Here is a 283,059-nt window from a genome sequence, read left to right as displayed (position 1 = left end):
TATATAAGTCTCCGTTTTACATGATTTTTACTGTGTAAAATGAGTAAATTGAAGCATAAACTGGTAATTAAATAAAATTATAATAGTTTATCATCCTATCATCATCGTATAAATCATAAAAAAGATGCGGATTTTTCACCAAAGTCAAGTCGAGATGGATACAATTTAATGCAATGCATTTATTTAGTTAAACTCGTATAAATTTCTAAGTTTATTAGATGATAAGGATGATTTATAGTTAAATTCAGTTAAAGGGATGATTTATAATTCATCTTACTGAAAATAAACGCTATTTTAAGCGCTCAAACATAATTCATCAATGCTCTCTTCTCGTAAGAGATAGATTGTAATTTTTAATGTAGTTTAGATGACGAATGAAAGCTAAACAGACGTATAAATAATAAATATAAAAAATTATTTTTTCTCAGAAAATAATATAAAAATTGAAACGTGAAAGCTTAATATATCGATTAAAAAAAAAAAAAAAAAAAAGAAAGAAAGAAAGAAAGAAAGAAGGCAAACCACCTCCCACTTCATCAACAAGGTGAAAGAATTCCATTCCAGATGCACTTTTATAAATCCAATATCACAAAAAGACAAACATGTAAGGAGCTACCACTTGAAAAATGTCACATCATTGGACATCATAAGAGAGGAGAGAGATGCCATCGATCAGAGAGGGAGACAATTTTCTCTTCAGTCCACTCCCATCCGTTCTACTGTTTTGTCATCAGTGGACAGTAGGATTTTGCTGTTCCAATCACTAAAACCGTACGTTTTTTTTTCTCTTCTTCATCTTTCCCCCCTCCCCTCTTTCCCTCAGCCAGATCACGGTCACTCGTGACCAAACTAAATCCCAAAACTCGGATCTCATTTATCTAACACGTGTGTTCCATTCCCAAGTAGTCGGTAGTGTGCCACCTGACTCTAGTCCATGGTTAGCCGGATGCCAACTTCCTCGTTCCGGCACATCACTCACAGCTAGCCACACTGTGTGCACCCAGCTGATCCCTATTTTCATTCCACTCTATAGGGCTTAAGTCGCGTGGTCGGAATATGGACTGTTAAATGTGCCATTTTGTCACCATTAGCAATATTCGAGGATCGTGCTGTTGAATAAATTAACATTGATGACTCTTTCTCGCTGATGTGGATCTTCTTCTCTTTGTATGTATGTGTGTGTGTGTTTTTTAGTTCCTCCTCTTTCTCTTCCCGTTATTAAAACCGATGACGAATGCTGATAAGGTGAGGATTAGGGATTTATTCCCTGTTCGAAGCAGTGGAGGATGGATAAGGGGTCTGTAGGGAAAATACTCATGTTGTAGGGCAGTTTTTTTCGGATTTATGCTAAAATTTAGGAGTTATAGACCCTTTATCTATGAATCTGTAAGTTTCGGGAGCATTTACAGAACAGATTTTCTCTCTCTTTTTTTTTTTTTTTTTTGCTAAGATTTCCCTTTCACAAAGATTCTGAAGCAGTTTTTTGAGGTTCCTATAAGCCCAATTTCTTAATTTAGACCAAAATTTAAATTTTATACCCTTTATTAATTAGATAAAACAATTTTTCGGTGTTATTTGTGCTATTCTGCCAGACAGAATAATGAGAAGATGGATGCTAAAATGAATATAAAAACAGGAAAAGGAGAAGAAAGAATAGAATAATTTCGTCTTCGAAACATAAAAGATTTATGTAGAAAATAATCTTTAAAGTTAAATTTGAATCTCGAGCGAGACCTCAACTGTACCATTTTTATGAGGTCTGGGGTAGAGTATCGAAGAGAAGCAATTTATTCCAAGTTTAAATCTAGCAGTTCTCCATCGACTCAACCAACATCAGGAGGAATTTCATCAGAAGTTCTTTTGTTTTATGTCTGGAAGAAGACTAGATAAAGACAGGGAGTTGGTAACCCATTGGGATAGTTGACTGTTGCCAAGGGACACTTAGAAAGAACCAAACGTTTCCATTACCGACGGCAAATGTCCAAACAGCTGCCACACGCTACTTTAAGTTGTTTCGAATTTCTTCCTTCGAAAAATACTTCTTTATGAAAAATCCACCCTCTTGGGAGTATTTAGAGAAACTAGATAAGAAGGACAAACTTGTTGTATTCACCAATCTGTATACAGATGCGTGCATAATGGAGATTTAATGAAGTCTAGAATGACATTTCAGCGTAAAAATACGATTTATATAGTAATTTGTTAAATAAACGAGGAAATATGCTATTAATTATGCTTCTACAGGAATATACTGCATGTAAGATGTATACTTCTATAGGAGTATGCAGGCGCTCTTAACAGATGAGAAGGAGAAACTTGTATTCACCAATGTATACAGATAATAGAGATTTAATGGAGTCTATACTCCATTAAATCATAAATTATAGCATTAAAATATGGTCAATTTATATACAAAATTTATTAAATAAACGAAGAAATATGCTATTAAATAGCAATTATGCTTCTACAGGTATACAGGTATATACTGCCATCCAGAAACATGAAGAATGCATACTTCTATAGGTGTATTTAGGGGCACTTAACAGAATGTGCTCTAGTACGAGGTTGTATATATGTCTAATTTTTAAGGATATTCTGAAGTAGGTAGCTGTAAGGCCGAAGAACAGAATCTGTAGGAACAGAGTAATTAGAAGGATAATGAAATGCTACTACAAAAATAATATAATTAAGATTTAGGAGTTAGGATTAGGATTATGCCACTTATAATTCTATTTTTATACCCATGCGGTTAGGAAGACCTGCAAGTTCTAGAATTTTAGCAGAAGAATACCTACATAAGAACTTATTATCTCTAGTTTAGAGTATAAATATGTGATGTAAAACATAGTTTTGGAGTTCAGACAGGAATGCTTCTGTAGGAATATTTGTTGAAATTTGAAAGAATTTAGCATCAGAGGTGTGTTATATGCTAGCTATCTGTAAGATAACAGAAAAAATCCAAGTTATTTATTGAAGTAAATGATTATTCTATGCTATTTAGTTCAGAATTAACATTGAATCTCAGCGATGTAGATATGTATATAAAATCAATTGCAGCTGAAAGCGTAGAGAACTGTTAAGGAAACAAATCCTGCTGAGAGAACTGAATGGATCAGAGTGGTGATGCAGATCGTGCAGTCAGAATCTGGCGAGATATACAGACGTATAAGAGTTGTAGAAACTGGAAGAGTCTATCACACGTTACTCAATAGATTTTAAAAATTATTAGAAACGTTAAAATGATTCGGTGACAAACAACTCGTCTCAGAATCGAAAAAAGTCGATAAACTGATTTTCAACTTTTATATAAGAGATGGAAAAAGAGAAGAGATAAAAAAAAATTCTTGCTCTTCAGCATCACTTGACATTCTCTCACAATCCATAAAGCAAGCAATTTTATCCGAAACCCTCCAAAGGAGGGTCTTAAACACTTTATTTCTGGAAAGTACAGTAATAAGCAAAACCGTATATCAATTGAAAGTCGGTGTTGTGACGTTCAGGAAAATTAGCGTCACTTCTTCAACACGTGACTACAACGACACGATTATGGTTGTAATGAGGCGCATCTTACACACCATAGAGATGGTCTTGTGTCATATATGAGTTTCGAGCTCTTACCGGATACAGGCCGTTAGATTCCATGTGGCAAATTGTCACCTGAAGCCAAGAAGTGGAGGGGGCTTGAAAACACTTCACCCCGACTGAACGATCTGACTGACTGGCAAGCAGCCATTAGAAAACGTCAAATATAAAATTCGTCATTGCAAGTGTGAAGACAGTCCTTTTATTGTGTTTCTACTTTCCCAATTTTCGACAGAGATGCCCTCAGTTAGGGTCACAAAGGTGTTCCTTCAACGTGTGCTGCTCCAAGAGCACCTGTGGTAGTCTATCTTGAATGATGTGCTCGACTTCTTTCATAGGGGGAGAGTTGAGATTTTTGATGTGTATGTCTGTGTGTATTTTTTTAGTTTTTTTCTTCCCCTATTTACCGGAAGACAGGAAATTACAGTTAAGAGACGAATTGTAAACGAAGACGGACGATATTCTAATTGACAAGTGCATCAACTGACTTGAATGAAGATATTCACTCCCCTTTGGGAGGTCAAACAAACACGTCTTATAAAGAAAGATCTATAATTTTAAGGTCGAACAAACGTATCTCAGTACTTCTTTCTGCCTTTTAATTAATTATCAACAGTTAAAAAGCGCTAATATGTTGGCTTCAACCCTGATTACTTCCGAGAAACATTTAATTAAATCTTTGAGTTATGGAAAGGAAAATCGAAGACGAGTGTTGTGGTTACTTGTATAGAACGTAACAAAACATTAATTATTTTATTTAAATGAATACGTCTTCCTAAAATGTACAGAGGAGATTTATTGAAAAGTATCGTTCTGTAACCCTGTTTCTTAACCTTCAAAATGATTCATTGATTGTAAAATTATATCTAAAGCTTAATTTATTCGTAGGCCAATCTATTTTACATAAATTAAGCTTGTTTCGTCCGTATTTCTAACGATACAGGTCCTAGAAACGTTAACAACAAAGAGTAAACTATGTCAATAATCCTCTTGAAACTCTTTAAAATTCAATATTTTCGGCTCAAGTGGGATGTGCTATATTTTTCTGAACTTATTTACATATTATCAGCACTAAAATGGAGTAGAACAGAGGTAAATAGTAAGCAACATCTACTTTTTAAGTCGTAAGGATACGGAATGAGGTTTTGGCTCTACAGGATGACATCCTTTACAGTTGCACTGTATACTTTTACAGTAAACTCTAATACAGATTATAAAGTTACTAACAAACACAATAAGATAACTGATCATTATTTATCCTCAGAAAAGCAGATACGAGATATCAACCAGAAACCAATTATAAGGATATTTATTAGATGACAAGCCTCACCCCCAAAAAGCTATCGGGATATTCTGACAGGTATTCGATTTTGTTTGGCCCTATCCATCAGAACGGTTTGGTAGAAAGAGAGCGAGAGAGGGGGGAGGGGAGGGAAAAAGAGTCCACTTGTCCGTATGAAAGTCACATACAACTTGCACCAGTTCTCTGGATGTTCTTATCGATTCTGCCTCACAATTCGATGCTGTTTGGTGGTTTCCTGTCTTTCCCCATCTCTACGCTCTCTCTCCTCCTCCTTCCAAACTTACAAAATCATTAACTGGTTCTAGTTTAATTTGTAACCATTTTTTCTTTTCTCCTTTCCATCCTTTACGTTGATTACAGGTGAGATGCTGCGATCTCGTAGCTCTCGGTGTTCTTTTTTTTTCATTTTCCATTATAGAGAAAGTCGTGAAAACAGTAGCGACTTGTCTTTCTATCCTCATAGGGTGACTATAATAAAGAGAATCAGTTTGAGGGAGAGTAAAGTCAGAGGGGAAATGTCATGGTACCAGTGTGCTGATTAATAGCTTCCCCCCGACTGAGTAGTGCAGCGATCGCTGGCAAATCTCCATTATTGGACTCGTTGTGCTCAGAACAATTGCTAGTGAGTGATCCCCAGGGACCTAGTAACCGCTGTACATTAGGCTTAACGTCCAGGCTGTCGAGGCCTTTAGAGACTTTCCTAGATACACTTTACGAGAAAGCGTGGTGTGATGACGACGAAATGCCAAAAGCACAAGTGCTGTGTGTTGTTTCTGTCTCATCATCTACAGGCGTGTTTTACTCTGTAAAATAAGAACTTTCCATCATTTAAGTAGATAGAATCTTCCTCCCTTTTCTACCAAATTGAATCCCATTGAGTTATGAAGAGGGCATACGAATTAAGCTTTGGTTACTGATGATACCACGCATTAAATGAGAGATGTGATGGGTGGAGTGGGATGGAGAAATGATCATAAAAATTCGAGTTTCTTCTACTTTCCCCGCTTTTTCGGGGTTGATATTTTGTAACTGAATCTAGTGAAGGATGGATAAAGATAAAGTAAGAATATGTGTCTTTTGTTATTACTCAAATGTGGGCCTTTAAATGTTGTTTTGATGTATTTTGCTCTCATAACTCCATCTCACTCCATAGCTAAGTTTAGAAGGGTTTAATTTAATAGTTTAAAGAAGATTTTTAACACTAAATACAAGAAAAATGATGATAAATTGGATAAAAATTATGACTATTCTTCAAATTTTATAATCGAAAATATCTATTTACACTTCAGTTATTTTTCCACTTTCATGAATATGTAACTGATGAGGTTATGATGATGGATGATTTTAAGATTTTTCAAAGAGAAAGTTTATTTAAAAACATAAAATAAAGTTAAATTACATTGACATTTATATGTTCCTTCCACAATTTCAAGTGTAAATATATAATTTAGCTTCTAATTATGCACTTTTACATAGTAAATAGCTGATGAAGATAGACTATTTCTACTAACATCTCATCTTTAGCAATTAGGAATCAAAAATTATAATTTTTAAACCAAAAAAATATACAATTGTAACTTTAAACAACAATTGATAAAGAAAAAGGAGTTTAATTTTCTTACAAGTTAACTACTTAAAATTAGAGCATCTTCTATCTTCTCTCTCATTTATCCTCCTCCTGACGTTAGGAGATAAGAAATTAATGCAAATTAAAAATCCTACAGGACTTTGTTAAAAATACTGAACATAAAAAACCGCAACATCGTGGCATCCCTTACCAATGATAGAACGTTCTACACGTTAAGAATGTTTAATTATCTCGATTTCTATTGTAACAGAATTGGGTTTTCACCTTGGTTCGACAGTCCTGCACTACGTGAATGCAGATTGCGTGAAGAGGGGGAGGAAAAGAGAAGAGAGGAGAGAAGAGAGAGCAAGTTCATCGAATTGTTTAATTATCTACACAATGTTCACGATGAAGGAATGCAATCTCATCCCAGTTATCCTTTATGACTTAAGGATGCTTTTTCATAGTTTTATCCTTTAAGAAAAATTCCTGTTTGTTTGTAAATTTTATCGATTTTCTTCAGGGGTTGGAAGCAGTTATTGATTTCTAACCTGGGGATGCAGGACGTTAGAAAAATCTTTCGATTTCTGACGTATAAAAAAAACATTAAAGTAGATTATTCTATATAAATTTTAAGTAAAATCTTACTAAATATAGGGAAGAATCCCCTCGAAGATGCGCTCTTCCAAGTGTAAAAAACTCAAAAATATAATGAGATATGAGATAATTACGCAATTGTGTTATTAATAAGTGATAATTTAATAAAAATAAGCATTCAGTTTTAATTTCTGGGGAGGATAATGAACATAAGTGGGTGCTTATGCTATATTAATCTGCGCCACGCCCTGATTACTTTCGAAGTAAGCTGAGTTTTCGAGAGGATTTTTAAAGCATTATCGTAAATTTTTGAAGTTATGGAACAAGTTTTTCGTTTAATTAATTAATTGAGTTAAAATTCCTTGGAGTAAAAGTAGACAATTGTCCTAAATTCCTTACTTTCTCCAATAATACTGTGCTACCATCTTGTAGTCGATTTTATAACTATTTGGTCAATAAAGATAATATTTTATCAACGCTATCATATAATGTTTTATATAATTTTTAAGCTTAAAATAATACTTTTATATATAATAACGTTTTTACTTTATGTAAATTAAGTGTTATGTAATTTATCTTTTATATCATTTTATCCAGAAAAAAATAAAAATATTTAGAATTATTTGTTCGAAAATAATATTTAGGAACCATTTTTATATGTTTTTATAGCAAATTTAAATAAAATAAATCAATTCTGTTCAGATATAATCAATATAAAGTCAAAGTTTTACGAAGAGATCGCTTCTCCGCATAACACGAAATCGCGAAGTGAAGCCAACATTTAAGGGTTTCGTTAAACTCCTCTTGCTTATCCCAATGTAAATCTCTTCAAAAAATCGTATTTACGAGAAAGTTTTTCGATGAGTACGGATTAAATTCGCGTTCTGAGGGTCTATAGCCTTACGTAGGGCTACATTTTTGGCAATTTTTAGGCGATAGGAGCTCATCTTTTCTCTCGATTCGCATTCCGTACATCAAGTCATAAAAATACAGGTGTGTCTGAAAAATGTTTCCTCTGACATTTGACTTTTCGCTCACGTTTTCGTACATCCCTCATCCCATCTCTATAAGTAAATGTAATGAAATATTTAACTTGGGTTGGCTTACATAAATTATAATGAAATTCGTTTCAAGTAAAAACGGGATGTATAGCCTTTTGGAATGGATTTAGATAAAATATTTAAACAGTTTCCTACGTGACGTTATATCTACATAAGTTATTATATTTCTAAAAATATTTTTGTTGATGTCCTCATAACTTTTTTTCTAGCCTATTAATATATAATTTAATCCTTTTATAAGATAGATAATTATCATTAAATTTAAGCTAATAATTACATAAATATGTAAACTATATTATGAAGAATTTTATTAAAATAATCTACAAATTATTATTCATCTTTACGACATTTAAAATTGCATATTTTAATAGGTTTATTCGAGGGGAAACTCACTTAAATCCAGTTATAAATCATCAATTTTTTAAAATATGGTTAAAAATATTTATATAAAACGTAAATAAAATATTATTTTATATAATTAAATACACATAAAGTTATTTTTATTATTAATTTCCGTTTAAATTAAGATTTTTTTTCTCCCATAGACTTTGCTTGAAACTGGCGTAATCTTTCCTTTAAATTTAATTATAAATGATTAATTTTTTATAAAAAATATTAGGAAAAAATAAGTAAAAACTTAAATTAAATGTTACAATTTTAAAATTTTAATTTTTTAAAACAATTTATCATCATCTTCAGCATCATTAATGCAATCTGATCAAAATAATAAATGTAAGTGAAGGTTATTTTTTATTTATTTCTTATAATAAAATAACAAATATCAACTTATAAATATAGAAAAAAAATATATAAAATATTTAAACAATTCAATATATATATTTTAAAAATACATAATATATAAAATATATACATATTTTTTTTTATATGTTAAAACTTTAAAGAATATAATTATTTTTCTTGTATAATTGCTCTTAAAAATTATGTAGAAAAATCATTAATTTATTGATAAATTTTAACTAAAATTAAATTTTTATAATGTTTTAAGCATCATAAATTAATTTTTTTTAATCATTCGAATAAGTGAAAACATCGAAAACATCTAATTTTTATCATCAAAAAATGCTACTAATTATTCTCAGTAAATATGAATAAGATCATTAATTACAATTCTTATTTTTTTCCCCTTTAAAGAAATTCTCCTTTTTTTTCCTTTTTGGAGAGTGATAATCAGCTAAAATAAACATTTACAACAAGATGAACCTTTCTTAATTATCTCGATAATTTATTATTTTGATCTACTTTAAATGAGGAGAAGAAGAAAAGGAACAAGGAAAAGAATGATGATAATGATGATAAAGTTGATGATGAACAAGATGAACAACAAGATAAGCTATAAAGCATGATAAATAACAAGTCGATAAGCATGATAAACAAGAGAAACAGCATGATAAAGAAGTTGAACAGTAAGGTAAAGAACAGAATGAACAGCAAGGTAAAGAACAGGATGAACTGCAAGATAAAGAAGAAGGTGAACTGCAAGGTGAAGAGCAAGGTAAAGAAGAAGTGAACTGCAAGGTGATAACACTAACAACAAAATAAATAAGAAGATAAACATGAAGATAAACAAGATGAACAGCAAGATAAACTACAAGACAACTAACAAAATAAACAAACAAAACGAATAAGATACAGAAAAAGGAAAGTATAGTTAAATTTTCTATATTTATTATAAATATTAATTATTTTATGAAAAAGATATTTCTAACTTTTCTAAAGGATTACTTCTAAAAGATATTTTTCAGTTGACAAAACTAGGCAGACCATAAAATTAAAAGGAAAAGTGAAAGTTGTAATTTACTTTAAAGAAATTTTAAGAGTGAAAGTAATTATTTTAGAGATTAAGAAAGCCCTATATTCATTAGTACTGTAAAGCAGATTAATCAAGAAAAGATTTTTCTTTCTCTCTTTTATGAAAACTCTCTTCCCTCTCTCCCCTTTTCTTAATGTTTATCAATAAACACTCGATTCTAAAAATGACTTTTTTTTTAATGATATCTAATTAATTTTTACTTGGAAATTAAGCTACTGATGTGTAATTTTTCCCTCTTTTTTTCTTATTACGGTAAGAACGAAAGAAAATATTACTAATTGCTTTTATCTAAGCTATGTGACTAGAATTAAGATGAAGTTATTATTGGGATTAAAGTTATTTTTGGTTATTTATGGCGTGCGCAATCAGCGAGGGTGCTTTTTTATTTGTTTATTTCATTAATTTGTGAGATTTTACAATAATTTTTCGGGGTTTTTTTTAATGGTAATTGCTACGAATTTAAACCATTTTCTGTCTTCTAGTTATGCGCTAACGCTTACAAATGATGTAATAATACAGCAAAACCTGTCCAAAACGGAACCTGATTAAATGGAAACCTGTCAAATCGGTTTACACAGGTTCTACTGTAATAAATGTGTTTGTTTACAACTATAATAGATTACATTTAACTGAATTATTACGTCATCTCCTGACGTAACAATAATAAGAAAACTAACAAACAAATCTGGATTGTTATTACCTCACAATTAAACTATTTTCATTTCACGTCGCAATAACATCTTAATTTCTAATTATTGTGTAATAATGCTATACTATCATTAAGTAATAATAATAATAATAATAATAAAATGTATTCTATATCAATAGCACGTAATAATAATATAATTTCTAATTATTATTTAACAATATTGAAGTTACATTCATTATTACGTCACAATAATATAGTTTACATTATAATAATGACAATTAGTATAATCTAGTTTTTAATTATTGCGTCAACAATGCTACACGGTATTGTTACGTAATAATAAACAAGATGTTTATTATTACGTCATAGCGATATAGTTTGTTTACGTAAACAAACGTAATAATATAATTTTTTTAGTAAATAAATTATAATTAAGTTAGTTCAATTTTTAATTACTACGTAACAATATTATAATGATTTTAGGTTTAATTTTTAATAAATTAAAGGTTAGATTATATAAAAATGCAATAAAAATAAAATTATGGATAATAATCTACACGAAAAGGGTAAAAAATTGGGATGAAAAGGGGTTTAAATTATGCAAATTTATTCAAAAACAAAGCTTAACTCAACAAAACTTTTTAAATTTATATAAAAATAAGAAGATTTTGAGGAGGAGCAGGAAGAGAAGGAAGAAGAGGAGAAAATTCTTTTTGTAAATTTCAACACAAAAGCTAAAAAGTTATTAATGACCAATTCATTAAAACTTTATTCGTTGAGGTAAACAATACTTTTGTAAACGTCAACAAAAGCGCCTAAATTTTCACTTTGCTAACTGGATAATTGAATAAACTTCATACAATTAAACGTTAAAAAGAGAGAAGATAATGAGGCGAAACGTACTGGTGACATTACGTCGTATCCAGCTGTGCATTCATGGTTGGCAACCATATAGAGTTGACACTTCAAAACAAATACTGTCCCCACTAAATACGTCACTTATATTTATGATCTTGGCTATTGTACTTTAAACTATCCTTAAAGTACTCCATTCCTCACATTTGTCATACAATTTTTCTCCAGTTTTTTCTCCACTCCAAACCAGAAAATGAGAGGGTTGGAAGTGCTTTCTTACTATCAAATCATTACTTATTTGAATTTTCTTCTTCTTTTTATAAGAGAAAGGGGTTAAAGTAGGTTCTAGTAGGATGCGGTTAAAAACGTTATAAAGGAGTTTGTAACCCCTCTATTATAGAAAATTCAGGGCATATGTCAGAGAATTTTTTCCTTTTTCCTTTCCTAGAAAAGGAGAAGATTTGGGTTGCTTTTCGCGAAAATATATAATTCTAATTTCCACAATAGAAAAAGACAGGTTTTCCTACTATGTAACCCTACTTTCTTCCATTAGAAAAGGCGAGGTTTTCTTACTATATAACTCTACTTCCCCTATCAAAAATGGAGAGGTTTTCCTACTATGTAACTCTAATTCCCCTATCAAAAATGGAGATGTTTTCCTACTATGTAACTACTTTTTTCCACTAGAAAAGATTAGGATTGGGAATAGCTTTTCTCTTATATGAAATTATACTTTTTCTTTAGTAATAAAATAAAGTTAGAAGTAAGTAGGATCTATTAGAATGATACCTGTTGACAGTTTTAAATTATTTTTTTTTAATATGAAAAAAATCCCTTTAATCTCTCTTTTATTAAGATTTAGTAGGGTGATATATTCTTAGTAGTATATTTAGTACAATTTCGTTCCATTTCATATTAGAAATGGGAGGAAATTCTAGAGTTATATAGCAGGAAAACCTCTCCATATTTAATGAAAGAATTCCGTCAGACAAGATGAATTCTTTTTATTTTTCTTTAATGGATTTTAAGGGAGAAATTAATGAATTTTCTTTTATTTTCTGTCAAAAAAATCATAGTAAGAAGCAAGGTCTAGTAGGATAATTCCTCTCGAAAGAGTGTTAGATGTATCCTACAAGAAAAACACAACTAATATTTCATGGTATGGGTAAAAATGGTTAAAAATAAGATATAGTAGTGTAAAATACACGAAAAAATGTATATTTTTTTCTCCTCTGATTTATGAATATCTTATAACTTCAAAAAAAATTTTTTTAAACATTGTATCAACAATGAATAAAAAAGAATTAAAGTTGAAAAAAAGGGGGTAAAAAGATCAACTTACAAAGAAAACTTTTATTTACATTAATAAACCTCCTAAATGCATTTCGCCTATGAAAGGCCTCTTCAGTAGGTCCAATCATACACAGTTCATGCTCCGACAAACGTGTATTTTACAATTACGTAAGAAGAAGTAAAATAGTCTGACTCCATCGTTTTTATAATTTGTTTGAACATATAGTAGGATATATTGAATGAATGAAAAGTGTTTTCTTACTAAAATCGCCTTTAAAGACGATATTTCTCAAAAGACGATATTCCTTCGAAAAAAGGGAGTAAATTCTGTGATGAATGTATGACTCTTCCTTTGTTTTCCTGGGCAAAAAAGAAGGAGTGTCAATGAATTTCAACCTGCATACTCCAATAGGAGTAAGAATAGAAACAAAAACCATGTGTTTTAATAGTGTTAGACCTATTTTTCTTAGTAGAAAACATATTTTAAGATGTATAATCAGCACCTTTCGAGGCTCGAAAGGGTATGATTTTCAAGAGGAAATAAAAGTGAAAAATCGATTTTTTGGGTTGTTTACGAAGTTTCGATCGGTCTGGAGACCTTTATTCTGTAAATAAGTAGATTTTCATCACGCGAAAATCTATTTATAAGGTCTTGTTTGGCTTCCAAAGTGAGTATATATTTGCCTTTGGAAAAATTTAACAATGGAAAAAAGGGGTTTCGAACTTGGAAGAAGCTCCTTTATTTATTTATTTATTATTATTATTATTATTTTTGAGAAATTTAACTAAGTAGAAAAAATCTCGAAATTTAATAAAATTTCTTGGGATTTTTCATTGTAAAATTTTAATTTATTTATATTTTAATAATCCTCTTTTAAAGCGTAGAAACACTTCTAAATTTGTTGCTTCACCAACGACTTAGGAGTGTTTATACGCTTAACAATAGCTAATTTTGCTAATTTTTATTAAATTAATTCAAATTTTTACTATAAAAACAAATCTTAAAGTAATTATCCAACTTTTATTTATGTATTTTCTATTCTACATCAAATTATTTTGATAAAATTAAGAAGTGAAAACGGCTAAATACAATAAAAGGGCCTGCAAAATGTTAAATTATTTTGACGTTTTTAATGAAAAATCATTAAAAAGAAGCGAAAATATGACTTTATGCCTTATAAGTAAGGCTAAGTGTATAATTTTCAACGTTTTCTACCTTAAAAGGCTCACTTATAACCTTAAAATCTATGCCAGAAGACCGGATCAGAATTAAATTTCTAGGAAATAAAATTTGGAAAGTGGGTAAAGAACCGAAAGACCATAAAAAGAGGAGAATTCATAGATAGAAAGAGAGAGAAGATTCGGAATTAGAGATAAATTTTTGAAGTGAAAAGATCAAAGTTTTACAGTCCCCCCTTCGAAAATGATAAAAAAGAAGAAAAGGAAGAAGGAGGAGGAGGAGGAAGAAGAAGAAGAAGCTTTCTCTACTTGGAAACGATCAATTTGGAATAACTGGCCCAGGAAAATATGCAAAATACGACGTCGTCAAGTCAAGACGTAAAGGCAGAGGGCGTGAAATGAGATAGATTGACCTCTGACCTCCCGAGAGAAAGTCGCTGTCATTTCAATGACGTCACGCTTGGCCACCCCTTATAACCGCGTATTCAAAGTTATAACCAGGTTGTCTAATAAATCATGTCTGCTATTAACAGTGCCGTGACCATAAATGTCTAGAACTGTATCGGTTGCGGAGGATACCTATAAGTATGACAATTCCATCAACAAAGATGAGCAGATGGTTTAAGTGGGGTATATCTGCATGGCTTTGACTTCAATCCCGCCGTTCTACCAGGATAGAGGGGTTGAATAGCAGAATGGCTGTTAGAATGCAAATTAAGATCCTCTGTCATTTCCTGCCATATCTTTATAGCTGAAAGACCGAATTTTGACAGCGGTGTACGTCAAACTAGACGTGGCAATTTAAGCTTTTCAGACGTTTCCTCTTTAATCCGACTATCTAAAACTTTTTCCAACATCCTTCGTTGCTTGGAAATTCTACTAATGTTTACTTTTTTTCCACTTAATTATCGCCTTCTACGCTAATTGATGCAGTCGAAAATGTTCTTAATTCTTCGTCTGATTGTTTTTATTTCGTAAATCTTTTAAGAAAACCGTCCATGTGTCTGTTCGTTGACATTTTTTTATTGTCGTTTCGATATTTAATAAATTCCGCGCGTTATTTTACAACGCGCAAAATTTGATTTTTGAGGCTTTTTACTATTTAATTCTTTGTTAAAACCTCATTAACTTTAATTTCTCAACTAATTTTAGCCTCATCTGCTGGGTGAGAAACGTTAGAGTTTCTATACATGTTCTAGGATACTTCTAAATTACGCACGAAACAATGATTCGACTGTAGGAAACACAAAACTACAGTTTTGTGTTTCCTACAGTACTTTCGGATGTAGAAAGGAAGAGAAAAGAAGATGTATTAAAAAAAAAAAAAAAAAAAAAAACAGAAAAATTGCATTTCTATCAAATCGAATCCAAAAATCTTAACTGAGATGTGGTTTCTCAACCCTTTTCAGTGGGAAAACTGTGCAAATTGGTAAATTAGCTCACGATCTACCAGTTGGAAGAACTCCCAATTAAAATTTCTACTCGTATTTATAGATATATCTACAAAAATATTAATTAATTACGCTGCAAACTACAATAAACGTATGCAGAGTTCGAATTCTGTTATAGAAAACGTCGTCCACGCTCCAATAAACCTTTAATAAACATAAAAAAGAGCATATTCAAAAGAGTTAATCGACATAATTTCCTTAAAATTCCATTAAAAACATTTTCTTCAACACACACAGAAGGGAGCGAGAGGTATTCTCTACTTCATATCTTCTCTTTTTTCCCCCTCTTCTGTGCCTCTCTTTTCATTATGCAACTTCTTGTCTGTGGATGAGGCGCAGTGATTAGCAAAGAAATTATCTCGGTCTGTGTCCAAGTATAGACCCTATAGGAAAGTTAACGAGCCTTATCGGAGTGTTACAAAACAAACGATGATCAATAAATAAGAGAATTACGGACTTCCCGTCTCCCCCGACTAGAAAAGGAAAAAACAATGCATGACCACCCTCTCCATTCTTCAGATTCTTTCGACTGTGGTTAAGTTCACTGTAGGGAGCAATGGTTCGTAATCCTTTTGAGACAACCTTCTACCGATGTGCATGAAGAGTTAAGAATTCTTTCAATCCCCCCTCCAAACTCTGCGGGATCTGAGAAATTTTTCAAGATTGATGTACTTGTCATACGTATGGCATAAGGCACAATGTCAATTAGACCTCCGGAAAGAATAATACACGACAATAGCACATTAAAAAGAGCAATAAAAACCATTCGCCTATTCTACATCTCAAATTAATCTCTGTAAAAGAAACATTCGCTTTGTTTGCCTCCCTTTTTTCTCCTCCTCCTCCTCCTCCTCCTCATCTCCTCCCCTTGCTCTTCCTGTTCCTTCCATCTTCGTGATTGTAGCATCGTTCGCTTCTCCATCGTTTTCGATGCCAACTTATGATTTTCTCTAAAAGTTTGAAATGGGAAATGATGTTTTTGAGGTTAAATTTGCGTGTTGCCACGTCTCTCAATCGAATCATTCACTTGTAGAACGTTAAGAGCCTTCCACCTTGTGCCTTTATCGCTTATTTTTCTCGTTACGTCTCCTCGATTTTGAAGTAAAAATTGAAAGTTTTTATTAGAAAATATTAAAAGTTTCTATCTCCCACTTTTATTCTCATAAATTTTAACTTTTAATCTCGTAAAATTGACTATTTTGATGGTTAATTTGTTAATTTAGAGCTATTTGGAGACTTGGTACAAGCCTTTACACCGTAATTAAAAGCAGAGAAACAAATGGAAAATCGAACTTTTAATAAGAAACAATACGCTAAAATCTGCCATAAAATCTGAAAAAAACTTTAAAACTGTAAATACAAGCAATTATAATATTAAACTTTTTATATAATGGAAGCGATACAAACGCCTTGAACAATGATCTACGGTTAATTTGCATAATAATAGACCACACACACACGAACCGATTTAAACTGTGTTACAACAAAGAAATTGTCTCGAAATTTAATTTTCCTTTATAAAAATACGAAGAATTGTGAACGTTTTCTGTACATAATTTGCATAATTTGATGTATATATGCCGGGGGAAGGAATAATTTAGCGAGGAAATAGACTCCCCAAAATCACAACTTCACTTATTCACTTCATATATCGCAAATTTGAAGAGTAATAAATTAATTTTACTTAAAAATTAATTAATTTTCGATGGAAATTATTGATTTATCGCTATAATTTACAATGTCATGCGCGTCCATCATCAGATTAAATCACTACGGATCTTAAAGAATATGGTTTCCATCAGAAATCATAAGCGCAAAAGAGAAAATTTGAACACGAAATAAGCAAAAATTAAGTAAAAATAATAAAGAAAATCCTTTAAAAATAACATATTTAATAATAATATAAAGATTTTGTCCAGATTTACGGGCATAAACAACAATAATGTAGCGAGTGGCAATCTGTTTGGACGTAGAAAACCAACTTTTTCCACGGTTAATATAGTGAAAAAAGTTATCAGTAACGTTCTAGAACTTATGGAAATGCCCGAGACGTCTGTATGTCTAAAAGTTTACAGAAAAGGAAGGAATATTTTGGTTAAATTTGCATGTTAGTGTACCCTTAATCGAATCAGTATTACGACTAGTCGATTCATCACTCGTCCTGTCAAGTTATCTATCTGTATATATGCTGCAATCACAATCGAGTTGTCAGAGGAGAGATAGAGGTTGTCAGAATATTCATGAGGAGTAAGCACAGCCCAACGGTTTTCTAAAACAGCACCAGCAAAAGTCGGGGCGGATCTCATTGACACTAGTCCATCCTTCCGTCTTATGTAAATATAGTACTGTTGATGTCCTAGGTTATTTTTTTTAACCAACTGGTCCGGATCTTTTCCGGAAAGGGGGACGAAGAATATGTAAATTGCATCAGAACTTTGTGAAGTTTTCCGATTTCCAAGTATCGAAACTTTTATAGAATGCTCTCCTTTTTTTTTCCTCTTTCTTTATTCTCTTCTTTATTCCTTTACTCCGCAATGGATTCGGTTTGCATCGTTTACTTTTATCAAAATGATTTTTTTTAAATTTCTTTATTCTATGTGCGTTTTTTATGAATGTAAAAGTGTTTATTTGCTTTGGAATGTATATATATATATTTTTTTTTGAATGCATCTTTCCACTGTAGCTAGCGGATCCAACTTGATGTAGTCCGGGATGTTTAAGTTAGTAAAATTTTTTTTGTGAAGTTTCTATGAAGTTTCTTGATACTTTTTGATAGAAAACATTTTCAGCAATTTACTGAATAATATTATATGTGAAATTTTTGACAAATATCAGCCTTTGCAATACGAGGGTACTACAGAGCATTTTCTTTTATAAAAAATAATTTTTAAGAGGAAATTTTAAAAAATTATTAAATTAAATAATCATTCCTAAAAAATAATTATTTCTAAAGAGGAAAAAATATTATTGAAGGATTTTTAAGTCGAAAGTTTTTATATGAGGGCCTTTAGTGCCCCATTCTCATTATAAGTTATTCTGATTTGCTCTCAGGCAGTATCTAATGTGCTTCTGTCGTTTTAATTTTTTAAATTATTTCTTGCAGAACTTAACCAATGGTCCTTTCAAGAAAATTTCGTCATTAAATTAATTGCATAAATATGCAACTTTAAAGCGTGCATAAAAATACCACATAATAATAAGAGCTTAAGAGGAGTAATTCTGTTAAATTATGGGAAATCTCTCTAGTTTTTAAAGAAGAATTGTAAATTTAGAAATGGATTATTGTAGGAGGAAGCGTTAAGTACCCCTTAAAACTAAAATTTTTAGTGGCGCCATCTGTTGTGATATTTTATAAATTTTATTAAAAAAATGATTTTTATAATAATTAAATACAAAAATTATTATTTTACAATTAAAATAGAATAAATTAATAAAAAAAATTAAACATATTTTAATTGTTACATAATAAAATATATTTTAAAAAATTCGTTACGAATATTTTTACTGAAGTCTCTTAAAATTTCTATTAATTAATTTAAACAATTAAAGAAATTATTTTATTCCCATTTAATTATTACACTAGACTCATATTTATGTATATTTTTTCTTCTTCCCTAAATTTACAATTTGCATGACTTAGCGAGATATGATAATATCAGTATCATAGCAACGTGTGCTTTTGTTTATTCGAACGAGGACACTTAACACATCATTGGAGAAGAAACAATTCATGAGGAACGTTGGTTTACATTAAGAAAATTTTAAAAATAAAATGAATAATCAAGATAAAAACAGCAGACCCGCTTGGACTACAAGAAATAACACGGGGGAGAAGGATATGGATGCTTATAACACTGAAGATCCCTACGAAGCAACCGATGAAACGGACATTATTCCAGAATCTGAAAGAGTTGGATGCTGGCATGGCTTCATAACTGGTATAAGAGGTAAGAGTAAGATAACGATAAAATTTAATTGTTTAACCATTAAAAACCCTTCAGAAATTACAATCTTCAATCTTCCTTTCAAGCCTACAATGACTGGGATTTGTTTTACAGAAGGTTGAGTAGGGGTTTTGTTTCAAATAAACTATTCCCAATTCGAATTTTCTATCCTAAAAACAATCTTTATGACCTTTTCTTGTTAAAACGGTGTTAATTACGGTTTTTTATACTGTTAGATCCATTGTTTAACGAGCTAGAGCTTCAAAGATTGTTGTACTCCTTGATGGATCTTCAGGATAAATGGTTAACACAAAGGACAACGTTTAATTGTTTTTTTAAAATAAATTTTGGAACAGTTTATCTGTCTGCTAGAGCTTTATATTGTTGCAGGATATAGTTTATGCATCACAAATGAGTAAAAGTATAATCACTGACTGCATTCCTCTGCAATTATTTGCATATAGAGAGTGACGGACAGACAACGGATAAATAATTAAAAATAAAAGATAAATGTAAAATATATGTTCCTGTTTTTTTCGTCGGATGGCTAAATTATTTCTTGTAAATTAAAGACACAGTCGGTTCAAAAGACCACCATTGACCAAAAGACCCGAATGGAACAGGATGGAACACTATTAGAAGACGTCGTAAGACCAACCTATTTCAGTTTTTTAGAAAATTTTATATTTTTAATTGGATAATTTTGTGTTTTTTTAACTAGAGGCGGCCAAGTAGCCTAAAAAGAAAGGTCAGGTCGTCCAAATGTTTTAATTTAAAAGCACGTAATAAAATGGTGGTCTTTTGAATCGACTGTGTCTTTAATTTACAAGTAAAATATATGATTTAGAAGATGTATGATTAAATTTTAATCATATTTTTAAATTATTTAATTTAAATATATCATCTGGATCTCAAATTATTAGTATCTTGTAGAGCCGGATTTACAAGTAAGCTACGTCAGCTGAAGCTTAGGGCCTCACACAAAGTTCAACTTAGGGCCTCGAAATGCCCAAATCCGGCCCTGGCGCCTTCCCCTCTACATCACACTTTTTCTATTAACAATAGAGTCATACCGGTTATCGATATAACTTCGTTCTGGAAAAAATTTTTAATTGAAATTACGTGACTTCCGGGCCTTACTAGAAGTTTGTATATAGTTAATCGAGGCCTTCTGCCCCGAAGCTTTTCATATCTTGCCTCAACTTTCATCTATCTAACACTGTTCTCCAAATTAAGGGAGGACAAACAGACGGACAGACAGTGGGAATTTATAGGTCTACAAGTTTTTAAAATTGCAGCCAAATTATTTTAAATCAAAATAATTTATTTTTATTGATTTTATATGTTAATGATGTTACAAACCGTTAAAAAATTGTCAAATTTTGTGTTTTTTGTGGGGGATTTTAATTCAGAAATTAAAATTTATTAAGTGCATTTTTCTACGAATTCATACTTTATTGTATAGCGTGACAGACAGATTAATTTCGAATGAAAATTGCGTAAAACATTGTTTTTTAAACCATTTTTATTTGCTTATACACTTCTTTCAACTTGATTAGGTCCTAGTTTTAATACTAAAATTTTTAAATTTTTTATTTTTTCATTATCTGTTCGCCTGTCAGCTGTCTACCCATATTTCAATACACTTTTTAGTAATCTCGAAGAGATATTTAGGTCTAAAGAGTTGTATTTCGTTCTCGTATTAAAACGTTGTGTACAGGACCTAAAAAAAAAAGTGAGATTGCATCGTCTAGATGCAGATAGGCTATCATGTATCCTTATCTGGGTTGGCTTGATGGGATAAGGCAAAGCAATACGAAGTCGACCTGTCAAAGGGAATGCCTTCCTAGAGAACTTTCCAAGGAAAACTGTTTTCTTAGGTATAGGCCACGTGAAGAAAACTCGAAAATCCTAGTCAGCCAGCCCATTGATCAGGCGCGAAACGAGGACCCGCTACCAACTCCAGTGATTTTATCCACTAGGTCACTGGTGGGCACCCCTATCAGAACATGGCTGTGTAAATTTTTGTATACACTAAAAATTGTCTTTCCCAATATAAGCTCATATCGAATGATTCTGTTTTCCTTTTAAATAAGTATTTTGTAAATATGCTTTCTGTTCTAAGTTTCCTGAAGAGTTTCTCATAGCCTAAATTTCCCTGAGAAGTTCTCCCTGTCTTAAGTTTTCCCTGAATATTCCTCCTGTCCTAAGTTTTACTGAAAAGTTTCCTTACGATCCTTGTCCTAGAAGTTAAAAAAAGAAAAATTTAAATTTTAAAGTTAATTTTATCGTTTCTGTCTGTTTGAGTTCACGCAAAATTTCTTGGAAATTAAATTGCTGGTGATTTTTTTTATACTACTACTACTTATTATCAGTTATAAAAGCTATGGTAATTTAAAAAAAAATAATTATTCCATTTAAAAAAATAAATTTTCAAGTTTCAAAATAGACACGTAATAAATATAACTTTATAAATTCCAGAGTCGTTTTTAATATTTAATTTCCTAAAAACGTTAAAGGTTATTATATCGATTTATCTTTATAAAACTTTTATCTTTCAAATTAAAATTTATTAGATTCTCGATATAATTTATCATAAAGACTCTTTATTCTCTATTAATGTACTGAACATTTACAGGATCGCTTTTAAGAATTATAGAACACCCCTGACTCTGGTTCATCCCTCCTTAAAAAAATGGGCTCCACCTCGCGCGTCCACAGATTAAGGGTCCCATACGTGTGTTCTTCCTACGAAAATAGTCTGTGTCCGAGTGAAAGGAGGTAAAATCTCGATATTAACTTCTTGAAATTCTAGTATTGATGGTTCACCTTCCTTTAAATTGAGGAGAGGTAGGCCTTCATCAAGGCAATCTGGAAGCTCAAACCCTCTCTGGTGATGGCTCATTTCTCTTTGAATTAATAATGATTCCTCCCAAAATCACACTCTCTAGGTTCCTCAACCCCTTGCAGTAATAACCCACCTCTTTTTGAATCAACGAGAGGAGGCTTTTATCGCGTGCTTCACGTACATATAGAAGGCCTTTACTCAGGCCTTCTATATGTATTCTCTCTGGTGGTGACTCACGTCTTCTTGACCCACAAAAAATGGGTCTCACCACGGCCTTTCTGGAGAAATACCAGTGGAAGATAGAAGGAGCCCCATCATCTTTAGTTTCAGAGGAACCGCGCACCATCAAGAAGCAAATACCCTTTTCCCCATCCTCTTTAGTGAAATACCTATTTTATTTTTGACCCCTTACCACGAGTTACAGAGATGCTCTACCTGCACCCTTATGGGCAGACACGCACAAACAAATGTATTAAGCGATTGTTTACGCGTGTTTATATAGAAACAAAAAGTGCTATCGTGTTGTAAACTGTCCAGTACATTTTTAGCATCGAAATTTAATTTTGGCATAGAACCACAACGAAAAAATTCGGCATTAATTAGAGTAGAACTCACGTATTTATTTAATTTTAATTTTATTTTTTAAGTGACAATTCCGATAGATTCGAGTCACGAAAACTATGTTTCAAATCTCTGCTATGGTAACAAGGCATTAAACAGGATGAGCACCTTTGCGTGATCGTCCAGGATATCTGAAGGTTAATTTCGTTACATCGATCGTCACGTGATCAACTCTCCCCCTCTTTACAATTCAGCAAAAAAAAAAAAAAAAAAAAAAAAAAAAAAAATGCATAATTAACTCGTAAATTATCCATAAATCGATATAAATTTATAAAACTTAACCTTTACGTATGATAATGTTCCACTTTTTATCAACTCAATCTGTTTAAGAATAAGATTAAAAATTTGCTAAAATTTCTGTGAATTTTAAAGAAAAAATTATATACTTTTGTATAAATATTTAATGATTTTTATGTTATAATCAAGTTTTTAATTAATTTTTTAATGATTTTGAACGAATTTTGAACTATTTTGACACAAATCTATATACACCTCTTTAGAATGTGAGCGATAATTCTATTAAAGTGAGTTGTTGTGAGTGGATGGGTTTTGCCTTTCGTGTTTAAAATTTGTCATAAATTAAATATTTAATGTTTTTTAGGTATATTTGCCACGCGGGATATGAAAAAAGGCGCAGAAAATGACAGAGAATGGATAATTAGGACAACAGTAAAAGAACTTTTCTTATACCTGATTTTTCTTATTATACTGTGTATATGTAAGTAAGCATAGAGTCTTAACTTACTTAATTTATTGTTATTATTTCGGTTTAAATATTTAAAAGTAAGATATTTAATTATATTCACGCACTCTTTATTTATATTTCGTACTTTATTTGTGATAAAGCGCGGATAACCATTCCTTGAGAATTTGTCGTTACTGTCATATTTGACCACATATACTGACGTCGCGCTTCTTAGAAATTGCTTTATACCCGTAACTAATAAAGTAAATAGTAGTTTATGAGAAATAGAAATTATCCGCTACAAATACAATGTTTTATAAAGTAAATGATTGTTAAAATATCATTTCTTTCGTGATAAAATCTAATATTTTAAATTTTTGCGAGCGCGCTGTGTGACATTTTAAATTCGCTTCCAATTAATTAAAAATATGAGAATTTAATTTATTAAAATAATAAATTATTTTATAAAGCGTGTAAACTCTTTAAATTTATTATTATTATTTTGAAAATAAAATTAAATTTCTGTTGATTTCATATGAAAAGGTTCAACGCGACGCGTGTTAAGCGCAGCGTGGCGCTGCGCTTAACACGCGTCGCGTTGAACCTTTAAGGCCTCCGGATCCCTCAAAGATTGCGTTGCTTTATTTCATCAATCAACCTCTTCTAATACATTACGAATCGAGTGTTTTTATAGGACTTTTTATAAGAATTATAATATTTATCAACAGTAACCTTTGGAATGATGAGCCCAACAATGTATTACTTAACTAAAGTGATTAGTGAGTTATTTTTGGAAACTCCTTACGAAGACACAAGGAATAATGTGAAGGGTTCTACTCAAGTCATAGATTTCTGGAGGGTAATCATTTACGTATACATATTTTTCGTTGTATTTTTTTTTTCTAGAATAGTGTAAAACGTGTTTCAAAATCTTTTACAGTTCGAGCAATACGTGATGCACGAATGTCTCTATTGGGAAACGTGGTACAACGACGATCCTACAGTGATGCAAGACAGGAATATATTGTATGAAAACTATCTTCTGGGTTCTCCCAGATTACGTCAGTTGAGGGTTAGAAACGATTCGTGTTCCGTTCATCCGGATTTCACTTCTTCCATATCCGAATGTTACGATGTTTATGATCCAAGTATTGAAGATACCAAGCCTTTCGGCATGCTCAATGGCACCGAGTGGGTATAATTGTAACTTTTACTGTATAAGATGATAAAAAATGAACATCTAACTTCTCCCATTTTTTGCTAATATTAGATGGACATACCATACAGAGAAAGAAATGAATGGCTCTAAACACTGGGGTCTACTAGCTACTTATAGTGGAGCAGGATCTTATGTTGATCTTGGAACTGATAAAAATACATCAAAGGAGAAAATGGCTATTTTAAAGAAGAATCTCTGGTTGACCAGAGCTACGAGGGCTGTTTTTCTAGATTTTACTACTTACAATGCAAATTTGAATTTGTTTTGCGTGGTCAAGTAAGTTGCAACATTAATAAAATGCAAAAATTATAATGAAAATTCAATTATATCATAACTCTTGCTTAATTATACTGAATTAAGCGATTTTCTGGGAATGACATGAAAATCGTTGCAAAAGAAATGCGTTGCAACACGGTGTTATAACGCGTTGCAATTGGAGAACCATATTGAATCGTCGTATTGCATAATAGGAAATCTTCACAATTTTCTTTATTATGTTGCAAACTTAACTTACTTTATGTAAACATAAGCAAATAAAACAATTTATATTCATTTATAACAGAATCGTATTCGAGTTTCCAGCTACAGGAGGAATGATACCATCCTGGAGTTTCAGAACGGTTAAACTGTTGCGTTACGTTTCAGCATCTGACTATATTGTGCTCGGATGCGAAATTGCCTTTTGCGTTTTCATAATTTACTACACTATCGAAGAAATATTAGAGGTTAGTATATTTTTGAATACATTTCTTGAGCTGTCTTCATCAAAATCACGAGTAATGCATCCCTAGATAAAAAAGAATAAGTGCTCTTACTTCAAAGGATTCTGGAATTTGATGGATTTACTTGTTGTAATAGTAAGTAGTGTAAATATTTTAATAAAATTGCTTTTTTATACAGCAATATTTAGCAATTTTCTACAAAATTTTCAGACTTCCATCATTTGTATTGGGTTCAGCGTGTTCCGCACATCAGCAGTTAATCGTCTCTTGGATAATTTGATTAATACACCAGAAGACTATTCAAATTTTGAATTTTTAGGATATTGGCAAACACAATTCAACAACCTTGTAGCCTGCACTGCATTTCTTGCTTGGATTAAGGTTTTTAAATATATAAGCTTCAATAAAACCATGACTCAACTTTCATCTACGCTCTCTAGGGTTTGTACATCGTTGGTTTACATGGTTTATATTTTTCGAAACAATAGTTTTCATTACTTTGATCTATTTGCAGTGTTCAAAAGACGTTGCTGGTTTTGGCGTCATGTTTTTTATCGTCTTTTTTGCCTTTGCACAATTGGGTTATCTTCTTTTTGGCACTCAAGTTTTCGATTACAGCACATTTGTTAAAGCAGTGTAAGTGAATTCTGTAGTCAAATATGAATTTAAACTTGTAAAAATTATAAACGTTGATGATTAATTAGCAAAATTCTTTTTCAGATTTACTCTGCTCCGATTGATTTTGGGTGATTTCAATTTTTATGATCTAGAAGCCGCAAATCGGATTTTGGGACCGATTTACTTTCTAAGTTATGTATTCTTCGTTTTCTTTGTTTTAATGGTGAGTCACATTTCAAAAAATGGTCCTATATTTTGTAATAATATAAAAATTTTTAGAGATTTATCATTGCTATCTCTTAGAACATGTTTCTAGCCATCATCAATGACACATATGCAGAAGTCAAGACAGAGTTATCCAACCAGAAGAACGAGTTTGAAATCGTCGATTATTTCAAACGAGTAAATTATTACACCAATATTTACGTATATATTTAATTAATTTAGAAAAATTTTCAACTATTTTAAAACTTTTTAGGGATATAATAATATTTTGGGGAAACTAGGAAAGAGAGATCAATTGGTGGATTTACAGAATGCATTGAAGTTAGCTGATACTGATGGAGATTGTCAGCTATCTTTTGAAGAAGTTAGGCGTACTTTAAAGGAGTAAGATTAGAAATTTTGCTCTTTAATTCTTAATTTTCTTTAGGTTTTACTCTCCTGCTTTAAATCCGTGAATTTTGGAGTTTTTAGCAATGTTTAATCTTCCATCTTCCATTCATCTGTTTAGGAAGAATTTTACTGATATGGAGATTGAGATGCTGTTTGCTAAATATGATGTCAATGGTGATCGAATCTTGGATGAAAGAGAAACAAAGTACATGTTAGCCGACTTAGAAGGCCAGAAAGTTCAACTGGATCGAGAAATTCATCAAAATTCAGCAGGAGGCAGCGGCGAATTAGGAGTCGACCCAAATATGGTAGCCTCCAAAGAAGAATACAACATGTAGGTCATGTTGTGTTCTACGTATAATTAATTAAAGATATAATTTAAATATTTAAAATATATTCAGGCTTTGTAATCGCGTGGATAAAATGGAACAATCGATTATAAACATCGTTTCTAAAATCGATCTGGTGTTGGAAAAGATGCAAGCCATGGAGAAAGCCAAAGTAAAGAGAAGAGAAAACATGAATAAGATACTCGATACGATTTCTGAGGTTAATTTAATAATTATTTTATTCGATATTTAATTAGTTTTTGTATTTAATTTTCATGTTTTAAACTGTAGAATGAACACATGGATGATCGAACAAAGAAGCAACAGATGGAAAGATTGGTAAGAGAGGAATTACAAAGATGCGATTCTGATCTCTCTCTTCGTCAGGTAATCTTTGTAATTTTTAATGGACTTCAACTCTTAAATTCATCATCGTAATGTAATATTGCTTTTCTAGGAATCATCTGGATATTCAAAATAATCGGATTTTGTTAAATGTTAATTTGCTTTAATGTACAGAAGCAAAATTGATAAGACACACATATATATATATATATATATATGTTAAGAAACAAATTAGAATAGATTTTGATGGCACACGTATAGATTTTACTGTATTGATTTTCTATTTTTCGATTGTTTATTGAAGGTTTATCAGCACAATATGAGAATATTCTGTTTGTATTTGAAAATTTCTGTTAACTGAGAGAACCTGTGTAATGTTTGCGAGTATTAAAATGGAGTATAATTAAATTTTATTCAAATTAATTACAGAAATCTGAATAAAAATTATCATCTAAGATTTTCTCAATATTCTTCTTTGATTCCAATAGATAACAAGAGAAGTAAAAAGGGCCTCACGATACGAGGCTACAGTTTAGTGTTTCGTTTCTTAAAATGTACTATTTTGTAAGAGAAAGGAAAGATCTCATATATATTGCAGCTGAAAGTCACAACAATGATGCTCCACATGCTGGATGCCAGTCTCGAAACTACCATAATACAATAGCATTTTATTGCAATGAGGGTTACGAATTCAAATACTGTCTATACTCATGATTTATAGTAATTTGCGTGTAGGAAGTATTTCTCAACCCTCATCCATATTGGCCATTGTGGTGAGACCCATGTTTTGGGTCCAATCAGGGCCGGATTTACCAATCCAGGTGCCCTGGGCACAAATTCGGTGGGGCCCCCCTTTAAGAGTAGGCAAATTTAATGATTTAGAAAATTTACACAAAATACTGCACTTTCAACTAGGAAGTTGTAAATTTCATTTAAAAATAAGGTTATTGTAAACATACATATATTTTATTGTGTAAAACTAATTATTTTAATTTAATTGAAAAATGCCTACGTAAAATTTTTTCCCCGAAATTATCCGATGTTTCATAGGTTTTTTTTCCCGGGTTTGGTTTTCTTTGTCTGTGGTCCTCATGATTAGGCCTCACTAGGCTGTCGCAGTAATATGAAAAAAAAAATTATGTTTAAATATGCATAGTTATGTTTAAAAATTATGCATAGTTTTGTGGGGGCCCTGAGCACCGGTCCCAAGTGTCCCTATGTAAATCCGGCCCTGGGTCAAATGTTTAGTTTTAACCATTGTAATGGTTTAAATTGAGGCTAACAACACGAATATAGCCTTTATGGGGTATTTCTCCTATCAAATCAATAGATTAATAACATAAATTAATTTATTTTATATAAATTAAAATTTTGTTCGACAGATGGCGGGTTCTGAATAAATATATAGTAAAAAAATAAATATTAACTTTGATTTATAATTAAATAATAATATAATAATGCTAAAAATATTGATATTTAAAGTAAAAAACAAACACAAAAATTTACTTTTTATAATACAATTACAATTGGGTTTATTCACACCTTATGCGAAATTTTAATACTGTATTTAAATTAAAAATTATTTTAAATTACGAATTAATTAGCTTAAATTATTTTAAACACATAATATTTACGTAATAAAATTTATTTATATCCAATAAACTAAATCATAAATGATTAATTATATAATAAATTAATTTTTAACGTGGCGCCATCTGTTGTTAATTTTAGAAAATGTTAGATATATTTTAAACTTTTAATACTTATAAATATATTATTTTAACCTCGTTAACAATTATGCAAATGGAAGAAGAAAATTTATTAGAATTATTTTGTTGTAACTTTGACTTTTAAACACATAAGAGCACAGAAATCACCATGCTTTTTTTACAATTCTATCCATAAACAATAGTGATAATTATTTAATTGAGTGGGTTGATAGAATGAGTAACTCAACACATGGACAATCTGCCGAGGAAGTGCCTCCTGGGGGACTTTCAATGGATAACTGGTGTGTCATAAACATGAAAGAAACCGGGAAAACCACGGTTTCTTTCATGTTTATGAAATATCAGTTTTCCATTTGTTATGACACACCAGTTGTTATGGAAACCCTTCGCAACCAACAATAATATAGCACTCGAAAAATTGTTCCAGGACCTCTCCGGATTTAGGAACCTTAAATCTTAAGATTTCAGAAGCAATGATGGATCTACTAATAAATTTCATAGTAGATCTGCCACTCCTGTGACTAATGCACAATTAGTTAATTAGTTAAACAATATCAAGTAAACTGAACAATACTGAAATTTAATTTATTTATCGATATCTGTCGAGTTGCTACAAGTGTCACTGTATTCAAAATGGGCACAATTTGTTAAAACATAAGTTAGAAAAAAACTTTTAATGCGCTCCCAAAGTCCGGCATTTACTATACTTCCATCTTTTTCTAACGAATTCGTGGACTGTTGAAGATTATTTCCATGCTGAACAGTACGAATCTTGTCTTTCTTTGAACCTCTGTAACATGGTGCTGTATGATATCTTCTGTACTTAGAACCTACTCGAGTTTTAAAAGAAATTAAGAAAATTACACGATTCCATTTATAATTTTAGATCTATTAAAAGAACAACAGATATTTTAATTAAGTTATTTATATTATATTATTTTTTATAATATTGTAAATAAGCCTCATAAGTCTGGAGCCATCGGAGTTATATTGATCCTTGTTCATTCTTTTACAGATGAAGCGTGGCACTGAATAAGGAGGAACGAATTCATTTTAATGCTGTGGACTTTCAGTCGGCTTGAAGTTACTGAAGAGTTTAACAGGCTGCATCTATACTGTTGCGTGTGAAGATGTTAAGTCCAGATTCAGCCTGCTAAACTCTTCGACAATTTTATGCTGAGTACAAATCCTCTGCATAAATAACTTGAATTCATTCCTCCTTATGCAATTTCATGCTTTACCTGCAAAATCACAAACAGAGATCAATATAACTCCCCATGGTTCTAGATATAAGGATGGAGGATTGATTGGGGTAACACATAAGCCTTATTGGTCTTATTTAGACATTAGATAGTGAAGAGAACTCGGAAAACTGCACGAGGCGCGAACCCACGACCAGTATTCCAAGGAATGGATAAAATCGGTAGTTTTATCCGGCCACTGGCGGACACTCAAGACTTATGGGACACCCTGTATAATTTTGAGTACAAGAATTTTCTCACTCACTTAAACAGTAACAGCAAAACACTCTTGAATCTAAATAGGATTCATGAATTGTAAGATTTTCATTATTAACTGGCAAGTCTTTGGCAAATGTACCTACTCAATAACCGTCATTTATTAATAAAATTCATTATTTTCATAGCAAACAATGAAACTTATTGTTATTACATCTGCAAGTCTCACATTTAGTTCCTCGTTCTGAGCCTTTCCACGGTTGAAGGTATACATGCTCTAAACCATCTAGAAGTGTAAGGGATGTTTGATTATCTTCTACGAGAAAACATGATAAAAATTCAAGGCACAAAGCAGCGTCTTGAATGGTAATGTCACTCGAATAAGGATGAAAATGTTTCAAGATTTTCTTAAAGTCGAATGGATCGGCTAGTAAATTGGGCAGTATTGTACGCAGTCTTTCTTGATCACAAATGACATTTTCATAATTGTACCGCTTCATTAGTTCTTTAATTCCTCCTCGAGTTATCACTTGCAATGCAAATATCCCAAATTCCCATTGATCTAGTTTGGCAGTTGAATATGTACCAGTTTTGGTAATGATGTCTCGAAATTCATAATTTGATAATTTCAACTGAAGAGGATCCAAGATGTACTCCATATCTGTCAATGCAGTAAAATCTGATATCATGGCATTCAGATAACTAGACAGCATGATGGTTTCTATTTGTAAATTGGCAAGATATAACTTATTATCATGTAAATAAGATAATGCGTCTAAGATTTCTCTGATCCATTTTTTACATAATAAATATCCCCATGACTTTTTACATATACTAGACATCTTTAACCTCTCTTCTAATGTACACAGGCACGCTGGCATGATGAAGGCGTACATCCCCGTTGAAATATTTAGTGCTTGTATCAATATCAAGATATTTGGATGCGAAAGAAGTGGCCAAAATAATCTTTCTCCGTCACTAACTTTATCCTTAATTCTTACAGTTACTTCACGCCCAGTTCCATCCAGCATAAATAAAAGAAATCCCCCCTTAAAATCGATATATTTTCTAAATTTATAACCGTAGTTCTCCATTATGGTAATTTTTTTGGATGTATAAAGCGTTTTCAATGATAGTATCTTCAAAGGAGTAATTTTGGAAGACATATTGATTAACATCTAGCAAATTAACTCAACAAAAACAATACTTTTGCGAAACAATACTTAATCTATATATATAATCGAGACGAGTTGATAATAATAATAATAATAGTAATAATCAGCGCAGAGCCCAAACGGTTAAAAGTTGAAAGTTGAAATTTGGTGCACAGTTAGGGTATGTCACGAGAACGCACACTAAGAAGGGATTTTTCGAAATTCCTCTCCACGGGGAGAGGGACAGGATTAAGTCTTAACATTTCCATCAACAATGGAAGTGTTAAGTAACAATAGAAGTGTCAACAATGGAAGCGTTAAGAATGGAAAAGTAAACAATGGAAATGTTAAGAGCCCAAACGATTAGGAGTTGAAAGTTGAAATCTGGTACATAGTTAGGGTACGTCACAAGAACGCACACTAAGAAGAGATTTTTCGAAATTCCTCCCCACGTGGGAGAGGGACAGGATTAAGTCTTAACACTTCCATCAACAATAGAAGTGTTAAGAGAAAGCGACGTGCAAGACGCAGATGCAGTTTTTTTCGTTTTTGCGGGAAATCGAAATGTTTTTAGACCCACCTAAAAATTCTCTAATTAGTTGGAAACAGGGGAACCCAATTCTTGCATTCTGTGACAACGGGTAAGGTTGACTATAACGTAATAATCTTAATCTTCGCTGTCGTTACTTTTGCCCGAGCAACGCCGGGCCCATCTACTAGTTTAACAATAAGTTTAATGCTGTTTTATTGCACCAGCTTGTAAAGGGCCTATCCAAAAATTTGTCTATGTTTTGCTTATTGTAAATCAAGAATTTTCAAACTCGTATATTGTAGAAGTTCGTTAAATGTAGAAGTTGGCTGCTAATTCCATGCACTGTTTCCTGAGACAACTCCATGGAGTAATTTTGGGCATATGTTTAGATTAAGGCACTCCAGAAAAAATAAATTCCCTAAACCAACCACAGTATGTTTTGTAAGGATAACACTCGAGTATTGGACAGTGATAATAGCGAGGTTGAGGCCGAAGTTTTGAACGCGTAAACGTGTACATTGGACGTTCGGCGTCGCTTTCCTGTAAGGCTAGAAGTTTGACAATGGCGTTTCGAAAGTCGGTAGAATCTTGCACGACATTCCAAACGCCATTGTAAAACTTCTAGGCTTACAGGAAAGCGGCGCTGAACGTCCGACGACCGTAAACCGGTACCATCCACTAATCAGAAGTCAGTTAAATCTAGGTCATCATGACACCGTGCGAAAATGGCGGAAAACGAGCTTTTGTGTACGTTCTCTCGTGGCTACTCTAGAAGATCTGGAAAGATTTATCGAAAACATCCGAAAGTATTCATGTATCTACGACAAGAGGTATCCCGATTATAATAATGGATGCCTAAAACACGCGATATGAACGGCCAAACGAAAATCCTTCAATTTAGAGGAGTATATAATAAAAAAAGCTAAGCTTATAAATGCTGTATATTATCTTAATAATATAATAATAAAAGTCAATATATGAAAGTAAAGATATTACTTTTACTATATTTGTAATTATAGTATAGAGAAAACTCGTAGAATATAATTATTGTCTTTATATTGATATATCACGTATACACCGTAATAGTACTGTCGCCGTAAAAAGCATCGCTAGCCGGACCTCCACCGCAATCCGAGCGCAAACGCAAATAGGTCACGTGATTAAAAGCTTTTACGACGAGGGGTTTTACGGCTGTTTTACGGCTAGTGGAGTCGCGGCCTTACACGTGTAGCGGACGTAAAAGCTACTTTATCTTCGCTGCAGCGACCCCTTGCAGCAAACGTTTAGAAACGGTTCGCTACATTTCAGCGCTGCATTTAGAAACGGGTTTCAGAGTGTTTGCTGTAAAGCGCTTCTCGAGCGCTGCATAAAGAAACGCGGCCAATGCTTGGGCAATCATATTCTGGCTAAAGATAAGGTCACGGAAGGACGGTTACGAGCAACGTATTGGTAACAGACGGGTCGTCGCTGATTTGGGCTAGGTATATTGTTTACAAGCTTTTTACGTGATAGCTAGGTGTGCTAATTTAGAAAAATTCATGAAAGTATTTTTGGTATCCCGATTGTTCCGTTTGAGATTTTTCTGGACCTTATTGTTATCGGAGAGTGGTGTACATTTTGTTTGGTTTTGCATATTGGAGTATTTGATTTTACCCAAAGGTAAGTTCTTGTTTTATGATGTCCCAAGGAGTAAAGAGGAAGACTTTATCACTGGCTGTTCCGGAGAGAACATCAAGTAGACCTAGAAGTAGTAGTTCCGGTCAGGACGAGGAGGTTTTTGAAATCCGACCTTTGATGTATCGGAAGGTGTACGTTTTTTTTTTTTTAACTCTTTCCGCCCTGTGGGCACTAAGAGGGCCTCTTTTAGTAGGCCCATTATGGGTTCGGCCAGGCCCACAATGGGGCGACCGGGTGGTGAGGGACGGGGCCCGACATATCCGAACGGACCACCCCCGAAAAATTCCTGGGGATTATTCGACCCGTTCGGATTCGATCCCGGGTCCCCCAGAGCGGCAGGCTGCCACCTTTACCGCTCGGCCATCCGGCCGTCGAGGTGTACGTTTATTATTGCTTATGCATACTCTTAATGGCAAGGTGGAGGATTTTATAAAGCGACTTGACCATTTTTCGGAATGGCTTAAGAATGTGGTTGAGGCACTTGTTAATTTTGAGGTTAGATTAGTTGATATTGAGGCCAGGATTGGTCCCGGTGGATCGGAGTCGGTGAGCTCTTCCCTTATTGATAATATTAGTATGAGTGTCGAAAATGGAACGAGAGATGGATTACATGGACAATCAGCGGAGAATTAATAATATAGTGATACATGGTCTGGAGGAAGGAGTTGGGGAATCGGCAATGGATGGATACATTGAAGGCAGTTAAATCTTTTGCTATGAATAAGTTGAATTTGCGTATGTTGCGATATGTCGATGTTAGGCGAGTTGGTAAGAAATTCGGCGATAGGCCTAGAATAATAATTTGTCAGTTTAGTTCTCTTAATGATAAATTATCTTTTAAAAAAGCAGTTTTTGAGTCTCGTAAGCTGAATGTATTTGTTAACGATTATTTTTCTCAATGATTGAGAGACATTAAGTATAAGTTAAGCGTGTTTGGAAGACGGAAGAAATCTGAAGGTGCTCATAGAATCTGTTGGGTGTACTATAGATTACTATCTATGGAATTTCGGGACTTTGAGTATATATCTGAATTGAGGGGACCGAGACGAGTTCAACGGTACCTTACTTTTGGGCCGGAGACAAAAAATAAGAAAGTTATCATACTTTTTTTGGCGATCGCGCGATGATCTGGAGTCGCGTCGCTCTCTCCGCTAAGCCTATCGCGTGTTTAACAGGCAGTCCGGTAAGTTGGCCATATATACCTTCAACAGTGGCAGATGTTGATCCACGAGCACACTGATCGTCTACAGTTCGAGTTAAGTCCTTTTCGCACATCCTCGCTAGTCGATCTCGGGGGCTACGGCCCCTCAGTCTCGCTATCGCTCGTGGTCGGCTAGTACTACGAGCCAACCGCGCTATCGCGATCGGGAGTCGCGATGCTTGAACAAAAGGAAAAAAAGGAACTGGCGTTCGACTGTTCGCGCTCCCGACGGACTCCCCCCGGGAGGGGAGCTGCCGATTGTTTAACGTCACTAGTTATTGATTCACGGTAGTTCTTGAACAAAATGATTTTACCGCGAGATGGCAGCAGTAGCAACTACGGTGCCGTCTGTATGAAAGCATTAAAAAAAGTATGATAACTTTCTTTTTTTTCGTCTCCGGTCCAAAAGTAGGGTATCGTTGAACTTGTCTCTGTCTCCTCAGTTCAAATATATACTCAAAGTTCCGAAATTCCATAAATAGTAATCTATAGTATCCCAATCTGTTTAACCTATGATAAAATATTTATTGATGGAGTGAAATACGGATATGATGAGGATTCGGGTAAAATTATCGTTGTTTCCTCATAGCAACCACTGATCCAGGCTACCTCTATAGTGGCGTAAAATTGCGCTGGTATTAAAAATAAGCCGAATTCATTTTGGAAGTATATGTCGCAATTTGATGTAATTTTTTTTTAATCTGAAGCTTGGTATTCTTCTAAAAGTAATTTGAAGGTATTATTGGATTATAATTGTATCATTGGTGATGCTTTTAGGGATGGTAGTAAGGGTAGGTTTAAGGCCAGATGGTTGCTATTTATAAAAGTTTGTTTTATAATTTATAGAGATGATTTTTCGGTTTTGATTAATATTACATTCCCTGTAGGTGAATTTTTGCTATGTTTTGTTTATATCCAAGAGCATAGTTGACAGGAAATTTTTGAGATTCTAATTAATTTTCATTTCAATGAAGACTCTAATTTAATTATTTTGGGTGACTTTAGCACTTTTGAAATAACTGGAGATGTAAAAAAAGAAATATTAATATAACTTTTTTAAAATATGCATATTACATGTATAGAAATGCAAAATATAAAAATGTTTTATGCATAGTATAAATTTATTGCAATGTTGTTTATTTTTATAATGATTTTTATATAAGAAATGTTAATACTACATTTTTCTTTCACTTCAGAATATTGTATCTTGATTAGATTTATTTGGGAAAATAAAAAAAAAAAACACAGCTAAATTTTTTTATTTTTATATGCCAGGAACAATATGTGCTGTGCAACTTGTAATAAATGCTATCATAAAACAAAGTTATTAAACAGAAAAGTTAGTTATTTTAGATTTTTTAAAGATCCAATAATAAGAAGGAAATGGATTCATAATTGTAAAAGAAAAGACAAATTCAATCTCGATTCTTGTTATGTCTGTTCTGATCATTTCACAGAAAATGATTTCGTGAAAAATTTAAAAGCCGAATTATTAGGTTTATTAGCAAAACCTACACTGAACAAAACTTCTCTACCGACAATAAATTTAGGAAATATAGAAAATGAAAATATTAATCAGTCAAATCAAAGAAAGAATCGTTTATAGATGAAAGGTTTTTCTATTTCTTTTTAATAATGTCATTAAGTAAACAAACAATTGACTTGCCAGATGTTATATACACGTATGTAAAGCAACGTTTACGGATTAAATTGAAATTTTAAACAATTTAATTAAATACGATCGTTCCTCTGTGAAAGGAAAGTAAATTGTAATAACAATAGAAAATTTACAAAAGTTTGTACCCGATTTCTTTTAATTCTGTTTTTATGTGACACTTAATTTATATATATTGATATTAAAAATATGTTTACGATAGAAAATTGTTCTTTTGACAAAGTTATTTTTTGTGTGTGTGAGTAAATAATATCGTTTTTGGTATATGAGTATTAAAAATTAAAAAATAGACCAATATAATTTTTGGTTTAAAAAATAGTTTGAAGACAGAAATTAAATTAATTTACTTATATATAAATTATCTAGGTAAAATTTACCAAAATTAATCTCTATTGTTGTTATATCATAAAATAGATATAATCGATTTCATTTACAAAGTAGAAAAAACGCACTTTAACTTTACACGTAGAAATTACGATGATTTTCACAATATTCCGGAATTTTCTTATTTATAATCCAATTCTATTTACATTTAATTAAGTATAAATCGTAATTAATAAAATATTAGCGTGTAATTAAAGCTACAAGCCTCTGATCAGTAACGTTTTTATCGTCAGATGTTTTGGAATACGAGTGACGTCAAATAAGCAACCGATGAGAAGCGTTTCTTCTCTATGAGGCAACGATCTTGAGTGTCGACTGGGTCATGTAAGAGAGGAACTGTTTTGTTTTTATTTTTATAAACAAGTTATATAACAAATAACACAATATTAATTTCTTTTACATAAAATAATATATTAGTTTTAACAATAAAACAATTAAATATTCGAAAACAAAATAAAATCTAAAATGGCAACCCGGCCGAATTCATAGTGGGCGTGCTAAAAAACTTTCTCAGTGTCCTTAAGGAGAAAAAAGTTTTAAGAAATTTCCCTAGATTTGCCAAAATATGGCTTTTTCTCTTTGTCAATGAAAATAAGTAGGGACAAATCTCTAGACCCGGAAACGCTGCTTGTCCTGGTTCGCTTGCTAAATAAGGCTGCGACTATGCAGCCGCGACAGATATCAAACCCTGTCAGATACGTGCGAGAAGCAGAAATTCGCTCTCGCCAGCGAAATTTCTCCGTGGTTTTCCTTTGCGAGAACTTAACTTTACTTTACTTAAATAGTACAAGAGCTGTCTGTCATTTAGCGGCAGACTTGGCCCTATAAGAAATGGAAGGAAGAGGAAAGGAATGAGAGACCAAGTGTGAAAGAAGACATGATAGCCCATGGCAATTGCTTCAGTAATTGCTAGAGTACAAGATACAATACAAAGTTACAAAACAAGGTTACAGTATAAATCAAACATAAATAAACAGAGTGCCTTTCTGGCAATGATGAACGCGTTAATTTTTATAGATGAGTACGTTGGAGATTGAGAGAAAAAAGGAAAAGGTATAACAAATTATAAAAGCGGGATGACAAATGGCCAGTGAGCCACCAAAAACCACCATGCTGATGCAGTCAATGAGCTGATGATGTCGCAGCCGTTATGGTTATCATAATTGATGTCGCTAATGATGTTGCTGATATAGTTGTTGTTACTGATGTTGTTGCAGCTGAGAACAGTCCACAGTTCTTGGTGAAAGTCTCGAAAGCGTGGTAAGTTTCCTTAGAAGAACAGAAAAAAATCTAGGCTTGGTGGCCAGTTCTGGCCATTTTGAATGGTGAAACGGTATAGCGAGAACCATATGGCTCCTCCTCTCTCTCTATCGCTGCTAACTAAATACGCGTCTGCATAGAAGCTGTTTCACACTATGACCGACTGGTCCGACTTCAAGTCGTGTTACCATGGCAACAACAGTCGGCCGACCGACTGGTCGTTCCAGTCGGACAGATTTAAAAAGTTAAATATTTGTAGTTGGGTCGGAGCAGTCGGTGAGCTACAGCCAATGAGAGCTTCGAAGCTACAACCAATCAGAGTTTAGATTTATCCGAAGTTAAAAAATGGCGGAAGGTACAGTTTTCTCGGAAGCTTTAATAAACGAAGTTAGAAAATATCCGTGTCTTTATGATATTCGGCGAGCCGATTATAAAAACAACATTAAAAAAATAATTCTTGGAGATTTCCAAGAAACTAAACGTTGAAGGTACGTGATCGACTATAAAACATTCCAATAGATATTGTTGCCAAAGATATGGCCTGATGATAAATTGTAACATATTCAGAACTACAATTTCCGGATACGAATGAAATATGTTTTAAAACAATTCGAAATGTACAGTACGATCGCTTTCCACGACGGCCATGTTTTCTGTTTAAATTGAAAAAACTTACCATAATTGACTAGTGTTTTGATCTGTAACACGCGTTCCGATTGGTCCTTACGAGTCGGCCACCGACATACTAATCGTACTCAGTGTGAATGCTTTTACTACGAACCCAGGTTAAGAACCACTGTACTAGTCGGTCCGATTATAGGATCGGTCGGTCATAGTGTGAAACAACCGTAAGACTCCCACCTGTCGGATACTTCCTTCCCATTGCCAGTTCTATGACTTAGGTAACAGTTAAATTAAGTAACCAATAGCGTATCTCGACAGAATCTGCCCTTCGTTAATAGAACTACTTTTTGATTAACAAATCATCCCGCATAAAATGGGATTTCAAAAATTACCTATAGGCTCATTGTAATACTCCCCTCCACGGTAATCTTTAGTAAAGTTTTATTAAAGTTTAAATATATACATCATTTAGATGATAACAATCATCTGTTTTCATACATAGCGTATCCGACAGCATAAGAAAAACATATTCATCGATTAGGTCTATACATTATTATTCATAATAACTATTTACATTTACCGTTATAAGGTAAAAGGTCTGTACATTAGTATCACATTATTAACATTTACATAACCCAAGCTAACAAACTCCATCGTGGAGTGCTAGGGTTAACCCTAAGAAAAGCAGATAGACATGAGACAAATTGTCATTCATCATTAAAGATGAACTCCTCACCATCACGTCTCCATATATAATCTTCCGTCCCCTTGTAGTATTCCTTCCACTCATTTTCGCTTAATGTCTCATTATCATACTTAAGTTTTAGCTTCGCTTCCTCTCTTATTTTTTTAATTATTATCCTAGAGCTAATTTCTCTTTTATCGAAAATTGCTAGACATCTGGCTTTCCATAAGTGTCTTTTCGTCAGCCTAACCATCCAGTTTATCATATAAGAACTTTGGTTTCTTATTTTATAATTAATTTGATACTTAATATTGGTCCACTCTAGTTTTACCTTACAGATACGATTTACCCATGACCACACCGATCTCGCAGGATTACATTCATAAAAAACATGGATAATTGTTTCATCCCTTCCACAAATGGAGCATCGAGCATTACGACGCCTGTGGTATCTACGTAAATAATCTCCCGTCATTACTACATTCAGTAGAATTCTCCACGAAGTCTCTCTCCATTCAGATGGTAGTATATTAATATTTTTCCATATAGCAATCCAGTTTACATACTTATCTTTCACACTTTCGCTAATGCATTGTTTGAACAGATATTTATATATTATATTTGGTCCTATTTTACAATTATTTTCATCTATTTTATCATTTTCATCTAGAATATTTTTTATCTCCCCCCTCCATTTTCGATACCTCTTATTATTATTTACAATGAAGGGATGTTGTCCTTCCATTTTCGTTATTCTTTTTGTCATTGGGCCTAGAATATATATCAATACATGAAACAAAGGGTGGTCTTTTTGCCTTAAGCTATTTATAAACATTGACATTCTTAAAGAGCATTCGAACGTCTTTAAATCTTTAACATTCCAACCACCGTTTACAATATAACTTTTCATTAGCTTCCTACTAACGGGTTCGAAAGTATTTTTCCAAATAAAGTTAAAAATCGGTTTTTCCAGCTTCTTAGTGTCTTCCGTTTTCAGATAAGTAGCATATAATAAGTATATAATTCTGGGAATTACCAATCTATTTACAACTGCTACTCTTTCAGGCAGATATAGCCATTTATTTCCCCATTCACTTAACGCACTTTCGATTTTACCATACATCAATTCAACGTTTTTACTATCTGCATTTTTCCCAATCCATATACCGAGAATCTTCATACTTTCTACCCTTTCATAATTCAGGTTGACACTATCTACATTACCATAGAGTTTTAATAATTTACTTTTACTCAAATTGATTTTCATACCGGTCAATATATTAAAAACATTTAGTATCCCATTTATTCTCTCTAAAGAGTAGTTGTTTGTAGCAAAAAAACTAACATCGCCAGCATGGCTTAAAAACTTAACTTTCTCTCGTAGACCTGGTATAAAAATACTTCCAATAAGGTCATCATTTTGAATAACTCTTAGAAAAAGATTCATGTATATCACGAACAGAATCATCGAGCAGGGGCAGCCCTGTCGCACCCCCGCCCTACATTCAACAGCCCTTGACATTTCATTGTTAACAGTAATGAATGTTTTTGGTGTATCATATAGTTGTTTCATTACTTTAATTTCATTACTATTTAGCCCGTATTTGCTTAATAATTTCCACAAAATTACTCTATTGACAGTGTCAAATGCTTTACATATATCAATCGAAAATATGGACAACGGTATTTGTTTGTCTACACATATTTCTGACACTAATTTCAAGAATAGGATATTTCTCTGAATTGCCCTTCCTGTAACACCTGCGCTTTGAGTACTCACTATCTCAGTTCTAAAAATATCTCCCAACCTTTTAGCAACAATAAAGCCATAAATCTTAAAATCGTAGTTTAACAATGTTATCGGCCTATAATCTTCTACAGCACAATCCCCACCCTTTTTCTTAATTAAAACCATCTTACCCACATTAAAGCTTTCACTAAAGTCCTTACAATTATATAGTCTATAGAATAGTTCAATAAAATCTTCAATAAAATAAATATACAGCTCCGAAGTCAAGCCATCCATACCTGGGGCTTTCCTAACTTTTAATTTCATTATCGCTTCTTTAATCTCTTCCCTCGTAATCTCTTTATCAATAATATTATGTTTTTCTTCTTTTACTGGTTTAATACACCTCGAGATCTCATCCCATTTACTATCATCATAATCTGGGCCTCTCATTAGGCAGGTGTAGTAATTATAGAATTCATTTATTATTCTATCTCTATCATTTATTATCTCATCACCCTTTACTAATTTAGTAATTCTTATCTGCTCTCTTTTCTTGTCTCTCCTCTCATAAATACTAGTATCTATTTGTCTTCCAATCCTTAATCTTTTCATTTTATATCTGATATAACTCTCTTTACATCTTCTCTCAATTTCCTTACTAATTTTTGTCTCTATCATTTCAATTTCCTTTTCTCCTTTTTTCATAATAATAGCTTTGGTTAATTCTCTTTTCAGTTTCTTAATCTCATTAAAACTATCTTTTTTGATTTCCCTCCATGTTTTGCTAATTAACCCTCCAATTTTTCCTTTTACTATTTCCCATCTTTCACCTGTAATGTTCCCACTTTCGCCTTCGAGCAATTTTTTGACATTACTCTTAAATTTCGCATTCTCTAAAATATCTTTCGTAATTCTGATATTTTTCTTAATTCTCTCTTGTATTCCTATTGCTATTTCAACCTCTACCATCTTATGATCAGATAGCTTAACTTGATCCCCTAGATTATAATTAATAATACTCTCGATATTGTAATTTTCTAAATTAGTATAAATTCTATCTAGTCTTTCCTTTACATTTTGTCTTTCCCAAGTGTAACCAGGGGAACTGGGATTAACACTCCGAAACATATCAACAAGATTAAAATCTTCTAAGATCTGATATAAGATCTTTCTAGAACCATCAGAAAAAAGGCGCGTATTCTTATCTAATGCCGTCATAACATTATTAAAGTCTCCAAACAGTACAATTTCCCTATCGACTGACAAAAAACCATTTAGACCATTAAAGAATTCTTTTCTCGGAGAGACTCGCGTAGGTGCGTAGATGTTTAGAATTCTCAAAAAACGATTACTCACTTTAATATCAACGGCAAGAATTCTTCCTTTTGAGTCCGTAACAAAGTCCTGTACCTTTATCGTATTCTTTATCATCGTTACAATACCTGTCCTCCTTCTTGTGGCGAATGACACATAAATATTATAATTGGGGAACAATTTCCTCAGATTCTTTAAATCCAGAAAGTCTCTAACATTAGTATCTTGCAGTCCCAGAATATCCATTTCACGCACTTGTACTAAGTTTGCCAGAAATATTTGCTTATACCTATCTCTCATTCCAGAGATATTAACAAAGTTTATCTTTAGATTTTTATCCATTATCAGTTCTTGTTTGGGTTTTTTCTTGTCTCTTTTTTCCTCCGTCCTTTTCTTTTTTATTTCTCCCTCGTTTTCTAGTTATCCCATCTACTTCCACCTCATCGTTCCTTATCATCTTCTTTCTGTTCTTTTTCGTTATTAACTTTCTCGTTTTTTATCTTATTCTCTTTTATGTTTGCTAATTTAATTTCTTTTTCTTTGTCTATCTCATTTTGGTTATCTCTTTCATTTTCCTTCTCTTGTTCCTTTTCACTTTCTATTTTTTTTTTCTTCTTCGTTACCTTTTTGTTTCTTGTCATCTTTTTTCGCTTTATTATCTTTCTCTTTTTCAACACTTTTATTTCGAATTCTTGGAAATCCGCATTTAACAATTTCCGAGAATGTAAGTTTTCTACAATTACCCGTATGTTCTTTCAGGCACAATGGACACTTCAAACATTCTCTTATCAAATGTGTTGTTTCTTTGCATCTATGGCATGTTTTGATTGCACATTCACGTGCTTTGTGGTCAAATTTACCACATTTTCTGCATTGTTCCTTTAATCCAGGATAATAGACTTGGATTCTTTTACCAAAAATTTCGATAAAATTCGGTATTTTTTGTCTTGTCTCCATTATTACTATATGAGTTCCATTTTTAAGTTTAGGTTCTCCTGGATGATATTTCGGGTTGACTTTGATCACTTTTCCGTAATGTCTCATTGCTTTCTTTATCAAAAACTCATTAAACTCTGTTGGCACATATTTCAAAGTTACACTTAGTAGCTCTGTTTCGACGCTCTCTATCGTATAACACTTTTCCTTTATTGTTATTTCTTCTCCAATCAGTTTTTCCTTAGCTTCTACTGATGACAGTCCAATTTCTATTATATTGCCAGGTTGAAAGCACACCTGCTCTATTGCACCAGTGATTTTTAGCTTCAGACTAATTGCATGAACCAAGTCTTTCACTTCAATCTTCTCTTCCACTCTAATTCTAACTGACCTGATTTTCTTGTATTCTCCAAGTTTTTCTATCTCAGGTGAGTCTTCTACATTTTCTTCATCAAGACTGAGGCTAACTTCTTCCTCTTCCTCTTCTTCTCCCTCTGAATCATCGGCCGATAAAGAAAGGTCATCTTCCAGTTCCCGCGGTGTCTCTGTTTCAGCTCCTATCCCAGAGACTACTTCATGACTTGGTCCTGGTCGATCCATAGCTCTTTCTATTCAGCGAATTCTTGTAAATCTGACGTCGTTGATGCTGAACTCAGGTGAGATTCAACAATGTAGATGGCCTCTGCACAGCTACGAACAAAAAAGCACTTAGTCCCAGCCAAAAAGCCGCGACATAAAAGATAGTTTCCTCCACGGTAATCTTTAGTAAAAGGCGAAAGATTAGCACGTACGGAATGAAAGGAAGCCTGAGTTACGATTCTTCTATCTGGAACCGGAGGGTGTCCTTCGGACGGTTGCTTTCGTTTCTCTGGTTCGTTGTAGTTATGTTTCTCTCTTCGCAAACTTTTTAAAACAGTTTCGTAAATTGTAAAGTCATTCGAAATAATACGTCGAGTTATCGAATATTTCTTAATTAAAGATGTAAAACAATGAGTATTTTAACTACTATTTCTAAGCGTTAAGTAGAAATATTTTAGTAACTTCTCGACAAATGGCGCTAAGTCAACGTCGTTATTAGAATGGGTTGTCAAATTTTCTACTGGTTAGTTGTGCACGTGGCTCTGTATATTTCGAATCGTAAGTGTTCTTTAAAGTCGTTTATAAAGAAATCTAGAAGTTTTTGTACACATTTGACAACAGATAGGCATGAATTTGATATATTTTTATGTTTACTTTCATATTTAAACTTTAATATAAGGCGAAACGTGAAAAAATCGATAGTTAGCGTAGCTGTTTACATTTGATCCGATATCCGCTTAAGCGATGTTATTAAAACGAAAAAATATATATATCAACTGTTTGTATTGTACAAATATTAGTGTAGATAGCAAAATATAACCAAAATTTAATTATTGCTCCTTAGAAAATTGTCCATCCACGAAGAATATGTGTGTTTAAAGAACTTTTTGCGTTTAACTAAGCATAAATTGTTATATTTTGCATGTTTCTTTTGTTAAAATTACTTAAAAATTAGTGTTCCATCGAATAAAGCTTATCTGACTGGAGTACTGCAATAATTATGCTGTATTTATGTAGTTTTGTAGTTTTGTTCTAACATAATAAGTTATACCCGGTATAGATGAAAGAGAAATAGTTACAAACCTTAAACGTATAAAAAATATCGCTATAGAAAAGTATTATTTATAATAAAACTAAACATTTACATGTACTGTAGTACCTAAAAAATTAGTTTATTATCCTGCTCAAAACAAATTTAATCTATTACTAGTAAGACTTCTTTAATACATCCTGTACAATAACAATACAAAGGTACACTAGTACTTTAGACCTTAGTGAAAGGCAGCATTTGCAGCATTTATTTGTTAATATGTGATTATTTAAAATATCATTTGTAAAGCTAATACAATTTAGAAGGCATATAAAACTTCATTATACAAATGGTTCTTTTAGATACTAGTACTTTTGTATTGTTATTCTGCTGAATGCATTAAAGGTGTCTTAAAAGTCATTTTGAATACAGTTTTAGAAAATACCCTTTAATTTTATTATGCTGATATCACTGAAATAATGCCTGGATGTTCAGGTTTTGGTTGTTCTAATCCTTCTGTAAAAGAATATATGGTGAAATGTTTTCCGAGAGATCCTGTTCGGAGAAAAATTTTAACTAAAAAACTGCGCCGAGAAAATTGGAAACCTACAAATAATTCTTGTTTGTGTGAAGTTTATTTTGAACCACAAATGTGGGAAAAAGTGAGAGTTAACGGGAAGAAGAAATTAAAGCGTAATGCCATTCCAACTTCGTTTTCATTCGCAAAACAAATTATTCACAGAAAACACCAAAAGGAAGATCCTCGACTGTCATAAAACAAGTAAAAACTGCAAAAGTTACTTCTCCAGTACATACTACTGTTACACCATCAACAAATTTTGAAACATCTTCAACATTTAGAGAAGAAACCACATTAGCTGAAGACACTTCTGTAAATCATGATACATTATCTAAAGAACATACAAAAGATATATTTATATTACAACAGAATTTAAAAAAATATAAACAACTATATAGAAGATCGTGTGAAAAAATGTTAAACATGTAAAACATTGAAACATAGAATTGGAATTTTGGAAAAGGAAGTAGAAAAGGCTAAGGAACAGCTGCGTGACGTGACATTTGACGATAGGAAAGTTGTGTTTTTGTAACAAGCCGACTTTCAGGGGTAATCAATTAATTGCTTGTCTGTGATGGTGTAGGGTCCATTCCAGTGTTTTTCAACCTTTTTCATTGAGTGGCACCCCTGATTGAAAAAATAAAAAGTCGTGACACCCTTGACCAGCGGCGGATCCAGAATCTAAATAAGGGGAGGTTAATGGGCCAGATGAACCTTTTGCGAAAACGAATATTACCCGCAACGCTCGTGTGGGGTCTGGGGAGGGAACTCTCTCCCCGAGAAGAAAAATTTTTAAAATTGACAGTTTGAAGTAGCATTTTAGTGCAAAAAACGCGTTTCTACGTGTTAAAAATCAAAATTTAAGTCCATTGAATTTTGTCGCATTACCTACATGTAAAATAATAGTCTCGCTATTGTTTTTTAAATCTACTTTTATTATCGGCCCTAAACTTTGTGACACCTCACTTGTGGCGCCGTGGCACCCTGAAGTGCCGCGGTACCCCGGTTGAAAAACACTGGTCCATTCGTATGCGAGTGGTGGCGGAGGAGACAAAGATGACAAGTATCTAACAAAAACCGTTTACTTTAACATAAATAAACTTACGCTATAGAGAGGTTTCATGTCGACATCACGAGTGACGTCATGAGCATGCGCAATTGTCCAGCGCCATCTTTGTGACTCTTTGTGACTTGTTTACGTTTTGTGTGTGTTCACGTGCGCTTTAACTGGAGTTCTTGTGTTGTTTTTTTTCGTCGCGAATATCACTATGGTGATTTGTTGTGTAATTGGGTGTAATGCTAGTTCACTCAAGAACAAAGGAACATCATTTTTTAAAATTCCCGGCATTATTTGTCATCAAGGATCCCAAACTGAGGAGCTTTCACGACGAAGGCAAACTGCATGGCTCTCGAGAATTAACCGGAAAAATTTCGTTACGAATAAAGTGAATATCAATACAAGAGTTTGTCAGAAACATTTCATTTCAATATTTACGTTAATAAACACTAAGTTATATTTTAAAACCTAAAAGAGTTTACTGATTTGCTTATATTAATTTAGTTAGGTATAGTGCATTTATAAACGAATAACTAATGTAATTTCAGGCTTTAGCTAGTGCAAACTTATAAACATTACACGTTAAAACTAAAAGCAAGTAGGCTTATTATATGCTAGTTTCAACTAGAAAATAAAGGTACTGAACAATTTGAATTAAAAAATTTCCACAGCTGTTTTTAATCAGACTTTTACTTTCAGACAAAAATTCTTAGTTAAGAAATACGTAAAAACACGAGTTTAAACAAACAAAAGAAAACATATCTTTCCAAGCAATATTACTTCGCTGTTATTCATTACTTTTACTTTTATATCAGGAGAAACCCAGCCACTTGTTAAATAGTTATGGGCCTCTAAAGATTTATAAGCTTTCATTTGTGACAGGGTGTAGAAGTTTGTTGTCAAAACCAAATAGTTTATAATGTCACCAAATTCTACTTTCGGCCACAACTGTTGATCTATGACGAAGTCTGATAAACCGGCTTCGTATGGATCGCCTTGAAATAACGAAATTTTCTCTTCGTACAGAGCTGCATCTCGTCCTGTTAGACAGCTAGAATAGCCCACAAGAAAAGATACTTTTTTAACTTAATCCATAATAATAGAACTGCAGTATTTTTGTACGTTTAAACTAAAAAAATACGTCGAATAACAGACCACGTGCAAGCTAAGCGAGCGAAAACTACCACAAAAATGGCGAATGGGCGGAGCAAACGTGTGTTTTATCACGTGACATGCGACCTTGAAACCTCTCTATGTACAAAATAGTATGCTTTAGGACAATCAGCTGTTCGGATGTTCTGGGCATCGATGAGATTCTTTGATCGTCTATGGAAGGTGGCCCCGGGGCAGTGGCGTTGACAAGTCCGAAAGACAGATGGGGAGACTTAGACCGTGTCGCCGACGCCAACAGATGAAGTCCGAAGTGGCAGGGTTACAGGTTGGCACAATAGACGAGAAACTGCTTTTTGTTTGCTCGTTAATACACGGCGTTTTGATTATTTGGAACGTTAACCGAGTGCCAGGTGTCCTCTGTTGGGGATTATATCAATCTCTGTCCTTTCTTTCGTCCATTTTGATTGGTCGTTCTCCCTCAGTCACGCTTCCCGAGTGGTTGATCCCTGGTTATTAAACGTAACGAGACTCTTACCTGGAGCGCGAGAAAAGTCAAAATCGAAGACGAATTTGATCTTCCACCGAAGATAGGACGACTTCCTTCCGCGATTTACGGTTTCTGCTTGGCAGTTTGATAAACAATGGGTGTCCGACTACAAACGACTTTTACCTGCTTTTTTTAAACTAATAAATTTTTCTCTAAATTAACCGTTTTTTCGCGTCTTTCGTGATGGTCCGGACCTCACATTTCCATAAAAATTTTAAACAAATACTAGAAATGACAAAAATAAACAATTTATTTATTTTAATTCTAAAATACAAATAATACAAATTGACGTAATACAATTATAGAAAAACTTTTTTTTTAATTTTCTATAAATTAACTCTATTCGGCGATTTTTTCCTGCAAAGTCGTTAATTACTTTATTCATAAAAGTCACTGGTCGTTGATCCCATCAACGTATTTAAAAGTTTTTTTTATTAGACTATATATTTTTTGTCAAAGTGGACATTAATTAATAATAGGACAATTATACTGGTTTTAAGCTTTTATGCAAGAATTGAGGAAAAAAAGGTTCTTAAAGACTTGTTTTATTAAGCTACTTGTTTATTAATGTACCTGTTATTATTAATAAAGAAAGTCTGGTTTCTTTAAGAACCTTTTTTCCCTCAATTCTTGCATAAAAGCTTAAAACCAGTATAATTGTCCTATTGTTAATTAATGTCCACGTTGACAAAAGATATATATAAAGGAAATAAAGGACAGTAAGGCAATAATAAGTATTTAAAAGTTCTTTTTCTATCGAAAGCAATGCTAGCGATGACAATCGTGCCCCCGACTGAGTGTTCCTTGTGAATGTATGAATTTGCTACATTGTTGAAAAACTGCGCTCAACAGAGACACTCGTAGATGGTATCGTAAAAATTAATGATATTAAACCATATAATTCTATTAGTACATCATTGTTTAGGTCATCATTAATTATAATATTTTTTGTATGTAAAGCTTGGACTCCACATTACCGGAATCTGCGACATAATCGTAAAACTGAAAGCCAAACTGACGAAACTTTCAATTTTGGAACGTTCAGTTGTCAGAAACAACACTGAAAGCAGAATTTAAAATTTAATTATTACACCCTTTGTGTCCTTTTTTTAAATCTAAATTTAAATTTAATTTGTATACTAGTACTTTTTATATATTAACAGGACTTAGTTATACTGGAAAATATGGATGCAGATATTTAGTCTTACAGATCAAACATAATGTTTTTTATAGTGAACTAAATAAAAAACATTATTTTTGATTTGTAAGACTAAATATCTGCATCCATATTTCCCAGTATAACTAAGTCCTGTTAATATATAAAAAGTACTAGTATACAAATTAAATTTAAATTTACAGAATTTAAAATTATTTAACTTTTCCGTTTTCGTTCCGCGCTTCTGTCGTACTGCAACCAATAAAAACACAAGGATTTGTGACGCGTAGTCACGTGTAATTTGATTGTCGTAATGGCAGAAAGTGTAGCGGAAAGGATGAGGAAACGAATAGATTTGGAATTATTCATTGAAGAAGTTAGAAAATACGACAAAAAATGTAAATAACTGAAAGATTATTCATTGTTAATAAATGCAGAGAAAGCAAGGCAAAATCCGTAGCGTCATCCATGTTTGACTCTACGACAATTACAAAAGTGATCAACAGAGGACGCACTTCCACGTAACGTGCTAGTGGAGTCAAGTTAAAACGAAAACAACTGAAACGAAAATTCTGTATGTTTCAATTTTTTAAGCCTGGACTCCACATTACCCGAAAACAGAAACTCAGAAACAGAACTGAAACACAGCGTTTTCATTTCAGTTCTGTTTTCGTTTTATCTTGACGCTACTAGCATCGAAATGAACGTTACATGGAAATGCGCCATCTGTTGGTCTGTTCTGTAATTGTCGTAGAGTCAAACATGGACGACGCTACGGATTTTGCCATGCTTTCTCTGCATTTATTAACAATTTCATTGTTAATAATCTTTGAATTATTTACATTTTTTGTCGTACAGACACCTGTATATTCTAACTTCTTCGATGAATAATTTCAAATCTATTTGTTTCTTCGTCCTATTCGCTATACTTTCCGCCATTACGACAATCAAACTATACGTGACTATGCGTCACAAATCCTTGAGTTTTTATTGGTTGCAGCACGATAGAAGCGCGGAACGAAAACGGAAAAGTTAAATAATTTTTAACTCTGCTTTCAGTCTTGTTTCTGTCCAACAGAACCTTCCAAAACTGAAAGTTTCGTCAGTTTGGCTTTCCGTTTTACGATTACGTTGCAAATTCTAGTAACGTGGAGTCCAGGCTTAACAGTTAATTTTTTAACATTATACAAGAATTGTACACGATTTCTCTGCATTCCCTTATAGATGAGAGATACTAAATCGTAATATCACTGGTTTAACACTAAAGTCCATAAATAATATAAGATGGGAGAGCAGAATAAATATATAAAATATTTTAATGGATTTTTTAAACTCCTGTCAACTATACAACACTATCATAAAAAACATAAACTCCTATCGGTTGGGTTAAGTTCACTGGGTTGGGTTAAGTTCACTGGCGTGCCGTCCTTGGAAGCGGTGGAAGTGCCGCTTCCCTTGTATTTTCTAAAATATAACTTTTCGTATTTTAACGTAGTTTGAATTAATTAAAATTAATATTTTATTATAATTGCATTATGTATCTTATTACAAATTTCTATACTACATGTGAAATAAATGATAATAAGATTGCTATTGTATATTCGAATATCAGTGGCGGAATGGAAGCGCTGCATTGTCGAAATCGGGTCAGTTTCCAAGCAGCCAGATTATAGGCATTGGCTCATGCGCTTTACAGAGCACCAACCTAACGGTTTAGCTGATCGAAGCTACACACGTATAACGCTTCCAATGTTTCTATCCAGGACTGGTTCTGGGCTGTTAGCCGCCTGCCTGCTAGATATTCGGCCGCCCTCACCCGATTACGTGAATCACGAGTAACTAGATTTATAACTTAACCAGTGGTGTGCCATGACATTTGATGACAGGGATGCTGTGTTTCTGTAAGAAGCCGACTTTCAGAGGCAATCAGTTAATTGTGCATCAGTGGTGGTCTAGGGCAGGGATGGGCAACCTGTGGCCCGCCTTCATATATTTTGCGGCCCGAGATGCATAAAATGTGAATAAATATATCAATTTCCCAGCTTAAGGAAGTATGCAGCAAAAATTCAAACGTTATTTTTAAAACTTATGTAAGTGAATAGTTTTTCCCCGCAATGAATTTAGTAAAAATTAAAACAAGAAACTGGCTAACAGACACATCAAAACTAATTTAAAACTAGCAGTGACGAATATTTAACCAAATATTTCCAATATATTACGTTTACATCAGTTCCAGAAGCTAAATTAAGTATATCTATACTAATTTATAATTATATATGAATAAATAATTCTGATTTACCAAAATTTTGTTTTCTTTCTCTTGTATGCGGCCCGCATCAATTCAAAAGTCTTAAAATGCGGCCTTACATAGAAAAAGGTTGCCCATCCCTGGTCTAGGGTCAATTCGTATTCATTTGTTCGATAAGCCAGTAAAAACTGTAGACTTCTCTAAATGTATTTTTAATATTACAATTACATTCTGAATCGCTAGCAACGATATAAGGGCTAAAATTAAAAATAAATTATAAAAACTTACTCGGTAAAATAAATGTGCGGTGGATATACATACCTAGTACAAAAAAATTCTTCAATTGTATGAATATACTTTTAAAGAAACTTATAATTAAATATAACTTTGTGAAGAAACGTACATAAAAATAACAAAATATTCTTTACTTTTTAAATCTTAAAACAATCCACTTAGTGAAACAGCTCCCTACGAGTGGCTAATGAATGGAATCAGAGACGGTCCAGGTAGGTGTGTGCGTGCCAAATCCCGAGGGTGCCGATACCGGTCAATTTCAAATGCCTCTTTTGTCGCATCACTAGTATATATCAAAGGACGCGACAGGGTTGTTGTAGATTTTAAACGTTTCTCACCATAGCTGTAAAAATCTAAATATGTTAAAGTTAATACTAAGTAGATTGTCCGTCATTTGTTTTCTAACTAATTCGTTTTAGAACCAGTGTCCGCGAAAATTTCCAAAATTTCCAACTTTTTAGTCACTCTCATTGAACTGGAAAAATTTCTGTCTTTATTATCTAATATTACAAAGAAATCAGTCCCCATTGTACTCGGCTAGAGATTGGTTCGGTTAAGTTTTTTTTAATTAAAATTCTGGCTCTTTCAGCAGGGTTTTATTTATGTCCCCAATTCCCTAATCTCTTAATTATTTAATTACTTCTTAAGTAGAAATAAGTCGAAACCAGTTACTTTGTACCTGAATATTTGTAGTCGTGGGAAAAAAGTGGAAAGACAAATTTTTATGACAACGGATGCATAAATCGTAAATTTAGGGAAAATAAATTCTGGAGCTTTTTTGTACCTTGTGCGTTTCATTCATTAAATTTGGTTGTAAATGATGCTGCCAAAGTAACAGTTAATTTTTTAACATTGTACAAGAATTGTACACGTTTTTTCTACATACGCTTATAGATGGGACATACGAAATCGTAATATCACTGGTTTAACATTGAAATCCGTAAGTAATGTAAGATGGGAGAGCAGAATAAAAATATCAAATATTTTAATGGATTTTTTTTAAAACTTTGTCAACTATACAGAACTATCATAAAAACATACCAGTAAATTCCTATCGGTTGGGTTAAGTTATAAACGTACTGTACTTATGATTCACATAATCGGGCGAGGGCGGCTAACAGCCCAGAACCGGTCCGGGATAAAATCATCGGAAGCGTTATACGTGTGTACCTTCGATCAGCTAAACCGTGTGAGGTTGTGTGAGGTTAGCCGATTGGGTGAAAAGATGTCACGACAATCGAGCGGTCAGCACGGCCGTGTGGGAGTGGAAAAATTTCGCGGAGACAGGTTTTCCATCTTAAAACCGTTTAATAAATTAAAAATTTCTTACAACTATTCTTATAACAAGGCGTAATGCCTATCCAAAGATGGGCTACCAGTCTGTACAAAAAGTTCAAATGTTCCGACGCTCGTTTCTCTTCCGGCGAAGGTAATATGGACAGCACAACTTGAAGAGGTGACTTCCGGCAACTGGGTGTACAGTACGTGGGCGAAACTCGACGGGACGGGAGAACGAAGCCAATTTCGGGACGTCGAACAAGCTTTCCTTGTTGAATCACAGCAGCAAAAATCCAGGAGAGGAGCACTACGAATCACGAACTCTACCTCCTCTTTTTCTTAGGGTTTTTATAACTTTCCTTTGAGTCCCAGATCGAACATTCCGATAGGTCAATGCCGACCTGCCTCCGCTCTCTAATTCCCCCCCCCTTCGCTACGAATTGTAACGAGATCGGAACCCAGGTCGTTGGATGAGTCAACATCGACTGACAATTCGATTCCTACCGAAGATGTTCGATCTAAGTACTCAAATTCATCTATTGTTTTAACCTGAGAAGTCTGACTTTCTTGGAAATCTCTACAGACATGCCCTTTTATGGACATAAAACATTCATTTTTCGTTTTCCCTTTTTTCTTGTTGATGGTTTTTTTCAACATAAATTTATAATAATAATAATTATTATTATTGGCTTCTATTCCAAAACAATGAGAAAAAAAAATTTCTTTTCCTTTTTTTGCACAAATTCTAGACCCATTTCCGAAGCTCCACAGTTGGTGCTCTGTAAAGCGCATGCGCCAATGCCTATAATCTGGCTGCTTGGAAACACCCGATTTCGACAATGCAGCGCTTCCATTCCGCCACTGATATTCGAATATACAATAGCAATCTTATTATCATTTATTTCACATGTAGTATAGAAATTTGTAATAAGATACATAATGCAATTATAATAAAATATTAATTTTAATTAATTCAAACTACGTTAAAATACGAAAAGTTATATTTTAGAAAATACAAGGGAAGCGGCACTTCCACCGCTTCCAAGGACGGCACGCCACTGATATTTTAAAGTTATATCCTTTTTACAAGAATTGTATTTAGTTTATTTTGTTAAAGTTTTTGTAAATAGATAGCGCTGCTTGTAAACCAGCAAATCGAATGTAGATAGAAATTAATTGATTTACAGAAATTCAAGATATTTTAGGGTGGGTTGTACGACATTATCTAAGTTAGAAGTATGTAAATATAACGTATGCCGTTGTTATGTGCATAATGTAAACGTATGCCGAGTTTCGTAGAAATTGGTCGAACGGTCTAGGAGTGTATAGCGAACAAACAAACATCCTCATTTACTGTATATATAACACAATCATTTATAGATAACATGGGCTCTTTTACTACTGAAACATTCAAAGTTCAATATAAATCACGAAAGGGCTGTCCCTAAATTACGTCCGCATTTTTCTTGAAATTTCTCTCTCCGCCTCTTGTCCCAATTTGTCCGAGTTTCTGCAACCCCCTCCCATCTTCGGATGTCCAACAAAACTCGAATCCCCTTAAAACCTTTATCACATTGTGAATAATAGATACCGTAAGTAGAAACGAAACAGTGGAAATTTCGAAATAAATATAATCTTCTATCCTAGGGTTTATCCTGCATAGGTGCAGGGTCCACTTGTTTACATGCATTCTCCCATTTTACCGATCTAGGGCATGATTTAGTGAAATTCCCATTGTTTCCATTTCGTCTGTGATTCGGTCAAGCCAACTCTTTTGGGGCATCTAGGTCTAGTTCCCTCCTGGATCATAACAGAGAATATTTTTTGCCATTGAGTGCGTGTAACGTGTTAAAAATCACCGCAATCGAGCTTCTTGCATCTTTTCCATAATTGACCTAACTCCTAGTTGTTTTCTGATTCATTACGTAGTCAAATCGCGTAAGACCCGATGACCATCTTAGGGGCCGTCCATAAATTACGAAAGGGCGATTTCGGCCATTCTAGACCCCCACCCACCCCTGTGTAAGAAACCGTAATATTTTCTTTGATCCCCTCCCCTTTCCTATCTTACGTAATATTTAGGCATGATTTAAAAAAAAGATTTTAACAAAACAAAATTTTTTATGAAACCCTAAAAATCTTAGGTCCAAAATATATAATTATTAATTAGTTAATTAATATGTACTATTATTTATAAAGACTTTATGTGAACAAATTTAAAAATATAAAAATTTAATGAATTCGAATGATCAATTTATTTTAAGAACTTTATTTTTTTTAATTATCAACAATCTTTTCGTTATCATCATCATTAATCAACGTCATAATATTCATTTTTATATTAATTTTAATTTTCACGAAAGGACACAAAAAACTTTGACAGATCGACTAGCTACTACACGAGTAAACAGAAACGTCATACAAAACAAAACGAGAGAGAGAAACCACCACGGCCTTTCTCCTATGATAAAAAATGTGTAGAGCGTGAGTCTGCTAGCGTTATTATTCTATCACGTCACACGCGATGGCATTGGTACAACGAGCGTTCTTAATAGAAACCGCCAAATTGAAAACTCCACCACTCAACGAGATCAAAAAATAAAAATAAGAATATTACGTAATACGAGATCTATTACCCCCCTACTCCTGAGTAAGAAATCGTAAGAAATCCTTGACCCCCACCCACCCCAAAATACCTTACGTAATTTATGGACGGCCCCTTAGCATTCTCGTTTGTATGGTGTGTAGCACCTGTTCATGCTTCTTTGTGACAGGCCAGCTTTATTACCCATTGCTACTGGTTGGACGACTGAAATTTTTACCTGAAGATGCATTGGAATCTTTTTATCGCAAAGCACTTCTGTTATTTCTATTACATCCAGGCAGCATTGATTCATGCAAGAATGTCTGTTGTTGTTTTGCTGTCCGATGGGATAAGGAAGCCTTTAAGTATTTGAATTTTGCAGTTTTTATAATTTCTTGGCTGTCTATTAGGACTTTTTTTTATTTGTCTGTGTGCCACATTCTTAATATTCAGTCTTCTGAATGTTTAATTACAGGCCATTTTTTTCTCAGGCAATCTTTCAAGGCTTATGCTTGGTTTTCAAGATTCTTTTGATTCTGGTCTCCAAGACCAAAATGGTTGAAGTACCAGTAAATATAATAAAATGCATAAACTAAATGAATATTTAATGAAATATTCAGACGTCCACTATATTCTAATTCCTTTTCTCTCACAGATATGCCCATACAATGTGTATAAGCTGTTAATTGGTGCTCCAAAAGCCAACATTTTATATACAGCAGGATCGTAGGAGTTTCTAGAGAATATATAACTTGTAGGTTATGGATTTTCTACAGATAAACGTATTTATTTGCCCTTTTTCAAACTTTATCATGATGTTGAAATGAACCTCTTTAGAGCTTTCTCATTTGAGTTCTATTTCTAAATCATAGGACTTTCTATTCAAACAAACTAGGTTTATGAATTTATAAACCTAACTTACAGGTTTTTCTGCCAAAGTGTATTGCCTATTTATTATATGCAACACAGCATTTCATTCTTAAAGGTAGCCATAATTTTCTTAACACTAATTCACATAGCATACACAACATTGGACTACCCGTCAAGACAAGTTGCTTTTGTCTGTAGACTTTGCCGTCAAAAAATACATGCGTAACATGTAAGGTATGCTAGTTCTAATATTAGTTTCTGTATCTTTTGATCCACAGAATATAGATGGTTAGACTTTTAATATCCAGTTACATATTCCTCATCAGCAAATTAATTTCTTGTATATCCTTTAGCAACTTTCACTGATTCTTTCACTGAATAACAGTTAGCTTGCCATTTTTTTTTAGGAACTCAAATAATTCTTTCTCCAATAAAAAGGCAGCACTCCGTAGTGTTTCATTATCGGTCTTAATTGCTCACACTGCTTATGGGTTTCCTTGTATGAAAATAATATGTAATTTATGGACACCTCCTAGACATTTTAAAAAATTTGTATAATAATAGATTATTATCCTGCTTAACTGGCAATAGTACCCAAATTATCCCTAGATGGTTACACTGATTAATTAAAACTGCCTGGTTGGGTGAGTATCCAAATATTAATGTACTAATATGAACCAATGTTTAAAACAAGGTGTGGTTGCTGTCTAGATCATAATTCATTTATTATTGACACCCACTCTTTGTAATCAAGGTATTGCAATTGTATCAAATTTTGGACATTCATGTTTTGATGGATAAGCACAAATCGTGTTCCCTATAATATATCTTCACTGTTTTTGTAATGATGCATGCGCAAGTGCTAATGTCTCAAGTTCTACTCAATGGTGTATATTAAAGAAAACTTTACAACAAATCTTGGACGAAACATTATTACACATTTAATAATGAAACAAGATTTAAATTGTTAATCTTACTTAGCTTAATATTTATGTATTATCATTCTGGACTTGACACTAAAAATAAATAAAAGATTGTATAATGAAAATATAAACAGATAAATTGATCTTCACAGTTTTTAGATGCATGAAGGAAACACCACAAAAAAGTATGTAACGGCTGACTTTACCAATGAAATTGTTTATTTTTCTGAAATAAACAAACAATTTTGTCAACTAATTTGTAGCATATACTGTAAACATTGTTTATAAGTGTGTGTATTATTTTAATTTGTGATTTGTCCAATCATTTGTTGATAAAATATGTCTAATGGTTTTTCCAGAAAATGACTTATTTTCAAGTTGCCAGTCAAGTCTAAAGTGTTTATTGAAGTGACACTATTCAGAGCATTTTCTGATTTTTCAATACAGTAGAGAGTCGAAAATCGGAATCAATTGGGGACTGGTGTTGTTCCGATTACCCATTATGTACGAAAAAATACATTAACCTGTCCGATGTTCAAATTTTTCTCCATTGAGTGTTGCTTCGTGTTGAATTTTCTCCGTTGCGTGTCGCTTCGCGTTGAATTTTCGTCGATTTTAAGCCTAACGAAAATTTTTATAATAATAATCGAGGCTATTGTATCGTTAAAAATTATTTCTTTATTTTGTACAAACAAAATAAATATATTGAAGAATATAAAAACATGAAAATTATACTTTAGAAGTAAATCTAGTATCAAAAACGTTCGATTCAGCATGACACAGTCCGACTGAAAATCGTTCCGATTAACGACTCTCTACTGTACATATAACCTTTTGGACTTAACATTCAAATTTGACAAGTAAATGCTTAACAATGTGTATCAAAAATAATCAAAATCAAACGACACTTATGCTCTCTAGTTATGTGGTGGCCACATCAGTTTGATAAAAGAATGAAAAATTTTGAAACAAGTATTTCATGTATATAAGTCATTTGGTACAAGAAAAATTAAAAAGCATAGCTTCAAAAGTATACAGCATTAGGTGCTTTTGTTTCCCTGGTGACATAGTTTTTGTTTATGCCATTTGGTTTGCACTGAAACTTTTTATTTCAGATATTCAGCTCTGTCTAAATGTTGACAGACAGACTTCACATTAACCAGATAATCCAAATTTCCAGTTTCATTCTTGCTTCTTTTGCTTGCAACTTGGATAAAGTTAGTGTTAACCATAATGTATACAGATTTGTCATTTTAATCCTCCCGTAGCTAAGCTGTTTACAGCACTGCAAAATTTGATTTGAAGCACCATTAAATCACATATCAGATAAAGTAAAAGTACAAAGAAATTGATTACAACATTTTTTAATATACTTCAACTTATTTATTCTAAAGTAGGGCCAATACAAAACTGATAGATAATACATCACAAAAGATTTAATGAGTTTAAAAAATTTTTTTGACTTCTTTTTGGGTTTGTGAAATTAAGAAATCTTGCAATACAATAAAGCTTGGCTCCAATATTTCGAAACATTATTTATTTATTTATTTTCCTGCACAGTAGCAAATCACAAAGCATTTATATAATGTTTTATACAAAGTATGTTGCATAAGAGTGCAATTAATTTTTTTAGTATACAAATCACTTTTTAATATTCATATTCCAAATATTAATAATAACCATGTAAAATGTAACAATGAACATCAATAACATTTACAACATACTCCAAGTATCAACTTTTTTTTAATTTTAAAAAGTTTTCTGTATTTTTTTTTATACTAAACACAATACAGCATATATATATAACAACCAAAACATCTAACATTATGCAAAAAATGGAAAGCTTGTATATTATTACTGTTTAGGAGTGACGTACGTACCTTTATGACTTTTTACTTTTCGAAAACTCGTACATGCAATTATTATTAAATTTTTTCTTAGTTGTATTTTGGGCTTGAGTCCTTTGTCAAAAATAACTTGGGGCAAGCTACTGTGTGGCCCGAAACGTCAATAATATATATATATTATTATTTTGTTTATTCATGGAAATAGTTAGACAAGTGATTATCGTTTCGCTTGACAATTATTATTATTATTTTCGTTTGGTGAGGAATGTTGGGCTTTGTTTTACCATTAAAAACTTTTACTTTGAATCCTCGTCTATTGGATTTGTTAAAATTTTTTTTTTCTGATTTTAAAATATTCGACTTGACAAAACTCATATGTCGAAAACTTTAAATTCTTTTAAATATATTTAACTCTTAACTCTTTTTAACATTTCATATTCTCTTCATTTAAGTACATATATATACACTTTTCTATATATATATATATATAAAATCTATAAATTAAATTTCTAACAAATTAAACCTTAACAATTTTCATAAATCTATCAGATTTATAATTTTTATATTATTGTTTGAATATAACCTAATTCTATTGACTAGTGGCTGGCAGCAGTTAGTTCAACTATGGACAACCGAGTAATGGTGTAATTTATAACTGCCTGGTTACACTATATTATGTTAATTTGGCTCTATCGACGTGCACATCGACATGAATAACATTGCTTGTATTATCTCTCTCTGCATACTTTACCTTTAAAAAAGCATTCACGTACAGATATATATATATATGTATTTTTATATATATAAAAAGAAATTCTATTTTCAAACGAAATTATATTATGTGTATACTCTTATGTACATACACATTAAAATTACCACAGGGGAAAAAATTATAATGATGTTTTATCACATAACTCACACAATTTACTATATAATTTAACTATCACATAATTTTCTATCATGTACAGCATCTCATTTTTTGAACAAACTTACATATACATCAGATCTCTATTACTGACAAGTCCCACAAACATATTTAAATTCATTTTTTGCTTATTAATAATTCTAAAAATTGAAATTCCACATAGCATCTTAAACGCGTAATAAATTTAATCGGTGCAGAGGATCGATTATACGAGTGTAAAATCGGTGCAATAAATTTGATAGAAGTGATTGTGAAGAGCCACTAGAGTATGGGCAGATAGGAACAAATCCCTACTAGCATACGACCAGTGCCGTAATATGGTACGGTGGCCAGTGCGTACCAGAGTAGAAACAAATCCCTTAAATGGTCCAAAAAACACTACAAACACACCTGATAATCTGATATGTACTCGTTTAAATCAGAACTGAGTGATCATTACTGGTGGGATAATAGGATCAATTAACAAGAATCAACGATAACCACTGCGGACCACACTTTGTTTAAATGAATAACAACCGGAGAGATTATTAACGAGGACCAATTGTTCATTGACAACACTTGGGAATCGGGTAACAATAAACAGTCATTTGATCCTTATTTTGATTGTAAAACCGATATAGGTAGTGAAGGTGAACCTGAACGATGGAAATGGATATTTTGCCATTTTCCATCTTTCTTATGCCATAATCTTGTCTCTTCTGATCTTTGAGTGTGAGCCATATCCGATCTGTTTTCAAAAACAATAATTAAATTGTTTTTTTTAAAGAACTTGCGATAAAAACAATATGAAGATGACAACTTACTTGTCAATGTATTGGGTTAGACGAACATAAGCAATGCAAGCGGCATCTTCTCCCAAAAGATGAACAGCGGGATTAAGCATCAGAGTATGTAGATTCTTTATCTGCTTTCCTAGAACTAATATGTAGTTTTATTTATTAGAATATTGTTCATTAATAAATAATTTTGAATAATTATTACATTGCTTTATTTAAAATTAACAAATATCAACATTATGTAGAATGTTATTAAAAATTATAATTTAATGAGAATTTCCTTCATTACAATCCTCTTAATTCTCAACTAAAAATAAAACATCACTTAAGCAAAAATTAGAAAAAAGTTGTCTTCGTATAATTTATGCTGATAAAAATAATTATTTTAAGCTGTCGCACCCAAAACATCTATTTTACACTTTTCTAAATCCATTCTAATGTAATAATGAATACTTAACCTGCACGTAAACATTCACATCACACAGTATACATTACTCACAGACAAAAAGCCTTAGATTCTCACCATAGCCAAGATCCACAATCGTGTGAAGCAAGATGAAAAATTATGTTTCATTAATAATAAAAACTAATTCTAAATTAATTAATAGTGTGCTATTAATTTTTTAAATATCCCTTTGTATGGGGAAATTACAATTTAATTTACACTTAAGAAATAGTTAGATATCTGAAATTGTTTTTATAGAACTTAAAAGAAAGTACAGTAAAACCTGGATTTAACAGACAAAATTTCTGGTACATATGTCATAAGAAAAAATTAACACCCTGTTAATTTTAAAATGCTTTTTATATGTAATTAAATTAACAGGTTATTTATTTATTTATTTTTTTATATCCAAGAGGGACTGCTCTTATGAACCTTGCACTTTAATTAAACAAATGAATATTTTCCAAAAAATGTTTGTTTTTTATTTCAATTTAGATTCTACACTTATTCGTAAAAACTTATTGACTTTTTGACTTTTGGAAACTTCCTCACCCAAACTGGTCTATTAAATCAAGGTTTTACTGTATTATAATCATACTATTATTAAAATTCATTGAATTATCTGTAAGAAAAGACAGCATTGATGATGATTGTATAGAAAATTGTCAACTAATGTCTTCAGGCAACTCACTATTTATACATAACTATATAGATTTATTACAAATTATATAAAAATCTATGGTAAAATGTTTATACAGTGGAATCTCGTACTTAAACATTCCAAAGTTTAAACAGTGCTAGCTGCATAAATGTCATCTGTTGTGTAACCAACTCACCATCTCTTAATCTCACTATGAAAGCATTTCTTGCATTATACGCTTGTGTTTAGTTATATATAACCCCTATTAACTGTGGCAACCAAGAAGAATGTGGAAGCAACAAAGTCTAAGAGGAAGAGTGTAGTATTAATGGACTGAGGTAAAAAAGAAATGTATAGTGAAGAATGAAAGCAGTATGAGTGTGGAGATATAGTGGCCATGTTTAAAATGCAGAAGTCAATGGTGTGCACCATCCTTAACAACAAGGAAACAATAAAAGCAACAAATGTGCTAAAGGTGTGATAATATTGACCTCTGAGAAATGGAAAAACTCCTTCAAGTGTAGATAAAAATGAAAAACAATTGACTGATGTTAACATCTCCAAGAAAGCCAAATAGTTGCATAGTGACCTTTAGAAATGGGACATCTCCACTCTTCACTAAGGAACAGTAAATGCAATTTAATATTATTATACAGTATTTACATACAGTGGGGTACCTCGGTATACGTCTACTTTAGAATACGTCCAATTTGGAGTACGTCCTGTTTGGACAAAACAAATTTTGCTCGGCATACAACTTAATTCAATTATACGCGTTATCTATGAGCAAGTAGCACTATCGGTGTACTAGACCAGACTAGATGATCGCGGTGCCACGGTTTATAACTTTGTTAAATTTCTTCTGATTTTAATTTGTAAATAAAATTTTATTATTTTTATTAACCGCTTCTTGTCCGCGCTAATTTAAAAAAAATCATAATTAATAATTAAATTATAATTAAAAATAATCAAAACTAAAAAAAAAACGAAAGAAATGTGTTAATTTTGAAGAAAAAGCTTCAAAGTACAATTTCCTTTTTCTCGCCTTAGCGCGAAACTTGACACCGATGAGTCATTGTTTACACAGCTGGATGACCTTGAGAACAGCTGGTGTCGTCTTTCGCGGGACATTCTCATGAAACTCTCAGGAGGAGAAGGGTAAAAAGTAGGGTGAATACTAGATGGCGGTATATTTCTAAATATTTTTTTAAAATTACGATTTTAATTGAAATTTCCGACCCCCGACTTAATTAAACGTAATTATAAAAAATCTATTAATTAAAAAAATTAAAAAACTATTGAATGTTGTTTTTTACATCAGAAAATAGCTTTAAATAACTTTACCGAAGTAAAATCGGCGCGCTAGAACTTTAGAAAGATGAATAAAGTTCCATAAAAAAATCCCATAAAAAAACAATTAAGCGTTAATCGCGCATCATTAAGAGTTAATTAAAATCGCAATAAAATTTTTTCGCGCGGGAAAAAATTTTTCAAAAAATTTGGGGACTGAAAAAACATCCGAAACTTTAAAAAAAAAATTTTTCCCCCAAGTTTTTTATCCCGAGGGTCTAAAATACCGGTTTCTGTGTAACGCTATGTAAACCGCTCGAACTGAGTTCGAGCGCGGGTACGAAGGATTAATCATGAATTGCAAAAAGGCAAATGAAAACGAGGCAATATTTCACTGAATGGTTTAATGTTGTGTTTGGACCAAGTGTAAAAAGTTATTTAGAAAAGAACAATCTACCTTTGAAGGCTCTTCTAATGGATAATGCACCAGCTCATCCACCAAGTTTGAAGGATTATGTCTTGCCTGAGTTTGACTACATTACTATAAAGTTCCTCCCACCTAATACGACTCAATACGTTTGATTTGATTTTGATTTAATGATTTAAATAAATATACTGTAATAACTTTAAAAATCTATAATAAAATTTATTTTTTTATTAATGTGCTCAAATGGTGTTTAAATTATTTTACAACCCCATTAATATACCATATCAAGAGGATTATTTTTTTTTTACATGAGAACGGATTAATCATTTTTACATTACTTCTTATGGGAAAGGTTGGTTTGGAATACGTTCTATTCGGTATACGTCGAAACGTCAGGAACTGATTAAGGTCGTATAGCGAGGTTCCACTGTATTTTATTTATTGTTTTCATGTTTTAATTTATTATTTATACATTAAATTATGTGTATTTACTTTTAATTGTGTTATTTTTAAACAGCAGTGTTTACTGAAATGAATATTGTTTAGGGTCTGGGAACAATTACAGGAAATCCTCGTTAGTTTGAAATTCAAGGGAAGAAATAATCATGACTTCAATTTATCTGAGATTTACATATATCCATACACTATACCAATGCCACATAACCAATATAATTAAGCAAACTGAATACGGATATGTACAAAGAATGCTATTTTTGTTAATTAATAATAATAATAATAAAATAAAGCAAAGATTAATTAAAGAATACCAAAATAGGTTAAATGCTATTCTCAGAACAGAGTTAAATGCAAAACACACAGTTAAAGCAATAAACACATATGTCATCCCAGTACTCACATATTGTTTTGGAGTTATACATTTGACTCACACAATCTCAAGCAACTCCAAAGGAAAACAAGAACAACACTTACTAAGCATAAACATCATCATCCTAAACCCACCATAGAAAGATTAACCCTTCCACATAAAGATGGTGGACATGGCCTGATAGACATAGTTAACCTTCACTACAAACAAATACAGTCATTGCAAGTGTTTTTTTTACAAAAAACAAGAAACATCACAGTTACATAAAGTAGTAATTCTGGCAGACTCAAATAACACACCATTAAATTTACACTCACAACATATAAAAAGCATAGACACTGTTAAGCAATCATGAGCTCAAAAGGCACTCCATGGCAGGCATCCTTACAACCTGACACAGGATTTTGTTGACAAAACTGTGTCAAACAGCTGGTTAGCTCGGGGATGCCTCTTTGGGGAGATGGAAGAATTCATGATTGCCATACAGGATCAGGTCATAAATATAAAAACTACAGAAAACACACACTCACAAATGACACATACAGAAAATGTCACATCATGCCAGAAACTATACAACACATCGTTTCTGGTTGCAAGCTCTTGGCACAGACAGATTATTTACATAGACATAATCAAGTAGCAAATATAATAAATCAAGAGCTTGCAAAGAAACACAAATTAGTAGACATCCATAAACCATACTACAATGCATTCCACAGACAGTATTGGAAAACAATACACACACAAAATGTACTATGACAGAACCATAATCACAGATAAAACAATTTACCACAACAGACCAGACATCACACTCATTGACACAAACAATAAAATCACATACATTATAGACATCCATTCCAAACACTCACAATGTACAAAACACATGCACTGAAAAAGTCAGCAAGTACACAGAACTCATCCATCTGTGGAGGATGGATATGGTGCTTATTGTACCTGTTGTTCTCTCCTCTACAGTTGTCATACCACACACACTACACAAAAGCCTGGGCACATTACAATTGTATAGAAACACACACATCACACTACAGAAAGCCACTATATTGAATACATTTCATATTGTTAGGAAGTTCCTGAATACAGACACACACACTGATACACTTCTTTAATTTTTGTTTTGGTTACTATGCCTTGACTTTGGTCTGGCATAGTACACAGCCACCGGTGTTAACCGAATATATCTCACTTAATTCAACATAACAACAACAACAACATAAATGTAAAGGTAAACAGTACATATCCGATGAGAACCTTACAGGTTGCCAGACATTATATAACAAAGTAAAGCAGATTCCTCGAAATATAGCCCAAATTTTTTTCTAAAGTGGCCCAAAAAGTAATAAGTCACTCAAATCTAGCAGCATAGAGCCCTACAAATATCTCAATCTGCTACTCATAGCCCAATAACCTGAAATATAGCCACATTTTATGAGATAAGAGAAAAAAAGGGTAGTCCATGGGTAAGGTGACATCAGAAAATGTGTTACTGTAAAAGTAAAGCCATATTAACCAGATTAGAGTTGTTCTTGGCCTATTGTTCTCTTACAGCATGGAGGCACTTAGATCTAAATGCATAAGTTAATGTAGACATATCACAGTTCAAACAGAATTTTCACTTTGAATTTTGAGGTAGCCATATTTCAAACTAACCAAATTCCTTAACATGTAAATCTCTATATCCTGTTATGAACTAACAGAATTTTGAACTATCCAAGCTGAAATTAACAAGGATTTCCTGTACTTCAACTTCCATTATTTCTAGAGGGGAAAATTGATTTAGACTTCAGATAATTCAGAGTTTGAATGGCTTCCCAGAAAAAATTAAATTTGAACTATGAGACACCACTGTATTTTCTACTTTTTAATATTACGTAATAAATGAATAAATATCTAAGTCAGTCATTAAGATTTTTTATTTCTAAATAATGATCTTAATCTTTGACTATATCTTTGTACCTGGCCTCAGACTTCTTTTACAGTTTATATGGCCCTTCTCAGGAAAAGATTGAAGACCCTCACAATTAAAAGTGACTAATCTTTAGCATTAGTTTTAATAAAACTGTTGATCACTCCTCCAAATTACAATTTTTAATTTTAATGAACATAAAAAACTTCATTATAGTAATTTTTTAAATAAATTTATAACTTGAAAACTTTTCAACTGCCAAATGCAGAACTATATTGTATGCACAAAATCCTCAATAATGCTCTGCAAGATTCAGCTAAAATACCCCAATCTAGTTATACCCTTAAGTAGAAGAGCCTCTTAAAATGAATCATGAAGATGCATTGGAGAGGGGACATACGGCCTTGCCAGATATTTGGGTACTATTGGATCTTGGACCCAAACAAACTGTTTTAATTTCTAGAAATGCAAGACATTTATTCATTTACTTTGTAATAAAAGAAATTAAATCTGGACTTAAAAGAATTTAATAAATAATGAAACAGAAACTTTTAATAAACAATAAAACTTACCATTTTCAAAATAAAACCTGTGAAAATCCATTCCTTCAACTAAATTTCCTAATGCTTCTGGTTCAAAAGCAGTCATGTGAGGATCGCATAATTTTCTATTTTGTTGGAATAAATAAAGATTCAATTTGTGCAATCTCTTTTACAGATCGCAGCATTTGAAAGATAAGAAAGTCTTACATATAAGTTGCATAATCTCCATTATTAATTGATTCTAAAAGACATTCTGTCATCTTTATGATTTCTTGTTTGCGTGCTAGAGTCAAAAGAATCTTTTCTGTATTAAAATTCTTTTTTAATTTATGTATTACATATTCAACTTTATATTACAGAAACTTCTTATAATAATTAAATTTATATTTACTTTATTCTAAAATAATTATTTAATTTATATACTTATAACACTAATTTTAAGATTACTCTAAAAATTTTTATGTACCAACATTCACTACCTTGATATTCACCCAGCTGATTTTTCAGAAAAAACAAATGTTTTTAGTCTACTTCTAAGACTTGCTTCAGGTGAAAAATTTTTTAAACTTGGAATTTCTAATATTTGGAATGTCAAAGAGCTCACATGCCAATTTGAAATTAAAATCTTCCAAAATCAACCAATAGGATGCGTTCAAGTGTAACAGCATTAACTAATTTGCTTTTATACACCTCTTGTTTCCAATTAAGTAACAGCGTCTACCTACAGAAGAGAGAGGTCCCCATGGGTAGCCCATTGTCAGAGGACCTATGTGAAGTGGTTATGCGACAATTGGAAGACAAGATTCTTCCTATATTCCTATCGCAAATTGCTATTTACAGGAGATACATTGATGATATTTGCATTATTTGGAAAGCCAAGCCTAACATCAATGATTTTATCCAAGCAATGAACAATAATTCGTAAGGACTAATTCTGCAATTAGACCAAATTGATGAGAGAGTGCAAATTTCTTAGATAATAGACATTTCTTTCATTGGCAAGGGCTTTGATACAAGGATCTATTACAAACCGGACTTTATTTTGTTATATATATATATGGCCAACTCCAACTTAAACTACAGAGTAGCAGCCTTTACAACCCTTACAAAGAGAGCCTACCCATTGCATTACAACTGAGAACACTAGAAAGGAGGTGGGTTGCATCATAGACATTGCTACCATACATGGCTACTCTAAAGGATTGATCTATAAATTAGCCCACCAGTAAGAAACTAAGAGAACACAACCAAACAGAGCACCCAAAGATGCTCCAATGGATAATTCTGCACTTCAAGAATTTAATTCTCACTGAGAAGCTGTGGGTTATGATTGTCATTGCACAATATTTATAAAGAAATTGTTTTGTATGTTGCTATAAGATTAACTTACAGACAATCCCTACCTATTTAACTGCTTGGAAATGAAGGATTCAATCAACTACAGCAGAGCATCGGGAGTATATAAGATACCTCTAAGGGATGAAAGGTGTAGGGAACCTGTTCTGAATCAGCAGATTCCGCCCTGTTGGTTCGTCACACAAAATTAAAACAGTCAGATATTTCTACACAAAAAACTTTATTCTACACTCAGGGACCACCACTTTGCCCTTCCTCTCTCTACCATGTTCTGAACTCCTTTCACTGTCCCTCTTCCCACCTTTTTCTCCCTTCTTTTTATGGTTCTTTGTCTATATTTATTATACCTTTTTACAACCCTTTATTTCCACCTGCAGGTGGATTGCACCCATTCCGACAAAACCACAAGTGAGGGAGGACGAGAGGTCCAATATCACTACAAAAGGTTCCAGAGGGACTAGATCTATATAGATTCAATCCGGAGATCACTCTGAAAGCACTTAACAGAACACAGAGCCGATATAGATATATCAAGAGGGCAGTAATCTGCCTCCCTCTATGTGGGGAAGGAGGAAGCTAAACCTGATTTACGTGTTATGTTAATTAGAACAACAGCAAATATGGACCAACTCAAAGTACTAGAGGCAATTGAGTTTTTTAAAGCAGAAAAGCAGGGACAATGTATAAACTTTAAGGAGAGATACATTTCACAAGCATGGCAGGCCCTCTTTGACATGTCATAATGATAAATGGTTTTATAACTTTTACACTCAGACGAATCCTATTGGTCGATTCTAGAAGGTTTTATATTTGAATTTATGTGTGAACTCTTCTGCATTTGACATGTTAGAGCATTGAAAAGTTAAAAGTTCCATGTTTAAAAAAATTTCACCTGAAGCAGGTCTTAGAAGTAGACAGAAAACATTCATTTTTTCTGAAAAATCAGCTGAATGAATATCAAGGTAGTGAATTTTTGTATATTATAGTATAGCCCAGTTTCTGGAGAAGTTTTATTTAAAAAATTTTTGTTAATGGTGCAAGCAATATATATTAATTCTTACATCCAATTCAAACTGCTTATATCAGCGAGAAAACTTTTTCAGGAAACTCAAGAATTTTCAGACATCAGCTCAAGAGAAAGCAGTTTGAACTGGATCTACATTTGAGGAGAGTCTTTAACTAGTATATTATCTGTACATAAAATGGCACAATAGTGAGCTAAATTAATGCTGACTCATTAAAATTAAGACTGGGAGACTGACTGTGTGACAACTGCAGAACAAGTTCTCTTGTAATATTTTCTGGAATTTAATTATTTAGCAATATTCAGAATGATTTCTAACTCTGGCAAATCTGATTCTGCTTTACTTTCAAAAAATCTAATAGTATGTAGGTACACTAGAGGGTTAGGTAAAATTTTAATTAAACTTTTTACAAAGTAACAAAAAGTCACTGTTTATCTACAGTAAAGACAACACAATATAGGTGCATTGTGACTTTTTGATCATTTGTATTATTATCCTGCTCAAACTAATTCTAAAGAAATACATAATGAAGAATAAAATCATATATAATCTTTATGGATTGTTTTGCTAATTTATAATATATTTTATAAAGGAAAACAAAATTTGTAAAACAAACAGTTTTCGTAAAAGTGAGATTTCAAAAGTTAATGCTCTTTCTAATTTTTATACAGTGCAATCTGGGCAGTGGTGTCAACATGATTATGTATACTGCAAGAATAGGAATACTTTATTTAATGAGATTTGTTTATAAGTGTAACTGTATTTCACATATTTCTCTCTTTGACAAATTCTTCCATGGAATGTTAAAAATGTCTTTTTTATATTTTGCTTCCTGGAGGAATTTGTTATACAGACGTTTGGCTTTATATAGTATGAACAGTACATAATTAAATACATTAAAAACTTAAATTTAGAAAAAATATCTTATTATTTTTTTTTATAAGTACTGATACTATAAGCAGTCATCAACATCTGTTATTACATCATTATAATTATTTTATGGACATATTATAAAATCTAACCATCAATGTTAAATTGAATGAACTTGTGATAATTAAATTGTTAGTGTCTGCTCAAACTATTGAAAGTTTTTAATATACAAATTTTAAGAGTTCCATACTATTATGAGCACAGTGCAAGTTTTCATCACATATATTATCTTAAAAGCCCACAGACCAAAAAAAAAGTCATGCAATCATTTATACTTGCTTCAGTAGTGGCAACAATACTTAAATGTTTCTGTAACATTTTCTAGAAGCTTCATCATCATTTTTTCTTTTTAAATCATAACCAACAATAGAGACTTACCAAGTTGTTTATACAAGATACTAATGCACTATAGACTACATAGCTATTCTCAATTTTTGCCATTTTATCACGAATCTAATGCATTTATTGTCTGCTGGAACGGATGAAAGATGAGGGAACAATATAATTTATAATTTTGTTGGATGGTAACTTTTTGTAAAATCAATTGAAGACAAAGTCTGTCCAAAAAAATCTTTGGTAACTACCATTTATTAACATCACGTGTTCCAGAATATAAATCTTTGACGACCAGACCTTCTTTTTTAGGCTGCTTTATAATTTATCTTGCAACTCAAATTGTCCTTGATAAATTATAAGAATCTGGATGAGTTTCAAATGCAGATCTCTCATGTTTACATGTCTATAACTGATTATGGAGAATCTAGAACTCCATAATCCAGTTATGTTATGAATTATTACCATCCTGCTGATGACAACAATACAGTAGACCGTCGAAAAGTGGAACCAATTGGGGATTGGGGTCCTTCCAGTTAATGATTTGTTCCAGTTTCCGACTTTGTACGAAAAAATACATTAACCTGTCCGATGTTCAAATTTTTCTCCGTTGCGTGTCGCTTCGTGTTGAATTTTCGTCGATTTTAAGCCTAACGAAAATTTTTATAATAATCATCGAGGCTAGCGTATTGTTAAAAATTATTTCTGCATTTTGTACAAACAAAATAAATACAGTCAAACCTGTTTTTATGCGGGGGATAGGGACCGCATTAAAAAAAATCTCATGAAACTTCACGAATGGCTGTAAATAATAGTTTTCGCCACACAATTAAAAAAATAATTTTTTTATGCGGTCAATAGGGACCGCATAAAAAAAGTCTCATATAGAAAATAACTCAAAACCGTACAAAATAGAATTTATTGACAACAGACGTCAGCACTTGACTGCATCGTCTGGTCTATTGCCTGTTTTACATATTTTTGTCCAGGTGGTGTTTTGTTGACTTAAAAAGTAAATTATTTCATTTTTCGCATATTCATGCAATAATATTACTATAATAAGTGCATTATAGTACATTATAGTGCATTATGCTATAATAAGTTTATTTAGCTATAATAAGTCAACGTAAGACATGACGAATCGCACGAGACTAGTCGCCAACTATACTGCACAAATTAAAAATTCGCATTAAAAAAATCGCACATAAAAGGAGCGCATAAAAACAGGTTTGACTGTATATTAAAGAATATAAAAAACATGAAAATTATACTTTAGAAGTAAATTTAGTATCAAAAACATTCGATTCAGCACGACACAGTCCGACTGAAAATCGTTCCACTTTCCGGCCATTCCACTTACCGACGTTCCACTTATCGATGCTCTACTGTACTTAATTTTCCAGAAATTAACTTTCTGTTCAATGAAAAAAATCAGACTCCTGAAGAAAGCTATTTTATTTATCTTTAATTCTCTTGAGGAATAAATCTTTTTCAAAATAAGTCTAATATCAATTTGTGAACTATTTTTAAATTAATGTGTGTAGATCCAACTTGTTAGATGTGACCTTTATGTACATGGTTAAAAAAACATATCATCTTGACTTCAAAATGATAAAAGATTAGGTATAAAATTTTCTAATAAATCTTTTTATTAAATAGTTTTCCTTTATTCTTCATTTTGTATTTGTATTTAATAGTACTTATTTCCACTCATATTTAACCTGAATTCACTATTAAAAATACTTATACTACTTATTATAAATCCAGTTTTCATATACACTAGAACACACATCATTCACAAGTAATCACTGAATAGATAACAGCATTTGTTCAGATTTTTTTTATTATAAATATTACTTCAAAGTTTATTTTATATATATATATATATATATGTATATATGTATGTGTGTGTGTGTGTGTGTGTATATATATAATTTTTTAAATACAAACATAGTAACATATTTCAGACAATGAATAAATATACCCATTCCAATATCTTCTGAAGAGTAATATGGCAAATAATAACATCTTTCATAGTTAAATCTCCATAATATTGTCTTACTAACATTTGGATAATCAAGGTCTGAGGTATCAGTTTTTTGCTTTGAGGGGCACTACAGAAATCTCCATGATTTGACTTGTACAGTACATGTTGGATCCTGTTTCAAGTAGACACTAAAATTACTTTTTTCCATGCCCACAATGAATGCAAAAGAAAAAAAAATTCTTTTACTGTCCATAGACAAATACTTTGTTTTTTTGTTTTTTGTTAACTATCACCTTACTGTTGTATGAGATCCAGATTTATCACATTCATCAATTCACATTTTCATATGAACATTAAGTAAATTTAAGGCGAGCAGAGAAATTGCTTAATATATTATTAATAGAATTAATTATTTTAACAGGTTAAAACATCTATTATACTTTAAATTTCATACCATGTAATATACTACTATGTTACAAACGTTTAAAGAAAAATTAATTTTTCACGATTCTATTGCAAATTTCAGTGTCACGTTTCTTTATTATGAAATATTTTTTTGAATTATCTAATTACAATTAAGTAAAAAGCAGTTTTTACTGTTATCTATTGCCTGATTACATGTTTAAGACTTTTTTTTATTCAATAATACTATTTCTAAATATTTTAATGAATCATTATTTAAATAAATTAATAGTACATTTTAATTAAAGTTTATTCTGCATGTAACACTGTGTTTCTGTATTTAATAATGGAGAAAAATTAATGAATAAATAGATGTGTCAAAATTTATTTTAACAGCAAATTTTAAGTCAAGTATCTCTTAACTCATATAATGGAAGAAATAAAGGATTTACAATTTAAAGCATTTAAATTTTATAACAGTGTTCATAATGGGTAGATATTTTTTGATTATGTCACTCGTTGTCTTCAACAACAGAGAAAGGACAATGGGAAAAATACTTTCTGCTTCTCTTTCTTTATTAATTTGGTTTATTTTATTCATTGCAAATTGGAATATGTTCAATTAAATGAAAAACAAATACTCAGTAACATCAATTTATAAGTTCTACTTGTTACTCTAAATCTTAAAAATACAAGAGAAAGATAAGAAGAATATCAACAATTCTATTTTTGTAATTTCTTACTTATGTTAATTGAATATTATAATAAATTAAGTTTAGAATACAGAAAGCTTAAGATAGAATACTCACGATCGACAATATTGCCATTATTGTTCTTTACAGCTAATATTTATAAAAATATGAAAGGCAGTTTTAGAATAAAATTAATGATTGTAATAGGAAAGAAAAATTGTTTACATACATTCAACAATTCTTATTTTAAAATTAAATATTGAGAAATATTTATTTCGTAATTTTATATTAATTTTTAAATTGTAGCAAGAAATTAATGCTAATATTTTAAGTATAGAAGCACTATATATATACATGTTTTGTTTCATCCCGGGCAAGATTTACAGTTTATGGCTGCAAAGAGTCTAACATATGAGAGGCCTTTATCCCTCAAGCAAATAACAATACACTATCAATAGTGATATTTCTTATTACAGTAGTGAGAAATGTCATGTATTGTCACAAGTTAAAAATATTAATATATATTGTGAATTAAAACAGAGTGAAACACTCAAGTCTCTAAGCTTAGTTTGTTTAGCTTGTATAAATCCAGCTCTGGCTTTGACATAGGACTGTACTGAAGAATTTCAGTGTATATAACTAATGAGATATTAAAACAGTTCTTACATTTTTCTTGTAACATAAACTGTTTATTTACACCTTATATTTATCTAATTTAATGTAAAATAATATTTTAGTTCATGTGCAATTGCAAAAATTATAGGTAAAAATACTTATTCAAAATCAGAAAACAGCTTTTGTAATATATTGAATAACAGTATTATTTTCATAATACAGTGCGATTGAAAAGTCACTCTGCCATAAACAGAGAAAGAGAAGGAGCTTCCGGGAACAAAGTAATGACAACACAGGAAGACTGCACATTACCACTTGGCCTTTCTTCTTTTCTATCCTTATTAATTTGGTTTCTTGTTTGGTCCACTGTCGAGTGAGTTTATGATTATTACACCGTATGACTATTATCGTTGCTAAATATGTTCTTCATTTGGTATTAGTTTAGAATAGCCATTAAGAATCTTTGGCTTTAATTTTATTGTTACAAAATTAAAATGTTTGAGAAGTATTTTGTTGTATTTATTATAAGAAGAATCAATAAAACATCTTTAGCATGTTATGACAACTGCAAATTGTTTAATTGGAATTTATGCAAATTTTTTAAATTCAAATGTTTTCAATCATTGATCACTATTAGTATGTCTTAAAATAAACTGCAATATTAAACTTTCATAAGTTCATATATAAGTTCATAAAACTTGGTACCATCTTTAACCATTTCAATATAAAACAGTTACTTTGTATATTTATAAACTTGTATATAGTTCTTAAGCAATTTAAAAGGCAGGAAGGAATTGAATAAACCTTTTTGTACCTTAAATAGCTTTCATTATCATGTATTAGATATCTTGATTCTGAATTCAATTCAAGATGCAAATCATCAAAATCAAAAGTTTACATAGGTGGTCAATGCATTGGCCCATGCTCTGGAGAGTCAAAATTGAACCTGAGCAGTTGAAAAACCCCAGCAATTTTTTGTGGGCGAGGTGGACTGTCCTGAATAACTTATGTTGAGCACTGTCCCTCACTACTGGGTCATTCTCATGATAGGTAAATAAAAGACTCTTAGTGTCCACAGGATGGATGAAGGTGTATAAAGCCAAAAGTTGAAACAAAATCTAAATATGTTCAGCAATCTACTTTTTGCAATTTTTCAAATGGATAAAAGAACTATCAATAAAACCAAATTAATTCATTTGGAAATGATTTAAAGTACAGGCATCACTGATCTAGCAATCAATAACCTGGCACTAATCTTGGCTAGCATAATTTCAAATTTCTTGGATTGCCACACCAATCTGCTGCTGCCATTTTGTGGTGCTCAGCATTGCTGTAAGGCTTATCATTTAATTCTTCTGTTTTCTTTATTACTAAACTTGCTGTTGGCTTAAGCATATTCTAATTTAACCACTCTGTGAACCAGCATCCTACAGGTCCCAGAGATGCATGATTAGTGATGATTAAGACATACAAACTAAAACAAACTTTTCACTTTAATAATTTTTTACAACTCAAAACAGAATTCATAAACAGTTTTGACATACAAAAAAATAAAAAAAGGCTAATTCATAAAGAAATTCAACATTCAATGATACTATAACTTAAGATAATTTATAAAACTTTCTTCAAATTTTTAATAGAAATTTTAATAGGAGTATGGCTATTCCATGCTGATATTTTCTTCCAGAATATTATGAAGGATTTAGAAGATTTAAGAAAAAGTATTTAACACAGTTATATCAAAATGGAGGTATGTTTTATGTGCTGTAAAATACAGCAAAGTAATTATCAGGTTGGTTGTGTATATTATTACATACCAGTACATAATTTTTCATTTTTACATCCTAATGAAGCAACTGAAGACACAAAATATAATAAATTTTCTTTATATTTCAGAGTACTAATTGAATATGAACTAAGACTGATGCTTCTATCATTAAAATGAATACAGGTATACCTCAACTTACGTCCCTCTCGAGTTACGTCGTTCCCAATTTTACGTCGTTTGTCAAAAAAGTATATGGAAAAATAAAAATCAAGTTTAAGTCATTTTATTCGACTTTAAATCCGTCTGCCACAAACATTGAAGTCGTAATATCACTAGAAAAGCGTTAAAAGCACATAAAATCATATTAAAATATGTATATCTACAGTAAATGTTAATATAATCATCATAAATCCTAGAGAACAAAACATGAAAACATCTGTGTTCCTGTGTTGTCGTCTTATTTAGCGGTCTTTAAGTGCTCATTATTGGCGTTTCCTCCATTATTGGCGTTTAGTTACGACGTAAGTCGAAACGATGACTTACGTCGTACCTACACAAGTAAATTCGACTTACGTCGCCTCTCCTGGAACCAATTACCGATGTAAGTCGAAATATACCTGTAATTTGATATGTCACCACAATAATGTAAAACATGACACTAAATGAACTGAACCAAAACTGTAAAAAAAAGGCACCAGCTCACAAAAGAGTACAAGGTCAGTCTCAATTCTGCTCATTAAGAATGTTATCAGACAGTATGAATAAGGAATCAGGATTTTTAATTTCCCATGCAAACTATGAAAATTTATAAGAATCCAAGGTAGATTCAAATCTGGATCTCTTCTGATTGTAAACTAAAATGATTTCTTTAAAAAGATATAAATACAGTAAGACTGCAATTATCTGAGGTAAACTTGTAAGTAAATATCCTACTTTTCTTGTACTATAATTCATAAAATCTTTGCCTTGAATGCACTGAGCACTAATACTGTGGTACTTTTTAACGTTGACTATACAAAGCAAATGGCCAATGCAGAGATGATGTCAGAACATTGCAGCAAAGAAGGGAGGAACTGCTATAAAACAAAAAACTCTAAAAGACTTTTTAAAGTTTTTTAGAGGACTATTAAAAATAGTCGAAAACGTTTTTATTTTATTAAATTTTACTTGTTTGCTAGAAATACCAAGGTGTTTTGTTTTCATTCCTTTTATATTCCAGTAAGTGTTTTATTTTATTTTATTAAAGCAGTTCCTTCTTATGTTAAAAATGATGTAAGAAGCTTAAAAGTAAAATTATATAAAATTTTTATACATATAATTTAAAATCCAAAATAATTGTGGCTAAGCATTTTATCCACATTTTCAGTTATCTGAGATAGCATTGGCCCACCATTACCTTGGATACTTGGGTTTCTACTGTATATATATAAAAATATTGATTTGCATCTTATAATTGAATTTTGTTTACATTTGTAATTTATTTTAGAAATATTTTTTGTGTATACACAAGATTCTCTTTCATTTTAGAACTTATAAGATAAAGAAAACGGCTAAAACAAAATCAATTAATAAAAAAATAATAATAATTAAGTTAAAAAAAAAAAGAAATAGTTTAAGACATTCTTAATTCTTCAACAACAATTTCAAATTTTTTATCGTCAAATCAGATTAACTTCATCTAAGCTTTAACAATTTTTGTAATTTTACAATACAAGTAAAGAGTGAAATTTTTTATTTCTCGTTGTACACCCTCACCCTATTTTTAAACACAATTAATACCAAACAATCAGCCAAGTTATTAAGCTATTTTTAGGCTACATTAATGATTAGTTATTAATTAATTTGACTAGAGGTAAGCAGATATGCTTCCATCTTATATTAATTTTAAGAATTATAATAAATTAATTTTTAATTTGGAAAGTTCCTATTATTAATCCTACTGATCCAAACAATCTGGACTTTAAATATGGGTTCCATCATCAAAATCTTTTATAGTTAGTTCGAGCCAGATGTGTCTGGTTTCATCCATCAGGATCAATATTTGGCCATTCTATTTTGGACCAGACTAAATCCTGACAACTAACATAAAAAGAGACCTTTCCATGTCCACAGGAAGAATTACATAATATTTAAAACAAAATCAAATCAGAAATAAAAAAAATAAATTAACTCAACTTTTTCTTCCTATACAATATTAACAGAAGAATTTTTATAAATGAGAATATATTTTCATTGTTATTAAGCAGATAAATCATTTGCCATTATATTTATACCTCTTCTAGTATAGCTGCATACCAGAATACCATTCAACTACTACATTAATTTAAATCTACTCTCCTGTCTAAATTTCTAGGTATATGGAATGATATGGCAGATTAGTAATTTTGTTTCATTGATTTGTAATCAAAGTTATAGAACAGTATTGTTACCAGCAGAACTTTTATCTTTTAATTATGATGATATTCTGTTAGCCTGGAATCATCAGGATTGATGTAGTGTCAGATTATTGAATATGCCATCTTATCAGATGGTGGAAGTTTTTCAACCTCCTGGACACAATTTTATATATATTTGCATGTAAAACTGTACAAATTTGCCTTGTTTAACACATTATTTCAATTTTTCAAGGCTATTCCTACTCTCGGTTGGCTTGAAGCAAGAACACCATTCTTGCTTTATACACTTTTATTGTGTATTTATACTCTAATTATCAACATACATGAACAGTAATGTACTGTATCCATTTCCATGATAATTACATAATTCTTACATGCTTTTTGAAATAAATAAACTTTGTACTAAGTGAGAAATCATGCCCTAAATCTAATTAATGCTATGACAAAAAATTTTCCATTGCAATCTTCAAAACTTAAATCTTACTTTCAATCTAGTATTGCACTTTTACATGTATTATTTTTGTAATCATAAAAATCATTTAGAAGTTATTTGGAAGTTCTGAAAGTGCTTATAAAACTAATTGAAATCTATCATGTTTGTTGCATTAGGCTGCATTTATGTGGATGTGAATAATGCAAGAGAGAAAACCAAACAAACTAAAATGCACCTGTAGGAGTATTGTTCTTGTTTTCTCTCTACTTGCATTCATTCAAAAGCAGGAAGGAAAAGCCTAATGAATTTTACATGTCCACAGGTAGCACTACATCCATCTGCTACATTTCCACATGCTGGCAACACACATGATTGAATTGTGGATTTGCATGAAAAAACAAAAATGTTTCTTTTAAGAAAGAAGCAACTATTATTAATCTCAGCAGTCATGTTTTTATTAAAAAAGCATTGCAGAAAGTAAGGTTGCCAAATTGTTGTAAATGTACCAACTCAAGAGAGGAGAGAAAAATATGAGAGAAAGTTCAACAAATTGATCTTTCAAGGAGAGAAACTGGTGCATTTTTCACATATACACGAGAATTTGGTTTCCCTCTTCTTCATAAACTGCATCGTAGTTGTGAATTCTGATCCCAAAAGATCTGTTTTATCTATTTTCATATCTGAATAAACATAACTCAGTCAACATGTCAAATACTTATTTAAATTACTGCATTGTTATTTTACAGAATAAACATTTTTATTAAATCTAAACTGTTACTTAATTTGTTCAACAAGCAAACCATCTTTTGAAATTAAGATTATAATTATAACAACAAATTAACATTAAAACTGTAAAGACCTTTTTTATTGATAAATTTTCTGTATTAAAGAAATGATCAAAATTTCACACTTTAACAGTATTGTAAAAATCTTACAATTTTTGAAATTTGACATGGAAAAAACCAAACATGGATTATTTTTGTAAATTTCAGAGATATTTTCAAAAATATTTTGTCTAAAAATTATGTAATCTCTAAAATATTAAAAATTAACTGTTTAAGAGTGTTCATACTTAAAATTTTTAAACTAATTAAGCTCAAAGTCCTTCCCACTAAGCTAACATATATTAAAATCATTATTTATATAGTTAAGATATTAAATATTACATTAGTTGAGTGGAAAGTAATGTAATAAATAAAACTGAACATCTTTCATTAATAATATCAACATTTATCCAGAAATATATAATAATAATAAATTTACAAAATAAAAATATATGTTATTATTTTTAATTTATGCGAGAATAAGAATCTATAGCAACAGTAAATTAACATTAATTTAAAATAATTCCATCTCAACTTTTAAGATATTCTTTGATTAAATAAATTTATATGAAAATTAAATGAAACCTTAAATGACTTGTTTTGGAGTACACTCCATGTCTAGAGACTTGCACATTTAAGCTAAATTTTAAATATACCATTTTTTGATAATAGATGAACATTAAATTTCCATTCACATTTAACAATTTATTTGTTTAATTACTAAAAATATGCTAAGCTAGTGTAATAATATCTTTTAATTGCAATGATCACACTGCTTGATTCGTTAAGAAGGACTTTGAACAAAAGCTATTATTTTTACTTTCATTATTCCTTTTAATTTATAATTTGCAGTTTTGCTTTGCTTTCTCAATAACAGATTGTTCCTTATAACTTTTCTTTATTATTATTACAGATTACTTCTTATTCCTTAGCTACTCTCACCTGAGGTTGTAACACTTCCCAAAGACTGTCGAGAGACTTGTCCTAAGGATTCTTGAGTAGATTTCTGTGCAATTTTATTATCAGTTGTTGTTTTGACTTTAGAAGAGGAAAAAAATTGCGGAAACAAAACTCATACACTATAACACAATGACAAAATACTATAAAGTAAATAGAAATTTTAAGAAGGGAGAACATAAGCGAAATCATACAAAAAAAAAGAAAAAAAATTTGTTCTTGGAGAATTTTTTTATTTGCTTCGCTGTTAATTTTGCAAAAAACTACTATTTTTTTATGCCAAATATATTTCTCCCAAATCTGTATACTCTTACTATATTTATAAAAACATTTTGATGCAGAATAGTTAGAGCATTATAGAAGAATAAAAAGGAATATTTAAAAAAAATTATTTTAAATACCTACCATGCTCTACCTGAATTACGGTTTTACTCCTTTCGGGTGCGCAATGCATACTCTCTGAATAGGTCACACACAAAAGAAAAGAAGCAAAGGAATTCAACGTACATGTTAATTACTTATTCAAATGTTAGTTTAAAAATCATCATATTATATATATCTTAATAAAAAAAAAAATAATAAATTTATTTAAATTTAATCCAAAAAAAAAGACAACTCAATATATTTAAACTTGAACTAGCAAATAACTCTGAACAAATGCCATAATGTAAAATCCTGAATTAATTTTAATAAAATATATAAAATTTAATCCAAATTTTTGTAGATACAACATGCAAATTTCTAAACTATCAAAATGCTTTATCATAAATGCAATGACTCATGCTCTGTGCAATTCTATACTAGAAACAAGATATATTAAAGCTTTTATACAGTCAATAGAATTGAAAACTATTCTGCAGTAATAACCACACAGAATATCTACAAAATGCAAACACGAAGAAAAACTATTAAAGCCTGCCAGCATGCATTTAAATTCAGAATTTTGTCTTTGTTCTAATCCCATGACAGAAGAAAATATTTGATAAAAAGTTTAAAAAATCAGATAAAAATACAAGTATTTGGGGTTAATACAAAAGTAAAGCTCCTTTCAAATAGAATGATTTCAGCCACAGGATCAACCTTACAATAATTATATCTAGTTTTCAAGTTATCATTAGAAATATATAATAAAAAATAATTATCTAATCATTCTTCATTGAAGAACTCTTTAGAAAAACTTTAAAGTGTGAAAAAGTGTTAATTAGTGAATTATGTTATTTTTTCTACTGGAACAAATATGGACTACATTATGTAAATTTCTTCCAATAGTAATATGAATGTGTTAATGTCTGAGTATTCATATTTGGAAACAATGATCAATTGTATTTGTTGCATATTACATGAATACTAAAAAATATGTAATCAAAATGTTTATACAGAGTGTTACAAAAAAAGATGGGCAAAACTTTAAAGGTGGAAGAACTCACCAAAACAAAACATTTCTTGTCATAGAATGCATGGTTGAATATGAAGTGTTGAGGTGCAAATATAGTAATGACTCATGACACAGAACATGGAAAAAGAATACTGTATTTGACATTCTCACCACCCTTGAATGACTTGCATCACACCTGTCACTGAGAAAAGATCCCATCTTGCATAGTTGCCAGTGCTATCAGGAATTTATATAATATTGGGTCAGTCCAATCAGGAAACTGGCCTATTGGGAAAATACTCCCAGTACATTTTTTGTGCTTCCTTAGCATTGCCATTGGCAGCTCCATATATCATATGCATATCGGCCTTCTTGGCATTGGAGTAACGATCCATCTCTTCAGACATCAAAATTGTAAATGACTGTGTGAGTGAAAATGCACTTTTATATCACTTGCCAGAAAGATCCTCTACTGACTTCACTGTTCAAATTCAACCAAGCATTGTATGACAAGAGATGTTTGTTTTGGTGCATTTTTACACCCCTTAAAGTTTTGCCCATCTTTTTTAAAACACCATATATCTACAAATTACATATAAATTATATGCTTATATGACAATAAAATAATATTCTTAAAATAATTTGCAAATTAATAGTTCTGTATCTACTGTACTTTACCTACATAAACACATACATATACACACTACAATTTTTTACTTATGTAAAAAATTTCAACAATGCCTTGTTTTCAGCATTGAAAAATTTGGAATCTAACAAATATTGATATTAATACTGATGATGAAAAAAAAATAAAAGAATTTTGGTGTTTATTTCTGTTTTGTATCTTCATAAAACCATATCCTATCACATAAAATCATAATATGGTAAGAATCATCATATAATGTTAATTACCCAGCTGAAATTGCCCCATGTGAAAAGAGCCAAATCAAGTTAAATCATCTTAATTTGGATACTTGTTTCTTTTATGTTTTAATTAATTTTAAAAATTTTAATAATGTTTCAGATAGATATTTACATATATGTAAGTCTAACCTGATGAATTAGTTATAGTTAACAATTATGTAAACAATGTTAGTAAGATGCAGAAATAAAATAGTCCTAGAACTCAATTTTTCACTGGATATTTGAGGAAAATCTAATGAAATTATAGAATTTTCCAAATAACTGCATTAATTGAGTAACAAAAGTTTTAGTTTTTATAAATTTTTAACATTTAATATATTTCAATTTAACAAAGAAATTTCCATCAAAAAACTCTATAAACTAAACTCTCTCTTGATTTTTGTAATACTACTGAATAAAACAATTTCAATAACTCGAATGATTACTTTAATGATGATAAATTCTAAATATTCCTTTTATCATTTACATATTCCTTAAAGTAGCATAGTTAAAACAAACAATTAACTTAAATAAGAGAGATAAAACTGATCCTATTTACTTCCTGTACAGCAATAATAGTTTGATAATCATATATTGAAGCACCAAGGAAATATATTGGATGTATTCCAGTATGCATCAGTGAATGGTTTAATAAGCTTTTACTGAAATGTCTGGCAACCACATAAGATAATGGAAGCAACAGCACTATATTGGAATTTGCAAACTTATTTTGTCAAAATAAGTTTGGATTAATATTAGGTATTAGATAAGTAGTAAAAATGGTGTTAATAATATAACTGTGATGGCCATATTGCTTTGTTGGAGATGTCTGAAGTGGTGCACACTGATGAATGCAATGTGTATTGGTTGCTGTACTGATAAACTCGTTAGTGAATATCAGAACACATCTTACATTAGTACAATGTATACTGGAATGTATCCATTGATATGTGATGAATTGTGCCAAATTTAATACTGTTTTAACCTTCATAAAAAGCTATGGAAGACATGTTCCAAACATGCAGATAAAACAGATCAATAAAAACTTTTCTTTTTTTGCTAATTTTGAAACAATAAAGATCAAATAAACTTGCAATAACAAATTCTTTTAATAGATGAATGAATTAGTTTCAAATTTTAACAAGACAAGGAGAAAAAACTACTAATTTTCTAGTCCAAAATCCACATAAATTTTTAAAATAATAGTTACAAATCAGCCATATAAAAGTTGTTTTGATTCAAGATGATGCTAAAAATATTTCTCTTGCATGATAAAATACATGGAAATTTAAATAAACTATCAAGACTTTGAAACAATATGTAACAACTTGAAAATAAATAAAATATAAAAAGTTAAGGCATTATTCAAAAGCATAATGAAAAATGACAATCTATAAATTTTAAATTATTATAAATAACTGTAAAGAATTTTAATGTTAATTATTTCTAAAATATTATCAAGGAGTTAATGGGGATGTGTGCTTTAAAAATTTAAACATTGCAATGTGTGGATGGATAAGACGCAACAATAAATTATTCATGCATGTAAGTGCAAGTTGCTTCATTCCCAACTAAGAAGAAAACACAGTGCTACATGCAGCTTGGATTATGCAATACTACTTACAGCATATGAAAACAATTGATATAGTTAATACAGCACTGTTAAGAATTTATAATTATCTTTAGGGCAATCATTAAATGAATAACAAATATGAAATTTTATATTTTATAACCATATAAACAATATTTTGCTGATATGTTAAAGTTTGAGAGATCACAGAAAAATTATCATAAATAGATATTTTCTTTAATTATAAAGCTGTTTCTGTAGTAAGAAAATCAGACAAATCTGTTCTTCTAAACATAAAAAATTAAGGGATGTTCTTATTTATGAAACTTTTATAATTAGCTGTTCTAAACTTACCATTAAAACTGTATATATAAATGAAAAACAATATTAATGGCTAATTCATATACTGTATATTCATAGATTTGTTATCTACAAATATACAAATACAAGTATCATTTCGTATAACACAGCACTTCTACATTTTGGTTTTTCTCTAACACAGTTTGAAAATTAAGGTAGTTTTGAACTTGTAATGAAGCTTTGATTAATGTTATGAATGTTATCACAAAATAATATTTATATGGCTTAGCTGCATATAGAAATACTTTGGTTGTTAACTGACTGCAGACAGTTTAACTTTCTAACAAACATTTTGGAAAGAAGATATTCATAAATACCTAGCAGTACTGTATATACATTTATAAGCAAGTTATATATGTAATAAATAATCAATTTTATTTTTTAATCAAGATTATTCAGATACAAAAAAGAAAATAAGTTTTATTAAAAATATTTTAAATATTAATATTAAAATTATTTTTTTTTTAAATATAAATTTTCTCAAAATTAATTAATTTGAATTTATGTTTTTGTATTAATTTATATTTCATGAGAGATTATTATTAAAAATAATTGATTATGTTTAGTTCAAATTAAACATAAATAATCTCTTAATAATTCCATTTTTTCCCTAAATTTTACATTTGAATCTCAGATCAGACATCAATGTTTCTATTTATTTTCAATCAGACTATGCCATTATTTTAATCATTGATCATACAATTGACAACATTTAATTATTATAAAGTGAAAAAATTTAATAAATGATTAAATTAGTAAATCTAATCCAAACTGGTTTTCTTGGAAAAAGAACTTCTAGTACTTTCAGCAATGCTGACTCCTGCCAATAGACATATTACCAAAAAGCCAAGTTTTTTAAGAAGTCTTTATTCTGAGAAAAATAGTTTAAATTAGATTTATGTTTAACAATTGAGTGAGATTTTGCCATGCAAATTTTGAAAAATTTATCAATAATAATTTTTTTTGTTGTTTAATTACAATAATAATAATAAATGATGAAATAAAACTGAATTTATCTATTCAAAAGTTATATACACAAGGTCTTTCAAAAAGAATGCTACCATTTTAAATTATTGTAATTAATTTTAATTATTATTAGAGAACATTGTAATGTACATTAAACATTGGAAAACTGTTCAAGTTTCACATTTGCCCATTACAATTTCTCAATGTGTGCACCATGTGTCACACAGCCCACATCCCACTTCTTCACACTCACTACAACATATCCATTATCACTCCTCCCACAGCAGCCACAGTTCTATGGGTCCTGTAAATTACTTGTATTGCACAATGATGAGCAATTCCAACTTTGCAGAAAACAAAATACCTTCTCTATTGCAGTCAACATTTTTCATTACAGCACTTCCTACAGATATTAGGCAACAAGATGTTTGAATGCAGGTGAGACGAAACTTAGACAATTATTCTATTGATTGGAATGTGTCACATACTTCTCATGTAATTAATATAATTACAGTAATTTAAAGTGGTAGCATTTGTTTTGGAGGACCCTGTATATCTAGCAAAGTTTATTATTAACTCTGACATTAAATCATCAATACTTTAATTTTAAAATTATATTTGAAGGACTGTGAATAGTATGTTGTCTCTATGTAAACATTGTAAAACATATAGCTATCCCTTGCTTAATGTGGCTTTGCTTAGCAGAAAATTTGATTAATGTGTGAAATTAATTGCAGTAATCCCTTTATATATGTGGAGGAAGTTTTAATTAATGTGGCTTTATCAGCTGTTTTTACTTAACATTGATAGTATAGCAAGGTTGAGGCTGAAGTTTAGAACGCGAAAATGTGTACGTTGGACATTCAGCGCCACTTTCCTGTAAGCCTAGAAGTTTGACAATGGTGTTTGGAAAGTCAGTAGAATCATGCTCAACATTCCATATGCCATTGTCAAACTTCTAGGCTTACAGGAAAGCGGTGCTGAACGTCTGATGTACATGTTTTTGAGTTTAAAACTTCAGCCTCAAACTCGCTTATATTTGATTAGCATGATTTTAATATACACAGTAGCATTGAGGGATTTATTAACCACGTTAATCAAGGGATATCTGTATATGGTTATTCTGGAATTGTTTAGAAGACCATTTTATTTTATGTCATGTTATAAACATCATAAGATTTGGAACTGTTCTCTGAAACAATCTTTTTTCTAGATGTAGCTAAATTATTAACTTTGTAAGATAATTAAATTAAAAGCATAAAAATTCTGTTTAGTGTCAAATTCCATTATTAATTTATCAATAAGAAATTAATCTAGAAAAACACCAAAGTTTTTGGTTCTAATTATAACTGTGTAATCAGCAGATTTTATGTATCAAAATACAGAAACTAGAGGAAATGTCAAAAAATAAATTGACACCTTAGAAATTAACTCTAGAAAAAAGTTTAATGAAACAAAAATGTTTCCAACCCCACTTTAATACGGCTTGAATAGTTGAGTATTCCAAAATAGAACATATTTGAATAAAAAGAATATTAAATAACTCAAGCTGATGTGATGGGTCTTTGTCAGTTGAGTTATTTAATTAATATTCTTTTTATTCAAATATGTTCTATTTTGGAATACTCAACTAATCAAGCCGTATTAAAGTGGGGTTGGAAACATTTTTGTTTCATTAAACTTTTTTCTAGAGTTAATTTCTAAGGTGTCAATTTATTTTCTAGCAGATTGTATTCTTTTATATAAAACTTTCTTTTTTCTAAATGTTTGTATTTGATATTGACAAATTATTAAGAGATTATTGTTGAATGTTAATAAAATAGAAATTCTTTAGATCTTAATATTTTAAAAAATTTGCAGTCAATTTCAATACTTATTTAATTTTTATAAAACTAATTATATTCATATAATCATAATTTAATTTATTAAATTTTATATTTTTAATAAAAAAATTTAGAAACAATCTTCACTAATAAATACTGGTACATATAAGATTATCTCTTCCACAACCTTTAAATTTCCGGTATGAATATCGAAAACATTAGTTCAGTGACTATATTCATTTCGTACCAGAAATTTAAAGGTTGTGGAACAGATAACCTAAGAAAATTTATCAATTTTCACTTTAAAAATATTCTAATAGAATGAAGATACAGAATACCCAGCAATTTCAAGCATTTAGTTAGAGAGTTTCTGTTTCAACATTCATGTTATCATTCACATTCAATTTATAGTACGACAAAATATTTAAATCCTCAGAATCAAATACATTTATTTGCTTTTGATCCATTTAAACTCAAAAATTTTGCCTAATTGCACAATTTACATTAATTATTTTTATTTTAAAATTCTTTTGATTTCAATTGAACGTAAGAGTCAAGGAATTATATATCTTGCCGTTTATCTTCATATGATGGTTTAAAATTAATTTAAAAAACAATAATCTTATTCAAAATTTTATATTAATTTGTTTTTTATTAATTTTAAAAGTGTAAATATTATGCTAAATATTACTATAATTTCAAACTGAATACTACATTTGTGCCTAGGAAACAAATCATTCACAATTTTGCAAGATTCTATGATTTTAGATGGAGACACTTTGTTAATAAAAGAAAGGGAAAAAAAAGGGATATTTTAGCTATCAAGTTAATATGCAAATGCAACAGAATAGTCACAGTACATTCACCGAAACCTCAATTTATCACAATGCTCACAGCAAAAGCAACGTGTGCTTACCTGATTATCTTGTGTAAAAAAGTGTTCCATCAGACAAACCACTAATTATATGAAGTGCTTTAAATTATGCATCTTAGAAAGACAGTTACAGCAAAATATATATATTTTATATATATAGCTCGAGGGAAGGTGCATCAAGTAAAGCCAAATTACAATATAGTGTATAATGTCCCCTATCAGTTAACAATATAGACCCTATACCAATTACCTTTCACATCATCATCTTCTAATGTTGTGTTACTGTCAGAAGACTCTTTCACTTGTGACCCGTCTCCTTTTTTGATAATACTGCGACCTGGGAGTGGGACAGAATTTTCTCAGAAATAACAAACATATATGCAGAAACAAATTACAAATTTGTATTAGTTGTTGAAATCAAACATGAAAAAATTGCATATGGGAGTGCAGCTGTTAACATTCTGGGTACTCATCTCCATTTTACAGAACAATACACTCTGTTACAATATCCACCATTAAAAGCAGGCTCTGTTGAGGTGACGACAACATTGTTTCATGTTATTTATGGCAAGTACATGTGCTATCAGGAACATTGTACAAATACACTTTTCTCATGCCACAAAATATCAACTTTATTTCCTTTTGCTATTAGAATCAATAATGCAAACATTTATCCAAACACATGTCTTTGTTTTTTAAATAACAACATGCAATTTACTTTTTTAATTTTAAATTACACAAGCAATATACTATCATTTTGGGATTTTTTTTTTAATTTTATGCACACAGACACAAACACAAATGATTTGAGTTTTGTCTTTAGCAAATACAAATAATTCAAGTTTAATTCGAGAAAAACTTGCAAAATATAAATATATAAATTTCAATATTATAATTTACAAATTTTAACATTTTGCTAAAGAAAAAACTCAATTAGTTCAGCCTGGCATGCATATAATTCATTTCTTACTGTCACAAGGAAGCATGATGCAACTAAATAATATTAGCTGCCAAGACGTGATGGTAACGTCGAATGCAAAATTCCAATCCCCATTATCTGCTAGAATATCAAAATCTAATTCTTGTACAAAATTCCTAACAATGTATTTACAAAATAAAAATAAAAAAAATCATCATTCTATACATTGTGAGTGATAGTTGTGTTCACAAAACATTATATACCAGTGCAGTGAATGATTTACATTTTCAAAAATCACACATCATCATCATCATCATCATCATATCATCAAATAAAAAAAAAGTGCAAACAAAAACCAAATATCTCAGTGCTCCTTTCATTTAAAACTCCTTGATATCTTTATACACAAAAAAAATATATATATTCTACCTTTAAACTTAATTTCTAAAAATTTATTATTATTTTTAAAAAATACCATCAAACATTTTTCCAAGAAATATTATTTTTTATTGTTAAATATACTCTTCGAATACATTAAATATATCAAAATTTAAAAGAAAAAAAATTATATTCTTCTTATCTTCTTTTTCTTCCAAAAATATTAAAAAAAAGTATAAACAATTTAAAAAATTAAAAAGAAAAAAATTCTTTTAGCTCTGATCATTTGATGGATCTTTACTTTGTGAAAAATGAAAAAAATTACCTGTGTTTGGGGTCACATGGCCTTGAAGGCAAAGCATGGGAAGTATAAAAAAAATGAAAAAAGGAAACAACATGCCTGAAAACATGCTGCACTTTTTCATAGAAATAAAGTAGCAAAACAAATATTTATATAATTATCATTATCTATTCTACATTTTTTAATAAATTAATTAATAAATTAGGGCCATTATTAAATATATAAAAATTAATATAATTAAAAAAATTTTTAAATGTTGTTTTTGCAATATCCATTTTAACTATAATATAAAATAAAAATTATTAATCAGTAAATTACATAATGCAAATAAGAATAATAAATAGAGTAAAAATATTGATTAAAAATTAATAAATACATATAAATATAATATATATAATATAATTTTTAAAGAAAAATATATTTCTTTTTAATATTAAAATATATAATAATCTAAATATTATTATTGTAAATATATTTCTTGTGAATTTTTATATAACATCAATCTGCAATATCTATGAAGCACTTAAGACAAATTAATGTTTTGTAATATATTTTGATGAAATTCATTATGGTATAACTAATACTTTACCATAAAAGATATTAAAATGCTAATCTTATTTAAAGTAATAGTTGACAAAATATATGTAATCGTTACTATCATACCAAAACAGTGACTCATCCTTTGAAATGACAGCATAAAATATCTTTGATATCAATTAATAAAGTAAATTAAACCTACATTGAGGATCTGTTTCATTTTAAAAAGGATGTAAAGATTTAATATCTTTTTTGCTGATTGTTTCTTTTTTATTCTGTTTCCAGCTGTTTTTATTGTATTTCTATATGTTTATATATATATTTCCCCCTTGTAATAATATTAATTTTAATATTGTTTATATTTTTTAATATTTTTTATTGTAATGTATTGTATTATAATCAATTGATTTTATAAAGTACTTTAAGTTTTTGCTTTTCAGTGTCTTCATTTTGATTGTTTTATATATGTTTCTACTGTTTTTTCTTGTATTGCATGGCCATTGTAATTGTTTTTTGCTTTTATTAAGAGATTTTTATTAGGGGTAGTTCTTTCCTGTCCACAGGATATTACTTGTCATAATTAACTTGGGAATTATAATAATCTAATATATTAAATTAACTTAACATTAATTGACAATTAAATTCTTACTTTTGTTTTTGATCTGCACTAAGTTGATGATGATCAAGTATGCCACGGGAATTACGGGCTATTCTACTGTTTGATCACTTGTTATATTTGTTAACAATATTCATAAATCTTAAATACCAGTACAATTTTTTAAATCTACAGACTAACATTTTTGGATGTTTTCAACATCCCATTTTGAGTCTTTACATTCAAATACTTTAACTGAATACAAGTTCCAATTTTTGAATATATATTGTAATTCTTCAACAACCTTTACAAAGGTTTGTCACATTTGTTACAATACATTTTGCTGTTAATATATATATCAAGTTGTCAAATTAAAAATACTCATCTCATGCATGCAAATGTAATTAAATAAAGGAAGTAAAATTAAGTTAATTTGATTTGATGTTACAAATTAATTCAAATACAACAATAATTTATTGAAAATGATGTATTTCTACAATGTATGCTTGAGTTTTTAATAAGCCATATATTAAGTGATTACACTTTAGAGTCACTGTTCAGTTTCAATCCAGCCATTGAATCAGTACTTTAAAATATAGAATGACAATTAACAGTTAAAGATTAAATCCATCATACATAAAAAATAAAATATTAATATTTTGAATATCATTAAAAGATATCATATATACTGGTATATATGTTGATCTTGAGATTTGGCTCAAAATTATGGTTTAGACCTATACTTCCCACATAAGTCAATCTCTCAAACATATGGTAAGCTACAAATAAGCTAGAACTAAAATGGTTTACTATAGCATGTGGCAAAAGTGTGTAGTAAATCAGCATAACTTTCACTGAGACACTAACTGTAATACCTTTTAATATGATATAAATATTGTACAACTCATAAGAAGAAGGGAAGTAGAATTATCATAGGATATCAAGCAATCACTAGAAATCTGGAGTAAGTTATCTGGTAATAACTCTAAAGTACAACATACCAGTAACCATTTTCAAATCAGAATTAACACTACCAACAAAATATTAATAATTTATGCAGTATCACTATATATGATAAGTAATAAAACTTGATGCCAAATTAGCATAATTTATTGAATAATATTTGATAGTAGAATGCTATAGTATACCTTTTCCTACATTTGCATCAATGACAAACAGTTGGCTCATCAGCTTGGCAGTGTACGTAGTAATGTTGTTTTAATATAATAATAAAAATTCACTATATTCCTAAATTAAATAAGTTGAAATATTTATAGTAGCCTGCTAGTGAAAGAAAGTAGTACATACACAACACTTATTAGGAGCACTATCCATTTGTTACCACTGTTTGGAAAGGTTTTCATTTTATATGTGCTATATAAGTCAACCTCCAGTTTTGGAAACAGTTTTTCCAGGCTTTAAAGTTATATATCAGTATATATGGTTTACATAACTGTGCATTATGTTACATGCTCTATTTTCTACAGCATATTCTGCAATAATACATAGTGATTATAACATGCAATGCATTTCTGTAAAACATATATATTATATAAATTATATAACCAATATTATATAAATTAATTTGATGGTGTAAATCAATTACTCTTATTACTGCTTGAATGTATGTACTGTACTTGTTCATCTGCATTTAGGATTAAAAAAAATTCAGTATTTTATATATAATTTATCAAGGAGCCTCAAGATCAAAAATTTTCTTTTTAGGAAATACATTATATAATAATACAAAGTATTACAAATGCTTTCAATAAGTAAAATTTTGATATATTTTAATACTTAATATTTCAATTTACATTAATACTTCTCATTTTCAAGAATTACAAATTTTATTAGCATTAAATTACTATTTGAAGACAATTATTTTCTTTTTGATGTTTGTTTATTAATAAAGTATTTAAACCTTTATGTATTAAAGTTTGTTTTAAAAAAAAACATTTCAAGAATAATTTGTTTTTTTAAAGCAAATTATACTTGAAATGGTAACTGGTATTGTTATTACTAATGAGTGTTACTTTCTATATACCAGTGGTTTCCAACTTATTTTTTATCACAGAATTCTTTTCACCTTAGCAAAACATGTTGAAACCATAACAAATTCAGCAAAAAGATCAGAGCCTAAAAGAACAAATGACTAATTCTATAAACTGCATTAAGACTGATATAAAAAAACATGCTTTAATACCTGCCACCATTAACAATCAAAGAGAAGTTCAAGCACTCTGTGATCTATGCACAGATATCACAGCTATTCAACAATCGTGCGTTCCACCTGACTGTCATTCATCTGTGGACTGATAGTGAATTCTAAGTTGTTGATCACGAAATACAGCCCACAGGTTGGATATCCTTAAATATTAAGATTGGAAACATTGATCATCTGATGCCAAAAATTGGGATTTGCAAACAACTTCCATTTTCATTAATACTAGGATTCAACTGGCAACAACAAGTCCAAGCCAGATATACTTATGATCCTAATGGCTCATTATGTATCTCTACACCATCTGCACTTCATCTGTATGAATGTATTCACGCATCTATCAGGTCAGTCCATAAGCTCATGCATATTTTTATCTACAAAAAAAGCAGCAAAAAATTTTAATTAAATTTTATTTCAATCTATAATGTATTCACCATTATTTTGTACAATTTCTTGCCATCTTGATGGTAGCTTTTTAATCCCGTCTTCGTAAAACGATTTCGGTTTTGAATCAAAATATTCAGAAATAGCCTTTTTTACATTGTTCTCATCCTCAAAAGTTTTCCCTTTTAAAAAATTCTGCAAACTGCAAAAAAGATGATAATCACTGGGAGCAATATCTGGCAAATATGGTGGATGAGGTAAAATTTCCCAGTTGTAGCTTTCAAGTTTCTGTACAGTTATTTTTGCAGCGTGTGGTCTGGCATTGTTATGCTGCAAGAGAACCTGCTTTCTGTTCACTAATGACAGTCGATTTTTTTCAATTTTTTATTTAAATGCTCTAATTGCTCACAATACATTTGAGCTGTAATTGTTTGATTAGGTTCTAACAGCTCAAAGTAAATTACACCTGACATATCCCACCAAACAGACAAAAGAATTTTTTTTTGGATGCAACCCACTTTTTGCAGTCGGTTTTGGCTGCTTGTCGTGGATCCATCCATTGTCTTTTTCTCGTCACATTATTATAGAGGATCCATTTTTCATCTCCAGTAACCAGCCTACCAAGAAAAGGTTCTAAAGCAATACGGGATAAAAGAGACGTGCAAATGTTTACACGTTGTTGTCGATTAGCTATTGACAGTTCATGTGGTATCCATTTTCCTAGCTTTGAAACTTTTCTGATTTGTTGTAGGTGTCTATGAACAGTTCCATGGGATGAATTTAAACGTTCTACAATTTCATCAACTGTTAAAGATGGTTCTGCTTCAACTAGTGCAGAGAGAGCATCATCATCAAAGTCAACGGGTCTTCCAGTACGAGCCTTATCCGCCACACTAAAATCATTGTTTCTAAATCTTTCAAACCACTTCTGCGCAGTCCTTGCACTAATTACAATTTGATTATGTACAGTATTTACTTTTTTGACAGCATTTGTAGCATTCTCACCACTTAAAAATAAAAAGTATAAAACATGTCTTTTATATTCGTCAGTTACTTTCATTTTAACAAAAATAAACAACTCAAATGTTCACAATTCTGAACAGTATTTAACACTTCAGTGTAAAAATTATCACATTAGACTGACATTTTTAATAGCAAACAAGATTTTTCTCAAGGTCATAAAAACGCACATGGACTTATGAACTGACCTGATAGACACAATATTAGCTGTATTTCTTCAAATCATATCTCATTACCACTATTAGATGATGTTACTTTACCATCAGAAGTGACAAATTTTGGTCCCCAAACGCAATTAATTCCAAAATCCACAGGATTATCAAAGGAACAGCAAATTAAACTCTATGCCATTATTGGAACATTTGCCGATGTCTTCTATTCTGAAGATGACAACATTGGATTGTGTCCATACATGGAATTCACAGTAGATTTACAACATGACAAACCTCTTAGGTGCCTACCATACCACCTCATGGAGCCCAATTGCCAGTTTATGAAGGCTCAAATTCAAAAATGGATAAAACAAAGAATTTGTCACCCTTCCCTTATGCAGCGCCTGCCTTCATTGTGGAACAACCTTTTCATGAAAGCACCCCAAGAAGAGTTGTTGCAGATTTTTCACACACGATTAACAGTATCACCAGGATCGACCCTCACCTGATCAGCCGAATGGAAGACATTATTAAACGCACAGTAGGTAAACTCTACAATTAAAAGATAAACGTGAAGTCTGCATTTAACACAATTCACATAAAAGAAAGCAATATTTATTCAAAACTGGTTTTGTCACTCCCAACGGACGTTTCAAATTTCTTCATGTGCCATTTGGAGTTACCAATCAACCATCAACAATGACAAGAGCTATTAAATTAGCTTATGACCATTTAGTGCAGTATAATGTAAATACATATATTGACGACATTTCAACATCGCACAATGATTTCAGCTACCACCTAAAATGCTTTTTAAAATCCTGTATAAAATCCTCGAAGCAACTCACAATGCTGACTTTAAGTTGTCACCAGAAAAATCTCAATTTTCAGTGTCAGAAACCTCTCTTTTTGATAGAATTCTTTCCCAACATAGTGGACACCCTGATCCAGGACACACAGTGTCAGTTGATCATTACATAACTCTGAAGTCAATTCATGACATTAGAAGCTTCCTTGGTTTTGCCAATCAGTTTAGAATACTTGTCAACTAAACCATTGACAAGTATTCTAAAGGGACTTCAAAAAGGAACCAGTATTACCTCTATTTCTTTATCTGACGACCAACAACGTGCATTTGAGACTTTAAAAAATGCTATTACTACCACCCCTGTTCTAGCTTATTTCAAACAAGGATTGCCTGCTTTTGTCGAAATGGACACATCATATTCTGGACTTGGTGCATGTTTATCTCAAGATTAAGATGGCAAATGCCGTGTTATTGAATATGCATCTTGCACACTAAAAGATGCAGAAACACATTATCATAGCAATGAGTTAGAGTGTATGGCTGTACACTGGGCACTAATGGAAAAATTTCATCTTTATCTTATTAGTCACAAGTTCCAACTCATCACTGACAACTATACAACTGCATATGTTGTTTCAAAATCTGCAGTCAATTGTAAATTTGCTCACTATCTAATGGATCTGGTGCAATTTGAATTTACAACTATGCATCATGCTGGAATGTATTCCAGCAGTTATTTTTTTCCAAGCTGAGAGCAAGAATGAGCTAAAGCTGATCTTAACATTAAATAGTTTGATTAAACAATTTTTTGGATTTTTAAAGAGCTGTTCACTCTACCCAAGTGTCATTGATAGTTAGCTAATTCTCAATATTTACTTACCTTAACAGAGAAACTTTTGGTATTACTATAAGTGTTATTATGATATATATTTTTAAAATAATAGTACTTGATAACTTGTTACATATTAAGAAGCATTTTAAAAATTATATATTAAGTTCAATGAGGTATATTCTAATTTCAGCTAGAACAGAACTAGTATTGATTTAACAAAATTATATCATTCTATAAAAATATCATTTATATTTTTGTACGATTTGATTACTTGCAGAGAAAAAAACTCTAATATTTACTCATAGAAATTAAATAATGAGTTTATTACTTTTAAGAATATATTGCTATATTTATAAAGTTTAAATTAAAGAAAACAGCTGGATTCTTTATCGAGTTATAAGGCTAACAGGTCTGCATAGTAAGCAGGAATTGTAGGCTTGAGTCCCACTTTGGGCCAATCTGTTCTTCCAAAATATCCTAAAATTTAGATTAATTAAAATATTATATTTAACAAGAGATGGCAGCTCTGGAAGTCTACCTCTTGTTAAATTGTTTAGTAATCATTTAGCCTTATAGCCTGGCTATATAAAGAATCTGGCTATTTGTTTGGTTAAAAAAAAACTCTTTAAATTTATATTTATTCAATTTAAATTACTATATTTTTGATGGTTTTTTTTGAATGATTTTCTGAAGATGAATAATTATTATTATTATTCAAAATCTGGTAAGTTACTTTAAGAAATTTGCATTCGAAAGCAGTACACATGATAAGAGAAATATTTACTTATTAAAATACAATATTAAATCAAAAATAGTATCATGCATTGATAAAAAACAAAACAAGCAAGCCAGCATATACTAAGACAAACCTATAATGACAAATGAAAACACTTATGAAAGAAGTTTATAAATTAAAAATTATGCATGTCTGTCAATTATGTAACATAAAGGAATGTAAATTAACAGATGAGAACTTTCAAATTAATGCTGGAATCAATACAGCAATGAATCTTGCAAAAATTTAATAACTGTCATATAAATAATCTTATTCAGTCTCATCAAGTTATGTTGTCCAGAAGTTTTCAATAAAAATCAATTCAATGTTAACTTTACACATTTATCATATTGTCAATGAATGATATATGATACTTAAAAACAGATTAATTCACATCTGCAATCATTCTATGCCATATTTTTTAGTTAAAAGATTAGAATGTACTGTACATGTTGTTATATATAATCATTAATAAATCAATTTTAGATGATTTCATAAAATAAATTTTTCAATTATTTGAATTTTTAATTTTAAAAAATGATACTAAAATGGAAGAAACAAGATTTATTATGTTCAACTTACTATAGAGAACTTGCAAGAATGTCATGTCTCATGACCAAATCATTACCACTCTGCCTCGTGCACCAAATTTGTGCCGTGCTGTTTGTGGAGGTGTACATAGTTCGTCTTGCATCAGAACATTTATCATGTGTAGAAGATGGCAAAACATGCATTTGTACCAGTTTATTTAACAATTCTTACTGGTCAAGTTGCCAACTGGTACAAAAGTAAAATTGTAATATGCGATGGAGTTTATCCGTAAGATGACAACTTGAATTGTTCTTAGAGGATTGGCAAAAGATAGAATACGGCAACATGTCTTAATAACTCCATTTTTAACTGTTTTACCACATGAAAGTGTACAAATCACCTGAAGCTCACAATTTTGTTACAAGTGGTTGGGTTGATTCAAAGATTTTGGTAGTTCTTCAGAACATACCTTTTCTAGCAAAAGAACTTTAAGTAAATTAAAATAAACTAAAGCACTAGGTCATTGTATTGCTGTACTGACTAAAAATGTATGTTTTTATGATAGTTTTGTTGACCATTGCACAGCATCACTTCTAAGTGGTGTATGGTAATCTTTTTCTTTGTAATTGTCAAATTTGTTTCATTGTTTTAAAATTTACTTACATCGCATCTCTTCATTAGGTGAACCACTCAGTTTATGCCTTTCCCATTAAAATTTGTTTACTCTGTTAGGTATCAAGTGATGTTGTAACAGAACAGAAATGTCACAAATATGATGCCAAGCAAAACACACATGCATAGTCATGTAAATCCAGGACTCCACTATGTCACATGTAAGTTATTTATATAGTTTCAAATGTAATGATTCAATAAGAAATTAATAACACATTCAATAAGCTAATACAATTCACTTATTTTTTAAAATATATCTTCTTTATAAAACTAAAACTGAATCAAAAAATTATTACATTTTGGTTAAAGATTTTTCAAGTGCATACAATTATCAGAGATAATATCATTAGTGCTATAATAAATTATAGATTTTAAAATTTAAAATTTATAATAAGTATGAAGGATATGTGTATTCAAGTCTTGCTATAAATTAAACTGTTCTTCCAAATTTTTCTAAATTAATTAATTCAAAATTAATATCTAATTATTAATCTTTATGATTACTGAATATTCTATATTTTTAAATTCCATGCATATAAAATATGAAGATATATATGTAAATGGTAAAATATTTCTAAATTTAGTCCTTACCATTAAAAAAACATTGTATAAGAAGTTGTATCAACTAATAAGAATATGAAATAAACAAGCAATTATTTATTGTGATACTGTCACAATGGTGGGCTGCAATTTTTCATCACAACTCACTTAAGTTCAGTAGTGTCTTGACCCATGTACAGTACATCATACTTTTCCTGTTAACAATGAAGTCATGCCAGTCATGAATCTAACTCTGTTCAAGAGAAAATTTCTGAATTGAAATAACGTGACTTCCAGATCAAAGTGAAAGTTTGTGTATAGTTAATTGAGGCATGCTGCTCCTAAGCTTTCCATATCTGATCCTAAATTTCACCTATCTAACATCATTCTCAAGATTACAAAGAACAGACAGACAAGCAGTAGGAATATACAGTATATAGATCTACAATAAGTTTTTTCTTCATGTAACATGATAATTTTATGGCAGTTTGGAGTGTTCTAAAATTTACATATTAATCTTTATACAAGATAAGGACAACCTTAGGCCAAATCTCAATAATTCATTAATTAAAATAGCCTTAAAATAATCTGGCAATTTAGACTTCTATTTTGTAAATTCTAAATATTCCTTTTTGTAATCATTTCATCATGTAAATCAATCATTTGTAATATTGTTAAATCATTATCATAAAATATTTTAATATTTTCCAATGTTTGTAACTCAGAATATTTTACAAGATATTTCAAAAACTGATAAGCTAAATGACAATTTTAATGTAATTGTTCTTTGACAAATCAAAGATAAATGTATTGTTTGGATAATCCAAAAATACAAATATCTGTATATTTTGCTATTCAGTATAAAATAAATTTAAAATATAAAATATAAATTTATATTTTTCTGTTGTTTTTTTTCTTTTGAATGCAATGTTTTAACTATGTGCAACTAAAAATGGAAAAAGACTATTTATTACTATAATTTCTAATAAAAAGAATTTTTTTTTTGAAAAGACATTATCATTGAATATTACTACTTTAAATGAACGGGGGCAGCAATGTTTATTTAACATTTGATTTAATATAGCAACATCTCAATAAACTGTAAATTATAATTTAATACTGAATAACTTCTATCATAAACTTGAAAAGTTTTCCAAGATTCAAAGTAAATGATAATTGAAAATTAAGTTAAAAATTTCTGAATTGAATAAACTCATTTCAGGATATGCTCAATAAATTAGAAAGGTTGGAACCACTTGCTTATTGTGGAGAATTTATCTTTGAATCTAGCTTTACTGAATCCAAAAATATTTCAGATGTAATTTTAATAATTATTCAATCTGAATAAGACATTTTAAAAGAATCGTTTTTAAATTAATTATAATAGAATTATAGATAAGAGCCTGCTGATAAAAACCTGTTAGTCATCTGAAGGATCTGAGTTCAAGTCCACGTAAGAATCTCAGAAATTTTCGTAGGATGCATCCAAGTGATGAAAAATGAACAGTGTGTCCAAGTCATGGGACCTGCAACATCCATTGCATGTTTCATCACTTGGACACACTATTATAAGCTTGGCTGAAATGATAGTGTGCTTGAATAAAGGCTTTCTTAATATCTTCATGGCAGAAAAAGTAGAATACTAATATATGCAGCTAAATTTATGATTTTTATCAAAATAAAATGAAGTATTCATAGAAATAATGATAAATATAAACAAACAAAAAGTGAAAATTCTATTAACTGTATGACCCAATAGAAATCATAATCAGAGTTTATCAACTATAAAATATATTATATAACATAAAATAAATTTTCTAATTTTTATGATTCATAGTTAATAACATATATATCTTTAGATATAAAACTTTTATATATTTCTAAATGTTCACTTATTTTCCTTAAACATCTGAGAGAATAAGACTTAAGAATCCTAATTTTAAGTTACAAAAAGGATGTTTAAAAACTGTTTTTTTTTTAATTGCTATTACTTATTTTTATCTTGAGGAAACCATGTTTTATGTTTTCTTTCTTGCAAAAACACAATGCAGTGACAGTAGATTTAAAACACTGGGCAAATTTTCATCCTTTATTCGGTTGGAACGCTTTTTACATCGCGTGTTTTGGGCCTGCTGCTCCTAAGCTTTCGCTGTTTGTACACATGTATTTGTAACATGTACAGACAATTATAAGTTGGATGAAGAGGGGCATCGGCCCGAAATGCGCGATGTAAAAAGCGTTCCAACCGAATAAAGGATAAAAATTTTCCCAGTGTTTTAAATCTACTGTCACTGCATTGTGTCTTCGCAAAAAGGGGGAAAAAAATGCTATTACTTAATTAATTGGCTTCTTATTTTTTAATACATTGTTTGACCAGAATTAAACATATATATATATATATAAGAAAATGGACAATAAAAGAAACTAATTAATAGGATATTGTGTGACTCTGTCATTTCACAATAGAATTGAGGTGAAGCTGGAAAGAAAAAAATGATACCTGCACTTGTTAAGACACACAACAGACAATCCTTGTGCCTGATGGTCATAGAATGTCAAACTTTGCATTCGCTGCCACAAAAGAGGCTATCCTTGCACCTGCTGTCCATAAGAGAGACAATTTTTGCAATGGCCAGGCACAGAGAAATAATCCTCGTATTTGCCAACATAGTGAGACAATCCAAGAACAAAGTAATCCATGCCGATTGCTTTGTTCAGATTCCAAATGTATCTTCATTCGGCTAGCAACGAGTAAGAGAAGGGATTGCTTTGTTCTTGCATCTATTTTCTGTTAGGCACTGTTCTGTTTTTCGTTGCTGTAAAATTTAAGAGAGGACTGATGAGCGACATGTTGTCCTCGACGCATATCCTCAGAAACCAATAAAAGCCTGTGTTTCCATTGTAGTTGCATTCCTGTATGATTTGTTCTCTCAAGCAATTTTATGCCCACCCATAAGAATTATGAGAGCAAAAAGCAATCCAGAGTATGTTCTTATTTACACAGAAATATGACTTGTACTGTCTGATTGATAAAAAATGAGGTTTTAGATCATTCTTAAACAAATATTTTCATTTAAACATGGTAACAAATTATCCAGAAAAGTATTATTGTGGGACAAGTATAATTTTTCCAGACAATTTATCTTTAAAAAAGTATACAATGTACATTTGAAAATGTACATTTTAAATACTTTAAACTATTTATTCATTACTTTTTAAACCTCAACTTTCTAAAATAAAATCAATAAATATCTTTGTGTAAGTATGTAAGAAGAATGACTTCAAAATAATAGAAAAAAGAAAGAAAAAAAGAAAAATTCGAAGAATGCAATAAGTTTTTCTTATATTCCATCCTACTGAAGACTGTAAATAACCAGAAATCTTATTAAATATTTTCCCTACTTTTGTATTTTCATTGAAATTTGGAAAATCATCATCTACTTTTGTAATAAAACTTTGTTACAATAATAATATTTGATGATATAATAATGATTAATTTCTTATTTTAACTTTATTTAAAGTTCTTAGATTTAATTTCACAAGGACAATAAATTATATAAGCAAATGAATAGATAGTTTCCAAATAGCTTTATAGTAAGCTAATGAAAGCTTTGATTGGATACTGTAAAGCTATTTGGTAACTATGAATATATACAAAAATATATAAAGCAATATCAAAAAAATTCATTTGCACGTTACAATATTAAAAAAAAAAATTACTACTGGACTATGGCTTTACAAAACTTGAATACAACTGATGACAATTTTAGAAACTTTCTAAAAAACTGGCAGCAACATATGTTCAATACAATCTTTTGATCTATAACAATAACTTTAAAGGCTATTCATCCTGTAAAAAATAACTTGATCGTTTATAAAATATACAGTTTACTCCTGTAAAGACACCAGTAAGAGCATCTTGACTTGTCTAAAAATCATCTGTTCCCCTCACTAATTATAAGTTAAATGTAAAGCTATTTATAGCACATGAAACATATACCTACAAAGTTTTTAAAGAATCAGAAAATTCATTATAGAAAGTATAATCAGTTTATTATTTGCAGATTAAATTTCTATATATAAAACAAATAATTATATTACAAATGACCCCAAAAAAGGATAAAAACTAAGTATTTAACTGATCCTACTACATTAAACAATTAATAATTATTTAAATCAACGCGTTAATTAATTACACCGAATTGTTTGTGGCATACTTACTAGAAAAGTTGCGTGTTGCTAACATTGTAGTTAATATGGCCCCCTAAAAATTAAAAAAATATATTAATAAAAAAGTTTCTAGTTAATCTTTGCACCAGAATAGTTTAGAAAAAGATCGCGAACAGCAATTTACGTGGGAGTTCATTTATTTTTAAGTAAGATCTTACCTTGAGTTTACGTCTTGCGTTGAATTTTTTTAGACAGTCAACAGTCTCTTGCCTGTGAAGAGTAGAGGCCACTCTCTCCCTTTGCTGAAAAACAATTGAAAAAATATCAGTATTTACGTTTTACGAATCGAAAGATAAAAAAGAAAGAAAGAAAGGAAAAAAAAAACAAACAAACATCTAAGGAAGCGGGTCGGAGCCGAATGTGGAAGGAAGGTCACTCTTCCAGAGTTTAGCCTTGACCGATGTTGATAAAATGGAGAGGGTGAAGATAGCTAGCAGGCAGCAACACACTGTTATATTTTCGTTTCCAGCTTAAATAAAAAAGCTGGAGATGTCTACTGCAGCTGATAGCGAAACAACCGACGAGTTATCAACAGGGCGAGACAGGCAAACATCAGTTAGAACGATGTAGAATATCGTCGTCCCCCACTTAAAAATCGAATTTTTAACGAGTGAATGATCTTCTCGAGAAATTCAATAGGCTGTTGTATATTCAAGTACTTCAAGGATATGAGAAAATTTGTATAAAAAACTAATTATCGGCGACGGAAGTAGGCTCGGCCTCCATATTTTATGTCTTACTTTTACAACAGACTTTTAAATAAATTTATGGATATAAACTGTTTTCTTAACTGTATATAGACCTATTATCGTTACGATAACATATTTTTTAATTGATAAAAATGCCTTTTTAACAATCAGCGATCTAAAACAGAACTATTTTCTACACCTCGAGCGCGACTAAGCGACAGCGCGACATTATAAAAACTTTACGTAATGCCAGTAAATATCTAATTACGTAAAACATATTGTATTAATTAGAGAACAATAATAAGTTATTTAACAAAAAAACCTCCTAGTGCTTTTATATTTAGGTTAGTTAACATTTTGTTTAGAGCGCTTCGCGTTGCTTAGCGACGCGACGCGACACGCGGTATACAGAATAACCTTCGCGGTCTTTACCTATTACACTTACCGACGATGTAGATAACGACGTATAAATTAAACAACATTAGTCAACAGTGGTACTTGTTTATATATCCAGATAAGCGTTAATTCTCTTTTTAGCTTTTGAAATCGAAAAAAATCGCGCCAAAGAAGCGACATTTGCTGCGACGGAAGTGTATTTGCTTTGCTCGCAAGATCGATTCCGGAAGCAGCAAAAAAGAATTTTTCTTTTCTAGTTTACAAATGTAAAAATCTACGGTATTTTTGTTTAAACTAAGAATGGAATTATTTGCTTTGTCAAGAAGAACATTGAAATATATAAACGTAGTAATTAATATTGTTTTTATAAGTCTCTAGGTCAGTGCTTCTCAACCAAGTCTGTTTCAAAATCTTTAAAAATGTAATTTCTTATCATTACAAACGTCGCGATTATCTAGTTAATACGAAATTCTTATGATTTTATTAGCAAATAAATTATCCAAGTGATCAGAAAAACGGTGATAACATACTTTTATCTTCAGTACTGTTTACAATTCATTCTAAATAAATTAATATTGAACTTATTTAGTAATTTCTTCGCATTAAAATGTTAAACAAGCTCTAATTTTAATAAATTTAAATAATACGCAAGGAACCTACTAGTTTTTATTATAAACTAACTCTAATAGTAACTTTCTCTATCTCTATAATCTACATGTGTGTCAAAATAAAGCTTTGTACTGTTCAACATATATACACCAAATTTGTTGTGAATATTTTTTGACACCCACTGTGGGTCCCCACCCCAACCACATCTAAAGCCCTCTTAAGCCAGAGCAATTTTTTGTGTTTTGCAGTTTCATTATTATAAATACTCAGGTCAATAAACATACTGTACATTTTAGTTACTAAGACCCTCTCTCCCAATCCAACCTCACTAGTTTCCCACCTGCTCAAAAGCCCAAAGCAACATCAGGCACATGCAGCTAGTACATAAATAAAATGTATTGTTTTGTGTTTAATAATTTACTAGGATAGTGAAGGATCATATTTGAATTATAATAGTACAGCTTCATTAACATATTAAGCAGGCTACTTAGAGGAGACAAGTACAAATTACCATATTTTTTGCCTAATGAAATGCATGTTATATAGCAGTGGTCGTGGACTTTTCTGACTTCACGGACCACTTAACTCACAATTTTGAATCCTGCGACCCATTACCATGAATTTTTTAAACAATACAAATATCTATAGAATAACAACCATAAAAGTTCCATTTTACTTTATTAATATTAAATTCACTTTTACTTGTTTAATTATAAAAAATTAGTGTGAAGTTTGTTGCTACTTGTTTGAAATAAGTTTATGGATTCTGGCTCTTTTCCACAAAGGACAACAATCACACTCACAACACTATTTATTGATTTATTGACATTATTATTTATTGATAACAGTCATTTCGTGCTGGGTTTTAGATCTGAATAAAAAAAAAATCCCAATGAGTGAGAAAAAGCAACCAAACATTTGAATTTCTTTCATAATACTTTGCATAATCTTGAGATGATCAATGTCCAAATTTCTCCATGGACTACCAAAATTTTCTTGCATATCATCAAAGCTCCACAGGCCACTGGATGGTGATTGCTATTATATATCATATTTTTCACATCAATTTTTTGGGAAAAAATATTCTTCATAGTACAAAATGAATTTGGTTTATATGATGTGCCCTAATTTTCGGATAAATTTTACTTACAAAAGTGTGTCTTATGAGGCAAAAAAATACAGTATAAGGGTCTGGAGAAAGATCCATAAAAATAGTGTTAAACAATTTTTGTCAACTAAATAACAGAAAATTATTTCTACATGTTGTAAGGAAAAAGTTCTGATATAATGCTCAACAGGGGTTAGGCTCTCTTCTGGCAGGTCCAATAATAGGTAATAATAAGAAACATTGGAATGAATTTGGTTTCCACAACTGAATTACTACTATTTGAGTTCCTACAGCAATACATCACATCTATTATTAACAAAAAGGACTTCTGTCTAGATATTAAATCTTTTAATTGTAATACAAGGGGGTTTCAATAAGTAACGCCTTTTTATTTTTTTAAGCAGAAGTTTAAAAGGCATTAGGCCTACTTATTAAAACATCTTCATAATTGCAATACACAAAACACAAAAAAGAATACCCGCAGGCATATATTTTCAAGAATGCCAACCCCACCTAGAACCTTCTGGAAACTTAGACTGACTCTTTTACAGGAGTGGCAATTAATTCCACAAGATTTAATTAACACACTCATCAGTAATATGGACAGCTATTGTAAATGCTATATATTGGTTTGAAATGGTCATCTGTATTGGCAGTTCTAAACAATGACAATGGAGAACTCTTTTTTTTTTTATTCCCATTTTAATATTTTCTTTTATGATTTTACTGTGCATATCTACACAATGGCGTAGCATAGTGAGGAAGGCAGGGGCAGCAAAATTTCACAATACATACACAACACACAATAATGATGATTGTTCTTTGTCAAAAAGTTCTTTAAAATTACTGTATATTTTAGTCTTTTGAATTGAGATACCTAAATAAGGGGGCGGCGAAATTTTCCTCCGTCCCGGGCGGCTGACACCCACACTACGCCACTGTATCTACAATATGTAAAGTACATAATATGCTTCCAAAATTTATAAGTGCAATCTTCAAATTAGAAGTCAAATATGAAAAGCAAAAATCAACTTTCCAAATTTTGCTTTGCACATATGACTTTTAAAAGGACTTCTGTCTTTTAGATATTAAATCTTTTAATTATAATAATTACAATACACAAAATACAAAAAAGAAAACCCACTGGCTAATATTTTCAATAAGTATATCCAGCAGTTTTTTTTTAATCTGTTTTGTTTAATTAATCTTGATATGGTGCCAATCTAAATTTTTCTAACCATTAGAATTAGTATTTTCATAGTTAAATATTTATTTAAATTTCTTCTATAACACTACACAGAAATAAAGTTTGCAATTTTACAAGTCATTTCCTGTTTAGTGAAAACAAACCTCTAAAGATTAACTCTTTTACATCGTTAAATAAAACTTACAATTCTATGCACAATAAACTAGAACTTCTGCATATAGGTTTCAAAACAATAGCCAAAAATGTTAGTTTATTTGATCTAATTAAAGAATTTGCTAGAATAGAGAGAGAGAAAGGTGTTTTGAAACTTAAATAAAACTTATTTCTTCATTTATTTTCACATATTTTACATACTATGTCCTCACAAGCAAATAAGCTTGAGACGTTATTGCATATGGACAAAAAAGACAAGTGAGATAAAAAATAGGATAGCAAGTTGCAGCATTTTATTTTTTTAATTGTTAATATTATAGACATTACAGTTATTAATTTCCTCACACACTCATGTTTGTTACACTTCAAATGTCATAATACCACCATATCTAAAAATAAATATAAAGAAAATTTTATTTAATAACTAAGGTGACCAACCGTCCTCATTTAGGAAAGACATTCCTTCTTTTGTAGTCCTTCTTCTGTCCTCCCTCGAAAAGTGTCCTCCTACATGTCCTCCTTTCTGATATTTGAAGACTAATCTGTAAATCTCCATATTCGATTGATGCTGAGCCAATCCATTGCATGTAATGTGATGTGATGTGTTTGTATTTGACATAATGGTTCATCAAGGCTTGGTACAGTGCAGCAAGACGCGATTATGAAACTCATGTGCTCTGTACAGGAGACGTTGAGAGAGTGCGCTGCATGCAAGTAGCTTTGTTTATTTCTTACCGAAACATAACACAGCACATACGCATGCAGTAGAGATTAGTGTATTATTGTTGCAATGAAGAAAATGTTTCTTTTATTTACAATATTTTTTCCTTCAATTTATTTGTGTCCTCTTTTTCATTGTAAAAAAGATGGTCACCTTATTAATAACCTAAAAGTTAAATCTACAGAGGTTGTTTTCCATAAACAGGAAATGACATCAATTTTTAATCTCTTATTTCATAAGCTTAAATGTGAGGAATAATAATAATGTTACACATAAAAAAAAAACTAAACTAAAATTTCAAAGAATCAAAACTACATCATCTAGCTCCAGTGCTTAGCGTCTTATTCAATCAGCTATTGCCACTCTTGGGAATGAGACTTCAAAAACTTATAAGCTAAACATTAAATTTTCAGAGGCCCAATTCTTTGAAATGCTTGAAAAGTGAGTCCTGTTATTTGGACAAGGAGACATTTGTGTTTAAGGCTACATGCTCACCAAGTTTTGTTTGAATTGGAGACCCGAACATCTGGCCTCTACTTGTTAGCGAAAGTTTAATATGTTACTTTTGCTTTTCAGATGCCAAACTGATAAGGCTACAGGCATCTGTATTAATTAAAACTAATTAATTAAAGTAAAACTGGTGGCAATAAATTTAAAACTGGCAATGGTGGTGATATTTTTTAATTTTCCAGAGCAACCCCAACAAAAAAAATCTCGGACAGTATGTTATTTTAATCCATCTCTAGCTTATCCTTCAATAATGTTGGACAGAAAAGTTTTGTACACTTATAATTATTTTATATTAGTAAACTTTTATTATAACTGAACATTTTACATAAAAAATTTTCATGTTGATAACACACAAAAAAAGTTATGTATAGTTGTAAAAAAGGTGTGTGGGGGGGAGAAAAAAAAACCTTGGACAGAGCCATTTCTAACAAATAATACCTTAGACAATACATTAATATTTAACCTTTGGCTTGTATATGATCATTCAGCTTGTATATGATCATTCATCATATCAACTAGAGCCAGGCATTGATTTGGAGTAATTTCATCCCATATTTGCTTGATTTTTTGCTTTAAACCATTCACAATTCATGAAGGACATTTTCTCAATGCTTTTTAAATTTTACCTCACATATTTTCTATAGGGAAAAGGTCGAGACTACTCAATGACCATTTTAATGTGTTAATATTATGTTGGGCCAGCCAAGTCTTGGTGGTTTTAGCAATATGTCAACTTGCACCATCCTGCTGGAAAATAAAATATCTGTGATATTGTAATTTTTCTAATAATGGTAATAGGGTTCCCTCAATGATGTGTTGATATTTTGCTGCATTTACTGATCCCTTGATGAAATCAAATTTCCCACACCTTAGGCTGACATGCAACCCCCACACCGTAACACTTGCTGGGAATTTTACAGTTTTTAAAAGTTGTTAGAAAACAAGAAGCATTCCATTGTGACAGTACTAGACAGTAACAATGGAATGCTTCTTGATTTCTAACAACTTTTTTCTATTTCTTTCAATACAGACTTCAAATTCTGCCTCATCACCAAAAACAACCTGCTTCCACTGTTGTTGTGTCCAGTATTGGTGCTCTTTCACCCACTTCAATCAGTTTTTTATTTATGTTTTTGCCTTTGTCTAAGAAATGTCACCTGTCACAATTGTTAAGTAAAAAATAATAATAATAATAATATTTTCTTGTCTGGTAGAAGCTGTAGCCTAGTTTGTGCAGATTAATATGACAAATTTCTTTTGTAACTTCCTTTCCAGTAACTTTATTCTATTTTTCGCTTGTTCACTAATTCGCTGAGTGATGCTTCTCGATTTTTTCAATTATTTCATGAAGATGCTTGTGATTAGACTTTGTTATGATTGCTGGCCTTCCAGTTGATTTTTCTGGATGAATTTTACCAATTTTCTGATGTTTTGAAACAATACCCCATACTGTGGAATTATGAATTTTTTATTCCTTTGTAATTTTTCTTAAGGATTTGCCCTGTCTACAGAGGATGATTAATTACTTCATGGACATCAACGCTTCTAGCCTTACCAGGTGCCATTTTCATTAAACAAATACACTTCAATAATATTAAGAAAAATATGCAAATACAGTAGAGAGTCGTTAATCGGAACCCCGGTAATCGGAATCGCCGGTAATCGGAACGATTCTCAGTCGGACTGTGTCGTGCTGAATCGAACGTTTTTGATACTAGATTTACTTCTAAAGTATAATTTTTATGTTTTTATATTCTTCAATATATTTATTTTGTTTGTACAAAATGAAGAAATAATTTTTAACAATACGATAGCCTCGATTATTATTATAAAAATTTTCGTTAGGCTTAAAATCGACGAAAATTCAACACGAAGCGACACGCAATGGAGAAAAATTCAACACGAAGCAACACGCAACGCAGAAAAATTTGAACATCGGACAGATTAACACATTTTTTCGTACATAATCGGTAATCGGAACAAATCACTAATCTGAACAACCCCAGTCCCCAATTGATTCCGATTTACGACTCTCTACTGTATTACATCAGCTCATTTACATATTTAAGAACAGGTCATTTAATTGTCTTAGGTATTATTTGTCAGAAATGGTTATGTCCGAGCTAGTTTCGTCAAACATACTTTTTTCAACTGCTCATAACTTTTTATGTATTATCAGCATGAAAATTTTTTATGTAAAATCTTCAGGATAAGCTAGAGATGGATTAAAATAACTTACTGTCCAAGTTTCTTTTGTCGAGGTTATATAAATCTTAAGACAGTGATATTATAAAATAAAAATTGATAACAAGTCATGCAATGTTAAGTGTATATTATTCCTGAAATTGATTTGTATAACTTAATATGACTTTCTATAATTATTATTAAAATATTTTGAAATGTATTTAAGTAAAGATTTAATACAATTTGTAAAGATTTAATACAATTTGTAAAAATTAAACTTAACTGCTGTAAAATAATAGCGTTATCTAAACTACTTTTATTTTTTAAAAGCTTTATATACATTCTATTAATTAACTATCCTTTGGATTAATATAAATTTCCATATTGTATATCAATGCTACTCTAAGTAGAGGTCTGAAAACTGGCATTGGTCTGAGAACCATTGACTTGGATCACAGAAATTTCCAAGAAATAAAATATTAAATACAACTACTAGACAAAAAATTAGAATATTTACCTAAATCAGAGCTTCTTAAACTTTTTTTATTCATGACCCCATTTATGATTGTGATTTTTTTCGTGACCCCCCAAAAATATAAAATAAAGATATATAAATATTTTGTGATGACTTATTGATTAGGTAACAATATATATACATATGAAAAAATATAGTTTTAGAATTTGTTTAAAAATGTACAAAAATATAAAATTAAAAGTTGCACAAAAAGTTGTAAAATTGTATTTATTATAGTTACAAAAATTATATACCCTATTTTTCATCAAAACTGCATTTTTTGCAATAACATAAATAGAAGAGAATATTGGGCAAAATATATCGTCGCTGGTATATATTCAAGCCTAGGCATTTTGGCCGTCTTAGTTTGTTTTAATATATTTGAGCGCAGGCACTAAATGGTTAAGTATACAAAAATTAAAGGAAAATTGTTTTTTAATGAGATGGATGTGTTTGCTTTTTACTGCATAACAAACTAAATCTTGGTGCAATGTTTGACACAAAGTGCAACTCACGAAACCTATGACACAAAGTGCACCATTTTCAAACTCTAACAAATTATTTTCAATATTTTGCATTAAAATCTTGCGACTCCAAGATTTCGCTAAGCGACCCCAAATGGGGTCACAATCCATAGTTTAAGAAGCCCTGAAATTACTGAAAATTTAGTGTACATTTTCTCATGGACAACACAGAGTACAAAACTTTTTTGACATTGTGCAGTGCTTTATGTATATTTATTATATATATTAATCATACAAATTAACTCAAATAGAAATGAAATGACAAAAAAATAGAATAACAGTTTGACCATGACAAAAAATTAGAATATTAGCAAAAACAGCCAGACAAACAGCCATAAAAAACTAAACTGTAATGCAAATTTGCATATTGCTGGGCAGAGCAGTATAACAGTACAACACGGGGTATAAGCATGACATCAGTGACAGAACTAAAGATACTATAATAGCCTTGCACAAAGCAAGAATACCACAAAAAGAAGTTGCAAATTATATAAAGTGCTCACAGCCAACAGTCTCTAGAGTACTGAAACAACAAAACTGTGTTCAAGTTTTAACTAACAAATGGCAGAAATGTGGACATAAACAAGCAACAACTGCAAGGGATGAGAGAAACTTGAGGATTGTCATGTTAAACCACTTTAAAAGCAATAAAAACTTGCATGAAAAATGGAGAGCAACTGGAATGAATGTTAGTAGCCAAACCACATGCCGAAACTTGCACGACTTGCACTTCAACTGCTGTGTTCCCAAGACAAAGCCATTTCTAACAAAAAAAAAAAAAAAAAAAAAAAAAAAAAAAAAAAAAAAAGACAAGCACATGTCAGATAGTGCAGAGAGAGGCTCCTGTGGAGATAAGATGACTGGAATAATGTTTTCTTCAGTGACAAATCCCTGTTTTGTCTCTCCTGTGATCATCAAGGTCCATGTGTATGGAGAACAACCAAAGAGACCTTCGAAAAGGACTGTATGAAAAGATTCATGAAGTTTGCACCATCTGTCATGATCTTAGAGACATTTATGATACCATCGGCAGAGGATTTAGTTGAGGAAACATTTCTATTTCAACCAGATGGGGCACCTCTCATACTGCAAAGTCAGCAATATGTTAATTATAAGAACAACAGACTGCAATCCTGCCTTGGACATGCAATTGCCCAGACTTAAATTACATTGAAAATTTGTGGAGAGTCATGAAATGATGACTTAACGAATGGTGCCCAACTTCTAAAGAGGAACAAGTGATGTGCATTCGACATATTTGGAACTGCATCACCAGAAATGGATGTGAAGCATTAATCTGCATTAATGCCAGACAGACTGTGAGCAGTAATTATGGCAAACAGCAATGCCACAAAACAGTAAGTTTATTTTGTTGTATTTCCCATATTTAACCCACATTTAGCTAATATTCTAATTTTTTGTCATGGTCAAACTCTTATTCTATTTTTTTTATCATTTCCATTTGTAACAAACAAATGTTTGAGTTAATTTGTTTGATTAATATATATAATAAATATACATAAGCACTGCTTATGTAGTGTCAAAAAAAGTTTCGTAATCTGTGCTGTTCATGAGAAAATGTACACTAATTTTTGTTAGCTGAATATTTTAATTTTTTGTCTAGGAGTTGTATATTGAAGCTATGACAACTACTGTTAAATATTCCTAAGAATTAAAACAAAGTATCAATATAGATTTTTATTATCTACCAATCTGATTCAAAAGATTCACCAAATTCCCTTTGGAAATCATTTTAAGATGCACATTTAAAAAGTATAATTTTAAAGATTCAATATATGGTGAACAGCAAAACTCAAGAAACACCTATCACATTTTATGATGCTATTAGCCATGCCAGATAGAAATTGTTCTTTTTCTCAAATGTTTTCATTTCAAAACTTGATGATCATTTTTCATTATTATTTTTATAGTTTTGCAGACCAAAGACAAAAGAATTTAATTTTTATGAAGGCAATTTACATAAATTAATAAAATCACACAAAATAATACAGATTCTAACTATTTCTGTTAAGTTGACAGGCATGTGTGCTTACACTTGGAATACAAATATTTAAGTAAATGAAAGTGAAATTTATTTAAAATAAAAGAAAAGAGGTCAAAGAAAATTACAAAAATTATCCTCTTATTTGACAAGGTGTTCAAACAGGCTTCTGTCATATGTACTGAAAGAAATATTGCCTCTCATTGACTAACATGTTAGAAATAATTTGTGATTGCAAATGTAATTTTGCCTTTTAACTTGTCTAAATTTTGAAGGTTTCAGCATACACAAGACATTTTAAGTGTCCAAAAAAAATCTAAAGGGATAAAGTCTGGAGATCTTGGGGCCTTACAATGTGTGATCTAATTATTGTTGAATTCCTGATTTAGCCATTCTCATGCTATCTGCACAAAGTGGACTAAAACTCCATTTTGCTGGAAAATTAAATTCTGTTGTGAAGGATGGTTTTGATAGGTGTGCAGGTACATACATGTATGCAGGCAACCAAAATTCCCAGGGCAGTCAATAACGCACTTTAAAAAATAAAATTCATATATAATTTATTATTATTTTAATATAGCGGTCAGCAATGAAATAGATTAATGTTTGCATGACACCTGATGATATAACTGTGCGAATCATCAGGATAAAAATATGCTGAAGCATACATGTTAAGTGTTTTGCATCAGAAAACTTAAAAATGCAAGAAACAGGCAAATGGGGGATTCATCTGTTAATCCAGAGAAAAATTTATCAGTGGGAATTCCATAACCACTATGATTATTTCTTGTTTTAAATCACATAAAAAGTATTTAGATTGTGTAAACATTTAGATCACAAACTCCAAAGTTTATTTATGTTTGTGTCTTATGATTAAGTTTAAGGTTACACTTATGTAACTCATTGTGAATAACTGCATTAATAACATAGATACACAGTTTTATGTTTATGTTTATGCTTAATTTTCATTGTGAATAGGCTTTTATTTCTGTACCGTTAATCTTAAAGCAATACTTACACCATTATTTTAAGTGTTAATGGAACCAAAAGTAAATTTAAATACACATAAGCATTACTAATTTAAATATAGTATTCATATTTAAATATACACAAACTATATAATATATTAGTATATATTACATTGGTAAACAATAATTTAGTATACAAGTTAAAATGTAAGCCTCAGACAAAATTTGAACAATGTGAATCATGTATCCAAGCAAAGTTTTCTACAGTTACAAATCAGTAACTGTAAGACAATCTGAATGTCCTTTTGAATGGGTCCTATTCAACGTAAGTCAATTGGAGGCACAATGTACAGTATGTACTCTCCATTGTAGATGACTGTTCTAGAAAGATATTTACCAAGTTTCTTACCTTCAAACCTAATATCGTAGATATTTTGAAAGATTTTATAAAAAGATTGATTTGAAAAACAATCATCCATGGGAATTAAATGACTAAGATCATATAATGGTACTAAATTATTAACTCAGAGTTAAAAAAATCATTTCAAAGCAAATGGCGTTGAACATCGGATGACAACCTATTATACACCTGCTCAAAATAGTGTAGCAGAAAAGGCAAATAGGACCTTAATTGAAGGCACAAGAACCTTACTGATTGAATCAAAACTTCCTCCATGCTTTAGTACAGAAGCTATGAATAGTTTTACACATATAAAGAATAGAACCCCTTCATCAATCAGTAATAAACAAACACCAGAAAAAATATTTTTGGAGAAAAACCAACAGTAGGATATTTGAAAATATTTGGATGTCAGACTTATTGCTATAGACATCCTGAGGGAAGCTGGCGAAGCTACTGAAACCATACTTGCGAAACACTTTACAGATTGTCTTAAATGTGGCAAAATCCCCGAAGACTGGAAAAGATCAATAATAATCTTACTTCATAAAAAGGGTGACATAGAAGACCTGAGGAACTACAGGCCTATCAGCCTTCTCCCGGTGACTTATAAAATTTTCACTAAGGTACTGACTAATCGCCTACAAAAACAACTGGACCTTGCCCAACCAAGAGAACAAGCTGGATTCAGGAGTGGATACAGCACACTTGATCACATTCAGGTTGTGAGGGAGCTCATTGAAAGGTCAAACGAATACGAAATCCCACTATGCATTGCATTTGTTGACTATGAAAAGGCTTTTGATTCTATAACTACTTCAGCAATCACCAACTCTCTAAAGGCATATGGTATCGAAACTATGTATATCAAAATTCTTGAGAACATTTACGAAGGGGCAACCGCAAAAGTTCGCTTGTTCCAAGATACTAACGATATTAAAATTGAAAAGGGAGTGAGGCAGGGTGATACTATCTCCCCAAAACTTTTTACAAATGTGTTAGAAAGTGTTTTCCAATCACTGAACTGGGAGAACAAGGGTGTACTGATAAATGGAGACCACCTGACACATCTTCGATTTGCCGACGACATAGCCATCATTACAGATAGCCCTTCAGAGCTCCAGGACATGATGCAAGAACTTGCAAACAAAGGTAAAGAAGTTGGTTTAAAGATGAACTTGAACAAGACGAAAATTATGTACAACAGTTTTGTACGTGAAGAAACACTACTAAAAATAAATAACATGGAATTGGAAAAGGTAGATGCTTACATTTACCTGGGACAAAGAATATCAATGGATGGCAACATCAAGGAGGAAATAAACAGACGTGTAAAACTTGGCTGGAGTGCTTTTGGTAGGAATAGCATAGTCTTGAAAAATCAACAGATGCCCCTGTGCCTGAAACGCAAGGTTTTTGATCAGTGTGTCTTGCCAGTTCTCACTTATGGAGCAGAAACTTGGACTCTTAAGAAATCAGAAATCCAAAGACTACAGACTACCCAAAGAAGCATGGAAAGGTGTATGCTTGGCATATCAAGGAGAGATCGGAAACGTATAACATGGATCAGGAAAATGACAGGAGTTACCGATATCATCGCAAGAGTAAAATCCCTCAAGTGGCAGTGGGCTGGACATATTGCAAGAAGAACTGACCATCGCTGGACATCTGAAGTTCTTGATTGGATACCAAGAGATCGAAAACGACCAAGAAAACGTCCTCACATTCGGTGGGTTGATGAGATCAAGAGGCATCTTGGCACAACATGGAAGCGAAATGCCCAAAACAAAATACTGTGGAAGAGGCTTGGGGAGACCTTCATCCTGCAGTGGATTGATAATGGTTGATGATGATGATGATGATGATGATGATGATGATATTCTGTTTAATTATAATGAGAAAATAGGCAATGAAGATTTGAACACACATCAAATACAAGATTTAAATACATCTCAAAAGGAAGATTGTAAAAGAAAAGAAAGTGATATAACCCAAAACATTAGGCAGGAAGAGGATAACAAACAAGATGATTCTGTAACAGATTACCAGCTTTGACCTCAAAGACAAAGGCCACCACCAAATTTTTATTATGAATCATCTCTTCATGACTGATGATTGTCAACAAGATCCTACTTATAAAGTACATGATAAATTTTTTGATATTTCAATATATTGTAAACATTTATCAATTCAGTCAAGGCTAGGATAAGTTACATATAGAAATATAATATAATATAAAAATATAAGGTGTAAATTTTTACTCACACATATCCATGGGTGTTTAAGAGCCTCTGCAGCACTTATCCTTTTTGCAGGATTAACTGTGAGCATATTATTGATGAGATTTTTTGCTTCTGGGGTAACTGTATCCCATTCTGGTGAGGGATACTGCAAAATTTAAATTTTAATAATTATTTATGACAAGCTAAATAATGTTAAAACATAAAAGAAATAATTTGTAAACAAGATGCAACATTTCTGTGTCATCCTTTTTTTCTATTTAATATGTTTTTTATTATATAAGATAAAATTTATTTATTACTATGTGTATTGCTTATGTAAATTATTAATAATATAGAACACTGATTAAAACATAGCATTAATATATTTGTTAAATTTAAAATTGATTTTTAAATATCCAGGAGTGTTAACAGTCTATGTTAACATCCATGAATATGTCATCAACACAGTATTTTACTTCATTTGCTTTATTTTTGCATCAGTTTTGTTCAATAATCAAACATTTCCATTATACTATCAATAGTGATGTTGAAGAGAACTAGAAATTTAAGTTTTATTGGAAGAATTAGTGTCTTTATATTACAAAGACACATAGTAATGAGTTTAATAAATCTGATGTTTTTAATTTCTGTATTTACAGTAGAATCCCCATTATCTAAAGCTGATGTTCACAAATGCTCAACGATGACAAATCTGAAGACTGGGTAAATCAAAGAAATGCAACAATGTGACACACACATTCCCGACAAATCTTAATCATGTGTGGACTAAGCATCATCTTGCTGAAAAATGGCTGTTTGTAATCCTGTCATGAAAGGCAACATATCAGAGCACAAGATTTCCTGAACATACCATTGCACTGTTAATGTCTCACATCACTATCAGGGATGACTTACTGTTATATGAGCTAGTTCCCTAGATGACATGTCAACTATGGGAACACTGTGTCATTCAACAGTAAAGGCTGGACTGAAGTGCTCACCAGTAATTCTCCAGACACTTCAGTGGTCATTTATTCCCAAACAGAACCTGAGTTCTAATCTCTGAAATTCTCACTAAATACAATATGCTGCCAGTTTTTAGCAGTCCATGCTTCCCTCTCATGGCACCACTGCAAATGAAACTAATGATGATGAGATATTAATAGCAAGATGCACAGCAGTTGTTATGCATGTAAATTTGCCTCTGTTAGAAGCCTGACAATGGTATTGGAAAAGAAAAGCTTCTGTAGTAAAGCTTCTATCTCTTTCTAAATGCTGGACAAAAAATGAAATCAAAACACCTTAGTATTTCCAGCAACAAAGTAAATTTAATAAAATAAAAACGTTTTCTACTATTTTCAATAGTCCTCTTCAGTTAAGCCTCCTTAAATTGAAAATAGCTGTACAACAGGGATATCATTTACGGGATATTAATGCTCTTATTGATAAATTTTGTAATCCAACAAATAAACAACCTACTACCACCAATCAAGACCGAAAGATAGTTCTCAACTATATTCCTTTCCTACATTCGATCTTTAAGAAAATAGCTCACAAGAACAATGTTAAAATGATCTATCAACATAATCCTATGATTTACAGAATTCTACGGAACGATAAGTTGAAACTAAATCGAAACAATACATCAGGAGTATATTCAATCCCATTAACTGACTGCCGTTTTAATTCAGAGTTAGTTTATGTTGGTGCTACTATGAGATCTTTAAAACAGAGGCTGCAGGAGCATAAATACTCAATTACTAAAAACTTGGACAGTACTGTCCTGGCAGCTTCACAAAAGAACAAGATATCAATATATATTGGGATAAAGCTTCCATAATTAAGACTGCCTCTAACAAACATGTTATTAAATACATCGAAAAGCTTGAGATTTACAAGGCGCATAATACCAAAGGTTGCATCAATCATAGAGATACTGATAGTCTATCTAGTGCATGGCAATCTTTTTACTACAACAACTAATTCTCTTAATACTTTGTTTTAATTTATTTTACTGTTTAATTTGTACTATTTTTATGTTATTTTTATTTTATGTTATTATTTTAAATTTATATGATGTTATTGCTGGCATTCTATTTTTATGTTCTAATTCATTTTAAAGAAGCATTCTATTTTATGTTCTATTTTCAATTTAAAGAGGCTTAACTGAAGAGGACTATTGAAAATAGTCGAAAACGTTTTTATTTTATTAAATTTACTTTGTTGCTGGAAATACTAAGGTGTTTTGATTTCATTTTTTGCGTTTATATTCCAGTAAGTTATTTATTTTATTATGCTGAACAAAGATGCTATTGCAGCTGTTTGTGCTTATCTCATGATCAGATAAGCATATCTTCAGATGTTCTGTCTAGATGTCCAGAGTCTGTCCACATGTATCCACTATCACAAATACTCCTACACAATCAAGTCAGAACAACTATAGAGCAAGGCAGTTTGATGAAATAGCCATCTTGCTTCCCTTAGTCCAATGATTCATCTTTTCAAATTCCATCAGTTGTGTGTAATGCCTTTGACTGAATTGTACAGACATGCCTACCATTCAAAGACTTCCAAACAATAGTAAAATGATAATTCTGAATGCAGTGAGTATCTGCAAGCTATTTTTGTAGGATAATGAGATAATACAGTCAAACTCATGTTAATATGAATTACTAGAGAAACAGTAGTTAGTTTTCTTTATCAAAAATTCATATTAACAATTTTTGGAGCCAACATCACGGTTGTATGTATAATTTAAGGATTAATAAGCAATCTAAATCTCCAAATTATAATATTTTGAATTAATTTACTAAATAAAATTAAATAAAATTTAAATTTATTGACAAAAATAAATTAACCATCTAAATGATTTTCAAATCAATCAAAATGAGGAAGAGATAGTATTTGCCATTTAAATGTGTAGCACTTTGTTTTTCAACCGGGGTGCCACGACGCTACAATTGGGGTGTCGCAAAGTTTAGGACCTTTAGGCATTTTCTTGGAAATTTACTTAAGTGTAGTTCAAGATAACTCATTGTCAGTATTTCGACAAAATTCAATGGACTTAAATTTTGATCTTGAACACGTAGAAACATTATTTTTGCATTAAAATGCTACTTCAAACTGTCAATTTTAAAATATTTTTTCCCAGGGAGGGAGTCCCCTCCCCAGCGTTGTGCATAATATTCATTTTCGCAAAAAATTCGTCTGCCCCCTATTAGCCCCCCTTATTCAGATTCTAGATCTGCTGCCGGTCAAGGGTGCTGCGATTTTTTATTTTTCAATCAGGGGTGCCACTCAATGAAAAAGGTTGAAAAACACTGGTGTAGCAGTATGTCAAAGTGGTTGAACAAAATAAAGCTAAAAGAAATCCATAAATTTTTTCTGTTGAAGATTGTTTGAAAAACTATAAAATATTTTTTTGGCACCAAAAGAGTAAAAAAGGTTCTAAATTTGGCATCCTGTATATACCCCTGATATGTAAAATAGGACATGTTTCAGGGCTTAAAGCAGTCATGGCAATAAAAAAAAGTGAGAAAAGAGAGTTCACACTGAAAAAAAGCTAAAAAAGCTAATAGTGTTAAAATGAACGAAAACAGGCGTTATTAAAAAAACACACAAACGAACACACATTTTGTATCAATAACATCGCATATGATATTAGATTGATTATTAAGTGAACTGATAAGATTAAATATGAAAATAGTTAGGCTGAGTTTATACTCCAGAAAAGTGACCAGTAAGACTGCATTAAGCCAGAACAGGCCCGCATTAAGTTTTCATGTGCCCCGTACAGAATTCCCACCGTTACACAGCAAAGCAAATGGAATAGTAACAACTACCAGAATGTGTTTCCATATAACATGCCAGATTTCAAATGCCATTTATTTCAAGGTACATTTTTTGATTTCTTCATAAAAAAAAATGTAATTAAAGAAGAAAAAAAAAACAGCTTCTGGCAGAATCAGTGGGTTGCATGTTCATTATATAGCAGGGGTGGGCAAGCAAAAGTTCAGTGGGAGCCAAAATGTAGGTTTTGCAAAATGCATGGGAGCCGCAGTTCTGTACTTTTTTATTCTGTACTGCAGTTCTGTACCTGGATTTTATTATATAATATATATAATATAATATATAATAATATAGAAGAAGTATTGAATTTTTTTAATAAACATATTTTCGCAAAATTGTGGAAATAAAACTGTAAAAATAATAATAAAAAGCAGAAATTAACACTTTCAGCAAGAGCCACATAAAATTCAAAAAGAGTTGCATGCAGCTCTCGGAGTCTCATTTGCCCGTGTCTGTTATATAGCAATACAACTAGTAATTGTGACCCAATCATTTATTTGGTAATTTTATCAATATTTTTTAAATGATTAAAAATAAAATTACAGCATTCATTACTGGTAGGGTAGATGTACCAGTTTTGGCCAGTGTAGTACCAGTTCTGGCCAGAAAACAAATTTAACTTAAAAATATAATCACAAATGAAACAAACTTTTATTGTTAACAATGTCAACAGTTAACAATAAAAGTTTGTTTCATTGGACAGATTTGAATATGTGGTGATTATATTTTTAAGTTAAATTTGTTTTCTGGTCAGAACTGGTACGCTGGCCAAAACTGGTACATTTACCCTAATACTAGTCTCCAAATCTATTCCCCTGAATACAATAAAACAATTTGTTAGTCATTTGACCCACAACTGACAGAGAAAAGAGTTTATGAAAACAATGTAATTAAACATTTAGCAGTTTGTTGTCCTTCACAGTGGGGAACTGGCAGAGTCTGTTACTTTCATGGGAGAAAATATACAAAGCTTTCTACTATCCTCAAGTTAAAAAATAATACAATTCCATGAAATTTAACAAATCTGACGTTAATAAGTAAATGATGAAATTACAGTAGAGAGTCGAAAATCGGAATCAATTGGGGACTGGGGTTGTTCCGATTAGTCATTTGTTCCGATTACCCATTATGTACGAAAAAATACATTAACCTGTCCGATGTTCAAATTTTTCTCCACTGCGTGTCGCTTCGTGTTGAATTTTTCTCCGTTGCGTGTTGCTTCACGTTGAATTTTCGTCGATTTTAAGCCTAACGAAAATTTTTATAATAATAATCGAGGCTATCGTATTGTTAAAAATTATTTCTTTATGTTTGTACAAACAAAATAAATATATTGAAGAATATAAAAACATGAAAATTATACTTTAGAAGTAAATCTAGTATCAAAAATGTTCGATTCAGCATGACACAGTCCGACTGAAAATCGTTCCGATTACCGGCGTTCCGATTAACGACTCTCTACTGTATTTACAGAAAGTTGATATTTGATAAGTTTAGTTTTTTGCTCTTATAGATCAAATTACAGAAATTATAAATAAAAATCTCATTTTTTAAAAATTAAAATCATAAAATTTCGCTTACAAAAGATCGAGATGGAACGCACGCTTTTCATTTTTATAATCGCTTTGTTTTATTAGACACAGATATTATTCCTATATAGATTTATTAATTATAATAAACATACATAATGTATAACATTACATTAAAATAACACTGTAATTAACGTCTGAAATGAAAAAGTAATTGAATCGAGTCTAGCCTCCATATTAATTAACACGTTGTTATGGGGGGCCTAGTAGAAGCTGTAATTTTCTGGGAAGGGGCACCAAGTTAACTGCGTGGGAGGCGGGCTGTAATTTTCTGGGGAGGGGCACCAGGTTAACTGGGGGGTGCCCACCCATGCCCTTTCCTGGCTACGCCCATGTTAACGCGCCACAGTAATTAATTGATTACGTTGCATCAAATTAAATAATTTATAAAAATTAAAATAATAAATACGTTTATAAAATAATTGGCTGTATCTGTTTGCAATGATAATGTAAAACACAGTGTACTTATAGTTTAGCATTTCCGATATTTAATTTATTTTTGAATTTTAAAATATAAGAAAAACAATTTTTTAAATAAAGTTTTACGCATTTATATCTGCAACTTTAGATAATGCAAAGATATAAGAATCCATCAAAAAAGTTAATTAATAATAATTAAAATCAAGAAAAAATATAAGTTTCTTTCGAGGTAAGGAAACTTGTAAAAAGTCAGGTACGTGATCACATGATGCCTGTCTCCCCACTTTGCGTAACCAAATGGTCGAGGTTGAAATAAAACCCCAGCAGAAGTAAAAACTAGTGATGTAACGAATATTCGGTTACTACCCGGTATTTGGCCTATTCGGTCGAATACCGAATATTTAAATCACTATTCGGCCGAATACCGAATATTTAATCACTATTCGGCCGAATACCGAATACCTAAAAACAGAAGTAAGAAATAACAAAAACACAGTAAATTAATCATTTTGGTAACTTTTATTAATGCTGAACATTAAACTATAATTATTAAAGTTAATAAGAAATAGCATCTAACTCTAGTATTAAATTATTTCATAATTAAATAATATTATAACCTTTATCTAGCCCGATATCTTATGGCATTGATGGCGTGTAGGTTAGAATGTATCGGGCATTAATGTTATTGTTTAGTTAATTATGTTATATACGTATTCGTGTATATTTTAATATTTATACGATATATTTGAACTGTTCCACAACCGGAGAGAAACTAGACCATATTATGTCACCACAAAAGTATATCCTTAGGGTACTATTCAGTCTACAAATACATAGTAAAAACAAAATTTTAGTGTTTAATTAAAGAGTTAAAATGATCGATTGCAAATAAAATAACTTATAAGTTATAACTTACATCTAAATACCAACAACTGCCGAATCATAGCGGGCTATTTACGGCTATTACATAAATTATAAACCAATTTGGCACTAAAGGTAGATGTTAGGCTCCGTCTCATATTAACTTCAATAATTATAATTTAATTAATTAATTAAAATAATTTAGACCTAATAAAAGAAAAAATCGTAGTGACAGCAGGCCAATAGAGAGTACAGTGCGCGATCTTTGCCATAATGCGGTTTGCGCGCCAATTTTCGTACGTGCGTTAATCAAGCCGAATAGTTTGGCTAAATATTCGGCCATTCGGCAATGCTCCTGGCCGAATATTCGGTATTCGGCCACGCTCCTAGCCGAATATTCGGTATTCGGCTGAGGCCAAATATACTATTTGTTACATCACTAGTAAAAACAAACATCGGCGCGTGTACAGGACAATAAACTTGAACGGGAGCTAAGATGAGACATGACACCATGTAATTTATGCTAATTACTTTCTAATATTAAAATATTAAAATCTTCAATAAATTATAATTAAATTAATTTTTTGACTGAGTTCGACTAGAAGCATATCAAAAAGCTAGATTAAAGTGAAAATAGCAGCTTTTCGATGCTAAATATTTACAAATTAATTTTTTAATTTGGTGCTGGATTGACCGCAGCTGTTCGAATGCACACGTGCATGAAGAGTTTTATAGTTTGTTGAAATGGAAAATGAAGGACACCGTTAGAATGCAGAAAACCATGGTGCATGCCAAATATATAAGCACCCACTTAAAACCAAACTTTTGTCTTTGTCTAAAGATTGTCTCTACAGAAGTTATTAATATTTAGGATATTAGTTTAAAATCTTGTATTTCCTGGCACGAGATTCGCTCGATCTTTAATTTTACAGAGTGCTTGAAAGATACAAGCTTTGAAATGAGTGTCCTACAACGTTTTATTTAATAACAACAGTAGAAATCAAATTTATTATCGCTCAACAATTATTTTTTCAGTTTTTCTACGGTAGTCAAAAACGAGTAAATGTCATCGTTTAAGCTAAAGAATAGCAGGTGGTTAGGAAGAAGTTTGCTTAGCAACTTACTTCAGAAAGTATTGGGTTCTATACGATTTTCCATTGCTAAAACATGAGTTTCTACTGTTAGTATTAAATAAAATCTATTTCTTTCTTTTGTCCACTGCAGCTTAAATAAATACAAATGCTAAAAATAATGCTGTATAAAAATCACTCTTAACGCCGAACTAGAAGTGTACTTGACTTAATGCAGCGTGATTATATCGAAGCGCTGCGGAGATCAGTATTTCACAAGGATACAAGCAAGGAGAACCCACGTGCAAATTCCTACAGCATGTGCAGAGTATCAAGCTTTGGGAAGCTCCTCCTTTTGTTAGTCTATATAAATGTAGTACACTACATGTGTATACGACAGTGCCTTAACATGTCGCGCACAGTCCATAAGACATACGGGAAAGTGCTGGTTGCTATTTCGCTCCTGAGCGCATTTATGAAAAAAAAATTTTACATGGGAAGTGAAAAAAGCTAAAAAAGTGCATTTTTCTCAGAAAAAGCTAAAAAAGAGATGAGCTATGAAAAAAAGCTAAAAAAGCTAAAAAAGAGAGTCACTTTAAGCCCTGATGTTTGCATGGGACCACATTCATGTCTTTAAACTTTAAGCCATATTTTCTGAGTACAGTAGAATGGTGCTAAAACCAGATGTTTAAATTGCTCTAAATTGGAGGTCAAAGCCATCTTAGCTTACTAGAAGAAAATTATTCTATTGAAAATAGAACATTTATTTACAACATTGCTTTTTACACATTTTGATGTAAATAATAAAATCAGTATTGAAAATAGGGTTATTTCTTGGACATTGTTAAGGTAATTTACAGTTCGGTTTAACAAGTTCTGGTAAAATTTTTGTTTGCATTATCAAGTGAAAATTAATGTTGTGACAATGGCATTTTGCCAGGAAAATGGCAAAATTTGCATTAATATGAGATTTCACTTTATCAGTGTTTGCTTTAAGGCAAGTTGACTGTAATTATAAGATACTGGTGGCATTATTTGCAACTTTAACAATTACAATCATTTACACATCTGCCTAAGACATAGCTGTGAGTTCTGCGGTAGTCAAATAATTCTATCTGGGTGTGTAACTTTTTTCTTCAGTGAATGTATATCATCCAATCATGGAAATTTTATGCTTAAATAATTTCATACTGAACATTTATAATTTGAATTTTCTTTTATCTTCAACAGTTAAAAGAGTACATGATTCCTGAAATCTGAAAAATTAAGTCTGTCATTAAAGTGACTGTTATTAGAATTGATGTATTTTAATTGCAAACTAATTTTGCAAATTTGTATTTCTGTAAAAGTTATTTAGATCTCTAAAGAACTTTTTACAAACTCCATTTTATTTAGAATTTATCAATTATTACAGGATTTCAAATTTGTATAAATCTGTCATATTGAAAATATATATGTTACTTAAATTGCTTAAGTCAGTTTTTCCCAACCATTTTGGATTAGTGTCACTTTTAATTTAATTAGATTCCTGTATCACACCAAAATTTCATGATACAGTTGTGTGTCACGGCACATAGGTTGGGAAACACTGGCTTAAGTCACCGAAAAACTAATTAATAAATTTAATGAATAAATTATTACAATTGTTTCAATTTGATACTTACGTCATAGGCACCTGCCTTGATTTGTCCATATAACCTATGCTGATCTTCATCCCAGAAAGGAGGGTAGCCAACAAGTAAAATATATAATATAACCCCTATAAAAATATAGTTTTCAATATTATCAAATCTTATTAGATACATTTATGTATTTATAAAATATCTATATTATTAAGTTATTTTTAATTGAATTTGCTTGATTTAATTTGTTAAGTATAAAATAAAATCAACATTAATGATTTTAATGCCAATTACAGCAATTTCAATATTATGAAGAAATATAAAACTAATAACAAACTAGATTTTATCTCCATGAGTTACATTTTATTTTATGCATAATTGTTGCATTATGAATCTATATATTTAAAAAATATAGAATATAATGTCTCCAAAAGTGAGTTATGTCATTTAATTTTAAAATACAAATACATATTTTGTAATAATATAAATAAGTTGGCTACTATAAGAATGTCCAACCAATTGCTACTGATAATTCAATAATAAGAAATTTAATCTTTACTCCAATAGTTCTCAAACTCTTTAAAGAGAAATCCACATTTAAAAAAAAATTTCTTGTGATCTCTACACTTTTCATAAAAGCATATTGACCTATAATAGTATACTTTGGATAAATTTTGTTCTAATAAAACAAAATTTATCCACTTTATCTGTATTCACTGTGTATGAATGACTGAAATAGGTTTCAAAAAATGTTCAAACTTCCAGAATAAAAGTTAATGCACATCAATCAGAACAGAGATTTTATAAAAAAAAAAAAAAAAAAAAAAAGGTAAAGACATAGATTATACAAATGTGTAATTTTCTCTTCAATACCATTATTTAAAAATTAAATTAATATAGCCAAATATATTAATATAATTAGTATTTTCTGTCCTGTTGTTGGAATCTTTATACAAATTAAATAAAAATAATATTTTGTCCCAATAATACAGTTCTGTTACATTTACTTAAAAGATAAAATAATGAAAATAATTCATTGTTCATTCATAGTCTTAATGTAAGTGATAATTGGATTTCTGATCACAATTAATTCTAATTTACTTACCACAGGCCCAAATATCAACTGGTTTGCCATAAGGATCTTTTTTTAATACTTCAGGTGATAAATAACCTGGAGTACCAGCAAACCCTGTTTAAAAAAGAAGTAATTAATAAATGTATAACAAAATGTATATTATTAATGTTTATAATTAGAATATAATTTGCATAATATTTACATTATTAACAAATATTATTGTTAAAATAAAAAAATTTCATAATTTTGCTAATCAATATAATCGATAACATAGTTCAAAGAGCCAAAACCTTAACTTCCATTACTTGGAATGAAACAGAAGCTAAGCTATCAATAGTCTAGTACAGCAGTCGGCAACTAGTGGTCCGTGGACCATTGATGGTCCACAAGAAAATTTGGGTGGTCCATGGAGAAATTTGGACATTGATCAACTGAAGGTTACATGAAGTATTACGAAAGAAATGCAAAATGCTTAGTTGCTTTTTCTCACTCATTGGGGGTTTTTATTCAAATCTAAAACCAAATACGAAGTGACTTATCAATAAATAATGAACAATAAACAATATTGTGAGTGCAATTGTCGTCCTTCATGGAAAGCATTAAGAATCTATAGACTTATTTCAAACAAGCAGCAATGAACTGTAAGCTTGCATTAATTTGTTATAATTAAACATGTGAGTTTCATATTAATATAGTAAAATTGAACTTTTATGATCATTATTCTATAGATTTTGTATCGTTTAAAAAAATTTCATGATAGTGGTCTGCAGGATTCAAAATTGTGAGTTTAGTGGTCTGTGAGGTCAGAAAGGTTGCCGACTGCTGGTCTAGTACAGGGGTCGGAAACCTTTCAGTGGTGTTGTGCCAAACATAAATTGTAGTGTTATTCCGAGTGTTGACATGATTCTACCAAGTTTATGATATATGTTATCAAAATTAGTCCAGTTATAATAGACTTCAAAAATGTATAATTTTGAAGTTAAGTTGTTAATTGAATTATGTTCTTACATGTGATGCACTTGCATAACACGTAGATGGTGACACGGAGCGTAAATGCATGCACTGTAATAGAAATATACAAACAAGAGATTCATTTTTAATGTACATGGCCTTTGCTGAACTATGACTTCCATTTAAATGTGTAATTAATAATTAAAAAATAATTTTTACTACATTTCTATTCAACGAATGCCACTGAAAATTGTCCTGCATGCCACGTTTGGCATGTGTGCCATAAGTTGCCGACCTCGGCTAAATATAATATGAAATATCTCATTTACTTCTTATTATAACATTTTGTAGGAATGAAAATACATTTTTAGTTATTACTAAAAATATACTTTAACATAAATATCTTAGATGATTGTTATAAGTTTTAAATTCTGTTTAAAATAATTAGTAGTTCTAACTGTTAATGCATTTGATATAATTTTTCTTATTAGAAAAGAGAGAAGTAACCTAGTCTTCTAAGGTAAGTTAGAATTAATAATACTGTTGCCCTCTAGCATTATGAGGTAATTTAAAATTATTAATTCTAACTTAGGCAACAGAATATAAAAACAAAAATGTTCTTAATTCAAAAAAATCCTTGAGATCATTAGCCTCTAAAAAGAGAAAAATTTTAAAGGAAAACAGAATCATATCAATTTGAATGGGCAAGATATTCTTTGGTTTAAATTAATCAAGATAATCAGGTTTATCTTGTTGAGACTATAATATGTTTTATTAAATATTATCAAAGGCATTATCAGAATTAAGAAAACTTTCTATAGCTTTTTAAATTTTGCTGCAATAAATAAATAAATAAATAACTGAGTCAGACTAAAGTCTTTACTAGACTGGAAGATATATATGACACCATCTTCAAAAGAATCCTAAAATATTTCCAGCAGAAAGTTTAATAAACTAAAAGATAGACAAATGTTTTCAATCTATGAATATGATCTGCATCAGGTCTCAGTTGTGTTCAAAACTGAAAACTAGCAGAAACATGACATATTTTGATTATCATTGAATACAATTAAATATATACAAATATATCAATATATGAGATATCAAAATAATACAAATGGGAGTTATGCAACTAAAAAACAATGTTTATTTTAAAAACCAAAGGGTTCATGCACTTTTATAACATACACAATGAGATACAAAAAAACACACCTTATTGACTTTCAATAAGGAGTGAGTTTTTTGTATCTCATTGTCTCACATCCAGTTTGTTCTAAGATATGAAATACAGGGATTTAGTATACAAGTGTGAGACCTAGATTATTGTAGAAAACTTGTAGAGCATTTGTATTATTTTTGTAATCATATAGCTTGATATATTTGTATATATTTAAATATATTCAATAACATTCAAAATATGTCATGTTTCTGCTAGCATTCCAATTTGGAATGTGATTAAGACCTGATACGGATCTTACTCATAGATCAACAACATCTGCCTGTTTTAGTTTATTAAACTTTCTGCTGTAGGTATTTTAAAGTTCTTTTAACGGTGGTAACTTAAATCAACTTCAAAGAGTATTAATTCCAGAAATTATGAAACTTTATGTAATAACATTTATCAATGATCTTCTGTAGGGATACTATTGAGCTATCTAATTAGTAAAAATAGAAAACATGATTAAAGAATTACAAGGTTTCTAATGCATCAAATGTTTCATGAACATAAAAATGCCTATGAACATAAAAATTCAACCCAGAGCATATTTTTCAAATCATGTGACAATCAAGGCAGGGATTTAGCAGCATTAAAAAGAAAAAACTGTATAAAACAAAGCAAAATAAGTGATATCTTTCAAAACAATAATTGTAATAAATAATTTTTACATGAGAACTGTATTTTACTTAATACATTAGTAAAATTAACATTATGTCTCATCATCAATTTATTTCATCAGTGTGTTGTAGATTGCAATTAAAGACTAGTGTTAATTTTTTAATAATTTAAACAAGTTTTTGTTATTTCCTATTGTATGTATTAAATTTTATGTACAGTACATTAACTATATGTAATAAAGATAGCTTTTTTAAGGAAACTAAACTCATTTTTACTAGAGTTTCAGTTCCAAAAACATCAGAATTGAACATAAAATTTTACCTGGTGTTCTTGAAAATTTTAAAATTTAACATTCGTACATAATTTAAAATGTTCTTACAACATTTTTCAATGTTCAATTATAGATCATACAATATATTTCCAAAGATTTAAAAACTAAAATTACAAATTAAGAAACCAAAGTAAAATAAGTAAAATAGAATAATGTACCCAGCAGAAAACAAAACAAAACTAAACAATATAAATTAAATAGAATCAAGCATGTTATATATTTACAAACTTGGGATCAAGCAGTCACAGTGTAGAGAAGGGATGTCTGTCACTTTCTGCAGACATTTTGCCAATTATTTGACCATTATCAAACAATTAATTTATTCCATAACACCTTAAACTCCAACATTTATATTAAGTAGATTTTTCTTTTATTTTAGTTTTAGCACTCACCATACCAAGCTTGCTGATCTCCTTGGACCTCAATAGCTAAACCAAAATCTGCTAATTTAACTGCAGCACCTTTTGCTTTACTGGCCAGCAGTAAGTTTTCTGGCTGTAAATTAATTTTAAAAAATTTAATTTTTCTAATTTACTTAAAATAATGGATAAACTTAACTGCTAAAAAGAAACTATCAACTTTACAATCATCTAATGCAGTAAAATTTCTTTATTCAAATGTTTTCAATTGTCTTAAATGATCATCTTCAGAAAATTATTCTAAAAAAAAAAAAAATGAATTTCCAACAGTTTTAAGGTAGTTTAAAACAATTGAAAACATTTGAATAAAGAAATTTTTACTGCATTAGATGGTTGTAAGGTTTCTAGTTGTACAAGTGCAGTTCCTATAGAAGTAATAAGTTAAAAAGAAACATTATAAAATCTTTTATTAAGGTAGTAAAGTTTTAAGATTTTACAGCAAATAACTTACAATGCATAAAAACATTATTTAAAATATTAAAATCATGGATTAAACAAAAAATAGACAATAAAAATTAATTTTTACAAATGATTTTTCTGTTACTGCAACCAAAACTGAAATAAAGTACTATCACACAACAACAAAAAATTTTTTGTCTGTCAGTTAAAAATGGAAGAAAATCTGAATTTGGTGTACAAAAAGCAATTTAGGGGTATTAAAGTATCATGTACAAAAGAACAAGTTGTCAGAAAATCAAGAACTACCTGCACAAGTTCACTGAAAGTAATAGGCAGTTACATTATTATTTTAATTATTTAGATTGTAAAATCACCAAATAGTGAATGATAGAACTAAGATAATTCTGCAACAAGAGTTGAGAAATGCATTGATGTCAATGGATGGCACTGAACAATTATAATTAAACACTGTTTTATTTTGTACAAATAAATGCTAAATTCTACACATAAATTGCATTTTCTTCTTTTGAAAATTATACTAATTAGCCTTATTACAGCCCAATAATATAGCAGATTGTTTGGCATAATTAATACTTCAATTAGTGAATTTATTGTTTATTTGTTGAATAAATATATTGCTAGACTATATAGGTTCTAGATTTATTTCATAATTTTTGTTATTGTAATTAATAACAACAACTTGTTTGACTATTTGTTACATAGAATTTTTTTGATAAATACACTGAAATTGAATAACATTTCATTTAAAGTTTGAAGTTAATTTTAGAATATTCAATCAGAATATTTTAGTTATTCAAAAAAGCAATTTAATTTAATAAAAATAATGAGAGAAAATTTCTCTCCTGATAATTAATCATTGTCAATTTGAATTGAATGCTAATGAAAAAAACTCAAAAAACTAAAGTCAAATTTAGAGTTATTCATTTATATCAATGCCTAAAACAATTTTGTGTATTTATTTATTCATTTTGTAATGATTAAATTATACATCACTACAAAATAACTATTTTAATTAATTAAAAAATTCTTAACAAACACTTTCAAAGTTTTCAAAACTTCATCTTCAAGTATATCATTTGAACACCTTCAAAATAAAGCAGAAAATCTTAAATAAAGCTTTAAACTAAGTGTTCAGTTAATTAAAAATTGAGTTAATTCAGTTTCTTTAAGACTATTATAATCTTTAAATCTTCACATTCCTAAAATGTTCAGAAATTAAATCATTTCAACAGAAACCATGACACAATAAGATCATAATGCCATCTAGATGAATGAGGTGGTTAAAACATCAAACTACTGCTAAAGCGACAACCCAGGATCAAATTTGGTGCAATCTGTTCCAGATAAGTCAGGACTTCTACCTCAACACCAGGCTGCCTCATTGTGGGCTTGGCTAAACTTGCAATGGCCTGGAAAAAGCCTTCCAATTAAACCAAAAATAATCTTGTGCAAGCCCCTCTGCAACAACAGAGATGTATTTTCCACACTAGAAAAATTGAGAGTTTATTTTGTTCCATTTAAACAGCCAGATAGCAGTGCCAATATTTTTTACATCAGGACGACAAGAAAATTACAGATTTGTCTTACTGAACACCAGAATGATATATGTACAGTGTACTACAGAACTTTCTAGAAGTGTGGTAAAAAGGAATTGTGTGCCAAAATAGAATGAGACTTCACTGTAATGCAATGTGTTGACACAAAAGTTATTTATTTGGGAGGCATTATTTATTAAAAGAATGGAACCATGTAATAAATCTATGTTGAATCTTCCAAGAATTTGGCTATCACTTTTTAAAAATTTGGGTGTTTAACAAATTTACTAATAGCATGTAAATGTTTATCTTATTGTTTTATCTAATTTTATTGTTATTTCATACTAATTTATCTTTATGCGGCAAGCTGTAATTCTGCCTATGTTGGTTTAAATTTAACTTAGAAAAATATGAATTCAATTTTGAATATTTAGCATTGTTCAAAAATAAGTATTCCATTTTCAAATATTTAATGTTCCTCTTTTTTAAAATTTTAATGTTCCAAAGTTATGTTGTTTGTCTGAAGATGACACTGATAAAAAATGTCGAAAGTGCTTGTGTTGATAATAAAAATTGTTTAATGCTGACAGACAGCAGTTATTTCTTGTTTTAATGGATTATGGCATTATGTGCACTAAAAATTTAACAATTGCAACAATGTTATCACCATTGTAACTGATCTTTTCTTAATCAAAATAAAAATTCTCTAAGTGTAAATTTGAGATTCAAAAACATTAACAAAGCCTTTTTTCTGAAAAGATACTGAAAACTTTGAATTCTTCTTATGATGACTGATGGTCAAAACAACCTGTAATACATTTATAATTTTACAAACATTCTAATCTAATAATATATATATTTTTAAAACCAATTGTACCTAAGCTGGAATAGAGTTCAACTCACCAATAAAAACAACCTTCAACATATATATTTTTATTTCATAAGTTATTACAAAATGCTTCAAAATATAAATTACATATGCAGGATGATTGTAATTAAAGGTGGGGTGACTTCTATTCTTTGCTGTCCAGAGAGATATTTGTCAGTTCAAATGCAATCAGATAGTATGGTGACATTTGATATTATAAGTGACAAACATTTTATTCAGAGTAGGCTTGAAGCCAATTTGGCCAATTTCTTTCAACTGGTCCCCACGCTAGGTAATCTATTTTAGTCTTATCAAAACATACAATGCATTGCAACATACATTAACACCACATTACAGGTTTTATAAACAGTGACCATTTTAATTTTCTTCTAAATTTTTAAAAAGTTGTTAGTGTTTGTTTATACTGTTTATATTTTGAAACTTTTTTTTACTGTACTTAAATTAAATATGCTAATTATAGAATAGCATAAAAAATTAAAAAGACAAACATGTAAATATACATGCAGTAACTTTTTAAATCTTTAAAAACTTTATTTTAACAGAATCATTGATTAGATTACCATATTACATCCAGTGGTGATATTCGAAATAGTTAACAAAGGGTTCGCTAGCAGAAAATTTTTCCCTGACAATCACCGACAAACGAAATGGAAGTTTTGGCTAGAAATAAATACAAGACCTTTTCTTGCGATATATCTAATAATCAGTGGTGTATTTGGAACGTAACGAGTCCTGGGCGAAGACCAAGTAACAATAGTATATTAGTGCTGTCAACTTTTTTTTTCTTTTCTTTTTTTTTGCAGAGAAATTTTTCACCCCAAATGGCACTGCTGATAATAGACAGATGCCATTGTCTCTCGAAATACAATATCCTTTTTATTTTGCTGTCCATAGCCCGACACGTGTTCCACAGCCATCTTGTATTATTTCGCGCGCGTGAGATTGTGGGATCTCTCTTATGACTGGATCTAGTTTCAAGAACTCTCTTGAATCGATCGCGATTAAACCTCGTTCCAGTCGAGAGAGATCGCACCAAGACATAGTCCCCGACCTTGCTCACAATCTACATTGAAATGCTCCGTGCAAGCGGGGTATAAGGCTCTAGTTTAGTAGTATTACAGGGTATAGTATGTATATTTTAATATATTTTTTTTTTAAAAAACAAAACCACTGAGAAATGTTCGGTGTGTTTAACAAGGTTTGGAAAACTGAAAATTTTAACAACGGGTTCGGGCGAACAGGTTTCAAAAACTGAAAATTTTAACAACGGGTTCGGCCGAACCTGTGCGAACCCGCTGAATATCACCACTGATTACATCTATCTGTATATAAACATTTTTTTTGCAGCTTATATTGTAGATTTACATCCAGATTCAAGTATTTAAGTTTTACTTACGCCTAGATAATTAGGACAACAAATATAAGTATATTAGATGTACAGTATATCCTGCAGGCACAAAAATGATGTGATATAAGTCAAGTTTGGCATATATATATATAATGTGATGTTTGCTGAATTTTTTATGACAAATGTGAAACTGACATTAAATACAGTCTGCTTTGCTTTTTGTCACTTCAATGATGGGTGCCAATTTTAATATTTTGTTGTATTAATACTTTTTAAGATTTAGTGGTTCTTGTAAATATGGGTAAAATGTAACTTCACTTCAGCATATATCAATAAAAGAACAGTTTATATATAAACATCTCAAAGCGTGATAATTGAAGACAAATGATTACCAGATTAAATCGGGCTACGTTACTGTTATTAATAATTATTAAATACTGAGTAATTTAGTACTAGAGTTAGGCATTATCCTTCATTTCTTATCAAATTTAATAATTATAATTAAATTAATATTTATTAAATAAGTTAGAAAATTCTGGAAGAAAAGAATTGATTCAGAGTAGGACTTTAACCCATAACTGCCATCTAGTATAACTGGCAACACATCTACACAATAAGTAGCAGTTGTGGGTTTAAGTCCCACTTTGAACCAGTTGTTTTCTTCCAGAATTTTCTAAATTACTTAATAAATATTAATTTAATTAATCCCCTTAAATGTAATAAGAGATGGAGTCTAATGCCTACCTCTAGTGCCAAATTACTTGGTATTTAATAATAATTAGTAGCAGTAATGTAGCCCAATTTACTCCAGTAATCATTTGACTTTAGTACAAATTGTCAAGAAGATAATCCAGTATTTGGTGTTAATTACAGTGGACCCCCAATATAACATGCATGTCGGGCAGGAAACAACACCCACGTTATACCAAGCGGCGCGGTGTAACGCAGTTCACCTCTTTGCTTTAGCAATAATGTCAAGCTTTTCTTTTACTCATCATGCATACAATAATTAAACACTACTCAAAATACATGCAGGAATTCAATACATACACAATTACTCAATATGCAGTAACAATAAAATGCATCTTCTAAAATGTTTTGCCCCATTTCATTCATCTCATTTTCTAGCTCAATCAGCTTTTTATCAACATTTTAGAAGACACTAACAACCGGGTCATAAACCTTGCAAAGCAAGTTACAGAAAGGTCACACAATAAAATGTGCTACCCACTAACACCGCACAGACCTGTATAAACATGTTTGAGCCTACCATGTCGTGAACATCGCCTGCGCTATAACCAAGTGCGTGGTATAGTGAGCAGCACTATAACGAAGCTCCACTGTATTTTAATATCATAAAAAATAAACTTAATGATCTAACATTTTCAACAATATTTTTTATAACATTAAAGTAATTAACACCAAATACTGGGTTATCTTGTTGATAAACTATGGGTAAAAGACTAAGGAAAATTAGAAGAAAATATTTCAATGGCAGTAGGAAGAAGGCTCTAGCCAAGGCAGGGGCAGCCGAAACAGAAAAGGTGACAGGAGCATTAAATAAACATTTTGACAAATCTATCTCAGAAAATGTAGAAGAGCAAGTAGAGTCACAGCACAGTGATAATGATGACACTAAAGGAAGCCACACTGAGGATATAAGGTCTATAATAAACTTTATATTTCTAAGATTCTACAGACACAGGCATAGGCTGTAAGCCTAAAGTTCTGCAAAAAAAAAAAAAAGTTTCTAATTGGGTCCCACAGCTCCCAAGGTTGGTCCTGATTTTATTTATGATACAAAAAACATTATTACTGACACTGACAACAGGTTTAGAGTACAGTTGATTGTATTTATGCTAGATGATAAACAGGGTATTCAATAGCTGACTGTAACTGATGCTTCTCACAGGTAGTGTGATACTGACTTTTGAGACTGCCAAACTTGCAGTCTATCCTTGGTAAATCACATTTCTTAAGTTTTCCCACAACTAAAAATCATTTAGATTAAGATCCAAAGAATGAGATGGTCAGGCTGTAGAAATGCATGTTTGATCATTCTGTTATTGGTGAAATGTTGTCACAGATGATGCTATATACAGCTGATATGTGGATATGGTGCTCCATCTCACATAAAAATTTGTTGACTCAAACCACTGTCACTGTTGCAGTTGGAATATGACTAAGGAGTTGAGCATCTCTCAGTATCTCTGAATGAGATCCATTGAGACTAGTTTCTTCAAAGAAAAATGGTCCAAGGTAATTATGAAAAGGAAACTACTTTTCATTATTTGCAGTGACAAAATGGTGAGTTTTGGTACTAATTTCTTTTAATAAAATGCTTTCTGTGTGTTCTGAAATGTTATCATACCAGATTTGCTTGCATTTGGACTGTTAAATATCTTTCTAGATAGAATTGAATAGAGAACTTTAATTATAATCACCCAGTATATAATTGCTTTATTTCCATATTTGTTTTCCTTCTTGTGCTTTATTGAAGCACAGGAAGGAAAACAAATATGAAAATGTTTCTAGTTAATTTCCTAGTCTTCAATATGTTCATTATATGTTATCTCTGTGTATCTATGGAAATACTGCTTGGTCAAACTATTTTTTTTTTATTGTGTCTGAAATTGGTAATTAATTGCAAATGCTTACAAATTTACGGGTCTTTCTATGCTTCAATTAAAACAACCATTTATATATTTATTTAATTAATGTATTCACTTAAATTCAAAAGCTAGATTCAAATAAAAACATTGATTTCTTTGTTAATTTAACACGTTTTAAGATTTGCCATAATAATTTAGAAATTATTAAAAATTTTTGCATGTGTGATTAATTTTTTTCAGCTCTTTTAGCAACACCTGCAGACTACAAAAATGATGATGCATAAGCAATAGTGATGTAACGAATATTTGGTTACTACCCGGTATTCGGCCTATTTGGCCTATTTTTCACTATTCGGCCGAATACCGAATATTTAAATCACTATTCGGCCGAATACTGAATATTTAGTCACTATTCGGCCGAATACCGAATACCTAAAAACAGAAGTAAGAAATAACAAAAACACAGTAAATTAATCATTTTGGTAACTTCTATTAATGCTGAAAATTAAACTATAATTATTAAAGTTAATAAGAAATAGCATCTAACTCTAGTATTAAATTATTTCGTAATTAAATAATATTATAGCCTTTATCTAGCCCGATATCTTATGGCATTGATGGCGTGTAGGTTAGAATGTATCGGGCATTAATATTATTGTTTAGTTAATTATGTTATATTCGTATTCGCGTATATTTTAATATTTTTTACGATATTTTAAAATGATCTACGAAACGTTTTATTGAAACTTATCGTATTTAATGAAAGAATTATTTATCTATTTCTAGAAGATGAGTAACTAATATATAATTTATTTTATATATAAAGCAAAGAAGGAGCATTTTCATTATATGCAAAAGATAACATTTGAAATCATGTTAATTTTAAAAATATTGACAAAAACAATAGCAACAAAATATCACAAAACTTCACAAATAGAAAACCCCCAATAATATATTTGAACTGTTCCACAACTGAGCAGAAACTACACCATATGTCCCCACTAAAGTATATCCTTAGGGCACTATTCAGTCTACAAATACGTAGTAAAAACAAAATTTTAGAGTTAAAAGATCGATTGCAAATAAAATAACCTATAACTTATATCTAAATACCAACAACTGCCGAATCATATCGGGCTATTTACGGCTATTACATAAATTATAAACCAATTTGGCACTAGAGGTAGACGTTAGGCTCCATCTCATATTAACTTTAATAATTATAATTAAATTAATTAATTTAAATAATTTAGACCTACTGGAAGAAAAAATCGTAGTGACAGCGGGCGAACAGAGAGCAGAGTGCGCGATCCTTGCCATAATGCGGTTTGCGTGCCAATTTTCGTACTTGCGTTAATTGCGTGCTGATTGGCCGAATATTCGGCCATTCAGCTACGCTCCTGGCCGAATATTCGGTATTCAGCCATGCTCCTAGCCGAATATTCGTTATTCGGCTGAGGCCAAATATACTATTCGTTACATCACTAATAAGCAATAAAAAAAAAGATGTTATATATTATGCAAGAAGCTTCAAACTCTGATTCAATGTTGAATCAGTGCTCCCACAAGTTAGTTCTGGCTGCACTCAGAGCTAATTTTGCCTTCAAAACAAAGAATGCAGTTTTGGTCAACAAACAAAATTGAATGGGACAATGGACAAAAGTCATTCATTAATTTCTTTTATATTAGCAAGCTCATTATGGGTTTGGCTAGGTCAACAATGTGATAGCCAAGTGGCAAAGAACAGGGTGTGACACATCCAGATGGATCTCCCATAAAAATTCCTAGTTTTTTTGACCTGTCCAGATTTGATTTCTGATATCATAGAGGACTATTACCTTAACTACTCAGCCATCCAGCTATCAGGTGTGATTGTTTAATATGTATTATTTTGTTTAAACTTAATAACAGTAGAATATAGGTGTTATATTAACATATTGATTATAGTATATATACTATATAATAAATATAATTTAAAAAAACTTACTTTAAGATCTCTGTGGACAATCAAGTTTTGATGACAATGATTAACACTCTCCAAAATTTGTTGTATGCAATGGCTACATTTAGATACAGAAAATAATTTTGAATTTGTAAACTAAAATTTTCTTAAAAATCTTTAAATTATTTTAAACACTTCTTACAACTAATGCAATTACTTATTAAAAAATAACAAAATAATGATAATAAATATAATAACCCAATAATTCCATTTTCTGAAACATCAAACAGATAATTTATTTGAAGATAATACTTTCAGAAAAATTGAATGCCCATTTAAATAACTTAACCTGTCATTTTAAAATGCTTGTAACTTGGGCTTCTTAGAAGTTTGTGGCCAAACTCTATCTATCTTTACACCTGATTATTCTCTTCAACAAGGTACCAGAATCAGTAATAATAGTCATCACTAACACTTTCAGTGTTGCCTTTGTTTAAATAATGTTGGACAAGTTAGTGCAGCAACTCACCTGTGACTAATCCTGTATCTTTTTCACATTCAAAGTGGTATGATTCTAATTGAGAAGTGATATTGTATATACCTACTAACATAAAATGTGATGAAGTGTTTCTGAAATGGCTTAATGAAAAGTCTGAGAAAGAAAACATAGGCTCGTTCCTTGCAGACAATAAGAGTGAAGATCTCTGTATGAAAATCTTGAAAGTGTTGAGAAAGAAACCAGATCCTTCACAGGCAACATCGGTATCAAGAGAAAAGTGTGCATATTGCCCAAAAAAGAAGAATAGGATGACAGCATCCAAGAGTGTAACATGTAGCCTATTGCACCAATCTGCAGATACAACATAACAACAATCTACAAACAATGCACTTTGAAAAATCCAGACTAAACAGATTCAAAATTTGAAGAGAAATTGTAATTAAGTTTAACAATAATTTCAGATGCTGTATTTCTGTTTTTATCAATCTGATTAGATACCAATTTTCAGTTTCTATATCAAAATTATTTTTAATGTATTCTAACAAAAGAAAAGTAAAATAAACATAAAATGTGTATTGTTCATAATAAAACTTCCTGATCTTAGTAAAATTTCTCAAGACAAATCATTAAGAATATGAAAATATGTAAGGTGAATGCAGTACAGGAAAAATAACATGACTGATAAAAAATGGAAGACTGTGAATGTATATATTACTACTCAGACACCTTATACCTCTGAGAAATTATTAATTTAATCATGCAATCATCTGTTCCACAGGTCATCTTCAAGCAATTTTTACTTTTGGAATGTTATTTCATGCAGGATCGAATGTATATGCGCAAGATATTTCAAATTTTAAAAAACCGTTGGAACATTCCATGTAAAATATAAAATATAAACAATAATAAAAACATTAATAAAATTAATTAAATAAACGTATTGATCCGCTAAATAATGAGAAATGTAAGCTGACATAATATATTTCTATATTCTATACGGGATGAGATACGCTGTATGCTTGATTAAATGGGGTGTTTGTCAATCATGAATTTCCACGCAGTTGGCAAATTTGTTGCGTCTTTATAGTTCAAACATCTACCTGTTGTCCCTGATCTGTATATTTCAAATTTTTCCATGGTTAATGCTAACGATGGTGAGCGTACTTGTTTGATAACTTTGGCTTCATTCCAATTAATTACTGATCCCTCCGTTTGTGCCATTCTTGATAAGGTGGTAGTGCAGTGTCCTTTACTGATGTCATACATGTGTTCTTTTAGTCTTTTGTTTAAGCCTCTGTTGGTGACTCCTATGTATTCTTCATTCAGGCCCAGTTGATCATTTTCATATGGTATTTTATAGACCTCAGAGCACTCATCCACTTTTGTGCTATCTTTATCATTCCTGAGGGCACTGTAGATGGTGGGTGCCCGCTTATAAATCAGCTTAGCATTCTTACACTTGGCTATTTCCTTCATTATGGTGGACAATCCTTCTCTGTACGTGAATTTAGTTATTTCTCCGTTTGAATTCCCTTTCGGTTTCTTTTTACTAAGTGTTATGTAAGATTTTATTAGGTTTTCGACTATTGACTTTTTAAATCCTAAGGTTGTCGCAATGGTTCTAATTCTATTCAACTCTAGTATTCTGTCATAAACGTTGGAGCAATACGCAAATGCTCTTCTAATAATGGCCCTAAATGCCGATAGTTTGTAAGTAGGCGGATCGTTTGATGTGGAGGGAATGTATAGTGGGTCACGCGTGGGTTTGATATATACTTTCGTGGATATGGAACCTTCTTTAAATGTAACTGTGATATCCAAAAAATGTACTTCTGTTGTGCTGAGCTGTCTCAGTTTTAGTATTAGGCCATGGTTATTCGAATTCATCGCATTCAAAAAATGCTGTATTTTTTCGTCTTTCTTCCATACAATTAGTATGTCGTCCACGTATCGCTTGTATAAAACGATATCATCCTTAAATGCTCTAATAGTAGTTTGCTTTAACTTACGTATCACCAATTCACAAAGTAGCCCAGACATTGGGCTGCCCATGGGCACACCTTTCCTTTGCTTATAAATCTTGCCATCAGTTGAATGTCGTTAACGAGCTCCAAAACATATCTTTAGTAGAAGAAGAAATTGCTTCAGTTATGGATTTTGAAAATCTATATCCATCAATTAAACTGGATGCATGTTTTCAGGCTTTGATGGACACCCTCAGCACGTTAGACCCAAAGATAACAGCCTATCCTGAGGACATAAAACTACTGGCTGACCTAATATGTTACCATTCAGTGTTCGATTTTTGATGGCAAGATTTATAAGCAAAGGAAAGGTGTGCCCATGGGCAGCCCAATGTCTGGGCTACTTTGTGAATTGGTGATACGTAAGTTAAAGCAAACTACTATTAGAGCATTTAAGGATGATATCGTTTTATACAAGCGATACGTGGACGACATACTAATTGTATGGAAGAAAGACGAAAAAATACAGCATTTTTTGAATGCGATGAATTCGAATAACCATGGCCTAATACTAAAACTGAGACAGCTCAGCACAACAGAAGTACATTTTTTGGATATCACAGTTACATTTAAAGAAGGTTCCATATCCACGAAAGTATATATCAAACCCACGCGTGACCCACTATACATTCCCTCCACATCAAACGATCCGCCTACTTACAAACTATCGGCATTTAGGGCCATTATTAGAAGAGCATTTGCGTATTGCTCCAACGTTTATGACAGAATACTAGAGTTGAATAGAATTAGAACCATTGCGACAACCTTAGGATTTAAAAAGTCAATAGTCGAAAACCTAATAAAATCTTACATAACACCCAGTAAAAAGAAACCGAAAGGGAATTCAAACGGAGAAATAACTAAATTCACGTACAGAGAAGGATTGTCCACCATAATGAAGGAAATAGCCAAGTGTAAGAATGCTAAGCTGATTTATAAGCGGGCACCCACCATCTACAGTGCCCTCAGGAATGATAAAGATAGCACAAAAGTGGATGAGTGCTCTGAGGTCTATAAAATACCATATGAAAATGATCAACTGGGCCTGAATGAAGAATACATAGGAGTCACCAACAGAGGCTTAAACAAAAGACTAAAAGAACACATGTATGACATCAGTAAAGGACACTGCACTACCACCTTATCAAGAATGGCACAAACGGAGGGATCAGTAATTAATTGGAATGAAGCCAAAGTTATCAAACAAGTACGCTCATCATCGTTAGCATTAACCATGGAAAAATTTGAAATATACAGATCAGGGACAACAGGTAGATGTTTGAACTATAAAGACGCAACAAATTTGCCAACTGCGTGGAAATTCATGATTGACAAACACCCCATTTAATCAAGCATACAGCGTATCTCATCCCGTATAGAATATAGAAATATATTATGTCAGCTTACATTTCTCATTATTTAGCGGATCAATACGTTTATTTAATTAATTTTATTAATGTTTTTATTATTGTTTATATTTTATATTTTACATGGAATGTTCCAAGTAAATTATGTGGAAGTAAATTATTTAATAATTTACTGTTTAGTTCTTGTAAAATATAAATACAAATAAGCAAAAACATCACATTTATTGCAGTTTAATTCTAGGATAGTTATAATTTAATTTGTAAGTTTCCAATTGTCAGAAAGGTTTCATACATACAGTGGGTGATTGGTTAATGAACATAGTCCATTTCAAGACCATGTTTATTAACTGATTATCAATTTACCATAGATTTTTATGGGAATTTGATTAATTCATTCTGGAGACCCCAAAAAGTAAATAAAAAATTATATACTTTCTTACTACTTTATTTGTTTTGTTCTTATGAAAAATTCAATAAAAACTGAAAAATTTTGATCTTAAAATTTTATCAGTAGATGGAGCTAAGAGTATATTATTTACAAAAGTACAACAAATGAAATATATACAAGAAGATAAGTTTAAACCAAACATTACAGAAAAAATGCTACAGGGTCAATGGTCATTCCTGTATCTCACACAGGAGCCTATCCAAAAGTGTTAAAAGGAGGCAAAAGCCAATTTTACAATTTGTGAACATTTCTATAGTGTAAGAAACCATTATCATAATGTAAAACTATTTAATTTAAATTTATGTAAAATTAATTATTGAATTATATTCAATATATTGCATGAATTTAAAAAAAAAGCCTCTTAAAAAATTTGAATTATTTATATATACCTTGCATCGGCTTCACTATAATATTCTCGAGCAACTATATCTTCAAATAACTCTCCACCTGTAACTCTACATAAAAATAAAATAAATGTTTTTTTAAGTGAGTCATTTGATTTAAGTTAATGAATAAATATTCTATATTACAAAATTCAGGAAAAAAAAAAATAACCAGTTAATTTCTTATAATGCTAACAAGAAAAATTGTAACAATAAATGCAACAGTATTTAATATTAATTTTCTCAATTGCCTAGCATGCACTTCAACTCCACCATCAAGCTCTCATCAATTTATACCCTTTTGGTATAATGGTATAACATCTACTACCTATCTTACATATAGTATCATGGATTTACAATGTGCAATATTCTTGCTAGCAGTAACTCTTGTCCTAACAAATCATGAAAAGTTATTTGCTGAAAATTTCATAGTATTTTTTCATCCTTTTGACATTTGTCTTATTCAGACATTTTTCTGTTCATATGGGCAATGGTGTCTCTGAAGAAAGAAAAGAAAAAAAAAGCATCTTATCATTATGCATAATATAACTTTTGTTTTTCTGCATGGGAGCGTGAAGTAGTTGCCCTAAACTACATAAAGTCCCCAAAATAAAACTAACTAAATAAACTAAGTGATCAAGAACAATATAAAGTCATGTTCCGAACTAACATTTCTGGAATACAAATTCAAAATATAAGTTGGGTTTTCATTCAAAAAACAAACGATTATGATTAACAACACACATTAAAAGTACAGTGCTCAAAAACATTAAAATTTATAAATTATAAAAAAAACTTAAATATTCTTGAAACCGTGTTTTCTTATATGTTGAGCATCAAACACAAGACTGTGTTATTTATTAAACACTTGGCGTTTTTCCACCTCTATTAGTTGAGACGAGATTTTATTTCACTCGTTTCGGGCATTTCGCCCCCTCTTCAGTCAACTAATAAAATAATATACAACATTTCAAATAGTATAACATACACCGATAGATAACACAGAAATCAATTTGAAACATACTGTTAATTCCTTGAACTCAAGGGTGTGCGTGTACCACACAATTTGGACCTCAAAGTTACAGCGACAAATGTACATGTTCTACGTACAGCTAATTAAAATGTAAAATTTCTTTAAAATATATAAACATACAGGCTTACTGTATAAGCCTGTATGTTAAAATCTCGTCTCAACTAATAGAGGTGGAAAAACGCCAAGTGTTTAGTAAATAACACAGTCTTGTGTTTGATACACAATATAAAAAAAACTATTATTAAAAAAAATTCGGAAAATGTAAAAATTTGATTGTTATTTAAAAAATGTTTGGCATAAACTCATAGTTTGGAACATGAAAGATTCAGCCATTTTTCTAAAACAAAACAAATAAATAATTTCTTTTAAGAGTATAACTTTTAAGTTCTGAATGTTTTCAAATATTTATTGTCTGTATTAACAGCCAAAATGTATCAAACTGATCAAATAATATTCCCAATCTTTTAGTTATACTATTTGACATACAAATAATTTACATATACAAAACTTTTTTAAATTTAAGTTTAAACCACAGTTTATATTACAAAATGTACCAAAAAGTTACTGTATAGTGAGAAATTCATAATGACATTAAAGTTAGATATATAGTATTGTGTATGAAACCTGTAAGTTGTATGCAAAACTATACATGTAACTGTCCAACTGGTATAAAACGAGCAATTTACAGGTCTTGTACACAATACCTTACATATAACATCAATATCATTGCAAATTTCTCCCTGTACAGTAACATTTTGTACACACTGTATGATGAGACGTTAAGATAATCATAAAACAAGTTCAATACGAAAACCATAAAAAAATTCGAACAGGAATTATTCAAAGCTACAATAAAATTTCAAATAAATTTCTTAAGCAATTTTTTAAATTAAAATTTTACCTGATTATAATTTTTTTATATAAAATGATAAACAAGATAGAAATACAATATATATCAATTCTTATGAATTAACCATTATCTTAATTATTCAGAGAATCATTTATTGTGCTGTTTTTTTCTCCCAAACAGCAACAGCAGTATAATAAAATTTGATGTTTGAATTCTATTATTCTGTCTATTATCTTAATATTTAGTAAATTATGAAATAACCAATGATTGCCTGAAAGATCAGGCTAGAATTTGGCTAATTAAAATGATTAATATAAAGTAATTTGTAAAGTAAAAAAAGTAAAGTAAATTATTAATTCCCTATAAATAACAGATAAAAATTTACAATTTTTTTCAGCTGTTATAATTTATTAAAATCTTCCTTACTTTTAAACTTGAATATAAGCATTACTAATGTTATTTCTTCTATTTCATGTGGGATTAATATTAAATTTGATGAGTAAGAGTTTCTCAAAACAGAAATTGTTAATCTTATGTAAAGAAAAAATTTTTAAACACTAAAAATGGCATCTCTCTCTTCTCTCTTTGTTCCCAAAGGAATGAACTATTGAAATTTTTCCCTACTTCATAAGCAGAATCTACTTATTTCTAACCAGACACATGCATTACAAAAAATTCATTTGTAAGAATTTCAATTTCAATATCAAAATTTCAACAAAGGTATTCAATAAAAATGATATATGTTTATTGTTACAGCTGGAGAAGTAAACACAAAAGTACTAAAAATGTAATCATTTTACCTTAAAAATCAATAACTGTTTCCACTTAAATGTAATACAAAATATTAAACTGGCATTTTTAGGTTTCTGAAGTGGTGTGTCTACAGCACTTTAAAATATGCTTTAGGCATTTATCAAACATGAGTCATGTTGAAGATTTTACCTGCCAAATATTTATACTTACTCATACATTTAAGTGATTATTATCTGCAATAATATAAAATAACTAAAAGAAATTGGTTTCTTAAAATATTTTAAGAGAAACAAAATATGAAAATGTAATTAACATTTTTGTATAACTATACAGGGTGCGGCGCCAAAATCCGGACAAAATTCAATTTCAAATTCCCGCCATTCTGTACCACCGGTAGATGTCGTGTTTGGTGTTCATATAGCTTGACATGTGTATTAAACCATTTTAACCGCAAAACAGTCGCCATGTTGAAACAAAGTGCTGAGTATAACCGAAGAGCTGCGATTATCGAAAGTATTCGCGCTAGGCGCTTGGCGACAGAAATTGTTCGGTTCTTCGGATACCTAAGATCGACTGTTTATGATGTCGTTGCAAAATACAATCGGTCGGAGAAGTCAAATGAAGGTTTTGTAACACCGGCAAGGAAAATTCACTCGAAGGAGCGCATTGTCAGAACCCCTGAAATCATTCAACGAGCTCAGGAGCTGATTTTTGAGGATCCAGGTCAGTCGATCCAAAAATTGTCGTCGGTTGTTGGTGTGAGCAAGAAAACTATGCGTAGAATCGTTGAGGAAGACCTCCGCTACAAGTCTTACACAATTAAAGTGAGACAGATGCTTTCTGAAGCTGCCAGGACAAAGCGAGTTGAACGCTGTAACCTGCTTTTGTGTTCCATAAAAAACAATGCTGCCGGATGACTCAGATTTTTTTCTGACGAGAAAATTTTTACTGTTGATGCGAAAATTAATCGAAGAAATGACCGATGGCTTGCCCACGACCCAGAAGATGTCCCCGTTATTGCAAAAACGAAATTTCCGGCGAATGTTCATGTGCTAGATGTTGTGTCCAGTGAGGGTGATGTCATGCCACCGTATTTCTTTAACAAAGGGGAAAATGTCACAAAAGATGTTTATTTGCATGCTCTGTCAAATGCAGTGAAGCCATGGATGGAAACTGTGTCATCTGGAAAGCCGTATGTTTTCCAGCAGGATGGTGCACCCGCCCACACAAGTCATTTGGTGCAAAATTGGTTGTCGGATAACGTCGACATGTTTTGGTCAAAAGAATTCTGGCCTCCCAACAGCCCAGATTTAAATCCTCTGGACTTCTACATATGGAGCGTAGTTGAAAGGGTCACAAACAAGACCAGACATGCAAACATCACATCGTTGAGAGCCGCTATTGATGCGGCATTCACCAATATCGACCGTGAGACATTAAAGCGCGCATGCGCACGATTCAGACCGAGAATAGAGACTGTCATTCGAGCAGGAGGGAGCTATATTGAATAAATGTATTCTGTATGACATTGCAAACAATGTGATTTAAAAAAAATTTGTGAATCTTTTTGTTTTTTCAATAAGAAATATGTTTGAAAAAAATGTGTAATTTGTCTGGATTTTGGCACTGCACCCTGTATATATTTACTTTAAACATTTCTTGTCACACTGGAAAAATTAATTTTATAATTGTAAATACCCAAACATATTTTTTTAAATAGTCTTTTAATTGGGATGCAATTTGAGAAAATTCTAGACCTATAAATTCCCACTATCATATATCCATCTGTCTTTCCTTAATCTCGAAAACAAATTTAATTAGATGAAATTAGAGACCAGATATGGAAACCTTAAGGACAAGAGGCTCTAACTAACTATATAGGAACTTCTGATGCAAACCAGAAGTCATATTATTTCAATTCAAAAATTTTCCCCTGAAAGCAGTTAATCAGAATCAGCTTACAGCAGGATTTCAGACTATTCTAAAATTATTTAATAAATATTAAATTATTAATTTCAATAAGAGATGGTGCCTAACATCTACCTCTAATACTGAATTACTTAATGTCTAATTATTAATTGTAGTGAAAAATAGCCTGATTAACTATGGTAATCATTTCGTTTATCCTTCCAGATGAACATAGGCTATATACTATTTTCATAGTGAAAAAGGAAAATGCACAAGAACAATATTTTTATTGCAACATTTGTCTTGCATCATTGTTTGTCTGCTCTATTTAAGGTAAATTCTTTTTGCCACCTGATAGCCTTTTTAAAACTTATCTTATATTTTCAGTTTTGGTTCCTGCAGTTTGGTTAGTTATGTATATGCTTTGTTTATATTATAATGGTCATTCATTTCTTACAACAATACTCTTATGTTATCAGATACAACTATAAGGAGCAAATTTACTTCTCTTACATGAAACTAAACTTTTTTTTAAGTAGGTCTATAGTATGTGTTCATAGTTTTAGTATTACTCCTACCATAGGAATTAGTCTTATGTTATGAGATATCCACTACATAAATTGAGTTCTTCCAGTTACTTTTCAGGTACACACATGTGATGGTTTAAAGAATAAAACTGACATTACAGAGTTCAAGAATTTAATTAATTTGGCAGCAACATTTTGTTTGGTTGAAACATGGTATGATGATGATAGCATCAAATTTTTATTTGATAAAAAGTTTAAAATATTTAATAAAGGCTTGTAGACAATACGGTGTTGATAGACCAAGTGGAGATATCATTATTGGTCTTAATAAAGATGTTTGTGTACTGAAATCTAAATTATATCAGTCTAGAGTTGTAATATTATTATTAATAGATTTAATGGACATAAAAAATATCCCCTTAGTTATCTCCTATATTCCTCCTGATGGCAAGTACAATAATTTTTTGTAGAAATACTGGAGATTTTAGGTGAATATACAGTAATATATACATATATATATGAATACAATAATGCTTATTTTATGTGCAGATTTTAATGTAGAATGGGACAACCAGAGCAATTTTCATACTATATACCTGATAATTTTAATAACTGAGTTCTGTAGAAAAATTCTTAATTATTATGGAGAATTATTATATAATTTTTGTATGGATAATGAATTTATCTGCTTAAATGGCATTCTCATCAGTGATAAATGTGGAGAGTTTATTTTTTTTTCTCATAATGGAGCTAGTAATAGTGAGGTTGAGGCCGAAGTTTTAAATGTGAATACATGTACGTCAGATGTTCAGTGCCGCTTTCCTATAAGCCTAAAAGTTTTGAAACAATGATGTTTGGAATGTCAAGTATGATTCCACTGACTTTCCAAACACCATTGTCGAACTTCTAGGCTTACAGGAAAGTGGCACTGAACGTCCGACGTACACATTTTCACATTTAAAACTTCGGCCTCAACCTCGCTATTATTGATTTTACATTGGTTTCAAATAATCTTTTCTTGGAAGAAGTTGCTGACTTTCAAGTTTTACTTATGGTAGGGTTTGATCATTTTCCATTTTCACATATATAACTAGTACTAAAGTGATTCTTAGAAAAACACACTCAAATCTCAGCACTTCAAATTTCAAGGTGAAATCCTCCTAATGTTACAGAGTTAAATAAAACTTCAAAAGCCATAAATTCGTTCTTCATTTAAATATTTAGGAACTATATAGATTTGAGGCTAGATTCAATCTGGACTTGAACTTGAATCTCCAAGATGACAGACTGACATTTTTGAATGCATAATGAAAAAACATTATAAAAATAGTTCAGGTTTTTATTTTAAAATAGAGTAAAAATTCTGACTATCTATATTTACTTAATAAAATTAAATCAAATTTGGATGATTTATGGTTTTGTTAAAGCTAAAAATTGAAACTTAAGAATAAATACATTACATATCAATCAAATGCTTCTATTAAGAAATAATCAAATTTTGATTTTATTTAAACACTGTCACATCAGTGAAATAGTTTACAAAAGTCCTGTTTGTCTTTTATATAAATATTTTCTGAATATTCCATCTTCTGCTACATACTAAAACTTTTGATTTTGTATATGTGAGTTTCTTTACAAACAAAAAAACCTGAACTGTCAGATTATTTTTGGGTTATATTAAAGCAAATTGAATTAATTAATTATTAGAAAAATGCCTATTAGATTCAGTTAATATATTTCAAAAATAATCCAGTAATTTGGACTTACGGTTATATCTCTTGGTCTGTACTTTAAACACTTTATGGTAATTAAACAATACATAAATTCATGTACTAATGTGGATCAATGATAATGATGATGATAATAGATTAAGATTTTAGTTATATTATATGAATGTAAATTATCACACTGTCCTTTAAAAATATGCAGTGATAATATTAAACGAATTTTATTCAAAACAAAATATCTTTGATCCAAGAAATAAAAAATACTTTAAAAGGATGATTTTAAAATTTAATAGACAATAACAAAATTTTAATATAATTTATTATCATTCCTACTCTACAACCCGAGTCCTACATAACTTTTTCTATGACCCAAACAATATCAAGATCCTGAAAACATTTACACATATATAATTTACCAGTCTATATGTACAGTGAACAAAGTTCTATCATTAGAAGCAATAAATTTAAAGATTAGTTATCCATTGTGTCCCTGCTTCCTTTACAAACTTAGAGCTTCTGTTATGTAAAATTTACATAAAAGCTGATATCTAAAATTTCTCAGAGCTCACATGAAAACTGTCTTATGGATTTACTATAGAAAGGTTGCTCATGATTGACTTATGTTGTAGTTAGTATGTAGTGTGTCATTGGAAATGAAATATCATATATTAGAAATGTTTTTTGTAACAATTACTTTCTATCAAATGTCTGTCTTAATATATATTACTTATTAATTTGTTAAGTATAAAAAACAGAAATAGTAATGAAGACATAACTCACAGATCAAATATCAAATAGTGACTGCCTTCTTCTTGTATGCTATCATGTAGTCGAACTGAAAGTAAAAAATACATTTATTTATTTATTAAAAGTAACTAGAATTTAATTTATGGTAAAATGTCATTTTCTTATTTATTTTTCACACAAAAATTAATTTTAAAAACATTAAACTTAGTTAAGGATATTATAAATTTGACCAGAGACAATGTAATAACATATCTCTTATAAGAGAGGAGTTACAATGTCTTGATATTTGAATAGTAAGTAAAATGAATACTGAAATTTAATGATACCACATTCTTTTTAAGTAAGCTGTTAAAAAGAAAAAGATGTGAACTATGATAAAAGAAATACAAAGTGGACAATTATTGAGTGCATTCAAGAGATATCAATCAATTCAACACTAATGATGCATGTTTTAAAATTTATCTTTTGTATAATTATTAACAGAAACAAATAATCTTAAATAAATTATTTTAAAAAGATCAAAAAAGGTTTTTAAAAGAAAGTTTAATAAATATAATTTTTCTACTTATATACATTCAGCCTAATCATAGATATTTTATCCAAAATACAAATCTGTCTGAAAACTATAATGAAAATTTAAAAAATCCTATAAATTACTGAATAAAAATATTTTTATTTAAGTTAGATAAAAATACATCGCATGTAATTATATAAAAATTTAATATTTTTTCAATACACATTACTGTCTATAACATTAATAATTAATTTGAAACAGTCAAACCACTATAGCATATCCTCCTAATTAGCTGCTTCTGTAAAGCACCAATGAAAATTTGTGAATCAATCTTTCTCATTAAGTGGAGAATACTTCAGGATCTGCATATTGTTAAATGCATAATTTTGAATTGCAATAAACATGTTAATGCCAAATCATGTGACTTTCAAACACTAACTCATATGTAAACCTCATTACAATATAGAATTCTTATACACATTTGGTTTATATAACTCTATTTAGATTAATTTCTAACTTCACTACCAACCACATTCATATTGAAAAAGCATTTTCAAGTCTCTAATATTAAATATTAATTCTTATAAATCTCAACTTCTTTTGCTGTTCTGGAAATTCTCTCTCTGGTGAATATCTTCTAAGTTAAAGTTATTATTTATAGTTAGTTATTGGCTGGATCAAATTTACTGTGTCTATTCTGTTTAGTATAATTCATTTTCTCTCAAAAATTATACTTTAAATATTTAGTTTTTATTTAATAGCACAATATAAAATATACAAGTTGTTACAAAAAATATGAAGTTATCCAAGGATATTTGAATTCAATTTTGTTTTTCATTTAACATTAATATTTTTCAAAGGTAATTACTGTATATTAATTTTATAATCATCAATTAATTACAGTAATGTCCATTTATTATAATTATGAATATTATACCATTTTTGGTGTTATAAGAATTAGCTTGTTCAAACATGCAAGTTAAAAATATGCTTAACTTTGTCTAATCATAGGTTAGAGCTTTGGGCTCATTAAGCTCATCATCATCATCTTCAGGTAAACAGGCATTTTTAAGCTCTCTAATTCTTCTATCAGACTCAGTGTATGGCTGTTGCATTCAATTGCTATCAGCAATGTTCTTTTTCTAAAAAAATTACCACTGGTATACAAATATGGTGGCTGAACATACAGAATTGTTTTTACTGAACTGCCAGTACTACTATATTGGCTATTGATGATTTTTATGTTATCTGTTGGTACAGTGTATCAATGCATTATGACTGATTGAGCTTAACAAGAGTTTTTAAATAATGTTTTAATTGTTATTTTGCTCACAGTGTAGTACAGTAAGAGCATTTTTAATTTAAGAAAACAATAAATATTATCAGAAAAAATAAATGTAAAAAATTTACTTCATAATTTATTATTTTTTATTAGAAAAATATTTGACAATCAAGAATAAACCACAAAAAAAAAAAATAAAACCAGTATTTCCCAAAGGGTAGTCTACAGTCCATTAGAGATCCATAAAGAAAAAACACTAATCTACACATGGAAAATTTATAAACTGGAATACAAAACAGCAAAATAGTAATAAAGCTTTAATAAAAATAAATTTGATGTCTCTAAAACATTATTATTATGTTGAATTAAGTTAGATATACTCGGTTAACACCGGTGGCTGTGTACTATGCCGGACCAAAGTCAAGGCATAGTAACCAAAACAGAAATTAAAAAAGTGTATCAGTGTGTGTGTCTGTATTCAGGAATTTTCTCACAATATGACATGTATTCAATATAGTGGCCTTCTGTAGAGTGATATATGTGTTTCTATTCAATTGTAATGTGCCCAGGCTTTTGTGTAGTGTGTGTGGTATGACACCTGTAGAGGAGAGAACGACAGGTACAATAAGCACCCTATCCATCCTCCACAGATGCCTTATTTCCTGGGCGAGTTCTGTGTACTTGCTAATTTTTTCAGTGCATGCGTTTTGTATATTGTGAGTGTTTGGAATGGATATGTCTATAATGTATGTGATTTTATTGTGTTTGTCAATGAGTGTGATGTCTGGTCTGTTGTGGTAAATTGTTTTATCTGTGATTATGGCTCTGTCGTAGTACATTTTGTGCGTGTTGTTTTCCAATACTGTCTGTGGAATGTATTTGTAGTATGGTTCGTGGATGTCTACTAATTTGTGTTTCTTTGCAAGCTCTTGGTGTATTATATTTGCTACTTGGTTATGTCTGTGTAAATAATCTGTCTGTGCCAAGAGCTTGCAACCAGAGGTGATGTGTTGTATAGTTTCTGGCATGATGTGACATTTTCTGCATGTGTCATTTGTGAGTGTTGCATCTTTGAGTATGTGTTTTCTGTAGTTTTTAGTATTTATGACCTGATCCTGTATGGCAATCATGAATCCTTCCGTCTCCCCAAAGAGGCATCCCCGAGCTAACCAGCTGTTTGACGCAGTTTTGTCAACAAAATCCTGGGCCAGATCATAAGGATGCCTGCCATGGAGTGCCTTTCGAGCCCACGATTGCTTAATGGTGTCTATGCTTTTTATATGTTGCATTGTGTCCATATGATGCGAGTGTAAGTTTAATGGTGTGTTATTCGAGTCTGCTAGAGTTACTGCTTTATGTAATTGTGATGTTTCTTGTTTTTTGTAGAAAAACTCTCGCAGTGACTGTATTTGTTTGTAGTGAAGGTTAACTATGTCAATCAGGCCACGTCCGCCATCTTTACGTGGAAGGGTTAATCTTTCTGTGGCAGATTTAGGATGATGTTGTTTATGCTTAGTAAGTGTAGTTCTTGTTTTCCTTTGGAGTTGCTCGAGATCTGTGTGAGTCCAATGTATAACTCCAAAAGAATATGTGAGTACTGGGATGACATATGTGTTTATTGCTTTAACTGTGTGTTTTGCATTTAACTGTGTTCTGAGAATAGCATTTAACCTACTTTGGTATTCTTTAATCAGTCTTTGCTTTATTTGTGCATGTTCTGTTAGTTTGGCCTGTTGGAATCCTAAATACTTGTAGAGCTCACCCTCTTCCATGGATTCAATAATGTCTCCATTTCCAAGTGCAAAATCTTCTTTCTTCAGGATTCCTTTTTCTATGTGAAGTGTTTTGCATTTATCTAGGCCAAATTTCATTTGTATGTCCTTGGTGTATGAATGTGTGATTTGTAGGAGTTTATGAAGTTGTTTTTGTGTGGATGCATAAAGTTTTATGTCATCCATGTACATGAGATGTGACAGTGTATACTGTGTTGTTTTTTCGTGTCTGATATTGTAACCATATTGCGTGTTGTTTAACATGTTGGATAATGGATTCAGGGCTAGGCAGAACCAGAGAGGACTCAAGGAATCTCCTTGAAAAATTCCTCGCCTAATAAAAATTTGCTTTGTTTGTATGGAAGTGTTACTAACCCTGAGATGTAGTGTTGTTCTCCAGTGCTGCATAGTGTTTTGAAAGAATGCAATGAGTGATGGATGTATTTTGTACATGTGTAGAATATGTAGCAGCCAACTGTGTGGAACACTGTCGAATGCTTTTCTGTAGTCTATATATGCCATGTGTATGTTTCTGTGTTGTCTGTGTGCTTGCCGTAGAATGACTGAATCTATGAGTAACTGTTCTTTGCATCCCCTGTGGTTTCTACGGCAACCTTTTTGTTGTTCTGTTAGAATGTCGTGTTCTTCAACATGTTTGTATATTTTGTTTGCGATACAGGATGTCAATAATTTGTAGAGTGTTGGAAGACATGTAATTGGTCTGTATTGTGTGGGGTCTGTGGTATTGTTGTTTTTAGGTTTCATGTAGGTGATGCCCTGAGTAAGAAAATTTGGCATGTCTTGTGGATTGGTGATGATGTGTGTTAGATGTTTAGCTAGTTCCTGGTGCAGTGATGTAAACTTTTTGTACCAGAAATTGTGAATGTTGTCTACACCAGGTGTCTTCCAGTTGTGTGTTCTGTTAACAGTGTATTGGAAATCATGTATGTTTATTTCAACACAGGGCATAGTTGGTATGTTGTGCAAGTTTCTGTTCTCCTCCTCGATCCAGCCTGCATCAGCATTGTGCGTGACAGCACTGGACCAAAGAGAAGACCAATATGTTGTGAGTTCTTCTTCTGTTGGTGTGCCACTGTGCTGTGTATCAGTGTTTGCTTTGTTATTAATTTGTCTGTAAAAGAGTTTTTCATTGTTTGTACATTATTATTATTATTATTATTATTATTATTATTATTTATATGAAATATCTTATTAGACAATATTGAATAGCAGTCATGAGCTTGGTTAAGATGATAGTTGTAATGGAAATTATTGCATTTGCCTGAGATATTTACATATTCCAGATGGGCCCCTAGAGAAATTACTGAAAGCTATCAGTCCTTAAATGGAAAGGTTTGGAAAAGATTAGAATAAATAACAAAAGTTTCAAATCAACATATAAAATAATTCTTTACAACTGACAAATAAATTGAAATAAAATATTATATATATATACTCTATATCAGTGGTTCTTAACCGGTGGTCCGTGGACCATTGGTGGTCCCTGAAAGCACCTGAAGTGGTCCATGAAGTCATCCTAAAATTATTAAATAAATGACGACGAGTTTTGTCAGTTCAAATTTCAAATACATTTTGCTTATTTAGTGGATTTTTTTGCACAAACTAAATAAATTGAACCTTCAACTACAACGGTCAGGAAATATGAAATTGGAAGGCACTAGCAATACATTTGCATTTGAAGATAAAATCAGTACGTTTATCGCTAAAATCGACCTATTGATCAGCAAAGTTGAAAGAGAATTTTTCTGCGTTTGATACATTGAACCCAATTATTGACAGACAGTGTGCTGAGATGCCCACCAGTGGCCGAGCGGTTCTGTCGCTAAACACTGAGAGTTTGGTCGCGGGTTCCCACTGCGTTCGGACGGGCTGGCCACGTGGAGTTCTCTGGGTTTTCTCCACGTTTGTAACACCTGAATAGGAGCCAGTTTCCTTTAAAAGACCTCCTGGAAGGTATTATTCGGAAACTGATCCATAATCCTTTCATAGTCAACATTTCTGAGGTGCCGGATAAAATACAAGAAGAGTTAATTGAAATGTAACACGATAGTAACTGCAAGGATCCTTTCGAGACAGGAATTAATCTTGAAGATTTTTGGAGCCGTAAAACTATTGCTTTCTCCAAAATTCGAGAAATTGCTTTATGGTACCTAACTTTATTTTCAACCACATATTTATGGCAAGCAAGGATTCTCAGTGCTTTTGATAATTAAAAATAAACATTGAAATCGGTTGGATGCCAGTGCCGACATGCGTTTGGCTTTGAGTAGCACTGAACAAAGAATCCAGCAGTTGATAAACACTATGCAGTTACAAAAATTGCACTAATATAATATAATTAATGTAACATTTTCACAAATAATATAATACTCTTGGTTTCAAATAATTTTATACATGTTTAATTTATAGAACAACCTTATAAGAACTTATATTACTGCCAAGCAGCTCGTGGTCCATGGCAAGAGAAAAATTTTGATAAACGGTCCCTCATCACTAAAAGGTTAAGAACCACTGCTCTATATATATATAGTATTTTTTAAATAAAATTTTTATATTAAAAAGACAAATTATTTAAGAAACATTATAACCAAACAATCTGGATTTTTTATTGGGCTACTTTAAGTCTAATTAATAATCTGCCACAAAGTAATTTGGCTAGAGGTAAGCAGTTAGGCTGCCATCTCATGATAAATTTCATTATAAGTAAGTAAATAAATTAGATTCTTGCACCATCTGGAAAAAAAGAATTGCCATCTCTAGTCAAAGATTTGGCTAGACCACTATCACCTACCTCTAAAAAAATTATTTTGTCAAATTATTAATTAAGCTTAAAATTGCCCAATAAAAAATCCAGCAGATTGTTTAGTTATTCTAATAAATAAAATTATTAATGTTATCATATTTATAAGAAAAATTATATTACTGTAAACAAAGATTTATACTTTCATAAAATTTAAATGATACAAAATTCTTGAAGACTACACTTATCTAAGCTGATATACACCATAAAATTGTGATGTCACTATAATTTACTGTAATAAAAATCCAATTTTAATTTAAATTGCATTAGATACAAGAATTTAATAATTTATCAGCTGTAACAAGATTGGTTTATAATAATGATTAAAATAACTACTGTAATAAAGTATTCCCATTATCTAATTGCTCATTTCATCATTAATCTCTCAAGATAACACTAAGACCATCCTTAAAGTGTGTGAAAATTAAGTATTGCACCTATTGATTATTTAACAAATCATTTGTTAAATTCACTGAATTTTAGAATAAATTTAATTCTTCAAATGTAAGTAAACATATTTTAGTAGATGTATAAAATTATCAAGAGGATTAAAGACACAGCTAAAACAAATACCTTCCTGAAATCAATTTCTATATTTATCTTCCTGCAGATGTGTAAATGATAAAGATGAATGATATATAACTATGTATAGATATCGTATAAATATGAAAGAATCATCATCTATAATATAAATATATAGAAGGAATATGACAGTTATCCTATTAGTTATATGTTAAATAGTTCTAATATTAAAAAGAAGTTAAAAAGAAAAAATTTAGGAGAATTTAAATTTATCAGTCTTTTATGAAGAAAATAAAATTAACTTAAAAACTTAAATTTAACTCCCAAAAGCTGAAACAGTTCAACAAACACACCCAGACACTTTTAATTAGTACTTCCAGTACTCATTTTTAATAAACATTAGATAAACTAAAAAACAAACAAATATTTTCAGTTGCTTTAGTGGCCCTCTTCAGGTTACAAAAAGTATTTTTACACTTTTAAATAAGCTTGTATGTACATTTGATAAAAGAATTTTTTTACTAATAAACTTTTTTTATATAAATTTGAACAAACTTAAACATTTGAAATGTAGAATGCTCTGCATTTCAAATGTCTATAAATTAAAATAAGAATTAAAAAGTATTTTAACATACATTTCCAAAAATTAAAATTAAAACATGTCACAAAACTAAAGATTATAACACTCAATTTAAAGCTAGTAATGCTTCACATACTTGTGGCAGATATACTTGGTCTTTATGGAGCTGCAATTTGAAAAAATTGAAAACCTATAAATTTCCACAGCCATCCACCTATTTGTCCTTCCTTAATCACAAAAACAGTTAGATAGATGATAATTGAAACCAGATATGGAAAGCTTAGAGGCAGGAAGCCCCAATTAACTATACACAAACTTCTGATTTGCATTGGAAGTCAGGTTATTTCAATTCAAAAATTTTCCCCTGAAAAGAGTTATATAGATGACTGGCAGAACTCTATTGCTAACAGGAAAAGTATGATATACAGGGGTAAGACACTGCTAATTTGAGATCAAGAACATATACAGTGGTACCTCGGTATACGTCTGCTTTAGAATATGTCCAATTTGAAATACGTCCTGTTTGGACAAAACAAATTTTGCTCAGTATACGACTTAATTATATGTGCCATCTATGAACAAGTAGCACTATTGATGTACTAGACCAGACTAGATGTTCACAGTGCCACGGTTTATAACTTTATTAAATTTCTTCTGATTTTAATTTGTAAGTAAAATTTTATTGTTTTTATTAATCATGAATTGCAAACAGGCAAATGAAAAATAACACAAAACAAAAAAATGACTAGAATTACAATGGAACTGAAAAAAGAGATTGTTGAGAAAATATGAAGGTGGCATGCGTGTCGAGATTTAACTGTTGCATACCGTATTCTGAGAACGACAATATCAACAATCGTGAAAAATAAATACATTATTAAATCTGCTAACGTTGCGAAAAGGGTTAAATCAATTTCTGAACAGATTATTAGTACTGTATTAAGGAGAGTTTGATTTGATTTGATTTTGATTTAATGATTTAAAAAATATAATACAATATACTGTAATAACTTTAAAAATCTATAATTATAGTACCAACACACCTGAATTTAATTTGCCAAATTTTTTCTCTTTATTCCAAACTTTGGAATAAAGAGAAAAAACTCGGCAAATTAAATTCAGGTATGTTGGTACCATAATTAACTAATATTGCTGGGAAGGAGATAAATTTTATTATAGATTATAACTATCTATGTTTTTATTAATGTGCTCAAACAGTGTTTAAATTATTTTACAACCCCATTAATATACCATATCAAGATGGGATTTTTTAAAATGAGAACGGATTAATCATTTTTACATTACTTCTTATGGGAAAGGTTGGTTTGGTATACGTCCAATTCGGTATAAGTCCAAACATCAGGAACTGATTAAGGTCATTACCGAGGTTCCACTGTATTTTAAATTAAATAAATTAAATATACAATTAAAAATTGCAGCTCGACATTGTGACGATGTCACGATAAATAATTGCTCATTATGTATACATAACAAACAGGAAAGTAACTTTAAAAAACATTATTTCTATGTTTTCAGAATACCAAATATGATAAAAGATAATTAATTGCTATGAAATTTAAAATGTCAACTGTTTGAATATTTTATTTAATACTTGCTAAAGACTATTTAATAGAATATTTAGGAAAGACTATTAAAGAATATTTATACAATAAACTCATTGAAAAGATTAACACAGTTATGGCATTTTCTGAAAATGAGCAATAAACTTTAGTATAATTAAACTTTTAAATTTAAAAATTAATATGCAAGAATTGATATTTTGCAACATATCTAAATTATTTGACTAATATTCGTCATATTTTAAACAAATATCTTAACAAATTTTAATAACAAATTTTCAAAAAATAACAAATTTTCTTAACAAATCAAACTCTTTAACTCTTCACAGACTGCTTTGTATAACAAATAATACACTACAGAACCGAAAACGTTTAAATTAGCAATAAAATGGCTGCAGAGTAAAAAGGTTATTTGTATAGTTTATTATTTGTTAACAAATCAATTTCTAAATTTCAAGTTAATTTTAATTATCAGTTTAATAAGATTCATTTTAATATTTGCTCAATTCTGATAAACTTTTGTAATATTTGAAGAATTTATTGAATTGGTTTTATGGCATTATATAAATAATATAGTTATCAAATAAAAGTTGCTAATATTAGCAAAAAAAGTAGAATGTAGTGACAGACAGACAAATATTTTCTGCATTTCTATACAGGTATTATTAATGATAACAGATCAAAGATAAGATAAGTCAGATCTGATGACAGATAAAGACCATCCAAAAATGGATTTTATCTCAAGAAGATCATTGAAGTTTATCTTTTGTCATGTCAACCTTTTACAAGTAAACAATTTTATTATTATTAATTTTTATAAAAATAAAAAAAACTCTGTTGCTAATTAATAGTTATTATATGATCAGAAATTCATTATCTATGTATTTATTTATTTATGTATTTATCAAGTTTATAAAATCTGTATTTGTCAAAGACTTCCATCTTTGTTAAGTGTAGTTGGTAACATTGTTTCAGCTTTTTGTTTTTCCTTTCATTTTTGTCTCTTTTCCAACTGTCCTGTTTCTTGTCTCATTTTGATATTTCATATTAATGTATTATAACATTTGCACACATTAACTTCCCTGTTTGTATTGTGGAGAAAGCAGTCAGAAGGACATGCCCTTATGTTATTTGCTGCTGTTTGAATGATGTGCATTAATAATAATTTGGCAGCAGCTGGATGGCTGAGCAGTCAAGGTTAGCAGCCTGCCACCCTGGGGGACCTGGGTTCGAGTCCGGACAGGTCGATAAATCCCCAGGAACGTTTCAGGGGGTGTTCCATCTGGATATGTTGGTCCCCGTCGCTCACCATCCGACTGCCCATTGTGGGCCTGGCTGAACCCATAATGGGCTTGCTGTAAGAGGCCCTCTTAGTGCCCACAGGGCAAAAAGAGTTACAAAAACAAAAAATAATAACAATAAATAAATAATAATAATAATAATAATAATAAGTTGACAAAACTGCGTCAGTCAAACAGCTGGTTAGCACAGGGATGCCTCTTTGGGGAGACGGAAGGATTCATGATCACCATACAGGACCAGGTCATAAATACTAAAAACTACAGAAAACACATACTCAAAGATGCAACACTCCCAAATGACACATGCAGAAAATGTCACGTCATGCCAGAAACTATACAACACATCACTTCTGGTTGCAAGCTCTTGGCTACAGACAGATTATCTACACAGACATAATCAAGTAGCAAATATAATACACCAAGAGCTTGCAAGGAAACACAAATTAGTAGACATCCATGAGCCATACTACAAGTACATTCCACAGACAGTATTGGAAAACAATACACGCACAAAATGTACTACGACAGAGCCATAATCACAGATAAAACAATTCACCACAACAGACCAGACATCACATTCATTGACAAACACAATAAAATCACATACATTATAGACATATCCATTCCAAACACTCACAATATACAAAATGCATGCACTGAAAAAATTAGCAAGTACACAGAACTCGCCCAGGAAATAAGGCATCTGTGGAGGATGGATAGGGTGCTTATTGTACCTGTTGTTCTCTCCTCTACAGGTGTCATACCACACACACTGCACAAAAGCCTGGGCACATTACAATTGAATAGAAACACACATATCACACTACAGAAGGCCACTATATTGAATACATGTGAGGAAATTTCTGAATACAGACACACACACTGATACACTTCTTTAATTTCTGTTTTGGTTACTATGCCTTGACTTTGGTCCGGCATAGTACACAGCCACCGGTGTTAACCGAGTATATCTCACTTAACCCAACACATAATAATAATAATAATTTGGCATCTTCTCTTCTTGACTCCTGATTATAGATAGATATATACCTTGAAAATATTTTCAATTAAATCAATGAGTTAAATTAATTATATGTTATATTTTGTTTATGCTTAAAATACTCTTAAATAATGTAGTCAAGAATATAAAATAAATTAGTTATAAAATTATATTAAAGTTAATAAATATTTTTTAATAGAATTATCTCAATTTAGAACAAATAAAAATAATATATAAAAATAATTACTAATTATTTTATCATAATTACAATGATACTAAGATATTATCCCTCTACTATGGGCCTATCAAAAATAGGCTGAAAACGTTTGGAATAAAGAGAAAAAACTTGGCAAATTAAATTCAGGTATGTTGGTATTATAATTAACTAATATTGCTGGGAAGGAGATAGATAGTTATTCCTCTACTGTAAAGAATTTAAAGAATTGTGTACAGTAGAGGAATAAAGAATTTTTTAAATATGTTAGATTGGTCACTTGGTGTGATAAATCCTTACATAAGATAACCTTTGTTGTTATGTAAATCAAATACTATAATATAAAACATTAAAACAAAAACCATATAGAGTTTGGTTATTTTAGCTTACCATTGTCACATTTATCACGATACTCTGATAGTGCGGAATGGCACAAATTATACAGAAATTGGTCAAGTATACAGAAATTGAAAATATACCTTAAATTTTTTCAGATATATTTTTTCCCAATGTTAGCTCTATAAAACTGTAGCATTCACGGCTGAATATCAAATAGTAATCTGCCAATGAATCAAATTTGGCAAAAAACAGACCAAATATTTAAACTTGGTACCCATGAAAACCACTTGAAACATATTTTGTGCTGGCAGGTAACCTCATATTATGTAATCTTCCTATTCAAATGCCACTATACTGCAGGTCTAATAGAAAGAAAGAACTGTTACAAAAGGGGGTTAAAGTAATTCGACCAAAAGTAGTTATTGACCTCTTCCTAGAAGAGAGGACGGTCAATGACTACTAATTAATACTGGTGTACTATTAATATTTAAAAGTGATCCATGTTAAATAGGTTGTGATGGCCTCACATGTAATCGAAGTTGCTAACCTTAACATTCAAAAGACTTCATATGACTTGTTTAAATAAAAAAAATCTTCTAAATATGCAAGATTAATCGCTTTTATGTGACAATAAAGTGTTTATATTTTTATAACAGATTATATAAACTACATAAAAAATATGTACTCATCAATATCATATTTATAGAAGAATTATTACAATTAGTTTAGTTATTTGGTTATAGCAATGTGACACCTGAACAATCTGCCAAGGGAATGCATCCAGGAAAGACTTAAACAGGATCCAGCTTCTCATAAAAGTGTTACTAATGTGAAGAAACACCAGAAAACTCTACGCAGCCAGCCCAATGGCTATGCCTGAACTCATGACCGACTACTGGTATTCAGCGGTTTTATCCACTCAGCTATTGGAAGGCACTATTAAAATAAAGAAAGTACCATTTGGAAATGAAAAAACCAAAGTTGTTAGATGTAAAGAATTAAATACTTGTAGGACTTTTCACAGGGTAACTCTTTCTATTCCATGCAGGCAAGTGCTATGTGCTACCTGTTGTAGTAATGATATAGCTTGTCTATTTTGTACTATATCATTGTCACAGTAATTAAGTAAATATAATAATTATTTTTTAAAAATCATACCCATTTTAAGAATTACATTTAGTTTATAATTTTCTTAAATGTTTTTGCCAATAGATGGCACCATGTGTAAAAGAAAATGGAATGGGACAGAAATTAATTGATATATAGAAATCCAATTGATGTTTAGGAATGATATTTATGACATTATCTAAGTTAAAAGTATGTATAACTGCAGAGTTTCATAGCAATTGGTTGAACGATCTAGGCATGCATAGCAAACAACCAAACAAACATCCTCATTTATATATATAGATAATTCTATATCTTTCTTAATTATTTCTAACCAAATTTTTCAAAATCTTCTCTTTGTGCTTGTTCTGCAATCTGTACATTACATATACAATTGTTTGCATAGATTAAAACCAACACAGCACATGACCAAATTTATTTTGTCAAGTATTGAGTAAAACTGGATAATAAAGAAGCACAATATATTCCTAAATCACTGAAAATTCTAATTCAAACTATATACAGAAACCTAAACATTTTCAAGTCTTTTAATCTGAATTAAGCTCTGAAGATAAGCTAGAAAAGAACAAAAATACTTAGATTTTAAATATTTCAAGTTTAGCCCAATTAAATATAAAATTTGTATCAACAAACACACCAAAAACACACCACACAATATACCACTTACTTCTAATTCAAATCCAAAATGGTGCTCAATTCAACAAGCACTGTTGCACAAATTGTCAAATTAAGCACCGTTTTGGTTTTGAATTAGAGGTAAGTCGTAAAATTTGTATCATTATCAATTCACAATCAATATTAAACATTTTTACAATTTGCTAGAATTACTCAAATTTTATTATCTGGGTGGGTAATTATCAGTATAATTCTGCTAAGTATTAAATATTTAATGAAGAATAACATTGCTGCTTGCAACAGAAATGTAAATTCTTTTACCTTCGTAACTGCATTTATCTGTTTAAAATATTCATTAATTACATATATTTTATGTATAAGTAACCACTTCAATAATAATTTGAGTGGCTTAATTAGAAACATTAATACATTATTTAAACTCAAATTAATAAACTTATTTATTAAGTCATAATGTCATCACATTAAAAAAATAATCATACATAACAATAGGTTATTGACATTTTTATGCATAGGTATTTTTTTTTATTTTTAAAATATATTTAAATTTTTCTATTCTTTTGAATGTATTCTTTTTCAAACATTAAATAACAAAGCCATGTTAATAATGGCCAAAATGGTTTCAGAATATTTTCCTACTTTTACATAAATTTTCAGAATAAATTAATTTATTCTGAAGAATATATTCCAGTTGTTATTATTCACATAAATTTTCAATGTTGTCTTGTTATTTACTTTATATTTTAATTATATCTCTTAAATATCATATATATAATGCTTCAGTATTCTTTTCAACAAAAACATTTTGACATTCATCTCAAAGAAACTTTTAATACTTTCAGAAATCGATTTTTACCCTACTAGGTACATTTTAAGTTTATAAAACATAGCATTTGTCATGCAGGAAATTAGAAACTAAAAAAGAATAAAATAATAGTATTTTTCAAAATTTAATTAAAATAGTAACCTTAAGTGTCAATTAATGTAAATAAGTAGTTTTGGGAAACAGTTTCAAGAAAAATAAACAACACCATTCAATTACTTTCTTTTAATGAAAGATAAATATTATTTAAATAGTTATATTTAATGTACTTTTATATTTGTATTTTGTACACTTTTGTTAGATATACTGTATTAATTTAACTTAAATTATATTCTAACACTTCATCACTGACTAAGCTGTTAATTATTCTTGCTGTTAATTATTAATTTTAATCACTTAGTAATTGGTTTCAATGATAAATCTCATTTAACAAAATTCTCTTTTTAAGATAAAAGTCTTTAATCTTGAAAAATTATATACAATAAAAACTTTTTCTAAATATTTAACAAAAATTTAATTCTGATTAACTGCAAAATAAATTTGTTGAAGTTGCACAGTCAAATAAAGAAAAAGTTATTGGGCTGAAATTTGAAAAAATTGTAGACCTATAGATTCCAACTGTAGTCCGTCCATCTGTCCGCCTTTCCTTAATCTCAAAAACAGAGTTAGACAGATGAAATCCAAGACCAGATATAGACAGTTTAAGAGCAGGAGGCCCCAATTAAGTATATACAAACTTGTGGTGCAAACTGGAAGTCACATTATTTCAATTCAAATTTTTTCCCCTGAGAGGAGTAAAAGATAACTGACAAGACTATTGTTAAAGGAAAAATAAGCTGTACAGGAGCAAGCCACTATTACTTTGAGATTGAGAGCAGCTCAGCATTGTGACATCATCACAATGCCAGGCTGCTCTCCAAGATTTAACACCCAATGAGCAATTATTTATTGTGATGATGTCACAATAAATAATTGCTCATTGGGTATTAAATCTTTTGGTTTAAAATAACAGTATTTCTTTATTAGTCTTCAAATTAAGTATAATTGAATATAATTTAAGCTTCTTGCCTCTAATAAATTAAATTAAATAATTATCTCAAATAACCAATTAATAGATCTACAAGGCATATTAAACTGTAATGGAGCCAAGTAATCAAAATCATATCAAGAACAGAAGACTAATTTTATTTGTGGGATGCATTTTGGTCTTCACTAGACTCTCTTCAGCCACAATTACATAAATACTGATATTTGCAAGGTTTAACTTAATGGTTAAAAGTTACATGTGCAATTGTTCATACATCCATTTGGTTACAATTACTACTATTTCTACTAATATCTACAGACTGTTCAAACAGACAAAAAAAAAAAAGTGTTTCATATGAGGAATTATGTGATCTCAATTACTTGGTTCCATTACAGTTTGATAAGCCTCATATATCTCTATCAATTGGTAATTTAAGATATTTATTTAATTTAAGTATAATTGACTTTCTTATTGAAATTAAACTTATTATTACACCAGTTTTAAAGTCCCTCTAGCAATTTTACATATTTTCGTAAGAAATGTTTACAAAAGAAGGGTGAAGATTAACTCTAATGTGTGTTCTTAGGTTCCTGTACTGTGGGGGAAAAAAACAAATTATGAAGACTCCAATTAACATTTGTCTTTTACAGAATCTCTAAAAAGTTACTATGCAGTTTAGAAATTTGTAATGACATTAAAATTATATGTATGGCATTGCATAAATTATATGTCCTGTATTTCCGCTTTGCAGTAGATAGAGTCACTGCTTGTTCCTGTTTTTGGAAAACTTCTTTGCTGATCATGTAACTTCTCATGGAATCTGGCCTTCTAAGTCTCCAGACCTCACTCCCCTGGATTTTTGGGCCTCGGGTATCCCTAAAGGTCCCAAAATCCAGGACCTATATCAAATACTGGAATTTGTATTTACTATAGGAAAAATTGCAATATTGTATATAAATGTTCACTTTTATTAGAACTTTATTTGAACCTTTTCTACCGCACAGCAACTTTTCAGACACCTTATATTATGTATAACACATACACAAGAACTTAAAAATTCATGTTCTATTCTTTGCGCATTGATGGTACACATTTTTAAAGTTTAAAATAATTTTTCTCACTATCCGGAATTACAGATCATATTCCTGGATAACAATGCTGCATTGTAATATATTAAAAATGACTAATCAACTAAGGCAGGGTAAGAAAACTGTTTTAAAGAATTAATAATCTTAAACAAATATTTGCAAGTTATTTTAATTCAGAAACTTAATATTGATGAAAAATATTAATATTCATATCTTTAATCCGATTAAAGTACCAATAATGAATTTACAATTAATATGAAATATTTAATAAATTTAATTTTTAAGCTTAAAATTTTTGAATATATTTATTTAAATATATAAAATATATAATTTAAACAACATATAATTTAGTATTAAAAATCTTTCTAAGGTTCCAAATTATGTGTTTACAAAAACACATGCAGTATTTTAATCTTTAAGATTTAAAAATTAAATTTATTGGCATGATAGCATTTCTCTTCAGTATGATAATTATAGAACATCAAAAAGCATTTCTTTGTTTTGTTAGAATATTTACAGAACAGGGTGGCTGTATAATTTATAAATCATAAATTATTATATATATATATATATATAGTATGACATATTGATTTTAATGACATATTGATTTTTAAAAAAATCTGATATAAATGAATATTTCTAGTCTAGAATGTATTGATATTCATTTTCAAATTCAATACTGTCAAAACTAAATATATTCTGTAATATCTCAAAAATTTAGTAAATATTCTTTTCCTTCGACTTTCTTTAAATCGATATACAGAAGGATATATATCAGTCCGAAAAACCATTTTCGCTTTTATACAACCATAAGTTTCGACTAAATGATTCTACTACTGAGAATTTAATCTCTTTATTTTTTGATTCTTTGTTCTTAAAAATATAAATAATTTTATTAAAACTTTCTTCTAAAAAATTACTTCCATATCATTCTAAGCTAAGACATTCTCTTCCAATACATCATGTGTATGTCTTCCAACATATCTTACAAATTATATATGGCATTTAAGATCATAAAAATTGATTATTTATAAAGTATAAAAGAAAATTTTCTATTTTTATCATTCTATAAAATTTTCCAATAAGTAATTTGTGACTTTTTCCTATAAATTAAAAAAAATATATATATATATTGTCTGCTGATAGAGCAAATGATTCAAAATAATTTGATAAATGTTAGAAACAAAATTTTTCATTTGAATTATATATATATATATAAAGTATTTTATGTATGTACAAATGACAAAAATTCTTTATATGTTTCTGATCTATTTTAAAATTTTTCAAACTAAAGAATAATTATTCTTCAAAATTTTACTTATACTGTATTTTACATTATTCATAGAATTTGTTGCCTAGAACTGAATTGTAAAGAACCTTAAGAAAAATGTAGTAATATTTAGTAAATTATTACACCCTTCTAAAACAATCCATTTATTAAATTATACAAAGACTTATCCTTGTGAATTGCTCAAAAAACATAGCCAAAGTAAATAAAATAAATTTTTATATATAAGATTGTTCACAAAATATTTAAAATTCTGTCATATTCCTTTTCTTTGTATTTTAAGTTGAAGAAAAACAAAAAAAAGTTTGTTACTATTAAGATAAGAAATACTACCGATATTTAATTATCAGTAACACTTCATATTTCAATAACAAAAACATTTTCTTTTTGACTTTTTCCTAAAATTAATTATTAATAAATACAATTATATTCACAAAACCATTTTTAAACCAATAAACTTGATTATATAGAAATTTAATATTAAGTAACTGCTTCCCATTTCAATTAATCAACTGATAGAAATTCTACTAAGCTACTGGCAGTATTAACTTATGACAATTATTTTTAAATTTATCCCAATCAAAAACATATCAACTTGCAAAGTTTTTATTTAACTTCTCTTAGAAAAAGTCACACCCTTTTCTATGAAAAAATATAGATATATATATATATATATTTTCTTAATTAATGAATATCCTGAATGCCAATGCATTGCAATCTACATTAATCTGATACTAAATCATTTATATAATAGTGTGTTTAAAAATGTAAAGTTATGATTAATTACTCAGGCATCATGCATGTTATGTTTTTAAATTTTAATTAATTGTCAGATTTTATATTAGACATGCAAAATTTACATAAATGATTTTTTTATTTTGTTTTCACATCCATACTGTTTTTCTCCTCTCATATATCAATAATTCATAAAAGTTTCTCTGAAGATTTATAAAAAAAAAAAGAAATTATTCTTAAAATGATCCTACTTATCCTGATATTTTATTAAACATCAACTTTTACAAGAACATTTAATTATCACCTCAACTGTAAAATGTTTTATCAATTATTCCCGCACTAATGATTAAATATTTACTTGTAAAATATTAAGTAAATCTTTATAATAAAATTTCAGAAAATTTATTGTTTGCTTAAACCTTTAAGTATTTATTAATTAACAAAATGACTCATCTGTGCCAAGATGTTTATGAGAGTAAATAAAGAACAGTAATTATTTTTAAAGACAATTCCATAATACTAATTAGTCAGACATTGGAATGTTGTCAAGAAACTTTAACGTGTCTAGAAAATGCAGCTTATAGTAGTGTTGAGGTCTAAGCAGGAGAAGATGACAGAAAGTAGAGTAGTTCTATTTTCTGTCTGTAAGAGATGATTACTGCCTAATAATACCACCTCTCACATCTGTTCCCTTCTCATTCTTTCTATTTTTATGCAAGTAAAATAAAAAAAACTACAGACAAAATAGAAAACAAATAAAAGAATGCTATTTTTTGTATGAAAATTCTTTATTAAATAAATAGATCAGTAAAAACAAAAAGTTATGTATTTTCTAAACAAGATTCTTAATTTATAAAATAAACACAACAAATACAATTGACAATTAAAATATTAAACAATTTACTCAAAAAAAATCATTTTAAGTATTTTTTAAACAAATTCTAATAACTTAGGTCAAGCTTACAATTTTTTTACAATTGAGTAAATAAATTGATTTACAAAAAATAGTAAATGGAACAAAAATAAAATAAAAAATGCATTATGATAAAATATCTATATTTAAAATCTTACAGTAAATTCTGATAACTTATTTCTTTGCTAAATTTCATATATTTATATTGTATGAAAATAGAGCTTTATACAAATTACATATCAAATACATGATATATAAATTTGGCAAATGTTAAATACCATCTTAAACATTATTCAATAAACAAAATACACAAATATAAAACTTTTTGTTTATTACTTATAAAATTTAATTTTCTTTACATTTATACATTAATTTAATCTTTCTGTAATATTTTATGTCTGTAGAGAAATTAGAAAATTTTAAATAAACAATATAAAGTGTGTAAAAAAAAACCCGAAGTCTTTCATAACATTCACTTTTCATACCACAGAAACAATTCTACTTGATAAAGTTGATCTTTAATCTTTTGTAGGCTCTCTCTTGTCTAAACATGCAAGAAGGTCTTTACACAGTTTCTAAATGTTGAAGTATGAGAGATCCTATAAGAAAAGATCAACTTCACCAACTAGAATTCTTGTTCCTGTGGTGTGAAAAATGGACAAATTATAAAAAACTGTGTACTTTTTTATATCTTTTTTACATGAATTTAATTCATTGTCCAGGTTTATTTTAATTAAACAATATTCAGTTTAGTATATTCAAACCTAAAGACTATTATCATCTTAATGTTTGCAAGATAGAAAGAGTAAGAAAAAAATTTAATAACCATCATTAAATAACTAACTTTAAAATAAATACAGTCAAACCTGTTTTTATGCGGGGGATAGGGATCGCATTAAAAAAAAACGCATTAAAAAAAAATCGCACGAAACTTCACGAGGGGCTATAAATAATAGTTTTCGCAACACAATTAAAAAAATATTTTTTTATGCGGTGAATAGGGACCGCATAAAAAAAGTCTCACGTAGAAAATAACTCGAAACCGTACGAAATAGAATTTATTGACAACAGATGTCAGCACTTGACTGCATCGTCTGATCTATCGTCTGTTTTACATATTTTTGTCCAGGTGGTGTTTTGTTGACTTAAAAAGTAAATTATTTCATTTTTCGCATATTCATGCAATAATATTACTATAATAAGTGCATTTATGCTATAATAAGTTTATTTAGCTATGATAAGTCAACGTGAGACATGACGAATCGCACGAGACTAGTCGCCAACTATACCGCACAAATAAAAAATCGCACAAAAAAAACCGCACAAATTAAAAATTCGCATTAAAAAAAATCGCACATAAAAAGAGCGCATAAAAACAGGTTTGACTGTATACCAAATTTTATACATTTATCAACTAATCAGAGAACAGAATACAATAATAAATGCTGATTTTAAAACTGCTCATTAATTAAAATAAAAATAAATTAAGATCAGCTCCTTTCAAACATCAATAAGTATAAAAAATATAAATTACAATTTAAAAACTGTATTTTCAAAGATTATTAAAACTATTGGATATTTTCTTTAATAGAGGACAAGACAGAAAAATATGGAGTGGGAAAAAAGCATTAAAAAACTAATAAAAGAAAGTAAACAACAATCATTAATTATGAACGAAAACATTTGTAATGATCCAATATAATGGCCAAAATGCAAAATTAAGAGGTGTACTATCAACTATGATCATCAAAAAATCTATGGAGCAGAAGAAACTACAGTCGACATAGAAAAAATTGGAAAGATGAACGACCTGCCAAACCAGCCATCAATTAGTCCGCAATCTCAACTATAGTATTCTGGTATTAGATTTCTTATAAATCTCTTCTCCTCTTCCATCTCTTCTTCATAAAACAGGAGTATTTAATTTCTTTGGCGATCAAACGTAATATAATTTCTTTCAGATTTGCTGCAATAAAAGAGATTTGGATGGATTAAAGTTTCAAATTTTCTTATCCTTAAAAACATTTCCTTTGCACTTATATGACAAATCACCTTAAGAAAAGGATAATTTATTATACAGACAGTTAAGAAGTTATTTTTATCAGATGTATCTATTGCATAGAAGCTTCAGTTTAATAATTAAGCCAGATAATCATCTGCTAACTTAAAAATTTACTTAAAAAAAATATCCATTATGTCTTACAAACTTTTTCAAATGAAAAATCACCTAGAAAAAATTTAAATAATAATTATAATAATATTAAATTCTAAAAAAGTGAAATTTTCAGACAATAAAAATAAATCAAACAAATATTCCACTTAATAAAAAAAAATTTTTGTCAAAAATAATTTTAAAAATAAACCAAATTTTGATTAATCAGTATTTCATTTGACATCTAATAATTGTCATTTTATTTTTTAATTATTTAAGGTTTTGGATTCATTAAAATTTTAATTATTATTAATATAAAAATTATAAAATAAATTCTTTTTAAATTTATTAAGGAAAATACTTAATTTAAATAGTTTATAAGAAAATGATGTACACTTTTATAATACAGTATAACAATATAAACAATTTTAATTGTGGTATTTCCAAATCAAAAGAAGATATGTGTATAGAGATTTCTTTTTGTTCAGAGAACACTAAGAGGTAAAACTAAAATTTAATTGCTGTTATAATTTATGAAAATTTGTAATATAAATATGGTAATTTTAATAAGAAAACAAAATAACCATCAACAATTTAACACATTTCCATAGAGCTTTATGAACTTTCATGGAATTTTCTTTATAAAAGATTCTGACTATAAATTAAAACTATATAATCACGGTGGCCAAACATGCTACCCTTCTAGACCATTACTGCAACTCCCGTGTATTTAATTATTATAATTAAATATGTCAAAATACATATCCATTATGTAAAATACAGTTTCAATACAGAATGAGTCTCTTATATTTCTGATAGATAATATATGACTCTTCTGGTGACAAGGTTTGTCCAACCCTTATGATAAAAACTATGATAAAAACCAAACTATATGATAAAAACCAAAGTCCAAATTTTTAGCAAGCTGATTTTCTCAAGTTACTATATGATTCAAATGATTAAAGCAATTAATTTTTAATGAGTAATATTTATATAAGCTAACACAAATGCCTATCATTAGACCAAAATAAATTAATAATTTAATCAAAATCTAACCCAAAAACAAGAGGCATAATTCACCTTACAATGAAATTTGATTATTATTTTTCAAATATAAATAAAACTTTTACATAGAAATAGTATGAATGTTTAACCAAGTTCATAAGCATCTGTACATAATTGCTTGCAGCTTTGTCCTCACTTAACATCCCCCAAACGGATTCTTCAAAACTGAAAAATTAAGTGAAATGACATAAAATGAAACAAATATTATCATATGCTAAATGATAAAAATGGATATAATTTATAAATTATTATTATTCTTATTGAATTGTGTTTGCAACCTCCCCAGCATTTACTTCCCACCTCACAGAATCAATATTACTGTTTATTAAGAAAATTAAACAATGATAAATTGTAAACAAGTAAAATGGCAAGGCCATATTTGGGACAAGACTGTGTCTCAGAAACTCAGTTCTAAGTGGGATCACTTCAATGCTCACGGCAGGTCTCGTTCTCATTCTCCAATCATCTTTGGTATCACTGGTTTTGAGCACAATCATTCAAACTTCACTGGCCTCAGCCACGACCACAAGGTCTTCCACGATGCATTTTCATTGAAATTAACCTACCGAATGCTGAAATTTCTCTCTGTTGCATGATGCCCCAGGTTGAATTTTTGTCAACGCAAAAATTTCCCATTTTTGAAAAAAATAATGGTGGCTATTGTATCGTTCACAATTATTTTTTTATTTTGCACAAACAATATATATATATATAAACAGAAACTACTGAAGGGATGCAGCAACCAAAAAGAACTCTTTATTTGAGAAAACCTGTATATTTCGACACTAACACCAAGTAATACCACAACTCTAGAAATTCCTAAAATGTGGACCACACTTTTTAAATGTCACAATCTATATTTCTAGAGCTACATCGTCACATAGCAACCATTGTTTGCGAATCTGTATGTTATTCAGTTTCAATTCAAAACTTTTTCGAACTGCAAGAAAAATTTTGGTTTAAATCGGCATTCCATCTAACTGCACCATTTACTCCAGAAGTGCTTTTCCTCAAAAATTCAGCCATTTTCATGTATTCACCATCACCTGAAGATGCTAACTGTATGTTATCGAAAGTACTTGTGAACTGATTTATATTTTATAATTCAACATGGTATTGCCACAACACGTGAGTGTAATTTCTTATATATATTAATAAATGTAAAAATAAAAAATAATTCTATTTTGGAAGTTAGTTTTAATATAAAATTATAAGGGGACACAGTCTAGTTTCAAAAAGTTACAATGATGAAAAGAGATATCTCCGGTCAATCAGTCAAAGTTAGCATGAGGCAACCAGAAATATGTGGAAAATAACATGGGACAGGTAAATGGGTTTTTTTCAAAAATTCATTTGTCAAAATTCGATTTAGCAACATTTGCTTTTCAAACTTCCCAACGCATGTGTTTGTCAAAATTTGATTTCACAATATTCGTATTTCCAACTTACCAATGAACAGTGCATGTGCAAATCTTGCATTTGTAGAGTGTGTCACCATTTTGTATTTTATTGTATTTTGGTTCTTGGTCCCCTGACTACCTACAAGTCTGATTTTTTTTATGCGTAAATGATTTGGGCACCTAATACTCTGTGCCAAATTTCAACTCCTGACATGTACTCCTTCATACCTCTAAGCTGATAAGACAGTAGGCAGTACGATTTTATAAACAAGACATAGTCTTGTCAATAATTATAAATGTAATTTAGCTTTCTTCAAAAACACTAAGTGAAGACTCATTGCACATGCATATTATTTGATAACTTAATTGTTAACTGAAGATGAAATGAAAGTCTCATTGGCATTTTTTTAGTAAGAAATAAACAGATTTATAGAAAATATTACATGTAAAAATGCAAATGTAAATTTAAAAAGTTTGTAGAAAAAACTAAAATGTCTTCATTTTTGCCATTTGAATTACCAGGAACAAAAGTCTTCCATTGCAGAGACCTTTTATTAGAGGCTATGCCTCTACAAAAATATGCAAAACAGTTTAAAAAGTTCACCAATGACAGGCCTATAAATAAAAAATAGAGAATTTCTTTTTAAGAAATGACTGACAATTTACACATTAAAAAACTTCATAGAAAAAAACCAAATGTCTTCATTTGTCACTGGTAAACTTTTTCAATCCACTGCCCACTTTGTTCCATAAAGTCATACCCAATTCCCCCCAACTATACTCCAACGTCTCACAACCCATTTTCCCTTGTGTGAGAAAAGCTTGGAAATATTCTTAAGAAAACTTTTCTATGAACCTCACACTGTATGTTCCTACTGTACATTGTTCTCAACATCTGAAAACCCTAAACGCAATGTTTCTTCTTACCCGTTTAACAGAGGAAAGGGAAAGGCTGTCAGTGACCCCAACCTTTGCCTATGGTCACTGTTCAGTACCTTGAATCCAGCACCCCTGCTGCCCACTTGCTTCTTTTTGCCCCCCTAGATCTACTCACCACCCACAGGAGGTGATAGCTCCCACTTTGGAAACCATTGTTTTAAACTGTTTTGCATATTTTTGCTGAGGTGTAGCCTGTAATAAAAGTTTGTCTCTGCAATGAAAGGTTGTTGTTTCTGGTGATTCAACCTGGCAAAAGTGAAGACATTTTAGTCTTTTCTACAAATTTTTTTAATGTGTAAATTCATCATAAATTTTTTTTTAATGCAGGTGTAATCATTTGTGTACTAATTAAGTGGATGAAATTTCTTAATAAATGACCAACATGCAAAATATCAATCCTAATTTATACACTAAATATCTATTTGAGAAGAAAACCGTGATCCTAACACAACAATCCCAAAATCATTGTTAGTAGAAGTTGGAATAAATTTATGCATAAAATTTTCTTCTTCGACGTATTAGTCGGTGGCCTCAAATCAGCAGTGTTGAAAAAGTCAGGAGTCTAGACTTTAATTAATAATCTTATTGATTTATGTAGTAAACTTTCAGATAATAGATGGTATTTTAGACTTTTTTATACATCTAAATTAACAAAAGGCCTCTCCTTAAGTTTAGTTCTAATAAGATGAAGAAAAAAGTCTCCTCTGCCTCTGCAAAACATGTATCTGTAACAACACATTATCTGAAAAAAAATCAAGACTCAAAATGAAAAAAAAACCTCAAATGAAATCCAAATAAGCATCTTTAGATTATATTTAAAACATTTTATATGCAGACGTATAAATCACAATTACACTAAAAATTCTTAAAGTTAGAAAATAAAATTATTTTATGGTAATTAAAAAATAAAATTAAATCTAGATTACTAGTTAAAAGTTATTTTTTTCTTTAGCTATTAAATATTTCTCATTTAACTGAATGAAGAAACAAAAAAAAATTTCCTCGATTCTAATTTTTAAGAGAATCTTTTTATTTATTAAATTTAAAACAAAATCCATTAAATTATTCAGGAAATATGTTCTTAATAATTTTTAAATAATATAAAAAGAAACTTCATAAATAAAAAACAAAGTTCTAGAATTTTGTTTAAAAAAATAATTAAATCTAAGCATAAAAATTCTTCAATTATATTTAAAACAATTTATTAATTTTTGAATTCTAAAAATGATTATTTTCACAATTTTTTAAACTGAATTATAAATTATATGACAATTACTTTAAAATTAATTTTAATGTTTCTTGGATTATTCGTAGTAAATTTCTATATGAAAAATTTCTATTATAAAAATGTTAATATTAACTTAAAGATAAAAAAAAAATGATGAAAAGTAGAGTAGAAAATGAGAAACACGACAAGACAGAAATGGAAAAGTAGAAATAGGAGAGAAAGGAAAAGGAAGAGAAAGAGGTAGAAGAGGAGGAAAGAGAAAGAAAACAAAGAAAATTATATCTGTAATTAATAAAATTATATATTTTTTAAAAATTCCTACACAAACATTCAAAAAATTTTAAAATTATATCAACAATTAAAGCATTTTTAAAATATTTCTTAACAATTTATAATTTTCTAAAAATACAAAAAATTTCTTTAAAAACTTTATTGAAAAATTTTTTTAAAAATCATTATGTTTAGAATTATTTTTAAAAATGTATTTATTAGAAAATCATCTTTAAATAAATTCTGTTACATAAAATTTAATGTTACTACTGAGAAGACAGAAAAATGTTTTTCTTTTAAAGTTAGGCATATTAAAATTTACATTTAACAATCTGAAAAAATGTCCTAAATAATATATTACAATTATTATTATACACTCACTGGCCAATGAATTAGAAACCTCCATGCATATTAAGTAAATGTAATTTTGCAGCTTACATGTGAAACACTCAAGTCATGTGAGTTACCATGCGTTCATAAGATCCTACTTAAGAATGCTGTTGGTCAGTATGATCATTTAAGTTTATGAAAATGGGAAAACGAAGGACTTGACAGAAATTCAAAAGGGGCTGATTGTCTTTTATGATGAGGACCAAATTTTGATATCATAATGGCTCCATAGGAGGCTCCACTATAGAATCAGAACCTTTTGATGGATACATATGGAACAGTTCTTATGGAGACAACCAGGTGACCAAATAGTTAATGTGTCTGCCTACCATTCTGAGAAACAAATCTGAAACAGACCAAAAACCCCAGGAATTTTTTTATTCAGTGGTTCATCTTGGATATGTTTCCCATCACCATCCAGCTGCCCAACTATGATCCTTTTTAAAAGGGCCCTTTTAGTGTCAATCCTTTTCTTTTTATTCTGCCTTATGGACAATAAAAGGGCCTTTTAAAAAAGGCTCTTTTAGTGTCCATAAGGCAGAATAAAAAAAAAATTCTTATGGAAATCCTATGGATATGCACAGATAAACTTAATATCAATCAATACCAAAACCATAATAAAATAATTACATTTAAGGCAAAATATACATTAATAAAATAAGAAAATCTTTATTAGAAACATTAATAAAATCTCTGAAAACACATCCTCAGCAGTAACTTAAAATATCAATATGGTATCGCTAGTGTTATCCAGAGGCCGAGATCTATGGATAATTATTACATTAAGATGTATAATTACATTATACACAATAATAAATTGTGACGGAGAACGTTTACCTTTGAATCAATTGATATAGAGCTTTATCGAAAACCGGGCGTTGATCGCACATACATCACCTTATTTTTGCCAAAACAGTTTTTAATAGCAAACGTTTTCAGCTTGTTCAATACATTAGATTCACAAAAAGAAATCTCAAAGTATGTCTTAAAGAACAAATACATCATCAAAAAAGGACAGTGTTGCACAGCATTGCCCACCATGGAGTAGGTAAAAGGCTCAATTGTAAAGTGGGAGTAGGCTGACATCATAAAACCAGTGCATTCACCGTCATTAGTGATGAACACCGAAAAGATAGAAATACACAGAAGCGGGATAATCCTGCTTCTGTATAGGGATGCTGAAGGATTACCATCAGCAAAAAATACATTGTTGAGAAAAAACTAAGACATACCAATTTATAGATTGCCCTTCTGTCAAAGAAGTAATGTTTTCTGTAAGATTTTTTCATATTTGGCTTTTCATTGTTTATTAGTAAATTCTTATATATTTATTGTATTTAAATTTACATTTTATGTTTCATCATTTATTACTATTTGTTTTTTGGTTGGTTTTGTACTTTTATTCATATTTGAATTTGTTGTGTTCGAAATTCCATTAGAACTTTCTATTCTAATGATAGAATGTAATTCAATGCTTGAGGATGGTTTGTCAAACAAGCCAAAAATGTTTACAATTAAAAACAGTTTCCTTGTCAAAAGTAAGATGTTGTATGCGATTTTATTAATAAGATCTTTAAAAAAATGCAAATACTGACACAGAAAAATATTAGAAGCTGTTTAATATTAAAAAAATTTCCTAATTTTAATAAAATAAATAAATTATAGGAATGAAAATCCTTACTAACTAATTTGAAGATTTAAATAAACTTAAATAAATCTAAATAAAACATAAATGCAATAAAATTATTAAGAATTAAATGTTACTACTAAGAAGATAGAAAAATTATTAAGAAAATAATAAAATTAAGAATGTAAATCTTAAAATTCCTATCAAAAATCTAAATTAAAGATTAAAAAAAAACTTTAAATGTTTATAAGTAAGTGTTTTTGTTTAAAGTTATTTAGTTTATTCTATTTTACTTCAAAATATCTTTAAAAAATGAGACTTTTTGGACTAAAAATCCCTAACATGAAACTAATGAAATTTTTAAATTAAAAATATTAACAAATGAAATATCCCTATCCAATGTTTAAAACATCCCTAAAAATGACAAAATATAAATTGGCTAAAATATTAATAAATAAAAACAATAGTTAACAAAACATTTAAAGGTAAATAAAACTGTCAATGCAAGTCAAAAATATCCAACGTAGATTTGCGCAACTTTCTCGACAATAAAGTTAAAACTGTGATGTGTGTGTGACGCTATCTGTTAGATTTTAATCTATTTCTATAAATGAGAATGTTTGTTTGTTCACTATACACTCCTAGGCCGTTCGACCAGTTTCTACGAAACTCGGAAGTTCCGTTAACTTACTACTAACTTAGATAACGTCGCATATACCACCCCAAAATACTTATTCGATTTCTGTATATCAATTAATTTTTGTCTACATTGGATTATCTGAATTTACATATAGCGCCATCTACTGGCAGAAAAATTTAAAAATAATAAACTAAATATAATTCGTACGAAAAATGATATAATTAAAAAACAAATATTATATTATTACTTTGATGAGCAGCACATAGCACTCACCTGTGTGAAGTCAAAATTGTTACACTGGTATTTGATTGTGGGTTCATGCATTGCCAACGAGCTGGCCACGTGTTTTCCTGGTTTCTTCAAGTTAGTAACACCTAAATAGGGGCCAATTTCCCATAAAACTCTTCCTGGAAGGCATTCCCCTTGGTAGATTGCGAAGGTGTTGCTTTCACGAAAATTATATAATATAAAGTTACCAGTCTGCACAAAATAGGTTTTTATGGGGTTTTCGAGGGTGCCGAGTTTAAATATTGGATAGAGTTAGATAACCTAAATAAATAGGACTTAACAATTGGAGGGCTTATCACAACAAGGCCGACAGAAAGAAGGACTAGATCTTTAATAAAAAAAATTAATCTTTAATAATCATATTTAAATTTAGGTAAGGTAAATTTAGGTACCTAAATTTGAATATGATAATTAAAGACTAACTTTTTTATTAAAGATCTAGTCCTTCTTTTTGTCGGCCTTGTTGTGATAAGCCCTCCAATTGTTAAGTCCTATTTATCTAAGATCTTAAGTCCTCTATCCAATTTATAGTCGTGGGCGAAAAGCGGAGTTTAAATATTTAGACCATTTTTCGCGAAATTTGATTGGTTGGCAGATTATCATTTGATATTCGGCTGTGAATGATACTGTACTTTAGATTTAACATTAGAAAATGTGCTATTTCGTACAGTACCACCCGAGTATCGCGATAAACGACAATGGTAGGCTGAGGTCAAACTCTTTACGTAGTTTCCTGTTAATATTTGTTGTTCTTATTTTTTGCTTGGGCAACGCCGGACTTATCTGCTAGTTAATAATATAAAGTTTTTTTTATTACTATAAAATAACAAAAAGCTTAATTTTGAGAGAAGAGACGAGTTTTATTTTTAAAAACACCGTAAATACTAATAAAGGATAAAATCTTCATTAAGTCTGAACTTACTCGAGATAAGACACGCGACACCCCTCTATCTCACCCACCCATCGATCTTTAACCACCAAAATTTAGTAACATCGACCCCTAATACACAACCCGCAAAATTTCAAAAGATTTTGACAAAACTCAAGGGAGTTATAAAGCTGCAAAGTAGATGAAAGTTCCCAAACATGTATTCACATACAGGAAAACCCCCAAATTTTTCGAAATTTCAAAGTCCCTTCAGTCTAAAAATGTGAGGTCATTTTCTGACCGATTGTCATACTTTTCCATTAATATATATAACAACCAGAAAAGACAGAAAAATCCCAAAGACCAAATTTTTAAAAAATATTCGAAAGAAGCCTTGTTAAAGAGACTAAAGTTAAGCATCGGAAAAGAGCAGAAAATCGCTAACAAAACGACATTAAAACAATGTAAACGCTCCCAAAAATGTAGAAATAATTCCTATAAAATGACAAATTTAAACAACCAAAAATTTCCATACCAATCAAAAAAAAAATTATAATAAAAAAAAAATTTTTTTTAAAGGAACATCTCAAGCAATCCAAAAACTAACTCAAATAAAAAACAACGGAAAAATTAAAGCGCCCTAAAATAACCCAAAAAGGAAGAAAAATCCCTAACAAAACGATGAAATTAAGGACAAGCAGCAAACAAAAAATCTCAACAGCGATCTACAAAATTGTCATTAGCAGTTGATTTTCTATTCTTAAAATAACTTGTAAATCTTACAGCCAATGTCGAAATGTCGGATGGGTTTAATTGCTGTGCAATTTTTAACCGAAAGCGAAGTAAAATTCCAGATGAGAAGAGACAGGAAGAGAAGGAAGTAAATTAAATTGGCAATTCAATCTGCAACCAATTTTTTTTTATTTTATTTTATTTTTTTTAAGTTATAGAAGAATCGCTGCTCTAACAGGAACCACAGCGACAATTCGCAGCTACTGTATCAAAGGCTGGAGATCTGCTGAGAGGATAATTAATAATATACCTCCTTAACTAAGTTATTTTTAAAATTAAAAACACGGCCACCTTTTTAATGAACAAACTGGCTAAGATTTTACGTTTAACTCTAACAAGCGCAAAATTATAATTGACGTTCGAAATTAGCGACTACTTTTTTTTTATAAATTTATAATTTATTTTGAATATTTTAGAAGATTTAAAGGCAAATTTCAGCTTTAGATCGAAAGCTTAAAAGCCTTACAATCGGCCATTATCGTTTCAATTCTGAAATAATAATGACCGATTTTCGAATATTTTGGTCTTCCCTGGAACAATTACGGCTGATGATAAAATTTTTAAGCCTTCCAAACCCTATAAAATTCAAAATTTGGCTAATTTAATTAGAAAGATTTGCACTTTCAGAAGCGGTTTAATGTATTTGAAGTTAGATACTAATTTGGTTTGGTTTCGTGGTATACGGCGTGGGCGATCTGCCAAGGGGGTGCCCACCGGAAGAACTTTCTAAGGCGGAACTGGGCCCTATTTAGATGTTAATTCGACACGTGGAGAAAACCCGGAAAACTTCGCATGGCTGACCCGCTCGGGTTTGTACGTAATGAGGATAGAACCGATCAATTATCAAGTGGTTTTATCCACTCGGTCACTGGCAGGCATCTCAGATAATTTTAAACCTTTTGTACGACCTTTAATAATTTTTTTTTTTTTTTTTTTTTACTTTCTGAAATGATCTCGAATAGTTTAAACTTCATCAATCATTCAATTATTATTTTTTAAATCAAAACATTCGTTATCTATAGAAAAACCTCACCTTGTAATTCCTTTAAATTTTTCAAGTTTAGATTACGTAATATATATATTTTTAAATTATAATTATTACAGCATCTTACCTTTTAAATTTAAAGATGTAAAGTGCTGTAAAGTGCGGGTTATATAAAAATGGTCAATAAACTTTGAAATATTTTTATAATCAATCAAAATCTTGAAAACGAACTAAAACGATTCGAGATCGTTCACTTTTCTTGAATATTTATGCTTAAAATATATATATATATATAGTGGAATTGTAAGTCGAGTTCAATATAGCAATCATCAACATTTCTAACTTAAGACACTAAAAAACGGCCCATAAATCATTCTTTAACTCCTTTCCTAGATATTATTGCAACATATAAATCAATCTAGGACGAAAGGGAGAAGGGAATAACCCTTAAATTTTAATCCAAACTCTAACCTTAACTATAGAATATTGGCAGGAAGATTCAATAAAGGTCCCAATTCTACCTTCCTTTCACTAATCGACAAACATATTAACAGAGAACACATCCGTAATTTTGGCTGTCATCTCATGACCTTAACAGTAATTACTTTTATGGATTTATTGAGGGATTTCTCTAAACAATCAAAGCGGATCTTCTGCCCTTTTTTCCACTATATGCGGGTGCTATACCCGAAGTCTGTTCAATAAAACCGTGTAGAAGTTTAAGAATACCGAATATCACGCCTTAACTCAACTCTTACCCAGCTAGCACCCTGTGAAGTAAAACGTGCCTAATTGTACGCGTAAACCCATTTAATTTCTTGTTGAAAAGTAGCATTCTTAGGTGCTACTCTTGATGAACTCTTTTTTCTGTTAAGAAAGAACGCTGAAAAGTAGCGCCAGGGAAGTGTTAAAAGTGTAAAAAATTGAACCTGAACGGTATACAGGGTAAAATTGCGAGTATCTTTTACTCTTGACCGCAGCACGCCTTTGCATCCAGCTGATTTGTTGTACGTGTCTGATCCATTACTTCTCCCTGCTAACGGCACTTCTAATGCTTCTAGAGCGAAAAAATCGATCAAGGGTTCGCATTTCTAACATATTCTATATGAAATTGGTACTTTTATTGTATTTTCCCAACTGAAAAACCTCTTACTAGAGGCGAGAAACTCGTAGATTCAATAGGAATTCTCTGCAGACTGAGAGAAAGAAGAGACTATTGTCATCATAGAAAAAGATGAATCATTTCTACTCCTAAATCAAGATAAAAAACTAAAAATTTTTACATAAAAAAGAACTCGTAGTATAGTTCAAAAGCAAGTTCGAATCTATAACCTTGGAAAAAACATGAATAGAATTCCTATTTAAAAAAAAACCCCAAAATTGACTGTACTCAATCAATTTTAAGCAGAGCTTAAAGAATGAATATTCCCTATAAGTAAAAATATTATAAAGTATACTAAAAATGATTATAATTTTCAATTAAATCCAATGATTTTCAGAAAAATGACCTCCTAAAATCAAAGTTTTAAGTCCTAGAGATAAAAAAAAATATTCTCATTTAAACGAAGGTTTTCTGTGCGTAAAATACTTTTTGTTTTCAAATAATTTCACTAATTTATACAGTTAAAATATCTTTTTTCGCGTAATTTCGTAATTGCAGTTCAAAAAAAGAAGAAGATATTTTTAACTACAGAAATTGATGAAGTTAAAATAGCTGTTTCACATAATATCATCGATTTTTTCATTTACTATTTTCTTCTTCCTCCCCCAAGTAATTTTATCAATTTTTGTGGTTTCGAATGTCTTTTTTCCATTAATTTCAACGATTTCTATAGTTAAAATGAGTTAGAGAGTTTTAAAATATCATTTTTACAGAATTTCAACAATTACTTTAAGCACAAAATATATTTTTCGTGTAATTTTTACCAATTTTCATGATTCTTTTAATAATTTCCATCAATTTCTGCAGTTTTTTAGATAATTTCTATACTTAAAACGTATTTCTGGATAAATTTTTAAACAACTACAGTTAAAAGTACCTTTTTAAAATAATTTTTTCACATTCTAGAGCGTAGCATTACTTATTTTAATCTTCAAAAAATATTTTTTAAAGAGATTTTTCTAACCAAGTATTAAATCACATCTGTCAGGTACAACAGTTCGATCTACAAGTCATGTTTTTCGATATTATTGGTGGATTTTGCCATTTTAAACTTACTAAAATGCATCCTTTTGAAGTAACAGAGCTTGTTCTTTGTTTTTCTCAAAACAACTTTAGCGATTTCGACCATTTACATCATGTCTTCTGGAGTAAGAATGCATCTTTAGAACAACAGAAAAATGGGAATAAATCACAATTCGCATGTCACTATAAAGCCCCACCTTTATCGGAAATCGTACTCTAATGCGATTTTTATACGTAAAAAGGAGGAAACGTCAAATTTCTTGCTAAAATAACCCAGAAACTTATTAAATTTTAAATAAAAACCAAGCTGCTTGATTTGAAGGTTGTTAAAACAACAAAATTCGATAGAAGTGAGGAAGATTAGAACTTTCGCTGGACAAACTAGAAAAAGTAAGTTAATATCGCAGAAATCTCCCTATTTAAGGTAACTTGCGATTTAAAATCTCAAAAAATCCCTGCTTAGAACAAACACTTTCCTACGTTTCTAGCCACGAAATTGAACCCAACCAGAAAAGATGAAATCGCGTGTCTGATGACGTATGTACTGTACGTCATTAATATTGTTCTTGTAACGAAATAAGGTCACGAAACACCCAATTAAATACGCAATACACACTCTCAGGGAAGTTTAGAAGCTTAAAAATGCAAATAAAGTCATCCTCTTAAGCCATAACTTTAAAAAAATCGAAAGCTATAAAAACCTTCAGGAAAAACGAAATACAAGAAAAATCTAACAGTGGTCTTAAAGATGAGAAGAAGAAAAATATCGAATAGATAAAATCTTATTTCTTACGAAATAAAACTTTTATGAATCAGCACTTCTTTCTATACACATCTGTGCTTTGCTGTTGATCATACTACAGGATTATGTCAGCTACAGCTGCAACAGAATAGGAAAAATAAGAAAAAAAGATATTTTTTTTATTGTTCGCAATACACGATAATATACGAGATTTTCCCTTCTATAAAAGAGCTTCAATAAAATAAGGAAACTCGTAAGATGTATCTTTCAAGGATTAAAAATTACCTTTTTTGTGTGTATTTTGAAAGATTCTAGCATTAAAATATTCAAATTGCACGCATTGCAGCGGGGTATTTTTTTATAGAAAAGTTGATATACAATCCATATAAAAGGATATAAGCCATACGCTTTATCAAATAACTCATAAACACGCGCGCATTACTTTAGCTTCTTATGCAGAATATGGAAGATTTTACAAAAGATCTTTGAGTAAAATATGAAAATCAAAAGATTCCGTTTAAATGCAGGATACTATCCTGTAGCACAGTGATTCTCAAAGTGGGGGGCGTGAAAAATATTTGGGGGGTCGCTGAAAAATTGATGCCAGATCAATTTTTTCAAATATTTTATAAATTTACTATGGATTCATATTTAGAAATAATAGAAATAAAAAATATATAAAATAATTTTTACTTAAATAAATTGCACATATAAATAATAATAATAATATAAATATTTAAATACGAGCCTAACCCCCTCCCTCCGGGATGTTTTTTGACACACACTTATTCTTCGGGGGTCCTTTGAAATTTTTAAGTGCAGAAGGGGGGTCGCGGTCCAAAAAGTTTGAGAAACACTGCTTTAGCAGGTCATAAACTGTTAAATTCATCTAAGAATCTTCTTGTAAATTAATAATTACGATCATTAGGATCAAACATATGCATCAATACATCTTTATAAGAGAGAAAAATCTGTTTATAATTCTTCCAGAACATTTTTTAAAGCCCTCTTTATAAAGATATACTTCTATAAAACTACAAAGGATCCTCTCTACATATGATTCTGTTTAAACCATTAAACGATCCCTATTGATCCTTCTGAAATTCTGCTGATTATACGATCTTACAGTAAAATATTAAGCTCTCCTCTATGTTAAGATCCATCTGTAACTGTTAAATGTCTGTAGAATTACTTTATGAATAAACCTTCCATAATTTATTGACATTTCCTTCACTTCACGATGATTCTTTACAGTAAGGAAAGGATATTTTATAACAATATCCTCCAATGAGTTTCGCAAAGTCTGCTTCATTACACGATCTGAACTATTAAAACTATTTTATTTCTTTTTAAAGCTATTAAAACAATTAGTTTCAGTAGAAATAATATTATGAGAAGGAAAGGAAGGTTTGATCGATATAAAACCGCTTCGCTACGAAATTTAGTATAAACAAGAAAAACTTTTAGTAGAGTCCTTTCACACTGTACGAAGTTACGCTTTGTTGCACGCAACATAAACCCCGATATAATATAGAAAAACATTGTTAGGACTTTTATTTGAAGTGTAGAAAAATGAGCAGTAAAAAAGAGGACAAAAGTAAAAGTTTTACTCCATCAGAAACTTAAGTAGACATAACAGTTTTACTGTCTCCTCCAATATGTTCTGGCATGATCTTGCTATTTCACTGCCAGCCTTGATTCCAAATTTGTCTTCCTGTTTAGCGTTAAGTACTTTACTTTTTCCATCCCAAATAGTTACACTCGGCTATCTTCAACATCTGTCAGTGTTTTTGTTTAGAAAAACACAATTATTCGACTAATTTCCTAACAAAGAAATCCTATTTACACAAATTATTATTGGCAGCATCCCTATTATTCTTTCGTCTCGACAAAGAAAACTACTTTTCTACTGCGTGTATCTTTAATTAGGTAACGTTTTCCGTTGCGACACGCTGAAAAATCTTATTACCTAGCATCTGTAGAAACGAGAAAATATGGAGGGGGGGGTAAAAAAAGCCATTTAAAAATGAGAATTGTATAAAATTAAAGCATGTACACGAGTAATGTTCTCTCAGCTGCACCGTTCACAAACAACGTCGATAAGATTTAATGACGTATCGAATCTAAAATGCCTTGCTCTTCTTTCGTGTTTAGATCGATGTAATTGCATAAAATGGACAGAAAAAATATCTTGTTAACGATGTTATAAAGACGGGGAAACATCGAAAAATACGTGTTGCGAAACTAAGAATTCGAATGCTAAAATACCACTATAGTTACCATAGCAACGTAGGTGGGATCGATCAGAAAAGATGAAGAGGATCTAGCAAACATAGACTAAGATGAGTTTAATATTAAACAAACAGTAGCCCGGCTTGATCCCGTTGAAACACCCCCTACTCGTCGAAGGAACGAGCGATTAGTTCTACACCAAATCGTGCAAGCTTTAAGAACTTTTTAAATCCCCCAAACAATCGAGTTTAAATGCATTTTAAATCGATCGAATATCCCTTTTTTTATACATATATATAAAAAATCTATTTTCTAAATAGAAAACGTACGCCTCATTTCCTAAATAGCTTTTTCCTTCTTGAATTGCGTAAAAAGATACGCTAAGAAAATCGATAAAATTAATTCTTCCTAATTTTAACAGAAAATCTATTGCCTAAACATCCAAGTTTCCTGCTTCCGTACGCAGAAAATAATGTAAAAAGAGGAGGAATAATGATAATGAAAAGGTGGCTATACGATTTTATTTATGGTGAAGAAAAAGCTGAATGTCGGAAGAGACAAGCTGACAGCTTCCATTTACGAATACCGTCGGTTGCTATGACGACAACACACACTCGCAAACCTTGGAGTATGCATCCCACCAAATCACAATCGAGTGGCATCGAACGTAATCGAGAAAAATATATGTATATATTTGTGAAAAAAGCAAAAATTTTCCACCTCTTCAACGACGTTACATCAGAGAAGGCCGAATACCCTATCAATAATGCATTAATGCCCCCTCCTCGAATTACTATTCTCATTTTCTAGCTTATGGAAACGACTTTTCTCACCCATCACATTCTCATTACCGAGTAATGTCGCAACAGATAAGTTTAAGCCGAGTGATATCTCGGAGAAATCGAACGATCTGTTGTCTGTCCTGAAGAAATGTCACGTCAGCAAATGGTGTGTGTCTGTGCGTGTTTTCCCCCATCTTTCGTACGAAAGTTTCAAGTTTTCCAAATGGGATCGTTATATCGAAACGACTTTTAAACGAATCCAAGAGTTCAATTATCCAATCAATCGTTACCATGCCAACAAGCAACACACCTTAAAGATCTTTCGAGTCTTTTGAACAACTTGTGTACATAGTAAAGGGCATGGGAGGAAGCTAAGGACTTCTGAATCTACGTCGTTACTTATTCTGTTCTCGATTCCTCCACTTTCTCGTGTGAACGGCCCTCTTTATGGGTCTTTTCACTTTGCAACAAATCTGTTTCGTCATTATTTATTCCATACGCGATCCTTGGGCTTTCATACGAATTGTTACTGATCAAGAAAAGATCAAGAAAAGATCCAGAGCAGAAGTGTTGCTACTATTATAATCCATCTCTGAGTTCTACGTATTAAACAGATATTTTCACGTATAAATCATCACTCAACATTAAATTCGACCCGATTTACAGAAGAATCTTCACAAAAATCCACCCTTTCCAATAGGCTTCTGTTAGGAGTTTATAGAAGCTAGCTTGTTGTAAGTTATCCTAACATTTCATCAACTTTAAAGGGTTTTTAATATAAAAAAGGATCAATATTAAGTATTCTAGGATGATCTACTTACTCTACACGCAATTATCAATGAAATATATTTGGTTCCTTCAAATGAAGCAGATTATAATGGCAACACTGACGATATTGAGAGAGAGCAAGGCGCCACTGTACAAATAGAGGAGCACACCTCTGCCGGAAGGGACTATTTTAGATTCTTCGGTCCTGCATTAAGTGTATTATGCGTGTAAATCCTTACATGTACAATAAATCACATACAGTACTTGCAGTAGACATCTTTTCATTTGAAGGAACCAAATAGAAAGACACGTGATACAAAGCTAGCTAAAGCATTGGTTATAACATATTCATACTAAAACCCACTCAAACGTACAGTACATTCTATGTAGAATCAACATACAAGACCTACAGACGTTTATGTATTCCATACCCAAGTTCCGCTGTTTTATACAAGAACTGATACTCCCAAAAATCCAAGAATAAATGCTGAGATATGGGGTGGCTTATTCTATACACGTTTCTCCTATTGCAACGTGTACAGGACCTATACGTAACCATTAAAAGTAGAAAGAAGTAAAAGAATCGCGACATCCTGTGGGCGTGTGAAGCGTCTCTTTATCACTGTTCACAATTGAAAAACGTCCTTAAACACACACACCTAACAGGAAGATGGTTAAATAACGTTTTATCTCCTTTTTTACAGTGGTCGAAAACAAGTTAAATAATTCATTCAGTGTACTAAATCTTTTAGAAAGTTATTTAATCGATAAAATTCTTCGTCACTTTCTGTGATTTCTTGCAAAGAAAGAGGAAAAATATTTTTAAAAATAAAATAAAGTATAACTCACATTGTAAATCTAACGACAACAAATGGGATAAAATTCGTTTTTGTGTGATCGAATTTTTAAGTTAAAAATAAAAAACTATAAAGGTCACTTACCAATGTTAGGATGGTTAAGTTTGCGACAAATTCTAGCTTCACGTTCTAACTTCTGGAAATCTAAAAAATAAATAAATAAATATAAAATAAAGCTTGAGAACTGATACAATTTCTGTATAAAAAAATAAGTTATCAACGCTTGCACGTCTGATATAACATAAATTTTTAAGAAAAACACACACACACTTTGGAGAGTTATTCTGCATCAATTTCCTATAAAAATAACTACTACAAAATTCGAAATTTTTTCAAAAGAGTTACATTTTTCTTTATTTTAAGTAGGAGAAAATTCAGAAACTTTTGCCACTATATATGAGTTTATTATGGCGCTTCATATATAAAACCAAACCTCGATATAATGCCCTCATCGGATGTTCAGTATATACAATACATGGAATAAATTTAAGGCGTAGTAAGAGCAGAGGATAAACAGAAAAATGTATGTGCGCATATATATATTTCATTTTTAGCATCCTGATATACAATCCTGAACGGTTTAACTGCCACGAATAGCAGGAATATATGTGGCCGACCCAACAAACAAAATAGGAATAAACTGTTCTACGATTCCCAACCGGGATGTAAATCTTTCAAACATCTGCTCGGCTTCGACTCTCCCAACAGGTGCTACACATCACTTCAAATTTAAAAAAATTCCCCTTTCATCGTCGGCACGACGGGCATATTCTGTATCGAATTTCGCTTTGCGCGTTATTTACATAAAGATTTAACAAAGCTTTAAACAGAAAATGAGAACGATAACTAATTCATTAAAGAAAAATATTTCAAAGATGCCACGGCGGCACCATAGTCCCATTCTCCATATTGCGAAAGGGGACTATAATACTAAATAATTTAAGTGGTTTTAACAGTTAATGCTGTTTGGATATAAACTGAGTAAAACGAGCCGAAAATGATAAAAAAATTATTGAAAAAATAATAATTTAAGCGTATTATAACAGGATTTTCCAGCACAGAAAAAAAAAATCCAGTAACGAGTTGCATAACTTTCCCGGCAATAAAGCTAAAATTATATGAGACGTCATCTTTTAGGAAATTTTAATTAGTAATATAAACTTTTTTTGATATTATAAAATGGTAAAAAGCTTAATTTTGTGAGTAAAGACGAAATTTATTTTTTTTAAAAAGTTGTAACTGATGATGATAAATAAAATCTTCGTTAAGTCCGACCCCACTCGAGATACGACTCATGACACTCCTCTATCTCACCCACCCCTCGACCTTCAAAATTTAATAGCATCGACCCCTAATACGCAACCCCCCTGCAAATTTTCGACAAAAGACAGGAATTATTAAGCTTCAACGTGGGTGGAAAAAAGTGTGCCTTACCACACACGCTAACATTCCTACATACAGAAAAGATCGAGTTTTTTTTTTTTTTTTTTTTTTTTTTTTATTTATGAATCTCGAGCTTTCAAGGCATCTTGAAAAGTCCCCTAAACCCAAAAATGTAAAAAGTTGGGTGGATGATTTTTTCACCGATCGCTATACTTTCCCTCTGTTACACATAACAGGTGGAAAAGTAAAAATTCACCTTCTACCATAAAAATTAAGCATCAGTACCCTATTTAATAATGATATTTGATACATAAACAATAAATAAACAGTTCTGTTGTTTACAGAAAAAAAAGAAATATATTCAATTAATAAATTTCTCCTTAAAACCCCATTTCCTGACGTAAAACCGGAGAAGAAACAATTCCGAACTTTTTAAAGGCGTCAAAATTCGATTTTCCGGTATAAAATAATTGAAATAAATTCGAAGTTTAATTTGTAATTCGCTCGAAACAAAGCAATAGCATCGCACTCAATTAATGATAGTTTAATATGTATCTGAAGGGAGTTGAAATTAAGCCAAGTACTTCGATCCTCATCACTCCATCCTCTGTGTTACCTTGATAGATAACTCAGCAGATGAATTTCCGCATCCATAAGGATATAGCGGATACACCGTTCGATAAATCAATTTTTTATGACGTGTAACAGACCCAAAAACAAGCCATTAGCAATGCAGATTAATGGATTGTATGGTAGAAGAACGATTTAATTAAATCTGATTTTTTAGCTTTTAGCTTTCTTTTAATGGAAGATTGATGTACATAAAATTTTGTTCCGTCCTCATTGAGTTCGAGAAAATTTCTTCTCTATTATTTTCCAACGTGTTAAAGTATAATGTCACAATCCATTATTAAAAATGACTTAATTTCTAACGAATTATATTTCGAAACTATTTAATTCTTTTATCTAGCTAATACCTTCTAGATAAAATGAAGAATATAAAAATCTAGACTGCAAACTTCACTCAAAAAATAGACTAAAATTTTATATACAGTTGAAGATGTTTAATTTAAAACAGTTTAAATCTATATTTTGAGATGTGAAGCTGTTTTATATACTACCTTCTTGTTGAATTTCATTGTTACAGTTTTTAGTTTTTGCAGATAAACAGACTGTTCGATGAAAGCATATTTACTTATGCTTTTCGCAAAATCTATAAGACATTTTCAAAAAATACAACATTTAAAATTTATTTTTCTAATTAATTAATAAATTGGGCCTACTATCGTTTATTTGCATTAATACGTATGACAATAGGAAATAAATAGAGAAAATTAAGAAATATATGTGAACATGGACGTCCGAAAGGAGCAAATTGCCGTGGGCCTAGACGAATTAGAGTCCTTATACAGTATTTACTTCCTTTACTTTAATATAATATTTAAACCTCAGGCCCCATTACCCTCCAGACAGCGCGAGATGTGAGTACAGTATACTTAAACCCGGAAATAAATTCAAGATGGTGTTTTGTGTTCAAGGTCATTTTCTCCATTTCGCAACCATTTTCATCACTTTTTGAAGTAAGATTTTTTAAACATAAGCTTAAATTTCATCAATATATTGTACAAATTCCCTCTTACTCTCTCACAATGTTTATTTTTACCCAACTATGAAGAATCATAGAAGGGTATAATCTCAAAAGTGATTTTCACTCTGAACTGGTAGCAAGAAGGAAATTTTTGATCTAATAAGTTTATATTTTCGTTAGATATATTATTTATTAAAAATATTATTTAACGTTGTCGTCCCTATTTAGCAAATGGCAGTATAAGCCAAACAAATTTTTTTTATCTAACTCATTAAAGTGATTTAAACTAACAAAAATAGCATGACTTAAGGCCATTCAACGATTTAAGACTGCTGATTACGAAGATTTTAATTGAATTAACTATTAAGAAATTCTTGATTTGCATATAAAATTAACAAACAAGGCTAATTTTAGTATTATAGATTATTAAAATTTTATCAGTTTATTCTTACGAAGCCATTTTTATCCCCTTTTAGCTTCATCAACGAAAACATCAGTGCGACTTTAGTATTGTAACTCTAGAAAATAATTACTTTCATCCATTAAATTATCAAATATCTATACAACCGGAACGGAATTGTAAGGTGGCTTTTCATTAAAACTTCATAAAATTTATTAAATTAGAAACCTATATAAGATTCCATTCAGATATGAAAGGAACTCATTTCCGAATCGATCATTTCCACCAGACGTGACTTTAATGTAGAAATATCTTCATTTCTTGCACAGATAGACGTGCATTATATATATATATAATATATATATATATATATATATTTGTGTGTATGAGCAGTGGTGATATTCGAAATAGTTAACAAAGGGTTCGCTAGCAGAAAATTTTTCCCTGACAATCACCGACAAACGAAATGGAAGTTTTGGCTAGAAATAAATACAATACCTTTTCTTGCGATATATCTAATAATCAGTGGCGTATTTGAAACGTAAGGGGCCCTGGGCGAAGACCAGGTAACAATAGTATATTAGTGCTCTCGACCTTGTTTTTTTTTTTAGGCTGAGAAATTTTTCACCCCAAATGGCACTACTCATAGTAGACAGATCTCATCATCGCTCGAAATACAATATCCTTTTTATTTCGCTGTCCATAGCCCGACACGTGTTCCACGGCCATCTTGTATTATTTCGCACGCGTGAGATTGTGCGATCTCTCTTGTGACTGGGTCTAGTTTCGAGAACTCTCTCCAATCGATCGCGATTAAACCTCGTTTCGGTCGAGATCGAAACGGTCGAGAGAGATCGCGCCAAGACGTAGTCCCCGACCTCGCTCACAATCTACATTGAAATGCTCGGTGCGAACGGGGTATAAGGCTCTAGTTTAGTAGTATTACAGAGTATAAAACGTATATTTTAATATATTTTTTAAAAAAACAAAACCGCTGAGAAATGTTCCGTGTGTTTAACAAGGTTCGGAAAACTGAAAATTTTAACAACGGGTTCGGCCGAACCTGTGCGAACCCGCCGAATATCACCACTGTGTATGAGTAATTGTCAACCTCTCGGGAGAAGCACCACTACTATACCCCCTACTTCTCTTCTGCCAAGTGGAATAAAAAGCGAATCATAAACATCGAATATCACAAGAAAAAATAAAGTGGAAACTTCATAAAGTTGGATTTACTCGTAGGCAATTTATTAAACACGAAAAGGAATTAATAAATGCGAGAATTAAACAAGTAATCTTTCTTTAAACAGCTATTCAAGCTCAGATTCCTCATAAATGACGTCACGCGACAAAACGACGTCCTTTGAGTAGGCATTTTTTTCCTCCTAATTAATATCTGGCAATTATATAAAAATTTTCATCCAGAATGCCACAAAAAATCATCAGTAAACGATCCGTACAAAAATCAGATCGATTAATAAATTACTTTCTGAGTTACGAGATTGTTAGCGTAAGTAGACGGATACCGCCTTTATTATATAGGTTTGAATAGGTTTTTTAATTAAAATCGGTTAGTGTAAAAGCATTCTTGAATAGATAAAAGGTGTCGGAAGAAGAATGATAGCCCAGGCGACAGGTTGACGAACAGGAAGAAAGACAAACGTCTAGAATAACGAGCAGCAGCAGAACCAAAATACAAAGTTGGCTGTACCTCCTGGCTATTCAACTCTTTCGGTAAAGGGGGGTCAGCATAAGGGGGAAATTTCCTCCATTTTTTTTTAGTTGTAAAGCTATCGTTACTTATCTGATGAGTGCAATTTCGGAATAGAAGTAGTTCTGTTCCGTTGGCCCGCTTTTGTTATCTAAACAGTGCAATTGCACAGCAACTTAACCTTTCGGTTACGTTGTGTAACAAGAAAAAAAAATGTAAAATTTTAAAAACAATTTTTCTTGGTTGAAATGCCAATAAATTGTTATCTTTATTATTATTATTATTCAAAAAGAAAAAGTGAAAGCAAAAAATAAAAATTCCATTAATATTCTAAGTCATCCAGGAAAAAAAATGTTTCAGATTTTAGATAAGAAAAAGAAAGAGGGATAGTCTTTGTAATTTTAAACTTTCTTACATATATATATATAAAAAAAATACAATTTTTATGATTAAATGAATATAATCCGATAAATTTTATAATTAAAACAAAAACTAAAAGGAATTTTTTTTATATGTAAAATTCATTCATTTAGACCTAACACAGATCTGAAAATCTAATTATTACTCTTAGAAACTTAATGGATCATTTAAAAACTTAAGATCATAAATTTTCCAAAAAAGTTATGTATTGTACACAAAAGTATGTTGTTTCCATACAGAAAATAAAGGCAATATATTATATAATTAGCTGTACTAATGTCTTTAATTGCAAATAATTTTTTACTGTATGTTTTAAAAAATGGTTAATTTCTTTAATAATTAGAAAAAAATTATGTTAAAATTTATCTCAGAAATTGGCTTAAAATCTTAATTATTCCTTATCAAACTTAACTAGAATATTTAATAAACATTAAAAAAATCAAACATTTTACATAAATATATAGAAAAAAAAATATATATATAATTTTAAAAAATTTTTAGTATCGTTTAGTCTACTGAAAAACTACTAGCATATTTTTTATAATTAATGTTAATGATAAAAATAAAATAAAACTTTAATTAAAAACATAAAATTAACTTAACACATTCTGTTTAAACTGTAAAAATTAATAATGAAACCCTGAAAACAAAAGTAAAGAGAACTAGAAGTGAATAAATATCTGATAAAGAAATTGTCCTGGTAATAAAAACAAAACACCACCTTTTTCCTTACTAATTCAGCATCAGATAGAGAAAAATAAAAACAATTTTCTGATATCAATTCAGTATCTGCACCAATGTTCCTCTAATTTTTTTGTAGATGAGTGGAATGTATACTTCTCTAAGCAAAAAAAATTTTTGCTGAACAGATTCTGAGCAAAAAATTTTTCTGAGCATATATATATATATATATAAAATCTTATTTTTTCCTATAAAAATCAAAATAATTAAAGTAGAGATTAAAATTCATTTTAAAACATACTTCCATACACAATATTATCTTTTGTCAATGATTTAATGTATTTAATCGAAATATATGTAGCAATAATCATGTTGCAAACAGAGTGAGAAATAAGTAAACAACAATTCAAATCAGTGTGCGTGCTCGCCTGCGTGGCAACAATTTGAGCAGTGTGTGACCACGCAGCTTAGAGGGAACATTGATCTGCCCCACTAACTATAAAACATTCACACCTGTTCAGAAAGAAAAAATATTTATTATTATTAAAGACAGCAATTATACCAGTCACAATGAAGGGAAAAGTATAAAGACAGTTGTATCATAGATTATGGCTAATTGCACACAACAGATCTTTACACTAAAGGAGACTAACTTAAGAATACAAGTAGCAGAAATGAAGATGCTTAGATGGATGTAGAAGTAATAAAAGATGATCAAATAAGAAATAAGTATATTCGAAGTACAGTTAAAGTAATTGATATTTCCAATAAAATAAAAGAAAGAAGACTATGTTGGTCATGAGAAGAGATGAACGTTATCTTGGAAGGCAAGTCATAAACATGGAGATTGGAGAAAAGTGAAGTACCAAAGTAGAGAAAAGACCAAGGATAAGGTAGATGGATATAGTTGAAGTGGACACGAAGAAATAGAGGTTGAGGAAAGATATGACTACAAATCAGATAAATTGAGAAAACTCATCAGTAACCCTAATAAAGTGGGACAAGCTGAAGAAGAAGAATTAAAGACAGCACTTCTGTTATATTAATGCTTTCAAATTAATTAGAGTTCAGTTTTGGAAATCACAATTGCATTAAAACTGATGTAATTAAAGAGTTAATTCAGAAAACTTGATGAAAGTTAATAGAGAATGTTCTCTAATGGAACTGCTCATTATTCATTTACACAAAGGAAACATGTGTTAAATAGTTAGACAAACAGAAAAATTCCAAAATTTTTACTAGAATTGTTCAATCTTTTTTTATGTACAAGTTACTCTCATTAAGAGTTTCCATGCTTCAGTTCAATTGATCTCACCAAAAGACTTTACCAGTTGTAGTAGGTAATTGTTACACATAAGAGGCAATTGATGAACCTTTCAATGATCCAATGACAATAAAAAAAGGGGGGAGAGAGAAAGAAAATCAGTGACTTATCACTAATGATCAATTCTTTTTTTTCCCACTTCCCAGCATTTAAATCTATTAATTACAACACATCCAAATTATCTCTTAAATAAGAATTGCACCAAATAACTAGCATTATTTCTGATGCATTTCAGGCTAGTTTTCATTTTTGACTGCATATATGTTAATATATTCAATCATTGAAATTTTTATGTAGATAACTCTTCATTTCTAACTCAAAGTTTCATTCAAATCTAATTTCTTAATTTTAAAATATGCAAAATAAGATGGCTGACCATAATTTAAATATAGCTTTGAAAAAAGCAGTTTGGTTTGCAATTATTTAAGCTACATTCTCATATTTTTGATGAAAGAATTTTTGCCGTTATCGGCAATTTTATAATATTATTCTTAAATATATTCACTTCTCACTGTTTAAATTATGCATCTAATTATAAACTCAAACAGTAATGTTATAAAATGTTTTAAAATTTAAGTTTTTTACATAGTGTACTTTTAAATACAAGCTAATTAATTTTTTTCTTAAATTCTTCACTTCATAATAATTTTTAATTTTCTATTTTACTGCTGTACATTAGTTTGTGTATATTTTTTACTTAAGAAATATCTTATTTTAAAGATTGATATTCAAAGAATAAACCTAATAATATATCATTTTAATAACAATTAAAGTAATATAATTAAAATAATGTTTAACATTAGTAAAGCTACAAAGACAGATTTATAGTACATAAATAAAAATTAAAATTAAAGAAATTACTGACCCCTAGATGATAATTTCTTTGTATTAATAATTTTTGCAGCAAATTCTAAACCAGTAGATTTCTGTACACATCTTCTAACGATGGAGAAAGCACCCCTAGAAGTCAATGAAAAAAATTAAAACTCTGTGATATATTTAATCATCTAATTTTAAATAAAATGATGCAATAATACTAATAAAATACTAATCAATAGAATTATAATTTTAAAAAAGTGATTGTAAATATAATAAATAGCTTCTAAATTATTTTAAGTCTATTAAAACAATTCTTATAAAATAAAAATGGCATTATAATCTTTTATAAGACATATTATAAATAACTAAATCTTAATAATTATACTAAAAATACTTTAATTTAGGCTTTTCTATTCTAAAAAAAGCCTAAATTAAAGGCTATTTTCAATTAGAATACTAAAAAAAGCTAATATATATTTAAATCAATTAATACACAACGATTTCTTTTTATGTATTAACATACAAAAGCCCGAAAAATTAGCATCGAACGGCTTGTAAATCAATGATTCATAAGCGCATAAACAACATTAAGGCGGGCTTCACCGCATGACACGTCATTAACGTTCATCAGCATGAAGTTTGTATCTTGTAAACCGCATCGAAAACGATTTTGGATTATCCAGATTTGAACGAATCGATCAAACTCGCTCTACTAATTCAGAAGATAACAGAGGTTATCTGTAAAATGAGTGAGTACGGGAAATTATCTATATATTCGCTTCTAGCCGCGCCCAAAACGTGAATATTCGATACTTAAAAACTACCCACATAACTTAGTCATCATCATCAAGAAGGTCGTGACGGCAACTTTCAACAAACTTCTCTAAAGTTGGCTTAATATACCGCTATGGTAACAAAAATTTACATTATACCGATCCGTAGCGACATAACCTCAGCCAGTTAAGTACTTTGTACGCTTATTTAAAAGAAAAAAAAAACACTTAAGAAATGTATAAAGTAGGAAATCATAAGAAGTTTTAAGTATTAAAACTATATTTTTGTGCCTTCACAATAATATAAAGAACACGACTAAGCTTCAACTAAAATTTTCTTTTTTAGAGTAAAACACTTCGCTTCTACAGCAACAGAAATCGTAATTCTGCAGCATCTATAAGTCATTTTAGCTTAAAAGTAATGTTAAAAATACATTCTTCCACATACTTGTTTGCCAGAGTGTATAAGATGCACCCCATTATCAGAAGGCTTTTTCTTTTAAATAAAGTACTGCAATTTTTAACCAATGGCGTGTAAAAAATGTATTTACATACAAATTCCTTTTGCATACCAATAAAATGTACGGTATTTAAAATGATAATTATTATTATTTAATTAAGAATATTCAAGAGTATAACAACTTAGAAGAATATTCAAGTAGAAACAACAACAACTATGCATCCCCCAAATAAAAATATACAGAAAGGAGTGCAAAAAGTAGGTAAGTCAGAGGGAGGCAAACGGGGTTCGAGTAAAAAATTCCACAAATTATAATTGTGAAAGTGATTAATATATGGAACCTTATTTCCTCAACCATGAGATGCTTTATCAGAGTTAAAATTTCCTGTCTCTTAAAAAACCCCTCAAAAATTAAATAATTAAATAAAATTTATTGATGTAACTGTCTCCAAGATTTGTCTCCCCCCCAGAAAATTTCATGGTTGTGAATTTGAGAAATACAGAGGTTTGGTGAAAAGTTCATTATTTTTTAATCTTTTATTATTTTGTATTCCTTATTTGTGATTTACGCATACGAATGTTTTCTATATTTTTTTCTCTAAAGGTTTTTTCCATAATAAAAACTGAATACCTACTTTTGCACCCCCGTATATAATATATATATCGACGTATAAGACGCACCTCATTTTCAGAGAGTATTTTTCGGAAAAAAAAAATATCTTCCCTGGCAAATACGGTATATAACAAAAGAGAATTGCATTTTATCGAAAAAAATAAGAGAAAAATAAAACTATCCTTTTTATATATTCGCATTTTCTATATTTTATAACGTAGTAGAAAATCGCATCGCCATATACTAAACAATTAATGCGCTTAAACAATTCCAAGATCGATTTAAAAATTTATTTTTAAAACTTTTACAGTAAATTCTACACTTGTTAATAATTAAAAACACATTTTTTAACCCTCTAACAAGGTACCTGGCGTTAAAAATGAACATTTTTCTGCATCTATGCCAACAAAATTCTATTTACTATCGTCTATTTTATAATAAAAATTATGTTTGTATGTTTATAGTAAAGCTTGTAATCATAAAAATCCGCTCTATGTAATAATAATGCGTACTTTTTATGACTCTAAAGTAGCGAGAAAATAATTTAATAGGTGTTTTCTAATACACTTTATTATTACACTTTATATATCCTTAACCTAAAAATACGCATTCTACGCTTCTACCGCAGTAAAAATTTATTTGTAAGTTTACTGTATTTACAACATCCCGTTTTAAACTCAACTCCTCCCCCTTTATAGGTAATTATACAAAAAAAGAAAAATATATTCAACGTTATAATAACGATTTTTTGATATAGCAATTATTTATTTTTATTTACTCTAGTAAAATAATTTACTAGCGTACTTCTACGGTAACAAAAAAAGGTATTACGTTGCATCTAGTCATAAAAACTAATTTTCTACGCTTGTTTCACCAAAAATTAGCGTTGAAAGTGTTATTAAATATAGTAAAAAGTGAGCTTTATATATTTATTATGGGGTTTTGTATAATAAAAATGCATAAGAATGTAGAGTTGAACGTTAAAGCAAAGATTCCTGAAATTATCACATGCAGCATTTACAATCACATGAATCTGTAAAAGGTCGTTTACATTATTCACTATCGATCCCTGTTAAAAGAGTACTTCAGCTGTAACACATTCAACTAAAATTACTTCTTTAGCCAGTTAATATAACCTTATTTCTGTATTTTCAATACAGAATCTTAAAGATCATTTTACTCATTACATAAACTAGAAAATTAGATTCAGAATTTTTCATCTAAAGCGTTATTTTAAAATGCTTCTGACACTTTACAGATTTCTCTCCCATTAAATAGAAGTTGAAAATTTCACCCTGCATTTAAAAAAAACTCTCTATATATAAATCTAATTAAAGCTATCCTCAATCTCTATCAACCAAAATTTAGTTAGCAGTATCATAAATTCAATAGATCTATCATACATTAACTTAGCATTATGCAGTAGTACAGAAGGGAAACTGCAACAGTTCTGATTAATGTAAATCACGCTTGTAAATTAGTAGCAACTTTATACTATTTAGAGGTAGCAACCCTATGGGAATTTACTGAATAAAGCTAACTCCAGTTAAGCAATGTAATTAACTTTTAACTAAAACTTTTACTGCTCTAAATTAATTAATTCTTCTAAGTCATAAAACAAAAAACATTCAAAATGTTATCATCTTGGATTTTTACCATATTCTATGAAATTTATATTTAATAACAAGTTTAATTTTCTGTTATTGAAGTAAATTTATATATAATTTAGCTATTTTAATGTATAAGCCTGCTATTAATCCCAACAATTCATTTAGTTTGTGTTTTCAGAATGGAATCTTGAATTTCAACCTCTAAATTACTAGGAAAATGAGAAAATTTCACTAAATGAAAGATTTTGAGCTTGTAAAAGTATAATTAATTGAACACCATCAAATTTATAGATTATATAACTCTTATGAAGTTATAACTCATATAATTTTATTGAATTTAATTATAAATTAATATACAAACATATAATAATCTTGAAATTAAATTAATGCTTTTAATGCTTGCTTTAAAATATTTATACATAAATTTAAAAATTCCTGATATAAAGTTTAATTAAATTACAGTATATATGTATATATATATTTTTTTCTTTTATAATGACAACACACACAAATCATTTGGCATTACTAATCATAGAGTATAGTTTAAAGCCAACAACATAATAGATTTAACCAAAAATCTTGATAGATTAGTTTTTTTGTAGCATATATTATGCTCTAATTGTTAATCACACAACATACATAATACATAATGATAAAATCAATTCTATTCCTCATAAATCAGCTAGTTTACTGAATTTGGATAAAAATCACATTAAAAACATCAATTACTAACAGTAAAACTTGTGCTTGTATCATTTCAAATCACTAAGAAAGTGATATTTACACATTAACATAATTAAATATAAAAATTATTACAATTTATCCACATTGTAAACAGTCAAAATAATAATTTCTAAACAACATCCAAGATCCAACTCTCTGGATACTGTGCGCTAAAGTATAATTCACTGTACATAATGTCCATTTATCAATCTAATTCCATTACACATTACTCAACAAAAAACATCAGAAACTGGAAACCAAAAGAACAAACAAGACAGAGTTATCATGTTTCTAAATATTTAGCTCTAGTACACACTTAACAGATATAGATTTAATTACACTGTATCAAAAATAGAATTATACAATACATCTGTCTTAAAATATAACTATAAATGAACAGAAATTTAAGATGCAGAAAAATAATTTGAATCTGTTTGAGGAAATTGAGAATCAATTGTGCTAATGAGAAATTAAATAAAATATTTACATAAGAAAGCACATCTTATCAAAAAGCTTTTTTACACTTCTAAATTTATCTATATTAATTTTTCTCTAATTTTGACTTTGAGTTATGAACAGAAATGAACAGCTTATACAATAACAAATAATGTGAAATATTCTAGTTTATACGATAATAGGATAAAGAAAAAAATATATAAGGCAATAAAAATAAGGGAGAAAGTTTAGCCAAGAGGACTGAATGTAAGAAATGAAGAAGATTGAGATATCAAAGCTGAACAGATAGAATGTCATGAATGGAAAAGTTTTTCTCCACACAGTTCAAAGAGAAGAAAAACTAAAAATAAAACAATATTTATAGGAGTCTTATTGATAGAAATAAGAGCAGGAAAAGAAAATTTTCTTTCAGAGTATTAGTAAAAAAAAAAAACTTATCTATTATATTCATGTTTCAATTGCAAATAATAGATATATATATATATATATATAGAAGATGAGAGATGAAAAAGCAAACTATACACTAAAAATATGAATCAAAGCATTGAATAAATTTAGATAAAAATTATTAATAAGTAATTCTTCATTAAATTTTATTGACATTTTTTACAGATGAAACCATATATTTAATGAAAAATCAGTTTGTAATATAAACAACTCACTTAACATTTCTAAAATGTTTTTGTGTACAAAGCACAAATCTCTATACTGTATTTTTATTAAAATATATATTTAAAATTCAATCAGCAGTTATTTATTGTGACATCATCATAAAGCTGGGCTGCAATTTCTAATCATATATTTTTCATTTATTTAATTTCAAATATATGCTCTCCACTTCAAATTAGTAGTGTCTTGCCCCTGTACATAATACTTTTCCTGTTATCAATAGTTGTGTCATCATCTATATCAGGGGTGGCCAACTTTTGTGTACATAAGATCTACTTTTTATCTTAAAAATGTGTCGCGATCGACTTGTTGTCATAGGCAGAGTATAAGTGGGGAGGAGAGGTGTGAAATACGTACTATGTTTATACACTGTTTCAGTACGAGGTGCACTGCTTATGTGTCGAGTCATAACTGCATGCATACTGTTGCGTTCAGTTACAAATATAATACATATATTACATATAAGACATCGCGAGCGATCGACCAAAATTGGCTTGGCGATCGACCGATCAATCACGATCGACTGGTTGGCCACCCGATCTATATAACTCTTTTCAGAGGAAAAGTTTTGAATTGAAATAATGTGACTTCTGATTTGAATCAGAAGTTTATATACAGTTAATTGGATACTCCTGCCTCTAAACTTTCCATATCCTCAGCTTATATATATGTAACTTTATTCTCGAGATTAAGGAAGGATGGACAACAGTGGAAATTTATATAAGTCTACAATTTGAAAAAATTGTAGCCCAATAATTTATTTATTTATTTATCATTAATGCATAGGAAAAGTCATGTAAGGACTACAGTATTCCACCCTCCCAAATAATAAGCAAGTCCAAAACAACAAGTAACTTATAAACATAAATAAAAAAACAAAAAATCTAAACATGGTATAAATTTCAATTACAAACACTTTTAAAACAAAAGTAAGAAATATGTAAAAAGGAATCAAAATTAAACATATTTTGTGAAATATGATAAAAATAAGAATGCTGTGAAATTGCTAATCTATAAAATGGTGTGTAAATATATGAAGAGTAATATAAATTTCTTTGGGGGTACTATTAAGCAGAGCCAATTAAGATTGTATAATTATATTTCAAATTTTTTAATTTGTTCAAAGTTGTTGACAATATACAATTAGATTGTATAATTATACAGTACTTCAAATATTTTAATATTTGAATATAAAAGCCAGCTAAAATATTTAATTCTTTCTTTAAAATCAAGAAGGCCTAGCTTAGACCTGGCAACATTCAAAGAGTGAATGTAGGAAAAGTTACAAAATCTATTTAAAAGTAGATATATTTTATAGAGTTCTTTAGAAATTTTGTTTAATAGGGTGGGAGCCGCCATGGTCCAAATCAACAAACCATAGTCAACAACACATTGGAAGTTTGCGAAGAAAATAAAACAAATAACATTTTTGAAGAAATGGGTTTACAGAAATGCCAAAATATACCCTGACATATGGCAAGAGATTTTATTTTATCTATGTGGCTTTTAAACATGAGTCTTTTATCCTAAATTATGCCAAGGTCATTGAGTGAAGAAACATATTTGATACTGTGTATTAATAGTGAATGTAGGTTGCGAGGTATTGCATAATAAAGAGCAGCTCATGACGACAGTTTTTTGTGGATTGATTTTTAAATTGGCTTCAGTAAGAAAAGTTGTTAGAAGTTGCATATCAGACTGAAATGTATCAGGATCATAATTACCGTATTTTACAGACTTATAGTCTGTAAAATACGGTAATTATGATCCTGACGCACTTTTTTCTTCAAAAAATTGCCTCCAAAATTAAGGTGAGTCTTATAGTCCGTAAAATACGGTAACTAATTTGATATCATTGGCATGGATAATTATCATTGATTTAAGTTGACTAAAATATTGTTAATATATATTGAAAAAACAACCACTTAAAATCAAACCTTGTTGAATATTGCAGGTCAGAGCAAAATTAGAAAATTCATAATTGCCTAATTTAATTTTGTAAGTATAGGATAAGAAGAAATTATTTAACCAGAAGTAAAAGAACAAAGTCTAAGTCAAAATGATCACAGTGTAGAAAGAATATTAGGAAGGACAGAATCAAAAGCTTTGCTAATATCAATATGTACTATATAAACAGATTGCTTTTTTTCAAAGTTGTTGATAATTATAGATAGAGTTTTGAGAAGGTAGGTAGAGGTCTAATAGTGAAGGAGACCACAGTGCTGAATAGGTAGGAGTTTAGATGTGATTGGATAATAAATCTTGCGGTAAAATACAAATTTCATAGATCTTTACCAGGGTAGGTGACAGAGTGACAGGGCAGAAAGAACTTTTTATCTTTTTTTAGAATGGCTATTATAGTATAAAAATACCATTGTTTCAGAATAAACCTTTATTGAGTAAATATGCAATTATTGGTCATGTTCAGCTAAGGTTCACTTTCAATAAATTCACTTTAATTGAGAAATAAACAAACTTTTATTCAAAGTATTTTTAAACTTTTAATTTACATTAATGGCTGTTATCTAATTAACAATATTAACTAACTCCTCCAAAAACCTTTAACTGGTGAAAGTCTGCTCAAAGTCCCTCAGCAAACGTTTTCGGACATCTCACTGTGCCCTTTCTCAAGCTTTCTTCTCTTCTTAAAACGATTTTCAAATTAAAGGTTTTTGAAGGAGTTAGTGATTCAACCTGATGTTTTAGGTGATTATTTAACAATATTAACATAGAAAAGATGTTTTTCTAGAATTAAGTCCATTCATTAACATAAATGTCTTTAAATGATGTTCTATGTTAATTAATATAGAATGACAAATTCAACATCAACTGCTTGTTAAACAACCACTAATTAGCAAGTAACCTATGATAAACTAGAAGTAATTTCAAGAAGGTTTTCAAACCTTTTCAGCACATTCTCAGGATTGACAGGATAAACTGAGAAAGATTGAAAGCACTAGAAACTTTTTTAGAATTTTTATTTTCTCCAATAAAACTTCCAATAGAAACTTTACATAAATGTTACTTGCTAACATTTGGATCAGAAGATTTTGTGTGAAATGCTTTAATTTACAAAAAAATTACCCACCTGTTTGTTATAACGAACTGTCATAACGGAAAAGTCGTTAGGATCGGCCGTTGGAAACGACCGTTAGGAACTTCCGTGGGAAGAACCGTTAAGTTTCGAATCGTCAACCATCGGACGATTGGCCGGCGGGAAGTGACCGTTGGCGGCCGTTGCGGGAACATTCAAATTTGATTGGAGCAGGGTTCGAACGCCGTCGACTATTTAAGCTCGGATCGAGCTCGTATCGGGAGTTCGGATCGGGGTGTGATCGTATCGGAGGTGATCGGATCGGATCGGATCAAGGGAGATCGTCGTTATCGAGGTGCTAACTAACTCTCTCGTGGGAAGTTACGTGTTGGTGTATGAACTTGTTCCTGACTCGGAGGTTTTGTTAATTACAAGTCTGTTTGTTCGTAAGGAGTTCTTTCGACGAATTTGTACGGGAATAGTCGGTTGTTGTTGGAATTAGTGTTGTGCATATTTAATTGTAACTCTAAAGTGGATTATTTTGTACATTACTGTAAATATAAAATTTGTGTTTTCGTCAAACCGACTGAGTGGTTATTTTGAACATTACTGGCGCAGTCTCGACAGGATAATTTGGATACTTTGGATTACGGTGGATTATCCTGGATTATACTCCAAAGAATCGGAAGAACTGAGCTACGACAGAGAAGCAGACGGACGTACAGAACATCACCAGCAATTAGACCCAGGTAAATTATTTGTTTCTCGCTAGCACACAGAGATGCCTAGACGCGCGAAACCGCGGCAGCTAGATGCTAGGGACTGGGAGGATGACGAGCAGGGAACGGCGCGTAGGACAGACAGGTCGAGTCGTGAACTCGAAGCACGTAAGTTACGGGCCGAGATCGCGAAAATCAAGGCGGCGAGCAAGGAGAGGATCGCGAAATTCAGGGCCAAAGCAGAGGCAGCAGTGACGAGAAGAGCGGAAATCGAGGCAGAGGTGAGAAGGGAAGAGATAGAGTTAGAACAACTTAAGTTACGGCTGGGGATCACCGGAAAATTAGACGATACGAAGCGGCAGGAACAGCAAACACGATCCGAAGGACTTAAAGTCGAGGGGAACCGCGACTTCGGGGATGGAACAAGCTCGTCGGGAAACAGGCCGCGGGTAGAATGGGATAGGCCAAGGGAAACTGACCGGCAGAAAAGAGGGTGTCCTGATAGGCGGGTAGACGACGAGGCCGAACGCATGCGACCCAAGGCAGCGGACCGCGTGGTGGTGGAGGTGAGAGCGTCCAAACTCTCTTGCCCACCGGGGAGCGGGGAAGCAAAGGATCGGGTCAAGGCAATGCGGGGAGAAGGGAGGCCCACGTACGTAGCCGGATCGAGGACGGGAACCGCTGGGGTCAGGGTGGCCAAAGTCCCCATGCTAAGAGTAGAAAGTAGGCTCAGCTCACAGGTAGACCGGGACATTAGGGAGCCTAGTGGAGTCGCGGCAAGACGAGAGGAGGCAGTGCATAATATCCAACCCGAAGTCGGGAGGTCGCTGAAGGAAGCTGAGACAGTAAGCGGCAGAAATGGTCCCCCAGTTAAGAACGTTTCGGGAACGGAAGCGTCGGGGTTAAGGGAGGCATGGGTCCCTAAAGCGGTGACGGGAACGAAGGAGAAAAGCCAACTCGTTGGAGCCTTCGGTCACCAGGTAGAGGCAGGCGTAGCGTCAGTGCCGCTTGGATTGTGGGAGGAAGGACGCGAAGAAACGCCAGGATCGGCACGGGTGACGTGTGCGATCACCAACAAGTTAGGGAAAGCGACAGACGCCCTCTTAACGGAAAGGGACTCCCGAGCGCTGGTAGAAGCGAGAGAGAAAGCGGATTCCGAGGCAAGAAAAAGGGAATTAGCTGAGGAGCAGAGTATTTTAAGTGCGGTAGCGGGGATGTTCGTGGAAGCGAGCAAGGGGGTTAAACGAGAGCCGCCCGACGACAAAAACCGGGGGATGGTCATAGGACCGCTGGACCAGACACAAGGGCGGCAGCGCACGGCCCAGTGTGAGCGGAGGGCGCAGTCTGAGCAAAATAAAGCAGGGGACGTGACTCCTATTGCGAGGAGATATTCCGGTAGCGAATCGGATAGCCGAAGCGAACGACCCGCCGCGAACAGGAAACTGGAGGGCGAGGACGCTGATGAAGGGAGGCCGGGAGTCAGAGCAGTAAAGAATGGGGTAGCTGGGACGCCTCAGGGTCAAAATTGTGGCGTCGGGGAAATAATCGACTTGGGAGATATCGGCCGGGAAGGCGCGACTCAGTTGGCGCAACACGCCGATGACCAAAGACGAGCGATCGGGGAAACTAGCGAACCGCTGCTAGGGTTACCGAATGCGACACGGGATAAGCCCCTGGATGCTACGAAGGAGTGTCATTCCGTGGACGACTTGGCCGGATTGATTGGGCAACAGGCGAACGTGATCTTGGCGACCGTCACTCGGGTTCAAAGAAAACACAGAGGTGAAGAGACCCGGAGGTCTCGGGCCACGGCGGGCGCGGCCAGTGGCCAATCGGAACTACCCACACACGTGCTAAGTCCGGAGGGAGGCATATCGCCGGTCCGGAAAACGACGGACAACGGGCACAACCGAGCTCGCGGTAAGAAACCCAAATTCCGTGAGAAGGGCCGAGCGACATCTGGTGACCAACAAAACCGGATGACGCGCCGAAGGCGACGGGGACGACCTCCTCGTAGGGGGACCCGCGCGGATAGGTCTCGGGGATCCAAGGGGTCCTACACTATCGCGAGGCATCTCTGTGCGCGGGTGATAGCGAGTTTGCCCGGTTGTACCGGAGGTAAGGGTCAGTCCGCACGAACGGACATTTGTAAAATTGCTGAGTGTTGTTGGATCAAACAGGCTTGGGCTAAGCTCAGTTTGATCCTTGGCCGCGGAGGTGTAAGGTATGGAATCGCCAAGACGCGCGATTCCCACCTGTTTGTTATAACGAACTGTCATAACGGAAAAGTCGTTAGGATCGGCCGTTGGAAACGACCGTTAGGAACTTCCGTGGGAAGAACCGTTAAGTTTCGAATCGTCAACCATCGGACGATTGGCCGGCGGGAAGTGACCGTTGGCGGCCGTTGCGGGAACATTCAAATTTGATTGGAGCAGGGTTCGAACGCCGTCGACTATTTAAGCTCGGATCGAGCTCGTATCGGGAGTTCGGATCGGGTGTGATCGTATCGGAGGTGATCGGATCGGATCGGATCAAGGGAGATCGTCGTTATCGAGGTGCTAACTAACTCTCTCGTGGGAAGTTACGTGTTGGTGTATGAACTTGTTCCTGACTCGGAGGTTTTGTTAATTACAAGTCTGTTTGTTCGTAAGGAGTTCTTTCGACGAATTTGTACGGGAATAGTCGGTTGTTGTTGGAATTAGTGTTGTGCATATTTAATTGTAACTCTAAAGTGGATTATTTTGTACATTACTGTAAATATAAAATTTGTGTTTTCGTCAAACGACTGAGTGGTTATTTATAACATTACTTCTAACATTTGGATCAGAAGATTTTGTGTGAAATGCTTTAATTTACAAAAAAATTACTTTTATCTTATGTAAGTTTCTTTATGAAAAATAAGCTCAAATTTAATCAGTAATGAATTAATACAAAGTATACTTTATACTGCATATAAGTAACATATATGTATATAAATTTTAGGTTACAATTTAAATGGATTGTAATTTTCAAATTGCAGACCTATAAATTCCCACTGTCATCTCTGTCCATCCTTTGTTAATCTCAAGAACAGACTTACATAGATGAAAATTGAGACAAAAAACAGAAAGCTTTGTGCCAGAGGCCCTAATTAAGTTTTAAGTTAAAAATATAATTAAAAATTACAGCTCTGCATTATGACCATGTCAAAAATAAATAATTAAAACTTTTTAATTTTACAAAATACTTCTGTAAATTTTATTACATACTCAAATAATTATTTTATAATAGAAAAATTGTCTAACAAGTAAATTATTTTATACAATTTCCTTCATTCAAATATAATAGCAGTAAATAAAGGTAAAGTAATTATTAAATGATGAACTAAGTTTCCTCATTTAATAATTATTAAAGATAAAAGAGTAAATCTGCTAATTATGTCTCTAAGGCTTCTCAGCAGTGACTGCAGAATTAATTCTCATCTACAGAATAGAAAATATCAAACTCTACACAAAAGATATGATGCAACATACACCATACCTGAGTGCATTTCTCTGGAGACAACCTGCATAACTTTTAACATTTTACTAAATTCTAAAAATTCTATCCATAAATATGGAAAAGTAGATAAGAAAGTAAATAGCATAAACTATATTAAGAAAACTAATTTTCTGCTCTACACAAATATAAACAATGATATAATTATAAATTACAGTTAAGAAATTATTAAATAAACTGAATTTTTTAAAATTTATTTAAAATATAATTTATTAACTCTTAGACAAAATTTCACATATAAACTACATCACAGAAATATAGTAATTATTATTAAAGATAAATGCCATAAAGCTGAATAATTAAAATATATAAATGATAAAAACACTTTTAGTTAAAGTGTTTTTTAACCAAACCAAAGCATCACAAAAAAAATCAATTAAAATAAAAAGTAATAGAAAGAAATAATAAAATTTCACTCCTACTTTTTTAAAAACAACAGGGAAATTTTCCTCTCTCTAAAGAAAACAAATCAAAATTACTACCTTAAACTTAAAATTAAAGATTTAAAACATTTTGCTAAAAGAATAACCTATTCTAGATTTCGTTACTTTTACTTCCATTTGACGTTTATTTTTATTTTTAAATTTGATTTCTTAACTTTAAAAAAAAAAATCAATTTTTGTCATTTTATATTTTCATATACTCTCTCAAAAAAATCACAGTTTTCAAAGTTTTTTCTTTTATCAGAACTTATCAATTTTTTTGAATTTGTGAGTGGTATAGACATTGCATCAAAAATCAAGCGACAACAACATTAGCAGTTTTTCAGATAAATTTTTTGTGGCATTACCAGTTCAAACATTCCAAAAATTTTAAAGAAATCTTTTATTTATAAAATTCTTCATATAGCAGAGATCTATACTAGTAATAACCTTTTAATCAAATGGTAAAATAAATAATACATATATGAACTGGTACTAGCAAGTTTTTAAAATTTTTAATATTTAACAAACTGTTATAAATTATTTATTTATTAAAAAATAAAATTTAAATAGCAACTAATTTATAAAAGTTTTAATTAGTTAGCTAATATATTCAGAATTTGTTTTTAAAATGGGAAAAAATACAAATCTTTGCATAAGCATGCTATTGTTTTGGAGATGATTTGTTTATCTTGTTTTATGTTTTAATGATTTTTAATTTTTTTTCCCTATTGATATTTGTTTTCTGGGAAGACAATATTTGTTTTAAATGACATCACCTTTAAACTTTGTAAATAAAAATAATATGAATCTAAGAAACCATTTACTTCTCATCAAATTAAACAATATATTCTGCTTTATTTGTATAGATATACAAATTAAATATGTCAAAGAACAATACAGATTCCATCATATTCTGTTTGGAATATTTCTCTGTATTGAATATGTTCATCCTTGTTCTGTCTGTAGAACAGCTTTTTTACCTGAGAAAGGCTTATCAATGCTGCAAAAAACATTTGTAATTCCATTAAATGCTATCTGCTGGAGTAAGTAATTTATAATGTGATAGTGTCACATTATAAAACTATAAGCATACAGTGTTTGTATTATTGTCAATTGAACAACCAAAGTGCTTTTGAACTTCCTTGAAACATCTATCTTCAATTTTGGAAATTATATTCTAAAACAAAGTTCATAAAATCTATTCATATGTCTTCTAAAGATGGAAAAAGTATTTAAGAAAATTTGAAGATACTTGAAATTTTCTTTTTGTTTTGTATATTTATTTATATAACAAACTGTATTGTTCAAAATAATAATTATTCTTTACTAAATAAAAATTTATTGATATAATAGTCACATAATGTTCTTATAATTATGTATAATTTCAAAATTAAGTTGATAAATTTACAATAAATATTATTTGCTTTTTAAATATTTTTTAAAATAGTTTTGTAAATGTAATCAATCATTACCATACACTTTTCTTGCTTGTAAACTATTACAATGTCAAAAATAATAAGTTTCATTTCATCAGCATTATATTTCATTTTTACTTTGTGTTATCATTATTTCACAATCATTATACTGTATTAATAGCATTTATTAAAAATTTTTTTCTCCAATTAAAACAAAGATTTTATATTTATTTTCAAAATATTTTTAAAATTAAGTCTTAAAATTATGTCAATGCAGTTAATTCATTCTTTTGTAATTTCAATTCAAAGTAATAATTTTTGCATGTATTAGCTTTTTGAAGGCTATTTTCTTCTTAGTCAATATATTTTCAAGGTTGAAGACGAGGCATAAGCTTTGAAAACATGAATGTAATAATTAAACAAATTTATTTTTAAAACCATATAAATGAATGCATAACAACTGAAAGTTGTTAATTAATTAGTTCAATTATATAAAAAATAGTTTACATAATTTATTAATAAAATGTGACATCATCACTTATTAAATAATACATTATGCCAGTACTATTAATTGATAATTAACTGGCTAAAAATGCTGGTGTAATTTAATAATTTTTACCATTTTTAAGCAATCTATATATATATATATATATATATATATAAGTTTTGGTTCTATGGAAAACTTTATCACATACTATGTCTACTCTCTTCTGTGTGATTACTCTTACATCAATAGTGTGTGATAAATCTTCCATAGAGCCAAAACTTACTGCTCATAGTTTCATATTGAACCATAAAGACAAAAAGCAAATCACCAATTTAAATCCACATGTCCAGTGAACAAAAGTCATGAGGCTATTGAGTGATAAATTAAATTTAAAAATTAGTTTTTCATAGTATTCAAGTTTCTTTACAAATTAGCAGATTTGGCAACACTGTGAACTTCCAGTGGTAATTCATGAGTTTAACCAATTACTTGGGAAATCTTAATGTCGCAATACATAAAAAAATAAGGTCAAAATGTTTCAACTCTAAAAAACTCGCAAAAATTAAATAAGTAATATGTATGTACATATATATATACATATTACTTATTAAAAAATATATATATAAAAAATTAAAAAAATTAGATGTAAATGAAAAATTTTTTAAAAAATTATATATATATAATTTTTTTTTGATTTTTCATCTACAATTTTAAGTAATTAAAACATATACTTTAATTTTTATATTACAATCCTACATAAAATCCAATGTTACAAAATTGTACAACTAAGGTTGCCATGCCTATAATATAAAAGCATTTACTCCTACAACATGTAATACTCTGCATTCTGATTTTGTATTCAACTTCTTACTTTAATAGAATCAATTTTTCTGATTTAACCAAGTAGAACACCTTTATTGCTCCAAAAAAACCACAACATTTACCAAAAAATACTTGTTTAGTAAGAAAAGTAGCTTTATTATGTGTACTTTGCCAAATAAGAAAATGAAATTAAACAGTTTATTAGTGATGCTTTCATTTAAAACATTTAGTCTGTGAAAATAATTTCATTAAGCTTATAATTTTCTCTCTGTACAAAAAGTATATTAAGCATGTTATTAACAAAATGACATTAATAACTTGTTTTATTTATTCTATAATTAAATTGTAGAATACTGCATTACTAGAAAAGAATCTCATCAAACACATAATAAAAAATTATTATAAATATATTCATTATTTTAAAATATAAAAATCAAGAGAAAGCAGCAAGAATGTATTTATATAGCCAACACAAGAGGAATTAAACTAGAGAGGTTTCACAAACAACAAAAATAATAATTAATTTTTATATAACTCAATTTCAATTATTCATATATATGTAGGAAAGGATGTAAATTAATGTATTAAATATAATTTTAAGAACTTTTAACCAAAACTAATGATAATTTCCATTTACTAATCTAAAGAAGTAAACCACAGCATTTATATATTATTATTATTAAATTCATTCATTCTTATAAACATACACTATAAATTATCAAAATTATTTTTTGTTCATCATATGTATTTCAAGTTTAATTTCTATAGAAATCTATATTTAATATGAAAAGTCAAATACAATGTTTATTCTGTTATTATATCAGTCATGTACTTTTAAAAATTTGAATGAATTATACCATATATATCAATCATCATACTATCTATCATTATTAATTTTAAAAAACTGTATAAAAAACCTGCTTATATCTGTAATCAAAATGGAAAATGCAAACAAAATCAGAATTTCTTACTTTTCTTTAAATGTTTCTGTGAAATTTTTACCTTCAAAGCTTCCAAATCTTAACTTCCAAGTTAAGATTTGGAAGAATCATTAATTGGAAGTTATAAAACAAACTTCCAATTAATGATTTGGAAACTTGGTAAGTAAAAATTTTACAGGCAGATTTTTAACACAAATTTCAGTTTGTCTTCATTTGAAGATCAATAAACACATGTTTACATACTTAAAACATTAATTTTTTAAGTATTTGTTATATTTTGCTAATTAAAAATATAATTTTAAAATATTTTATCTTTTATAAATAAATTTAAATCTTCAACAAAAGTTAAATGTTTAAAATGTCAACAGAAAATCTACATTACTGGTACTTAAAGATATTTAGTTTGTGATATAGCATTCTGCTAAGTCAAAACATTTTGCTCTTGTAATGTTTTTTGATAACTTAGTTTATTACATTTTCAATAACTGAAGTTGATTATGAGCTTATGATAATATTCTATTTAAAAAAAATATATTTTTACCAAAAAAAAACCCCTTCATACCTCATTTGTCTTTATAAAAAAATATATATATTTCTATAAAATATCAAATCTTATTATAATTTAAAAGGTATATCTTAAAAATAATGTGAGTGAAAATATTCAGAAATATCATCTTAAACCATTATATAATATTAATAAAGCATACATAAATGAATAAGATGACAAAAAGTAAATAGATAAACCTTTAAAATCCAGTATCAATAATTTTATTAAAAATTAATTTAAATGCTAATTTTTATAGGTTTTAATTTATTTTATTACATAATTTACAAATATTTCATTTTTTAATTAATTTTAATGTATTAAAATTGTAATGTAATTAATTTTAATTTAAGTATACACAGCATAAATTTTTTTTTAACTAATTAAAGTAAAAAATGATTACTTGTATTATCTTTAAGGAAGATATTTTAACAAATTTGAAAGAAAAACAATATTTAAATATACTGCTGATTCATGTAAATAGTTGTGACAGGTGCAAATGCAAATTTTTTGAATATGCTGAAAAATCTTAGATGTTTTGAAGATTACCAAAAGAAATTTTTCCAATTTTTCTAAAATTTATTTATTATTTTTGTTGTTCTTAAATTGAAACCATTACAAGTATTTACCTTCAAAAATTCATAACAGAATAAAATTTTAATCTAAATAACTGAAAAATATAATTATTCTACAATATCACAGTATCATTTTTGAATCAAACTTTAAAAAAAAAAAAAGACTTTCTACTAACAAAATGTTCTAACTAATCAGCATATTTCAATTGGAAATGAGACCTTTAACAAATAAAAAAATACAATCAGATTAATTTACAAAAGTGAACAAATACTATTTACATTGTTAAAATATCTATATAAACAAAAAAATTTTAAAAGCAAAAAAAACTTAGCAAATGTTAAAATATTTTAACAACACAAAAAAATTTTTATAAAATAAAATATAAATTAAAACAAAAATGATAATTAAACAGCTACATTAAAAACAAATTATATAATACAGGATATAAGGACGAATTATTATTGTTATAAATTAAATGAATAAAAAATTTTCCTGTTTTTGTTATGAAAACACAATGTTATTTTATGTTAGAATGTATTGGTTCCATTCTAAAAGTAAAATGAAATTTGTTGCTGCAGTTAAATTAAAATTATAAACTCATATTCCTTAAAGCTTTTCAGATTTTCAAAACCCTTAAGGTAGTTGAATTTTTTGTAGTAGTATCCTGCTACGACAATACTAGTTTCTTTCCTCCACTGTGACCTTTTAATGAAAGACTTTATTGAAGAAATATATTTAAAGTTTGTTTTAGTCTGATAGTAAACTATTTAACATGGATTGTGAATAACTTTAATAGTGTTACAAAGTGTAGAACACAAAAACTTACCTAGCAGAAAGTGGCTACATGGAAAAAGATTCTTGAAAAAACTTAAATGCTCACTGATTAAGAATGAAATCAATTTTGATGAACACAAAAACAAGACAAAATGGTTCAATGAACAACTTTGTTACAGTTTTTATTTTATTATTATTATTATTTTTTTTTTTAACTTCAGTTTACCAGAGTTAGACAACATTGATTATTTGGCTTTTGTGGAACTGGCATTTTGCCAAATTTTCTTTTCATTCAGTTGTTTGTCAAATACTTTAAAGGTGAATTTATTTTCATACAAAAGCTACTTTTTTAATATTAAAATTTTTTGTAACTGATATATTACATATTATATTACAACATTTAATACAAATTTTTTCTCTGATTTTTATATTTATAACATTAATTTGATGTATATCTGTATAATTTTTGAAGCAATTAACTGAAATAAAATAAATGTAATATTACAATTGTGTACATTTTTAAAATTTAATTGAAGTATTATTACTATGTTGCAAATACTGCTCAGCTGATACTGGTGACAAGTATGCTGGACTAAAGTCATAGATACCCAAACAAGTGTAATATTAAGCTGTTATTGGTATATGTGTCAACATTGTAGCATTCTGTAGTGCCATCTATATGTTTTTATTAAGGTTTAATGTTTCTAGACTTTGGTGAAGTGTATGTGTTATAACACCAAAAGAGAGAACAACAGGTACAATAAATACATTATCCATCCTCCACATCTATCTTATTTCTTGAGTGAGTAGTATGTATTTTTTTTTATTTTTTCAGAGTGAGAATTTTTATGTAATGAATGTTTGAACAGAGATGTCTATTATAGTGATCTTACTACATTTGTCAATGAAAATGATGTCATCCTGGAGTGGAAATCGAACCTGCAGCCTGGAGTAGAAATCAAATCTACTGCTTACTGTGCAGAAATGTTGCTAGTTACACTACCCAGACCTCTCAGTAATTCTTCACTTTCAGGAATGTTTAATCTTCATTATAGTAATACTAATACTAATATTTAGATATGATACTAATAAAATAGATAAATTACTTAAAATTTAATTAACAATATAGCCAAAAAATAGTCTGATGCATTATGGTATTGTTTGGCATTTCACTTTGTTTAGTTTATATAAAAATTTTCATTTAGAAAAGATGCTTATTAGCTATATTTAAAATCTGATAATTTCAAACTATATATCACAAATTCCAAACTGACATTTTAGAAACTAAACTGAAACCTTGCTGACTATACTGATCAGATTGTGCAGTGCTGAAATTTTTGGCATATTTAAATAATGGCATCATTGAAACATGTTTCTAAGCCATTTCACAAAAAACGTGCACTAACACAAATTTGTAATAGCAAATTTTGAATTTTTGGAAACAATTTATGATATTTTTATTTATTTTGAAGAACAACAACATGAATTTTTATGAACAGTTAATTTCTATATTTGAATTTTTAAATAGTTTATATAACAATATAAAATAAATAAATGTAGAATTTAAACAGTTTAATATTTTAAATTACTGCAAGTTTGAAACTGAAGGATTTGTGGAAAAACAGTCATATCTGCAAACTACAGAAAAATAAGTTAATAACAAAAATTTTGATTTGTGCTCATCAATTTGTCTTCTAAGAACTATAGTTCACAGTTCAGTTACATTCCCCAAGAACTATATACCCACATTAATAAAATGTTGCATATTAAACTGTTAGTGATTTGAAAAACAAATCCTCCTTTTTCTTAAAAACTTCTTAACATGGAATAAGATATTTTTCCACTAAGCCCATCAATTAGGTTGTAAAATTTTCTTAATTTTGATATTGGAAAATATATCAAACTTAATAATTCAATATATCAATTTCATCACATCAGCAAATAATATGAAAGCCTTATCATAGAAAAACATATAGAGTCAAGTCCCAATTATCTGAAGTAATGTGGATCGATGCTACCTTGGATAAAAAATCCTCAGATAAACAACCACTGCCATTTTGGATTAAAAATTACAAATATAAAAGATTTATTTGGTATCATTTTTAAGCCTCTTCTTACACCTTATTTATTAATAATCTCATATGAGAACATTTTTTACATCATTTATTATACAGCTAATACATACAATAGTTGTAAGAATAAATAAATTTAAATGCTTTATCTCATATTGAAGTTAAATGATACAAAGTAACAGAAATAAATCATTTTATAATACATATTATTGTTTTAAACTTTCATCTTTTAGAGTTTTTTGTTTTATAGCAATTTCTATCTTTGCCACAATGTTCTTCTGTCACCTCAATATTGGCCATTCACTCAGAACAATCAAGGCTAAAAGTACTACAGTATTTACAGCTCAGTGCATTCATAGAAAGATTTTATGAATTATAGTATAAAAAATGTAGCATATTCACCTTGGATAACTGGGATTTTACTCTATTATTATAGAATAACTATTGCTAATATATTAAATATCAAACATTTCTTCAAATAATGTAAAAAGTCACCTACTAAATAAATAACATAAAAATATATAAAAGATGTTTTGAAACTAAAACAAAAAAACTTACTACAAAATGTTTTAATATAGAAAAGAACAAATGAATGCATTATGTATCATCTTGCATGTTGTATTACAAATATTTAAAGTTCACACTTTCAAGTTACTCTTACAAATGAATAAACAGGCTTTAAATGAATTTGAAACTGAAAATTATGTATATTGCATCCTCGTGATTTAAACAAAATAAATTAACCCTTTTGAGTTATAAAACTCAAAATGCTATGATTGATGAATATATATTTATTTACTTCTTAGAAACTCCAAGAAAGCAAGTTTTGTTTATATGATCATTTTTTTTAAATGTTTAGCTAAATATACTGTATACAGAATGTATGTATGTATATGTATATATGTACACTGTATAATTCATGTATGTATGTATGTATGTATGTATGTATGTATGTATGTATGTATGTAGATTTTTAATTCACAGCTGTACTCCTTACTTTTAAATGTACATTTTATATTTGAAGATGTTGAAATAAACATCAAACTTAAATTATTTTACAAAAAATGAAAATAATTATAAACTATGTATAACTAACAACAAAATACATTTAATAATTTTCAAAAATTTATACAATCATTAATAACTTAATACAAATATTTAAAACTGGAAGTGCAATTCCTCAAAAGTTTGAAGATTTATCTATATTTTGATACTAAATTCAACTTTTTAAACTATAAGAATGTTCCCTTATGTATAAGAGTATAAAGCATCTTATCAACAGGATAATAAAATATATATATTTTTATCTATGGGAATTTCATATTTTCTCACAAATCTTAACCATCCATCAAGATTTGAGTATAAATACTATTTTAAAATTTAAATCCAGAGACTATTGCTTTTGCTATTATACAATAAGGAATACATTTCTACATAAAATTAATCTCAATAATCATCATAATTCTTTTATGCATACAGAATACTTCTAAATATTTAAATTTTTTAACTTTGTAATTAAATAATTTTTTTCAAACAAAAAAAACTGTATTGAGAGAAATCATTAATAATTTATAAAAGAACATTCTTTTAAAATATTCTTAAAATCTTCTATTAAAACAAACTTTAATTTAAAGAAATCTGCAAATTAATAAGAAGAAAACATATGTCAAATAAGTTTTAATTAAAAGACATAATAAACTTAATTATCTAGTTTACTAAATTGAAAATTTTTAATAATAAACCAAAGAACCACTATGGTTTTATGTTACAAACTTGCCTGCAAGTTAATAATAATTATAATAATAATGTCAAATTCACCAGATTTCAGACTTAAACTTGTTCAGTTACCTAAAGATTTGTAGAAATCATTTTCAATTTCTCTAGTCATATGAAGGCAAGAATAAAACCAAAAGCATCATACTTTCAACTTTTGCTACTGTCAAAAAGTTTTCATGTATTGCAGGTTATTTATTACATTAATAAAAATTCCTATCAAATACATAAAGAAATCAAATAACTAGTATAAAAAAAAATAAGAAATCACTCAGATATTGTTTGGCATTAAATATTAAGACTAAATATCAAAAGTAAAATATAAATTATGTTGAATATATCATTTAAAAGACAATCTTAACAAATGCAATAAAATAAAAAATTTTTAATTTTATTTATTTCAATTTTTACATTTTATTATACTGTAAATGATATTCCTTTTCTTTACAATTTATAAAAACACTCTTAAGCATCAAAAAGAAAACAGCTTACAAATAGTAAATAGCACTCTTAAATGGAAAAAATAAAATGATTATAGTACATAAAATCAATATTTTTATTCCTTATACATTATTGAACATCAATTTTATACTCCATATTCAGGAATATAAAACTTATACATATTAATTGATAATTATTAAAAATCTATCAGCAAAACACATAAGTACCTTAATTTGGCAAAAATTTTCAAATAAACAAAACATTCTTTAAATGTAACTAAACAAAGCTTAATACTACTGATTCAAAAAAAATAAACTTTACAAATTTATGTAATAAAATAACTGTAAGCCTTTGAATATTTTATTATAAAAACCTTTACAGATTTATTTAATAAAAGAAAATGTAATAAAGACAATTCATATTTACAAATATGTTCCAATTACAAAATACAAGTGTACAGATCATTGTCTTTTATGGTGCATTTAATTTTGTTTTAAATTAACTTTCTATTTTTTAACTAGTTGTAAACAAGTTTAAATTTTAGAGATTTATTTTTAAAAATACTATGTATTTTCTTCTCTTCTGCATCTGTTTTAAATTATACTTGTAATTATAATGTAATTCAAAAGTTAACAACTATGTAAATAATTGGTGATTTAATATCTAGTTAATTACTATTATTATAAAAGTGTCTTTTCAATTTTGTTAATAAAACATAAAAGTTTTAAAATATTTAAAAATTCTAAATTATATTTATTTTATAAAATTTAAAAACTTACTTAATAGATTATTTAAATAATTAATGTACCGAATAATATGCAAATGCAAAACAAAACATTGGGTACATTCCTATATGCTTCAGTCTCAGCCACAACTGATGAATGCACTGGTAAATGGTTTAGTAAGCTTTTACTGGAACATTGGCAACCTAACAAGATGGTGGAAGCAAACAGCATTATATCGCAATCATCATTTTTCAGCAAAAGAGGGTTTAATGAACAAATTTACAAATGTTTTCAGTTTATTTTATAAACTTACCCAGGTTTCAAACTATAAAATTCCAAATTGGAATGTTTCAAACATTTGATGATTACAAATTGGCATTTGCAGACATATTTTGTCAAAATAACTTTGAGTTAATACAAACTAGTAGTAAAACTGTGTAATTAATAATATAATTATGGAAGCAGCATATTTCTTCATCAAAGCTCACCATATCTACAGCTCAATGAGTGCAATGTGCATTTGTTGCTGCACTAATGAACTCTGGTGGATATCAGACACATTTTGGTACATTGCAGTTCACTGATGTGCTGTTTGCTGTTTGATTAGTGTTACCACTCATCCGGTTTTCACTCGGACAGTCCAGGAATTGACTCACTGTCCGGGTGAACTATTAATTTTGTCCGGGAATTTCGTAGAAATTGTGAAATTACGATGAAACAAAGTTCTTGCAAATATTGTTATAAATTTACACCATTTGAACAACAAAAGCACTCATCACACTCACTGAAACTTATCTGCCATTCTGCCATGTTGCTCTGTTTGTGCTGACAGTGTGACGCACAACCTGCCTCTCGACCTTTTTTTTTGTTTATTTATTTTTATTTTTGCTTGTATGTTACTCCTAAGCAAGTCCCTAACTGTAACTGATTTAGAACCAGCATGCACATTATTCTTTGCATTGTAAAATGACATTGCACATGCGTCAGAAACTTCTGTTCGAACAAACCTGACCTGCTGTCCGGGTCAGTGATTTTGTAAAGGTGGTAACACTATATTTGATGTATACTGGAATGTACCAATTGTATAAATTCACACGATTGACAGAGGTCCTAATAAAAACTTTTTTTTACATCTTTTCAACTTTCATCAAAATCTGAACAATAAGAACTTATAACCTTACATTCCTTCTATATTTATTAATGCAATTAATGTCTGTAATTAGAAAATAAATAATGTAAATCATTAAATACCATAATACTTTGAATTTAAGATAACCCATAGATTATTCATACAAAATTACAGTAAATCTGTATTTGAAAGTCAATTCAAAAGCAGGTGCAGGTGATGCAATGATACAAATTACTTTCTGATTTTAACTCACAATTACAAACTCATAAAATAAGTTTTTCTGTTTAAAAACCACCTAAGAAGATGTAAAAAATCCTTTATGAATCATGGACAATATCCTTAGATTTGAGATATTCATTGTCATTTTAATTCTACATTTAAGGAAAATTTCATAGTATAAGCTGTTTATTTTATGTTTTCTGTTAATTGTAGTTCATTTTAAATATATCATTCGTGTTTATACTCTTTAATATATTCTTTGAAATTATATTTACTTATAATTACTGTCCAATTTTTTTCATGAAAATCCATTTTTGAAAGTGCACAAGCCATCTTAAATTTGAAGCAATATTAGTATTTAAAATTTAAAATAATTCTTTATTCTTTATCACATGATTATATTGACAATGTTTAAATGGCAATGGTGGCTACTCCCAAAAAAACCCAATAAATAATAAACCAAAAAACAAGCAAAAAGTTAAAAATTAAAATAAAAAGCATATACAGTAAAAAATACACGCAGTTATTTAAAAACACACAAGTAAAAAGAAATACATCAAAGATAATGTAAACAATCTCAACAAAAAATACAGTAAAAATTTTAAATTACATTAAGAACAAGTTATTGGTTACATAAAATTCGTTTGCAAGTAACTTTAAAATTATTTACATCAATGTGTAAAACTTCTTAGACAGAATGAACAGAGGTAGAAATCCTATAGAATACTGTGAAAAGTTTAATCTGTATTGTGATTGGTGTGTATAAGACTTGTTACAGGTATAAACTGCAGGAATTCTGAATGTAAGATAGGAGGAAGGGATTGTGATAATGTATGAAAAGAGATAAATGAGCTATCTAATTGTCAGATAACTTTTATGAACCCAATTACTCTTCATTCCATGAGATAACTATGTCATGCAATACTCAAAATAATAAGTTCTGATTGTAATGTATCAACATTTTAAACAAACATTTTCATAACATCTATCATACTATCTTCAGAAGCACTCTCCAAAATTAAAATAAATAAAATACATTATTGAAAACTGAGGTACGGCATACTTTTTGACACAATTTATCCAAAAAATACTTAATTTTTTTCAATATCAAAACACTTACATTGTTATTATCCTGAAGTTGTTATTAACTCTATTTACAGATATCAATAAATTTATATATGCACTATGTTAACAATGTTTTCCTTTACTTCCTACAATATCCTACAATTTGTTTAATCAATATAATCAGTCATGCAGATCAGCAATCGAAACATAACCAAATGAACAAACATACAAACTAACTGATAATAAATGCTTATGCACTGAAGTAGGCAGTACATGCAAAACTGAAATATTTATTCTACTAGTTAATTCAAAACACCCTTTCATAATAAATTACACAGAATAAATTTTAAACATTTACTAAACTAAATGAATTGCTTAATCAGTTTTTATAAGACTGTAATAACTAATTAAAGTATTGATTAATTGTCATGTCGCTTTGGCATTATATATATATTTTTTTTAAAATATAGCTTAAATAAAATGCTATCTGAACTTGAATAAATGCAAAATTAATAAGGTTTTTTTTAAAATTAAATGATTTAAATTAATGAACTAAATTGAATTACTGTAATTAAAATGTATTATGCTAATTTTCTTGGATTTTCTTTCTGAAAATATTATAAATAGGCATTAAAAAGAAAAAGAGCCATAGTTTTCTTCTCCTGTTATTAAAATTTTATACATGTTTAATTAATTAGTTAAATATGTCATGTGAAATATCTATAAAGAAGCTGTTCTTAATCACATGCTTACAAAACAAAACAACAATGATAGGCAAACAGCCAGAGAGAGGTAAACTCCCTTTACTTGCACACACCTCTAAACATAGATCTACTACTATTTCTCTTGAAATTATTCAATCCATTGTCCCCGTTTAAAATCAACAAGGTCACATACTCGACATTTCACGCTTAACTGTTTATTAATTGTGAATTCACCAGCAGTTGAGTGAAAGGACCTGCCATATCCAGGTATCAATGTTAAAGATTGGCTGCTGACAATAAAATGCCAAATTAAGACAAATGTGAATGTTTCTGTTATTTTTAGTTTCTTGTTTACCATTAGCTAGAAACACAGTAAAAATGTGATATTAAGCTTTTCATCTTACAATATTTTCTATCCAATTAAATTAAACTATGATTTATATTATATCATTAAAAGTTTTATAACATTTATACTTTAGTAAATTTTAAAAGTAATATTTCAAATTAATTTTGTAGAAATTTATAACTGATCAAAAGTTGTTTTAATATCCATAAATAACAAAATTATTAATGACATTTATCTATTTATTTTAAAGGTTAACCTGGTACTAAACACATGAAAAATTTGTTTAGCATAAACAGTACAATTTAAATTATAATGTAAATGTAATTCTATCTACTTTTGTAAAAATAAATTTTTTCTTTTGACTTTTTGTTTTTCACAATTTCATTAAAATAATTTTTTAAAGTTATACAAGAAGTTATTTTATTTAAGTCAACAGCCATAAGAAATTATCAAATTAGAATTATTTATAAGACTATTTTATTTATTAATTTTAAAAGAAATATTAAATAGCTTAAAATTTCAATTCATAAAATAAAATTAATTTTGTTTCTGTAATAATCTTCATTAAAATAAAAATTTTATTTAACATTAATTTCAGTTCTCCTTTATACATAAAATCTTGAAATGTGGTTTACATCACATGTAGTCATTTTGAGATTTAAAAAAAAAAAGACCTTGTAGCAAAATATAGTAAGATCACAAGTTATTGATCCATGACTTTTGAGACATATCATCACAGTTCACAATGAAGAGTGGCTTAAGTTCACTACAAGGAAACACGTAATATTATTACTTTTTGACCTCCAAATGAGATAATCAGAAATTTATTCTAGTTAATGCACATATACTCAGCTGTTAAGTTATATCACCTTAATTCATAGTGAGTAATGGAATATCATTGCATGTAATAGTGTCATAGTGGTAAATGTGTCAGCATGTGGGAGGAATTTTACATTATATTATTGTAATGTATCTACTGTCGGTTGTTATTGCTATAATTTGTTGAGTCTTAAATCTTATCAACTTTAAAGAATTAAAAAAAAAAACAAATCTAAAATAGATATTACTAAAGTTCTATTTCACAACACTTACTTCTATATCATAAAAAAAATAGAAGAAATGAATTATTAACATCTCATAAGATTTCACTGAAGCTTTTATATAAAAAAAATAAATAAAACAACAAGCACTTTAAAAAAATCTTGAAATCTATTCCAAATATTTTCTATTTACTGTTGAATCCATATAAAAGTCAAAACACCTGCCTACCTGTAGACGACAAATTATTTAGTATTTAATTACTTAACCACATTATAATCCAATAATTTGGCAGTTCATTTGGCTTTGAACCAGTAAATATTTAAAAAATAAATAATCAATGAAAAGTGATTTAAATCAGTTTTATGAATAAAATATATATATATATAAAATCAATAAACCAAATTATATCTAAATACAAGCCAAATATTCTCAGATTTATTGAGCTGTAATCTTGCAATTTTTATAAATTATTAAACACTCAGAATTATCTAAATTTTAAATTATTTATAGATATTTAAGAATTGGATCTCAACTACTAACTCACGTTTTTTAACCTTTTTCTAATAGTGGCACTACCAACCTGATAATTTTTTTCTTGTGGCATCCCTACTTCTTTATCAATGTACATTTACTGTGCTTTTTGTACTTTTAGTAATACAAGTAAGAAATGTCATGGTTTTGCTCAGTACTAAATTTCTTGGCACTCCTAAAGTGTAGTTGTGGCATCATGGTTGAAAACCAATGTACTGACTGCTTCTACTGAACTCATCAGTTCTTGTCAAATAGCTAAAGTTAAGCTGTAAAAGGCTTGAAACTATTCTGAATGAAAAAAGCAGCAGATAGTCTCAAATCCAGATTAAAAGAAAAAGAGGAAGGACAGCTGGTCATAAAATGAAGCCAAATTAAGGAAAAACAGCCAAGTACAACTAATAAAACTGAAGGGTAAGAAAAGGAAGGAAGAGGAAAACTTTAAATATTCAAAATTATAGCCAATGATATTTAATTTATGTTTAAAACAATTATTTTTCAATACACAAATGCTATCTACAAAAATACCTAACTTTTTTCCTTAAATAAAAACTAAAAAAATCTTTATTACACTTCTAAGTCATATAACTGTCACAACTAGAAACTACTGTTGTTTCCAGAACCAAAATAAATGATAAAAAAAACAGTCATTTAGAATGTATACTCAATCTTCCTTACACACCGGTGATTCAATCAAAAAATACACTTACGTAAAACCAGATAACCAGAGTGGTTAGTAGAAGCCTGAAAAAGAGCCTAGAAGAGACTACGAAAACGTTTGCGACCCGAATACTAACCACTCCGGTTATCTGGTTTTACGTAAGTGTATTTTTTGAGTCATTTAGAAATTTGAATACTGCCTACATGAAGCCCATGTGTCTGTACATTGTCTAACCACTTAAATTTTATGTTGAATCAATCAATATTTAATTCATTAATACTTTTGTCAATATTTCACAATTTCCTACAAGTGGTATTCCAAATTGCTAGCAATAACATTTGCTACTATGCAAATTGATACCAATAACATACTTATATATGTACAGTAATTTTGAAGCTAAACTTGATTATTATAAACAAACATATTAATACGTTCATAAGTAATAAATAATAAATTCCTAATATGAAATATAAGTTGTTTATTTTATTTTTTAAAAGATGAAAGTTTTAAGGTTAAAAACAAAAAATATTAGGCCTCTTTTTAGACCTCATAATATTATCAGTTTTTTTAAATAAAAAGTTCAGAAAAGCATTTAAAAAATTCAGAAAACAGGAATTAACTAGTGCAAAAAAGGTTATTTATACAAGTGCAAATCTCGTTCCATAAACCATGCATAAATACCATTAAAATATAGTTTTACAAATTCTAAACGTTGCTTCTTCTTGTGTTTGTTTTGTCAGGTGTTCATTATCCAAACATAAAAATCTTTCGGGAAAGTGTTCATTGTCCAATTTGTTCACAATCTGAACTGTTTGTTAACCAATCACCCATTGTATATTTATTTCTCCTAGAATTATAGAATCTTTTTCAACTCTCTGTTCTTTACATCAATGTTTCTCAAACTTCCACAACCCTCCTTTTGCACTTAAAAATTTCAAAGAACCCTGAAGAATGACTATGTATAGAAAAACATCCCGGAGGGAGTGGGTTAATTTAAATTCAGGAGGAGTTAATTTCTTTTGTTTAATTAATCTATCCCATGTTGAAATTTCTCTACATTGCATGTTGCTTTGCATTGAATTTTCATCAATGTTAAAACTAACAAAATTTTTTTTTAAAATTATTTCTTTATTTTTCACAAACAAAATAAATATATTGAAAAATATAAAAACAAAAAAAAATATATTTTGGAAGTTAATCTAGTCTCAAAATGTTCCGATTCAGTGCAATACAGTCCTCAGAAAAACTTACCACTCACGATGGGAAAAAAAGTCTGGTTCAAATACTGGCGCCTCCTTAAGTACCCTCTTATGGTCATGCCAGTGATGCCAGCTAAAAACGCATATCAACTAAAATAATATCAGAGTAGATCAAGACATAGCCAAATATTGCAGCACCACAGCACTAGCCGAAATTCGAATTTGCCAACTGAAACGCTTTCAGTTGATTGGTTTTCGGATAATTGACGCTCTACTGTATTTCTAACTGAACTTGCCTACGGACACAATGCTGCTAATGAACACCGTTCCAAATGACAACGTTGTTCTATCATAGTTTAGGTGGAGAGTAGAACTCTGGGGATTCCCCAATAGCACACAAATTTATAAATATTATATTTAGGCTTGTATTAAAATATTTATATTGTTTTTATTATTTATATGTGCAATTTATTTAAGTAAAAATTATTTTATATATTTTTTATTTCTATTATTACTAAATATGAATCCATAGTAAATTTATAAAATATTTTAAAAAATTGATCTGGCATTAATTTTTCAGCAACCCCCCAAATATTTTTTGCAACCCCACTTTGAAATTCACTGCTTTACATAACCCCACTACATCTAAAACATCTCCAAACAATAATTATGGTAGTTTGTTTAACAGGACTGCACTATATAGAAATTAGTGATCATCTATGAATTCATTACTACAAATAAAGAAACAAAATTTTATAAAAACTATGGTACTGTATATAATATTAAATAACCATAACAACTTTAATAATTAAATTAATTAATTTAGAAATATTAATATTTTAGAAATATTTATAATAATAATTTAGAAATATTTAAAAAACAATCTAGTTCAGAACAGAGTTTAAACCTGTGATTCCATGCAAGTCAATTAATCACTTTAAAAAACAAAACATGCTTTATCACAGTGAATTTAAGACTCTTGAAATCCAAGTATTTTCAAGCTCATCTTCAAGGATGTAAACTTCTTTCAAAAACAAAAATATTAAACATTATATTTCTCATGTTTGTTATGAAAAGAAAGAATTTATCCTCCTAAAGATAAGCCAACAAAGCTTAAAAGCACTTGGGTTTCAAGTGTTTAAATTCACTCCAATAGAGCATGTTTTCTTATTAAATTTTTAATTGGACTTTTTGAAAATTTTTCAAACCAATTACACTATCCAAGCATACTTAGCTTTGAAACATATTAGAAATTTGGAACTAACATAAGGATACAGGTTATAATTCATTATACTGACTGAGGACAACAATGCACCACAAATAGTAATTCACTGGCTAATAAGCACTATTTAGAATACAAAATTTATTTACATCATAAAAAAAATTTAAAATCTAAAATTGATTGATTTTCTATATCTTAATGTGCTTTATCCGGTCCCCGGACGTTGGCGATCACTATGGAGAATACTTCACTATCTTCCACTAGCCTAAAGAGATCTCAAACTCTTTGTATACCAGTCCATTTGTTGATGTTCTTTAGCAATGACATCTATCTTCTACCAACACCCCATTTCCCTTCAATCTTTCCTTTCAGTATCAGCTGGAGTAGGTGGTATTTTTCTCCACGTAACACATGGCCGAGGTAGGCAATTTTGCAACACTTTATGTTAGTGATTAACGATCTTTTACAATTAGCTCGTCGTAAGACTTCGTCATTTCTCATCAAGGCAGTCCATCATATTTGAAACATCCTATGGAGAATCCACATTTCAAAAGCCTCCAGCTGGTTTATTATGTTCTTTTTTTAGAGTCCAACTTTCGACTCCATATAACAGAATTGACCAGATATAGCATTTCACTATCCATTGTCTTAGTCTGAGATTTGGGTTGTCATTGCAAAAGAGAGCGCTCATATTTTTAAAGTAAGCACGAGCTGTTTCAATTCTGTATTTGATTTCAGTATAAGGGTCCATGTTGGATATGATCATACTTCCTAGGTATTTAAAGTGGTTAACCCTTTCTATTGGTTGGTTTTCTGTATGAATTTCTAAAATATATTAAATATAAATTCTAAAACTTCAGAAAAAATCAATTAAAACTTAATACTTATAACAACTATTTTATAGTACACAAGTTCAGAAGAACCTTAACTTTGTGAAGAACTAACTACAATTGAAAAAAATATATGTACCAGTATATTGGTTATTTGTTAAATCTGAATGATAGATTTTGTTTAATTGTTTTTAGAAAACCAAAACTTAATTTTAAATCTATAAAATTTTTTAACAAGACTGTAAATTACAAATAGAACAAAAAACTTTTTGTTCAGTATATTAAAAAAATAATTTCCCACAAGAAACATTGCCACTGTCTTGAAGACCTCCAAGTAGAAACTAGTTATATTGAAAGGGATCAATTTTAAGCCAAAAATCAATAGAAATATTGTAGACAAAAACACAAAAAACAATCTTTCAATTGGGAGTGAAATAGTTCAGCCAAATTTTTTTTTAATTTACTAAAAAAATAAATTGTAAATTTTACTTCATTTATCTTCGTTTCTGAATTAAAAAAATATATCAACATTACAATTTTATACATGACACTACAACACTATATAAATATTCATTATGATAAAAAAAATCTTAGGTTATAAATTAGAATTCTAAATATTAAGATTCACTAAACCTTTTAAATTTTAAAGTAGCATTAAACTTTAATAAGAAATGTTTTTATGCCCTTGCAGGTCAGATTTATATATCTATGATTTATATTTATATTATTTATTTACTGTATATTTATTTATTTTTATTATGTTGTTATTATATTTTGTTTCAATTTTAAAAATGTTCATTGCTCACATTTTTGCTGTTACATTTTTAAATCATTTGATTTCTATTTCATTCAGTTTAGAGCACATAAATCTGATGATGATCTTTAAAAATGACCAAAGATATTTGTTATTAAAATTTTTTATGCCACTTTAAAAAGTTTAGTGAATCTTAATACCTAACAAAGCAGTTATTTTTGTATTAAAATCTTAAAAAAATATTAATCATTTTTTTTTAATAATTAAAGTTGAAGATGAAAATAATAATATATAATATCATTATGTGATAAACTGAACACATAGAATAAAAATTTTCAGCTTTACAAAGAAAAAAAAAAAACCTGAAAGGTTCCAAAGCATAGCTTAAATAAATAAATAAGAATTTTTTTTTCATTTTTCTTTCACTTCTTAATGTACATGAATTGTTTATTTAGTTAATAAGAAATTAGAACATTATCAAGATTTATATCAGATATTATGTAAAATGAATTCTAAATAAGAAAATGCTGTAATAATAAATATATTTATCACCAAATAGCAATTATTCATTGGATAGTTGTTTGAAATAAGAGTTATGAAATAAAAGTTATAAACAGATAATTGAATCAAACTAATAAAGTTTAAATTTTATATATATATAGCCTATATAAGCTCTTTGATATGAGTAACACAAACATAAAAATAAAAAGCAAATAAAATCAAGGTAAGTAATATATTTCTATTTTATGACTTCAATAAAATACAATAAAATAATAACTGCAGCAGATATAGTCAAATATTTAGTTGTTATGAGTAGTCACACACACACACACCTTATTGGAGTTTCATATACTACAATTATTTACATCCTTAATCTGTTTGTTCTTATTTTAAGTTAAATAATTTTACACTTTCACTTAACTGCTAACAGAAATAAAATTTTGATTTAAAATTGCATAATATTTAAAACTAATGTATATATTTTATCATTAAAATTAACTGCTATAATTTTAATTAATTGATAATTTAAATATTTCAGAATCTCTAGATGATAAATCAACAAATCTTACATTTATGAATCTAAAAACTTTCATTTGTAATCAATGAAATAAAAGTATGCATAATGAAGTAGTACACAGCACCAAATACATAGCATATGCATAATGCACATAGACAATTTTATACTAAGAAACTGACCATGGCATATGAAATACCATTTATATTACTATACATTAGCAGCAATATTCATAACCATGTCCGAACATGCTTTTCTTTTGAAATTGTTTAATGAAATAATGCCAATACTGCAATAGCACTTTGAGAGTTATAACACCTAAAAACATGAGCTGAGATTTTCAACTTCTTACAGTACCACAAGTTCCTTAATGGTAAACTTTGAAACAACTTTTTCCCTCTAGAAATTTCTTCTACATGTCTAGAAATGTCAGAATACAGAATATAGTTGAGTTTGGGTGTGTATATATATATATATAGTGTTATGTATCCTTCAAAACAATGTTGAATAGGAGTACTCACTCTAATTCAAAATATTTGACTTTAAAAATTTTTTATTTTTGTTAAATATATAAATAAGTATAACTAATGTCTTTAATATTATTTTTGGAAGTTATCATTACCTAAATGTAGTAGAAATTAGGTTATTTAAAACAGTATAAAAAAAAACTATCATTTATAGTTGTATAGAAAAATACTGTACTACAAAATATTATACAGAGACAAAACTCTCCATGTAACTATTAATTATTATATCATCTGTTGATGAGCACCATAAAACTGGGTCATATACATAACATTACATCAGATCTTGACTACATTAATTTACTTTTAATTACAATAATTGCATTACAGTATTTATAGTTGTAGCTAATGAAACTTTAAATGTTCTGTACAGTGCTTGATATACCCAAAACACAAAAACAGAACAGCTTCTGGATTATCCAAAATTCTGTTTATCCAAAAGACTCCTGGTCTATCAAGTTAAGATAATCAGGTTTCCATTATAATCCAAAATTATAATACAACACAAATGAAACATAATTTGATAATTAATTTCCAAGTTTAAGCAAGACAACTAATAGATCACTCCGTGCAATAACGAAGTAATATACATAGATCCATAAATAAGAAATAATTAAATTATTAAATAACAAAAGTATGAATTAAAAAATAACATTGGCTAAATTTGTTTACAGATCACTCTATAATAGTGCATGTTTGAGATCTGTTAACCATATTCCAACATATCATGTCAAAGCACAGTTATCTGCAAGAGCCTGGTACCAAGCTATTAATTATACTTCAGCATCATCATGCTTAATACACTATACTAAATAGTTTTTTTTATTTAGAACATCATTTTGGAGATTATAAATTATTTAATATAGTTTTTTCATAATAAAAAACAAACTTTTAAAATAGGAAAAACAAATATATAGAAACATTTGGTAAAAATTAATCTAAAACTTAAAAAAGAAAAATAAAAAATTGAAATACTGTACAGTATTTATATCCTCTTATAATTACTTCCTAATATTTATATCTGATAGTAACACAATTCAACTAGAACACAAGGAAATTAAAATAAATAGATAAAATTTTTATTAAAAATATCCTCACAAATGTTTAAAAATAAAAAAACTTAAATCGTATATAAATAAAACTGATGAGTATATAAAAAGTTTTAGAAATCATATTTTTTAAACTAGCCACGCAGACTATAATATAATAGATCTGTAAATTTAATGAAAGTTTAATAACTTGTTAAACTCAAAATTCAATGATAAAAAATTACTAGAAGAATTGTTCAAAGCATATACAAATAAAGTATATTAAAAATTATATTGAAAGCCAAATAAAATATCAATATTAAATAAGAGATATGCACTAAAAAAAATACTATGACCCTTTGAATTAATTTGAAAATATATTCTCTTAAGCTTCTTTAAATGAGTCAAACAATTTAGTAGTTTCAAAAAGTATTAAATTAATTAAGCTGAAATGAAACTAATATATTAAATACCAAAGTACTAAATTAACTTACACTAAAAATTTTATTAGATTCCTACAAAAAGTCTAAAAGAATTTAATAATAAATAAGACTGTTTAAAATCTTGAAAATCTTTCAATGAGACATTTTTTTAATTTATAGTGCTTTTTTAAACTAAATAGAATTTAAAACTACAAGTTTAAACTTTTCAATTCAAAAGCTCAAACTAAAAAGTTTGAGTATAAAATTTAAGCTTTTTGAGGGGCTTGGGTGTTAATTTCTTCAGCTATTCTCTAGAAAATTTGAGTTTTTCACTTTGCAAATATTTTAAAAATTTTATAAATCTAAGCAAAAATTCTGTAACAACTTACATTTCTGATACACTACCAGAGATATATTCTTGGAATATCCTATTCATTTTTCAGAATAATAATTAAAGTGTTACAATGTGAATTTTGTTTACATCTTAATTACTGTTATAATCTTTCTAATATAAGCTGACAATTATAAAAAAAAATACTAAACCACTTTCCAAACAGGTGCAGATGTAATGATGGCAAAAAACTGTTGAACAGTAGTTATTAGCTACTAGTAATTGTTTATTGGTATCTCTGTCTCTATGATTTTCTTCCCTTTAATAATAGTTTGATATATCTAAGAATAATGATAAAATTACATGTTGTTATATGTGATCAAAAGATTTATTTCTATTTTTTTTAATATAAAATGTATATAAAGTGATAGACCAGATTATAAATGAATTAACAAAAGATGATCTGAATAATGTATTCCTATCGCAAACAATTTTACTTAAAGATTAGATGTTTGGCTACAGCTGAAGCTAGAGCCAGAAAATTCACCTGAAGTGGAACAGGAGTCTGAGTTACCACTCCAAAGCTTTGCTTTTTCAGTTCACAATTTGTCAAAACAGCCAACCACCCATAATTCAGCAATCAATTATAATGTAATAACAAATCGTAACCAAAAACATTTATTAATTTATACACTAAAGAGGCAAATTAAATATTAAAAAATATTTCCAAATAATCTGCCAGATTATCAGACTATTTTTTGGCTACATTATTTGGCATTAATTAATTAATTAGATTATGAGCTATTATTAAAAATATTTGTTTTGTTTGATTGAAAGATGTCAAAGATTTTAGTTTCAATTAATTGTGTAACTAATAAGAAGAAATAAATACTATTAGAAAAAGAAAAAAAAATTATAAATATTTACTCATTTTCATTCCATTTGCAGCTACAGAACCATAATAATTATAATATTTAACCTCTCTCAATGTAAAAAATATATTTAATAGAAATTTGTACATATTTACTAATATTATTATTATAATACCAAAAATATTCACACACTAAGATGAAGTTTATCAAGCTTCCTATAACTTTTGACTAGAAGAATTTACTCTTATATCTAAATAAAATTCTTTATTAAAACTAGAAGATAAGGTAATCAAATATTTTTTTGACAAATGCAATATAGTTAATCCATAATACAGGTATCCAAGAACTCAATACAATCTCTTCAATCCCAAGATGACTTGGAAAGTATAAAGTCTGTGGTAATATGTCAATATGGTTATATTCACAAAATTTTGTTATCCAGCATATCTTTGCAAATTCTGTACACTGAATAAATTGTAGTTACAATCATAAAGATATTTGAATATAGCTATTAATTCAAAATACTAAAATAAATTGTCAAAATCAAACACCCATATTTCATATTTTGATCTAAAACTAAATGAAAACTTCCATTTGGTACAAAAACTACAATAACTTGAATTTTTAAAGCAATAATTGAGATTTTAGTATCAAAGTAACTGTATTAACTTGAGAACCATGTTAACAGGGGTTTACCTGTATTTATATACATTGTAACCATAAAAAAAAATTTGAAATTTAAACATTTCTTATTAAATCACTCGTCTTTATGTTCTAAGTTTACACTAATACACTAGATCTGTGTTTATATGTCACATCAATCTTTCTAAGTTATTAACTGAAGAAGCTTGGTTAGTCTAATCAAATGTGCTTTTATGCACTTTTATAAAATATTTCTAACATTTAATATATGTAGGTGATTTTTTTTATCAATAAAGGAATAAAAATTGATAATTAATAAATTCATTTATATATATATAATTATATATATATATATATATATATATATGTATATATGTATGTATGTATGTATGTATTATTATTTTATATATTATTATTATATATCTACAATTTTAAATATCACAATAAAAAGTAATTTTATTAAAAATGAATAGAACGTTATACTATTTTGGATTTATTTTAACACTTAACTTTTCCAAGTATTCACAAATTTGCTGAATCTTTCTACGGAGTGCAGCTGCTGTGGGAGCTACCAGCACAATGTCATCAGCATATGATATAGTATGTATAGTGTGATTTTCGATTTGAATTCCATCTTCGTCTCTTTTAAAGCAGTTATTTAGGTCAAATAAATAAAAGTTGAAAAGATATGGGGACAACGGATCTCCTTGTAATAGTCCTCTGTAGGTAATAAACGGTGTCCATATATTTGTATCCTGTTTAATGATTGTCTTATATTTTCCGAACAGCAGCCCTATCGTTTTTATTAGTAGTTCATTTGCCTCAAATCTCTTCATTTTACACTGTAGGTCTGTAATGCTAATCATATCGTATGCTTTTTCCAGATCCAAAAATAGGGCGAACACTTTATGTCTTTTCTTAAGCAACTGTATTTGGATTAGTGACAACAACACAAAGAGGGCTGTCTGGGTACCACCCCCTTCTACAAATGCAAATTGCGTTTCGTTTCTATATTTATTAACAGCTGTCCAGTGATTGAATTTACCAGCTAATACTGCAGTGAATACTTTCCGTAGACAAGACAAAAGAGCTATTGGTCTATAGTTGATTGGGTCCTGTCTGTTCCCTTGTTTAAATATCATAGTAAAAATAATTTTGTTCCAATTGGCCAGTATTATACTATAAGTGTAGAATTGATTGAATTGTCTGGTTAAATATCGAATGATTTCTAGTGGCAGCATTTTGATCAGTGTATTAGGTATTGCGTCTGGTCCCGGTGTTGATTTGTCTTTAAGTTTTTTAATACAATTCTGAAGTTCTTCCGTCTTAATTATCTCGTCTTGATGAATTTCTGGCCTTGTCTTAGTTTCCATATATTTTTTACAAAAATTTTTCCGGTAGTTTTCTGAAAATTTATTGTAATATTTAAGCCAAATATTATATCCTATTCTAGTCTGTATGTCCAAACCTGACTTTTTTTTACGAAAACCATTGATTATCCTCCAGAAAACTCTCGAGTCTTTAGCTTCTGATAGTTTCTTACTGATGTTTGAAAAATATAGTTTCTTTCTGGCTTTGATTAAGTTATTATACATTTTCTTATACTTTAGATACTTCATTAGCCCTTTGTTGGAATTTGTTCTTCTGAAGGCCTGTAAACTCTTTTGTTTTTTAATTTTGTAACTATAACATGTATCGTTATACCATTCGCATTTGAATGTTCTTTCATACCGCCGCATACAATTCTTATATCTGTATTCTTCTAGTTTGGTTGTAAGACTCAGATAATTTTCTATTGGATCATTTTCTTTTTCCAAGGTTAACAACTCCCCAGTCATATGCTCAAAATCTTTTGACAATTTCCGTTTATTATAGGATGGTCTTAATTCCAAATTAATAGAGTGACGCTGTTCACAATTGTTTGTCTTATTTCTTGTTTTTTGATATTTTACCAATTCCAACTGTATAGGAAAATGATCTGCAAGGTCATCCTCCAGAACATTCATAGAATTACAGCACTTTATCATTTCTTCTGAACATATAAAGTAATCCACTATTGATTTCCCGTTTGGGGAAACAAAAGTAATTTCTGCAGGGGTATCTCCCCTCACCCTACCGTTCAGAATTACTAATTGGTTATTATGAACAAAATCTAGAAGTATTTTCCCCTCTGTGTTTAACATTTTATCTTTCGATATTCTCTTGTTGGCTATATTTTCGAACATCTGAAAAAATATGGTATCAGTAACTTCGCCAATACGTGCGTTTAGATCACCTCCTATTATCCATAGTTGTGTCAGAATCGACCATCTATCCAAAACTTTTTGTACTTCAATTAGAATTGATTTCTTCTCAATAGAGGGTGGTATATATATTCCTACCACTCCCAAGTATGTGTAAGTCCATCTCATTTTGATTTCATTCTCTAATTTTATTATAACAGCAATGACATAATCCGATGTGTATTGGAGAAAGATTTCACCTAATCTTTTCTTAATTAGTAACAGAATTCCACCCGACGGGCGACCAAACCTCTTTTTGCGTTGAGCATTGCTAATTATTACGCTATTATCTTGTTCTAGATATTTTATTTCCATATCGGTAAATTTTAAAATCCAGGTTTCTAAAAATCCAATTATTTCATTTGCGTCTATGAATTTTCTTATCGTGGTTTTGAATAACTTCCCTCTTAGCCTTTGAATATTCCAAAAACTCATCATCACATTATTTTTTTCTCTTGTTGGACTTCCTACTTTTTTCTCATCCAGTTCACTGTCTTTGTCTATCAATTCATCTTCATTTATTTTTCCATTGTTATTTTCTATTTTATTCTCCATTCTCCGTTTTTTCTGTGTTTTATTTAAGTTATCTTTTGTTTTTACTAATCTTATATTATATTTGTCTCTAAAAAATGATTCACCTGAATTATTTCTTTAGTGTTCAAATCATATGTATACATTGTATTTTCTTTTAAAAAATAGTCATCTCTTATTTTTATTCTGTTATCATCTGATTTCTCTAATTTAATCTTTTTTAGTAATGATTTTCTCCTGATCCTCGATCTCAAACATAAGTCAGTTGATATTATTATTTTTTTCTTTTCGTCTGTCATTTTAGATCTTGTTGTCCAGAATTTATTAAGAATTAGGTTTCTATCTTTAACCGACTCGGTCATAACTTTAATTACTTGGTTATGTTTTCTATTTCCTAGTTGAATGAGACCCTCAATTTCTATACAGTTAAGTTCTAAGTTTTCTTTTATAAATTTTTTCAACTCTTCTACATATTCCGAGGTTTGGAATGGAAAATTAAATATTATTAAATTCTTCTTAGTCGTCTCGTTTAACATTTTATCAATTTCAAAATCCACCATACCTTTTAGCTTGCTATACGAATCAGTTCTTTCTTCTAATGTACGTATTTTTTGGCACATCTCTTCCATCTCTTCCTTGATCTTTAAATTTTCTTTGTTCATATTGTTGATTTCGGCTCTCATGGAACGGATTTCGAGGTTCAGACGATCAAATTTGTCTTGGATCAATTCGTAGACTGATTTTAGTGAATATTCTGGTTCTGCGGTGCTTGGTGCTAGAAGATCCTCTGCCGATTCAAAAAAGTCTTTGATCGTAGCATACCTCGAGATATCAGCAGTGTTCTTGGAATGTTCCTCAATCAAGTATTCCTTTTCTGACATTTCGGTTGTCTGAATATTTTCTTCGATATCTGTTGTCTGCTCTTTACGTGGTCTTCCTCGTCCCCTTTTTTGCATAACTTCTTGACTTGGTAACGGAGGAGATCGAGGAAGAGGACCGGGATTTAACTCTACACCAGCAATTATTAGCAAAATAATAATTAGTATTTGAGTTAATGAAACATTTAAACTTCTCATTTCAGTTCTACACTTCATATTATACTGTAAAACTTCCATGCCTAACGTCGCCATAACAGCTCCACGTTATACTATTTATAACAAAATGGCATAAAGAAAATAAATTAAAAATGACAAGCTACAATAAGTACACAGCAACTAAGATAAATACAAATATTTTGTGACTCAAAACAAACAAAACATAGAAATCAATGTATTTACATTCTTCTACAAGTGTAATAACAGATTAACAAACTCATAACATATTGATTTCAAGGCATGTATTTTACTTTTAGCTTTGAACAAACTAACGGATATCTAATTCATTAAAATTAAAATGCACTGAAAAAATATAAAATTTTCCATTTCAAAACTTCATTTATCAAAATTATAAAAAAAGAAATTTTATGTATTTCAATTCAAATGGAAATTAAATATTAATTATAATATTTATCAAGTAAAGCATAAATACTGTTGAGTTAAAAAAAAAAATCTAGAATTATAATTGTTATTATAAATGTATTAAATATGTGTAAGTCAAAAAATATTCATTTAAATAATAATTTTAATAAAATACATTAATCAATAAAAATTTTTCTCAATAAGCTGACTATTCTTTCATTGTTTTGAGTTTCTACAACTAGACAATCTTCTTATTTATGATTAAATTTATCCATTACAGTCAAAAGCATACTTAAAAAAATTTCAAAACTATATTTCAAACACATTCATTTATATTTATCATTCTGAATCTCCAATAGCTTTTTAATTGTTTCATATTATTAAATTGAAAAAGTATATATTTCAACATCACAGCTGGACATTTTATTAATGCTTTAGCACTGGTTAGTAGAACAGACCATTTTTTAAACAAATGCCTGTTGGTGGCATTTTTAGAGCAGAGTTCATGTAAGGGAACACTATTCTAAGAAAGACTTATAAGGGCCTATCTTTAATCTTAGGTACACAGGCACATAATGGCACTCTCTCTAAACTTGGTATTTGTTGAGATTTGGTGAAATCTTTCATTGGTCAGTTTTGTAACAGACAGTCAAAAGATTTACAGAATCACAATGAACAGATTTTATTGGACACACAAGAGAAGTAATTACATATTAAAAAGATGATAAATATTTATATGAGCAAACAGCCTAGATCACATACATATCTTCATCTCAAAGGGATAAATAGCCCTTGTAACCCAAGCCAAGTGGATAATTGATTAGTGATCAGATTTCAGAGGACACATTACTTTAAGGTGGTACTAAACTTATTTGTTTTTCTATTGTACATCCCATTGGAGAGCATCCAGAAATTTTGTACACTGATAATAAAACTCATTGATTAATGTTACTTCGATTACATTCAATCCTTCATATTCAAATGTTCATGTCTCAGTCAACTCTTCTCTGTTTTACTGTTTTGTTGCTTGTTCTAGAGTGGAAACTAATAAAATATAAATTCATATTATCTTATCTACAAAACTTTTTGAATTACACTCATCTGTACACTCAGACTTGTTATAAGATCCCAGTGCACTTACAGACAGTCATTATTTTTGATTCTTCATATTTGTGGGGTTTTATTGTCCCCATAAATGCCCATATATGCAAATTACAGTTGATTGAACACCATTTGAAATCAATTCATATAATAAATTGCTATAATCATCATTGTACTAAATAACTATAACAGTATATGCTAAAGAAATTCTTATATATATTTGAAAAGACTTAACTCAAAATATTCTAAAATTATATCTCAAAATATAATCATTCAATACAATTATAGATTTTATTCCTGTCCCAAATTATCCTTTTCTAAAATTTAATTAATCAATTTTATTATCTGACTATTAATATTATCTATATAGATAACAACACACCTATCTATTGAGCCAAATTATTATAATCATTAATAAACTGTATATCCAATCAATTTAAAGAAGTATGTTAATTGGTTTGGTTTAAATAATAACTAGATCATATCTATTGTTTCTACTAAACAATGTATATATGTGTATATATATATATATATATATATTAAAATAAATAAACTAACTTTCTTGACAGATTTTAACTCTCTCACATGTAGAAAATTTTTGGTAAATTAAACCTAAAGAAGCTTTTCAATAAAAAGGAAAATAAAGTAAAAAATTCTTTAAAGATAAGTAAAAAGATTTTGAAATATATGATCCAGATGATGATTATGTACTGACAATATAAATAAAAAGTAAAATATTGCATTGCATTGTTATTTAAAAAACTTTAATATATCTTTGAAGAAGAAATAAAGCAGAATCCTAGTTATTTTGATGGATATTTTTTTTAGTTAGTAACATTGAAAAACCCTTTCAGAGTTCACCCAGTATATCTTAATGGTAAAGAAGAGAAAACATGGCCTAGGGCTTTCCCAGAAAATAAAAACTAAACTGGGCATTGGTCAAGCATGGAAAGTGACAGAAAACTATTACAAGATTTGATCATATACAACTCTTTCTAATTTGAAGATGCAACTTTATCATCATCATCATCAATACTGAAAAGGAAAACAAGTCAAAAATAATTTAAACAGATGATATAAGAATCAATTTGAAAGTTGCAGATCTTAATCTTTCAGTCAATTTTATGATGAAAGTTGGTGGATAAAAAAAAAAAATTCATTTACTGCTGGAAAAGTAATCAATAAAAAGTCTCCTAATAAAAAATAATCTAAAGAATTCAGATTTATATGATCTAAACTTTAAATTATTTTGAATATTACCATTAATTAAAATATAAAATTAAGTAAAATAATTTGCTAATTAATAGACACATGTAATAAAATTTAAGTTACTATACAAAGTTCTGTAATTACAGGGATATGTTCTAAACTAGTGAAACTGGTATTGATTTTATACCAGAAGGACTTCTTAGATTTCTTGTGGCTTAAGGTCAACTCAGCTCTCTTTCAAATGGATTTATAGGAACTGAACCAAAAAAACAAACGATCTGAATAAAAGTAACAATGAAAAAAATGGATGTGACCATCCACCTTGGAGACCAAATATAAATCCTCTATAATCTTTTATTTCTAACTAATTTGTAGATAAAAATAGGAATAACAACCACATAAGATTAAACAGACAATTCAACAATAAACTTTGTGTCAGAATTTAGATGACTTAAAATAAACTAAATCAACTTAAGACTGTAAAAGATAAAATTACATATTAGTAATATGCAAGTAAATATTCAACGAATAAACTTTATTTCTGAACTCAACAAATTAATGTTAAAATAATTGCTAAAAAACATTTGATTTTTAACAAATTTTTATTATTATCAGGAAGTATTTTGTACTTAAAAAAAAATTTCACATTTATTTCCTTTGAAGTTTTCCAATAACTATAAATAGTCTTTCAATGATGATAATTTTGTCTTAGTAGAAACAAGAAATAATAAAATGCATTCTCATATGATTAAACATTGTTCAAAATTTAGATTATATCACAACTGCAATGAGTTTTAACAACAAAAAGTTATGAAGTTAAACATTAATGTTGACAGTCATTAATAAACTTTCATTCACATTTAGTTCTACATTATTCAAAAAGATAACAGGAAGGATTAACACAGTAGCACAACATGTAATGAGGTGTTTTTAACATGGGAAGCAGATGCTTTTTGCAGCTGTCCTTGATATAATATTAATGCTGCTTCATTTATAATTCTAAGCAGATGCCTATTCTGAATGCATATAGAATAGTACTACTACCCACCTGTTTTGTGGATATCTCAGAATACCATAAAAATCTAGAATTTAATCTTTATTATACCTACAATACCAAATGTAAGAAAGAAAGTATTGCTCTATTATCAAGTATTTTTATGTGATTAACTAAACAAATAGTAAGATTGGAGTCAATTATATATGAAATGATATATCAAAAGAAAAATATTTTTTAAAATCCTCACTTATATTTAGTTATGCTGTGATTCAATCATATTTGTCTAGTAAGTGATATACTGGACTTCATCACAACTGTATTAGCTAGCAGAATCGGTAGTCAATATTGTATTTCTTTGGAGTTAGAACTAGGTATGGCTAAACTTTGAAAAAATATTTCAATTAAACTTAGAAAGAATCAGAAAAAAGTAGCAAATATACTTTGTTTGATGATTTACACCCTCAATTATATTTGAGTTTATAATCAATGAAAGATTTTTAAGAAATAAACTCAGATATAATAGAGTGTAATTTTAATTTTAATATCAATTATTATTATGCATAAATTCCTAACCACCAGAAGAATTGGCCAATGACAGAAATAAACCCTTTTCAACTGTTGTACATTGAGAGAATCAATTATTATTATTATGTTGGGTTAAGTGAGAGATACTCGGTTAACACCGGTGGCTGTGTACTATGCCGGACCAAAGTCAAGGCATAATAACCAAAACAGAAATTAAAGAAGTGTATCAGGGTGTGTGTCTGTATTCAGGAATTTTCTCACAATATGACATGTATTCAATATAGTGGCCTTCTGTAGTGTGATGTATGTGTTTCTATTCAATTGTAATGTGCCCAGGCTTTTGTGTAGTGTGTGTGGTATGACGCCTGTAGAAGAGAGAACAGCAGGTACAATAAGCACCCTATCCATCCTCCACAGATGCCTTATTTCCTGGGCGAGTTCTGTGTACTTGCTAATTTTTTCAGTGCATGCATTTTGTATATTGTGAGTGTTTGGAATGGATATGTCTATAATGTATGTGATTTTATTGTGTTTGTCAATGAGTGTTATGTCTGGTCTGTTGTGGTAAATTGTTTTATCTGTGATTATGGCTCTGTCGTAGTACATTTTGTGCGTGTTGTTTTCCAATACTGTCTGTGGAATGTATTTGTAATATGGTTCGTGGATGTCTAATAATTTGTGTTTGTTTGCAAGCTCTTGGTGTATTATATTTGCTACTTGATTATGTCTGTGTAAATAATCTGTTTGTGCCAAGAGCTTGCAACCAGAAGTGATGTGTTGTATAGTTTCTGGCATGATGTGACATTTTCTGCATGTGTCATTTGTGAGTGTTGCATCTTTGAGTATGTGTTTTCTGTAGTTTTTAGTATTTATGACCTGATCCTGTATGGCAATCATGAATCCTTCCGTCTCCCCAAAGAGGCATCCCCGAGCTAACCAGCTGTTTGACGCAGTTTTGTCAACAAAATCATGGGCCAGATCATAAGGATGCCTGCCATGGAGTGCCTTTCGAGCCCACGATTGCTTAATGGTGTCTATGCTTTTTATATGTTGTGTTGTGTCCATATTATGTGAGTGTAAGTTTAATGGTGTGTTATTTGAGTCTGCTAGAGTTACTGCTTTATGTAATTGTGATATTTCTTGTTTTTCATAAAAAAACTCTCGCAGTGACTGTATTTGTTTGTAGTGAAGGTTAACTATGTCAATCAGGCCACGCCCGCCATCTTTACGTGGAAGGATTAATCTTTCTGTGGCAGATTTAGGATGATGATGTTTATGCTTAGTAAGTGTTGTTCTTGTTTTCCTTTGGAGTTGCTCAAGATCTGTGTGAGTCCAATGTATAACTCCAAAAGAATATGTGAGTACTGGGATGACATATGTGTTTATTGCTTTAACTGTGTGTTTTGCATTTAACTCTGTTCTGAGAATAGCATTTAACCTACTTTGGTATTCTTTAATTAATCTTTGCTTTATTTGTGCATGTTCTGTTAGTTTGGCCTGTTGGAATCCTAAATACTTGTAGAACTCGCCCTCTTCCATGGATTCAATAACGTCTCCATTTCCAAGTGCAAAATCTTCTTTCTTCAGGATTCCTTTTTCTATGTGAAGTGTTTTGCATTTATCTAGGCCAAATTCCATTTGTATGTCCTTGGTTTATTATTATTATTATTATTATTATTAATTACATTTTAAATATAATAAAAATAAATTTGTCCAGTGACCCTCATAACAATCCCTATTAATTTATCTATCAAAATCCAAATAAACTAGAAATATAACCTGATATTTATTAAATGAAAAAAAAAAATAGAAAAACAATATAGCTGAGTTGTTATATTATGTATGATTATAATAATCATTTGAGCTGTATCAATTTAAAAGATTTTTATAAGATTATCAGAATTCCAATCTTTGCACGGCTTTTAAATAGATTAAAGAACAAGGATGTTTCTTGTCATCATGATTTTGTTTATTCTTTCTGCCATACATTTTTTAAAAAAAATCAAATTTATCAAAAGACATTATGGAAATTAGTGTCAAAATTTGCTGAGTAACTGTAAAAATTCTTATTATAAAGTAATATACAATTTTCAAGGTTAAATGTTTTAAATATTTAACACTTTAAATATCTTCTACACATCATTGTTTATAAAAAATTAAATTCATTCATTACCAAAACAAAAACATTAATAACTTATTTTTATTAAGTTATATTTGATAAACCTATATTTTTCCAACAGAAGTTAAACATCAGAACCTGGAAACAGTAAGCTAAATAAATAATTCCTTTTTTATTCCTTTCAGTTTGTTTCCAATCAAACTGTTAAAAAAAAATTATTATTCTTTAAAAATACTGAATAGTTTAACATAGTTCTGTACATTTTACAACTTAAATTCTTCTATTTTGTTTTATTTAAAAACAAAATAGAAAACTTTACATTCTGAGACAATATCTCTTCTACATGCTCTTATGAAAAATATACAAAATATTGGTACTGACCATACATTAATTTTCATTAATAATAATAATAATAATTTGTCAATTACTTAATTAAATAATTTAGGAAAATTATATAACTTAAAATTACATGTACAAATGCAAAAAGAAAAATAATAATAATAATAATAATAATAATAATAATAATTAACTGTTGTTAGATATTATATAACTATGTAACTATGTAATAATTATGTAACTAAAATTAAATAAGTAATTGGTTACTATGCCTTGACTTTGGTCCGGCATAGTACTTAGCCACCGGTGTTAACCGAGTATATCTCACTTAAAAATAATAATAATAATAATAATTAGCCAAGTTCTATATTAAATTTGATAACTGTTTTTTTATGTAAAGTGGGTCAAATGTTTCTATGGGAAGAGTAACTGCAATAAACAGAAAGTTAAACTGTAAAACACAAATAAACTATACCCAAAGGAAGGTCTCTTAATGATTTTTTGTACTTCTCTTAAATAATGCTCAAAATTGTATAAAAACAAAATTAGAAATTTTAAAAATAAAATATTTCAATTGCTGTTTGAAATCAGATGTTATCTAATACCATAAATTAAATAAATAAATACTTTTGATTGATATAACAGTTTATGAATTTTGTTTGGTAAATATGGCTAATAAAATAAATATTTTTATCAGTTAACATCTTAAAAAGTTTATAAATATAAATATTAAATAATTCTTAAGATAAAAAGGGAATTTTATAGCTTTCCATATATTTCCTTTTTTATTTTAAAATGCAAGACATGACTGAACATATCAATAGCATAGTCAGTGATTTATTACATTTTAAATACTTCTAAACTTTCACATCAATACAAATTCAATAACATGAAATTAGTCTTTCCATAAATCTGATTATCCTGATATTTTATCAGTAATCACCAATTTTTAACTCAATAAATAGAAAAATTGTGTGTAAAAAAGAATTTAATTTAATTTAATACAATATTTTATATTACTATTGTCATTTGTCTGTCATTAACAAAACATTAATCAAATTCAATTACTAATAGTACACAGTTGCAAATAATTTGAAAGACAAACTGTATTATAAAATTCTCTCTTTTTAACAAAGTTTACAGAGAAAATAATGAATTATAATCTGAACAGATTTAGTAATAGATTGGTCTATGTGTATATAGAATAATTTATTATTTAATCTGTTCAGATTACTTACTGTTCAGATAATTATGATATATATAATCTAAAATCTAATATATTATCATAATCTGATAATTTTAGAAATTATTCAAGATATATATATATATATATCTTGAATATATATAATATATATATATATATATATACTGTATATCAATCTTATATAAACACACAATCAAATAACTGAATTAATACAAATATTCACATTTTTATAATATAACAGATTTTTTTGTTTCTACAAAAAATTTGCTTTTATTTTATAAATAAACCTATTTTTTAACTTTAAAAATAAATACAAATTTACTTTAAATGCTAAAAAGTCTTTTAAAATGAATAAATACACCTGTTTAGCATAAATTTTCCTATCTTAAAATCAGTAGTTAATTTATTTTTCATCAAACAGTAGGATTTTAAAAATAAACAAATCTTAAAATTGTATAAATAAATTTATAATAAGAGTAGGATCTTTTTAATGACTTTCTCTTAATAGAAATTTATATAAAGCTTTGGTTAATAGAGTAATTGTCTCAAACATTATAGAGTCATCTCAAACATTTTTATAATAGTTTAGGTTTGTCGACTTTTATAAATTATAGCGGTAGATAAATTTAGATTAAAAGAAGTTTTTTTTGGATTTAAACTATAGAAGACCACTTAAAATATTTTTAGAATTTAATAAATTATAATAAAAATATGCAATTATCAATTACCCAACATATTCAATTACTGTAATAAAACACATTAAGCAAATGTACTTTATAAAAATTTCTTGTCATACATTTCTTCCACTTTCAGTACGACTTATACAGAAAATATAATTATAAAATCCTATCTATAACCGACTCATCCATATATTAATTCAACAGAATACATTTACTATAAAAATATTACTTTTTAACAGTATTTATTACTGTAGATTAGCTATAACTTTATTTTAAAGCATATTGATTATACTTAATCATTGTTGTGAACCGATTATAGCCAATACATATTGATTAATCATATATGATAATATTTAATGGTCCAATTTAATACCTCTAATTTATCCAATGAGAAAAGCCTTTGCAAGAATCATTGAAAAGATCGTAATAAACAAATATAAATTCTATGTAGCTCAAATATTTACATGTTATTTAGATAGAATTCTTTGTTAATGAATGTTAAATTAACAATTAATCATCATTGAATAGCCTGTAAAGTTTCTATTTTAAAAATTTAATTAGATTGCTTGTAATAAATATACAGGATAACATATAATCGTGAAAAAATGAACAGAAACAATATTAAGAAGATTTGCAGTTACAGAAATGCAATTTAATAATTAATTACAAATTTAAAAAAAAAATACCATTGGCTCTTTGCCAAATATGAGCTATCATAAAATTCTTCTTACAACCAAAAATGCTAATTTGTTGAATAACGTTGAAATTTTATTAAAAATAATAATATAAATGGCACTTAAGCTGAAATCTCTTTCTTGAAAATGCTCGAGTTTTTTTCCTCCAATCATCATCCAAATTATTTCAAATTCCGCTTACCTAAATTACTTTTGTTTTTAATCAAAAAAACTGGTAACTAATTAAAAACAAAGATTTTAATTTGAAATTTTCAATCTTCAATCTTACCATTTTAACAAAAGTTCAATTCCACAGAATATCTTTCATTAATTTTAAAAATATTTTTTTATATAATATACATTATAATGATTATTTTAGGTTACTCAAATGAAGCTGCAGTTTTTAAATTAATAAGTAATGCTTAAGTATAACTTAAAATTGGCTTACATATGCAATTCTGATTATTTAACAGTTTAATATCAGTACTGATGTGCTTTAAAATTTAATTATAATTTAATCTATTTTTTTCTTCAACAAAATATAAGTAGAACCAAGACTTTCACCATCATCAATCATTTCATCTTCAACACTGAAATCTTACAATCTAAACCAAGTAAAATCTGTTAACAAGGAAAACACTATTTAACTAAGAAACTCTAGCCAAAATGTTAATTAGAAACTTATAAATTTTTAAATGTTGAATCTGTACTTAAAAAAATTCAATTAGTATGTAGCTCAACATTTTCTTGAATATACAGTAAATTGTCACTATTATTGCAAATTGTTCTTTAATTTTAAGCTTTAATTGTTATATCAAATTAGGTGTTCCCATTCACAGAATTAATCAATCTAAATTATTTACAACATTAAAGACAAATTACGCCTTGCCGACTAACAATACATGTGGCTAAATATAAATTAATAACCAAGACAGAAACCCATTTGCAGATCTGTCAGAAGTGTTCTGGCACAATTTAATAGTTTTATAAAACCAATGGAATTTGAAAAATAAAAAATAGGAATTATGCCGTGTACATAACGAATCATTCTTCTTATCATTATTTAAATATTAAACAGATGAATCTACTGTTATTACCTAATGTACCTTGAAAGATATTTCAGAATGAATCAGCAAAATAAGAATTTTTCTATATAATAGTCAATTATTAATTTATATCTGTTAGAGCAACATGTATTTTGCTCTTTGAATCCTTTTTCTCATAAAAATTTCAATTTCTTTTAAATATTTTATTTATTTACTTGTCTTTTTTTAAATATTTTAACAAGTTTATTAAATGTTGAATACAATTTTATTCATATTTAATAAAATAAAATCATAGTAATATATCATTTATGATCATAACTATAACCAAAGATGAAGAAATCCTCTATAATTTGATAGCTTAGAGGTATAGTACACTGAACTACATCTATATGAGATATTCTAACAGCATATCATCTTTCTCGATCACAAATAAATTACATTGATCAGAAGGCCATTATTAGCCTATTTTTACAACTCGTGTGGGCAAAAGTAGGAAACTTTATCCCAAAGAAACATCAATTGCAGTTAAAGTAAACATCAAACTATAAACACACACCTAAACTAAATGATAGCCACTACCAATATAGAAAAGCACTCCATTAAATCAATACTTTTGTGATAAATTTAAACTACTTGAAGATAAGCCAGTTTAATATTAGTTTAAAATGATCGGATTTGACAGAGATCTAAAATTAAGAAAAATTAATAACTCAATGGAAACAAAATTTTTCTTTTTTTTATACAATTATAATTTTTAGAAAATTTTCTTTAATAAATAAATTAATCCATTTACTTGCAAAGATTCCAATTTATAAAGACTTTATAACATATTTAAATGTTATAAAAATATGTATTAGCAATTAACTTTTAAAAAATATTTTTTTCAAATCTGAACAGCTGTAATTAAATAAATAATTTGTTTTTATATATATAATCATTAAAAACTATATCTTTCTCATAAAAAATAATTGTATATGTGTATGTATGTATGTATGTATATATATATATATATATATATATATATGTGTGTGTTTATAGTTTGTGTTTATTACTAATATATATATATATATTAGTTACATTCATAAAAAAAAAAATACTCCAGGCCGATTTATATTTTGCTAATCCGCATCTCTAAACTTTATCCCACCGGTTAAAAATTTTAATTTATTCATAACGTTTATAGTTGTCGCACCTAATTAAACGGCAACAGTCAAAGCCAGCTTGGTCAATATTTCATTAGATTATCTAAATTATTTAAAAGAATATATATTAAATAAAAGCATCAACACAGAAACTGTAGGGGAGAGAGAGAGAGAGAAAAAGCATTTTAAAAAAATATTGTTTATTCTATTGATTTATTGGGAAAGAAAACAAAGATGTGCAACACTTTAAAAAAAATGGTTATTTTTAAGATGATCAGGGCATTAATTATCAGATTTTAGGAGAAAGATTATGTCAAAATGAAATTAAAATATACAAAATATATCGATTTTTAGTCAAATTCATACATTTACTAATCGATTATTCATCATCAACAGTTACATTCACATTATAAGTACACACTGCACCATAGGGATAACATTAAACAAGGATTTAACATCATTTTTCCACACTCATCACTTATTTTTTTTTCAATGTTTTCAAACATATTAACATTGGTTAAAGCATTTAAGCGCAAAATTAAGTCGTAGGTTATTTAAAATAGTTTCAATCGATTCTCCGATGTTTTAAATTATATTTTATGACAAAATTCGATTGGTTTATACTCACTTTCCGAGTTCTTCTTTAAGATCATAATTGTCGCTGAAACGCGTACAAACAACTGGTGCCGCCATCTTGACGTTTCTCTCTCCTCTGCTGAATCTATAGCGTGCGCATGCTCATAAGTTTAAACACGTGGGTTGGACCCATTCAAAAATGACCTTTTATTTGTTTACTTTATTTATTTTTTTTTAAATTCGGTTTTAACTTATGAGATTTTTTTTCAAATATTAAATTATTTTTTAAATGTTTAATAGAATGATTTATGAATGAATCTTTAACACGAAAACCTTAATGAGGAAGTGTCTGTACCTGTATTAATAGGAATAAATTTCTTTAAATAATCATAAATCATCTCTCACTCTCTCTCTTACGTAATTTTCTAGTGTTAAGTGCTTGTATTATGTACTGCATAAAAATTAACGTGTAATGAAAATTAATTAATGCTCCATACACGTTACCATTGTATCTTCAAAGTTGCTCGATGTAAAGAAGTAAATTGGACATTAAAAGCATTAAAAATAATTTTTTTTATTTTCATGCGAATTTCTACCTTAATTTTACCTTAAATCCTATTTAAATTAACTGCGTAAGAAGAGCCACGTGTGTTTCTTGGCCGGTAACCTCTGGAGCATACTAAAACCTTCGAGGATCTTTCAGGGTATTTCAGTGATACTATCTCAAAATCCTGTTAAACTGAATGAATGTAAGTTGTAGTTTATTGATCAGGGCATTGCTACAAACTGTTCTGTGTTATGCCTACTGGGTTTATTAAGTGTGGAAAGAGATCATCAGAACAGTTACAGATACAAATCCTACAGATGCTTACAAGAGATAAGATCAGTAGTCCTTAGCAATATTGATTCTAACAAGAGTAGAACTGGTTCAGTTCGACAGTTAAGTCTTAAAAGATAGTTTTGCGTGTTCTCTTAAAGTAATTTTACACATGGAAGATGAAAACTGCCAAGTAAACTGTAAAAATACTTCGTATCTCGTAATTCTTGAATAAACACTTCAGTAAAATTTTATTTTGTGCTGTTAATAAAAAAAAACACATTTATTTAGGGCTCCATCCCTCTCGAATTAACACTAATTAGAAAGAAATCATCTAATGAATGCTGATTTTCTGTTGATAGTGGCTAGTTAACTTAACTGTCCAAATGTTAGAATAATTTTATTTAAACAATGAAAATGAAAGAATAAATCAACTCAGAATAATTTTTCAAGAATAAAAACTAAGTAAATAAGGGCTTAACAAACTAAAATTATTTACCATTTTAAAAAAATCTGCGTATATTGTTTATAAATCACGATTTATGTAAGAAAGGAGCTTAAACTTCTCATAATTCTATTTAAAATTTATTGCCACATTCAAGAAAATAATTATAATTTTTATTGGACATGCTTCCTGCAATTAAAAACAAAAGTAATCCCATTTTTTTATGGTTTTTTACTGCATTATATAAACTATAATGTCCCGACTATAAGATACCTAAATTTCTTTACAGAATCTTTAATTTTTTCTTGGCTTTTCTCTTCAGCACAAGTTTAGGACTGTCAATTATGTACAACAAACTCCATGCTGTAACAAATTATTTTGACTCTCTAACGCTTTATACCTTATAATAGACTCCTAACTATTTGATTTTTTACAAGTTAGAAAAAAGATCAAAGTATAAATAAATTAATTTTCTCTTTTAAAAAACGCCCATTTTGCTTCTATGCAAATTTCAATCTTTACTTTTTTTTGTGATAAAAGATAATAAAAATGAAATTCATAAATTAATTTTAATTTTTTTATTTAAATTTCGCTCGATAAAATTTTATATTTTAAATTCATATTACACTATTTTTAAGCCACATATGCTGGTTAATGCGCTAATCAAAGCGTCAAGCTTACCCATTTTTATTTTATGTTTTTTAATAATCTATCATTTAAAATCATATAATAACATTTTATCGGCTATATTTAAATGTCCCCTTTCGAGATGGCTGAAAAAAATAAACTTGATTCTATTTAAGTCCTCATTCTCTCTCCACATAATGGCTATTTTTATTGTGCCAGTGCAGAGGTATGAGGAAGGAGGAAGATCTCTAACCAAAAACAGCAGCAATAACTGATGCAATACATAACTATACGTTTTTAAAGATGCAAGAGTATCTTTACATATCAAAACAACGAATAATTTAAGAAAAAAAAGGACCCAGAAAATAAAAAAATAAAATTGCAACTACTTAGTAGAGGTTTGCAGAATCACAGACAAGAAACTAGCAGGATTATTTCACTGATATTTCAAAAAAAAAAATAATAATAATTGTAATTGTAAGCCTATTTATATTCTAAGAAATCATTTGAAAGATCAAAAATTGAAAATGTCCTGTTTAATTATTAATAGAATTATTATTTATTATACTTTTCCTTATATTAGCTATTACTTTTCTTTATCAAACATATTTTCTTCCAATTTACATGTGAAAATTCTACGAAACTGTTTTAACAATAATTAATTGTAAGCTTCCATATTTTAAAATTATTTTTCCATAATTTTTATTTGTAAATTAAATGAGTAAGTGTTATTTTGGATGATTAAACTGTATAATATTTTTATGTTAATTTAACAGGAAACTTACTAATCGTTTGTAAATAGCATAAAGTACAAGCTTAATAATTTATTTAACACGTTAAAAAGTTCAGATACACAAAAATAAATATTTAAAAACACATTTAAAAGTGATAAACTATCAGATAATCTGTTTATCTGGAATTAAGGAAGCGTTAAATCGGAGATTTTTACGTTGAAATCTTTCCTGAAAGAGAATTTAATGTTTACATCTCTTATCCACCGTTCCTAAATCACAATTTTAATGAGAAAATAATAGCAAAAAATTTTCTAGAAGGCATCTCATACCTGTTTTGTATTCACAAATTCATTTTCAAATGCTAACTTTTTGTCTTCTTTTTGATTTTATTTACGTTTGTTTAGACCTTTAATGAAATTTTTCGTTTATAAATACAAAATATATAAATATATAAATACGCTTCTTTGATTCGATACCGGTTTATTGGTATGCTACCAAATATTATGAGTATGCCACTAGTTCAAAGAAACTGCGAACCACTGCTTTAGATTATTAAGAAGCATTATCATCATCGTCATCATCATCATCACTGTTTTAATTTAGACTGTTTTTATATATATTCGTTGTAGATTGTAGGTCCGAGATACAAAAAATAAAAACGGATCTCTTTTATTTAAGAAATTTAAATTGAATCTAAGATCAGGAGTGGATTTACGGAAGGTGCTCAGGGCGAAACTATGCCCTTCTGGGAGTTTTAACAGAGTAGAGTACTTCAGCAAGCAAAAAATTTATAAGTCATATTGCTTCCTTTCTATGTCTCCTCTAAAGATTTCTGGATCCACCACTATTTAGCTTATGACGGACAACGATTATAAATGGAAACTTTCACAATGCTTCAGATTATTTTTTTGAAACTGGATTTCTTTACAGTAAAAAGGTACTCAGGAACACATTTATGAAGAAAAATTTCTTTAAAAAAATTATAGTTAAAAAGCCGTTAAAGTATTACATCAACAAAAATTTGTCCCTTTTGATATACCTCCATCATCATCAATCATCAGAAACCAAAGTACCGTATACCCTAATTACGTTATCAGACCAGAAGTTTACCATGCACAAATACACAGGAATTATTTTCAATTTTGTGATGCCGGAGGAAAAATACACGAAGGATGCAATCTTGCATCATTTAAGACTCATCCTCCCTCACCCATCGTTATTAATCGACAGATAAAACGAATCTTCTCTCGCCCATAAACTACTGAAGTAATACTTGAATGGGGCCAAAATGCAGTTTATTGAAAGAACAAATTATTCATTCTTTCAATAATCGTTTTTCTTCACTTAAATAGGGGTTAGATTTCCATAGAAAAACTATTTCGGGAAGCATTCCCCTCGGTGAATCGCCCACGTGTCGCGTAGCCATAACGTGGAAACAAACATATCAGTGCAAGTTTGAATCACTAAAATTTCGCCCAGGATTTATAAAAGCAGAGTTTCAAATGGTTCTAAAGAACATCTTTACAGTGCTTCTAAAGAACCATTGTCCATATTAATGAATTTAGGAATTAACCATTTTAATGGTGCGAATATATTCACTAGAACTCTTTGGATTTGGAAATTCAGTCTTATTCATAACAAATCCAAGATCTTTTGAGTGAATTAGGGAGAATTGGGTCTATGTAAATTTGATTGGCGATTTACTTAAAACTTGCAGCTTAGAGCCTCACATTAGAGAAGGCCTCATTATATTCTCAAATGCAATTTACAGCTTACATATTGCCCATTACCATTTGGTGAAGGAGGAAGGACCTCTTTGTAAGGCCACAAGTTTAAATTACATTTTTGGTGACGTTATTATTATCGAATAAATTTACAATTATTCTAGAAATAAATTATGTAAAATAGATTTTTTTTTTTTTTTTTTTTTGCGTTGGAGATTTATAATATTGTTTATATGAGAGCTTCTATACAAAGCTTCTGTAGACGAGTATATAAGTTTCAGTAATTTATATTTATGGATACTTCAACGTAAACAAATATGATACAAAGCCTCATAAATTTCGTGTTATTTTCATGCCAGGAGCTTCATTGGAAATAATGTTGCAACAAATTAATAAGATGAGGACTTAAAAGTGATTTGTTATACAAAATTTAGAATAATTTATACAATGTTACGAATATTATATAATTAATTATTTTGATTTTTCATATACATATATATATATATATGGAATTGGAAAAATAATTGAAACTAATAAATCTAAGATGGTAAGAATGATAAATTAGATACATCTAATTAATTAATTTGCTTTCTAAAGTTCTAATTGATTGCAAAATTGTTAAGAAAATTTATAAACTTTGCCATATAATCTCTCTTTCCAGAGTTATAAACTCTTCTCTTATTCCTAGAATTCTAAAGAAATGATCCTGTAAGAAATTAAGAAAATTGTATTTTAATTAATTAATTTTTTTGCTGTTTTTAAACTAATAAACTTAATTTCGTTTCTTCTTCATCCCTGACAATTAGGGTTTTATTCTCAGTGTTTTAAGTTTTACTGTTTGTCCTCAGTAAAGTTTTAAACTGTACTGTACGAAGTCTTAGGTAAACATAAACTTATGAGATCTTTTTATATAGGATAATAGGCCTGCAAAAATTATCATGTGCTACTTGATACTTCTAATTGTGTGATACTAGTATTGTACAACTTGCTAGCATTAACTAGTTCCTAGCTACCTAGCAGGGCCTAATTTGGCACAAGGCAGGCAAGGCACTTGCCCAGGGCCCGTAATTAATTGGGGCCCGTAATAGGTTCTAAACGTGCGTATTAGTATTGCGAATTACTATATCATTAGCGCCATATTCAAGGGTTGATAATTAAGAATGACATTACCTACTGCTCCGACATCTAACATCACTGAGAATTAGATAATGTATGTATATGCGCATTAGATCTGTTCGGTAAAGTTCAGAATAAAGCAGTGTTCGTTGAGAAAAATATAGTATTTATTGCTGCATAATTTTATTGTAGCCCCAAAAATACAATGCAAGTAAGATATTCGAATAGAAAAATAAAAATACACATTACAACTAAAAGAATTATATGATTTTTTAAAAAATTCTTTGATTGATATTTTGACAAAATAGAAAATCAGAAAGAATTGTATGATTTATTTTTTCTATTTTTTATGTATGAATCGTTATTTTTTGTATAAATATGTTGATTATTTTGTTTGTAATTGTTTTGAAATAAAAATACTTTAATTTTAAATATTACAATTTTATTTATATTTGTAATAATACAAAAGTTGTAAAGAGGCCCGTAAATATTATTTTGCCTGGGGCCCGCGAAGGTCTAAATTAGGCCCTGCTACTTAGTGTAACTAGTAAACCTACTAGCGGTAACTTATACAGTACTAGATACAAGCTAGGAGTAGCCTGTATTAAGTTAATATCAATACTAGTAATAGCAAACTAATACCCAATACTAGAACAAAATCTAGGCTCCTAGATCACTTTGGGCACGAGTGCCATAGGTTCGCCACTCTTGTCCTAGAGCAAACCCTAGTTTGTCTCTAGGGTCGAATTTGCACATAAGAACAACAAGCTTAGAGTATCGAGTTGAGTCTGTAGTTTAAGGCACACGTGGTTCAGGGGAAGGGCCTATTATATGTTATAGTTTAAAGCAATAACATGTCTAAATCCAGCCCTGATTGTCTGTGTATGTCTAGAACCAGACATTGCTTTTTGTAGAGGCTAAGCAATGTCTTCTGTAAGGTTATGGTTTTTCCTACTATAAGATAAGCGGTAATTTCCATATTTAAACTGAAGATTTATCTTCAGTTTAAATAAGTCTAATAAATGTATACCATTTTATTACTCAAATTTAAAAAATTCAAAATATTTCAATAAAATTTAATTTCTTCATAAAAACAAAAACAAGATTTAAAAAATAAACAAAATATATTAATAAAATAACAAGGAATTCGTTAATTAATATTAGATTTTGTTTATTACTTAGCGCCATCTGTTGAGCTTAACATTACAAGGAGTGCAAAAAAAGAGAAGGCGTGTAAAAGTTGAGGCTTCTTGTACACTTCTCCAATAAAAAAGGGGGAAGAACTTGATATTTTTTCTGAATTTTCTTAATTAGATGACATTGAAGGACAATTCATCATGATAATTTAATTTTTCCTCCTATTGTAACAAAGCTGTATGCAGTACTTTTCAATGTCTTCTCCTCATTCATCTTACAAACAAAGCATAAATCACCTTCAACTGTTTTTTTTTTTTCTTCTTAAATTATACAGAATTTTTTATACTTTCTCTTGTCAACAGTAAGGAAGATAATTTGAAGAGAAATTTTATAGATAAATATGTCAAATTGTCTCTTTTCATAAATTAATTTCTTGTTACTATAGCGTAACCTGAAGTAAAGTGACTTCTTATATTCATGATGTGGTTGACTGTTACGCAACTCTGTAGGGCCCAAAGATAAACAGGTCTAGGGACATATGAGTTTCTTTAATCGCTGTACAGTAATGAGCATGCTCCCTATAAGATTTTTGGATACCTGAAAAGCAATCTATTATGCATGGGCCCACAAATCTTGAAAGCATAAGGCCCACGAGTGTCGAAATGTAAAGGATCCACAAATCTTGACTTGTGTCTTGTTTTCAAGCTTTGTGGGCCCTACGCTTTCAAGAGAACATGTCTTGAAAGCATAGGGAATATAAATTAATTAGGCCTATAAATTTATTTATTATAAATTAATTAATTATAAATTAATAATAAATTATAAATTTCGAATGTGTAGAACCCACTGAACCTCTGTTTCTATATCTACAATAATTAAAAAAATCCAAAAACAGGGAGCAAAAAATATGACGAGAACTTTTCTTTTGAAGAATGGTTTCGATTTTCATCATTTATCATCATTTTTAAGAAAGTTTTCGAGTGGAAACGATTCACTCTATTTCCTGATAGCAAGCTAAACAATGTCCTTGTTATTTAATTAAAGATAATCCACGACTTATTTAATTTAATTAGACTGTGTCCTTGAAGATGTCTATTACGCAATTCAATTGAATGATGTATGCCTTTTCTAACTTAAAAGAAAGGTAAAAAGAATGTACAGTACAACAAACTCTTGTACTCCTTTTATTAGAATTAATTGCTGTAAATTACATTTAAAATTCCTCACTTAACATTAATGTTGTTTGCAGGGCCCCTTTTATGTTTATTAATGACTTAAAACTGATTTTAACGTGTTAAATTGTCTGCGTTAAGTGTAGAAGTATAGAAATTAGTTTATTATTTCAGAAAATTGTTAATAGTGGTTAAAAATGATACCTTTGGACCTAATATTTAGACACATGACAACATAAATAAAAGCACTTAACGAGCTTATATAATACCCACACCTTTTTTTAAAGATATTAATCAATAATCTTGATACCTGACACCTAAATCTCTTTATCTTGTTTGATAAGACTTCTGTTAGATCACACAGATTAAACACCAAGGGACTAGGAGAGGCAATTTTCCCTGCTGAAAGCTCACTAGTGACAGAGTTGATAAAAATCACTGAACACTTATAACTTGGTCGTGGATTTACGCCTGACCAACAAACTCAACACGTGAGTTTTTAGGGTTTACTTAACGTGTCTAACGTCTAAATAGAGCCCAGTTTCTTATTGAAAGGTGACATCTTCCTGTTGGCAGATCTCTTACCCCGTCACTCCACTCTCCTCCTGAAATTTGCATACTATAAAGATGACTCCCCCCCCCCTTCAGGAGCTTGAAAGACTCCAAGTTTCTTAGGGTATTGGAGTTCTCATTTGTATTTTATACGTTTTATTATTTACCCTTATGAAAATAGAAGAAGATAGTCTACACAGGAGAAAACCTGTTTTTAAGGAACACAATTCTAGTGAATCAATTGATCAAAGTTGTCTCTCCTGAGACAAAATCTTGACCGAGCCCTGTTTAAATTTTACACTCCATCACTCTATACCAGGGCTGTCCAACTGGCGGCCCGCGAGTCGTATACGGCCCGCCAAATTATTTATACGGCCCGCGAGTACATTTTACTATGAATAAATTTATGTTACTAAATTATTATTATTAATATTAAAATTATTTTACAATGTGAAAATTACGGCCACAATGTTCTCATTAATATATTACGAATATTTTAAAGTTTTCTTTTTAGTATAAATGAAATATTTTTTTTAATTAACATAAACTGACTTTTCATTTATCAACCTTCTTTGCCCCCGAAACGTTTGGTGAAGAAAATATGGCCCGCGGGCTATGATAAGTTGGACAGCGCTGCTCTATACCATCAATTTTTTGTGTCCTATAACTTTATATAATAAATTTGACCTTATTCTGTATAAATATTTAGCCCACTTTAGGCGTTTTCTTGTTATTTTTCTTTTTTTTTAAAAAAAATACATCCTGTTACTATTTCAGTTCCTGCATATTCTACTTCTGTTACGTTTCATTCGTACTTGTTCTATTTATATTTTCTCGTTAGTTAACATTAAAATTATCCTATTTTTTTTCTCTGTTTTAGTTCTAAATATATACTTGTTTAATTATTTTAATAATTAATTCTAAAATAAATTTGTAAATATTTTAATTTTCTGTAGATTTACAACTGTGATAATTTACAAAATAAACAGTAATTGTCCTAATTCTCGCTAATTTAATTGTTAGGAGTGTTTATATAATGTTCTATAATTTATTAAATATTTTAATTATAGCTCAGATTATTAAAAATGTTACATAAATTACTTTTCTTCCGTACGTCTGTATGTTTGTTCGTTCTTGTGAGCTGCACTAAGGTTTGCATCTCAAAAATTGAGAATTTTTCGTGTGTTGGTGGGCCAATAAGGTGGCCCAAAAGCTTATCAACCGTATGTTCCAGATAATTTACGATTAATATTCGTAAGTGTGCGTTCAGAACAGCTAACAGAATCATTATAACAGTATTGGTGTAGGATACTTTAAAATGGTTACTTGACTTTTGGGCCATCTTGTATATCATAATTACATTTCATTAATATATATATATATATGTAAATAAGTTGCATAACAAAAAAAAAGTAAATTGACCTTTTACCTGAAATTTTTTAGGTGATAGGTCAATTTAGAGAGGTCAATAAAGGAGAGAGGGAAATTTCATATTAAAGTTGCTTTTGAGTTGTTTTGGCAAACAATTTACGAAGCCAAGAAAGGAACCGTCTCTCTTACAGTAACTGTAGTTAGCGAGTGACGAAATGGCCCCTCTAATTCGCTTTTAAGCCATATGCAGGAGCTGTACTGTTTAGAAAACAGAATTTTCGCTCGTTTTCGAACACGTAGATGAACACAATGTACTAAAAACACGTAATTTTAGTGAAATAATTGATTGGTTAGACGAACTAAAACGTATATGTTTGTCCTTCTGAGACAAAATCCTGCGGGCACTTTTGTTGTATTGACCTTTTCCTTTAATCAATATTCACTCTTCATAAGTAACAATTTTACAAAAATATATTTTTATTATAAAATCTGGTATATTATATATATATGTTTAAGGCGTCACACTCGATTTTTAGGATAAAAAACAGCAGGGTACCTCAGTCTTCAGTTACATGAGTAGCAACTGAAACATATTGTTACCAATTCGTTCAGTGAATGGTCCAGTGAATGAATTGATACCACGTGATGTTCTCAACACGTTCGTTTTGTTACTCGGGTATTCTTTCTTACAAAACACTTTTACTTTATCATTATTTTATTTCATTCCTAAATTGTCTCTGTAATCCCAATTATATCATTTGCTACTTTCAGGATTACTTCTTGATCTCCTACTTCTTTTCTCTTGATCCTCTTCTCTCAGTTTCGTTAGCCTTAATTCTTACATCTCAAACGTTCGTGTCACTGCCTGAATTTATATTATCAACTTATCCCTTCAGAAGATGTTACACTTATATTTAAGGAAATATGCAAATTTTATTGTTTTCATAATAATTATCGACTTTATCTCTCGTTTTGGCGACTGTTTTCTCTACTTTTTACGCATTTTAACCCCTTATGTGACATTTATTTCACCTCTTCTGCCTGTACAATTGTAAAAGAGATCATTTATCCTAACGATATCAATCATTCCATCTCTTAAGATCATCATTCAAGATTACTTCTACCCCATTACTTTTGTGACTGTACCATTATAAAATAATTTATAACCTTTCTAACATTTTTCGCGCCGTGTCTCCTCCACTCGTTCCTTACATAAAATGTATCCATCATCCCTCTTAACAGCAAACTGTCCACCACACCCCGATAATAACGCAGTCGATCAACACATTCTCCTCTATTTGTTGTTAAGATTCTTATCTATAATCTTCTTCACTTTTTATCCGAAATCCATCTTTCCACCTATTGATAATTTACCCTCCTTCTCTGATAAGTTTTTTTTCCTCTAACACGAAGACACTTTTGTCAACAGCGCGGTATAATCGTCACTTCGGCGCCATCTTGTTTATTTACGCGTCAACCAGAAACTCTATTTATTAAAAGAAAATTAATTGTAACTATTTTTAAGTGATTTATAACGATAAAAGGTTTTTAAATATTTAGGAAATTTTAATTTGTTTTTTTTTCTTGTTGAATTAATTACAGGAGAAAAAAATTGTTAAAGAAATTATAGGCCTAATTATCAATTTTTCCTCCCTCCTAATAAGCGCTCATCATTATGCAGCAATTTCATAATATTGCTAATTAGCATGGAAAGTAATTATTTAATATAATTTAAAATTCGAATATAATTAAGCTAAGTAAAGTTATTTTATTTTAATGATGGTAAATTACATTTAAGCTTTAAAAAGAAGAGAAAATCGTCAAGAAAAATCGATCGAACAAATCAATAAAATGTGGGTGGAATTTTCTTCAAACTCTCTTTGGTGAGCCTCAGAAGAAGAGAGGCCCCAAAATTTAGTCTTTTATATAAAAAAACGTTATGCAAAATTAAACAAAGGGTCGCAGAGGTCGCAGGGTCTGGTTTAGGCTACATATAAACTAACCAAGCTACATTTTAGGGCGTCGGTACAGTTTAGGGCCTCATGCTCCTAAATCTACTGAAGGCGAAAGTCTTCTTACAGGTTATGGTTTAGGGCCACAACCAGAGCCGCATTAATCTTTTCGTAGACCCTAGGCAATGTGCCTAAAGTCCTAATGCATAAGATAGTACTAAAGCAAGTTCTGCTCGGGCCATTTACATTAAAATTATATAATTAATTTTTTAAATAATACAATTAGACAAAAAATAAAACTTTTGTTTCCTTAATACATAAGAAATTTCGTGGAATGAATAATTTGTAACTAATTTTTTGGGCCTTCGTAAATGTGAGGCCCGAAAGAAAAGAAACTGCTGGTCTTTATGTGATAGGATTTGGACATAAGCGCAAAAATTGTTTTTATTTATATTATTATGGCTTTTGAAAATGCCCCCTAACTAGTGGGCCTCATCTCACCCTTCTTAAGCCTTGATTCATTAAAGTCAACTGGAGTCTCCTAAATTTTATCAGTGATATGTTATATTGAAAAGAGAAAGTTTTATCATAAAAGAGTCACGGGGCCTATTTGCACGGGCCTTAAATTTACGGAGGCCTCAAAATTGTCATCAATAGCCTAATTCACTCCATTGCATTACCATTAAGAATTGCCCTTTTTACCATTAAGAAATGGAAAAGGAGAAATGGTCGAAGCATTTTTAAACTGTAAGAGTTGCACTAATACACGTTGTCTTATCACTTTTCTAACTGTAAGTGCAACATCCACGCGATTATAGACTTGAATCGAAGCTAATCCGCAATAAACGCATTATCACAGCTTAAAAACTAATTTATGTTTGTAAAATATTCAATTTCCTAAATATTGGAATTTTATTTATGTTTTAATATTTTACTCCTAACAGGAAGACAATTTTATAATAACGTGCTTTAATCATGGTATCGCCGCCATCTTGTCGATTTACGCTTTAATGCTGTTATCTGTAATTAAAGCTCTGAATTAAATACAGTAGAAGTTCTCTAATCCGGCACCTCCCCAAAAATAGCTTATAATCCGGCATCCATTGCTGATATTCAGCCAATAAGAATTTTGTTTAAGAGAGTGCCACGTGGTACGCTAAAGACCCTGCTCAATAACGTGTTCGTTAATGTTTTTGCTGGTTTTCAATCCATTTTATACTCACACAATATATCCATGCTCTATATCAGGGGTTCTCAAAGTGGGCGATACCGCCCCCCTGTGGGCGGAGTAAATCTAGGGAGGCCCTGGAGGCAGGGTACTGAACGGTAACCAAAGGCAAAAGTTGGGGTCACTGATGGGTTAGGGGGCGTTGGGTATAACTTTATGGAACAAAGGGGCGGTGGATCGGAAAAGTTTGAGAACCAATGCTCTATATTGTCTTCAGAATTATTAACTCTTTCTGCCCTATGAGCACTAAGAAGTATAACAAGCCCATTTTAGGTTCGGCCAGGCCCACAGTGTGATGTATGGGTACTGTATATACTGTACTGTTAATGTAGCAAATGTCAGTATCCTGAGAGTCCACTGTATTTTTAAAGATGCTTTAAATCCTTCAAATACGTAAAGAAATAATAAAAAAAAAATTAAATATAAATTTTAATTTCTGAATTCTTACAAAGCCTTATTTCAATATAAACGCGTTGAAATTACTTTAACATATAATTATATATATTTAATTATAATAAATATAAGTTAACTTTAAATCTGATTAAATATTCTACTTAATGGCATTCTATACCAGTAATTTACTTAAAATAATAAAAAAGTTCTTAAATTTTACATAAAATAATATTGTTTTCCTAGATGTTAACGGCATTATAAAATTTGACAATTTAAATTTAATTTAGCTCTTCTCATATAATAAATAAGCTTAATTATTCTGTTTTCTGAGCATATTTGATCTCTCCACCTAAATATTTTAAAGTAAGATCATATAAAATCTTGCTTATCAAACCTTTAGGTAAACGAGTCACACATACATAGAAAGGCCAATGACCCCCGTATCCAGTTGTCGAAGTCGTAACACCTAAAGTATTAACAGCACTACAACAATATTTATCAGAATCGGGGGTCAAGAATCCAAATTTTTGCCAAATATTCGAATAACTAACTAATTTTGTCCTGATCACAGAAGGGGTCAAACACTGTATTGTAACTCCGAGTTCTCGACACTCAAAGAACAAAGCTTCACTTAGTGCAGTGATCGCCGCTTTTGTTGCCCCGTAACACGATAGAAGTGGATAGGGAACGTAACACGATAAAGATGATAAGTTGACGACTGCTCCCCTTTTTCTTTTAAGCATGTCAGGAACGATCATTGTCGTCATTAAGAGGTTTGAATCTAGGTTGATTCTGATCATGTCGACGATACACTGAGGTTCTAACAGAAGAAAGAAGCATGGCTGCGGCATTAAAACTCCAACATTATTCACTAATATGCCAATATCTAAGTTACTCAATTCTTTTTGAATCTTCTTGAACAATGACCAACCTTGTGAAAAGTCAGCTTGGATGATGCACGTGTCAATTCCAAAATCTTTCTTCAGTTCTTCTTCTGTGGCCTGAAGTTTCTCGATATTTCTACTGATAATCGCAATGTTTAAACCTCTAGCTGCTAGGTGACGTGCGTAACTCTTACCTATCCCATCTGTAGCTCCTGTTATCACTGCCCATTTACCGTAACATCTCGGATCTTTGGGAAAGAAGTTAAAAAATATCAGTGATAAAAAGTGATGAACTGTAGATACGCATTTAGTTATAACAAAAGCCACAAAAATGGCTCCGATAGTTGAAAAATAAACTTCGCTTCTTTCTAAACAAATACACAAGTTAGTAAACATGATGGCAACAACCAGTCTGACAAGGCTGAACTCTCCTGAACTCAATGTAAGGAAGCGCTCGAAGTTTCCTCATCACCCTAATAAAATTTTTCATGCTCTGTTTAACAGAGCACGAAAAAATGTTTATAAATCCAATAAATATTGTAGCAATATACGACTAAACTTCGATTTAGCGCCACTACTTGTTTGCATTTAAAATGGCATTAAATAGTGTCTCCATAAGTAGTAATAATTATATATTAATAGTTTATCTAGTAATTATGTCTAAACACAAATTAGGGTACAATGGATCTTTTAGGTCAGTGTATCTGGTTTTTGTTCCCAATGTCTAGGCCTGTAATCTACACACAAATTTCACCTTGAGAGTTTAAAATTCACCCGATTTTATAATTATAAAATGCCGTTTAAAATGCAAAATCATACCTTTAGTAATTTACAAATACAGAACGTTTTTTATTCATAGTTATATCCTTTCAGAAGTATTCATTAGTACTTTGTGGAGTGGCGCTACTTCGAGGTTTTACCTCAGAATAATTGCACCATCCTAAATAGTGTCATCTTTGTAAAGTAACAAGGATGGCGCTATTTAGCCTTCTTTACAAAGGCCTTCATTATCAAATCACGTGACTTTGAAACTCCCAAACTCAAGCTTGTGACCTTAATACTACATATAATTCTTATTGTTTGGGATATTTCAGTTTAACGACACATTCGCTTTGGTTTGGCATCAAAACAAGAACAAATGGCGGCGCTAAATCGAAGTTTGATTGCATTCATTTGTAAATATTTAATAGTTTCTTGTAAATAGAGAAAAGCAGAAAAGTAGACATTTCATAGAAATAAGAATACCACATAGAAAAAAAAATAGTAGTGTTATTTACACAAATACAGATGACGTAAATGACGTAACAGATAATACAAAACATCTATATAACTTATGTGACGTAACAGATGTCATAAAACAATTACAGTTGTCCTTTACACAGATATAGATGACAAATGACGAGATAGATGATACAAAACATTTATATAAACGCAAATAATTTCATAAATAACGTAACCATGACATAGGAACAATTGGATAAATGACGCAACAGTGGCGTAGAAAATATCTACATTAAAGTAACAAAAAATAATCACGTAAATAAAAAAATTGTATAAATGTAACAGTGACATCAAAAATGTACTTAAATGACTTAATAATGGCATTAAAACAATCATACGAACGACGTAACAATTAAATAAAATTGTACAAATGGCTTAACAATGTAATAAAAACTATTAGAAATATGTCATTCTGAGTAACATAAATGAATATAAATGACATTTTAAAGCTTGTAGAGAATATTTTTAAATATTTATTTTTTCTAATTAACAATATTAAAACTAAATTTTTATTACAGCATTTATATATTTACAATATTCTGTGTAGGCCTATATTTTTTGATATTCTTTCCTTTAAAACACTTTGTTTTTCGTTTTTAATTACACATTTTAACTGTGAGAAAAATAAACTGTACAATATTTATTTTTCCTCGATTTTGTAACCTCGTACTTGACCTTACATCACGTACTTAACCGGGATTAAGGTCAATACTTTATACTGTAGTAGTTTGAGTACATTATTACAGATGGCGCCTTTGTAAATGTAAGCCTGTTTACAAAAGTGCCATCTGGTGAGAGAAAATTGAAATATTCAAAAGAGAATTTCATAAATTATTTTTATAAAATTAAAAAGTAATAAAATTTTTAAATTAGAAAATATATCAATAATTGCATTTTTTAAATAATTCTAAGTGTTATTTCTATAAGAATTCGATACTACGAACTGTTTTCTGTTATTTTTCTTTCCATTTACGAGATAAAATACTCCGACTGTTATTTGCGAGAATATCGTGTGAAACGAGATTGAAATTCCCTCGCGCTCTGATTGGATGTCTCATAGATTCCAGCCTCCATTTTCTTTGTTTCATTCATGTTCTTTGGCTAGAGGTAGTATTATGCGCTCTAATGCTGTCGGCCAGTTTGTGAACTCCACATTGCAAACTCATCCTTCGTCATGTCGTTATCACTAGAGGAAATATATCGTTTAAAAAAAACAAGCACGATATGAACTTTAAAACATTAATCCTATCTATGGCTTTTCTAGTAATGATATTACTACGACATCGCGCGACTTTGTCGTATCGCAATAGAATTGAAGCGGAGCCGGAAGAAAAGATGATATTTTGCACCTGTTAGGCACAAAAGAGGCTATTCATGTACAGTACCTGACGGACGCGGACAGGTGAACTTTGCACTTGCCGCCACAAAAGAGACTATCCTCGTACGGGAGACACGATCCTTGCATCGCCAGGTCCGGAGATCCTTGTTTTGTTCGTTTTTCACATTTATTTTCCGTTAGGCGAATGTAATACCGTTTTTATTTTTGACCCCTAAGCCTAAATTCCGTTAAGTGCGCTAGTCTCATCAGAGAACATGGACATTGTCACTGTAATACCTTTGTATATCAAAAGTCATGGACTCATATTTTTACTTTCCTGGCTCATATATAACAGAGGGAAAGTATTGCGATCGATCAAAAAATGACTCCCCAAGATTTTTATATTTTTGGATTCAGGACACCTTGAAACGTCGAGAAATGCAAAACCAGTCAGAGTTTTTTTCTTTGTGTATGGTTGTAATTTCGTGTATGTGTTTTTGTGTGTGTTATGATTTTTGAAGACGTGCTAGTGACCGTGAAACATCGCGCGATTCGTGCGATATAGCTTTGTCGCGCACGATGGTGAAACGACCTTATATGTCGAAAACAAAGTCTTGGACCTCCATTTTTCATTGCATTTTGGATTCCTTATCACAATTAATGAAAAATGGCAAAGTTTCATCAAAATTTATCGAAGGGATTTTAAGAATGAACACGATTCTATAACCCTCACCACCCGGTCGCCCCATTGTGGGCCTGGCCGAACCCATAATGGGCCTACTAAAAGAGGCCCTATTAGTGCCCACAGGGCGGAAAGAGTTAAAAAAAAAAAAAAAAAAAAAAAAAAAAAAAAAAAAAAAAAAAAAGCCTAATAGAATGAAGCTTCGCTAACGCTCCGCTACAAATATGATCAAAAGCATAGTCCATACATAAGCTGCATTGAATGCAGCTTATGTATGGACCATGCATTGTTATTGCATTCAGGAGTTCTGCTTGTTGCTACAATCTCCGGCATATAAAAAAAAAAATTCCAAATTGAATCTCTTTCACGCGCCAAAAATCTATCTTTTCGATCAGATTAAGTTGAAACTATTCAGCACATAAACTTGAGCTGATGTTTATATGATTGGATTAGAGAACGAACCTTTGTAGTCTTGTAATGAGCAAAGCACCGTCTCATGCCCCTCACTACCCAAGTAGCCCATTTTGAGTCTGACTAAACCCACAATAGTTATGAGAAAGATCTTAGGAGAATGAAGAGATTTCGGTGCAAAAACCATTTTGAGTCCGCCTATAGAGACCATGCTTATACAAATAACAGAATTGTTTATTTGGTTATGGCAACGCGATCTACCGAGGAGAGGTGTCTCCTGGGAAGAATTCTATGAGTAACTGGCCCCTACTTAGGTATTATAAATGTAAAAAAAAAAAAAAAAAAAAAAAACGAAAGACTTCCTGTGGCCAGCCCGTTGGCAAATCCACGAACAACTACCAGTGTTCAGTGGTTTTATCCACTCGGCCACTGATAGGCGCAAATAATAAGTAACACAATGGTATCGAAGTAGAAAAATAATCTAGAATAATGTTAACCTGGGGCAATTATTTCATTATTTTGGAAAAAATCAAACAACGAACAATTTTTTCTTCTGAGGGACTCCTAAATCTCATGGGTCCCGGGGCGGCGCCTCCTTCTCGTAGAGCCTGTTCTGAGTGCCCACAGGGTGAGAGTAAAAAAAGTAAATAAAACGTTGTGAAATTGTTATTTACGTTTTTGTGTGTTGCTGTCTTTTACGTAGGAGTGTAGGATTTTTCGGATAAAGTAAAAGGCAACGCAACACGTGGGCAATCTACCAAGGTGACAGTGATTCTCTGAGAAACCTTAGCACGTATTTCGTTGTTTAATATCATCAATCCATTTGCGGCATCCCTGAAATGTCGTCATGACGCCCCGGTTGGAAATCACTGCCTTAATTTTATTTTGCTCTGAGACCACTAATAACAGATGGACCATACGCAGTGCCGTACCTAGGGCGGTGCCAGCGGTGCCCAGGCACAGGGCGTAGACTCTGAGGGGGCGTAGAAATGACCTGGACCAAGTTTTATATTATAGTTTTGGGGCGTAGTCACAGAAGCTCGCACCGGGCGCATAAAAGATTAGTTACGACCAGGGCTGGATTTACATAGGAACATTTGGGGCCGGTGCCCAGGGCCCCCACAAAATAGGGGCCCCCACAAAACTATGTTTAAACATAATTTTTTTTTCCTATTACTGCGACAGCCTAGTGTGGTCTAATCATAAGGGCTACAGGCAAAGAAAACCAAACCCGGGTAAAACCTATGAAACATCGGAAAATTTCGGGAAAAAAATTTTACATGGGTATTTTTCAATTAAATTAAAATAATTAGTTTTACACAATAAAATATACGTATGTTCACAATAACCTTATTTTTAAATGAAATTTACAACTTCCTAGTTAAAATCTACTTGAAAGTACAGTACAGTATTTTGTGTAAATTTTCTAAATCATCAAATTTGCCTACTCTTAAAGGGGGCCCCACCGAATTTGTGCCCAGGGCCCCTGGATTGGTAAATCCGGCCCTGGTTACGACGCTGACCATACGTACCGTTTTTTGATCTATTTTGGCTGGTCGTTGTAGTAAAATTTTCACTTTTGTCTCTTTTTTTGAAAATCGAAAAAACTTAGTTCTCTACTTGTGTATTAAACACATTTGTATCAGCGCTGTAGTCGTGTCTGGGCGTACCAGAGAGGCTCCCTGATACATTTTTTTAAGCAAGCCGAAGCCCTTGTACTTTGTGAACATTCAGGTTAAAGTTTAAACTATGTATAGTATCTCGGCTAAAAAAAACTTAAAAAATTACTTCTTGAGCAGTTTTTTGCCTGATTACGAAGGTCATTTTTGCCGCATTTAAGCCGTTTGGCAGATATTGCGCCACAACGTTGCGCTTTACCCATAGAAAACTCTATAAACACTGTCGATTCAAACTCGGAGCGCTGATTAGCGCCCTAGTAATTTTTAATTTACAACAACACCCCTGATTTGTATATTGTATTCAAACTCGTTTTGTTATTTGGTTATGGCAACGCAACACGTAGACGATCTGCGAAGGGAGGATGCCTCTCAGGACTTTTATGGGAAACTGGCCTCTATTTAGGTGTTACTAACGTAAAGAAAAAGAAAACCCGGAAAACTGGCCGGACCGTTTACCAGGAGAGAATCCACAACTAATTACCAGCGTTCAATGGTTTTATCCACCCAGTTACTGTTGAACTCCGGTGTCGCGAAATATAGTGCTGAACAGCGCCGTAATACTTCTTACGTGTATCATTAAAAGCATCCTGAACCAAACTATTATTTATGTTCAATTATGGGGTCATTGTTGGTCGTTCCCCTCAATGGGGATAGACCAGCAATAATTTATTAATTAACAAATTGTCACAATTATAATCAATAAACTAATTTTTGCATCACCCTAATAAGTGAATGAATAGTTGATTGGTTGATTGATTTACCAATGCGAAGAACAGGCTCATTTAGACTATATGGCTGACCAGAAGTTCTTCCATTACAAGTGGGTTTGACTCAGCAGTGGTTCTAGGATTTGTGAGATCCTAGATAAAATTCATTTTTGTAATCCATTAATAGAGCGATGGAGTTAGAGAGTAAATTTATTAAGGTTTGCTATAATACAGTATGGACATTTTAAATTAATATCGAAACAGACAATAAAACACTCAATAAATAAAAATGTTTACAATAGTAGTTCATGATCAATTTTATGTTGAAAACGATCTTTCTGCAGATGCTAAAGATGCCGTTACAATTATATTCTCAATAATTACTGATCTGATGATTTAACTACTGAAATACACTACCAAATTTGCGAGGTTCCCGCAAGCGCGAGATTCTTTCATGCCTTTATGTAGAACGCCTTTAGTCTGACCTGCAATACAATCGAATAATATATCTAAGGCAGTGGTTCTTAACCTTGCTGGAGGTACCGAACACCATCAGTTTCATATGAGCATTCACCGAACCCCTTTTAATTGGAAAAATAAAATATAATTTTTCAAATTCAAAACATAGGTATATATTTTATTGGTCCACAAAATAAACAAAACCATTATAGAACAAAACATTACGAACAAAGAACAAAACATTAAGAACAAAGAACAAAATTTAAAATCAGTGTGACTGCTGCTGTTGCCTTTTAGACACCAGTTCGGAAATGCGAGGCTTTACCTTGGAAAGTGCCACTCGCATGTCATTTTCGCAACTAAGTCTGTTCCTTTTCTTCGTTTTAATGTCCAGCATCCTCGAAAAGGATTGCTCGCAAAGATATGTTGTCACAAACGGTATCAAAATCTCCAGAGCTTTCTTCGCAATAGCAGAGTACGTTACTATTTGGTGGCACCAAAACGATGAGAGCGTTGTTGTTTTGAAGAGTTGCTGTTGAACCTGGCTCTGCTGAATTTCAATGATTTCATCCAGGTATGTATCATTGACATCTGTTTTCTCAACATCAAACGTAAACGGCTGCCTCACCCATGCTGGATATAACTCTCTTGAAGGGAAGTACCCTTCAAGAGACTTTGCAAGCTCGTCTAAGTGCATGGAAATTGCGTGCTTCAGTTCCCCCGATACAGAAATATCTCCGATTCCAGGCACATCATAATTCTTATTTACACATTCGTCTAGCAGGGTAAAGTTTGCAAAGTTACCGTTTTCTATTCGTCGTTTCCACAACGGTAGCTTTTTTTGAAACGCCTTCAGGGCTTCTTCCGCTTCGATGATGTTGACACCACCGCCCTGCATCTGTTGATTCAGATGATTGAGAGCTGCGAAGATATCAGCCATGTACGCAAGCATGAGAATAAATTCAGAATTTTTGAAGCAATCTGCATGACCATGTTGGTGCTCTTGCAAAAACAGGGCTAATTCCTCACGTAGGGCAAAAACTCAATTCAGAACCTGTCCCCGGGATAACCACCGAACGTTTGAATGGTACAGAAGTACCTCGAATTCAGACCCCATTTCTTTACACAACTCCTTGAAGATGCAGTGCCTCAGAGCACTATTTCGCACATAGTTCACGCATTCCACTACAATTTTTAAGACTTCTGCCAGTTTTGGAGGCATGGTTTTTGTTGCCAACGCATGCCTGTGTAGAATACAATGTGTAACAACGATGTGTGGTGCATCGGCTTTCACTAGCGCACCAAAACCAGACTTTCTTCCCAGCATGGCTGGAGCTCCGTCCGAACAAACTGCAGAAACCATATCCCACGAAAGATTATTTTCTTTGAAGAAGTCATCCACAAGTTTCTTTACATCGGCTGCCTTAGTTGTTGTTGTAAGAGGCTTACATAATAAAAAATCTTCCTTTATAACGTCGTCTTTCACATAGCGCACAAATACTGCAAGCTGACTTAGACTGGAAACGTCTGTAGTTTCGTCGAGTTGAAGGCTGAATTTTGCCGGGCTTGAAATCAGATCTGCAACTACTTGGGCCAAGATATCTTTGCTCATGTCGTCTATTCTGTCACTGATGGTGTCATTTGAAAGAGGAATTTGGGATAACTTAACTTCAGCCGCTTTTCCCAGCATGATATTCGCCATCTTCAACACGGCTGGTTTTATGAGTTTTCACCAATATTGTGTGGTTTGCCCTGCTTTGCGATAAGGTAAGCGACTTCGTACAATGCTGTAAGGATCGGTTTATCGATGGGTACAAAGCCGAGGACAGGCAGACTACCCTTTTCATCAAATCTGGCCCTCTTCACCTTGAATTCAGCGAGTGTTGTATTTTTGTAATTTCCATGCAGATTAAAGAAGTGTTCTCTTAGTTTTGCCGGTGCTAGACTAGAATTGCTCAACTTGGCATTGCAAATCATGCAACAAGGACGCTGACTCCCATCACGTTCCGTTATACATGTGAATCCATATTATACATATTCGTCCGACCACTTTCTTTTTTTGCTCGACATAGTATGAAGGGATTAAAATATTAAAAAAGAAATCACACGACGTACAATCACGACAGTCACAATTCGAATACTGGGCGCACCAAATTTCCTGCAGCATAGAAAGGCCAAGCGATGTTGCGTGATCACCCGCAGCCAATGATAGCCGAGTGGGGCGTGTCATCACGAACGTATGAGTCAGGTGTGTGCTTGACCGTCTTGCAGGTCGTTTATACGTGTATTCGATTGGGACCTCTTCACTTCGTTTCAGTTAGAGAGTAGTAGAAGTTAGAGAGTAAGAGAAGTTAGTTTCCCAATAGAACACACGTTATGTAGCATTAGTTTTCGAAACCAATACGGTTTCTACGTCACGATGACGTCAGGTGGTTGACCTCCGCCGAACCCCTGAGACTGACTCGCCGAACCCCAGGGGTTCGGTCGAACCCAGGTTAAGAACCACTGATCTAAGGGATGGCCAATAATACTTCGACCTGTACTTTTGTGGTATTTGTAAATCCAATTATTTAACAATTTCATACAGCAATTATTTAACTATAAATGATTTTAACAATTCTGTTCCGTGCCAATAATATAGTAACCAACAAAACTTTTGATATAATAATAATTTACCATTTTTAGACATAAGTCCAAAGGTCTCATAACAGCTTAAGTTTTAAAAAATACATTAAACCATGTAATGTAAGGAAAGTCATCAATTATCATTCCAGTACACCTATGTATATCAAGAAAAATACTTTAACATGCATATCACCAAAATTAAAACATGTACGAACAATTACCTTGAACAAACTAAAGAATTTATCACTTATTCAGCAGACGTTTCATCAGTTCAAAATATGAATAAGCAGCTTCAAATCTCTACTTCCTGGTGGTGCACTCAAAGAGGGACCAAGGGACCATGGCACCCTCCAAAGAAAAAGAAAACCAAGCTAAAAAAATTTCCAAAAATCTCTTCTTAATTAAAATTCACTATTTATTTATTTATATTGTGCCGTGTCTTCTATTTCTATACTACTTATGAATTAGCGATCACATAAGCTGTGGAGTAATATATATTTCTTCCATTTCAAGTGCTGTAATCGCTTTGAGGCGTAAGTTTAGCTCGAGAACAGCCAGAGTCGACTGTAAACATTCGAAATCCTTTTTAAACATGAAAATTTTCTCGTTTTTTACTCAGATATTTTGTCTTTTTAAAAGACTATTTGTAAATACTATTTTAATCCGGTTTTGAACATTACTGTATTTATTCATAAATGTAGATAATAGCGAGATTGAGGCCGAAGTTTTAAACGCGAAAACGTGTACGTCAGACGTTCAGCACCGTTTTACTGTATGCCTAGAAGTTTGACAATGACGTTTGGAATGTCGAGCATTTGGAAAGTCAGTGGCATCATGCCACTGACTTTCCAAACACCATTATCAAACTTCTAGGCTTACAGGAAAGCAGCGCCGAACGTCCGACGTACACGTTTTCGCGTTTAAAACTTCGGCCTCAACCTCGCTAATATTTATAATTCTATTATTTGTCACTTTCGTGATTTTAGACTTTAAATTGATTCGACAGTTTGCTTTTGCTCACAATTTCGATTCATTTTTAAATATTTTTAGGAGTTTTGGGAGAAAAGATAGTACAAAAACATTATAGCTTGGCGTATTATACATTTTTAATATGAAATGTCCTCAGTGAATTCTCTTTGAATCAGGAAGAAGAGAGGTTTATGAGAGTTAAATAAATTTAATTATAGATATGTATAGAAATGTTAAGACAAGTGTTGGGATAGATTGAAGTGTTACAAAAAGGAAATTTAGAATGGATTTTGGAGTGTATCATGTGCCCATATCTTTTTTATTAATATTAGGTAAATTATTGCAAGCTGCATTGACAAAGGAGCTATGATAAATGCTACTTACAATTGATATTGTGTTTATTAATGAGATAGAGAGTAATTAAAGTTGAGCCAAAAAAGATTAGGAACAGATTAAAGAGAGGAGGATTAAATGTCAATTTTCATATTTACAGGAAGATGATAATGAATTAGAAGTTCACATATAAAACAAATTTAAGATGGCAAGAACTCAAACAGTATTATTAGATATTGACAGCAACTATACAGAGTCTAAAATATAAAGTAGCATGTCTTTTAATTCTATATACTGTATATAAATTATATACAAGGAAAGATGTCAGAGTAGGATATCAACAATTCTGCATTCATATTCTACTTTTAATGGTGCAGAATATTTTATATACTATTTCATGAAAAGCAATTTCATGTGTCAAAAATACAAAGTGTATGGCATTCAAAATGCTGTTTATTGTTACTGAATCAAATAAAGTTCTATACTTCATGTAATATTAAAATTAATAAATTATTTGAAAAAATAAAGTTTGCCTTTATCTGATTTAAATTTCTGTGGCTGCTTAAATGTACTAGAGGATACGCTATAGTTTTTCTAATTATATTGTTACAGATATACAATGAAATACAATATAGAAAAATGCAAATGCACCTATTTATTAAACAGATATACAGAAATTTATCTGTATATCTGTTTAATTACGTAGAAAGAGAAAATTATGTACAAAACTTGCACACACAATAAGTAGCAATATAATAGTTTTAAAGTGAGACATCAAAGTGCAATTCATACATTCGCGATTTTCCTGTGAGTTGTAAATGATTTCGAGGTATTATACGTTTCCACTTATCTAATTGGTTCTGATGTGGTGTAAAAAATGCCACTTTTCACCAGATTTGCAGTAGCCAGACTTAAACCCGTCACAAAACACTTGTTCGGCATTCTCTTGATTCTTTTTCTCGCAGAAAAAAGTTACAAATTTGAAAATGGCAAAACTACCTATTAGTCAAATAGGTAAGTCATATAATTGCCGCAAAGTGACTCGAGCGCCAGCTATCGGCAACCTGATACATTACTTTAGAACGTAGCTGAGAGACTAATATATCTATCGATTCTGATAATATATAAATATTTATAAAAATTTTAAGTTGTTAACAATATTTGAAATAGCACAGCAATATTCCAGTTTGTTAACTTTCTAGTATTAATACTGGAAAGTTAACAAACTGAAATGGGGCACTCAGAATTTGGGGAGCCGAGTTGAACGGATAAAAACATTTTTAATGCGAATTCAATAAAATTCTCATTTTACATGACCACTAATTTATAAGTAGTGTATAAATAGAAGACAGCACGATATAAATAAAAGAATGAAATTTATCTTCATCTGATCTCTCCGTTTTCATCACTTGACCTACAAGGTGTGGTAAGTCTAAAAAAATTAATATATCTTAATGTGGCCTAAATTTGGCTAATCAGAGACAACAGCAAAAATACTTAGAATGAAATTTAATTAGGAAAAAATATTTTAGAAAATTTTCTAGTATTTGTTTTCTTTTATCTTTGAAGGGTACCAGAGCCACTTGGCCTCCCTTTGAATATACCACTAATCTTTCGTAAACAACTACCTTATTTTAAATAAGGAAAACTAAGTTATATATTAATGAACCAACGTATTATTATATTAAAATTAATCTGATCTGTGGCTTGTCTTCTATAATTAAGCTATATCTTGATGTTACGCGTAGAAGTAATTGCATTTATTCTCCAGATAATCGATTTAGCAAAATAAAAATAAACGAAAATTTGAAAATAATAATAACTATTATTATTTACTTTTTACTGTATATTGTAATTGGAAAACTTAATTTTAAGCTTTATTTAAAACATAAGTGTGCACTTGAGTGTATAGAATTACAACATTAAAAAACTATCCTAGACTTGTAAACGGAATAATAGGATCTTTTTAAGAATTATCTTTGTATTTGAAAATTATATAAGGAATCTGTATTAAAATATGAATAATATAATTAATAAATTTAGAAAATCAGCCTTTTTAAAGAGGGGACCTTCTGAATTATATTGGATCAGATATGGGTAAAACTCACTCGTTCTACCCATTTTCTCAGTGCCCTGCCAGCTTCCTCCTTTTCTTTCAATACTTTCCTACATCTATCCTTTCCATCTACGTAAGAGATGGAGAGGATAGATGTAGGAAAGCAGGAAAGTAACCCAAATATCTTCCCAGCAGTTCTAAATCAAAATTCTTCCTAGCTAATCTGGTTAGAACGGCGTTTCTACGATTAATTCTTTGTGTACAGTATATTAGTCACAAAATGACATTTATACAGGTTTAAAACTAATCTATGCAAGTATAAAACAAAATAAAATTTCATACAAGCGGAAAAATTCTTTGCTGTTACGAAAGGTCAACAATTTTCTCATTATTTATGGAAGAATAAATTATTTTAATGAGTTTTAAGTAATTAAAATATTAAATATAGTTGATAATAATTAAAAATTTTGTCAAGAGATTATATTCTGTGCAGTGGTAGAAGGTGAAAATTGTAGTACAGACGTTAAAAGTCGAAACTTGTGCACAGTAATTAACGTTTACACTTGTAATTCTGTGTTATTGTACTGCATCCTGACAGGTGTAAAAATGCAAAAACTTCTTTTCAGTTATATACATTTACATTCTATTTAACTGTAAATTTATAATTAATAAATGCTACTGCAGTTTGAAGCATTTAAGCATCGAGCAATTAACATTTTGAATAACAATTCGAAGACAGTTTAAAAGAATAATAAAGATATGGCAATTTTAAAATAATTGAAAATAGCTGAAAATCATTTATAATTGTAAGATAATTAAAATTCTGTAAGTTAAAAATCTCCATTTAATTCGATTAATTAACTGTTCTTTGCAGAAAGTCTTAACCGCGCTTTCTATCGTGAAGATTTATTTATAAATAAGATGATAATTTTATATTAAGGGTATTTACAAATTCTACTTACTTATAAAAGACAATTGCGCACATTTA

The 283,059-nt window shown here is 30.0% G+C and overlaps 4 protein-coding genes, 1 non-coding gene and 1 pseudogene across 10 annotated transcripts; 1 reads left to right on the top strand and 5 right to left on the bottom strand.

The window, feature by feature from the left end:
- The first annotated feature begins 19,069 nt into the window (after positions 1-19,069).
- Positions 19,070-27,722, top strand: LOC136977399 (polycystin-2-like). The gene is made up of 16 exons (XM_067272866.1): positions 19,070-19,315; positions 23,383-23,499; positions 24,195-24,325; positions 24,407-24,657; positions 24,737-24,961; positions 25,248-25,410; positions 25,477-25,542; positions 25,618-25,848; positions 25,922-26,043; positions 26,128-26,248; positions 26,329-26,427; positions 26,504-26,634; positions 26,759-26,974; positions 27,042-27,189; positions 27,261-27,356; positions 27,427-27,722. Exons 1-16 carry the CDS (start codon positions 19,141-19,143, stop codon positions 27,448-27,450), a joined length of 2,316 nt encoding a protein of 771 aa, XP_067128967.1. The 5' UTR covers positions 19,070-19,140; the 3' UTR covers positions 27,451-27,722.
- A 16,646-nt stretch (positions 27,723-44,368) lies between these two features.
- LOC136977408 (U5 spliceosomal RNA) lies at positions 44,369-44,488 on the bottom strand. The gene has a single exon (XR_010881082.1). It is a non-coding gene; the product is annotated as a U5 spliceosomal RNA (small nuclear RNA).
- Positions 44,489-59,294: 14,806 nt separating this feature from the next.
- LOC136977394 (calcium/calmodulin-dependent protein kinase type II alpha chain-like) lies at positions 59,295-255,543 on the bottom strand. 6 transcript variants are annotated; one of them, XM_067272859.1, is made up of 19 exons: positions 255,452-255,543; positions 201,446-201,540; positions 193,158-193,217; positions 153,337-153,391; positions 145,765-145,830; positions 141,083-141,155; positions 132,265-132,367; positions 128,784-128,867; positions 127,721-127,815; positions 118,311-118,433; positions 104,219-104,302; positions 104,052-104,094; positions 90,788-90,808; positions 81,700-81,753; positions 74,419-74,451; positions 67,784-67,859; positions 67,607-67,701; positions 61,510-61,624; positions 59,295-61,433 (listed from the first exon to the last, which is right to left on the bottom strand). In XM_067272859.1, the coding sequence occupies exons 1-19, from the start codon at positions 255,514-255,516 to the stop codon at positions 61,301-61,303; spliced, it is 1,473 nt and encodes a 490-aa protein (XP_067128960.1). In that variant the 5' UTR covers positions 255,517-255,543; the 3' UTR covers positions 59,295-61,300. The 6 variants fall into 6 exon arrangements, with proteins under 6 accessions (XP_067128960.1, XP_067128959.1, XP_067128957.1 ...); XM_067272858.1 differs by lacking the exon at positions 90,788-90,808 and adding an exon at positions 89,416-89,502; XM_067272856.1 differs by lacking the exons at positions 81,700-81,753; positions 90,788-90,808 and adding exons at positions 81,280-81,375; positions 89,416-89,502.
- Positions 255,544-268,981: 13,438 nt separating this feature from the next.
- Positions 268,982-269,947, bottom strand: LOC136977381 (hydroxysteroid dehydrogenase-like protein 1 pseudogene; annotated as a pseudogene).
- Positions 269,948-276,356: 6,409 nt separating this feature from the next.
- On the bottom strand, positions 276,357-277,028 carry LOC136977380 (protein FAM200C-like). Its single transcript, XM_067272839.1, has one exon. It carries the CDS (start codon positions 277,026-277,028, stop codon positions 276,357-276,359), a length of 672 nt encoding a protein of 223 aa, XP_067128940.1.
- Positions 277,029-277,130: 102 nt separating this feature from the next.
- LOC136977379 (protein FAM200C-like) lies at positions 277,131-277,790 on the bottom strand. Its single transcript, XM_067272836.1, has one exon. The coding sequence runs from the start codon at positions 277,788-277,790 to the stop codon at positions 277,131-277,133; it is 660 nt and encodes a 219-aa protein (XP_067128937.1).
- Between the last annotated feature and the right edge of the window lie 5,269 nt (positions 277,791-283,059).

This window comes from Centruroides vittatus, unplaced genomic scaffold (genome assembly GCF_030686945.1).
Source record: "Centruroides vittatus isolate TY-2023 unplaced genomic scaffold, ASM3068694v2 contig_458, whole genome shotgun sequence".
In the NCBI taxonomy this organism is placed as follows: domain Eukaryota; kingdom Metazoa; phylum Arthropoda; class Arachnida; order Scorpiones; family Buthidae; genus Centruroides; species Centruroides vittatus.
This window is presented reverse-complemented; position numbering and strand designations above follow the sequence as displayed.

Bases quoted from the DNA above. Each gene is read 5' to 3' on its own strand.
- LOC136977394 (XM_067272856.1), bottom strand. From the start codon at position 255,516: ATGGCGGCACCAGTTGTTTGTACGCGTTTCAGCGACAATTATGATCTT. The intron at 104,095-104,218 runs GTAAGATCTTAC...TTTAATTTTTAG, and splicing joins ACGCAAGACGTAAACTCAAG to GGGGCCATATTAACTACAAT. The intron at 67,860-74,418 runs GTGAGTATTCTA...TTTTGACTCTAG, and splicing joins TAATGGCAATATTGTCGATC to CACGCAAACAAGAAATCATA.
- LOC136977380 (XM_067272839.1), bottom strand. From the start codon at position 277,028: ATGGCTGATATCTTCGCAGCTCTCAATCATCTGAATCAACAGATGCAG.
- LOC136977379 (XM_067272836.1), bottom strand. From the start codon at position 277,790: ATGGCGAATATCATGCTGGGAAAAGCGGCTGAAGTTAAGTTATCCCAA.
- LOC136977399 (XM_067272866.1), top strand. From the start codon at position 19,141: ATGAATAATCAAGATAAAAACAGCAGACCCGCTTGGACTACAAGAAAT. The intron at 24,962-25,247 runs GTAAGTTGCAAC...CATTTATAACAG, and splicing joins AATTTGTTTTGCGTGGTCAA to AATCGTATTCGAGTTTCCAG. The intron at 25,849-25,921 runs GTTTGTACATCG...ATCTATTTGCAG, and splicing joins TTTCATCTACGCTCTCTAGG to TGTTCAAAAGACGTTGCTGG.